The sequence below is a fragment of the Prionailurus viverrinus genome, unplaced genomic scaffold (assembly GCF_022837055.1).
Source record: "Prionailurus viverrinus isolate Anna unplaced genomic scaffold, UM_Priviv_1.0 scaffold_42, whole genome shotgun sequence".
In the NCBI taxonomy this organism is placed as follows: Eukaryota; Metazoa; Chordata; class Mammalia; order Carnivora; family Felidae; genus Prionailurus; species Prionailurus viverrinus.
Genome location: NW_025927609.1, coordinates 4,003,545 through 4,285,285, shown reverse-complemented (window position 1 = coordinate 4,285,285; position 281,741 = coordinate 4,003,545). Strand labels below are relative to the sequence as shown.

General features: G+C 55.8%; 4 protein-coding genes and 2 long non-coding RNA genes across 32 annotated transcripts; 2 read left to right on the top strand and 4 right to left on the bottom strand.

The window, feature by feature from the left end:
- Nucleotides 1-42,385: 42,385 nt before the first annotated feature.
- On the bottom strand, nt 42,386-75,164 carry RIPK4 (receptor interacting serine/threonine kinase 4). Of its 6 annotated transcripts, none has more exons than XM_047846962.1 (9): nt 74,708-75,164; nt 73,801-73,855; nt 60,276-60,567; nt 53,537-53,685; nt 51,821-51,870; nt 49,452-49,610; nt 48,571-48,674; nt 46,884-47,145; nt 42,386-44,916 (listed from the first exon to the last, which is right to left on the bottom strand). In XM_047846962.1, the coding sequence occupies exons 3-9, from the start codon at nt 60,531-60,533 to the stop codon at nt 43,757-43,759; spliced, it is 2,142 nt and encodes a 713-aa protein (XP_047702918.1). In that variant the 5' UTR covers nt 60,534-60,567; nt 73,801-73,855; nt 74,708-75,164; the 3' UTR covers nt 42,386-43,756. The 6 variants fall into 6 exon arrangements, with proteins under 6 accessions (XP_047702918.1, XP_047702917.1, XP_047702915.1 ...); XM_047846961.1 differs by lacking the exons at nt 73,801-73,855; nt 74,708-75,164 and adding exons at nt 67,166-67,313; nt 68,839-70,051; XM_047846959.1 differs by lacking the exons at nt 73,801-73,855; nt 74,708-75,164 and adding an exon at nt 70,999-71,237.
- LOC125159079 (uncharacterized) lies at nt 71,299-90,550 on the top strand. 2 transcript variants are annotated; one of them, XR_007149679.1, is made up of 4 exons: nt 71,299-71,611; nt 77,887-78,108; nt 87,373-87,877; nt 89,798-90,550. It is a non-coding gene; the product is annotated as an uncharacterized LOC125159079 (long non-coding RNA). The 2 variants fall into 2 exon arrangements; XR_007149678.1 differs by lacking the exons at nt 71,299-71,611; nt 77,887-78,108 and adding an exon at nt 82,356-85,686.
- Nucleotides 90,551-100,267: 9,717 nt separating this feature from the next.
- Nucleotides 100,268-167,074, bottom strand: PRDM15 (PR/SET domain 15). 12 transcript variants are annotated; one of them, XM_047847010.1, is made up of 25 exons: nt 165,927-166,511; nt 146,854-147,133; nt 146,466-146,511; nt 145,826-145,919; nt 143,723-143,876; nt 141,236-141,488; nt 134,872-134,973; nt 133,388-133,612; nt 131,813-131,942; nt 130,183-130,364; nt 129,928-130,022; nt 129,343-129,430; nt 126,170-126,337; nt 123,555-123,649; nt 122,649-122,780; nt 121,310-121,444; nt 120,557-120,720; nt 119,667-119,746; nt 119,192-119,311; nt 114,720-114,851; nt 113,196-113,279; nt 112,695-112,870; nt 106,353-106,433; nt 104,561-104,770; nt 100,268-102,858 (listed from the first exon to the last, which is right to left on the bottom strand). In XM_047847010.1, exons 2-25 carry the CDS (start codon nt 146,857-146,859, stop codon nt 102,379-102,381), a joined length of 3,432 nt encoding a protein of 1,143 aa, XP_047702966.1. In that variant the 5' UTR covers nt 146,860-147,133; nt 165,927-166,511; the 3' UTR covers nt 100,268-102,378. The 12 variants fall into 12 exon arrangements, with proteins under 12 accessions (XP_047702966.1, XP_047702967.1, XP_047702970.1 ...); XM_047847011.1 differs by lacking the exon at nt 165,927-166,511 and adding an exon at nt 164,483-164,663; XM_047847014.1 differs by lacking the exons at nt 146,854-147,133; nt 165,927-166,511 and adding an exon at nt 167,010-167,074.
- On the top strand, nt 166,049-179,190 carry LOC125159102 (uncharacterized). Of its 3 annotated transcripts, none has more exons than XR_007149697.1 (4): nt 166,049-166,119; nt 168,324-168,443; nt 171,771-171,905; nt 177,166-179,190. It is a non-coding gene; the product is annotated as an uncharacterized LOC125159102 (long non-coding RNA). The 3 variants fall into 3 exon arrangements; XR_007149696.1 differs by lacking the exon at nt 166,049-166,119 and adding an exon at nt 167,169-167,224; XR_007149695.1 differs by lacking the exon at nt 166,049-166,119 and adding an exon at nt 167,234-167,622.
- C2CD2 (C2 calcium dependent domain containing 2) lies at nt 172,813-224,334 on the bottom strand. Its single transcript, XM_047847019.1, has 14 exons — nt 223,757-224,334; nt 214,549-214,647; nt 203,357-203,476; nt 199,333-199,437; nt 197,151-197,273; nt 195,603-195,726; nt 193,826-193,931; nt 191,633-191,697; nt 189,753-189,877; nt 189,083-189,257; nt 188,030-188,143; nt 185,908-186,035; nt 184,003-184,330; nt 172,813-176,599 (listed from the first exon to the last, which is right to left on the bottom strand). The coding sequence occupies exons 1-14, from the start codon at nt 224,027-224,029 to the stop codon at nt 176,337-176,339; spliced, it is 2,148 nt and encodes a 715-aa protein (XP_047702975.1). The 5' UTR covers nt 224,030-224,334; the 3' UTR covers nt 172,813-176,336.
- A 28,145-nt stretch (nt 224,335-252,479) lies between these two features.
- ZBTB21 (zinc finger and BTB domain containing 21) lies at nt 252,480-275,569 on the bottom strand. 8 transcript variants are annotated; one of them, XM_047846986.1, is made up of 5 exons: nt 269,592-270,779; nt 267,461-267,527; nt 262,802-265,194; nt 262,272-262,461; nt 252,480-258,768 (listed from the first exon to the last, which is right to left on the bottom strand). In XM_047846986.1, exon 5 carries the CDS (start codon nt 258,753-258,755, stop codon nt 255,573-255,575), a length of 3,183 nt encoding a protein of 1,060 aa, XP_047702942.1. In that variant the 5' UTR covers nt 258,756-258,768; nt 262,272-262,461; nt 262,802-265,194; nt 267,461-267,527; nt 269,592-270,779; the 3' UTR covers nt 252,480-255,572. The 8 variants fall into 8 exon arrangements, with proteins under 8 accessions (XP_047702942.1, XP_047702949.1, XP_047702944.1 ...); XM_047846993.1 differs by having other exon boundaries at nt 252,480-256,567; nt 257,168-258,768; nt 262,272-265,194; nt 269,592-270,778; XM_047846988.1 differs by lacking the exon at nt 262,272-262,461 and having other exon boundaries at nt 265,072-265,194.
- Between the last annotated feature and the right edge of the window lie 6,172 nt (nt 275,570-281,741).

Sequence of the window (281,741 nt, the reverse complement as noted above, 5' to 3'; positions counted from 1 at the left end):
AGGCTCAGTGTGACCTATCATCACCAATCTCGAAGACTCCCGTGCAAATCCTGTGCGTGCTGTCGCGCCAGTCAGAAGTCAGCCTCGCGCCTTCCCCAGAGGCATGCGAGCCTCGGTGTATGCCCGCTGAGGCCGCGGGGGGGGGGGGAGGGCAGCAAGCCCATCCCAAGAGCCCACAGCCCCGGGGCACCCTGGTCGTGGCCTCGATTTGGGCCAGTCTTCCCACAGTTGTTTCCTCATCTTTAAAACTGAGCTGATATTAGCCACTTTGTGAACTGGTTGTGAAGACAGGAAAAATACTTCAAAGCCCTGAACGCCTGGCAGGGTCCAAAATAAATATACAGTGAATGTGTGTAATGAGGTGAAAACATGCCAAGCGACCAAGAGGCAGGTGTTCTGCTTGGAAAAGGAATCATCTTTGTTTGGAAATGCACCCTTAGGAAGGCACCTGAGGACTTGGGGGCCCGTAGACTGGAAGGTGGTTCTCCAGGCACTGGAGGAGGGGGTGAATTCCCAGAAGGGGAGGAATGTGAGCAGGGAGAGGGAGGAGCCGGGAGGGGCAGGGGCGAGGAGGGGCGGGTGATGCGAAATTCCCCGGGAGAGAGTAAGCCACTCACAAATGTGACATTCACCAGGTGGTGGGAGTCCTAGTTGTCCTTTTAAAGGAGATAAGGACAAACAAGGAAGCGCAAAAGCTTCCCTGATAAGTAACTCCCAATGACACTCTGAAAAATAAAAACATTGGTAGACGATCCAAGCGCCACAGGAAGCTCCGAGATGAAGGGAGAGAGCCCCGCTCTGCCCCACCTCTGCAAAGTTTCCCACACATGTTCCGTTCCTGAGACACTGAGGGGCGGGGCTTTGGGCTGATCCCGCCCCAATTCCCTCTGACAGCCACCTGGGTCCCCTGAGCCCCCCAGGATCTCAGCCGGCCCCCACCCCAGGACTATGAGTTGTCTGTGGCTGCTGTAACAAATGCCACAAACTCAGTGGCTTAAGAGAACAGACAGCCACGGTGTTTATTGCAGCATCGCTTACAACAGCCAAGATATGGAAGCAGCCTGGGGCCCGGGGGGCTCAGTCCGTTAAGCGTTGGACTCTGGCTCAGGTCATGATCTCGCGGTTCGTGGGTTCGAGCCCCGCGTCGGGCTCTGCGCTGACAGCTCAGAGCCTGGAGCCTGCCTCCGATTCTGTGTCCCCTCTCTCTCTGCCCCTCTCCCACTCGAACTCTGTCTCTCTCTCTCTGTCTCTTAAAAATAAAGAAACATTAAAAAAAAAAAAAAAGAACATCGATCTTGGAAGCAGAATGTCTGAGTTCAAGTTCTGGCTGGGCCATGGATCCTTGGGCAACTTACCCCTACATATCTCAGTGTCCTCATCAGTAAAATGGGGTGATCTAAGCCACTCGTCTAAGGGCTGTCCTGAGGGTCAGTGAGGCTTACCATGTGAACCAGGTGGGAGAGCTCCTTGGTTGGACTTTATGCCCTCGAGCCTCTTCTCTTATGCCTCCACTAGCCCCCTTCACACACTTAGGGGCAGAGCGTTCAGAACCCTTGGATTTCCAGAAGGTAAAGTGACACATGTACTAAACAATCCCCTCCCCCGGCAGGTCTGGAGCGGGTGCTCTGTCAATATTTCTGCAACAAAGACCCTTCACCCTGAGCAGGATCGATGACTGGTATAAATAATATTTTCATAGTCGTTTCAGGCCAGGAACTCCTACCAAATGAGTCACATTTGAGGCCAGATTTGGCCGCCAAATGAGGCACAGAAACAGCTCTCCTGTTTAGTTTGGATTTTGCATTTAAAGCAAAGGGGCTTTCGTTTTGCTTTGAAGACTGACGTGCATCCATGGTCCCAGGGATACGGCCCATGAGTGGGGGTGCGCCGGCAGCCGGGGGGGGGGGTGCTGGAAAGCCATATGGAAAAGGTAGGTGGCATTTGACTCCAGCGAGGTGAGAGGTGTGGGCAAGAGCGTCCAGGTGCTAACTGATTTTTGAAGGTCAAGCCAAGAGAAGATGGTCGCTGGCATCGTCTGGACTCCCCAAGAACGCCACTTGGGCAAAGCAAACATGGCGGCCATGTGTCAAGACTGACGCCTGCTGATGCCGCCTGGCCCTTCTGGAAAGCCCCCGCCCTTTCCCTGGGGCCCTTTTCCTCACACTGCCTCCTTCCAGGGCTGACTAAGCAGCCGTGTGGCCACGCCCAGAGCCCAGAAGAGCCCCGGGGGAGAAGATGGCCCGTGTCAGAAGTACCATCCTGGCAGGCCAACTGTCCCCCTTACGGCAGGCGTGACAGATGTCCGCGGCAAAGCTAAAGGTAGGGATCGCTACTCCTGGGATCCCCCACTTGACCACGAAATACGTAGCTGGCATCTAAATAACTCCTCCATCAGATGAAAGGAGGGTGAGTCTCCCCCCACTCACTTTCACTCCAGCTCCGCATTGGATGCCTGGGTTTTAACAACCTCTTTCAGCAGCTGGCGTCACAGTAGCTGGGCCGAGGAGGCGGTGGTTGATGCCCGGACATTTCTGCTTTCCCTCCTGTTCCTTTTTGCTATTTATAGCGCACTCTCTCTGCTATAATAATAGGAGGCAGCCTCCTGACAGGAGGCAACTATCACCACACCCCAGGTATTTCCAACGCAGGAGAGCCATCGGATTGTTCTGGAAGGAGGTCATCCCGCACCACTCACGCTCACCCGTTTCCTGCGCCCCTCTGTTCCTCTGCCCTGCCTCCCGCTGCACCTTCTAGAGGGTCGGGTCTCCATTCCGCTTCCCAGCCACAGACGTGCGACAACCCAAGTTGGAAGGGGACGTCCCCTTACTTCCACCTCTCCTACTTCTGCTGTAAGAGTGTGAACAGATGGGGGCAAACGCACCCTTGTTATCAGGAAAACACCCCCAATGACCAGTGAGCCACAGTAACATCTGTGTCCACCAAGAACTGCGTATCTCTTACCAGCCTTGAAGCGGCTACTCCCGTGGCCCGTGACAATGCTTGTCGGAGCGACAAGTCCAGCCTGCGACAACGTCAGGACGGCCCTGACACGGGTCTGCGTAGGACAGCAGGTACCTGGGAGAGGCCACCGACGGATGCCAGCAAACGTCCCCCAGATCCTGCACCTGGGCCAGGCTGGGGGCTCAGAAAACCGAAGACTTGAAGGACGCTGGATCAGACGTGCGGAGACCCCGCCCTCTGTGCGCTCTGACCCACTCCCGGCGCACGGCGTTTGCAGTTGGAAGATGCAGAGAGGTGTGTGCTTTCTGTCGCCCTGGGGTGACACGTTTGAGCTTGGTCTCAGCTCTCGGAAAAAGTTTGTTCCTGCCATCAGACTTGGGTGTGATCTTTCATCAGACGATGCGGGCATGAAACTCTTCTAACCTAAGTCTCCACTTCCCAAGAGCGGTTCCTGAGACCCACTCGGGCGAGCGGATGCCGTGGCCCATGGATGCATCTTTGTTTCTTTCAGTCACACCCCGAAGGCAGTCTTGTTACTTTTCTCCCTACTTTGTGGGTGCAGTGGAGAGACTTATGACACTGCCCCCCAAAGATGTCTGTGTCCTAATCTCCGGACCCGTGCGTATGTGTTTCCTTGCTTGGCAACAGGGATGCTACAGATGGGATTAAAGACCTCAGATGGTGAGATTTTCCTGGATTATCCAGGTGGACCCAATGTCATCTCCAGGGTCCTTGTGAGAGGGAGGCAGGAGGGCCAAGTGAGGGGGCGTCAAGGTAACCACAGAAACAGCGGTCAGAGAGGTGCGGGCCTGAGCTTCTAGAGGCTGGGAGAGGCGAGGCTGCTCCTGGAGCCTCCAGAAGGAACCAGCCCCGCCCACACCTTGGTGTGGCCCCGTCCAGACTCATTCTGGACTTCTGACCTCCAGAACTGTAAGCGACTACCTCTGCGCTGTTGTGAGCCCCCGGATGCGTGGTATTTGTTACAGTCGCCGCAGGAAGCAGACGCGGAGGTCATGCTCTTGACATTGAGTGTTAACAGGGCCCCGCTAGAGGGCAAGTTTCGTCGGTGGGCAAGTGTGGGCCGAGGGTGAGACCGTGGATCCTCTCCAGGAGGGGGTGGAACCATCCTTCCCCCTCGCTGACGACGAAGTTGTAGACGAGGTGGCCTAACCCTTCACACGGGGGACCTCACCTGTATTGTGGACTGAGTGCCATCATTCCTGCTCAGTGGCTTCCGGCAGGGTAGGAATTCAGACGAGGGTGTCTCCTTGTCTCTCCAGAGGGGAGTTTTGCTAAAAGCAAAGGAGGTGGGGCCGATGGAGGCCCCTCAACACCCGGCACGGGGCCCTCTGCTCCCCTCATTCTCTGAGACGCCTCCCCCACGTCTCTGGAGGTCATAGGCGCCCAGCCTGGGCTTCTACAAGAATTTCATCCCCATAGGCCATTTCACGTTCCGATTTCCCATCACTCCACACCCACCGACTGGCTCTGGGGCAGCAGGGCAGGGATTCTCCCTCCTTTGTGAAAGGCGGGGCTGAGATCCAGAAAGTTCTGCTTCCAGCCAGACTAGGGCCCTCCCCCTGAGGTCGAAACCTCAGCCGTCCCAGGGAAGCCTCAAAACCGACAGGACTATCCCTTGTGTGCAGGGACATTCCCCCTGAGGCCTCCCAGCTCACGCAGAGCCGAGGTGAGGCTCTGCTCAGGCGTCTTGAACTTTCCCAGGACCTTATTCCGCGTTCCTCCCTTATCCTGTCCCTCCGGCAAGAGCTGGAAGCCCCTCTCCTTCTGCTGACGGGGGCGGGCAAGCAGACCGAGCTGCACTCCCTGCACCTGCTTGGCCCTGGGATGCCCCTCTGGAAACATCTCTCTAGGCCCCGCCCCAGCCTGGAGCCTCGGGCTGGCCCAGGGATGGTGATGGACGAGGGGCTCCCCCAGACCCAGACTCACCCCAGACCTGTTTTAGCGACAAGAGAACTTTCCGGCAAAGGTTGCTGATGGGAACAGCTAGGATTTGAACCCAGCTCTGAATCCAGAACCTGTGTGTGTAAAAGCCGCCTTGCACCTTCCTGCCGAACTGCTAGCATCTTTCGGCTCCCAAAGGCAGCGTTTTCTTGCTCTTCCCGATCGGTCACCGTTTCTCTGCTGGGCAGCTGCTGGGGAAAAGAGCATTTACGAGAATATTTACATCGGCCAAACCTCCTCCAGTTTGTCCGATGGGTCCGTGGGGTGGAGAAGTGCCCTTGGAAAGGCTCCTTGCCCCAAAGCAGGAAGAGCCTGTCCGAGCCTGACATGCCTGAAGCGACCGTTGTCCCCGCTGTGGGAATCATGAAGGCCACCCAGACGAGAACACACAGAGGCTGTATATCCAGAGTTTGCTCCATGAGGGGAGTTAGCCACCATCACGTGAGTTCGGCAGAGACTCAAAGACAGACAGGAGACTGGAGACACGTTACGGTGGAAAACCCGGAAAGCTTCAGGGGTGCCCGGGGGGAGGCTGTCATCATGGCTGAGCCGGGACGGGCTCCCTAGACACGCACGGGTCATCCACGGGATCAGTTAGGGGAGCGTATCTGGCTTTCTCTGACTGGCCCTAAATTAGGAGTGAGGACCAAAGTTAGGGAAGCTGGCACTCACTGACCAAGTCCTGACCATTCCGGGCCGATCGCTGCAAAGGCTGTGGGTCATTCTCGCGCCATGTATGGTCTGGCCATTGCCTGTGCAGGGAAGGAAAAAGTTCTTCTCTACCCTGTTAGGTTATTGTAGCAGGGCCCGCATAGTAAACTGACAAAAGCCATCAACGGGAGGAAAATGTTTCCTCCATATGCAAGTGGGAGCCAGCACAAAAGCAGCTGACTCATAAAATGGTTACAGTTAAAGGTGCGTACATCTAACTTAGTAGGGATAAGGGAGGGGAAGAAACAGCTTCTATGGGCTTCTTTTTCTGTGGGAAAAACAAATAGGTTTCTTTAGGAAAGACAAATGAGTTTTTAGGACAACGGACAGGAGAGGATTTGTGATAATGTTTGTTTCAACAGGTATGAATGGTCTTTCTGTCCTCTTCAGGGCTGTAAATCCCCAGAGAGGGGATTATGGCGGCCTCATGTCTCAGAAGTGGCTGCTTTTAGTCCCCTAAGGCAAGCTCCAAGGAGGCTTTGTCTGCATCTGTTGAATCTCAGATGTCTTAGCTTAGAATAATCCTCATGCCAACTCTGGGGTCCCAAGAGGGTCCCCGCATCTGTTTATAAATGCAGTGTCACCGTCTCCAGGGCAAGGAAACTGAGGCCTCTGAGGCTTTCACAAGCTGCCCGTCAGTGGGTGGCAGGGCCATCCCCAGGGGGGTGGTGGCGGGGATTGGGTAAATAGGACTTCACAGAAGAAAGTCCTACCTACCCATCACCCGTCCACCCACAGGCGTTGCGCCTGATGCTTGGAATCTAAAGTTCAGTGTGGCACGGCCCCTAATTTTGAGGTGTCCACACTCGAGGGAGAGAAGGGATCGTGAAGAATTATTGATTTTCTATTAAAAACTTCAGTGATTTCTTTTGTGAAATATCTGCCCATCCATCCCCGTCCTAGAACAGAATGTTGCGGGCACATTCGTCTTGGGGTGATAAACACTTTCACGAAGCTGGTGAGATGAGAGAGCAAACTGTTTCGTTCCGTTTAGTACCTTCTATAGCTTCCAAATTGTCCACCTGCAGACTGTATTGGGGGTGGGAGGTTCTCAAAAGCGCTTCAGTGTTTCCTTATTGCCTAAAAGTCTGGTTGGTTCCCGAGCCCCTTCGGCACCTGGCCCAACCGACTGTCCCGTGCCCACCGCCCACCGCTGCCCTGGGTCACTGGCCTCCTGGAGCACCCCCCACACAACCCCAGGACGCCAGGCTTTCTCATACCTCTGGTTGTGGCTCACCTTGAATTCTGTCTGGAGCATTCTTACCTCCACCTCTGCTTGTAAAATCTCCCCTTACTCCCCAAGACCCAGTTTAAACATCTTCCTTGCTGAATTTCACAGCACCATCTGTCCGCTACAATTCTGCCGGCTCTTCCCGTGTCCTTCCAAACCGTGCTTTTCAATGGATGCATAGTATTCCCCCACGGACACACCATGATTCATTCCATCAGTCCTTGGTTTGGGAGCATTTGGGTTGTTTCCCACATTTGTGTTATGAGTAATGTAATAAGCCTTCTCGTTCACCGTCTTTGATCATATCTCTGCTTCCTTATGATATATTTCGAGAAGCAAAATCTGTAAGTCAAGGGAGAAGAACACTTTTTAAGGTTCTTCCTTCGTGTTTCAGAATTACTTTCCCAACAGACCGTACAATTTGTGCTCAGGCCCCAGTGTATAGGGTTTCCTGTCCCACCCTGAGTAGAACATCACTGCTTCAAAAACATATGTTGGTCCCATAGCTGAAGACATTACTTCTGTGTTTCAATTTGCTTTTCTTTGACTCTGTGAAATTACATTTTTTAAATTTGGTTTATTTTAATTAAAAAAATTTTTTTTTAATTTTAATGTTTATTTACTTCTGAGAGAGAGAGAGAGAGAGAGAATGAGCAGGGGAGGGGCAGAGAGAGAGGGAGACACAGAATCCAAAGCGGGCTCCAGGCTCCGAGCTGTCAGCACAGAGCCCGATGCAGGGCTCAAACTCACCAACTGTGAGATCATGACCTGAACCAAAGCTGGATGCTTAATCTACTGAGCCACCCAGGCGTCCCAAATTGGTTTATTTTAAAATGTTATTTATATGGCATAGTGGTTAAAGGCTTCAGAGTCCAAGATGGGCTCAGATCTTAGTTCTGCTGATTCGAAACAGGGGGGCTTAGGGAAAGTTCTGTAACCCCTCTGGCCTCCGGGTCCATTAACAAACCAGAGTGGGGCTGTGGAGCCCACCTCACGGGCCCTTTCGAGGACTGAATCAAGACAGATACGCAAAGCACTCAGCTCGGTGTCTGGGGGCCCGAGTCCTCCAGAAACGTTCCCCATGTTTTCTGCGTTACCAGAGTTCTCAGACCTTAATGTCTTATGTTCAAATTGCATGCTTTTTGATGGTTTTGTTTTTCTAATGGGATGTGTTTTTCGTATTAATTTATAAGAGTTCTGCTGTATGTTAAGGTGTTAACCCTTTGCTTGCTGTATTTATGCTGATATTTTTGCAACACTTTCCATTTATTTTGGCTTTGCATCATTGGTATTCCAAGAGATTTTTATTTTATGTAAACAAACACACTCTTATCTTTGTTGATGACTCCTTCCATTAATTTTACGCCAACGATTCCTTCCCAGAACTGAGATCAATTAAATATGTTCTGTCCATTTTGGGGGGAAATCACTGAGATCCTTCCACCTATCTGTTACGTCCACAGGCAGACTATTTTGTCTAAGTTATGGGAGAGGATCTAAACGGATCCTTTCACAACACCATTCAGAGAATAATTATGGATTGAAAAGCAGAAAGTGACATGACTTGATATGGTTTTGAGCAGCTTGCTGGCTCCAGTGTGGCAGGAAAAACAAGGGCAATCATGAAAATGGCCCGCAGGTTCTCAGGGCTTCCTGCGCACACACTAACTCCCTCAGGCCTCATGACCACCCAGGGAGGAAACTGAGGCACAAGCTGGAGTTTAAGTAACTTGCCCAAGGTCAGAGCCAGGGATGGAACCCAGAGGATGGTGGGATTGGACATAAGGAGATGAATTTATCCAAAGTGATGGCCTCGATGAGAAACAGTGGGGTCAATGCAGACAGCAGCATAAGAAGGAGAGATTAGGGCAGATTAGCGGATCTGGGACCTGACAGCCAGCCTCCTATCGGGGCACCATGAAGAGCAGGGAAGTTCAAGAGTCCCATCTGGGCATGCAAGTCCCACAAAGAACACTGCATGTGCCACAAAGTGTCCCCTTCCTCCGTCCCGTCTGTCCCGGCGTGTCTGGTCGCACGGGGCTGAGAGCTGAGGAATCCCCATCTCCCCAGATGGCTCAGACTCAGCAGGCACGGGTGGTGGAGGGCACCCTCTTCCTTCTCTTTCACCAAAATCCCCCACAGCCTGTCTTCCGGTCACCACTGCCTGTGCAAAGCCTGGCTCTGGCCTTGGGCTCCTGCAAAGGGAGTGTCCGCATAGCACATCCGGTCATACCTGAGCCTTCCGGTCACTTCCACATTAGCTCACCTTCCCCAAACTGCACCCGTCTTCTGAGGGGGGCCCGGGTGCCTCTCGCTGACCAGCTCCCTGAGCTGGGGTCAGCCGCTACCATGGCAACCGTTAATAGCTATGACACGCCCGCCATCAATGTCCCCTGAACCTCCCAGCAAATAAAGAGGCTCTGAGACTTGCGAAGGCTGAGGGCAGAGCTCAGGACGAGCCCCCGCTGTGAGGGGCTCACGATCCAAAAGCAAATTAGAAACCACCTATATTTCAACTTCCCCCAACAGCACGTGTAGCGACTTTGGCTTCAGACAGAGTGAACTTGGGGTCCCCTCTCTGCCTCCAACCGCCTGCATGAACAAGCTTCTTCTCTACATCGGACTGGGGAACTCGCAGCTGCGGGGACTTGGGGAAGGCCCACTGAGGCAGTGCATCCGCAGGACAGAGTGAACGCTGGGCTCTAGCCTTAGCCCTCGAGAAACACCAGCTTCTTCTTTTTGTTAATGTTTATTTTTTGTTTGAAAGAGAGAGAGAGTGTGAAAGGGGGAGGGGCTGAGGTGGGGGGAACAAAGGATCCGGAGCGGGCTCTGTGATGACAGCACAGAGCCCAACGCGGGGTTCGAACTCACAAACCTGTGGGATCGTGACCTGAGCCGGAGTCAGATGCTCAACCGACTGAGCCACCCAGGCGCCAGGAGAGACACTCATTTCTCAAAGCAGGTTCTCTCTCCTTCTTTCCAAGTTTGCCGCATCCTCCGTGGACAGCGTGGCCAGAAACGCATCCACGGGTGAGGCCGTGCGGCCTGGGGCGGACGAGGACCCCCGCCGGCCGGCCCCTCTCTCTGCTGGCGGCTCATTCTTGTGTGTTTAGAAGCCTCTTCCGCGCCCGAGACCCAAATCCCATCTTGCTTTGCTGCCATAGATGACCGAGGTGCAAGTCCGAGGCCGCGGACGTTCGCACCGTCTAAATGCGGCAGGGCTCTCGGCACTTGGAAGCCGTCCCTTTTCTGGTTCCTCTTCCCAGCAACCTCACCGTGGCCCTGAGCCAGTGGAGAAGGTGCCAGAAAGCTTCCCTGCCCCGGATCGTGGACCTCTCTGGCCCTCCTCCTTTGCTGCCCTGCAGCCCGGAGGCTATTCTGTTAGCCTGTCTTCGCGGATCGCTCGCTCGGAATCACCCTTGCCCTTTGGGCTTGCCGCTCATCTCGCATTTCCTGTTGAGGGAGACGCTTGTTCCGTGACCTCAGTTTCCTGATCCATCAAGAAAGCCGTGTATCTCTGCCCCTCCACCCACCTCCCTCCCTGCTCCGGCCGCCTCAGTGCTGGGAGCCGGGCCTGCCCCGGAGAGAACCACGATGAACTGGGGCCTTGCGACAAACAGCAGATCAGCACTTTCGCGAGGTTGACTCAGTGACATCTAAAGCCGTCTGTCCTGGGAACCGTCTCTAGGGACAGAGTCGGGGAGCCTCCCACAGGCCACAGCACCTCTTTTTCTGGGCTTTTAGCTGCAGATAACAGAGCAGAATCAGCCCCCCCGGCCCGCCCAGCCACCACCTCGGTCAGAAGAGAAGGCCATGTCAAGAAAGACGTCCTGTCTTCCCTATTTCTCCGGAATGCCCGTGATTCTCATGCCCCCTCCCCATGCACACCTTCGGCACATTCGTCCCCTGTGTCACAGAAGCCCTGACAGATGGCGGACCGTCTTGGGGTCAAGTTCTGGCAAGTCACGTGGTAGCAGTGAGCCTGAGTGGGAGCGTCTGTGCCTGCGTCTATTAGACGGGGTCCGTCATCACCCCGGGGCGTCCGTCGCGGGGGAGCTGTGCCCCGTCAACTCAGCAGACACGGGCCGCGGCCGAGGGGGCCCCCAGCTCCCAGAACCCCCTGCAGCAGCAGGAGCTGTCGCTTCCCCACCTCTGGCCGGCCCCTGGGTGATGCTCCAGAAGGCGTGGGGACTAGTCGGGCAGGTCCCCAGGAAGCTGACCGTGTTTGCCTTGGCTCACCGGGCTGGTCCACAGCCGGCTGCCACCACACCCCATGTGTCAGCCCCCGGGAGGCACGCCGGCCTTTTCTACCGTGCCTCCGACTGTTTCCTCCGCTGCGCTGTGCTGGGCAGAGGCGGGGCCCGGGGAAGGCACCCCCGATGTGCCCGGGGGTCATCGGCACTGACTCTGCACCGGGCGCTCACCCGCCCAGCACTGTCTCACTGCGTGCTGCGTATGAACTCATTTCGTCCTCTCAACCGCCCCCCCCCCCACCCCTGCGGAGTCAGAATTCGCTCAGCAAATATTTACTGAGGGCCTGCTCTCCGCCAAGTGCTGCTCTGTGCACTGGGGACGCACCAGGGAGCGGAGGTTACAAAAATCCCTGCCCCTGCGACCCTTACTTCCTAGCGAGGAAGATGGGCCGCACAGAAAACAGGACACATGCGTACAGAATGTGCTAGAAGGGGCTAAGTGAGGCTGTGTCGAGCAGAGACTCGGTGGAGGGGGACAAAGAGCCCGGGAGTCATCATCCCTGCTTTACAGATGAGGAGACTGAGGCACAGGTGGACGGAGTAACTTCCTCAAGGTCTTGAGGCTCGTTACCCAGCCAGAGGCTGACCTTGAGCCTTGACTTGAGAGACCACATTCTCTTAAAGGGGCATCTCAGGCTTGTTCCTTTAAAGGGCCAGGGGGTAAATGGCTTAGGCTGTGCAGGCCACGCATGGCCTCTGCTGCCTCTTCTGTATTTTCCTACAGTCCTCAAAACGGTGAAAACCATTCCTGACTCTCTTCGGCACAAAACCAGGTGCAGGGGTATGGCCTTTTGACCCCTGCCCTGAGCCACTGGGCTTTGGCACTCTTCCAGTTAAGCTAAGGGTTCTCAGAACCCCACACGACACCAGGGGGGTTGGAATTGCTCTCGCTTTGCAGATGAGGAGATCAAGGCTCACGAAGGTGAACTTGCTTGGCCGAGATCAAAGCCAGAACTCCGACTTCTGCAGGGTTGACAAGACGCAGACCCTTTTTCCATCCTGCCCTAAGCGTCTCCCTTTCCACGCTCAGTCTTAAATCCCTGCTTTAAAAGATAACGTTCACAACTCCTTTAAAAATTAAACCTAAGGGCGCCTGGGTGGTTCGGTCGGTTAAGCTAAGCTTCCGACTCTTCATTTCGGCTCAGGTCATGATCTCAGTCTTTGTGAGTTCGAGCCCCGCGTCGGGCTCTGCACTGACAGTGTGGAGCCTGCTTGGGGTTCTCTCTCCCCCTCTCTCTCTGCCCCTCCCCTGCTCGTGCTCTCTCTTTCTCTCTCAAAATAAACCTAAAAAAAATTGAACCCAGAATTGCCATATGATCAGCAATCCCATCTGGGCATAGACCCAAAAGAACTGAGAGCACCCCAGCGTCCGGGCGTGGGAGGAGGGGAGGTCAGGCCCCCAGTGTGCCCGCTGCCCAGCTTCTCAGAGGCCCCAGGGGCAGCGGGCCCTTCCCGGAAAGACCCAGCAGAGCCTGGCCCACAGCGTCAACCTGTTTGTCCTCGCTACGCCAGGGATCAGCGTTGTCACAGGCCCGGGGAGGAGCTGCCTGACCGCAGGATAGCCCCTGCGGGAGGTGAGTCATCGCAGGTGTGCCCGGCGACTCACGAACTGACCCCGAACGCACGTCGCAGAGCTCACGGGGGCACCTCGGGGAGCCGCCGCTCACTGGGAAGCTACATTTAATATAGAATAATTAAGCACTGTGTACCGTGCGTGAGCATTTCGCTTGTGACCCTTTAATCCCCACGGCCACCCAACGGGGAAAGCACTGTCACCCCCACCCTCCAGCTGAGGGTGCCAAGGTTTCAAAAGGACAAGTGACCTGCCCAACAGTGGTCAGGCAGCTGGGAAGTCCCCTTGTGGCCCCTTCTCGGTCTCTAGCACGTTGACCCCCACCCGTTGAGGACAGAGTGGATTTTGGAAGCAGACAAAACCGTTCGGAGCTAAGAGAGGCGGGTGGTACAGCCAGGTGATATGGTTGTACGTTAAAAAGCACATCTTACCAAAAAAAAAAAAAAAGGAAACTTTTTAGCAATGAGCACACTGGTTATCTGTGTGGTTCTTTCTTTTTTGTTTTTTTAATTTTTTTTTAACATTTATTTATTATTGAGAAACAGAGAGATGGAGAGTGAACAGGGGAGGGGCAGAGAGAGAGGGAGACTCCGAATCGGAAGCAGGCTCCCGGCTCCAAGCTGTCAGCACAGAGCCCGACGTGGGGCTCAAACCCACGAACCAAGAGATCATGACCCAAGCCGAAGTCAGATGCTCAACCAACTGAGCCACCCAGGCACCCCTAGCAGTTTTTTTTTTTTAACCTTTACCTCTGCGTTTTTTAACATGATTAGCTTATGATTTCTTGATTTTTCAGATTTAATTCAATTTTACCACCACCCACACACACTCTCAACCTCTTTTGCCCTACCCATGGTCTTCCTAATTTACTTACATCACAATCTTTGGCCAAATCAACAATTAGTGTTGACATTACTATGACTCCATAAATGTTGTTGCCATGCGGCCACTCAGGACACTAAGATGATCTTTTCTTTCTTGTGCAACTTTTTGGTTTTCCTGGACTTCATTATTGCTTCATTTATTCTCATGTACTTCATTTTTTACACACCACTTGCCGATTATTCCCCAAAATTATTTTATAAAGCAGAAGAGCTCCTCTCAAAGAAGTCACACACACCAGGTAATCATTCATTTTTGTTTTGTTTTGTTTTGTTTTGTTTTGTTTTGTTTTGTTGCTTTTGTTTTTCCCACGGAGATATCCCTTCTGGAGATCTCTGCCCTCCCAGATGGGAAGACTGGCTGATCTCTTGGCTTGTGCCCAGCTCTCCTCCTTTCTAAATCCCCAGCATTTTGAACTGTCAAAATGATGTGGGTTTTTTTTTTCTCATTTATTGTTTAGAAATGTAGGTAGCTCTTTCAATCAGGAAACTCATGCCCTACAGTTTTGGGAAATGTTCTTAAATCGCTCCTCTCTTTTGCTCTTTCTTGAGTCACCAGGTCTGGAGCCTGTCTGGTTGAAATTCCCTGTAGTGTAAATATCCTGTGTTCTCTTTAGTGGTATTGGGCTGGTTCTCTCTGGGGTAAGGGAGGAAGTCTTAGGGTCTAAATGTTTTTTTTTTTTAATGTTTTTGTTTATTTTTGACAGACAGCGAGAGAGCACGAGAGACAAAGCAGAGTCGGGGAGGGGCAGAGAGAGAGGGAGACACAGAATCCGGAGCAGGCTCCAGGCTCCGAGCTGTCAGCACGGAGCCCGACGCGGGGCTCGAACCCACAGACCTCGAGATCATGACCTGAGGTGAAGTCGGTTTTAACCGACTGAGCCACCCAGGCACCTCCGGGGTCTAAATGTTTCTTATAGCGTACTTTCAGGGCTTCAATTCTATAGTAGTCAGCCAACTCCTTATGTCCACTTTCAAAGACCCTGGCACCTCTAATTCCTTAGCCATTCTGGAGTTCTGCAATGCAAGGTGCTTTTGGTAAGAAGTTTTGCTTCAGTTTCCACTGCTGTGCTACACCAACGTGTCTGTACATCACCAAATACAAGTGCATGTGGCTGCATGTAATAGAACCCCACCCAATGGCTCAACCAAACAACATTCTAATTTTCTTACCAAAATAAGGCGTCCGTGGCTATTACAGCAGACCCACGATGTTAGCGCTGTCCCGAGTTCCTTCCGCCTTTCCGCTTTACCATGCTCCTCAGGTGACTCCCCTCCTCCGTGTGCTTTCACGGTCACACGATAGCCCCTTCACCCCAGCTTCACGTCCACCTTCCAAGTCAAGAGGAAGAGAGGAGAGAAAGAAGCAAAGAAAGAAAGAAACAGAGAGAGAGAGGAGAGAGAGGGAAAGGGAGAGAGAGAGAAAAGGAAGAAAGAAAGGGAGGAAAGGGAACGAGAGAAAGAAAGAAAGAGAAAAGAAATGAGAGAAGAGAAGAGAAGAGAAGAAAAAAGAAAAGAAAAGAAAGAAGGGGGAGGAGGAGGGGAAGGAAGGAAGGGAGGAAGGAAGGAGGGAGGGAGGAGGGAAGGAAGAAGGAAGAAGGAGGGGCCCCAGTGTCAGGAACAGGATTTTCCCATGGTCTCCAGCAGACTCCAGTTGCAGGGCTCACGGGGACATCCTTAGGTACAAGGAGTGTGGGGAAACAAGCTAATTGGGAACACTACCGCCCCCGCCCCCGGGATTCTGTCCGCAAGGACGAAGGGAAAAGGATTTGGGGAGGCCACTGGCCGGTAGTCCCGACTCTAGGAACTTTCACGGACGACCCTTGCCCGTTGCCCCGTCTCCCTTTTGCTCTGGTGAGTTGACTTTTCTGACTTCTCCAGCGCTGGTGTGTTAGAGGATTTCTTTCAAAGGATCAGGAATCAGGGGTGCCTGGGTGGCTCAGTTGGTTGAGCGTCCGACTTCAGCTCAGGTCACGATCTCACGGTTCGTGAGTTCGAGCCCCGCGTCAGGCTCTGGGCTGATGGCTCGGAGCCTGGAGCCTGCTTCCGATTCTGTGTCTGCCTCTCCCCCATTCATGCTCTGTCTCTCTCTGTCTCAAAAATAAATAAACATTTAAAAAAAAAAAGGATCAGGAATCAATGTATATGTTCAATCTATCATGTTTAACCTGAAGTCCCAGATCAAGGGCCATAGAGCTCATTTGTTTCCTTATAAGGGGGGGGACTTCACATTTTGAGTGGAGGGGAACAAGCAATCCCACTCAGTCGCCGTGGGGTTCGTTCTTCATCTCTGTTCAAGGAACAGAGCCTCCTGCCAGCGTCGAGAGTGAGGTCTTCTCCCAGCTGTGCCACCACTGAGCGACTTCCAGCACGTCACATGCCCTCGCCGGTCCCGACTCTCCTCTTCATCTTTAAATTTTTTTTTTAATGTTTATTTATTTTTGAGAGACAGAGACAGAATGCGAGTGGCTTAGGGGTGGAGAGAGACGGAGACACAGAATCAGAAGCAGAAGCAGGCTCCAAGCTGAGCTGTCAGCACAGAGCCCAACGTGGGGCTCGAACCCACAGACTATGATATGAGATCATGACCTGAGCCGAAGTCAGACGCTCAACCGACTGAGCCACCCAGGCGCCCCTCCTCTTCATCTTTAAAATGAAGGGACTGGTAGAGGATAGCATTTCCCGAGGGACAGGCCAGCAAAAAGAAACGAACAAAAACAAAAAACAAAACCCAAAACAAAAAAAAAAAAAAAAACGGTATTTCAGGAAAAGATGAACGGTCAGCAAAGAAGACGGTGAAAAGATGCCCGGTCGCTCATCGTTAGAGAAAACGCAGGTGAAAACGCTTCGGAAAACAGCTTGGCGGCTGACCCAAGAAATACACACTAATGTTTGCACCCAAACTTGTATACCGGTGTTTATGGCAGCTCGACTCCTAATCGCCCCAAACTGGACACAACCCACAACATCCATCAGCTGGTCGTGGAATAAACAGGTTAGGGTGATGCCAACGACCGACGCTATTCGGCGGGAGGAAGGAACAAGCCGCAGATACACACGCCAACACGGAGGGAGCTTAACGCATCGGCTGAAGGACGCCAGGCGCAAAAGGCTACATGCCCATGACCCTGTTGAGATGTCTTTCTGGAAAAGGCAGAACAGCAGAGACCGGGAAGCAGTCGGTGGTGGCCGGAGGCTGGGGCGGGAGGAGGAGACTGACAGCAACGGGGGCTGGCGTGCTTTGGGGGTCACAGCTATGTTCTGTGTCTCAAATTCGAGACATGCGTCAGTCGAAACTCATAGAACGGGACACGGAAGAGAAGCACTCTTCCTGTACGTGAATTTGTCTCGATAAACCAGACTTTTAAAAACAGCCAAAGTCAGATATCCCTGGGAAGTTCAGCTCCCGGGCCCCTGCTCATGGGGTCCCTGAGCGGGTGAGCACAGCCAAGGCCCTGAGAAGTCCTGCAGACCATTTAGCCAAGCGGATTCGTTCTCCAAACCGTTTTGCAAGTGACAGGCTTTGACAGACCTCAAGTGGGTGATGTGGAGCCCCTCAGTGAGATAGTCTGTGACCTTGGGGGAGTTTGGGCCCACCAGGAAGTGGTCATCCCCCTGGGCATTTAGGTTTCTTTGAAGAGGCCCCCTCCTCTCTGCTTTCAGGCACTGCCTCCAGTCCCCTCCAGCCCTGCAGGCGAGGAAGCAAGGCAGGCCACTGGTGGGTCCGCGCCCACTGGGAGAGGGCTGGTCCCACAGGGGAAGGATGCTGAGCCCCGGGCCTGGGGACAGGGCCGGCCCCTCCCCGCGGCTCTGCTGCCTGTCAGGAGGCTGTGACCACCATCACATCACCCACTCATGGGCTAAGCACCGGGTGTCCGCTTCTCGAGACCCCTTGACAGAGCTGTGGCCTCATCTCCGAGTGTAGGGACAGGTGGCAAATCCAGGACTCCAGTGTGCGTCCTTCGGCCCCCCACCCCCGGCCAGAGGCCCCCTCGGGGGGCCAGAACCATCTTTCCCCAGGTTGGGGCCATGTGCCCTGAAGGATCAGAGCGGGGCAGGGCCCAAACCACTGTGTTCACTTCCCATTTCAACAGCCTTCTGGGTGTTTCCCAAGCGCATTTAGGGAGATGACTCAGTCCACAGAAGGGAACACTCACAGGGAACTCAAGCTGCAAAGGAAGGTGCCAAATGCGGTGTGGGTGCTCTTTCCTCACTGGAGGGTTTCCAGCGGGAGGCCCTGCCCCCCCCAACCCCCACCCTCTGGGGAGCCTGCCACCCCCACCCCCCCCAACCCCCCCATCCCCCCGCCCGGGGCCTCCTGCCGGCCAGGCCAAAGGCTAAAAATAGTCCCACCCTGCAGCCAGAATCAATATTGCCCTGCATTCCACAGCAGGCTTCAGCGCGTTGACAAGGGAAGCCACTGTGTCGTCCGCTGTCCCCCACGCGGCCTCTCGTGGGCCGAGGGGAACCTTTCAAACCGAAGTGTGGGTGCTGGAACTCACGCCGTGGCTCCAAAAGCAAGGTCGGGCCAGACTCTGGTTGCATCCATGTCCTGGGAGCGGAGCTAACGCGATGCTGTGTTTTTCGAGCGCCTAGCATTTCCGTGTCGTCTCGGAGCAAAGCGGGTCGGCGACAATAGAGATAAAAACAAATTTGATCTACAAAGCGGTTCTTTACTTGGCAAGGCAAGTTCTTAGCAAGCAAAACACTTTTTTGGTTTTTAAGTTTATTTATTTATTTTGAGAAGGGGGAGGGGCAGAGAGAGAGGGAGAGACAGGATCCCAAGCAGGCCCCGAGCTGTCAGCGCAGAGCCCGATGCGGGCCTCGAACCCACGAGCCCCGTGAGATCATGACCTGAGCCGAAACCAAGAGTCGGACGCTTAACCGACTGAGCCACCCAGGCGCCCCTGTGAACGCCCTGTCTTTAAACAGAGTCACGTTCTGACATGGGAGAGTCAGGATCCCAACATATCCTTGGGGACACATAATCAAGCCACCGTATGGCCCGTTTGCTAATAGAGGAGAGGAGGGCAGGGAAGGAAGGGGGGAGGGAGGGGGAGCTGGAGGCAGGGAGGGAGCTCCCTGGTTCGTTTTTGTGCTTTCGTGCCAATAAAACACACCGGGCAGACGGAACACGGCCTGTGACCACGAACAGGGCACAAAGTCACGCCTGCCAGAGCTGAGGCCGTAAGAATGTTCAACCAAGGAGAGCTCACGCCTTCGTGTGATTTGTCTCGGGAGCGATTCGGGTCGAAACTCGATCCAGCCGTCTCTCCGTGTGGGTCATGTTCTAGGTGGGGCGGCAGGTCACTGACCGGGGAATGCGATCTCCGCTGATGGGCCTCCCCGGGCACGGCACACCCCTCGGTCGGCGACCTTCTCGGTGGGGGGGGGGTCTAGGTTAAAGGCGGGGAGTTCCTGACTCTAACCTCGGGGCGCGCGCTGTGGAAACAGCTGTTTCTGTCCACAAAGCCGCCTGCCAGGTCCCCGGCTTTCTGAGCTGTCGTCCTGTCTGAGGTCTCGAAGCCAGGACCCCAGAAATTGGTACCTGGAGAAACCGTGTGCGAACGAGGCCAGGTGGGCCGGCCGTCCCTCCCGCGCTCAGATGATTCAGACCTCGCGGCTCCGCGTTGAGCGCCTTCTGTTCCAGAACGGCCTTGAACCAGCCAAGGTCCCGGCCACTGGACGCTGAGCCACGTCAGACACGGTGACATCCGCCAGCTCGAAGCTGGGCTCCGCGGGGCCACTGCGGATCCAGCCACACGGAGACCGTTGCCGCCGGCCGATTTGTCTCTGGTCTTTCTTCTGTTTTCGGCTCCCTCCTCGCGGCCGTCGCGGGGCCCTGTCCTTGCAGGGGCCTCAAGGGCACCAGGGTCCCTCCTGTGAGGACCCTGCAGGCCGGCCGGAAGCAGCTGCACATGCCTGCTTGTCCCAAGCAGAGCCTGGGCCCATGTGCGGGCGTTGAGGGACCCCAGGGACGCCAAGCAAGGGGAGGGGCTGGGAAAAAGGAGGAGGACACAGGGGTGGGTACGGAGGGCGGGATCCCTGGGCGTCTGCGGGGAAGAGGGCCCCTCAGGGGGTCAGGGGAGGGTGGGCAGGGAGCCGCCTGGCCCGTCCCTCCCTGTCTCCCAGAGTCGAGAGGGCGGATTCCCGCATTTCCAGGTAGCACCTGAACGCCAGGTGGGCCCCGTGGTGGGGGCCCCGAGCCCCCCTGCACCCCGACTTTGTTCTGAGCCCATATCCCGGCAGCCTGCACAGTGTGGGTATTTGCGCATCATACCCAGTGTGGCTAAAACTACCAGCACCCCACCCCGCGGCTCTCACTGGGGCCGAGGACTGCCCCGGGTCCTCCCTCTCCACCACCTGCGTCCTCCCCCCCCCCCCCCCCGGTGCCTTGGCGTCCCTCCCCATCCTGCCCGTCACTACCCAGGACCACAGCTCGTCACCTCGGTCTGTCAGCTCCGGCCTCTTGCCCGCCCCCTCCCCACAGGCGCCCCTGCAGCCCCCGCTGCTCACCAGTGTCCCCGGGGGCTCGGCAAAGCTGAAGACACCCCTCCCTGAGGCCGCAGGGGACCCCGGGCCCGTGTCCCCGAGCCATCTGCCGGCCCCCAGCCTTCCAGGACAGGAGCCTCCTGCCCAGCTGTACCGAACGAGCGCCCACGCGGCCCGTGGTAACGTAAAATGCCCACTCGCTGCGTACCTGCCGTGTGCCAGAGACCCCTCACACCGTACTTCACTATCGTCCCAGAAGGCCTGCAAGGTAGGCATTTGTCGGCCCCGTTGTCAGAGGAAGGCACGGGGCTCAGAGGGGCCGGCGTCTCACCAAACCCCACGGAGCCCGTGCGAGGCAGGGCGGTTCCGCACACGGGGCTGTCCTCCTCACAGCCCGACTGAGCCCGGACGTGGAGCCACGTGACCTGCAGACAGCCCGCCGGGACCCACGGAGGGCACGCCCCACGTGGGTGCGTGCACGCGTGCTTAGCGGGCTGAGGAAGAACCACACATTCTTCACGGGGGCGCCTGGGTGGCTCGGTCGGTCGAGCGTCCGACTTGATATCTGCTCAGGTCAGGATCTCCAAGTCCGTGAGATCAAGCCCCACACTGGGCTCTGCCCTGAGTGTGGAGCCTGCTTGGGATCCTCTCTCTCTCTCTCTCTCTCTCCTCTCTCTCTCTCTGCCCCTCCCCCAGCTCGCTTTCAAAATAAATGAAGAAATGAGCTTAAAAAAACAAAAGAAGGAAGAACCACCTCGTGATTGTGCTTTGGTTGACATTCAAACCTACACGGGCACAAAAGTCTTACAAACGCACCGTCACCCCGACCCGGCCCTCGGGAGAGCTGGCTGGGCTGTATGAAGTCACGTGTGTATAGAAGCTTGTGTGGGTGTGCTCGCGACCCCAAGCTCAAGCCCTGGTCTTTAAATAAGAATGTTCACAAGTGTGACCCAAACGTGCCTTTGACAGCCTCCTGACATCGCCCGGGGCATCCAATGAGTCGAGAGGCCCATGTGTGGACCCCCCAGCCCCCACTCCTGGCCCCAGAGCCTGGTGAACTGGGAACGCTATCTTACTTAGGGTGGAACTCGACCTCAAAACCACGAAAATGCCTCCCAGGAGAGGGTCCTGAAGCTTCTCTGGGGCCCTCTGCCCGACAGTTTCGGTGGGAAGTCCCAGTTTCTAAGCACACAATTTAAGAATGGTCAAGTACCTTCTAGAACATCACACCCCGGAACGCTACACAACTGCTGAAGGTTACATGATCAGAGAACGCAGAAGGCGCGTCGTGTGGGGACCGGGCTGTCCGCTGAGCAGGTGCACGCTGCGTCTGCCCTCGGGGCCACATTCCCTTCGAATCCCAGGGGCCGAGCCGGGAACACACGACTCATCTCTCCAGCTCCTGGCCTCACTGGACCCAGACAAGGGGTGGGGGGGGCACCGGCGGGAGCTGGAGGGCAAGCCGGGCTCCAGCCGTCACGAACGGGGCTCCTGTTCTAGATTGGGGGGTGGGGTGGAGGGGAAGCGGACGGGAACCTTGGCCCTGGTCCCTGGCAGCATCCATCCCTCAGTCTCTCGAGCCAGAGGCAGGGGGACAGCGCTGGGGATGCTGATCTCTAGGCTTCGCTCCCCCCACCCAGGGTTGCCAGATTTCTGGGGCGGAAAGGATGCCCTGTGAACCTGGAACCTGAGTTCCAGATAACAAGCATCGAGGGGGATGTTCACATAGGAAGGTGAATTTTACTTACCTAGGACCACGTATAACTGGACGTCCTAAATGTTACCTGGTACCACACTGCTCCTTTGCCATCAGGCGGCCAGTTCCCCGCATGAAACACGTTTCAAATATTGAGAGACGCTTTGGATTTCCTAGTGGGAACCCTGGCCGGAAACACGTGAAATGTTCATAGCGCTTACCCCCCGTCAGCGCCCTTGCAAGTTCATTTTCGTGTTCTTATTTACCCTTTTCTGTAGTTTCTAACCTTTTCCCACCAACGTCTATCTCATAGGAAATATTTCGTGATGCCTCCCTCGTCTTTGGCACTGGAGTCTCAAAGGGCAGCTTCCGTGGGCTTGGGCGCAGGGTGGGGGGGGGGGGAGTGGACTTTGGCAGCTATGGGTCCCAGGGCCACGTGAATAATTAACCCTCATGTGGGGCCTCGGGGGCCTGATGAGGACCTGGCCCACAGAGATCAGAGATCGGGCTATGCTGGCAGCTGCTTCTGGGTCCTGCTCTGACCCCTGGGCTCCTGGGCTCGAGCAGCGCCTGGGGCTGGGACCAGTCTGGGGTGGGGAGGGAGACACCACGGCCCCAGGGAGGGAGGCAGCCCGGCCCCCCCGCCCTGGCTCTGTCCGCGCACACCTTTCCAAGGCCACCCCATAGGGTGCCGTGTCCCCTCCCGGCCCCAGCGGCTTCCCGCAGTCACAGGGCAGTCAGGGTCACCGTGGACAGATGCAAACCTTGCACCTGACCACTTCCACCGCCAGAAGCCCTCTGGCCACTCCGGCGTCCCCTCCGGGACCTTCCCCAGGGAGGGCGCCGGCCCCAGCTTCCCAAGGCCTGCACCCCTCCCGCCTGGGGCTGAGGAGCAGGTCTTCTGCGGGGAACCGGTGACAGATCGGTGACCCTTCTGACTTCCCAGCAGGTCACAAACTGAACTAGACTCTGGAGAAAAAAGCTGGACACAAATACACTAAACTGTTAACCGTCCTCATCTCTGGGTTCTGGGTGTGGAGGGGGCTTTTCGTGCCTGGTTTATACTTTTCTATATTTTCTCATTGTTTTTTCAGCCAACGTCAATTTTTTTCCCTGCCCCCTCCCCTTTCTGCCCACGGTGACCATCCCCGTCCGAGCAGACAGATCATTCTGTCTCCTATGCTGAGCCGGTTCCTGGGCTGGGGGCAGGTGCCAGGCTGCAGCTGGTGCCTGAGAGATGGGGGGAGTAGTGGGAGGGTTAGGGCTACCATGTGACGGGGGCGATGAGGGTAAGGGGGAAGAGGAGGGGGAGGAGGAGGAAGTAAGGAAGGGAGGGGGTGGGGAGACGACACGTGTGTGTGAGAGAGAGAGAATATGTGGGTGTGTGCACACGTGAGTGTGAGCCTGTATGTGCCCATGCATGTGAGTCCATGCCTGCTGTGGGGGAGGGAGACACAGGATGTTTGCAGCAGAGACTGGAAGCTTCAGGAAGCCCTCGACCCTGTTCCTGTGTCTTTAAAGTGCTTGAATGTTCAGCAGAGGCTACGTGACCAGCTGGCCAGCGGAAGGCGAAGTTGCAGAGGGCTTCTGGACAAGCCCCTTTGCCACCAGCTCCTCGTTCCTGCACTGGATGCTGTCCTGGGAGGATGCGATGCCTGGAGCCCCTGCAGCCATCTTGCCACTGTGAGGAAAGCCAAGAAAATCTCACCAACTCCGTGCCCTCCTTCCACACTGTCTGAGACGATTGAAACGATTGCTTTGGCCTCTGAGAGGAATTCTCCTATTTGCAGCCAACGGCGGCCTCGCCACGACCCTGACCGCGGCCAGCCTGCTGACAGGCAAAGCTAGGAGGCCTGCTCTCTGAACCTGGTCATTCTGGGCAGAATCTGGCTCTGAGCCCTGGCCTGACACCTTCACGCCACGGTGGGAGAAATGACAACTTTGCTCCTGGAGCCTTCCTCACCTCCCCCTTCCCTACCAGCCGCAACCTGCTGTTTGGGTGATGCTTCCTGGTTGCCAGGGGGACCGGGACACCTGCAGTGGAGGCTGACCTTCCGCTGGGGTGCAAGGTTCAGCCCTGAGCGGGGGAGGGGAAGCAGAAGCCCCGACTTCTCTTCAGGGACCCGATTGCTAATCATTCACACTCGGCACTCATTTGTCCCTCAAGGCCACCTTCTTGGTCCTCCCAAGTCCTTTTTCTCCGGCTCCTGAGTGCACCCCAGCAGGGGGGCCTGGGCCGGCTCAGCACCCCAGGACATGCGAGGTGGGGCTCCAGGGGAAGCCCGCGCCCCGTCTCGCCCCCACCCCGTGCGACAGGACCAAGGCAGCGGGGCCGGCGGCACAGGGGTTGTTTCGGGCGCCTTCCACCTGCCTGCCAACCTCCAGGCAACGCAGCGGGCGGGTGACGCCATCCCCTCCTACCACCGAGGTCCCTGCTGCCCCCGCCCGGCACCCCCCCCCGGCACCCCCCCCCCCCCCCGTTCCGGAAGAACAGGCAGCTCCTGCGGACAGCGGAGCCCAGACCTGGCCTCATCCGATGGCTTCTACTTTCATTCAACACATCCGTCGAGGTTCCTCCGAGCGGGTACCTTCTTTGCTCTCGGGTGGTGGGCAGAATGACACCCCCCCCCCCCGGGGGATGATGACCTCCCAACCCCTGGAGCCTCTGGGAGGACCTGCCCCACCGACCCCTTGATCTTAGCCCACGGGACCCAGCTGGGACTGACTTCCGGCACCCCAAATGATAGATGCAGGTGACGTCTGAGAGCACCTGTTCCCGCAGCCAGCTCTCTTGCCTCTGGCCCTCCCCCCGCCCCGCCGGCTCGCGCCTTTCCTCCTTGCAGCTTGGACTTCCCACGCCCTGCTCTCACGGTCCTGGCTCTGAGGGCAGACGCTCCAGTTTGGACCTGGAAGGGGGCCCCACAAGCCTCTGCTCCCACCGGCTGGACTGGCGGGGACTCAGAAGCCCAGAAAGGTAACTGGGTGTAGCCTAAAGGCCCCCTTCCCCCTACGTGCACACAAATAAGGACCCTGAGGTCGGCCTTCAAGGCCCAGGGCGGGAGACCAGGCTCCACCTACGTCTGGAAAGGAGGCCTGCGCCCCTCTGGGGAGCCCTTCCCCGTTGGCAGGGCCCCAAGAGCGAAGTCTCCAAGACCCCGAAAGCCACCTGGTCTCTGCAAGAGGCTGACGGGACGGGCGGCCCATCCCTCCACGCTCGCTGGACGAATGGCTGCTCCCTTCACTGGTTCTGGGACGGCAGGAGACCTCCCCCGCGGCTCCCACAAAACACGGCCCCGGAAGGAGCCGCTGCTCTCACAGCTGTGGGCTGCATCGAAAAGAACAAGCCAAACTTTTCACGCGTCCGATTCCCACGAGGCCACAGGGAGGCTTGCACGTGAATGAGAGCGCGGGGAGGGAGGGAAACTGAGTCACTGGTACGTGGAAACGTCCGCCAGGCCCACAAAACCACCGCGTTCACGTCGCAGCGATGGCGGTTTCGGCCGAGCGTAATCCTTCAGGACGAGGAAGGCTCTTCACGCGAATGGTCCTCGAAATTTAGGTTGCGTTGCCTTTGCGGATTTGGCTTGCTTTCCGAATGATACAAGAGCGGTCCCTGAAAGTAACAAATAAATCAGCATCGAGGGTTTGCAGGAGTAGCTTTCGCTTCGCTCTGCCTCGACGTGACCCGAGAGCAGGCATTCGCCACGGCAGCCGTAACAAGGCGGCACGGGCTGCAGGCTCGTGCAACAGACGTCTGTTCTCTCCCGGCCCCGCAGGCTCAGAGTCCAAGGCCAAGGTGTCCTAGGATTGCTTCTTCCACTGCGCGCAATCTTTGCAAAGTTCAGCCGCGTGGCGCGCGTCGATGCTCAACTCCTTTTCCTGGCCGAGTGACACTCCGTTGTGCGGACAGACCACACGGCGTCTATCCATTTCCCAGGTGCCGGACATTCAGGAGGTTTGCCCTTCTTGCCTGTGATGAATACGGCTGCTGTGGGCGTGCACGCAGGGGTTGTGTGGGCCTCGCGGGTCCTCTCTCTCGGGCGGGCACCCGGGGGTGGGTCTGTTGCGGTATTAACTCGTTCCCAGAACCGTCCTGTGGCTTTCCAGAGCAATGACGCCGTTTTCCGTCCCCTGAGCAGCGTCCGGGACCACGTGCCCCGTCCCGCCGGCCTTGCAGCCATTCTGATGGGTGAGGGGCGACGTCTCTTTGCGGTTCTGACCTGCATTTCCACCACGACTAAGACATTCAGCACCTTCTGTGCGGATTGGCCACCTTCATAGCTTCTCCGGAGAAAGCAGCAATGCGTTGGAAAATAATCAGGCAGCCCCGGAGGCAGCGGGGTGTGGGCGAAGCAGTCGGGGCTCCGGAGGCCGGATCCCTGGGTTTTAACGGGTCCTCTGAGCCGGCTGGAAAGTCTGGAGCCAGACACATCCCTCGCTGAGGTTCCTGGCAAGCAAACCAGAACCACACGAAACTCCCGGGATGCTGGCAGGTTAGAGGCAGCGCAGGTCTAGAATCGGGTGCTAAGTAGGTGCTTGCCGAGTAGGTATTATTCTCGGGAGGCCCGGCAGGCTGTGGGGAGAGGGAGTGACTCTTGATCTCAGGGTTGTGAGTTCGAGCCCCACGTCGGGCTTGGAGCTTACTGAAGAATGAATAAATACCAATCAAAATTAAATGAAATAAATAGGTGTCGTTCTTTATTATCAAGAGGCGAACGAGGCCTGGAACACGTTTGTGTCGGACTTTTCAGCAACTGCTCGGTTTGCTCCCAAAGGACGCCGAGATCGGAGACCTTCGGCACAGACCGGCACCCAGGACAGCACCCTCTGGTCATGCCGCCCGGTGCGGGGGCTCTGCCCGGCCCCGTGGGGTGCGGTTGGGTGTTAGCCCGGCTGGGCTGTTGTCTGCAGGCTCTGGAGGAAAATCTTCCGAGCTCACCCACACCCTGGGGGTGCAGGCCTGAGGTCCCCGTGTCCCTGCTGGCAGTGCTGAGGGCCGCTCTCAGCCCCCGGCGGCCACCCACAGCCCGTGACCCCTAGTGTCCCCATCCTCAGTGCCGGCAGTGGGGACTTGCCCCTCGTGTTGGTCCTTCTCACACTTCCTTTCCACCAATTTTTATACAAAAATTTTCTTTAATGTTTATTTTTGAGAGAGAGAGAGAGAGAGAGAGAGCCTGAGCGGGGGAGGGGCAGAGAGAGGGAGACACAGAACAAGAAGCAGGCTCCAGGCTCCGAGCTGTCGGCACAGAGCCCGACGTGGGGCTCAAACCCACGAACCGTGAGATCATGACCTGGGCCGAAATCAAGAGTCCGACACTTAGCCGACTGAGCCACCCAGGGACCAAAATTATTTTTTTTTAAGTTTTTATTTATTTATTTTGAGAGAGAGAGAGAGAGAGAGATTGAGCAGAGGAGGAGCAGAGAGAGAAAGGGAGAGAAAATCCCAGGCAGGCTCCATAATATCAGCTTGGAGCCCGACTCCAGGCTCGAACTCACGAACCGTGAGATCATGTACTCGAGCCGAAACCAAGATGGGGAGGCCCAGTCGACTGAGCCACCCAGGCCCTCCCCTTCCCCACTTCAAACCTCTGACTTCGCTTCTTCCGACCTCTAGACCGGGACCCCGAGGGCTCACGTGATCGCGTCAGGCGTGCCTGACTCAACGCCCCACGTTAGGGTCCACTGATCTGGGACCTTAATTACACGCGCAAAGCCCCCGCAGCGGCACTGAGGCTAGTTTGTTGTTGCAACAGCCGGAGAAGGTGTGTGTGCGCCTGCGGCCGGGAGCCGTGTGGCCACCTCCGAGTCCCCCCGGCACCAGGCACGTACAGGGGTGGAAAGTCCTGCCTGCACTCCACATCCAGTGTAGACGGGACACCACGCGGGATGTAAGGTCTATCCCAGATAAATCCGGTTTGTGCTTAGAGTTCTGGAGGGTCAGGGTTCCACACGTGCACACACACACACACACACACACACACACCATCCTTCCCTCCCACTTCTCAATGAATGTGAAAGTTCATTATCCAAACGCCTCCTCAAAGCAAAGTGCATCGAAGTCCCTTGCTCTAGCTCCTGCCCCAGCACCTGCCCTGGGTCACCACACGCTCCTTTCCGTCCCTGCCCCCCACCCCAAGCCCCCGCCGTGTAATAATCCGTCCGCCTGGCACATGCCAGAAAGAGCAAGACTTGCCTCCCACTGGGAGGGGCCCCCATCTGGGGGATTCTTTGGTGCTTTAGGGGACAGATGTCTGGGGAGACGCCCTCGCTGCTCCCTTCAATGCGGACCCGCGGGAAAGTGCCATCAGGTGACCAGGCACATCCTCCCAGAGGGTCCAAGGCGTGGGGTGGGGAGAAAGTGGCCCTGCCCCTCTGGGAGGAAGGGGGGCGGGGGTGTGGGCCGGATGCACCAGGCGGAGGGGACGGATGTATGACGTACGAGCCAGGCTGCCGGACACCCAGGGGCTGGGATGGAGGGTCTGGGACGGTGACCAGCGGTGGGGCCGGAGACGGGCTGGAGGGGGAGGACTTTGTGGGCCAAAGAGGCCCATGAAGGGCCTGAGGGGGCTTCAGGCCTCGGGGTGAGAGTCCGGTTCCCTCGGGGTCTGCTGGCTGCTGTGGGGACACAGGCCCAGAGGGGGCAAGACGGAGGAACACGGGAGCCCTCGCGCCTCTGGGAGGGACCGCCAGGCTGCGTCCTGAGTTAACCTCACGAGCTGATTCGTGCAAACAGGAAGGAGGAGGCCCCAGTTCCCACAGCGCAGGAAGGAGATGCCCTCGACCAGTGGCCGACGGGAGCTGAGTGCTCCCTGTGGGCCCGTGTTGTCCTTCACTGTCCACACCCAGAATCCGCGGAACCCCGCCGCCCCCGTCACGCGGTCCACCCCCTCCTGACCCCCTCCCGGCCTCTCTCAGCCCATCGGCCACGTGGCCGGGCGCAGCCCCGGTGTCCCTGGCCCAGCGCTCACCGCGGGGCGCCAGCCTCAGCGCCCTGGGGCTGTGTCTCCTCGGACCCCATCACCCTGACGGCGCCCCCAAAGGCCTCCCCTCTGGGGACCAAAGACAGAAACAAGCGACTAAGGGACCCAACATTTTGAAGAGAATCCTGATCTCGTTCTCTGTCCACTTTTGCAAATAGCAATGAATGTATTCTTTGTAACACAGGTAACGTGACCTCTTCGCCAACAGAGTCATGGTATGTGTGGATTGCGGCAAAGCCTGCCGAATAAACCCACTTGGGAGAAATCCAAATTCTGGAGCGTTGGGAAACAAAGTTTTCTACTTTCCAAATTACCAAGCTTTACTAGGAAGACATTCCATAAGTAAGGTTGCCGGACTAAATACAAGGCACCAAGTAAATGTGAATTTCAGATAAGAAACTATTTTTAGCATATGCATTCATACCTAATAAAGCATAAGTTATACATTATAAATATTCATAAGTTACTTGTAAATCTTTATAAGTCCCATGCAATGCTTAAAATCACGAATAATTTTTATAATACAAATTTCGAATAAAATGTTAGTAAAAATGAGAATTTTAAGGGTTTTTTAAAAATGTTTATTTACTTTGAAAGAGAGAGAGAGAGCAGGGGAGAGGGGCAGAGAGAGGGAAAGAGAGTCCCGAGCAGGCTCCACACTGTCAGTGCAGAGCCTGACGTGGGGCTCGATTCCCAAAACCGTGAGATCACGACCTGAGCTGAAATCAAGAGTCAGATGCTTACCCAACCGAGCTGCCCAGGCACCCCGAGAATTTTAAGTTTTAATACAAATTCAGAAGCTGTATTATTGATAACTTTTGGATACTGTCTTATGCAATATTTGGAACATACACTACAAAATGATTCATTGTTTCTCTGAAATTCAAATGTAACCGGGCAGCTTGCGGTTACAGCTGCAGCTTGCGGTTACAGCTTTCTTATCCTGTGTTTTTATTTGCTAAAGCCTGCAAAAGCAGCCTTAACAAGCCAGCGATGCTTAGGGATGGACCTGCCCTTTGTAAAGATGGGGGGACCCCACAATCCCGCCCACATTTTTCACATGCCGGGCACTGTGGGCTACACAGGCGTCAGCCCCGGGTCTCCCCAAAACCAACACCTCATGCCTTTGACCGCACTCTTCTCTGTGTGTGAGAAGCCCAGGTCCGGGCTCCCACCGCTGCGCCTGGTCCCTGAAGCACAGTCAGGGTCCTCGGTGGGGACAGACAGAATGGCCACCGCCTCCTCAGCCCCTGGGAACGGTGGCATTGGCTTCTGTTTTAATGAACAAGGTCAAGGCAAGTTGGCCCCTGGCTTCGATGCCCTGACTCTGGCAGGCCCCCAGAAGCTTCCTTCCAAGGGGAGGGGGGACCCCCTGGGCTGACAGTGCAGAGAGGCCCCGTGAGGACAGCGGGGAGGCCACTTGAAGGTCGGCGCCGGCCCGCCCCAGGAAGGCCTTGCTTGGGTAGGTCTAGGTGACAGTTTCCTGTGGCAGGTCCCAACAGGCCACACCAGCTTTGATAAACGAGGGAAAAATGCGCCCAGTTGAGTAGAAGCAGTTCTGGTGCCTCGCGAGCCCGGCAGCTGCGTGGTTATCTGTGCTAACCCCTCCCTCCAGATGCTTCTCTGCAGATAGGAAGTGTGGCCCGGCACCACGGGTACCCCTGGGGGAACCAGTCCCTTCTGTCCCCTGAGCTTACCTGGATGCCAAGCGAGGACAATGACATTCATCCAGTGGAAGGGGCGCCCAGTAGGAGCCTGGGTTGAGCAACTTAGCAATCCTGTGCTGCCCTGGGCACACAAGGCTGCTTAGAAGGGGAATATGACCGCTAATTTCATGTGTCAGGCTAGCTGGGCCAAAGTGCCCAGACATTTGGCCAAACGTTATTCTGGATGTTACTGTGATGGCGCTTTAGGATGAGATTAACATTCGAATTAATTCAAAGTCAAGCAGATTGCCCTCCATAATGGGGGTGGGCCATGTCCAATCAGTTGAAGGAATAAATAGAGCCAAAGGCTGACTTCCCCTGAAGCAGAGGGCATGTTGCCAGCAGCTGTCCTTCGGATCTGGACTACAACATCGGGTCCTCCTCGGGTCCGCAATCTTCCGGCCCCCGTGCAGCTTTGGGACCCGGCAGCCTCCGTAACTGTGTGAGCTGATTCCTTAAAACAAACCTCGTAATATTTATATACCCGCATCCTCTTGCTATGTTTCTCTGGAGAGCCCTGGCAAACACAGAGTCTTGGGCGGGCTGAGCTGCTCTTTGCCCCACAACCAGGAAGGAGGCCAAGCCCTTGACAGGTGTTGGTGACGAGCATCAGCCACACAGGTCCCCAGGCCAGTCAGAGCTCACAGAAGCCTTCTGGAAGGGTCAGATTTGAGCGAAATAACCTGAAAGACTCCCCCTGAATATGCCAGCCCCACCTCTCCGTCCTCAACATCGCCTCGGCCAGGGCGTGGTGGTCGTGACGGCCGCAGCTAATAGTCACCAGGAAGCACGCCCCCAAAAGCTCTGTGCCAATCTCCTCGGCCTTTTGGGGAGTGTTTTTGTTTTGCTGTTTTAGAAGCACTGCCCCAAAAGGTGTGGTTTGGGGGCCCGCTGCCTGAGCCGCCCCTTTCCCACGAAGACAAAGCTCCCATCGTGGAGTTGGCCTGGGGAGGAAGCCTCGCGGGGAGCGTGGAAACGGCAGGAGCGCAGGGTGGGGACGGGGGACCTGAACACCACCCCGGTGTGAGCCCCTCTCTCCAGTCCCGAGAAGCCGGGTCCCGAGAGCTCGTGGATCTGCTGGGAAGAAGCCAGAAAAGGCCAGGAGGCTCACTCCTCATTAGCACCTCATTCGCATGCTGGGGCCACAGGAAGGGATGCTGTTCTAAGCCACTGCCCAGCTGGCCCCCCAAAAGGGTCCAGAACTCACTCTGGGGGTGACCCCAGGCGGCCCCTTGTGTCCCCACAGCACCATTTCCCACCAGCATCAAGGTGACTCCCAGCGGCCGGGCCCTGAGACACCCCAGCGCGCTGGCCCCCCAGGACTGTCACCCAGCAGCCACCCGAAGGCTGGCTCCCTGGGCCGGGGACCTCTGAGCCTCCTCCCTTCCCTCTCCCCGAAGCCGGCTGTCTTCACCACCCGACATCCCTCAGAAGGTGACCAGAGGCGCAGGGAAGTCCGTGAACTCGGCGACACTGCCCTTTCTAACCGAGAGGACAGGAGGTGACCCCTGGTGCTTGGCAGGAACGCGGTCCTGCGCGAGGAGCATCTACCCAAGGACAGGGGAGGCGGATGAAAGAGTGAACGCTTTAGTCTGGCTTCTTTGCGCTGCGTAGCGGGCCTAGCTGGCTTCCGTGACGGTGACGCACCTAGAAAAGCAACGGGGCAAATCAGAAAACAAGAGAGAAGTCAGTGTGGACAACGGGAGCACCCGGGCTCAGTTCCTGGCGAGCCAACTCACCCACCGCCTCGTTGGCGGGATGGAAGCAAACGGTGACACACCGGCCATTTGCTGGCACTGCTTCTGTTGAGGTTTTCTTTGCTTGGAGAGCAGGGGGAGGGGGTGGAGGGAGAGGGAGGGAGAGAGAGAATCCCAGGCGGGCTCCACGCCGTCGGCACGGAGCCCGACGCAGGGCTCGATCCCACGAACGGCGAGACCATGAGCTGAGCCGAAACCAAGAGCTGGGCGCTTAACCGACTGAGCCACCCAGGCGCCCCCCGCTTTTAAAAAATTTATTGAGGTGATATGCACACAAGATCCAGGTAGCCATCCCCAATCACGGCTTCCGTCCAGCTCACACATTCCCACCCTCCAAAGCAAAACCCTCGACCCGTTCAGCTGCGCCTCCTCATCCACCTCCCCGGGCACCTGCCCAACGCCAACCTCGTCTCGTGGATTTGCCTGTTCTGGACGCTTCGCGCACATGGAATCATGTAACACGTGACCTTCCGTGTCTGTCACCCGTCCTCAGGACTCCGTCCCTTTCACGGCTGATAATACTCCAGCGTCCGGATGGAGCACATTTGTTCGTCCGTCCGCCCGCTGAGGCACATGGGGCTGTCTCCCCTCCGGGCCGTTGGGAACAGCACCCAGAGGATGTGCACCTGTATTTCTTTGAGTCTTTGTTTGCAATTCTTTTGAGTCACGTGCCTGCAATAGTGCTTCACGGTTCATGAAACTTTAGACCAGCTCAGTGTCCCGGCATCGCGACTGGACCAAGGGCACCAGGTCAGGAATGGCAGGGGCAGGCCACGGCCTTGACCGAACGCTGTGCTCTCTCCCTGCGGTGGCCACCGGAACAATAAAGGTCCCCGTGCCTTCTGCCGCCCCCCAAGCTAGGTTTGCCCACATGCCCAGGCAGCTGGAGGAGGCCGGGGTAGGGTCTGATCCAGGGTCCCAGGCAAAGGCCTTTGCTTCCTGGGGAGGTTAATCCGAAGTCTGGGTGGAGAAAAGGGAGCACGAGGAACGAGCTCATTTGGGAAGTCCCGCCCAGTTACTCAGCATCGAGTAAACATCGGTTATTCCCACTCGGGGCTAAAGGGACGGGGAGGAAATGTCCCTGGTCATGCTGCCTTCCCGAGAAGCCACCGTGAGCGCAGAGGTTTAGCTGCGTGGAGAAGAGAAAGTCAGTGTGGATTCATCACAAAGTCAGGCGACCAGTTCTAAATCAATGCGGTGGGCCTCGGGGTCCACTGAGGTGCACGTCAGCCGGCCATCACTGATCCGCATCCCCCCTCCTCCCGCCCGACAGCGGGGAAGCTCCCAGCACCTGCCCCGTCTCACGCACCGGGAGATGCACAAAACAGCTTGTGTTAATGGCGAAAGTCAAGGCAGTTGCCCTGAAAAGTGACAACAGATCCCCTTGACTCTGGTACTTTGGGGAACCGCCCCCCCCCCCAGAGAGAAGGCCACAGCTTCTGGGCCCATGGCCGGCCCACCCCGAGCCAGCTCTCCCACGCAGGTGGCCACGGTCCAATCTTTTCTTCCAGCGCTCGCCCATCACATGCTCACACCGCCATTGGTTCGCTTTTCCTGTTTGACGTTTTAGGTATTCATTCCCGAAGGCGGAAGACGGCGTTCGTAACAACCTCGCCCGCGCCCACAGCCACCCCGTGAGTCCTAGCGCCGAGAATGAAATCAAACTTCACTTCGTGTACATCGCTGGGATGGTCAGTTACGAGGCGGCGCGCCCCTGGCTTGTGTGGACTGGAACAGGAACTTTCTACCACACAGCTGGGAAGGTTGTACAAGATGGGAGGTTCCTTTTAAATGATTAGCTAAACTAAACATAGCAGGAAGGAAGGGACCAAAATCTCCAGAGGCTAATAGAGACATAAAGACCAGCGCCGTCCCATACGAGGGGGCTTGGGCCGAACGTCTCAGGGGCAGGAGGTAAGGCCTAGAGCTATGGCTGCACCTGACCCCCTTGAAGGGCCCTGAGGAAACACACCCACCTAAGGCATATCTGTCCCAGCCTGTGCCCCAGATTGAAGCAGTTCCCCTTGAGAATTTTGTCTTGTTGGGTCTGTCCCTTTCCCAGCCCTAAAATCCACATAAGAGTGATCACAGGACGACCTCGAGCCTTACAAACACGAACCTCTTACAAACACGAACCTCTTACAAACACGTCCTCGGCCCGGGCACAAACGATTCCCACGGGCACGGCCCTGCCGAACATGAGCTCACAATCCAAAATTATGACCCGCGAGGAGACGATCGACCGGCAGGCCTGATAAACAGAGAGACGAGATTCCTGAGACTCTCAGGCAATAAGATGATCAGATAACGGCTTTAAGTAAACGCATTTCAAATGACGACAGGTGGAAAGCTAAGACCTGAACACGGGACACGTGCCCAACAACGCAAGGCAGATCTGGAAGCAAGGAAGTCGAGCTCTTGGAAACGAAACACAGTGAGTGAAAGCAAAATGCCCATGGACGGCTCGCTACAGAACGGACTTATCTCGAAGTCAGCTCCACCCTGCAGCTAGAAGGTTCGGCTCCCGCGCGGTAGTGGGCGGTGCAGAGAACAGCGCAGGGGGAAGGGAGCCCGGCACGTGGGCGGGACGCTGAGGCTTAAAGGGGGAAGTTAGGGCACTTGCCTCAGAATGTTGCCGGCATTGTTTGGCTTCTGGCTTCTGCTTTGTTGTCTAGAAGCCTGATGCTGTGGGTTGAAGTCCCGCCCGGGGAGCTGCGGAAGGGCCTCTGAGCGCCCTCCTGCTGTTCCAGGGCGTGGCGCCAGTGCTGTGCGTGCTATCCGGCCGGGGATGCTCTGCGCACCTGCTGCCACCTCCACGTGACCGCCCTGTCCTGTAGCCTGGGGGTGTTTCCTTGTCTCCGTCCCCGGCCCTCCTGTCACGGGGCTGCTGGAATGATTCTGACTTGCCCTTCTCATCACATTCACAAATTTTCCAACTTCTGTCCTCTGAATGTGTGTGCACGCACGCACGCATTCCCGTCCTGCTTTCCATCTACTTAAAATGGCCTGTTCTTGGGGCGCCTGGGTGGCTCAGTCGGTTGAGCGGCCGACCTCGGCTCAGGTCATGATCTCGCGGTCCGTGAGTTCGGGCCCCGCATCAGGCTCTGTGCTGACAGCTCGGAGCCCGGAGCCTGCTTCGGATCCTATGTCTCCCCCTCTTTCTCTGCCCCTCCTCTACTCACACTTTGTCTCTCTCTCTCTCTCTCTCAAAAATAAATAAACATTAAAATTTTTTTAAATTTTTTTTTAACGTTTATTTACTTTTGAGATAGAGAGAGACAGAGCATGAACGGGGGAGGGTCAGAGAGAGGGAGACGCAGAATCCAAAGCAGGCTCCAGGCTCCGAGCTGTCAGCACAGAGTCCGACGCGGGGCTCGAACTCACGGACCGCGAGATCATGACCTGAGCCGAAGTCGGCAGCTTAACCGGCTGAGCCACCCAGGCGCCCCCCCCAAAATTTTTTTAATGTCCTGTTTTCTCTCTGAAATGCTTATAGATTTTACAAATTTCTCTTGTGATGCATGCTTTGTCTCCATTTTCTTCCCCCCGCTCAGCCCCCCCACCCCACCCCCGGCTTGGTTGGTGGCTTGGGGTGGTGTCTTTGTCTCCCCGCGAGGGGCATTCTTTGCGTCTAGTGGGTTCCCCGCTTATTTCCCAGACATGAGTTAGTAACCGATGTTTGGAGACCCTGTGTGCACGGGTGGGCCCATCCATCTGGAGGCGGCTCTGCGGGATGATGGGGGCGTGGCCTCTGCCCGCCTGGGCTGCAGGGCTCCTCCCCCCTGCAGGAGCTGGGTGCTGACAGAGGGGTGAAGGCTGGAGAGCCAGCTGGCCCGGTTCTCCCCTTCATGGAATCCGCCTGATTTCCTCCACCGAGCCCCTTCCCCAGCCCCCCTCCAGATGTGCCAGAGTCGTTGGGTCAGGCGCATCCAGATTCAAGCCGTCCTTGGCGTGGGGCAGGGAGAGAGCCGGCAGCGGCGCAGGGCAGGGTGGGGAGAGGCCTGGTCTAACTGCTCCCAGAAAGGCGGCCAGCAGTCCCCACCTCTGCCCCGGGCGTCTCCTCGGCCTTCAGAGGCTGCTGCCTTCACCCCGAAAGTATTCCTGCCAGGTCCAGCGGTCACACAGTCACTCGGTCGGGTGGCTGGACATTTTCCGCATGCTTGTTCTCAGGCTCTGGGCTTCTCATCGCGGACCAGAAGGAAGAGTCCGCAGACCGCACAGCCGGCTGACGGACCCATGCCGTCTCCCGCGTGCTGTCCCCCAGGCCCGGGGCCGTCCACAGGCGACGACATCCAGACACAGGCTGGGATCCGCTTCACCAGCTGCACCAGGCAGGCCCCTCCGCGTCTGCCGGACCTCTGGCTGGAGGGAAACACAGCGCATCCTCCCCATTTCCGTGAAAGGGTGTTTCCAAGCTCCCACCTTGGGACGCGTCCATCGGTGCCCTCCCTCCCCCAGATCTGCTCCCCTCTCCCCCCTTCCCATCCACCCCGGAAAGACCAGCTCCAGCTGGCCCCTGTCTCCCCTCTCTGAGCTCCCAGGGCCAGGATGTGGGAGCCTCCTGTCCTCCACCCCGCTGGCATCATCCCACGTCACTCGCCTCTCCTTCCCCCCAACTAAAGCGTCACCACCCCGAAGGCGCGGACGGGGTCTCACACGGCCCTGCGCCCTCCCCAGGGACAGCCGTCACGAGGCAAGTCCCTCCCCATCTGGCTTCATCCCTGGGAGGCACAGGAGAGGCACACGCAGCCCCGGAGGGGACAGCTGCCACCGCCGAGGTCTCCTTTCTGTCCACTGGCCACCTCACCCCGCCCCCCGACCCCCAGCCCCCCCTCCCGGTCCTCCCAGTGGGACGGCTGGGCCAGGCAGTGAGGAGGAAGGAAGACACCCGCAGGGAGACCGCGTTCTGTTTGGCTGTCACAGAGGGACGGAGGCTTGACGAACCCGCCCGGCTCCCTGGGGCAGCACCACTCCCGCTTTGGGAGGAACCACGCACGACTATATATTTCCTCTTGTAACTGCACATACCCCGGTGTGGAAACCGGTAAGCAAGAGCATCTCCTGTCCGGCAGCCGGCTTGCTTTTGTCTCTTCCTAGCGCGTCACAGAGCCCGAGGAGGGGCTCGAACTCGTGAACCACGAGATCATGACCTGAGCCGAAGTCAATCAACCGATCAACCGAATGAGCCCCCCAGGCGCCCCGAGGCAGACATTTTAAATGTAGAGTTTAGCACTTTCCATTAACCTGGGCGACAACTTAGTCTTTGTTAGTCTCTTCGTCACCAAGGCCCGCAGCGGCTGCCTCCCTAGGAGGCTCCAGAATGTTCTTCCTCTCCTGTGCTCCGCAGAGTGGCTACCTGAGCCAGGGGACTGTTCCCTCTTATCCGGTGGCTTCTTCCCTTCAATTAGGAGGGCGGCCTTGCGGGTCCCGCTGGGGTGAGGAACACTGTCCCCAACCCGTCCCCTCAGCAGGGAGCCCGGCCGGTGCTGGGATGCTGGCTCTTTGCCTCCCCTTCCGGGCAGTGGTCAGCGGCTAAAGACAACCCTCTTCATTCTAGACATCGTCCGGGGGCTCCACTGAGCACTGGCACCTGGGGCTTGTCCCCCACCTCTGATGCATCTAGCAGGTGGCCCCCAGATTGTCTCTGTGACCCACCTGCTGCGGCTTCAAAGCCATCGGGCAGCGACTGCATTGTTGGGCTTCCAGCAACACCTTTCCAGAACATTCAGTCCCCTTCTCCCAGGGTTCTGAGAGGGGCTCTCTGGATCGGGGAGCCTACTATCTATTTCCCTGAGAAAACGCAAAGCCACACACCCCACACGGCTCCAAATCACTCACGGCTGGCTCCGGGCGTTCTGTGGACGCTCCACAGAGGGCCCCCGTGTGGGGACACCGGTGGCTGTCAATACCCAGCCTCTAGCCCACCTGTTCCAGTAGGAGCATCTCGACCTTCCTTTGGGAAACTACCAACCCCACGTTCGGGGATGAGATCAACCAGGCTGGGCCAGAACATTCTCTTCCCCTGCCTGCCATGATTGGTGTTAAGGGTGGACACAGCCAGGGAGGGGGCCGCCATATTGCAAACGTTCTGAGATACCATGAACTGCAAGATGCCCCGTTATCTTAAGCGCCTCCAAAGGAGAAAATATGCTGCCAGTTTCAGCTGCACAATGCCATCAACTCTCACAGCTGTTAAAACGTAGGGGTGGGAGGGGAAGGGCGTCTAAGAACCTACGAATGATGCTTGGGGATTGGGAAAGTAAAACTATTGGGAGAAAAAGCTCTTCTACTGGGATCCTTGAGCCAAGATTGTTTAGGCTTGGAGATTTCGGGCCATTTTGGGCCCAGCAGTAAAGCCAACATCAAGGAGAGGTAACACTGCGAACACCTGGATCCAGCCATTCCTGACCCTGGATTTTCATGAGGTAGTAAGTACACTTTCTTTGCCGGTGTGGCCCACATGCGTGACTAGTACCGTTCCGTGGAACAGAATGCCCATCCGGTGCCTCTCTTCCCGTAAGGGACAACAGTGCCGCTGTCCACCTGATCTCAGATGTTAGAGCGCAGCCACAGGAGACGGGCCTGGAGGTCTCACACACAGTGTCCAGTGCAGGGCCCGTGTGGGGACGTTCTGAACTCCTGATTCCCATGATAATTGAGAATAAAGGGAGGGAGGGAGGAAGGAAGGAAGGAAGGAAGGAAGGAAGGGTGGAAGGGAGGGAGGGAGGGAGGGGAGGAAAACTTGTCCAGGGTTAAGAGTCTATGTTTCCAAGAACACGGCCGCCCAAGCGTAAGCTCAGGGGCAAGGATTCTCTCTCCTCCGAATCGACGTCTACAACGCCCGCTCCCTTTCTGCTGAGGTGTCAGCAAGAAGCCTTAATAACACCACCGCCCCGCCCACGCTTTTGTAATCGGCAGCCAGGCTCAGCGGCAGTGAAATGCCTCTGGCAAACAGAGTCCTGGAGAACTGGATTCAGGTTCAGTGACCTGGATAGAGAGGGTGACTTGGCTAATCAGCGCTGGGGGTGGGGCAGTCAAGTGCCAAACCAGTTGTTTGCTAAGGAAGCCGGGTGTGCAACCCCCCTGTGGCTTCAGGCGTGTGTCGAGAAAGGAGATGTGCTGGCAACGAAGTCACAGTGCACCTGAGCCCAGGGGCCCGCGCCTCTCGCTTGGCCGGGGGTGAGCAGGGACGGGCATAGGAAGAAACCCAGCACTCACACTCGGGTCCTCCGTGCCCGGCTCTGTGGAGTGTGAACAGTGGCAGATCTTAACGAGAGGCTGGGGCCGAGACCTTTGCTACCGCTACTAGCCAGGTGGTCCCCAACCTGAATATCCTGGTCAATCACCAGAGTGTGTTTGGTGCCGTGTTCCCCCGCCCAGCCCCCTGGTTTTGACATCATCCCAGGCTGCGGTGAGCGGGACAGTCTGTGAGCTTTAACGTCAGTGCACAACGGTGCTGCTCTGTGCCTGCTCCGGCCGGGGAGAACCGCTTCTCTTCTCGAACCTAGGGTCTCCCCCTCCCAGAGCTGCTGAAGAAAGGCTGGTATGCGTTTCTGATGCTGCTCAGGGCTGGGGCCCCGGGAGGGACTAGCCCCAGGGCAACAGCAGAGTACGTGAACTATAAGACCCACCCCTTTGTTTCCTCCCGGGAACGAAGGCTCAGCTTTTTCTTAAAGCAGAGGGTCTAAGAGAAAAGTTCATGGCGCCCTGAAACCAGAAGATGCTCCTAAATGAAACAGCGTGGAATAGGGATCAGAGGGGAAGGGGGGGAGGGGGGGGAATGCCCAAGTTCTCGGAGACGGGAAGGAGGAAAAATGTAACGTTAAGCCAAGTAGCAGAGTCTTAAGAAAAAAATGTTCCCTAAGTCTTGATTCCGGGCATAAAACTCTGTGAAAGGAATCCTCATTCTGTGGGGCTGGAGCGCGTGGCTGGTGCACTAGGGGGCACGAGGCTAAGAGAACCCTGGCCGGCTCAGCCCGTGTGAAGGGACAGAGGCTGAGGCGGCAGCCAGCGTGGCAGGAAGGTGTATCACATACGCGGGAGCTGAGCAAACGTGCACGTCTGTTCAGGACCACGAGGACTAACCTCCTCGCCATCAGAGGAATTAGACCCACATATGGATAAGCGGGAAGAAACCCTGGGGCGTTAGATTGTAGTTGAAGGCACTGATGTGAAATTATGCTTCTCAATAAGATACATGGATCTGAGGATGCCTGGGTGGCTCAGTCGGTTAGGTGTCCGACTTCGGCTCAAGTTACGATCTCCCGGTTTGTGGGTTCAAATCCCACATCAGGCTCGCTGCTGTCGGCACAGATCCCGCTTTAGATCCTGTGTCCCCCTCTCTCTACTCCTCCCCGCTCATTCTCTCTCTCTCCCCGCCCCCCACAAAATAAATAAACTTGAAGGAAAAAAAAGACACACAGATCTCACACACTGTTTCCCAGATCTGTCTGCTAAGCCTGGAGGGAATGGCAGTCCTGGAACAATGAACACATCCAACCCCTGGATCTTGGTATCTAAATCCCATTCTTCACTAGAAGGAACTGGCTTCTTTGGAGAAATGACTGCCTCTGGGGCCAGGGTGGAGGGAGGAAAGATGAGCCTGAACTCTCGTGTCAGAAAGCGAGAGGGGCTCAAACAACGACCGGGATGCATCAAAGGGACACAAGAGCTGGCACGGGGACACTCGAATTGGCCAAACTGGGGGTCATTTGAACATGCAAATAAATGACAATGATGAAGTAGAACCCCCTGATTAAATGGGAATCCATGACTGCATACCGAAGCAAAAAATTAAAAAGGGAGAAGCGAAAGATCTGCTTTGTACCCAGTATCCCATCTGTGGTATTTGCACCAAAAATACGTCACTAAAAAAATCCTGAGAATTAAGACTAACCTATATTGAGGACTTTCTACAAAATAACTGTACTTCCCCCCAAGAGGAAAAATTATAAAAGAGAGGACTGAGGAACAGAGGACTGAAGACTCAAGAGTCAGGATAGTAAAATTGGGGGGAAGGGGGTGGTTCCTGAGCCAGAAAGAGGGAAGGAAGATTCGCTTGTTGCTCCCAGTGGTAGTTTTTTCTGTAAAGAACATTTTTGAGACAGTCAATGAAATTTGGGGACTTGTGGATGAGATGGTAGTATTATATCAATATTAATTTCCTAGTTTTGATTGGTACAATGTGGTTATATAGACAGTCCTTATTTGGGGGGAATACATATTGAAGTATTTAGGGGTCATGGGACACACTGCAATGTATTCAGACAGATGGGTGGATGGAGAGGTATGTGGACAGATGGATGGATGGACGGATGGAGGGAGGGAGGGATAGAGGGATGGGCAGGTGGGTGGCCAGGCAGATGGACAGATGGACGGATGGATGGATGGATGGATGGATGGACGGAGGGAGGGAGGGAGGGATGGGCAGGTGGGTGGCCAGACGGATGGATGGATGGATGGATGGATGGATGGATGGATGGAAGGATGGACGGAGGGAGGGAGGGAGGGAGGGAGGGGCAGGTAGGTGGCCAGGCAGATGGACGGATAGATGGATGGATGGATGGATGGATGGATGGGCAGGTAGGTGGCCAGGCAGATGGACGGATGGATGGATGGATGGATGGATGGATGGACGGATGGACAGAGGGAGGGAGGGATAGGCAGGTGGGTGGCCAGGCAGATGGATGGATGGATAAAATGGGCAGGTGAATGCATGGGTATGTGGGCAGATGGATGAGAAAGAAAAGAGAATGATAAAGCTAATGAGGTAAATGTAAGTGAATGGGGACCCTAGGTAACAGGTACACCAGAGTGCTACGTATTATAACTTTCCTGTAACTTGAAACTATGTCCAAATGTAAGTTTAACATATAAAGATAAGAATTATAAACACTTAAAAACACATAAAAACATTGGCGTGAGGAACTTGTTCTACCAAGGTGAGATCATCTCTCTGCTGGTTCACCCGTGTACAAGGGCCGAGCTAAGGAGGCAGGAAGCCTGGGGCCACCCTCCACGTCCTTTCTCCCCTCATGCCACAGGTTAATTCAGAGCACCCAGACTACCCTTCTAGAAGGGCATGTCCAACCACATGACTGCCTGAACTGAATTCTCTGGTTTTCCCAAATCAGATTGTTTGCACTCATTTATAAGAAAAAGTCGTCTCGCCGACTCCAGGAGTAGAAGAGGACTTGGTTTTATTGACATTGAACAGAACTGTCTTCCACACATTCTATACAACGGTAGCATATTGGAGTGAACGCAGGAGGCATATTAAAACATAGCCAGTTCTAAGCGGTACGGATATTTCCTGTCATAGAAAAGAAGTATCCTGCCCACAGATTCACATTAACATACACGGTACATTAACATCAATCTCGGTATTGTGCACCAGGCCACAGCACATGTCTGCACACAGGCTCACGCCCTGCGGCAAACCTAGTCCACAGCGTTCAGGGGGCACCACAGGGGGCACCACAGGGGACACCACAGGGGACACGGGAGACACGGAAGGAACACGCATCTTTTACATCCAAGAGCATGCCGCTGTCTCCTGGAGCCGCCTCGGGGGTGGCATCCTAAGGCCAAGGCTCCCGCACGACGCAGGCGTTTGTCCGGCAGGTCAGAAAACTCCTAAGACCCCAGGACACTAGCACTCCGCACGGATAACCACCGCACCAAACATCAGAGCGGGAAAGAAACCCCCGGCTGAGGGGGGCTCGTCTAGCTAAATAACACTGACGTCCCGAACCGCAACGATGAAGCATGAACGTTGTCTTGACACAGTTCACGCCAGAGTTCCAAACGCCTCTCGGGCAACAAGGAACGACGGCACGTAGCACCGTCGGGGTGCGCGTGCGGCCCCCCGCGACCGCTGAGCGGAGGGCAAACTTGGATATGAAAGAGCCGGTCGGATTTGCTGTTCGTTCGCTTTTCAAAACCAACCTTATGACTTTGTGTTCACTCTTCACAAACCAGACAACCCGCCGACACGGACTTTTTTAACAGGTTTAAAGCAACAGGCGATTCCGCGTTCGTCTATTAAAGGCAGCCTATGAAACAAGAATTCCACTAAAACTTCCGGAAACAGGCTCTTCTGCCTGCCGCTGGCTACGCAGATAAAAAGACACGGTGCCTCCCGCTCCCGCCTCCCCAGAAGTTGCGCTCCGAGCGGTCCCAGGTGGCTCGGCTGAGGCCGGGGTGAACTGCGCCCCACCCACGGCTTTGCCACCGACGGACCCACAGTAGGAGCAAGACACGCAACGAAATGATTCCGACCCGTCTTCCCTCCCCACCACTGCAGAAGGCGGGGCTGCCGATCGGCGGACGGGTCGACAGCCAAGTGCATTCTCCCCAGCTGCCTCCGGAGGGAAACGCGGCCGAGCGGATGCTCCGGACGAATCAAGAGTCAGCGGTCACCGGCCTCTCGCCGGCCGCCCGGTCAACGCCCCGCCGGGCCACAGACGAGGCGCGCGGCGCCGGCCGGCCCGGCGTCATTCTGTCCCCGCTACGGAACGCGACGGGCCAGGGACCCCGCATGGGGTCCCCAGGCTAGGTCTTGCTCCGCCGGAGCAGCGCAGGGTCGGGGACGGGGCCGCCCTGGAACTTGAGGCTCTGCAGGTTGACGTGGGCCCCGTGTCGAAGCAGCGTCTCCACCGTCTTGGCGTGCCGGCCCCGGGCGGCCAGGTGCAGCGCGCTGAGCCCCTGCGCGTCGGACAGGTCGAGCGCGTCGGCACTGGCCAGCTCCTCCACCACCTCCGCGTGCCCGCCGGCGGCGGCCAGGTGCAGGGCCGTCTGGCCCCGGGGCCCCCGGGCCAGCACGTCGGCCTTCTCCTCCACCAGCAGCCTGACGGTCGCCAGGTGCCCGTTCCGCGACGCCAGGTGCAAGGCGGTGCAGCCCTCGGCGGTCACCGCCTCCTTGCTGGCGCCCCGATGCAGCAGCAGCCTGGCGGTGCTCGTGTGCCCCGTCTCCGCGGCCACGTGCAGGGGCGTCTGCGAGAGCAGGTTGCAGACGTTGACGTCCGAGCGCAGGTCGATGAGCACGCGGGCCACGCGGTAGTGCCCCCGCTGGGCGGCCAGGTGCAGCGGCGTCCTCCCGTCCAGCGTCTGCGCGTCCACGCTCACGCCCGGCTGCTTGGCCAGCAGCTTGACGACGGGCAGGTGGCCCTGCCAGGCGGCGTAGTGCAGCGGCCCCCAGGCGTCCTTGCCCCGCAGCCCCACGTCGCCGCCCCGGCGGAGCAGGATCCGCACGATGCTCTCCTGGCCGTGCTGGCAGGCCACGTGCATGGGGGTGCGGCCCTCGCAGTCCGCCTCGTTCGCGGAGGCGCTCTTCTCCAGCAGCAGCCGCGTGCTGAACTCGTCCCCGTTCTGGGCCGCAAAGTGCAGGGCCGTCCAGCGGTCCTCGTCCGCGGCGTTGACGCTGATCTTGCGGGCCAGCAGGAGCTCCACGACGCCCCGCACCCTCTTCTCCACGGCCACGTGGAGGGGGGTGGAGCCCTTCCGGTTGGTCAGGTTGGGGTTGGCGTTATTGAGCAGCAGCCACTTGACGCACTCCTCCTGCCCGGCTTCCACGGCCACGTGCAGCAGGCTGGAGCCGCCGTCCACGACCAGGTCGACGTCCTGGGGCTGGAGGATCTTCATCAGCCTGCTGGTGTCCCCGTTCACGATGGCATCCACGAGCTTCTTCTTCTGGACGTCTGCTGTGCCGAGATCTGGGGGAGAGAGATACGAGGTTCGGGCTGCGGGCCGCTCCCAAGGCCTGGCGGGCGCCCTAACGCGCAGCCCGCGCCTCCCCAGCGGCCTCCGGGTCGCCGTGTGCCCGAAACCACTCAGGAGTCACCCCCACCGTGTTATTAGATTTCCGGTGCAGGGGGAAGACCTCGGGCAGGCCAAGGGGCTCCCGCCAACTCGCAAAGTAAAAGTCATTCTAGCTGTCCCGTAGGGCCGTCATCGGATAAGGGCGCAGAACTCGGCCCGTCTGCGCTCAGAAAATGGCAGTGATGGCTAACGTTGCTTTGTTAAGAAAATAAAAATGGGGCGCCTGGGTGGCTCGGTCGTTTGAGCGTCCCCCTTTGGCTCAGGTCACGATCTCACAGTTCGTGAGTTCGAGCCCCAGGTCGGGCTCTGTGCTGACAGCCGGGAGCCTGGAGCCTGCTTCGGATTCTGTCTCCCCCCGCCCATCCCTCCCCTGTTCGTGCACTGTCTTTCTCTCTCTCAAAAGTAAAATAAACATTAAAAAAAAAGGAAACAGAATGAAAGGCACAGACCAAGGAGGCGTCCCAGTCCACTTGAGAGCTGACAGCTCCCACAGCAGGGACACCTTTCCAGGACCACCGGCCGCTCCCCGCCCCAGCCTCCACATGCAGCCTCGCCTCTATTTAACGTAAAACTCCCACCACGGTGTCTGGCCTCCGATTTGCGTGAAAGAAGGCCCGCCCCTCCCTCACATGAAACGTTCTCAAGGGGACTTGCACGGGAGGGTGGGGGTATAGGGTGGAATTCGAGAAGACACAAGCCACCCAGACGACATCTGTGTCTTTATGGGAACTGACCGCGTGTGAGCACGAAGATGCCATTTGAGAGTATCAGACCCAGAGAGAGTCGTATAGCATACTTCTCTCCCAGAGACGGGGTATTTCCTTCCTGTGCGACCCCATCACCCACCGCTTACCTCCAGTCAAGCCGCCCGGCTGGGTCTTGCCCACCCCTGTGTCTTCATAAGGTGTTTTCTCAACCCCAAATGCCCTCTTTTGCCCCAAATATTCCACTCTGAAAATCCCAGGAGGCTCAGTGCATCCAGGAAAAGCACTTCCTTCCAGAAGGAGTTCCCTGATCTGCCAGGAAAAACAAACTGCCCCTCCTGCTGGGGTCCGTGTTCTTTCCACGACCCTGGGGCACTTGGCCCCCCTATACCGTTGTCACCCTGAGCATGAAAACCCGTGTTTTCCTCACGGGGCTGCAGCACTCAGAGGGCAGGACAGGACCACATCTTAGCCTCCCCGGGGGCAGCAAAGGAGCTACAGTGTAGGGCCAGCCCCAGGACCCGGGGACCGGCATTTTTAGGGCAGGGGCACAGAAAAGGCCCCTTCCAAGAGGAAAACCCATCGAAATCAACATAAACAGATAAGGTCACCTAACTGAGAAGAACCCCACGCCAACAGGGAGAATACAGACGGGACCAAGGTGTCATAACGTCCAGGGACAACTCAGCCATCACAATGCATGGCTGAAACAAGCAGAGAGCTCACAGACAAGAAAGGAAAGGGGTATCAGAGAAAGGGGGTACAGGGCTGGCCTCTACACAAGAGAAATCTGCAGGGTGTGGGGTTAGAATCATCTGGACTCCCTCGATACAGGTCAGGGTTCTCAGTCCGCAAACCCGATGCCAGCCCCTACACCCGGTGTCAGCACAGGTGAGAGCTGGCGGCCTGGCCCGTCCCCCTTACGCTTAAGTGATGCCCCCGGAGCCGCTCGGCCGGCCGCTCGGCCAGCACCCACCTCCAGATATGCGCTCGGTGAGCCAGCTATGCCGCTGACTCCCCAGGCCGATTAGCTACGGGGGACAGAAAATAAAGAACTGGGTCTGGAAGCTGGATGCCTGCTTCTCTGAGCTGCTCGCGGGCTCCTACGGCCCCTTAGCCGGGCTCACGATTTCCCAGGATACGGCGTCCTCGCTTACCGCCCGTGGAAGGCTCCCGCTCGAAAGACAAGGACAGCGACCCTCTGGAGGAGAAGGCAGAGTCGACAGAAGACACCCCCGAGAGCCTCTTGCTGCTGCTGGCCGACTGCAGCCTGGACTCGGAGCAGCTGCGGCTGAGCTCCTCCGGGCCCGCGAGGGTCTGCGAGGTGCCCGAGTCCAGCTGGGACAGGAGCTCGGAGAGGCTGTAGTTGCTGTCGAAGGTCGGGGCGGAGGCCCGCTTGAGAGGCGAGCACACGGGCTTCTGCGAACCAGGCAGAGGGAGGTGGGTGAGACGCAGCCAGGACAGAGGCGGGGACGGCGGAGGGCGAGGGGACGCTCGGTCCCCAGACAGCCACACAGGGCGCTCAGGCCGTCCCGCCACACGCAGACGCAGGGGAGCCCAGGGACACCGCGCCGGGCCCGCCAGGCAGAGAGGCACAGCTCTGGGGAGAGGCGGGGAGAGACGGCTCCATGAAAACAGGAAGCCCGGCGGCGTGAGCCCAGGCCGTCCCCGCAGTGGCGCACGCGCAGGGCCACCTGGACGACGGGTGGACCGTGACCGCGCTGGGAGAATGTGACGCCTGAATGCCGGCCGCGCCCACTCTGGCAGGTCAGCACCAGCAAGCAGCGGAGGGAGGAGACGGGACGGGGCTGGGGGTCCCTGCGCCCCTCCCTCCGAGCTGCCTGGGGGGCCGCGTGGGGGGGGGGCGCAGGGACGGGCCCAGCCACAGCGTCACCGGCGCGCCCCAATCCAACACGTACCAACGGGGCCTTTGCAAGGGTCTCCCTGACGGGCTTCCAGAAAGGTAGGTCTCTGGAGCGCGATTAAACCCGAGGGTGACTCACGACTCTTCCGGACTCACGCCCGCTTGTCCCCGGTCCCCCCCTCTCCTTGGGAACTGCCATCCGCTCGGACTTGGTGGCTCCGTGCCCCGAGTCGCACCCGCGAACCGGGTGCCTTGCTCTCCCTTATCGGTGGGCAGGCCGCCTCCCCCAGACACCTTTGCTCCCCACCCTCGCGCACACGCCCCTTGATGCTCAGACCGTGGGCACACCTCAAGCGTGGACTCATCTCCCGGCCTCACGCGGATGCCTGGGGTAAGTGGCCTCCCGCCACACGGCACGTTAGGAAGTTCGTCAGGCCTCCCTTTGCGAGTCCGCTACGGACACTGAGTTACCCGTAGCCTCGGGGTCTCTCATCACACCTAGGTCATGTGACCTACGCGGGTGCCCCCGGCGGTAACCGTTTACGAGTGGCGGTGACAAAGTGGCCAGGTTTCCAAGTCAGGGGCGCGAGACAGCCAGACCACAGGAACCCAGAACCCCCCGCCCCGCAACAGGGCCCACACGGCCCTTCTGTTCCCCTGGTTCAAAGAGCATCCGACCAGCAGCTCCTCGAGGTCACATGCGGGCCCACACTGTTCACTCTTAACCGCAGACAGGAGGTGGGGACAGGATGCGGCTGGGCGGGAAAGGAACCTGGGGCCACCAGAGCCGGCCACGCGACCTGCCACCGGCTCCTGAACACGGGACCCTGTGGCTGCTCGCACAGGACAGGGCTCCGCCTGCCGGGTGAGCCAAGAGGCCCGTCCAGACAGCAGGGGAATGTGCAGAAAGGGAGGACTCGAGGGTGAAAACATGAGACCCCCCCTCCCACAAATGACACCTCCGGGAAGGTCCCCATTACCGGGCTCTTGGGCTCTAGGGGCTGCTTCGCGTCCAGATCTTGAGCTGTCTCCTTCACATCACCATCGGGTTTCTCACACAGGTCCTCGGTTTCAGACGTAATTTCTTTTGGGGAGAAAACAGAAAAGGGCACATCACTTGGACAATGACTTCCACATTCGTGGCTTACATGTGTGACTCGGGCGGGGACAGAAGAGGCCGCACCCCAGGGGACCGGTCGGTGCTGCAGCTGCCCAGGCCACCGGCTGGGCTGAGCTCCTAGGTTATCCCCATAGAACCTCTGTAGGGGCCACGCGGGGGGCCTACCGTTTGCGACCTGGCAGGGTCGTGCCAGGTGCCAAGGAGGAGTCACGGTGTCCTGGTTTCCCAAAGAAGCCCTCCCCACGGGGAGCCCCATCTGCAAGAGCCACCAGACCGTGTCCCCACCCTGGCCAGGGTGGCCGGCACCCAGCAGGGGACACTCTATCGCTTCCCCCCACGTGCTTTCAACGTTACAATCACTTCTCATTTTATTGAAGTCACTTTGCTAACCCAAGGACGCACCCGTTCAAGGCGGGGGCGGGGGAAAGACCCCAAAAGAAATGCAGAGAAAGCCACAGTGAGCGGTCTCCTCTGTCCCCTGCAGATGTACCCCTGGTCCGAACCCGTAGCACCGAGCACGGCTCCACCGGGCAGCAGCTGGGGCGGCCGGCCGGCAGTGACCGCCCCACCCCGACCCCGCGTGCTGGGAGACCAGAGGCGAGTGGCCAACCCGTCCAGGCAGGGCCCGCCCCGGTGCACCTGTCTGCACGGCCTCCCCCACCCGGGCCTGCTCGTCGACCCCAGCTCCTGTGCCACGGCAGAGCGGTCGCGCCGCGAGCCCCGGGGGCCCCCCGGACTCACCCTGGAAGGTGGGCCGTTCTCGCGGCTCCCCGTGCCAGCACCTCTGCATGAGGCGCACGAGGTTCCCACAGGCCCGCGGCCGGGCTCTGCACACGGGCGGCAGCTCGGGGCGGTGGCCCTTCACCACCTTCACCATGATGCGCAGGATGTTCTTCTCATCTGCAAAGGGAAGGCACCCGGTCAGGGCGGCTCCGCGGGGCTGGGGGCCGTGCTCCGCGCCTTCAGGAGGAAAGGAGCGTGGGGCCGGTGGCAGCCCTTCCTTCGCAAAGCCCACGGCTCCCTCTGGTCCTGATCCTTACGGAGCACGTCTGTTCTCCCGTTTCCAGGCCGCAGAGACTCTCTGCGAGGCACCCAACAGAGCCTGTGCGTTGTATCACAGGGCACATCTTTCTGGGCATCAAACTCCAAGGCGACCAGGGTTCAGAGGAGAAAGTATCTGACGAGACATGTTCCAAAGCGGCCCGTGCGCGCACCAAAGGGCGGCAACACTCATAAATCACGAAGTCACGTGGGCCAGCCTCCAAGCGAACCCATATCGCCTTGTGATGACGCAAGAGCCTTCCGAAATTCTGATTTCTACACCGCAACGCAGGCCCCGGGTGCCCCGTGCAGTCAGCCAGCCACAGCGATGGTGCCCCGGGACGCCTGCCCCCTCAGAGCACGCTCAGACCTGGGCTGTATAAACAGGGGGCCTTTCCTCCTGCAATTCATAATGTGGGGCTCCCCCTGCCCTCTGCTCCGACCTTTATAAGCACAACAAACTCGTTCCTATCACCCTCATCTTGGTCACAGACCAAGGGGCCCAAGGTGACCTTCAGCGGGCCAGACTTTTCTCTCTGCTCAGCCTGAAACCACAACGTCCATCAAGCTGGACTCCGAGTTCCTTGTTCCCAGCAGCCCAGCCCCAGCCCCGCCCCGCCCCAGACCCCACAGTTCCCAGCACGCCCGCGGCCGGGGAGCCCTGCAGGGGCACCACACGCATGTCAGCAGGCGTGGAAAATTGGCCCCAAGTCACCGGCGCCTGCCAGGCTTCTGGTGCGATGCCGTGTCCCGCCTTCCCGCTAAATCTTGTGCAAGAGCTATTGTGGGCATCCACGCGCTATTTCCAGCACACTGGCTTCCAGATCCCTGGAGGCCCTCCGAATGATGGGAAAGCAACGCCCGCAGCGTTGTCTGCTGCCAAACAGATGGGAGAAGATCGAGAAACACCTTTTGCTTCTCTGCCTTGAACTCCCCACGTCCCAGGCAGTAAAACACGCGGGCCCTGGCTCCCGACGTTTGTATCCCGTGCCCGCCTTGGGTGTCGTGTCTGTGGGACAGTCTGGGGTCAGAGCGGACACTGCCACACCAGCACGGATCCGGACCACGGCCTCCACGGAGGAGGAGGAGTCAGGGAGACAGATGGACAGACAACAGACACCAACCCGCCCCGGCTCCCAGACCCGGGGCCCCCACGTTGAGTCTGCTCTGCATTTTTGGATATTTTTGGTGAAACCACAAAACAGCGTGAATAACCCACGCGCCCGTGGAGGAAAATGACAGGCTGAAGAAGTGCTCGATTTTTCTAACAAGTCAAGGTATCGGCACCGGGAGGACAGACCCCAGAACAGCGGCTGCCTGAAGGGAAAGAAATGTCACAGCCCTCGAGTGGAAGGGAGGTGACCTGGTGCACACGTTTGTGCAAAATCCACTCAACTGTTCCGGAGACGGGTTGCACAGCAGTGTGAAGGTGCTTCCTGCCACTGAAGTGCACACTTAAAACTGGGTAAGATGGTAAGTTTTGTATGTATTTTACCATCTGTATATAAATCCAAAAACAGAATCAGCTGGAAATAAGTGCAGCTGGCAAATCCACAGAGAAAGCAAGCAGGTGGTTCTCGGGGGGCAGGGGGGATGGGCTGGATGGGCATGGGGTTTCCCTTTGCGGGGATGAGAACGTTCTGGTGCTATAGGCAGAACAGCAGCTAACGTACGATGCCACTGCATCATACACTTTAAACGGATGAAAGGATGGATTTTATGTCACGTGCATTACATCACACACACACACACACACACGAGCTGGCACCTAAATAAAGAAATCCCCTTCAGATTGCAACCTTTGCTGAAATGTGAATTATGCCGCAAGACTGCTTGTCTGCACGCAGAGAGGCCGCGGGGCTCCAGGAGGACACGCTGGGCAGCACAGAGCAGTGTCCCCGCTGCCACACAGGATGGCCCCACCAGCTCCGTGGCCCAGAGCAACCCCCGCACCACCCCCTGTGGGAACGCGGACCGCAGGCACAGCTCAAACAGGACCCCGGAGAGCGCCCTCCCGTGTCCCCGGACAGACAGAGGGATGCACTTTCCCCAAAGACAAGCCCACTCACCTGCGAACGGTTTCTTCTGTGTGAGCACACCCCAGATCACAATGGCAAAGCTGCAAGGAAAATCGGCCGGGTTAGTATCTGTGAGCAGGACCCTCAAACCAAGTCAAAAGCTCTCCCAACAGCAACTAGTTTGAGGAAGACCACTCCAGAGTCTTCAAAGAAAACAGAGAGAGAGAGAGAGAGACAGGGAGAGGGGGAGGGGGAAAGGAGAGGGGGAGGGGGAACGGAGAGGGGGAGGGGGAGGACACTAAGATATTTTCCATGGATGCTTTACACAGGCGCCCATACTGTGGAGCGCATCACGATGGCGGCTCGGATGTGACACCACAGACACAACCACACCAGCTGGGCTTCCAGCTCAGACAGCATGGCGGGACAGGGCGGGTGGGGACAGGGGGTGGCGGGGGGGGAGGGAGGGGAGGAAAAGGACCACCACTCCGGAACATCAGCTCGTGGGGAGAAGGGCCTGTGTCTGCCTAAGTCACCCCCATCTCGTGGCAGGTGCAGGGCACCAAGACGCCGACTCCGGCCCCGGGGGGGGGGGGGGGGGGCGGTGCGAGCGGTCTGCTCACTGAGACTTCGCAGAAGGCTGTGGGACAGTAGACGGAGAACATAGGGGGCGGTCCGGCTCACCGTCCTGGGCCCTTTTTTGGCTGTTGGAAAGTATATTTGCCCTCTCTATCTATCTATGTCGTATATATAGCTACTCTGAATATACCCCAAAAAGCACAACCTAACAAATTTTTTTTTTAATTTTTAAAAACTCTTAAACCTGCAGCTGCCACCCTGCACGGAGCTGAGAGCGGCTACTGACAGAGATGCGGGCATTCTCCTTTGAAAACGAACGCGAGTCTGCAAGTCCAAGGGCTGAAGCTCTCAACTCCAAAGTAAACACAGAACCTCATTCTCCCCAAACTCTACAAGCCGTGACTAGCCCCCGACGTGCCGTCCGCCAGCGGACGGACGGCTCAGAGCCCAGCTAGGCAGGCGCACAATGGTCACCGTGAAACCAGTCTGCCAGGACTCCGGATGCCGGTCACGTCAAAAAGGCACAGCTCAGGGCTCTGGGGCTTAGGGCCACAGTCACCACGCGTGAGACAAGAGCCACAGTGAGGGGCTTAGGCACACGCTCCCTCCTCTCTTCTCCTCCAACTGGTCTGAGTAAGACCTTCGCGATTTGGAAAAGGAAGGCGCCAACGACTGGGGGATTATTCTCAAGCACATAAACCCCACCGACGCTGGTTTGCGAACAGCCCCCGATGTGTCTGCATTCCTCTGTCACAGGTAAGTGACATGAGAAGCATAAGCCACTGGGCCAGAGGGAACTGGGTTCCAGGAGTGCAAATCCGCACACGTACAGACACACAGATCACTTCGAGCAGCAGGCTCCCCCAGCAGATGAGCTATAAAACCCCATGTTTCATAAAAACACCAGAGCATTTACAGTGTGGGGGCTGGCCACAGAACTGTCTCTAACTGGCACCAGCCGTGACGTTCTCCACCCTCGGCTCAGCACTCGCAGGGGACAAGGGTCTCTTGTACACCTGGGGTACGTGGACCGACAAACTACACACCCCAAGCCCTTTCACGTGGACTCGACCTCACGTCTGATGGCCTCTGGGAATCGAGGTGCAGAGCCCCCGCTTGGGCCCCCACGCACACCCGTCCCACGGCCGTTGCACACCTGCCCCCACCTGTTGTACACCTGTCACACACCTGTACACGTCGTGCTTGGTGTCGAAGAGCCGGCTCTTCTCCCGGATGCGCTCTGGAGGGAGGTAGGCGATGGTGCCGAACAGGCCGTCCATGCTGAGGTCATGGGAGTGGGACAGCCCGTTGCACTTGGCCAGCCCAAAATCGGAAATCTGTAACACAGCAGTCAGACGAGGCTCAGTGGGCTTTGCTGGGGCCTCGCCGAGGGAGGCAAGAGGCTCTATCCCCACCTCTGTGGGGACGTGTGGCACAGTTCCCCGATGTGGCCGTGCAGGCACGGTGGGGAATCCACACCCAAGAGCCACGTCCTGTGCTCCTCCGGGGAGGACAGGAAGGCACGGCCGGCTTGGGAGAAACAAGCCCCAGCTGTTAGGGGCTTGACGGACAGGGACCAGATTCCGCTCTAAGGAAGGGATTCACTGGGAGACTGAACTCAGGCACGTTTACCATCTTCGACAGCATCACGTCTGCCCCTGGGGACGGCCCAAGTCGGCCTAGAGGGGAAAGCGACTCTCAGAGTTGTCAGGTTTTCAGGTAACACACGAAAAGCAAGGCCTGGCCCTAAGGCCATCGGCTGTGCAAGGGCCCTGCTGGGGAGGCGGGCAGGATGCAGTCTGTTCCTTAAAGGGAAATGTGCCGTCAGAAGCCCTTTAAAATTTGTTTTTGTTGTTGTTAACGTTTATTTACTTTTGAGAGAGAGAGAGAGCATGAGCAGGGGAGGGGCAGAGAGAGAGGGAGACACAGAATCCGAAGCAGGCTCCAGGCTCTGAGCTGTCAGCACAGAGCTTGATGTGGGGCTCGAACCCATGAACCGTGAGATCATGACCTGAGCCGACGTCGGCCGCTTAACCGACTGAGCCATCCAGGCACCCCAAAAAGAATGTTTTAATGTTTATTTATTTTTGAGAGAGAGCTAGACAGTGTGCGAGTGGGTGAGGGGCAGAGAGAGAGGGAGACACAGACTCTGAGCTGTCAGCACAGAGCTTGATGCGGGGCTCGAACCCATGAACCGTGAGATCATGACCTGAGCCGACGTCGGCCGCTTAACCGACTGAGCCATCCAGGCACCCCAAAAAGAATGTTTTAATGTTTATTTATTTTTGAGAGAGAGCTAGACAGTGTGCGAGTGGGTGAGGGGCAGAGAGAGAGGGAGACACAGACTCTGAGCTGTCAGCACAGAGCCCGATGCGGGGCTCAAACCCACGAGCTGTGAGGTCATGACCTGAGCCGAATGCTTCCCCAGGCATCCCCACATGCCCTTTAAAGCAAACAAAACGCACACCACACAGCCTCGAGGGGGCATTCTGCCCTCTGCCTGGACCTGGAACAATTTGTGATCAATAGGTTCTCAGTGGCTCCTTCGCCAAATGCAAGGCCCCCAAATAAAAGGTGTGATACGGGGCGCCTGGGTGGCTCAGTTGGTGGAGCGTCCGACTTCAGCTCAGGTCAGGATCTCACAATTCATGGGTTCGAGCCCGCGTCGGGCTCTGCACTGACGGCTTGGAGCCTGGAGCCTGCTTCCGATTCTGGGTCTCCCTGTCTCTGTGCCCCTCCCCTGCTCACACTCTTTCTTAACTTCAAAAATAAATAAACATTGAACATTTTTTAGAAATATTTTTTAGGGGCGCCTGGGTGGCTAGTCACTTGAGCGTCCGACTTTGGCTCAGGTCGTGACCTTGTGGTCCATGAGTTTGAGCCCCACGTCGGGCTCTGTGCTGACAGCTCGGAGCCTGGAGCCTGCTTCCGATTCTGGGTCTCCCTCTCTCTCCGCCCCTCCCCCGCTCATGCTCTGTCTCTGTCAAAAATAAACAAACATTAAAAAAAGATTTTAAAAAAAGTAAAAGGTGTGATACACCTGCGGGGAGCCCACCCACCTGAGGGCACACCTGGACCACCGCTGTGCAGGCCCCACACCTCCACCCCCTTTTCTCCTTAGGGCAAAGGTGTCTGGAAAGCTCACGGGACCCCACAGTGAGGGCGACAACACCATTGCACACTCCCTGTGGGGCGCCAGCCTCCCCCAGCTCCTGTGTAAGTCAGAGCCCTTGGAAGCTGGCGGGAGCGAGGTGTGCGTGGGATCAGGTCACACTGACTGGCATAAAGGGACTCGGGATCCACGAGGAAAACTGCCTCTTTGTATCCCCCTTCGAGGCTTAGGAGTGAATCTGAAGCCTTCTAATGACCTTCAGAGCCCCTCTTCAAACGCACCCGTGGAGTGACAGGAAACGGGGCTCGGTCAGGCTTCACTGCTGGGCTCACCGTGCCCTCGGGGTGAGCCCACAGCCCGGTGTCATCACCGAACACAGGGAGAATTTACGAGTGGTGACCCGGTCCTTCAAGGGATCTCTGGCCCCGCCGGCAGGTAGCTGGTGGAGAAAACCCTGCAGGACTGGGCCCAGCCCTCTGTTCCCGTGATGAGGACGGCGTGGGGCCACGCGAGCAGGGCCAGCCGGGGCATTTCTGGGCGCCTGGCTGCTGGCTGTCATTGTCTCGCCTTCAAGAAACCCCCCCAGCCATCACCTCGCCCGGAGACCCACAAAGCAGCTCAGGGCCAACACAGGGCCACACGTGGCAATCTCGAACAAGTCGGTGAGAGCAAATGTTTCAGTTCAAACTCTCAGCTGCTTCGACCTTTTAATCTCAGAAACGGAGCCCGACTGGGGTGCAAGGGTCTCACCCCGTGCCCCCTACCCCGCTCACAGATTTGTTTGTTTCTGCTGTTTGCAGGGAGAGCCAGCCACTTCAAAATATCCGTGGTTCAAGAAAATAAGCATAAATTGGACATAAAAACAATGGCATCAAAATGCACATCAGAAATCATAAGTCTCTGATGGCCGCTGACCCTCCCCCCGTCCCGGGTTCTCCCCCCCAACCCTCTCCCACCCTCAGGGCCCTGGCAATCCCAGGGTACGCAGAGTATACAGCAAACGCCCTACAAGTTGCTCATACATCTTCACATTCGGCATCGGTCTCAGGGCCGCTCGGAGCTCAGTGCTCACAGGCACCCACAGGTGCCCCGGGGACATGGGCCCTTCTCCTTCCAGGCCCAGCTGGACGAGACCATAGAAGGGCATGATCAGGGCTGTGCTGGCTAGAGAGACAGGCCGTTCAGACCACAGGAGAACAGGACCCTCAGGGTCCTTCTGGATGTGGTCTGGGCAAACTGGACCAGAAGTAGCCTGAGATTTTAAACTGAGCTATTTCAGCAGGCACCCAGCTGGCTCAGTCAGTGGAACATGCAATTCTTGATCTCAGGGTTGTGAGTTCAAGCCCCACATTGGGTATGGAGACTATTAAAAATATATATATATGGGGCACCTGGGTGGCTCAGTCGGTTGAGCATCATGGTCATGACCTTACGGTCTGTGGGTTCAAGCCCCGCGTTGGGCTCTGTGCTGATGGCTCAGAGCCTGGAGCCTGCTTCAGATTCTATGTCTCCCTCTCTCTCTGCCCCTCCCCCGCTCATGCTCTGTCTCTCTCTGTCAAAAATAAATAAACATTTAAAAAAAGTTTTTTAAATACATCAACAATAAACTAAGCTATTTCATTTTCAACGTGAAATGGGTTCACTCCATTGGCATTTAGTTACTATTAACCTCAGCATTAATTTAACATTAAGTCTCTTTAACACACTTTGCAAAGTAGGCAGTTGCTGTGAAACCTTCAGCTCCAATCATCCTTTCCGTGTCTGGAGGGGCACAAGGGGAGTGGCCAAGCTCACAACTTATGATCTCATCTCAAGATTCCAGATTAAAGTTTTATGGCTTCAAATAATCGCAGACTGAAAAGTGTGCAGAAAGCCGGCGGCCAATCACTGCAGAGCTCCTGGCCGACTGGAAAGCTCCAACAGCACCCTCCACGCTGCATTTCTGGGAATGAAGAAATGTGCTACGTAAATATGTCATCTGTTTGTCTGGGGCTGAGTGTGGTCACAGAAACGCAGCTCCACCTGGGCCTTGCAGGGAGCTGCGGAAGGGGCCGGTCTGTGCAGAGGCCCAGAGCCCCGCCCGGAAGTGACAACATCAGCCTGCAGCGTCAGCGAGGCGGGTCCTAAGGTTTCCATCAGCTCCCTCCCGGGTCGCCCCAGGCTCCTTAGGGCCCACTCAGCTCTTCAAGGAATCTTCACCATTTACTACAACCTCCGCGAGCAGCAGGGCTCCCGAGTCAGGTGTTCACAAGGAGAGGGAGAGAAGAGCGTTCAAGTGGAGGGAGCTCAGAGCCAAAGCAGAAGTGACCGACCGACCAGGAAGGCAGGCCCCCAGCGTGTCACAGAGAGGACGGCACTCCTTTTCCCACTGAGCCAGTATCGAGCGTCTACTGTGGACCCGGCACCGGAGACGCTCCCTGGACGGAAGCCACCATCCACGGTGTGCAAAAAATGACTCTACGGCCGCGGAACACCAACCCCGACGGCCCCAACCCCCACCGAGCATGTCCACGGGCCAGGCACTGAGCCATCAGCACTCCGTCCCCCTTGACCGCTCACGGCGACACGGAGGTGTGACCCCCACCCACCAGGTGACAGAGCTGGGGGCGGGGGCCGTGCCCGCAAGGAGGGCACTTAGAAGTGCCACTTGCTCCCCTAAGGGACACTCACATGCCCCCAGCATCCCACATGACCTGCTGAAGAGCGGAGGGGAGAGCGGAAAGCAAGCAGTGGAGATAAAAGCCAGCCAGGCCAAGCACCAGCCCGACCCTGCAGGCGTCTCAGGGACACAGCCGCGCACACACCTGTCTGCGTGCCCCGCGCGCACCCAACAGCGGCCTCTCTAAGACAAGCACCTTCCCGGCAGCCTCCGTCACGACAGCATTTCAGAACCCCTACCCTGATCTAACTTGGCCTCCTGCTTCCCCTCCCCCTACAAAACCTAGAATTTTCCATGACTCTTCTGCCTGTGCCCCCCTCCCCGACTCCTGATAGCAGCAAAGGCTGATGCTCTCTGAAGACCCAGTCTCTCCCAGTAACACCCCCCCCCCCCCCCCCCCGCCAGCCGGAGTTCTGGAAGGAACTCCTCCTCCAGCCCACAAGCTGCCTGTGGGACACCTACTGCCAGGACACCTATTCCGCCCTCGTGTGATGCCCACGGGCCGCAGGCTGTGTACCTCTCATATGCAGCAGCAGGCTGGGAGGGACAGGAGGATTCCAGAGACCGCTGAACCTGACCGTGGCCTCAGCTGGATGACCAGAGCCCGGGAGACCCTGGTTATGGGCCTCAGCCTGGCAGGTGGCCAGGACACCGTCCAGAGTACCTCCTGCCAGCGAGGTCCCTGGCACACGACAGAGGTCTGTCGTTGCTTCCTCTTTCTCGTGTATATTCGAGCCCGAGATCAAAAGCTTCATTCTTGGGGCGCCTGGGTGGTTCGGCAGTCGGGTAAGCATCCGTCCCTCGGTCTCAGCTCAGGTCATGATCTCACGGTTCGTGGGTTTGAGCCCCACGTCAGGCTCTGTGCTGGCAGGTGCGGGGAGCCTGCTTGGGATTCTCTCTCCCTCCGTCTCTGCCCCTCCCCCACTTGCACTCTCTCTCAAAATAAACAAACTTTAAAAAGAAAAGAAAAGAAAAAAGTCTTCATCCTTCGCTTGGTGCCCACAGGAGCGCCCTCCTTGATAAACCCTGGAATGTCAGTGGGGGCAGAGGCTCCACACCGGAAGCCAGTGCGCCAGCCGGAAAGAAACTTGGCTCTGGCAAAGACAGAACCCCCGTGGCACCCATTCGAACCAGGAGAGCTCGTCCATCTGGCGGCGACAATCTCATTTTGGAGTGACTCCTAATCAAGGGACAGTCTGCAGTCACTGTCCAACACGGACATGAGTCTCCCCATCGGCCTCAGGCTGGCCAGGTGCGCCGCAAAGGTGGGGTGCCTGTGCCCCCTGGTCCCACCTCTCCTTCCAGGCAGAGCCCACGGGCATGGCTGGACTGAACTCAGGTCCCTCCTACCCCTCGGACCAGCAAGGGAGGGGCTCCTGCAAGCTCCCTGTGACCAGCCGGGAGAGCGTACAGGGGAGTCCCTTCCCGGTCCCCGCAGGGCCCAGGAAAGGGTTCAGGCCACCGCTCGCGGGTCCTTCTCACTCGCTCACAAGCCGGGCACAGGGAAGGGAGGCGGCAAGTGCATTCTGCGGGCCAGCACACGACCCCGGGCCTCCTGAGCCACGCAGGGAAGGCCCGTGGCCTGCGTCCCCCTGGTGGCAACGACAGAGCCCAGGACAGAGGAGGGGCAAAGAAATACAAACCGGACAGCGTTACTAACTGCAGGCCCAGGTGGCTGGTACCTGGTATTTAGTTCCACCGTTCCTCGTACTTCTCCGTGTTTTATAAACTTACCCAAAAAGAGAAATAATGATAGCAGACCCCAGGGGCCTCACACGACGAGAAGGGAACGAGCCCCTCCGGAGCCTCGTTCCAGGGAGCGCCCCACGCCGCCCCACCGCCATCCCTGAGACCACAGATGGGGGGTGCAGCGGTCTCCCCCCCGGTCGGATCCCTAACCGGCCTTCACGAGACGCCCAGTGAGACCAGAAGCCACAAACCCATAAGCTCTTTTCTTCCAGAGCGCTCAGAATTTAGGCCCATGCTCCAGGATCCGCGGGGGTGGGGGTAACCGTGTGCGTAAGGGTCCATTTTCCAGCTACACGCTTCGTGGAGACTGGGGGTGCTGAGTCCTTATGTCCTCCCCCGGCCCCACTCAGAGCCTTCCCCGCCCTCCGGCCGCCTGGGCCCCGCACGCGGAGCCGGGCGGGTCCTACCTTGACGTGGTAGTGGGCGTCCAGCAAGATGTTTGCGGGCTTGAGGTCCAGGTGGAGGAGAGGCGGGGACATGCAGTGGAGGAAGTTCATGCCCACGGCCGTCTCGTGGACGATACGGAAGCGCAGGTCCCACGGCAACGGCTCGGAGGCCAGCAGCTTCTCCAGCGAGCCGGTCTCCATGTACTCCATGACCAGGCCGGCGGGCTCGCGGCATATGCCGTACACGGGCAGGATGTAGCGGAACTTAGCCATCTCCATCTTCTTGGCTTCTTCCAGAAGCTCCACGCGCTCCCTGGAAAAGTTGGCAGACGTGAGACGTGGGAGGCGCTCGCCCAGGCCCCGACACATGGCGCCAGGTCCGCGGGCCGAGCGGGTGACCCGGGCGCACAGGGCTCCCCGCGATGCCGCAGAACCACACTCGGGACGTCCCGGGGCCATCGGCCCGACGGCCACTCAAACGCTTCTGTGCATCGCGGGTCACCTTACGCGAGGAGGACGGCCATCCCAATTAGCATCTGGGAACGCGCAGTCAGCACCACAGGGCCACCGAGCCAGGGGGGCCGATGCTGCCACCCCTCCTCCTGGGCTGAGGGGACACACGATGCCATGTGACTGAAGCCGCAACAAAGTATCTGTCCAAAGAACCCAACTCATCTAGTTCAACACGTAGCCCGCCCGTGGGCCCTCCTTCAGGCCCCACACTGGTGATTGTGGGGCATCAGCCGGTGAAGCCAGGTCTGCAGCTGCAGCCTGAGAGCCCCCTTTATTCCAACCACGTTTTCAGTCGTGGTAAAGACACATAAGTCATATTTTCACCATTCCCAAGGGTACAGTTCACAGGTGTCACGTGCACACACGCCCAACACCCAAGCCTCGTCCGTCGTCCCAGCAGACACCCTGTAGCTTTCCACAGGAACCCCTTCCTCCTGGCCCCGCCCACCCCTCGTCCACTTCCTGTCTCCGTGAACCACTCCACGCACCTGACCTAAGCGGAATCACACAGGATTTGTCCTTCTGCGCCTGGCTTCCTTCGCTCAGCACCTCAGCGTAATGTGATCGTGGTTCAGCTGTGTTGTGGCAGATGTCAAGACCTCACCTCTTTTCACGGCTGTGTGACGCTCCATTGCATGAACACGTTTTAGGTATCCAGTCGCCCGCTGATGGGCGCTTGGGCTGCCCTGAATAACGCTGTGTGTCTGTGTGCACAGGTGCACAAACACCCGCTCGCTTTCAGCATTCTGGGCTACACACACACCCAGGAACAGGGTGACTCGGGCCATGTGATAATCCGATGTCTAACCTTTTCAGAAACCACCAACCACCGCGCACAGCCTGCCCCCGGTTCTGTAAAGAACTTTCTGGAAGACGGTCTCACCCGTTCACGCCACGTGGGCTGTGGCCACTTTCCCGCTCAAGGCAGAGACCAGCAGTCTGCAGACCTCGACCCGTTTACTCCCTGGCCCTCCATGGAAAGTGCACCAACCCCGGGCCTAAGGTCACTTCCGGGTGCAGCCCACGGACTCAGATTAGAATCCCCGTATCCTGCTCTGTGTTAGCCTCATGGGGCAGAAGTCCCAGAGCGCATTCAGGAAAAGGGGCTGAATCGCATAAGGACAGGGCTCGGCCATGCGCCATCTAGGTCGGCGGCTGTTAGAACTCGCCACGGCAGAAAGCAACCCGAAAACTGGTTGAGCTGGGCTCCGTTCCCACGTGGACACCAGGTGCCCCGACGGGATCTCAGCCCCTCTGACTCCCCATCCGGCCCCCGCATTTGGGAGTCTCATGTGAGCATATGGCAAGAAGCTGTACAGTGGGTGTCTCAGGGGGAGAACCCCTGAGGGTAGACCAGTGATTCTCATGGAGGGACAGCTTTGCCCGCCGGGGACACCGAGCGCCGCCGGGGACACCCAGCGCCGCCTGGGACATTTTGGGTGTCACAACTCGGGGCTACGGCCGGCATCCAGTGGGTGGAGGCCAGGGATGCTGCTTAACAACCCACAATGCATAAGACAGCTCCCAAGACCAAGAATTACCCAGCTCCTATGCAAACAGTGCCAAGCCCAAGAACCCGGCATGTAGACAAAGCCAAGTGCATCTCGGCCAAATTTAAACTAAACCACTACACTCTGGAATTGCCCGCTATGTACTCTCAGCATTTATTTTAATTTTCATCTGTTTCTGTGGTCAACTAATATTCAACAAGGGAGCCACGAACACCTAATAAGGAAAGGCTGGTCTTCCCGACAAATGGCGCCTGGAAAACTGGAGAAACACACGCAGGATGATGAAATTGGGACCCTACTTCACAACACACACAAAAATTAACTCAAAATGGATCAAAGTCTTAAAAATAAGACCTGATACCATAAAACTAGAAGAAAGCATTGGAAAAAGCTCATTAATACCCATCTTGGCAATGACCTTTTGGACACGACACCTAAAGCACAAACAGCAGAAGCAAAAATCAGCAAATGGAACTCCATCAAACCCAAAAGCTTCTGCACAGCAAGGGAAACAGGGAACAAAATGAAAAGGCAGCCTACAAAATGGGAGAAAAATTTTGCAAACCACACACTGCATAAGACGTTAACATCCGAAATAGATAACAATTACGACTTAATTAAAGAAGAAAAAAATCGGATTTAAAAACGGGCAAAGAACTAAACAGACATTTGTCCAAAGAGGACGTCACAATGGCCAACAGGCACGTGAGAAGATCCTGAATATCACTAACCATCAGGGAAACGTGAACCAAAACCACAAAGACGCATCAGCTCGCATCTGTCAGAAGGTGGGGGGGGGGAGGCGGGGGAGGGAGGAGGCGGGGGAGGGGGGAGGGGGGAGGCGGGGCAGGGAAACCTGCACTCTTGGCAGGAACGTAAACTGATTCAACCGCTACAGACAACAGAACGAAAGATCCTCAAGAAAGTTAAAGCAAAACTACGATACAATGCAGTAATTCTGCTTCTGGGGATATACCCAAAGGCAGTGAGAACAAGACTTCTGCAAGATCTCTGCACACCCATGTTTATCGCGACAGCCAAGCTGTGGAAACAACCCCAATCAATGCCCATCAACGGATGAATGGATTAAAAGAAAAAAAAAAACAAGGTGTGGCACATATACATAACGGACTATTATTCAGCCATGAGAAAGGAGGATATCCATGGGGCACCTGGGTGGCTCAGTTGGTTGAGCGTCCAACTCTTGATTTCAGCGCAGGTCATGATCTCATGGTTCGGGAGATCGAGCCCTGCATCGGGCTCTGCACTGTCAGTGTGGCGTCTACTTGGGATTCTCTCTCCCTGCCCCTCTCCCATGCACTCTCGCCCTCTCTCAAAATAAATAAAACATTAAAAAAAAAAAAAAAGGATATCCTGCCATTTGCAACAACTAGATAGACCTTGAGCCCATCATGCTAAGCAAGATACGCCAGAGAACATACTGATACCACCTATATGTGGAATCTAGAAAAGAGAAGAAATGGTGGTTACCAGGGGCAAGACGGTGGGCAGATAAGACTGATGGCGTTTAAAGGTATAAACTTGTAACAAGGGCTAAATGGCCATAAACATACAGTTTATTCAACATACACAATAAGTATGTAATATGATAAATATGACTTCAGTGGCAACCATATTACAATACACACACACACACACACACACACACACGCCAAAGTAACACAGTATTCACCTTAAATTTACGCAATGTTATGCATCAAATTTATCCAGTAAAAAAATATTTAATCTGGGGCGCCTGGGTGGCGCAGTCGGTTAGGGGTCCGACTTCAGCGAGGTCACGATCTCGCGGTCCGTGAGTTCGAGCCCCGCGTCGGGCTCTGGGCTGATGGCTCAGAGCCTGGAGCCTGTTTCTGATTCTGTGTCTCCCTCTCTCTCTGCCCCTCCCCCGTTCATGCTCTGTCTCTCTCTGTCCCAAAAATAAATAAACGTTGAAAAAAAAATTAAAAAAAAAAATATTTAATCTGAAAAAACAAAAAAGTTCATCTGTTTTCCCTGCAGAACAGGTGCCAGGTGCCAGGCATGTGTTGGAGAACACGCTTTCTAATAAACTCCTGAAGGAAAAGTCTAGAATCACATGCCAGACATGCCCTACTGCAGCCGGGAACCGAGCAGACCCAGCATCTGCATACCACCAATGCAGGCTGGGGTGGCCTCAGGGACTCCCCCTGAAATGCCGGTTCCGGCACAAGCAGCCCTGCCCGTAACCCACCAGAAGGGCTCTTCTGGAGCCTGGATGCACCCGCTCCTGACCTCCCCGCCCACACCTGCTCCCATTTGCTAGTCTGATGCAGAGTTCCACCACTGTACCCACCAAACAAATTCATTTCTTACTCCTTTGACCTCCTCTCTGAGACTACATGCTGCCAGGCTTCCCATATGTGTGTGAAAACATTTGCCAGGGAGGAAAGCCCGCCGGCAAGGAGGAGCCAGGATTACAGGTCATCGGAGGCTGCAGCAACCCAAGCTCTGCCTGCGTTGAGCACCTGTGCCTAAGGTGGTCGCCCCAGCTCCAGGCAGAGAGAGAGAACGGGGCAGACACAGGGCACATTTTGGAGGAGAATCAATGAGACTTGACGACTGATGGGTATGGAGGAGAGAGAGGTAGCAAGGGCACCCCCCCACCCCGATCTCTACCAGGAGTCACCGGGCAGCTCCTCTTCTCTGCGAGGGGAAGCATCCCAGAGAAGGGAGAGAAGTCGGTGTTGGGCACACTCGTGGAGGCAAAGAATCCCACTGGCCTTCGGAACAAGTGGACCACATCAGGACACATCAGGATTGAAGTATTAGACCACTACGACACAGAACTGAGTTCAGCACAGCTTGCTTGCTTAGCTCTCTGGTTAAACGGCCAATTAATGGAAAGCACAGCACCCACAAGAGCGCAGTGCTGCGTGTGGGGGTCCCTGGGCCGGGCTGAGAGTGGCTCCGTTCCCTCTGGGTCCGGGCTCGGCTGGCTCTGGCCACACAGAGGCAGACCCCCCGCCCTGTGCCTGGTCTCCACGGGTGTCTAAACGCAGGAAAGGCTAGATGTCAGCAGCAAGCATCGTTAGAAAGCCCGTCATCTAAAGAGAGAGAAAACGGCATCCCTGGGCCCATCTCTTCCGTCCTCCTCCCGGAAGACCTGCTTATTACACTGAACCAGGACAACTACCACTCCTAACATGACTTAGTACCAGGGGCTACCTCTCCTTCCTATTTTGCTAAGAATCACGGTTATAGGGGACGCCTGGGTGGCTCAGTCGGTTGAGCGTCCGACTTCGGCTCAGGTCACGACCTCACAGTTTGGGGGTTCGAGCCCCGCGTCGGGCTCTGTGCTGACAGCTCGGAGCCTGGAGCCCGCTTCGGATTCTGTGCCTCCTTCTCTCTCTGCCCCTCCCCGGCTCACACCCTGTCTCTCTCTCTCTCTCTCTCTCAAAAATAAATAAAACATACAAAAAAAATTAAAATAAATGTGCTCATATTGGGGGGAAAAAAAGAGTCAGTGTTTTAACTTGTCTGTTCCTGTTGCTTTTTTCTTTTAAAGTGGCTGCCTGGCCACCCCTCCCTGACCCATGTGTGTCCTTGGGTGCCACTGTGCCCACATGGCACTGGCCTGCGTCCTGCCCTCCCCCCAACCCCTCCCCCCAACCCCGGGGATGAATAGAGACCCTCCCCCGCCCCTTGCAGTGTGAACCCGCGTGAGGCTGCCCTCCTGGCCTGCAGGTTTTGAGGAGCCGATCGATGGCTCAGGTATTTACAGGCTGGACAGTAACCAGGGTCATCTTCGGGCTGGAGACACCCTCCATCTGGGTGGAGATGAGCCTCCGCCCAAGCCTGACTGATAACAAACGTATTCTGGGAACAAAGTCAATTACATCAAGGCCGAACTTCTCATTAAATGCAGGCTCTGAGCTACCCTGCAAATAAAGCATTTTCTTCCATTTGCCCAAAGGGCATAATACATAAAGCAGGGTGACTTCTGATTGTCGGGCTCATTAGCGCCTTAAGAGCCTCGCTGGCAGATCAGTCACTCTCGCTCCCCGCTCCCCACCCCCCTCCGCCCAGGCGGCTGCCCCAGTTCAGCAAGTTCACTGCTCCCCCTGCCCCAGGCCCTTTCCACTGTACGAGGCACCAAGCACCTCAGTTTAAAAAATCAAAAAGGGCCCCGCGGTGCTGGTTTGCTCCCAAATGCTGATCACAGCTTGAATGTTCTAAGAACCCTCTTTGGAAGAATGTCAAGCAGGACAACTGACCACACATGTAAGGGCCTCTCACCAAGGAAAACCAGGCAGTGTCCAAGGACAAGTGTTTTTCTGACAACTCTATCAGAATGCCTTGGAGCAGAGAGGATCCCACCCGTCACCACGCCTCCCTGGGGCAAGGAAGGGGGGTGGTCCCAGGACAGCATCGGGGAGGTCTCAGGGGACAAGGAGACCCTTCACACAGGCCTGGGGAGCAGGGTTCCCCAGGGCCCCCCAAGCGCTAGCACTGATTTTGTTGAGAAGGCTCTGCACCATTTTGCACCCCGTTCCCTCCCTGGTAATCCAAATCCAAATGTCCCCAACCTCTTGGCTTTCCCTTAATTGCTCCAGGGACAACCCCCCCCCCCCCCCCCACCTACGCCCCAGCAAGAGCCACAGACTTAGGGAAGCTACACCCCCAGCCCAGGTGGATAACCCGGGTGGTATCTGCAATTCAATGAGCCTGAAATAAGCCTTAGTAGGGAGCCCGGGTCAGGACTGAAACATGCCCCTCAAACCCCCCCCCCCCACTGTTTTTCGTTTGTTTGTTTTGTTTTGTCAACAGCAATTATTTATTTTAAATATACTTTCCCTCCAAGCAGTGTTTCTGGCTCATGTTGGTGACAACACAGAAGAAACTACTGACCCAGTACGGTGAGCACTATCACCACTAGGGGACCTGAGGGTCCCCGGTGCGGTTGGCGCCAGAGCCATGGAACTTCAGGCTCCGTCTCCGTCCGGGTCCACACCATCAATCCCGTTTCTTCGCTGTTAGGAGCAGAGTTCGAGGCCACCTGGATCCACAGACATCAGTCTTAGCGCAACCTAAACACTGTGACGTGCTACCTGCAATCAGGCAAATTCGGCAGGACTGGTGTCACATTTCTCTCCTGTGATCGTTTCGAAACAGGCTCCTTTTCTTCACCATTTGGGGAAAGGTTATTAATTCCGTTTCCGGGCAGGAATGCACAAAGCACCCCCACCCCCAGGACCTCCTCCTAGTCCGAGACGGAAAAACCTCTGGACGATCACAGGACTAAGCTAGGGGTCAATTTGTCCAATACTTTCTCAATAGCACTTAGATTAACCCAGTTTTGGGTTTTTTTTTTTCTTCAGTTAGGACAGGTCTCAGCATATCTTCCCCACCCCAGGGAGGGCATCGGGGTAGGGGAAAATATCAGAAATATCATCAGACAGACCATTTCTAAAAGACAGTTTCTAAGAAGCGAGAGGCTCCCCCCTCCCCTCAGAAATTCCAAAGATGGGCCGATGGTGAGGGAGGGACGAGGCTTCCCTTTCCGGAAGCACTGGCGGTGGAAAAGGGGAAAGTAGAAAGTAGGGGACGAGAGGGTGGCGGTCTCTGGACGTCAGGGGAGTAACACACCGTGGGAGGAAAGAAGGGGGGACCAGCCCCGAAGAGCTCCTGAGAGGGAACCAGCTTTGGGGAAGGCAGCAGGAAACATGGTTTAATCCTCGGTTAGCGGATGCCTCCAGGCCAGGCCTACTCGAGCACCAAGCCGGGGATGCTCCCAGGGAGCCTCCGAGGGTTCCCACACTGCTATTTTTAAAACTGACAAGAAGCGGGCTTGTCAGATCGTCAGCTCTGCCGTTGCAGACTGGGGGTTTGCTCGGGCTCGTCCGGACTAGCCAGTGCGGATGGCGCCTTCGCTGCGGCCGGCGCCCAGGCCAGGCACTCTGTTATTCAGGGCTTCCTCTTAGCCCAAGGGAGGGGCGGGAGGCTGGAGGACCGGGGCCTCTGGGGTCACTTGTGCTCTCTACACGGTAACCTGCCCAGCCCTAGACCCCACCCTAGCGCTCACGATCCCCCTGATCAGGGTTAGCCAGGGAGGCCACGTGTCTCCCCCAAGCCACCAGCCATGCCCATAAGGAGTGGGAAACGCTGATCAGTAGGGTGTCACTTGTGAAATCCCAAGAAGGTCCCCTTGGAAGCTCCTATGGCAGGTGCTTCAGTGGCCCCTGACTCCCCCCCCACCCCTTCCTCAAGGTGGCCCCTGACCTTCCCTGCACAGAACTCTGTGCTTACAGGCTTGAGGCAGCCTGCTGCTCCCAGGAGCCTGGGGCACCTTCTGGGGGGGGGGGGGGGGGGGCGTGGATAAAGTCTGCGGCCAGGGCAGCAGTAGGGCTGGAGGCTTCACCCAGAACCCCAAGAAAACCCTGTTCCCCACTCCACTTCAGGGAACACATTGCGGGGTGGGGATGGGGGGCAGCACAACCACCATTTCAAAGTCGAGATGAGACTGTGCAAGGCACCCAGCCCCTCCTGCACGACACAACCCCACCCCCACCCCACCCCCGAACCTGGAGCTGAATTCAGTCAATCATTAACTTCTGGCTTCACACACAAAGAGCAGGGGGTTAACCATCTTCTCAAGCAGAGAAATCAGCCACTGCTGCAAATACAGAACCCCGGCCTGCCCTACCCGGCCGGCAAAGTGCGAGAGGCGACTCTCTTCCTGTTGGGCGATGCTGACCTCCACGGGGCCGCCCGCTAACATGCCACCACCTGCCTGGCTCGGGCAGGGCAGGAAAGGCTTCCAGTTAAAGGACAAAACACTTTTCAACCAGGCTATGCAATATCCTAAGTGATCCGCGTCAAGTAGAGAAACCCTACCTCCCTCCTCCTGGGCCACCCAAGAAAGAAGGGCCTGGTGGCTGGAAATAACAGATTCTGAGGGTGCCGGCTGGTGAGTCAGCCTGGGTGCATCCTTGGTTACTTTGTTTGCTCCTCCAAGAAACCCGTGTGAAAAACGTTGCTGGTGAATAAAACTCGCTTTGACCAGAAGACTCCGTCGGACCAAGGTCCCCAGAGCATAAACATGTCGCTATGGCGAGGGTCTTGCCTTTCATGATCTGACCACTGGCTGGTATTCAACGCGGGTCGGATTTCATCAAAATAACCACAGCGCCCCTCCCTCCCGGCCTGAGAAGTTCCCAGGATCCACGGCATAGAGGGGGAGGGACGGCTGGCACAGCCCCTCACCTCTGTGATGTTTCTATGACACTTGTCACCACTCTACTGCCAGTTTCCAAGTAACACTGCATTTGAGGCTCACGGCAAGAGGTCACCCAGAGCTCTCCTGCCTAATCTCCTAGGCCAGGATGAAAATACGAGGCCAGCGAATGCGCGGGGCCTAGTACCTCACGCTACAGCAGAAAACACTGCAATCCGTTTACCTTAGTCCTGGGGACTCAAACAGCCCGGGGGAGGGGACGTCACCACCATCCCACCAGCAAGAAGCTGGGGTTTGGAGGCCCCATCGCTCAATCAGCCGAGGATTCAAACCCAGGCGCTGGAGACTGCAAAGGCTATGAGAGGTTTCACAGGAGCTGTTTTCCTTTGTGTGTTCGGTAGGGACTCCCTAAGGGGGATCTCCAAACGGAATACAAACCCAACTTCCTCCTAGAAGGCACACTTTCACCACATAATTTAAGTCTGGTCCACTGAAGTTTACGTATCAACTAAGTTTACATATCAACTACTACAATGCAAACGTAAAAGGCGGCATTAAAACCAGAACTGCTTCTCAAGACCCTCTCCCCCCCACCCCCCCTCCAACTCCACCCCCTTCCCCCCAAATTAAGCACAGACTACAATCCACCGGCCCTGTTTCTCAGGGGTGGCTTCGCGTCCTTTCCAATCGTGGTTAACTGAGTCCCCGTGTTAGGCCGGGACAGGCAGGTTCTTGGACTGGGGCGCTGGGGTGCAGGAGGGCGCTATGGCTCGACCACAAAGCGGGTTAATGTAAAGCCCTCCCCCGCCCCCCCACCCCTCACCAGGGGCTCGGCCTGGAAATCAAGTCAGCCAAAGCTAGAGCGCGAGGTCAGGGAGCGCTGGGCGGAACCCCCCGCCCCCTACCCCCGGGGCCGCCTGCCGGACCCCAAGGCCAAGCCCGAGTTCCGTGGCTGCGGAAGCCCGGCCAAGCCAAGCCCAGTGCTTCCGACCGAAATAATTACCGTCTTATACCAATTTGTGCTCCAGCGTAAATTACTAAGTAAGTCGAAGGGAGTCTAACTAACTCACAAAGCCCAGATCCCCACACGGCAATTTTTCTAAGCCGGGCGCAGACCGCAGCGCCCAGGCGGGTCGCGGGCGGGCCGGACGCGCCTCCGAGGGGCGCGGGTCCAAAGCCCGGAAAACCCGAGGCTTCACGCGAAGCTCGCTAGCACCGGGGTGGCCCCCCCGGGCACCTCGCAACGTTTCGACCAAACGCGGCCCCTCGAAGCGGGAGCCGCAGCCGGGGACCCGGAGCAGCTAGCTCGCCGCCCCGGCCTCCGCGTCCCTCGGGCCGGGCAAGCGGCGCGGACACCAATTTCCCTCCGAGGGCTCCCGAGGCGACCCAGGTGGAGCCCCCCCCCCCGACCCCGGAATCCAAGCGCCCGGACCCCCGCCCGCCGCGGCGCGCAGCAGCCAGGCCCGGTCGCGTCGCCCGCCCCAGCGCCCCCGCCCGGGCCGCTGACCTGTCGTCGACGTGCAGGCTGGGCGAGCACTTGATGGCGAGCCACGTCTTCCAGTGGACATGGCGCACCTTGTACACCTGCCCGAAGCCGCCCGAGCCGACCTTCTCCCAGCCGGCGAACTCGCCCGCGTCGAAGGTGCGCAGCAGCCCCAGGGCCCACGGGCTCCCGCTCTCGCCCTCCATCGCGCGCGTCTCGCCGCCGCCCCGCGCCGCCGCGGCCGCCCAGGTGCCCAGGTGTGCGCCCCGCCCCGCTGACGTCACTTCCGCCGCTCGCCGGCCCCGCCCCTCCCCGGGCTCCAGGTCCCTGCAGCCCCACCGAGGGACGCGTGGGGTCACTGCGTCCTCCGCCCCGGGCGGCGGCGCGCGCAGGTGCCGGCCTGGGTGCGTGCGTGTGGGCAGATCCCAGTAGGGTCCCACGCAGGCGTGAGAGACAAGTCACGGCCGCGTTTCCCCCGGTGCTGTCGCTTGGCAGAAGTTGGCCAAAAAAGGGGGAAAAAAGTCCCGCAACGACCAGGATGTCGACTGTCGTGCGGCCCACCGATCTGATTCGGATTTCCCCGATTTTAGTTGGCCTCGTTGGCGCGCGTGAAGCTCTGAACCATGGTATCACCTGGGTAAGTTCGTGCATCTACTACTGCTGTCAAGATCTAGAACATTCCATCAGGAAAGGACCCCCCCCCCCGCCCCTCCTGAGCCCCTTCTGGTAACCGAAACCCCAAACCCTGGCCATCACTAATCTTTCCTCTGTTTCTAAAACTGCGTTATTTTCAAATACGTTGTGTTTGCACACAGGAATTGTAGAGGGTGGGATCTTTGGGAATTGGCTCCACCCCCCCCCTCCCCCCCCCCCCACTAAGCATAATTCCCTGGAAATTAGCGGCTCGCTTTTTGACACTGAAGTTTCCACTTTGGAAGTAACTCTTTTTTTAATCACCCCAACAGCAGATCTAAAGTGGAGTTTTAGGGGCACGTGGGTGGCTCAGCCGGTTGAGTGGCCCACTTCAGTTCAGGTTATGTTCTCGTGGTCCTGGAGTTCGAGCCCGGGGATGGGCTCTGAGCTCCGTTGACAGCTCAGAGCCTGAACCCTGCTTCAGATTTGGTGTCTCCCCTCTCTCTCTGCCCCTCCCCCCACTCACACTCTGTCTCTCTCTCTAACATAAATAAACGTTAAAAAAATTTTTTAAAGTGGGGTTTTAAAGACAACGGGGTTCCTCCACCCTTTCCTGGAGAACAGTGTCTTTTTTACACCTCGAACACACTGGAAAGGAAAGATGTTTTTCCACCTTTGGGAGGAAAAAAAAATCCCAGCTTTGAATGAGCTCGGATCTGGGAAAGACATCTGAGTCAGAGGTCGAGAAATGTGATTGCAAACGTCCACACCTAAAAACCACTCACTCCCGCACACGGTACCCTGAGCGAAGGTTTATTCTTGGCCCAGTGAGATGAATAATGGAGGCAGGATTGGGGGGGAGGTATTAAGCAGGGAGCCTTTTAATGACACTGTGTTTGTGTTACCCCCAAAGGAGGGGCCGGTCCTCGCTGGCGCCTGGAAGCGGCAGACTTACCCTCTGCAGGCTTTACCCTCCACTGGGCTTATGATCTTATTTCACAGCCAGCAATGGAGCCCTCCGGCTGCTTTGGAAACAGCCCACTGCCCCTCCCCCACGGGGTCTCTTTGAAGAACGCTCACACTTCCGGCCCACAGTGGGCCTCTTGGGAAAGAAGGCCAGGCAGCCGCGCGTCCTCTTCCACACCGTCTTGAACTCGTGAGACCTTAGCGGCAAATGGCTACTGATTGTAACTAACATGGACACTAACCTGTTTAGAAGCCTTGTGCCTTTAAGGATGTAAAGGTAACTTGAAAGTAAGCATAGTGGTTATTTTGGTGGAGAAAACCAACAAATCGGCTAGAAAATGAGTCACTTGTGTGTGCTGTTTCCGGGACTCGGCTGGAGGCATCTTTCTGCAGACTTTCTAACCTCCGGAATCTCACTGCCGGGGCTTCGCTCAGCAGCCTAAGTGACTAACAGCCCACGCCAGTCTCGTAATAAGATACACTGTTTTCATTTATTTAATCATCTGGCGCTTCACTCGACAAATATTTATGGAGTGTCTGCTGCAGGCTCAGCTCTGGGCTCCTGGGCCCACGACCAGAGCCCGCAGAGGCCTGGATAGCCAGTCCCCCACTGCAAACTGATGGGGACAAAGATCAAGGCCACGGTTGGGCAGCCTGCCCCTGGCGCCCCCTTGGGGTGTGCTGTGCTCTTCATGCAAGCCACTCAATGCACTCGGAAGGTCAATTTTTTAATCCGTAGAAGAACAGAGTCCGTTGCAGGAACTGTGAGGAGAGCCCAGGTTCTAGACGCTGTGGGATTACAGGAGAGTAACTGTTCATGTTAATGGTCACCAGTCCTACGTGGGTAAGGTTGACATTTCTAAGTATAAAAATAATTTACAGTGTTGGGGTGCCTGGGTGGCTCAGTCAGTTGAGCGTCCGACTTCGGCGCAGGTCATGATGTCGCCTCGCCGTCTGTGGGTTCAAGCCCCGCGTCAGGCTCTGTGCTGACAGCCTGGAACCTGGAGCCCGCTTCGGATTCTGTGTCTCCCTCTCTCACTGCCCCTCCCCCCCTCCTTCAAAAATAAATAAATACTAAAAACAATTTTTTTAAATAACTTACAGTGTCAATAATTTAGTGATTACTTTACCATTGTTTATTTTATAAGGTGAGGGGATAAGCCTTTGTGGTTACTCTGTGGCCATCCAAGAAACCCTGAAGAGAGTGAGATACAGAAGATATCTTACCATTTTTGACAGAGAAACCTTGGTGTCCCACTGAGGTATGATGACACCGGAGTGCCTAACGAGAATAAAATAGTTATGGTGTTATTTTGTTGCGCAAATATTTAACATAGATGCATAGCAAGTACAAGTGACAGGTGAAGAGGTTTAAAAGGGACACAAGAAATCAGTTTGTTGAAATGATTTCAATCGCTGATAGGGCACAAAACCTAAAGATTCATCCTTTTTGAACTAGAGATGTTTTATCACCGGTAAGCTTTCAAAAAAATCGCTACTAACATATTTTATGTGTGAGATTGAGCATATACACATTGGAACTTAAAGCTTTTAATGTCAGCTTTAAACTATAGTAAGTTATCGGAATATTAAAGAAGACGAAATGTATATTAAATTGAATTTCCCTTCTTAATGGGCTGTGGCAATTTTCTTAATAAACAGAGAAGCCTTACCCGTGATTATGTAAACACATTCTCCGAAGTGATTGAACGCTACACTGTCAACCATTTATACCAATGAAAACCTTTGATCGAAGCATAAAGTTTCACTCTCAGTACATTTTGGGTCAAAATGAAAGTGGACTGACTTAAAGAAAACTAGTAGTGCGAGTTTGCATCTCAGACTTGGGAAGCGGCCGTCGTGAGGATTCGTGCGACCGCCGCGCTCCAGGAACTCCGCGCACACAGCGCCCCCCTCCGCCCCCCCTCCCCGCGCAGGGCAGCGCCGGGCACCCCGAGGGGCGCGAGGCGGGAGCAGTCGGGAGAGGTGCGCCCCGAGGGCAAGACGCTCGGGGAAGTGGGGGAGGTGACAGCCGGCCTGTCCGGGAGCTCAGGGGCAGCGGGGCCGGGTGGGCAAGCCCGCGGGGACTCTGCCGCCCTTCCCCCGAGGAAGTGCCTCGTCCGCGTTCTCCTACCTCGGGTGCCGCGCCAGCGCAGCTCGCCCGACGGCACCCCCTAGTCCAGGGGCCCCGGGGTGGCCGGCTCGGCGGGGATGTCTCCTTCTCCGCGCGCAGCCCGCGCGTCCCGCCGCGGGGAGCCCACCGACCCTGCGGCCCGCGAGCAGGCAGGTGCAGGGCTCTCCTGCGGCAGGGTCCCGTGGGGACTTGGCCGGCCCTTGAACCCGGGGAGAGGGGTCCCTGCCTGAGGATGGCCGTGGGGCCCCAGGGACGCAGGGGGCACGGCGTGGACCAGGTGCCGGAGGAACAGTGCCGGGTGTCTGTCACCTGCGCTGTGGGTGCCTGCTCCGTGAGCTTGTCCCCCTCCGGGGGCCGGAGCAGCGCGCCGCCCGCACACAGCCCTCCCAGGCGGACGGAGCCGGCCAGGGGCCACCGAGCCCGGGCCCGGGATCGGGAAGAACTCGGCTTGAGCCGCCCCCGGGGTGGGGGGGGGGGGGGCGCTGGCTCCTCCCCTTCCCCCTCTTCTCGCCTCCCCGCCGGTCCCTCCCTCTTCGCCGGGCTCCTCCCCTCTCCCCGCCCCCGCCCCGGGGGCTCCTCCGGGTGCAGCCCCTTCCGGCCCCGCAGGCTCCGCCCCAGGTAGGTGACTCTGCTCTCCCCCCGAGGGCAGCTCCTGCAGCAACTTGCTGGGCTGTTTCTGAGAATTCCCTGCACGGTTTGAATGTTATTTGCTAAAGAACATAACTTGTTCACCAATGCCTTTCCGTCTCCCTTCGAGCCGAAGGGCGCCCGGAGCAAGAGTCCGCGGCCCGGATTGCCACGGCCCCCCTCCCAGGGTTTGGGAAGGGGGAGAGAAGGGGAGAGGGGCTGCCTTCCAACGTCTAGCTTTTATGGAGCACGTGTTTTCCTTTCTTTGACCTAAAGTGTAGGGACACACAAGGTGATGTCCGCTTCAGGTGTCCGACACAGTAATTCACCGTCCCTGTCCGTCGTGCCGGGCTCACCAGGGCAGCCCCCAGCCGTCGCCGGGCACGCGGTTATAGTGCCATGAGCTGTCTTCCCCAGGCTGTGCCTTTCGGGGCCCTGACTTACTCATTCCGTAACTGGAGGCCTGGGCTTCCCTCTCTGGTCACCATTTTGCCCATCCGCCCCTTCCTTCTGGCAACCCCCCAAGCTGTTCTTGGTATTTAGGGGTCTCTTTTTCTGCTTTTTGTTTGCTCGTTTGTTCATTCGTTTTGTGTTTTTTTGGTCCCACACGTAAGACCTGTGGTATTTGTCCTTCTCTGTCTGACTTAATACTCTCTAGGTCCATCCGTGTCATTGCCAATGGCAAGCTTCCGTTCTTTTTCATGGCTGAGTAATACTTCATTGACCACGTAGGTTGCTCCCACAGTCTGGCTATTGTAAATATTGTAAATAATGCTGCTATAAACACAAGGGTGCATGTACCCCTCTGAATTAGTATTTTCGTATTCTTTGGGTAAATACCCAGGAATGGAATTACTGGATCGTACGATAATTCTACTTTTAATTTTTTGAAGGACCTCCATACTGTTTTCCAGAGTGGCTGCACCAGTTTGCATTCCCAATAGGTCGTGAGTGTTCCTTTTTCTCCACATCCTCGCCAACACCTGTTGTTTCTTGTGTTGTTGGTTTTAGCCATTCTGACAGGTGTGAGGTGGTATCTATCACATTGTGGTTTTTGATTTGTATATCCCTGACGATGAGCGATGTTGAACATCTTTTCATGTGTCTGTTGGCCGTCTGGATGTCTTCTATGGAGAAATGTCTGTTCATGCCTTCTGCCCATTTTTTAATTGGATTATTTGGTTTTGGGGGTGTTGGGTTCTATCAGTTCGTTATATATTTTGGATAGTAACCCTTTATCAGGTATGTCATTTGCACGTATCTTCTCCCATTCTGTAGGTTGCCTTTTCGTTTTGTTGATTGTTTCCTTTGTGGTGCAGAAGCTTTTACTTTGACGTAGTCGCAAGAGTTTATTTTTGCTTTTGTTTCCCTTGCCTCTGGAGATGTATCTAGAGAAAATGGGACTATGACCAATGTCTGAGACATTACTGCCCGTGCTCTCCTCTAGGATCTTGAGGGTTTCGAGGTTTTGTGATTCTATACACACGTCAGTATCTTGTAAATGTTACTATTTAGCAAACGTTTTTTTCTACACAAACCTCCCTTTCCAGAGTTGTCCTCTTTGACTCCAGCGACCCCACGCCTGCCTTCCCCAAGTGTAAGATCCGTGCCCTGGGGACACATCACGAGCTTATGCACGAAGACAGCATTAAGCACATGCTTCTGGAATCACCCATAATATCTCTCTACATCCCCTGGGCACCCTCGCCCTCACCCCCTGGCCTGTAAGTGTTGGGGCTTCTCAAAGCCCATCCCAGGCCTCTCCTCCCTCGCTGGACACTCTCCTCTTTATCCCCAGGTGAGCGCCTCCAGGCCCACCGCCTCAGTGTTCATCTATTCGACAGACTCTGACATTTGTCTGTCCAGGCCAGACTTCTCCCTCTGTGCACGAGAGCCCCAAATTCAACATGGCACCCATATCTCTAAGGCACCTCCACACGTCTGGGACGAGCCTCCCAAATTGTCACCCCAAACTGGTTCTTTCCAGAGTGCCTCATCTCTGCGAAGATGCTGCCTTCTTTCCTGAAGGCCGGGAACCAAAAGGTGTCTGCAGACCCTCATGCACCCTCTGTCCAACGAGATCCAGCCCATCATCAACTGCCCCACCCCACACGTGGACAAGAGGCCTGGCCTCCACGGCAAAGGGCCGAGGTCTGGCCCTCCTTGGGCCTGCCCTTCTGTCCACCCTCCTAGGTCAAACTAGATACCTGTGACCCCAGCCCAAATGTCCCCAAGACCACCCCCAAACTCTGCACGACTCCATCCTCTGGAGGGTGACCTCACTGCTGGTGTGAGCGCCCTGGTGTCCAAGGCCAGAGGAAGCTGTTTGCAGGGGACAGCAGTGGGCGGGGCTACGGCCCGGGTTGGGATGTCCCCACTGTGGGCCCTGGAGGCCTCTCTCTGTTTGCTGCGAAGCTGGGGGTGGACAGAGAGAGGGTCTGCGATCTGCCGGTTCAAATGTGGCCTTCTGAGTTGTGAGGGTGGATTTGTCAAAGCAGGACAGGACACATGTTACCTAACACTCTGTCTGCTGGCTTTCTAACTTTCAACAGGTTAGACACACGGCACGCTGGCCTCGTTCGCGCCCTTCCCCGGCAGAAGCGCCATCGTGGTCTGATCACCAAAACGCCAGCTCTTCCTTCCTGAGCGTCTCCTGGTGGATCGCTGGCTCCCACGCCAGCCCCTGGCCCCGTCCTGGTCATTTCCTGCCGGGCTCATCGGCCGTCCTCTCCAGTCGTTCTTCAGCAGCGATGGTTTGAACGTGCAAATCCGAGGTCAGTGTTTGAGGATGGAAACGGGCCCAACGGGCCTCCCTCTCTAGCCTCGTCCCCCACCCCCCCTCCCTGTCTCTGCCGCCCCTGGTCGTCCAGCCGCCCCTCCACCCCCATTCCTCTGACTCAGACTCCACCCGGCCTTTGCACAAGCTGTCCTGTTGGGAAAGTTCCGCCGATGCCTGGTTTCCTCCCGCTCAGCCCCCCCCTCTGTCTTGCCCCGAGTCCCAGAGTCACTCAGAGTCCTCTGTTACAAGGTCCTGGGGTATGGAGCTGGGTACATGGCCGTGTTTACTAGGCACTGCTGATGAGGGCCTGGCTCCTCCATTCTGGACCGCAAGGGGGCGCCTCCGCTGCCCTCGCGTGACCAGCCTGCCCCCCCCCCCCCCATCCAGGCTCGTCACTGACCCCCGCCCTTCTCTGTCCCGGCCGCACGGGCCTTTTTGTTCCTCCACGAGGTGACACACGCCTTCCTCCCTCAGAGCCTCTGCAGGAGGCTGTTGTATGTCACTCCTCCCTGAGGCCTTCCCAGATGACCCATCTAAAACAGCACCGATCCAGCCCAACTCAATGCCACCCCCTGGGAGCCACTCCGGAGGCTGGGGAGTTATTATCTCTCTTGCTGACATGCATCGCAAAATGCATGCTGGGGGCGTCTGGGTGGCGCAGTGGGTTAAGCGTCCGACTTCAGCCAGGTCACGATCTCGCGGTCCGGGAGTTCGAGCCCCTCGTCGGGCTCTGGGCTGATGGCTCAGAGCCTGGAGCCTGTTTCCGATGCTGTGTCTCCCTCTCTCTCTGCCCCTCCCCCGTTCATGCTCTGTCTCTCTCTGTCCCAAAAATAAACGTTGAAAAAAAAAATTTAAAAAAAAAATGCATGCTGGCTCGGGTACTCAGGTGAGTCCTGCGGGGTCACCGTGAGAGCGCCCCCTGGTGCCCGGGCCGGGCAGGACGTGCTCCTGGGCCCCAGGCTCTCCCAAGCTTCCTCTGCACACGGCACCCTCATACCTCCGGATCCTTCCACACCGGCCCTGGGACGGAGACACGCCCGGCACTTCCGTTTATTAAGTAGTTAGGATCACACAATTTGAAAAGTATTTATGGGACGACAGTACAGCCGTCCCTTGAAAAGTTAAGCATAGGGGCGCCTGGGTGGCTCAGTCCGTGAAGCCTCCCACTCTTGATTTCAGCTCAGGTCAGGATCTCACGGTTTGTGAGATCGAGCCCCGTGTCGGGCTCTGCGCCTGTCAGTGCGGAGCCTGCTTGGGATGCTCTCTCTCTCCCTCTCTCTGCCCCTCCCCTGCTCATGCTCTCTCTCTCCCTCTCTCTCTCTCTCTCTCTCTCAAAATAAACAAGTACACATTTTTGTAAATTAAAAAGAACTGTTAAGCATAGAATTACCACGTGACCCAGCGAATTCACCTAAGTGTCTACCCAACAGAACTGAAAACAGGAATTCAAACAAAACTTTGTACACAAGTGTTCCTGGCAACATTATTCACAAGAGCAAGAGGTTGTAACACCCCAAGTGTCCATCGGTGGGCGAGTGAATAACAGAACGTGGTAAAGACGGGCAGTGGGAGGAAGGGGCCTTGGTCCTCACGCTCGCGGGCCTGGCCTGCAAGGCGTTTTATTTCCCAGGGCGAGCACGGGCCTGGAGCTGGTGGCTGCCGATAAGGCTGTCTGCTCTGGGCGCAAAGATCAGGACCAGATCTCCCGTCAATCATGGTGATCCTAGCGGCAAAGCGGGGACTGGCCCCATCTCATCTACGGCCAGAGAGAGGCCCAGGGGGGTCCAGAAACACAGCCGAACGGTCCTTTCAAGCAGACGATGCCTACTTCAGGTAGTTTCCCCAAAGCAGAGCTGGCGTCCGAAAGCAGGTCAGCAGATCCCAACAACGGAGTGGGACCGGGAGGCGACCCGTAGTCTCTGGTTTGTTTTTACTGGACACGCAGGGCAGCTCTGCCCGGCTGGCCGGGTAGCTGGCGAGCCTCCCTCACCTGTGTGCTCACAGCCTTGGTGGGGAGGTGCCCACGGATGATGAGGAACCGAGCGGAACTGGAGGGCAGGGCCTGCACCGGGGGGCGGGGGCTGCGGGAGGGATGGTCCAAGGCCGTGGACATCGCAGACTGGTAAGGCCTTGGTGAGCCAGGGCCTCCAGACTGCTTCCCGGGCCCAAGGGAGAACAAGCTTCCAAAACAGCCGTGTCCGGCGGATGGCCAGAAACCGAGACTCTCCCGAAACCCCCAGGGGGGCTAGGGAGGAACTTAGGAGCTGGGGGCCTAGGGGACCTGGTGAGACTCACTGTTTGGGGCTGAGCTGTGTCCCCGCAAAGATACACTGTTCTCCTAAAATCCGGTGCCTGTGGAGGTGACATTTTTTTTTTTTAACATTACTAATTTCTTGTTGTTTTAATATTTATTTATGTGTGTGTGTGAGAGAGAGAGAGACAGAGCGAGCATGTGACACGAGCACGGGGAGGGACAGAAAGAGAGGGAGAGAGAGAATCCCAAGCAGGCTCCGCACCATCAGCGTAGAACCTGACTCGGGCCTCGAACTTACAAACTGTGAGATCTCGACCTGAGCGGAAATCAACAGTTGGGGGCTTAACCGACTGAGCCACCCAGGTGCCACGAGGTGACGGTGCTTTTAAACGGTCTTTGCAGATGATCAAGTTAAAATGAGGTCATTAGGGGGAGCCCTGCTCCAGTGTGGCTGGTGGCCTTATAAAAAGGGGAAATTTAGAGGTGCCCGGATGGACGATGTCAGTTAAGTGTCCAACTCTCTATTTCAGCTCAGGTCAGGATCTCACGATCGGTGAGTTCAAGCCCCACACTGTCACTGCAGAGCCTGCGTGGGACTCTCTCCTTCTCTCTCTGCCCCTCCCCTGCTCATGGGCACGCACACACTCTCTCGCGCGCTCTCGCTCCCTCCCTCTCCCTCTCGCTCTCCCTGTCTCAAATTAAATCAGCTTTAAAGAAAAAAGGCGGGGTGCTGTAGGTAGATGTGCACAAGGAAGATGCCACAATGACAGAGGGAGAAGGTGGCCATGTGACTGGAGGACACATCTACAAGCCGACAGCTGCTGGCAGGTGCCAGGAGCTGGAAGGGGCAGGGAAGGACACTCCCCTGGAGCCTTCACAGGGAGCCTGGCCCTGGGGACACCAGGTTTCAGACGTCTGGCCTCCAGACCGTGAGAGAGCACATTTCTGTTGGTTTATGCCCCCCGATTGCAGTATGTCAACACAGAAGCCTCAGGAAACTGATATCACCAGCTGGATTGACATCCCTGTCACAGTTCTGTGGACCCTTGTTTTGGCCAAAACAAGAGATACTAAATCTCTGGGTTCACCGCTGGGCTTACCGGCCGGCTGACTGTAGCTGGTCAAAACGCTCATCTGGAGGGTCTGTAACAGTTAATTTTCCGGGTCAATCTGACCGGCCCACAGGGTGCCCAGGTATTTGGTCAAACATTCTGGGTGTGTCGAAGTAAGACTAACATTTGAATCAGTGGACCAAGCAAAACAGATGACTGCCGCCACTAATGTGGGTGAGCCTCGTGCAATCAGTGGAAGGCCTGAGAGGAAGTGAGAGAATTCCTCCTGCCCCGGGGGGGCCTTTGAACTGAAACAGCGGCTTATCCTGGGTCTCCAGCTTACGGAACCACCTGCAGATCTCGGGGCTCGTGAACCTTCAAAATCATGTGAGCCACTTCCTTCTAATAAATCTCTGTCTATATTAAACGGAACCTGCTGCGGCACCTGGGGGGCTCCGTCGGTTGAGCGGCCGACTTCGGCTCAGGTCATGATCTCGCGGTCCGTGAGTTCGAGCCCCGCGTCGGGCTCTGTGCTGACAGCTCAGAGCCTGGAGCCTGCTCAGGATTCTGTGTCTCTCCCTCTGTCTCTGCCCCTTCACTGCTCGCATTCTGTCCCCTTCTCTCAAAAATAAAATAAATATTTTAAAAACCATTAAAACAGAACCTATGGGTTCTGTTTCTCTGAAGAACCCCGACTCGTGCAGACCCTTAAGCTTTCCTACTTAACTTCAACCCTACTTTGTACAGCCAGGCCAGTCTTCTTTTTGGCAAAAATAGTAGACTCACATTTTTGCAGGCTGTTCTGTATTTTCTATTGTATTTTGTGTTTTTCAAAGACATTTCTTTCTTTTTTTTTTTTTTTTTTTTTTGTATGGGCTTATTTCTTTATTTTGAGAGTGAGAGAGAGAGACAGAGAATCCCAAACAGGCTTTGCACCTTCAGCACAGAGCCTGATGGGGGGCTCGAACCCCCCCAAAACAGTGAGATCATAACCTGAGCCGAAATCAAGAGTCGGACGCCTCACCGACCGAGCCGCCCAGGCGCCTCTGAAACAGCCATTGCTGAGCCCCTACAGCGCAGCCCTGATGCTACAGGTCAAGGTCAGTGAAACCGTGGGGGCATGAGACCGCGCGTGTCTGGACAGGCCCTCTGACACAAAGAGGCAGGGAAGTCAGGTGCGCGCTTTCTGAAGCTCAAGTAAACGGATCCTACAACAAGGCGTCTGAAGGTCGGCGGCCTCCGGGCCCTGCTCTGCCCGTGAGACGAGAGGTTGAGCTTTCCCACCGAAGGCCCAGGAGACCGCCCCACCCACACCGTGACTCAACGCCCACCCCGGGGCCCAGAGCCCCGCACCCGCCTCCTCCGCCAGCCGGGTCTCTCCTATCGCGGCTCCCGATCGGACCTCACCCGCCAAGACTCCTCTCCCCAAGACATCTATTTGGAAAGGAATGCTCCCCGGGTACTGTTTCTCACACACGCCCTGGGGTCCTGCCAAATTCTCAAGGGAGGGTTTCCTCCAGTTGGCCACCTGCCACCTGCGGGCCGAGCGTGGGAACTGCAGCCGCGGCCCTGGCGTCAGGATGGCCCCGCAGACGAGCCTCCCGACCAGACGGTGCTTCGCTCGCTCCGCAACTACGTGGGGTGCACCCGGGGCGGGGCGGGCCGGGCACGGCTGCCGGCACCGAGGCCCGTGGCCCGGCTCTGCCCTCCTGGGTCTCTCGGTGAAATCCAGGCACCCAGCCCGGCGGAAGCAGGCGGGGTGAGCTGCCGATGGCCTTCCCACCTCTGCCACCTCCCAGCGGCTCTTGCCTCGGTTTCTCCCCCTGTGGAACGAGGAAGGAGAAACTAAGGGTGCCCACCTCACAGAACTGTGGGTATTAAGAAACTAACGCGTCCCCAGAACAGCGTCCGCGTGTCCCGTGCCTGGCGCGAGCCTTGGCTCTGACCGTCTCCCCCCTTTGACGGGCTTTCAGTGGTGCCCTGAACCCACCTAATCTCCCATTAATCCCATGAAAGTGGACAAATACAATAATATCAAAGCATAGTCGACGAGAGAGCGAGTTGCAGCCGCTTCCACCACGAGACCCATTTCTGTTAAAATGCTATATAATTTGTGTAAGCAAAAGCTGAGACGCAGCCCGCATGGGGATGCCACCAAAGGGGCCACGGCTGAACGGCCCCTTCGCTCTTCCGCCCGGAGAAGTACTACGCGGTCACGACAAGGGAAGAAGGGCAGTGTCTGCACACGGCTCTGGAGTGATCGCAGAGATCTCTGTGAGCGGAGCAAGACGGAGGAAAGCGTGAGATGTGCATTACTGTTTATCCAGGACCGGCCGGAAATGGAAAACCAGCCAGCTACCCAGCAGCTGTCCATCTATGAGCTATTTGTCTATCAACTATCTATCATCTCTTAATCGGCTCCTATTTTAAGATTAAGCAGCGAGAGAATAATCCATAAGCATTTCCGAAGGATACCCATAGGGGATGGTGAGTGGCAGGGCGTGGGTCGGACACACAACCCCATTGCGTGCATTCTCATCTTAGAGACTGGACTTCGGAACCACACGCTCATGAAACCAAATTAACCTTTAAAAAGCAAAACGACATCAAATATGTCAAAAACGTGTCAAAGTATATCAAAAGTAGTGTAAGGTGAACCCCGGGTATATCCATGTGGTGACCTGACCCACTGCTCCCAGTGGATTGACAAGGTGGAGATTAGAAAGTTCTTCCAGGGGGAAAAAAAAAAAAAAACGTGACAAGGACAAAAGAACAACCTTGGACCTGTGGGCGTTATCACACCGGGACTGGTACGTGTGTTGAGGGAGGAAGCAAACGTGACGCCCAAATTCTATCATCACCTGTGTCACGGCGGATGGGGATCTTCGGTGTGAGATGTTTGGGGGACAGGAGCCCTGAATTTGCAAGGGAAATGTCAGCACAGAATAATAAGCAAAATTGATGAACACTGATTTCATCGGGGGGGTTGTTTCTCTGGACAGCACTGTTCTCTCCTCCTCAGCACCGCCTGGCAACGAATTTCAGATAAACGGGAAACTCCCGTGTCTACCAAAATGAGGTGCGCCGTGTTTATGGTAGTGAACCTTCCAAGAACAAAAGGGGAATGAGATTATCCAGAGGTCACTTCCCCCTTCTCCCCACCTGCTCAGGGACTCCTACCCGTCAGCAACGGTGAGACTTTCGTATTTTATTTTTCACTATTAATTTCAGAGGTCAGAGGAACGCATTCACTTTTCTGCAGTAATCTGTCACTTACAGGTCAGGAAACAACAGCGGGCCCAAGTTACACGCGCCGCGACGCAAAATGGGCTCCTCGGAAACCATGGTCGGCGTGCTCTCCGGAACCGATTCCCGTTCTGGCTCCTGACCCAAAGGTCTGACGGCGCGGGTGGTAAAGCCACACCCAGCCTGGCCGAGACAGGTCCCGAGACGTTCCCACCTGCCCTCTCACGTAAGCGTGCGGGGTTCTACAGCTGGAGGGGACTCGGATGAAAACGACTTTAATTATGTGATCTTCAAATTATTTCCAAACCCAGCCCGGCTTTAGGACGACTGGTTTCCTGCGTGCTTTAAAGCTTTAACAAATGGCGCGCTATTTAAATGCTCGTTTTCAATTTGTTGAGAGAAGAGGCAACGCTGATTTTTCGAGAATATGGCTCAAATGTAAAGCCTATCTAGTGGGAAGCAGGAACGGCTTTTGAATACACGAAAAAATGACTAACTTTTACAAAACTTTATCTGTAGACGGCTTCCCTCCCAAGGTCAGATGGACTTTTCTTTACCCCGTGCATATGCATGAGTGCATGTGTATACACGTGTATGCGTGCACGTGTGTGCACCTGTATGCATGTGGGTATGCAAGTGTGTGTATGTGTGCGCATATGAGAGTGTGTGCATGTTGTGTAGGAGTGTGTGCACGCGTGTGTGTGTGCATATGAGTGTGTGTGTGCATGTGTGTGTGCGCATGCACGCACCTGAGCCAGACTCTCCCCATCGGGTGCACAGACCCCCAGAGCAGAACACAGGCAGGAGAATCCCCACACCCACCGCCCACCACACCTAAGCCCCGAATGGTCTACACGGCATCTGGGGGCGGCCTGGGGAGTGATTGCGGAACTCATGGGTCCGCTGGCTGACCCATCCCCAAAGAAGCTTCAGGCCTGCCAGGGATTTGGGGAGCGCCTCCAGCGCGAGAGGAAGGAAATGATCGGGGAAGTGGAAAATGGAAGACGCAGACAATGCGGAGGTGAGGCTGGAGGGATGGGGGTTCCGAGTACAACAGACGTGTGACCTCGGGGGAGGGGCCGTCCCACCTGTGAGGTTAGAACAGAGCGGTGGGAAGACAGAGGACTCGAAAACCGGAAAGAACTTTTATTATTTTTAAGTTTATTTATTTATTTTGAGAGAGAGATTTGAGAGAGAGAATATGTGTGTGTGAGCCGGGGAGGGGCACAGAGAGAGAGAGAAAGAGAGAGAGAGCACACACGAGGCGTGCAGAAGCATGGGGGAGGGAGAGAGAGGGAATCCCAAGCAGGCTCCGCACTGCCAGCACAGGGCCCAACACGGGGCTCGAACTCGCAAACCGTGAGAACATGACCCGAGCTGAAACCAAGAGTCAGACACCCAGCCGAGTCCCCAGAAAGAACTTTCGGAAATTGATACGCGACAGTGAAAACTAAAAAACACGTTTAAAGCCAAGAGATTAGAATCCAGAGATGCAAGAGGCAAAGAGATAGGTCATGGAAGGAAATGCAGAGATCCACAGAAGTCCAGCATCAACTAAGAGGAGCTCCCGGGGTGGGAGGTGGGGAGAACAGATGGGGGGCAGGAGAGGAGCTCCAGGAAGGCGGGGAGAGCAGATGGGGGGCAGGAGTTATCAGGGCAGAGCACTAGGCGTTTCCCGGCTGACGGTGGCAGGAGGGACCGAGCCCTCTGGGACCCGCGGTGTGCAGACCGTGTCCACAAAGGGAGAGTCGGTAAGAGGAAGTGGAGAACACAAGGCAGCGCGGCGCCCCTCCCCCCCCACGCCCTCACCTCCCACCCGCCCTGGGGCACCCACCTTCAGGCCCCCCCATGATGTGCTCTCCTCCCCCCTGGGCAAACACGTAGCCGTGGCCCTCAACTGCAGGGGACATGGGTGTATGTGTCACCTAAAGACACAAACAGTCACGGGAGCACAGCCTTCCCGATCTCCCACTGAGGCTGGCACACACGTGGTCATACGCACACATGTTTATACACACACACCCACCATAAATGCATGCCCACATGTACATACATATACACGCGTGTGTACACGTGTAACATATACATATACACATGTGCGTGTATATATAAAACAATTGCCTTTAAAAAATTAAGGACTATTTTCAGAGCGGTTTTAGATTTGGGGTTTTGTGTTTTAGAAAAATCACACAGAAAGCACAGAATTCCCATGCACCCTCTCTCCCTGCGGCCACCCAGTTTCCTTTCTTATTGGCCTCTTGCGTTAGTGTGATCCTTGGCTATGACTTATCAAGCAATGTCAGCAAATGATTGTTAACTACTAATTTTAGTTAACCTCTGAATTAGCTAACTATTTTAACTATGCACGTGACTTTTTAAAAGGCTCTCATTTTCCATACTTTTAGGACAATGTTTTAAAAACTTCCACTTTCTGCGGAGAGATTTTTTTTTTTCCCTGCAACGAAGCAGAGTTTCCCTGCAACTTCCGTGCAAGTGTGGGAAAGGGCAGAGGCGTGCGTGGGAGAGGGAGCCCTGGTAAACACCGCCAGGGCGGACGCCTGGGGAGCGGGGCGGGGAGGTGGCCCGGGAGCTAGGACGCGGCCCCGAGGGAGAGGCCCAGGACACGAGCCCGGTCCTCAGGCCCTCCTCGGAGATTCTTGGGACTCTGTTGCATAAAACACCACCTATGTACCTTCCTGCAAGACAGGAAGAAGATTCTTACTACAGTTAAGCACGTGACACGTCCCGGGTGGACGTTTTTCATCCTCGCCGCTGGTGTCTCCTGCTTTCCGGTTACCCTGTCCTCTGACCTGCCCTTGATCACAGAAACCACGGCTGCAGGGCCATTCATCTCCGCGAGGAGGCACACAAACCACGTGGCACGGTGGGCCACGCGCTCGGATGACTGAGGAGAAAGAAATCCGTAGAACCACGAAAACAGCCCAGTTCGTATAATTCCAGAGTTCCAGTCCTGGATTTGCAAGCCACCCCCGTGAAATGTGTATTACTTGTTAAAGAGTGTACTTCAGCGGCGAAGGTTTGTAGAGCAAAGGCCACTGTCTTGAAGAAACGTAGATACATACCGCTTCCGGTTGACTGCAGCAACTTACAGACTACTTCTGGCATATTTGAAGGCAGTCGTCGTAAATATTTTCACCTATAGCCCAAAGGGGCTTGTCTTTCCAGGACTGTCTCTTCAGCAGCACGCAGGGGTGAGTGCAGTGGCCCCTCGGGCGTGGGTTCCTGCCGCGGGGGAGCAATGGAAGCAGAATTGGAGGGGCCCTCTGGGCGGGTCATGGCCAAAGGGAGAACGGACACCCACACAGCAGACGGCACAAAGACATTGCAAACGGCCACTGGGCAGACGTAGGAGTTGAAAGAGAGTAACTACTGTGTAAACCATACTTTTTTTTTTTTTTAAGTTTATTTATTTATTTTGGGAGAGACAGAGAGAGGGAGAGAAGAGAGGGGCATATAGAGGAGAGAGAATCCCACGCAGGCTCCGTGCCATCAGCGGGGAGCCCGACACGGGGCCGGAACCCACGAACCGTGGGGTCATGACCTGAGCCAAAATCAAGAGTTGGACACTCAACCGACTGAGCCACCCGGGCGCCCCAACCATACGTTTTTCAACGCCACACTATTCAACGTCAAATCACAGGTCACGTGCCGAGGATGAAAAGCACCACAAAGCCCCCCGTTACAGGGAAATTCAGGACCTCTCCAGAGTGGACCTACTCTCGTCGGATAGTGACGGGTCTTACTGTACGGAAGTCTAAAAATCTCCACAAAGTCATCCGTGCTTCTAGGAAAAGCACAAAGAACCCTGTGTTACTTGCGTTCGGTCCCGGATCCTCGGAATTCCTTCGCCGGCCAAGTCTTTGCTGCGAGACTCACGTAAAGATGCTCTAAAATTGATCCTGAACTCACCACTAAAGTATAATTTAATAAAAGATTTTAGAAGGATATAATTCATATTTTTCCCCCCAAATCTACCTGAGACAGAAGTGTCATTGAGGCCCATTTTCTAGCACAGATAGAAATAATTTAAGTAACGTTTCAGGGGCTCCTGGCTGGCTCAATTGGTGGGCAGTTCGACTCTTGATCTCGGGGGTCATGCGTTTTAGCCCCATGCTGTGCGTGGAGACTAGTTAAATAAGTAAATAAACTCTAAAAAAAAATAATAATAATAACTAAGCCAACAAATTTAGACTAGCATAAAAAAATAAATTACAATACAAAATTACAATTAAAAATTTGCTTGAATATAAAATTGCAATTAAGGGGCGCCTGGGTGGCTCAGTCACCCAGGTTGAGCGTCCGACTCTTGATTTCTGCTCAGGTCATGGTCCCAGGGTCTTGAGATCGAGCCCTGCGTCGGGCTCCATGCTGACCATACAGCCTGCTTAAGATTCTCTCTCTCCCTCTGCCCCTCTCCCCCACTCACGCACACTCTCTCTCTCTCTCTCTCTCAAACAATAACAGAAAAAACTGCAATAAGAAATCAGCAAATCTAAATATTGCAGAAGACATTTCTACCTATACTCTAATTTACTCATGCTTAACACTCATTTGCAAAAGACAAACTAAATGTGTATTTAAAAATCTATTCTAGGGGCGCCTGGGGGGCTCAGTCGGTTAAGCATCTGACTTCAGCTCAGGTCATGATCTCATGGTTCGTGAGTTCAAGCCCCACGTCGGGGTCTGTGCTGACAGCTCGGAGCCTGGAGCCTGTTTCGGATTCTGTCTCCCTCTCTCTCTCTCTGCCCCTCCCCCACTCACACTCCGTCTTTTTCTCAAAAATAAATAAACATTTAAAGCAAAAATTTTTTAAATCTATTCTAAAATGCTAACCGAGGGACACCTGGCTGGCTCAGTCCATACAGCATGGGACACTTGATCTCTGGGTGATGAGTTCAAGCCCCACATTGGGCCTAAAGATTACATAAATAAAATGAAATGAAATGAAATGAAATAAATGAAATGAAATAAAATAAAATAAAATAAAATAAAATAAAATAAAATTTGAAAAAAATGCTAACCAAATATCTTGGAACTTGAGTTGAATTTGTGAACGTGTGTGTGTGCTTTGAGAGAATGTATGAAAGAAAATATTTTATTTCCACTGACAGGTCCCATGAGAAAAGCTTCTGTGAACAGGACGTCGAATTTGGAAAGCATCATGAGACCAACAGCAGATTTTATCGTGGGTCACGTGAGCCCAGCCATCCACTGCCTGGTCTTAAAACGTGCTGACGTGCACGCTTCCCATTTGCAGGTGGAGTCATCAAGGACCTTCTGGCCCGTTCTAATTCATCAGAGATGCTCAGGACCTAAGCGAACGAGGCAGGGATCTCCAGCTCCCCCACGTCAGTGTAAAATTAGGGAGGTTCTAAGAGGAAGAAAGCTAAATTCTTCCTTAGCTTCTCTACCTGGACAGCCCAGGGTCACCCTGGTTCCTTACACGGTTTGAGGCTACCCCAAAGTTGTCAAGCCGAAAAAAAAAAGCCCGTGTCACCCCAAGTTGTCAGGTGTGAAGAAAAATACCTTTGAAGGCACTTTAGATTTTTGGTAAACGGCTCTCTTTAACCTTACATCCAGGAACAGTTTAGCGGTAACATGAAGATATCAAGGAACCTCTAAGCGAGGACGAAGCTATTCGTTGGATGGGTATCCAAAACGGGACGCATTTGACTGCTGGACAAAATAAAAACAAAGCAAAAAAGACTGGTTGCTTTAAATGAATGCAGACGATAACTATAATAAAATATGCCGTTCTCTTTGAAACATTCTAAGCCTTTCTAAGACCTCCATTTTCTGAGCTTCTGTTCTGTCAACCCCCATCTTACCAGTAAGTCATGCACTTTCTAGGCCTTTCTTAAGAAGACTTCAAATCGAAATATAATTAACGTGAAAAAGAACTCCTACTAAACCCTCATGCGGTGTTTCCCCAGTGGCAGCTGCGGGGGTAGGGGGGGTGGGGGCGGGGGGAGCCGGGCTGTGAGCGTGAATGTGGCCCGCGAGGGCGAGGGCAGCAGCCCCCCTCCCCAGCCCTTCCGACACTGGTGCCCGCCCTGTAGTCTGACACTTCCCTGTAGAACAATGACTCGTGATGCTGATGTCACGGTCTTGCCAGCTCAGCTCTGGAAGAAGTTACCCAAGGCCCCACTGCACGGCCACGATTAATTAGGAACGACTGCCAGTGTGCCCAGAACAGCTGTGAGTCCTGTATACACAGTCACCCCCTGCCTTCAGATTCAAAAGGAAGTACCAATTTAAAGCATAGCACTGTGGTTCAGAAACCTTCAAAACCGCATACTTTGAACGTCCTAATTAAATCCGGAGCACGGGGAAAAAAAAATATATATATATATATTTTGCAGGGGTATTTCATTGGTCAACTAGAAAAAAAAAAAGCAATTGACTTACGGTGTTCTGGAAACTATTGTTTCTCGAGATCAAAAACTTAACCATTTTGGAGAACATTCCTGGATAAGAAGGACAAGCCAGAACGTTTTCCTGAGGGTGTGTTCCCCACCCGGCGGGCATGTGTTGTGGATAATAAAAAGGGCTCCTTCAACTGGGTGATGATATCCTGGCTGTGATTAAGGTACCATTACTCTTTGTAAGGCGTTCTAAAAAGTGAAAGAAAGATTATGTGCTTAAGCAACATTTACAGCCTTTGTGTAGTGGAGCCTTCCGTGTACGTCATACGCCAAGGTCAAAGGGAAGACAAGTCTAAAGCGTCCGTGCAATAGAGCGCGACATAAGCTACAGAAGCCGGAGAGCGTCATTTCCCATCCGGTCCCGATGGGACAGTAAGGAACTTGAATATCTTTACAAGCTTGCTACCTGAAGTTTGTGAAACACACTCAGATTCGATGTAACCACGAGGCTTTGGACGCTGCATTGGCCAAACGTTTAAATATCCCTGGAAAACTGATCGCCAAAGAGACGCAAAGTTGTCTGGAGTAACGTGCCGGCATAGAAAATAAAACCGCAGAAATGCACAGTGAGGAACCGTTTCTTTGCAAGAGCGAGAGACGGCGTTCAGGCTGCATAAAAAAGAGCTTATTCTTCGTGTATGTTAAAAAATAGAACCTACGATGAGCAACGGGTAGCTTCCCCTCAGCTTTGCCATTACATCTGGTATTAAGGCGCGGGCAAGGACTGGTCTGAGCGATGGTCTTTGTACGGATGCTTCAGGGGACGTCCTGCACCAAACTCATGCCCCCGCAGTGGTTCACGCACGTCCAGTCTCCCTTTGTCAGATCGCAGGGAGCTGGTGCAGACTCATTTTGTCACTCCCGGGAAAGTGAGGATTTTAAAAACACTGCCTCGGGGATGACCCGTGCGTGAGCTTTATTGCCAAAGACAGGACAACAGTCAACAAATTCTAGAGACTCTCTGTGCACTTGTCACGTTTAACGTAAGTGAAACGATTCAGAGTCTCTAAGTCACCGGACTTTCCACAACACGCCCAGCCCTTAATTAGAGCAAGACCCTTAATTAGAATAAGCAGAATAACCATTTAGAGTCTACAGTCAACATTTGGAACCCCTGAAGGTTCGGAGGAGAGTCAGAGCAGAGAACGCATTTGGAGAAAATGCATCAGGACGAGGGCTGGTTAAGGAGTCAGTTGGTGGGTTTACAAAGTGGGAGGTTAGGAGCCACGGGCTATAATCAGCTCCCCTTGACCTTCAGCACGGACAGAACAAGAAGAAACACCTCGAAGTACCCGGCGTGAGGATGCTTTGGGACGGGAGCACTCACACGATGGTGCGACATTGTGAAATCTTCTTCCCCTTGCTTCATTAATAAAATAAATCACGTCCCGGGTAGTTTAGCCACATTTCTGTTCTCGGTTTCAAATAATGGTGCCAGATTGCAGCTAAGGGCTGTAAAACCTGAGCTGGTCCCAAGGTGAAGAAAAAGACGCCCAGCTCAGCCCTGAGTCACTGGAGCTGTCCACCCAATAGAAGTTCTCACAGCAATTTACTTTGTAAACTAGAGGTGGGGGCAAGCCCTAGAGAGTCAGAAGTCTGGCTGTGGCTGGTGAGGAATCAGTTGAAATATTTAGGCTTTGACTTCACTCGGAGGCAGGGGTGACATGGGAGGTTAATTATAGCCACAGTGAGCCAGCTCGCTTATGGGAGCCATGTATGACCAACAGAAGCCAGGAAAGTCATTTTTTTTGTTGTAGCCTTTTAAATTAAAAGAGGGGGGAAAAATCGGTCTCTAGTTAAAAAAAAAAAAAAAAAAAGTCTCTGTATTATTAGGTGTCCTATGCAGATGCTGGTTATTTCGGGAACGTTCTGATCAATCCCGGTGGGATACTCTTAATCAGGAGCCGAAGAATGTCAGCCTAGTGGGGCTCTCTACAAAAACATTGTTCTTTTAAGAGGAATTATCTGGCACAAGTAGGGGGCTAGCAGCTTCTCAAAATACAAGGTCTCCGAAAGTACTGACATCGTTCTAAATACGAGGGAAGAAACCCAGTGCCACAAATCGGACATTACAGACACATTAAGAAAACGTTCTAATGATGTTTTACTAGCAAGGAGGTATATTTTGGTTGAGAAACCCCACATCATCTCATGAGATGACCGCCATCTCAGAACGTCATGGGAGGGGGAGAGGGGAATTAACTGAGCTAATAATGTTAATAGGGTCCCTGCTCAGGGGCGCCTGGGTGGCTCAGTCGGTTAAGCGTCCCACTTCAACTCAGGTCACGATCTCGCGGTCCGTGAGTTCGAGCCCCGCGTCAGGCTCTGGGCGGATGGCTCAGAGCCTGGAGCCTGCTTCGGATTCTGTGTCTCCCTCTCTCTCTGCCCCTCCCCCGTTCATGCCCTGTCTCTCTCTGTCTCAAAAATAAATAAACGTTAAAAAAAATTTAAAAAAAGAAAAAAACAGAGTCCTTGCCCAAACAGGAGTCAGTACAATAGGCTGTTACTTTTCTTGTCCTAAACTGATATGCTGGATGTTTAAATACAATTCATTTCATATTTTTACTGATGCTTACAAGATGTACATAAACCCTAAAAATCTAGTGACACACATTTCACCTCTCCGTTTGTAAAGGAGTAGAGAAATCAGCGCTCAGCCTTCCAAAGAGACAATCTGCTGCAGAGAAAGTCACCAAGAGACTAAGAACATGAGGTATGGGTATTTTTTTTCACTGTGGTATTTATTGGAAATTTCTATTCTTTCATTTTCCCCATCAAGAGTCTCCAATAGCCCGTTCCAGGGAGGATACTAGAAAGCTATAGAGCAGTGATTGGGGTGTGGGAGGCAGTCCAGAGAATATAATGTTTTGAAACCAAATAGGGTACGGTAATGTTTCTCCAGTTGGTATATTTGAATACTGATATGTACCTCAGGGTTTTCAGAAATGTACTGCAACTTGAGATGCCTCGGTGGCTCGTTGGTTAAGTGTCCAATTTCAGCTCGGGTCGTGATCTCGCGGTTCATGAGTTCAAGTCCCGCATCAGGCTTTGTGCTGACAGCTCGAGGCCTGGAGCCTGATTTGGATTCTGTCTCCATCTCTCTGCCCCTCCCTGCTCATGCTCTGTCTCTCTCTTTCTCTGTCAAATATAAAATAAAGCCCAAAAAATTATTTAAAAAATGTACTGCGACTTTAGGCGTAAGACTTACTTGATTGTGTCACATAAATTTCTTTTCCGTTTGCATTTCCGTTAAGTGGCCATTTAACATAATGAAGATTTCTTGTCCCCTGGTGTCTTCCTGCTGCCTAAAGGGCTTCCTTTAGGATTGCTGTCGTGCCGTGGTGCCTAATTCTTTCAGCCTCTCTGTGTTTGAAAAAGTCTTTCTTCAGCCACCTTTTTTTAGGAAGATATTTTTGCTGGGTATAGAATTTATGTTGACTGTTTCCTTCAATACTTCAAGGATGCGTCTTCCCGGCTTCTGGCTGGCGCCATGTGGATGAGTTGTCTGTCAACATTGTCTTTGTTCCCCTGTATACCTTGTGTCTTTTTCCTCTGGATGCTCTTAGCTCCTTTTCCTTGCCACTGTTTTTAAGCAATCTGGTTATCATATGCCTTGATGTGGTTTTCTTCATAGTCTTGTGCTTGGGATTCATCGAACTTCTTGAATATGTAGGTTTATAGTTTTCCTCCAAGCTGGAAGAATTAGGATCATGATTTCTTCAGATATCTTTTCAGTCTCTCCTCTTCCCCCTCTGAGGACTCTTCAAGGACTCGAATACCACATACATAAGGCTGCTTGAAGTTGTCCCACAGTTCACTGATGCTTTGTTCAGTTTTTCCCCTCAGGTGCCTTTTCTGCCTATTTCATTTTAGATAGATTTTATTGTTGTAAATTCACTGCTGCTTTCTTCTGCCGAATCTGACCTTCTGTTAATACTATCCAATGTATTTTTCATGTCATCACTGAAGCTTCACCTGTAGGAGTTCAATTAGATCTGTTTTAAAAAACACACCTTCCATGGGGTGCCTGGGTGGCTCAGTCGGTTGAGCATCTGACTCTGGATTTCGGCTCAGGTCAGGATCCCAACATTGTGGGATCCAGCCCCATGTGCGATCCCAATCCAGCTTGGATTCTCTCTCTCCCTCAACCCCTCTCCCCCTGCTCCTGCTCTAAAATAAATTTTAAAGATGAAAAAAAAAAACCACCCCAAACCTCACATCTTCTGTGCCTCTAACACGATCAGTTCTCCCTCTGGCTTTTTGAACATATGGAAAACAGTTAAATTCACTCTTTTAATGCCCCTGTCTGGTAATTCTATCATTTCTGAGCTGGGTTTTATTAGTTAACTTTGCTTCTCATTGCGGGTCATGTTTTCCTGATTCTTCAAGGCCTGGTAACTTTTGATCAGCTGCCCTCATGAATGTTACACTGCGGGTGGCTGGATATTTTTGTGTTCCTATAAAATAGGCTTCAGCTTTGTTCTGGGAGTCAGTCAAGGATCTTGGAAACAGTTGATCCTTTCATGTTTTATTTATTTATTTTTTTTTAATTTTTAACGTTTATTTATTTTTGAGACAGAGAGAGACAGAGCATGAACGGGGGAGGGTCAGAGAGAGGGAGACACAGAATCTGAAACAGGCTCCAGGCTCTGAGCTGTCAGCACAGAGCCCGACGCGGGGCTCGAACTCACGGACCGCGAGATCATGACCTGAGCCGAAGTCGGCCGCTCAGCCGACGGAGCCCCCCAGGCGCCCCTCATGTTTTATTTTTAAGCTTTGTTAGATGGGACCAGGGCTGAGCTTAGGGCTGACTTCCCATGACATTGACACACAATGTTTCTGAGAACTCCACGCCACGTTCCCCAAATAATGAGGTTTCTCGTTCTATGAGGTGGTAGATGCTGTGCTGTCAGTGCTCAGCTAAAGATGCACAAGGGAGGCTCTGCTGGTCTCTGGAGGTTTCTCTCTGTACAGCTCCCGGACCCACAGGTCCACCTCATCAATTCAGAGACAGCTGTCCTCTGCCTGGGCTCCAGGCTGCACACGGGGCAACAGCAAGACTCGCCTTGCTGGTTTTTGGTCCCTCGGAACCAGTGTCCTTCACTCTGGTGCCAAGGCTTCAGTACCCTTGTGTCATGTGCTTCCTTGGCTTTCTTATTTCCATATTGGAGGGTAAACCCATCCCTAGCCCCCCTTGGCCAGAAGCAGGAGTGTCAGATCAGAGAACGGCAGGTGTGACACTCTCCAGGGTTCTTCTTTCCCTTTGCCATGACAACCACTGACACAGGGGATTGGGGGGGGGGGGGCGAGGTGTCCTCTGGTGCCAGAGGAAGGAGCCTGCAGGACCCACACAGCTTTAGCAGCAAGGAGATTCGCTGTTTTAGCCGCTAAGACTTTAGGTTTGTTACTACAGCAGAAAACAGCCCATTCTGACCAAATGGGGTTTCCTAAGTGTTACACGAGACAGAGTCTCATCATCTATGAGAACATCGTACTTGAAGAGAACATACAGAAGCGCTCGGTCCACAGCAAAGAGACCACACAAACCACACGTTAGACGACACTGGCCAGGGACAACTGTGACGCCACGGCTGTGATTAATCTTGATTGTGCACCAGGCTTCAGTGTGCTGGGTGCACTCAGGGGAAATGGACAGAATGATGAAGAAAACAGCACAGCCCCTCCTTCTGGAGCTCACCGAATAGCGACAAAGAAGCTCCCTAGTGAATATCCGATGTCATTACCGACTGATGAGTGCTGTGCCGAAAGCATGCAGCTTGCTACCAGCGTGGGGAATGCTAGCTTCTGGAGGATTCGGGAAGGCTTCTTTGAGGAAGTGACATATGAGCCACGATCTGAAGCACACGCAGGCATGAACCAGGTGCAGAGAACCCCCGGAGGGGGAGAGGCTGGACCGAGGCAGGACAGGCCCCTGCAGGCCTCGAGCCACAGAAAGGATCCGGTTGGGGGCGCCAGGGTGTCTCAGTCAGTTAGGCGTCTGACTCGGGCTCAGGTCATGATCTCACAGTTCGTAGGTTCGAGCTCCACAACGGGCTCTGTGCTGACAGCTCGGAGGCTGGAGCCTGCTTCAGATTGTCTCGCTCGCTCTCTGCCTCTCCCCTGCTCATGCTCTGTGTCTCTCTCTCTCAAAAATAAATAAACATTAAAAAAAATTAGGGGTGCCTGGGTGGCTCAGTTAAGTATCCGACTTTGGCTCAGGTCATGATCTTGCGGTTCGTGGGTTCAAGCCCCACGTCAGGCTCTGTGCTCCGTGCGGATAGCTCAGAGCCCAGGGCCTGCTTTGCATTCTGTCTCTGCCCCTCTCCCACTTGCGCTCTTTCTCAGAAATAAACATTAAAAATAATTTAAAAAAAAAAAAAAGGATCAGGTTGTGTCCAGACAGCACTTAGAACCGCTGGAGGACTCTGGACTTGGTGCACGGGTGGCACAATGGAAAAGCACCCTTACAAGGGCCACTGAGGTGGCGTGGAGAACGGACTCCCGGGAACGGGGGTGGGGTGGAGGGGCTGGGCGGCCCCCAGGGGGTTGTCAGCTGGAGAGCTGGAGTGGGGAACAGTCTCAGATATGGCGAATCCTGACAGGTCCCTAACCGCTCAGATGTAAACGTGGGACGCAGGGACACGTCCAGGTTGGCTCTGGCTGATTCGATGGACAGGGCTGTCAGCTGTGAGTGGGCACGGTGGGAGAGGGCCAGCTTTGGGGCTGGGGGGGGGGTCACAAACCCCACGGGTTGGACGAACTGGGACATCCAGGTGGATAAGCTGGGGCGCTTTGTTTCAGCAAAGGATGCAGCCAGCACCCCCCCCCGCCACCTCCCACCCCTGCCAGCATCGTGTGGGATAAGCAAAGAGTCAGCCTCGCTGATCTAGACAGTTCCCCCCCTTCCCCCACTATGCCGTGGCTCCATTTTGTGGCTCACACTCAGGAGAGGAGGGGAGCTGGGGGGGTTCCGGCCAAGCTCTGGACTGTCACGCAAGTGGGGAGGTACCAGCCCTCGGGAGGGGAGCACCCCATCATGCAACAGGCAGTATTCGGCAGGCTCCTCCTCGCTCTTCCCCGGCTAGCGTGCTGGGCTGGGCTCCCTGTAAAGACACACGCTGGGTCTAGGTCCCACCGATGGGACCCCTTCCCCCGTGGGGCTCCCTCCTCACGGAAGGAGAAACCCCGTCAATGGGGAAGGAGCAGGCTGCTTGGTTCGAAGGCAGCAGGATGTGGACCTCCGTGCTCTGGCGGGGGTTGTCTGCAAACGTCACCTGCCCGCACCTGGGGACCGTGGGGAGCAGGGCTGGTCCCGGCTCTTCGTCCGAGCCGCCTAGGGCCACTTCTGGATTATTCTGCCCACGGCACCACCGCACGTACAAGCATTCATCCCTGTCATTCCAGAACCAGGATCCCTTTGGTGTCGGTGCCCTCGAGTCCCCCCTCTCTGTGGGAATTTGTTTTCAGGGCGCGTGAAGGGACTATTCACAGACCGATGCTGTTGGTTTCCAGCACATCATGTGGCCGTCAGCAGAGCAAATCGCTTCTCAGTGTCCCTACGTCACAAAGCAGCACAGGAGCGGTGATGAGCCAGATGTGTCTGCACAGCAACGAACCCGCCTCCACTGAAGTGTGCTGAAAGGCTGCCTTTGCGTGGAAGAGAACCGTGTAGGTCCGGCCCCTACAGGAAGGTCAAATGAACCAACTCTATTCACTGGCAGAATTAGCTGCTACCGGAAACTACCTAAAATTGGACAAAAGTATCTAAGACAGGCTCTCGTAGTTCAATCCCTAAGGACTGGATGGGACTTAAGGTGTTTCATAACTTTAAAATGACGATCCTAACAGATGGGAACATATAATTTAATGTTTGACCAATGAAATAAGGGACCGTTCTGGGCCACCTGTCCAAAGAAATGCCTTAAGTTTTCCCCTCTCTGGCTACTTCTCTTTTTCACATCCATTTTCTCCCGATCTAAGCTTTGCCAAAGATACGATACACACCTTCTTCGCTGTTTTTCAGATCCCTGTGAAAGCTTCTGATACACCTCAGTGTCTCCGACAATGTGTCAAATGGCCTAGACATCAAGTGGGTTTCGGGCTGGACAGGAATCAAGACGCGGTCGACGGCAGGAACTACAACTATTCTCCAAAGACGCCGTGGGTGGGGGGCCGCCCGGAACTGGTGGTCGGAGAGGAGGGCCAGCGAATGAAAAACACAGGTCACCGCACCTTTTATTTGTTATTATACAAACCAATGGGACACGACAATTACTCGACTCCTCAAAACAGTCTTCGTGCCTTTCAAAATCCAACGGGAAGTCATGGAGGCCACCTGGCGCTGAGAAGCCTCGAGCTTCGCGCATTCGGATGATGCCGTGGCTGGAAAGGACGCGTAAGGTCTGTGACCCTCCCTCCCGCCCCCGGGATTCTCCGAGGTGGTTTCCTGTCGGACCGAGTGGGGTGGCACCTGGCGCAGAGGGCACGTCCACGGAAGTGCCGTTCCGGGGGCCCAGACTCTTCCTCGCCACAGAGCACGCAATTCACGGGGAGCAGCGGCGGCCTGGGATCCAGCTCTGCGAGAGTCACACCGTGAACGTGGCACAGGACCCCACACCCTTACAAATCCACGGGTCCAAGGTAAGTTCTCGCGACTGCTTAATCTAGGACACCCAGCACGGACTCACAGAGCTGGGCGGCCACAACGGCCTGATCTAATGTCCTCCCATGAACACAGCTGCGCACCTGGCGTCAGTTAAAACATGAAATACTTCCCGTCAGTAAACAGCGATGCACGCGCAGAACAATCTATGGTCGGGGACTCTTTTGGTTGAGTGGTTTTTGTCTTGTTTTGTTTCTCTGCTCTCCAGCTCTTGCAAACGCAAATTCACAGCAACTGTTTTAAGACAACACGAACCTATCTGGCCTCAGGTAGTGACCCTAGTAAGACTAAAAGTGAGTAAGACCAAGCGTGTCTACGGGAAACTCAGGAGTGGCGCTGATTTCTATCTGGAGTTCTAGCTGATTATCACACAGGGGATCGTCCCACATCTGTGTGTGTAAATGAACAACAAGCGGGCACCAGGGCCACGCGGCCCACACTGGGATCTGGAGGAGCATCCGATGCGTCCTTACTCGAGGCACAAAAACAACGTCTTTTAAAAAAATAAAACTGTGATTTAAAAGGCCTTTATTTCATAGGGAAGCGGAACAGGAGATAAAGGCTAAAAGAGGTTTCATCCTGTCTGTATTTTCACTTGGTCAAAAAAAAAAAAACCCGTCAGTGATTTTTTCTTTTTTTTTTTTTTTTTTTAAATACATTAGGAACCTCGGTACTCTTGATGACCCCATGGGACCCGGACCGCTTACATTTGGAGGATGAAGGACAGGATTTGAGAAAATATATCCCTCCTGGCCCAAGTTCGCTTGATGGAATTGTCGTGTATAAAGCAGTTAATTATATACATAAATAACATAAAAATAATTATCATAAATTAAAGAGTCAAATAAGCTCCCACTATTAATTCAACTGCAGGCAGGAGACGGGAGTGTGACCGAGCTGTGTCCACGGTGCGGACTCTGGGGACGCTCTTACGTGCCGCGTGGGTGACGGGAGGTCCTTAGTTCTGAAGACAGGTATTGCACGATACGAACTCGAGCCCCGTCCTCAAGATCTCACGACTCGGAATCAAGGGAAATGCCGAGGACGCTGCATTTCGCAGAAGGAGTGGCCCTTGGCCTCCCTGGCGGCCCTAGACGCCTCCCGCCTCACGGGTCCACTACTGACGTGTCACTCTTTCTTCAAGGTGGTCTCCCAAATAACACGGGATGCGTGACAAAGAGCGATCAAGGCCGCAGCAAGGCAGACGTACGTATCATTTCATTTTGGACAGCATTAAAAAGTCTCAGGAGGCTAAAACCTGCGCCCCTGGTTCCCCGGCTGACCAGCGGGCTCGCGTGAGCCTGGCCCACCACCTCTGACACACCGGGGACGCGGCGTGTGACAGCGTGTGCGCCGGGGACGCGGGGATGGCGCTTACTTGGCACGTGCGAGCACGAAGGCCATTAACGAACGCTCCTACTGACGAACGGACCGCCTCTGCTTTCACGACCGCCCGGCAGCAAATGGCCGTATCTGTGTGCTTCAGAAAAACCTACACTTTTCCATTGTAAAGAGCCAAACCTCCTGCAATATTTTTATCGGAAGTTGGTCCTGAAGCAGATCAACCTTTGGACTGAAGTTGCCACAGAAAGAAAACGTGACTTTCCTCCCTGCTCTTCGGTGGCTCTGGCTGAGCCTCAGCCGTAATAAATATATTTGGATGGCGGCGGATCCCGACACGGCTCTGCGGGAGCCACCAGAGGGGACGGCACGGGGCCGACTCGTCCCACACAGTGGGGTGTCCCCTGTGTTCGGGCACCGGCGCAGAACTGGACGTGGACCGACACTCCTACAGTGCAAACGACTTTAGCGTGTCAAAATCAAGAACGACGTGGCCACGACGGCGTCCCGGATACGTAATATGTGCTTGAGATAAAGTTAAAAAAAAAAAAACGAAAGCTGAGACTAAAAGTGAATCCACGCGTTATGTTACAAAGAGGCCTTTCGGGCCCGAGTCAGTGACCTCCGGGGACCCCTCACCCATCGCAAGGCCAGAGGGGGGTCGTCCGCAGCCACGGAACACCTCCTCACGGGTCTTCGGCCCAAAGTTGCGTGCATCGAGTTGGACTCAACTCAGATCTCCAAGAAGAAAACAAACGTTACTTTCACTTCTATCTGCTCGTTCGCCAGAAACAGCCGGAAGGGAGGCGAAAATGGCGTTTCCTTGCAGCCGGTGGCCCCGTGGGAACCCGTTCTCTGCGCTGACGCAGCGAGTGAGGCCCGAAAGGACACCAGCGGGCCACTCTGCTCCCCGTAACGTATCACTCACCTCTCGGCCCCTGCTCGCCTCGCTTGCCCGGACCCCGTGTCCACCAACCAAGTTCTGTTAGGGGAGGTGGGTGACACGCGGCCTTGCCGGGCACAGGCTGAGCCGCTCACACATGCTGCCACCTGCCAGGAGTCACCCCCCAGGCACGCTATCAGATGGCAGTGCTAGCCGGGGAGGGGGGAGAGGGGTCTGGAGACAATTCCGCAAAGCTGAGTCAACCTCACTTACACCTCAAGGACGAAGTTTTTCTCTCGGTTTGGTATCCAGCAGACAAATGTCAAAAATAAGCAAGAGCACCTGCGGGCAGGGCTCCTCGTGAGTTCTTGGCGCTTTGACTCAGTAGCTATACATGTGCTGCTGGGGCTCGGCCGGCACCTGGGGCTGGGGCGCGGGCGGCTGGGGCGCGGGCGGCTGGGGCGCGGGCAGGACGTCCGTCTGGGGCACCGCCCGCCACGTGAGCGGGTGCTGGTCGCTGAGCTGGTTCCCCAGGGGCGTGATGGAGTTGACCAGGGTGGTCAGGTTGATGAAGTGCGCCACGGACTGCGGGTTCGAAGCTTCCGGCTGCGGGTGGATCTGGATGTCGTTCTGGCGGTTGTGCAACATGGCAGAGCCGCTCACGGTGTCAAAGGTCACGGTCAGGATCGAGTTGTCCAGCTGTAGCTGGCGCTCCGGGGTGGTCAGGTGCCCCACAGCCACGGGCTGGAGGTTGGTAAACTGAGTCCCGGCTGCAGTGGTGATGGGGGTCACGGTGATGTTGGTCAAGCCGACGGAGCTCGATGGAGTGGTCACGTTTGGGTCCCCCAGCGTCACTACCACCTGCAAGAGTCACGCACGACACAAAGGCATCAGTAGCGTCTGCAAAACGGACAACCGCCAAACTTTATGTTGCGCTTTAGACGGGAGCCATCTCAGCACGTGGGGTGACCCCACATCCGGCCCAGACGAAGAGGAAACACCGGGCGGTGGAAGATTAAACCGAGTTAATCTTGTCCCAGAAAAAGAATTCTAGTGACAAAGGGCAGTAAGACACAGACACAGACACAAACGACGTCCCAGGCTGGAGAAGATCGGGGCGAAGAGGTAACGAAAAAGACAGACGTGCGCCCCGCCTCTCCCATTCTCTCCAGCCCCGCGCCTGGCTGCTGGTTAACGGAAATGCCAACCCCGAACCACCGTACAGATGTGCGGCCCAGGAGCGCACCAGTTCAAGAGAAAGGACAAGAATGAGCTGCCAAAGAAACTCAAGAAACGTGTGCGACTGCGATTAGTATCCAAGACTGAGGACCAGCACACGCTGATGACAGATTTGGGAGCCTCCGAACCAAAGTGCTGATGTTGAGCAAACTGGAGACGCCCACGGACAGCAGCACACAAGGCAGCCCCGAGCATCCCTCCCGGGGCTGGGGGTCCCTGCATCCCTTCCGGGGCTGGGGGGTCCCTGCATCCCTCCCAGGGCTGGGGGGTCCCTGCATCCCTCCCCCGGGGCTGGGGGTCCCTGCATCCCTCCCGGGGCTGGGGGGTCCCTGCATCCCTCCCCTGGCACTGGGGGTCCCTGCATCCCTCCCGGGGCTGGGGGGTCCCTGCATCCCTCCCCCGGAGCTGGGGGTCCCTGCATTCCTCCCCCGGGGCTGGGAGTCCCTGCATCCCTCCCCCTGGGCTGGGGGTCCCTGCATCCCTCCCCTGGCACTGGGGGTCCCTGCATCCCTCCCGGGGCTGGGGGGGTCCCTACATCCCTCCCGGGGCTGGGGGGGGGTCCCTGCATCCCTCCCCCGGGGCTGGGGGTCCCTGCATCCCTCCCCCGGGGCTGGGGGTCCCTGCATCCCTCCCCAGGGGCTGGGGGTCCCTGCATCCCTCCCCCTGGGCTGGGGGTCCCTGCATCCCTCCCCCGGGGCTGGGGGTCCCTGCATCCCTCCCCCTGGGCTGGGGGTCCCTGCATTCCTCCCCCGGGGCTGGGAGTCCCTGCATCCCTCCCCCTGGGCTGGGGGTCCCTGCATCCCTCCCCTGGCACTGGGGGTCCCTGCATCCCTCCGGGGCTGGGGGGTCCCTGCATCCCTCCCGGGGCTGGGGGGTCCCTGCATCCCTCCCGGGGCTGGGGGGTCCCTGCATCCCTCCTGGGGCTGGGGGGTCCCTGCATCCCTCCCCCGGGGCTGGGGGTCCCTGCATTCCTCCCCCGGGGCTGGGAGTCCCTGCATCCCTCCCCCTGGGCTGGGGGTCCCTGCATCCCTCCCAGGGCTGGGGGTCGGCCCACTTCCGCGACAAAGGAACACACGGAAGCCACTTCTAACCTCCCAGAAATAACCCGATCCCCAACCAGGCGGGGCCGGCTGTCCCTCGCGCGCTCTACGGTCACACCACTGTTCACGACAACAGGTGCGACGTCTAGCTCTAAGCTGGGACACGCGCAGCTGGCACGAGCTCCCGGGATTAACGCTACGTGGGCCGCGGGCCACCAAGGGGCCGCCCCCGAGTCAGGCGTGTGCGCAGGAACACGTGCGGCGCGCGGCGGAAAGGGGGCCACCTGCTGGATGCTCTGCACCGCAGAGTCGGTCTCGTCACCCACGCCGGACAGCACGGGCTCCTTCTCCGAGTACTCGCTGAAGGCGGCCTCCTCGGGCACCGGGGCGCCGGCCGCCTCCGCCTCTGGCTTCTGCTTCCTCTTGTGGGCCCTCCTGGCAGCTTTCGCGTGCTTGCCCTCGGCCAGCTCCTCCTGCTCCAGACTCAGCTCAGGCTGCGGGGACAGAAGGCTCATCAACGTCAGGGTCACTGGGGCGTGTCCCCAGAGTGGCCACGGGGGTCCCAGCACCGTCCCGGCCACCTCCCTAGGCCACCACGCTGCTGCAGGGAACAGTGACCGCGGTGTGTCTGCTCCTTTGCGCCTCCAGGGGTTGGGGCGTGTTCCTGCCGGGTTCACTTTCTTTTCAGTGAAGAAAATCACACAGAAGTCGTACTTCTAAGAGCCGCGTCTCGCGCTGGCACGCGGACCAGCGTTTCGGCCTGGTGAGCTCGGCCCGAGGCTGCAATGCCTCTCGTGTCCACGCTTCCACCCCCAGGCTGAAGCGAATGCACGAGACAAACGATCCTGGATCGTCAGGATGGCTCTGACACCAAGAACTTTACGGTCACCTCCTCTGGGGACAGCAACGGTGGCCAGCCATAATGGCGACCTCAGAGAGGTGCCCTGCGCACTTCTCTGGGCCCGTCCAGGGCGCACTGCCACACTGTGGCCGACCTCCTGAACCCGGCTGACGCCACGACTGAGCTCAGCATCGCAGAGGCCACTGGGCAGCGGTGGCCGGCAAGGCTCTCCAGACTAGTCCCCGACCACGCCTCCTGGGCCCCTGATGCCATCCCAGGTGACAGGATCCCACCCAGTGACAGACCCAGAGGAAGCCTGCCAGGGCCAGGCCATCGTGGGGCTGCCCTCACGGGGGCTGGACGCGGGTCGTGGGCCCCTGGTGCAGCCCAGGCCTTCCCCTGCTCACTCACGACGGCCCAGCACCTGAGCACTGTGCTCAAAGCACCGTTTCCAGTACAGGGATGTGAACGTGATTTTAAAGGAATCAAGAGCATGGCATATTCCCTTTACGAGAAAAAACCATTTTTATGAAGACATTGGCTAAAAGTTCATGTAATAAAGTTATTTTGGTTACCACAATCTAGTTACGCTAAGCTTTTACGGAAACCGTGATAGTTAATTTTATGCGTCACTGAGGCTGGGCTAGGGCACCTGGGTGTTTGGTTGCCCAGCAAAGATGCTGTGAAGGTGTTTTTTAGAGGAGCTTGACATTAAATCAGTGGACTCCCAGTAAAGCAGATGACCCCCTATGGTATGGGTGGGCCTCACCCAATCAGTCGAAGGCCTTAAGAGGAAAACCTGAGGTCCCTGGGGAAGAGGGACCTGTGCCTCGAGGCAGCCGTCAGACTCCAGCTGCAGCATGAACTCTTCCCTGGGTCTCAGCCCGCCCACCCGCCCTGCGGAGTTAGGACTTAACCAGCTTCCACGATCACATAAGCCAATTCCTTAAAATAAACCTAACTTTGTCTCTACACCCACACGCCCTACCGCTTCTCCAGGAGCTTGAAGATTACTGTCTATTCTCTAAAATGAGATACCTCAGTATTGAAAACGACTGAAGTTCTGGAAACGTTACAGAAACTAGGAGACGTTCCAAAAGGCCTTGGGAGAGAGAACCTACTAGAAAACGAGAGATGCCGGGGAAAGGAAGGGACTTGGGGGCCCTGCCCAAAGGCCCCTCGCGGCACCCGTCTGGGCCCCTCCGCCCCACCCTGCGGGCCTGCTCGGTGCGCACCTGGACAATGCCAATGGAGGAGGCATCGATGGTGGTGGTCTCCGGGAGGTGGTCCAGATCATCGATCCTCACGGCCAGGACCTGCGAGCGAGCACGGGTGGTGAGCCAGGGGACGCCGCGCCGGCAGCCGATTCGGTCATTCTGACCCAGCCCGGCTCGGCGCCGTCTGGCCCCGGCCCTTCCTTCCCTCACCCCCGTCTCCCCGCGTTTCAAGTTTCTGTGATGCTCTTACACGCGGGGTCGGGGGAGAGGGGTGCACCTGTCTCTTTTCTGCCTTTTTTTTTTTTTTTTTTTTTTGCCTCACACTGTATGCCTCCCGTAGATGGATTTTCTGTGACTCCTCTGTTGGTTCATACGATAAGCAGGGCAGGATCGGATACAAACAGCAAACCTGTCCCGTGAAGAATCACCAAAAATGAAACGGTTCTACTTCAAACGCTACTTTTCAACTGGACACAGGTACGGGAACTTGCTCTCGTCAATTCGGCGCTGAGGTGACCCCTCGCCCCCGCCTTCCCTCCATGAGTCACACTGCAGACCCACACGCTGTCACGCGCTCCCCTCGGGGCCACCAGCCCTCCCATGGCTCAGGGGTGTCCTGCCCCCGATTCTCACCCACAAGCCAGTTCACGTGCTGCTGTGCCGATTCAGGGAATTAAATCCTAAGTGGGACAGTGCAGAGAGAAGGGGCCCCCAGGAAGGCACGGTACAGGTGAGCCCTAAGAAAAGGGAACGCGCGTGGAAAGCCTACGTGAGATCGGGGTGGGGAGACCGTAAGTCTGTCTGCGAGGGTTCTTCACCCGGACAGCTTTGCAAGCGCCTTTACGCATTTGCCCAACTAAAGCAGGCGGAGAATCGTGGACTAGACGCGGTAGGTGCGGCTTCCGTCTCCGTCACCGGCCGCCTCCCTGCTGACACACACACTCTCGTACAGCCTGGTGTCAGCGGCAGCACAAACAGCCACAGCAGAGCTCGCCCAGGCGTCCCCGGGACCCCGCCACGTTCTCCGCCGTCTGGGGTCACCTCCTCCGCGTGCTGTGCTTCCTGCGGCGGCTCTGCCTCTCGTCCACCTCCTGCTCTTCCCTCGGTCTCCCACCCTAGACGGCCAAGTCCAGGAGGGGGAGACACATCCTGCCCGGCTGGCTTCCCGGGGCTCACCAGCAGCGGCTCACGCGTGTGTGAACGTCCCAGAACGAAACACGGGAATGGCCCACGGAGACCAGGCCGAAGCCTCGGGGAACAGAAGAGGTGGGAACGGAAGGGCCACCACGGCACTCTCGCTGCCCTTGGACGGTCGGTCTCCCCTCCCGGGATGCTCGTTTTGCCCAGGGTGGGTGTGTTCAGGCAGGCTACACAGAACACTGCCCCCCTCTGAGAAGCAGGCACAAGAAGGCGACCTTGCACAGCGATCAGTTAAGTAGGAAGCGATCTTTAGCCCCGGCAAAAGGACTCGCTGGACAAAAGCGCTCGCCGAGCACCCCCCTGTTAACCAAGGCCTCTCTCTGCACCCAGCGACCCATGTCACCCACCCGGTCCGTGAAAACCGACCTGCACGCTCTTCGTGAACGCCCGTAACTACAGACGCTCCCGCAACAGAGAACTCGCGCAGGCTCCAGACTCATCGCGTGCCGCTGGGGAGGGTGCAGCGCCCACCCCAGGCCCCGAGACCTGGACGTCACTGTGGCCGACAGGGGTCGGCCGAGGGGACGCTAACACTCGGGCTCCCGCAACCCTGCGGGAGCTGCTCTGCAAGGTGAAAACCCTGGCTGGCTGCTCGCGGAAGAGGGAATTAAGAGGAGCTCAGCTGGGGGAGTCCCAACTACACAGGCTCAGCTCAGAATGGCTCCGGGCACACAGCGGGGGGTCCTGAACTGGCCGCGGGGGGGGGGGGGGGGGGGGGCGAGGCAGGGCTCCAGAAGGAAAAGAAACACCTACTGTCCCCACGTTATGGCAGACGGTGCTTTTATGATGGCAAAAGTCATCCCTGTTCGTTAAAAGAAATTCTTACAGATGGAGAAAATATGAAAACAAGAAATTACCCACAACTTCAACACCAGGAGACCACGGTGCAACACTGTCTTCTCTTCTTTCTGTGCTGACCACTTATTTTATTTTTTTAAATTTATTTTGAGAGAAAGAGAGTGAGAAAGAGCACGGTTGGGGAGGGGCAGAGAGAGGGAGAGAGAATCCCAAGCAGGCTCGTGCCATCAGCGTGGAGCCCGACGAGGGGCTTGATCCCACGAACGGTGAGATCATGACCTGATTGAAACCAAGAGTCAGACGCTTAACCGACTGAGCCACCCAGGCGCCCTGATCAACCTATTTTGCACAGGTGAGCACCGTGTACCCACAAATAGCACGTAGGACATACGGGACGCATAGCACGTATACACGTACATCATGCACCCGCTGCAGCCTTCTTCTTTATGACCACCGTTTACAACTGCATCTAGAATTCTCTGTGAAACGTGTTCACAGAGCCAAGCATACTGCTACACTGTCACGAGTTTAACCACATTTCTCCTGCTGGAAACCGAGAGGTCCAAGCCATCATTTACAAAGCACTGGGACAATACCGTCCTGCCGTGTCCCAGGAGGACATCCACTGGCCAGAGTGCTGGACGCGTGCCAGCCAGCACGGTCATTTTTAGTCTAAAATTCTCCTGCTAAGCCAACACACGGTGGATAGCAGCTTCAGCTAACGTTTGCATTTCCGGGATTTGGCGGGGTGGAACATTCCTTTCTGGGTTTGAACCTTGTAGATTTCCTTTCCGCGCGTGGGCTCGTTCTTATGGCTTCTCGTTGAACGGCTATCAGCTTTAATATCGGCGACTTACACCTGCTAGTGACAGGAATATCTTGCACGTATTTCCAGTCTGCCCTCTGCTTACCCTTTTGGACCACGGAAGTTCTAAGTAGTACACTGTTCAGACAGTCAAATCTACAGATGTTTTTGCTTGCGACTTTTCCTGCTGATTTTACACTTAGAAAGTCTTCCCCCGAAGTGATCTGATGTCTGTTTACCTGCATTTCTTTTCCAGTTTTGTTTTTCAGTTAATTCTCAACAAGATGCTAGCAAATTGAATCCAACAGTACATTAAAAGACTTATTCACCATGACCAAGTGGGATTTACTCCTGGGCTGTAGGGGTGGTTCGATATTTGCAAATCAGCCAACATGACAGGCCACGGTTGATAAAACCATATGATCCGTAGGAACTGTATGATCCTCTCAATAGATGCAGAGAAAGCAGTTGACAAAATCCAGCATCCTTTCTTGATAAAAACCCTCAAGAAAGTAGTGACAGATGAAATATACCTCAACATCATAAAGGCCATATAGAAAAGACCCACAGCCAATACCCTTAATGGGGAAAAATTGAGAGTCTTTCCCCTACGATCAGGAACGAGACAAGGATGTCTGCTCTCACCATTAACTATTTAACGTGCTACTGGAAGTCCTAGCCTCAGCAATCAGACCACAAAAAGAAATAAAAGGCGTCCGAATCGGCAATGAAGAAATCAAACTTTCACTACTTACACACAACGTAATACTCTATGGAGAAAACCCAAAAGACTCTACCAAAAAATTGCTAGAACACATAAATTCAGCAAAGCAGCAGCATATAAAATCAATGCACAGAAATCCGTTGCATTTCAATATACCAATAACAAAGCAGCAGAAAAAGAAATCAAGGAATCGATCCCGCTTACGGTTGTACCCTAAACAATAAGATACCTAGGGATAAATCAAACCAAAGAGATAAAAGGTCTCTACTCTGAAAACTGTAGAAAGCCTATGAAATAAATTGAAGAAGACACAAAAAAATGGAAAAAGGTTCCACACTCCTGGACAGGAAGAACAAATATTGTTAAAATGTCAATACTATCCAAAGCAATCTCTACATTTAATGCAATCCCTATCAAAATACCACCAGAATTTTTTCACAGGGCTAGAACAAACAGTCCTAAAATTTGCATGGAACCACAAAAGACCCTGAATAGCCAAAGCAATCCTGAAAAGGAAAACCAAGGCTGGGGGCATCACCATTCTGGACTTCAGGCTGTAATCATCAAGACAGTATGGTACTGGCACAAAAACAGACATGTAGATCAATGCAACAGAATAGAGAACCCAGAAATGAACCCACAACTATATGGTCAAGTAACGTTGGACAAAGCAGAAAAGAATATCGAATGGAAAAAAGACAGGCTCTTCAGCAAAAGGTGTTGGGAGAACTGGACAGCGACATGCAGAACAATGAACCTGGACCACTTTCTTACACCAGACACAAAAATTAACTCAAAATGGATGAAAGACCTAAATGTGAGACAGGAAACCATCAAAATCCTAGAGGAGAAAACAGGTAGCAACCTCGTTGACCTCGGCCAGAGCAACTTCTTATTAGACATGTCCCTGGAGGCAAGGGAAACAAAAGCAAAAATGAACTACTGGGACCTCATCAAGACGAAAAGCTTTTGCACAAAGAAGGAAACCATCAACGCAACTAAAAGGCAACCGACAGAACGGGAGAGGATATTTGCTAACGATGTTACCCGTTAAAGGGTTAGTATCCAAAATCTATGAAGAACTTCTCAAACTCAACACCCAAAAAACAAAAGACCCAGTTAAGAAATGGACAGAAGACGCTTTCCCAAAGACGTCCAGACGGCCAACAGACACATGAAAAGATGCTCGACATCACCAATCATCAGGGAAATACAAATCAAAAACCCCCATGAGATACCACCTCACACCTACCAGAATGGCTAAAATTAACAACTCAGGAAACAACAGGTTTTGGGAGGATGCGGAGAAAGGGGAACCTTCGTGCACTGTTGGTGGGAATGCAAACTGGTGCAGTCACTGTGCAAAACACCATGGAGGTTCCTCAAAAAGTTAAAAATAGAACTTCTCTACGGCCCAGTAATTGCACTATAGGTATTTACGCAAAGGGTGCAAAAATACAGATTCGAGGGTGCACGTGCACCCCAATGTTTACAGCAGCACTGTCAACAGTAGCCAAACTATGGAAAGAAACGCAAGGTCCACCAACTGATGAATGGATAAAAAAGATGCGGTACGTATATACAACGTCGTATAACTCAGCCACCAAAAGGGACGAAAACTTGCCATTTGCCACGACGTGGATGGAGCCAGAATGTATTATGCTAAGCGAAGGAAGTCAGAGAAAGACACAGACTGTATGATTTCACTCCTATGTGGAATTTAACAAAACAGATGACCATACGGGAAGAGGAGGGGAAAACAGAGAGGGAAACACCTCTAAGAGAGTATGATAGAGAACAAGCTGAGGGTTGATGGAAGGAAGGGGGTGGGGGATGGGACTAAGGAGGGCACTGGTCGTGCTGAGCACCGGGTGTCGTCCGTAAGAGAGGAATCGTTAATTCTGCTCCTAAAAACGCCAACTAACTAGAGTTTAAATAAAAATCTGAAAAAAGAACTTAAATAGGTGAATTATGCAAATGCCCCGGATCTTCCTTGGGAACAAGTGCCCAGGCCATCCAGGCTGTGCTTGCCTCCCTACAACTGCTCCCTCCAGTCAGCACCCTGCTCAGCCCCCACGCCACGTGGAGACTCCCCGTTCTGCGCTCTGGATCAACCGCTCTGGAGGGAGGAACAGGGGAAGGGAATCAGCCTCGTGCTCCTGTCCTGCTGGAATTCCAACGAGAACATACTCTATAACCTTACGGGGGCGCCTGGGTGACCCAGGCGGTTGAACATCCGACTCTGGATTTCAGCTCAAGTCACGATCTCACGGTTGTCGTGGGATCGAGACCCATGCCGCGCGCTGTGCTGACGGCTCGGAGCCTGCTTGGGATTCTCTTTCCCTCTCTTTCTGCCCTTCCCCCGCTTGCTATCTCTCAAAATAAATAAACAAACACACTTTAAAAATCTAGAATGTTAGCAAAAAACAGGTTTGAGGCTATTCATTCATTCACTGCTTCCCAGGTGCAGGCACTGCAAGTCAGAGGGGAAGGTAAGACCCAGGCCCTGCCTTAAGAACTGTGGGCGTACGGAGGGAGACGGGTCTGTGAGTCAGCACCGGGGGGGTCTCCGAGCAGGGGCAGTGTGCACCAGACAGACCGGCAGAGTAGGGGGTGGGGGGGGTCTCTGAGCAGGGGCAACATGCACCAGACAGGGGGCGGGGAGAAGGAAGCGTGGGAGTGGGGGGGTCTCTGAGCAGGGGCAGCACGCACCCGACGGGGCGGGGGGCGGAGAGAAGGAAGCGCAGGGGTGGGGGGGCTCCGAGCAGGGGCAGCGCGCACCCGCCGGACAGGCGGGCGGGGAGAAGGAAGCGCGGACCCGCCCCCGGCTCACCTCCGGGTGCTTGCGCCGCATGTGTCTGCTCATGGACGCCCTGGTGGACACCTTGGTCCCGCACAGCTGGCAGCTCTGCGCCTCCACCTTGTCGTGGGTGAGCTGCACGTGCTTCTGCAGCATGTACTCGGTGACGTACTTCTTGTCGCACACGGAACACGTCCACTGCTTGCCCACTTCTCGCGCACGCGGGGAGGAGACAAGCCCAAGGTCGTGAGTGGCGTCGCGCCACGGCCCCCAGGGCGGGCGAGGGGGGTGCCTCGCGCCCTGCACGCGCTGCCGGGGTCACCTGCCGGGTGAGGCAGGGGACGGGCGGGCCAGCGGCCTCTCCGTGGCGGCGCACGGCGGCGCGACGCTGCTCCCACATCTGAGAGTCCGACAGTGGGTGCGTGGGAGTGCCGGAGGGCTGATTTTTAAGGGGCAGGGACCGCCTGCGGAGGCAGCACACCGAATCGTCTGCACACGCCGGCCCCGCCGCGTGCAGCCCGCCGCCCCGCTTACCCGTGTGGATGAGCTTGTGGGTCTCCATCGTGTTCCTCTCGCTGAAGGTCTTCCCACACAGCTCGCACATGAAATCTTTGATGCCTGCGGAAGAGGGCGCGCTAACGTCAGGGGCTCGGGAGTGGGGGGGTGGGCTCAACTCCACTCCTCGCCCGAGGGTCCCCGTGGGTGCCCAGGACGCGGGGGGGAAGGCAAACTGCAGGAGACCCCAGAGCAAACGCTGACCCCACGGAAAAGCCGGGGCAGCTCAGCGAGCGCCTCCCTCCGCGGGGGGTGGCGTCGCCGCCCGGCCGGGACCCGCGGGACCGCCGTCCACCCCCAACGGGCGGAGCCCACGCGGTCGGCCGTGCTGGGCATCAGCTCCCGGTGAGGGAGGCCGGACACCGCACCGCAGAAGCTTCCCAGGGCCCCACCCCCGCCGCCCCCAGCCCCGAGAGCTCAGTCTGCGGGGATCGGCCTGGCGAGCACGGGTAGAGCCCTCAGACCGCGGTACCCGACGCGGACAAGAAGGTGGACCCTCAGCACGTCTCCTAACCGGCGTTTTCCCCGGAAACGGAAACAAGGAAAGCGATTTTAGAGACCCAGTCACTCGGTCCTGGGAGTCTGTGCCGAGTCCCTGCGCATGCAGGGCCCCGAGCTCGCTGAGGGGCAGGCAGGCACAGAGGCAACTATGTCCTGGTGGCCAATGTGCCTGCGGAGCGAGACAGGACCCGAGGAGGCGTGTGGCCCAGTCCCCGGCAGTGACACAGCTCCCCAGAAAAGGCGCAGAGTCTCCAATGGGCTCCCCGGGGAAACGGGGGCCCCCGTGATCGCCCAGGGACGCAGGGCCAGTGGCCAGGTGGTGTCCTGGACCGCTGTGGGGGCAGTGAGGGAGGGGGGCGCGCGGGTGGGCGGGGCTGACAGTGCGGGCCTCAAAACCCAGGTGAGGGAGGACACGGGCACAGGGAGAGATCTCCCTGGAAGTTTCATGCACAGACACACCTGATCCCCTGGGGGACCTCTGAGCTCCCACGGGCCCTGGTTCTCACTCACACACGCGTTTATCCACACGGAACGTTTTGTAAGAGAGGAACTCATGCCTGTTGCCACAGAGGCTGTTTCTTACCCGGTCGTGTCACAGACCTCTACGTGAATTAACATCGCTTTTAACGGGCGCCCTGCCCTCTGTGGACGCACAGACGCGGAGGCGCTCCGGGGCCTCCCGCCCCAGACGAAACCGTGGCCGGCGGGCCCTTGTCCGATCGCGTCTCAGGCCCACGCTCGGGCAGGGAAACGGCCGGCGCGAGGCACGAACACTAAGGACCGGCAGGTGGCACCAAGACCCGGGGGCGAGCCGTGCAGGGACCCGGGCTCCCGTGTGTTGGGGACGGGGAGGGGACGGCCTCTGACGCCTGAGGCCGCCTGCCCACGGCTCCGAGGATGGCACTCGCAGAACCGAGAAGCCGGGCTCGCCGGGAGCCGCAGATCGGGGGAGACGACGCATCCCACCGGGCCCACCGGAGCGCAGGTGCTCCGCGGACTCACCCGTGTGCCGCTTGTAGTGCTTGAGCATGTTGACCTTCTGCGCGAACTTGCGGTGGCACTCCTTGCACTCGTACTCCTTGATGCCCTTGTGCAGCTTCATGTGGTGGCGCAGCGCGTGCTTGGTCTTCATGCCTGCCGGCGGGGGAGGGGGGAGGCGGGGGGGACGCCCGACGCTCAGCCAGCCCGCCTCTCCCGCCTCCAGAGCGGCCCTGCACCTGCCCTGTGTTCCCCAGGACCCCGCGCTGCCACAGCGCCCGCGCCAGGGACCCCCCACCACTGTGCCCGCGCCCGGGACCCTTCCCTGCCGTAGCGCCCCTGCCGGGGACCCTCCACCACTGTGCCCGCGCACCCCTGCCGTGCCCCGCACACGGGACTCCCCGTGACAGCATCTGCACCACACCCTGGACCTTCCACTGTGCCTGGGACCTGGGCCCTCCACTGCAGCAGCCGCACCCGGGACCCTTCACAGTGCCTGTACCCCACCCTGGACCAAGACACCCGTCCCAGTGCCCACACCACACCCCACAGCTAGACCCCTCCCCCCAATGCCCATGCCCAACCTGCAATAGTTTCCACTCCTCCCTGTGCCCAGAGCCCCTCACAGTGCTTGTGCCCTACCCAGTGCCAAGATCCCTCCCCCCGCCCCCCCCCCCCCCCAGCCCCACCACGGTGCCTACACCACAGCCTAGACCTTCCACACTGCCTGGGATCTGGGTCCTCGGGCAGGCACAGGTCTTGGTGAGCGTGCAACAAGAGAAGAGGTCGGGACTTGGGGGGTAAATCTCCCCAAGGACCCCCTCCACCAGCGCAGATGGGCAGTTATGCCCTCAGACGTCCAGACACGTCTGGACACCTCATGTGATCGGGGGCCTGCCCAGACCTGAGGGTCGGTGCTCAAAGCAACCACTGTGACACAACGGAGTCACCCGCTGAGAGCCGTGCAAGCCCGCCACAGAGTTCCTGTTGGTCCTGAGGACGCTAATGTTAACCGAGATGAGAATTCACTTTTCTGGACATTAGAACTGTGTGGTATACGCACGGACTTTCAGTCTACCTTTAATTAAGCGTAACGAAGTCAATCTTGGCTAAAGGAGGTGAGATAAAGTACAACGTAACTTGGGCGTCGAAAAGGGACGACCCGGGTAGAGGGTGTGAGTGAGTGGTGGGGTGGTCCTGGAACAGGGTGTGAACCAGCAGCAGGTGGGGGTCCTGGTACACGGTGTGAATCGGTGGGGGGGGGGGGGGTTCCGGCACATGGTGTGCATCAGAAGTGGGGGTCTTGGTTCAGTGGACAGTCTGAACGGAAAGGCCGGGGCCACAGAAGCTGTGGGCAAAAACCACTGCAGAGCAGGTGGGTGGGGGCTCACAAGCGCAAAGCCGATGCGTCCAGCCCTGCTGGCTGCAGACCTAACCGGTCAAGGGGCCCTGGACAGGCCACGGCTGTCACCGCCACACAGAACAGGACCTGGAGGGACTATGGGGCGGGGCAGAGTCCGACCACCGCTGGTACTGCCCTCGGTAACGGTAGTGAAACAACAGCCGCGTCTGGCCACGGTCCCCGCCGGGTTACCTGGGAAACCCCGTCCCGGTGAATGGGGAGGGGAGGCTCGGCCAGCTCTGGCTGCTACTGGACCCCAGGCCCGGCTGAACCCGGGCCTCCACAAACCCTACGCGTGCACGAACCCATGGGCCTGCACAAACACGGGCCTGCCTCCACGCCAGACCTGCACGAACCCGGGCGCAGCTGAGCTGTGAGAAGCCACGAGAACCGGCCTGTCTGAGCCAGCAGAGGGAGCAGGAGTCTCCCAAGTGCCGGTCCGCCAGAAAAGGCTTCTAAGGCTCCAGGAAGCGCAAACGTGTGAGCCTAGCACTGACCACGGAAGAGAGTTTTTCCCCTAATAAGCGGGTTTTAGTTTCTCAATCGAAACCATCACACGCGCTCATAGTGAAAAGCTCCAGGCGACAAGAAGTTAGCCCCGAGGACGCGGCCCAGCAGCCCTGCCAGGTCACCCCGGCCCCCGGGACACCGCTGAACCCATTCTGGCCACGCGGATCAGACCCTCTGCCGTGCGGTCACTTCTGTGGGCGCCATGTGAACCCGCCCCACGCAGCGCGGACAGCGCAAACCCACCATCATGTTGCTGTCAGCCGTGAACACGACTCACAGCCTGTTAACATGCCTGCCACGCCGGCACCTGCCACGGGACCAGCTCCACTGCAGGCGCCAGACTGAGCAGTGAGCCAAGCCACGCCCCGGCCACACAGGGAGAGGGCCACGTGGGAAGGGACGAAGAAAAGCAGGATAAAGCGGGGACAGGGGGAGAGGGAACAGAAGGGGCCCGGGTGCCGGCTCATCACGTGGGATGTCGGGGGGGGGGGGGGGGGGATCCTCTCAGAGGAGGCGGCTGAAAAAGTGATCTGGAGGAAGTGGAGGAGGGGCCAGGAGCTGCATGGGGGAACAGCATTCCCGGTGGAGGGAACAGTGAGTGCAAAAGCCCTGAGGCCAATGTAAACAGTCCCTCAGCGTCTCCAGCTGTTCTCGGTCACAACAGTGCTACAGCAGAAGCTCGTCTTTATGCTGCAAACAGATCTTTGTGCTTTCGTTAACAAGAAACTTTTCTAGCGGCAGCTAACAGTGTCCAACGGCCCACCCTGTGTAGCAATTTACACACCGCCCCCCCCCCCCCCGAAGTCTACTGCCTCCTTCCCTTCGCCAGTGCTGGCCGCTCCCCAGGCTGTGACGGGCACAGCGGCACCTTGGCTCTGACCCTTGAGGGGGCCACCACCGAGATGAACGGAAGAGAACCAGTCCCTCCTGGCTTGCCCCCCCCCCCCCCACCGCAGCTAAAATGAACAGATCCTAAGTCACAAAGTAACTGCGTGTCACAGGCACAGAAGGAGAGTCACGACAAAGCTCTCCCCCCTGCCCCCGCCGCCATTCCGACCTCCCACCGCGGCCTCGCGAAAGTACTCAGAATTCAAGAAGAAATCACAAAACTAAACGTTAAACACGCTTCTAATATGAGTATGTATGACACATGGCAAGATGTGGCTCTGACCTCACTGCCCTCCCTGGGCACCTGTCCCTCCCCCCCCAGGCCCTCCAGGGGACCCAGGCGTGGCTTCTCCCTGCCCCCTGGAGGGAAGCACTCTAGCAGCTACACCTCTGACCCTCCCTGTCTCTCTCCTGCTCCACACTGTCCCCTCCAGCCAGGGGACAGGTGGCAGTAAGTGGGGGAAGGGCTGGGAGAGCGACAGCATCACTAAGACGGGCACAGAAACTTCTAGAATGTTCCTACAAAACAGAGACAGAGGTTCTCTTGAAGAGCGTAATGGGTCTGAGGCAGAAGCAACACCTGTACCTCGTGTGCCAGTTGGTGTTACCGTCAGAAAAGGAAAATTAGGTGCCTGCCTTGCTTTCCCAATGACGGAGGCTGCGTGCTGCCCTTGCACAAGGTGACTTTGGAGGACAAACAAGCACTTGTCACCTCCAGGGAGACAGATGGGGGGGAGGGCGCAGGCAGGAGAAGGGGAAATGATCACGTCTTGCTTCCTCTGAAGTTCGTTCTTTCTAAGCTTTTACACGTAATTTTATTTCAAGTGTGCTTAACGGGTTATCCGGTGAGGGGAATCATGAGACATCTGTGTTTTCTTCGCACTTTTCTGTTTAACTTAAAAAACAAGTAAAGGAGGGGCACGCGGGTGGGTCAGTTACGTGACTGGCTTTTGAGTTGGGCTCAGATCATGATTTCACAGTTTGTGGGTTCCAGCCCCTACATCGGGCTCTGTGCTGACAGCCAGCGTCCTGCTGGGGCGCTCTCCCCTCCCTCTTTCTCTGCCCCTCCCCTGCTCATGCTTGCTTGCTCGCTTTCTCAAACCAAGTAAACAAAATAAATAATGAATAAATAAGAACCCAATAAAGGAAAAAAAAACTTTTATAGGATACAAAATGCTTAAAAGAGCTAAAGGCAAAGCCAAGAGCCTGATGTGCCTGGGTCTGAATGGGGCCGAGGTGACGCTGTCCTCTGCAGACAGCGCCGTTGCGCGGCCCCAGAGGCTCTTGTGTTTTGCAACAGAAACGGGTTAAAAATTTGCCATGTCCTGGGATGACCTCCCCCCACCCCCCCCCCCGGCATTTTACTTACAGAAGGGAGATCTTTTGCTAATAGGTTTATTATTCCAGTAATTTCACCCGAAAGCCGGGGACCCAGTCTCACTGGTCACAGCCAACCCGTCCCACGTGGAAGGTTCGGCTCAGCCGCAGGGAGGGGCCGCGCACTAGGCTGCACGCGAGGAGCAGGAGCGCACGGCGGGTCTTCCGGTTTCTCAGCCCCTGGCTGCGCGCTCACCCCTCTTTTCAGGTGGCTCACTTGAGCCTCGGGTCCATCGCAGACGCCCTGCGCTGCCTGTGTCCCGGCGCCCTCACCCCGCCCCGCCCGGCGACACCGCGCCCCCCGCCCCCGCCCGCGTACCTTTCCCGCACTCGGCGCACAGGTACTCGCGGATGTTGTCGTGCACGCGCATGTGCTCCTTCAGCATGTCCTTCCGCGCGAAGGACTTCCCACACTGCTCGCAGGCGTGGCTCTTCACCCCTGCATGACAAGTGCACCCGCGCTTCAGCGCCTGGGCCCGCCCAGCCGCGTCCGCTGCGAAGGCGGCAATGGAGAAGCGTGGCGCGACACAGCTCACGGCCTCCACGGAACCTCCGCTCCGGCTCCTCGGCCGCGAGAGGGACCCCAGGAGCCGCCGGGGCCACAGGGCAGGGGCCCGCGCTGGGGACGGAAGCGGTGGCGAGGACGCAGGGACAGGAGAGGCCAGAGAGAGAGCGCGCGGAGGCGGGGGGTGGTGGGGCGGCGAGACTGCCAGAGCAGGGAGCGTGGGGACAGGCCCTCCAAGCGGGGCGCCACGACACCCCGGGTCCGTCCCGGTCCCGTGGCCGCGTGCTACCTGTGTGGATGAGCTTGTGCCGCTCCAAGTTCCCGATGCTGTTGAAGATGCGCCCGCAGATCTCGCACGGGTGGATGTACCTGCGAGGAGACGTGAGCCTCAGGGCGGGGGCAACAGCGGAGCGCTTGCCCCGAGCCCCTTCCTCACGCAGGGGTCGCAGAAAAGAGGCTAGTGGAGGCCGCCGGACACGAACGCTGCAGCCTCCAATGCGGGCTGAACCGTGCGCCCCTCAAAGTCCACAGGCTGGAGTCCTGACTCCGGGCCTTCAAAAGGTGACAGCATTTGGAAACAGGGTCTTCACAGAGGAGTGAAACATCAGGTCACCAGGGTGGCCCCACTCCAGTATGACTGATGTCCTCGCCGGAAGGAGGAACTGGGACACAGACGCGCACGGGGGGAGGACCACGTGAGCACACGGCCAGGGCCGCGATAGGAGCCAAGCCCGGAAGCCCCGGCCTCCAGGGGAAGCAGCCCTGCCGACCCCTGAACTCAGACCTCGCGGCTCCAGGCCTGACATCGCACGTTCCCACCGTGCAGGCCGCCCAGCCGCCCCGTTACCGCAGCCCAAGCTGGCTACGGCGGCCTCCACACAGGGCGGCCGCTGGCTCGCCCCGGCACACGGCACTGACCACGGCTTCGGCATCCAGGGAACCTAATCACGGTGGGGAACCGGGGCTGCCGGTGGTTCCCTAGGCAGGCCGAGAACGACACTATCAGTCGGTGGCGCGGTCGACTTGCGCTGCGGGGCCAGGAGGGCGAGGGAGGCGGGACCCCCCACGTGCGGGATAAAGGAGGTGAGCGTGCTTCCCTCAAGACCCGCCCACCGGCAGGGAGCGCGCCCCCTCTGGCATCGTGCCAGGCCCCGGAAGCCCAGCCCCAGGAGGCCTCACTTCTGCACGTTGGGGTCCGGCAGGTTCTCCCGGTGGATGACCATGTGGGCGTGGTAGGTGGCCTTCAGGGCGAAGCGGCGGTTACAGATGCTGCAGCCGTAGCCCTTCTCCTTGTGCACCTCCATGATGTGCTTCAGGTACTCCTTCCCGCGGCCGAAGGTGAGCTGCCGACAGGTGCACCGTTCACGCCCGCGCACGGCCTCCCGCCCTCCAGCTGACGATGGCACCGCTGGGCGCCGAGGCCCCGGTGGCGGCCCGCCGCCCGGGCCGGACAGAGGGGACTCCCAAGGGCGGGGCCGGCGCCAGGAAACTGCAGAGCGGGGGGAGCGGGGGAGGCGGGCGCCAGCTGCTCCCCGCTGCAGACCGGCCAGCCCCTGCACCCTCTCCTGCTCCCCACCCACCCCACCTCCCGGACGGCCGCGTGGCCGGATGCCTGACGCAGGCACAGCCGCACGGGAACCCATACTAGGTAGGGAGCGACCTGCGTCTCCGCGGAGCAGCGAAGCCTAACGCGGGGACCACCGCGCACGCCGCGAGCGGATCACCACCCGCTGCACGGCCTCCGGAGATGGGTTCCCCACCCCAACCCGGGTCCCCGCGCGGCCGCACGCACACCAGCCACGAGACGGCTCTGAAACGGCGGTCCGTGTGAAGAGGGAGAGCCACACCCACCGTCCGCGAGCGGCCCCGCCATCTCTCTGCCGGAATTGCCTCCTTCCCGCCAGCCTGGGCACGAAGGCCCGTGGCGAGTACCTGGCACCGCTTGCAGCTGTACTTGTGAGGCTCGGAGTCCGCGCTGGCGTCCGAATTGTCATCGTTCTCCTCCGAGGAGATGCCGATCTTGCCGATAAACTCCTCCCTCTGGTGGTCGTCCATCAGCGCAATGTCCTGGAAAACGCAGTCGCGAGGTCCGGCTTCCCGCACGGGCACAGAAGCGCTGACGGGTCCCTCACCCCCCAAGAGTGCCGGGCCGGCCCACGTGGAGAAGGCAGTGTCCCACCCGGGGCTGCCTGCCGTGTCCCCTGTGGCTCCCTCGGGCCCGCGCACACCCCCGCTGAGTGCGCAGCGGGCTGGCCGCCAGGCGTGGGGTGCCTGCGTGGGGGTCGGCTCCCCGTCTTAGCTGCTCGCCCCCACGGCTGCGGCGGACCTGGGCTCCATGCTCCCGGGCGCGGCCCATTTCCTGCCAGAGGCCGCCAGGGGCGCACGGCACTGCTGGCGAGCTTTCGTTTTTCAGCAAAACTTAGGATTCTGGGAAGGGTGGGCAGGTTTCCTTTGGAAAGTTATGCTATCGCGTCTAGGAGGTTTTCACGGGGGCCTAGGCTCTATTTCTTACTCAAGTTCAATTCCCGCTTTTCCATTAACACACACACAGCAACACCTTCTGAAGGAGCTGTCGGAGGAGAAGCACCTGACCAGAGCCGCGCAGCCACAGGCGCGCACCCGGGCCGGGCCCCTCACCTGCACTGGGCCTAACTGAATCCTCGGGAAGCCATGTTTTCATGGCAGGAGAGAAGTGGACGCTGAGGAGGCGGCAAACTAGAATCCCAGGTCCCAGTGAAGCCTAAGTGCCCCTCACCCCTCCGACTAAAGCTCCCGGACGCTCTTGGGTCCGTCCTCCCACCCCGGCTCAGTCCACGTGGCCCAGCACCTGCCCTGGGGAGCCCCTCACACTCATGCTCGCCCCCCGCCTTTGACTCACACCTTCTCAGCGAAACCCCAACCCGTGCCCGAGGCCGGGACTGCCAGGAAACAGGTCCTGCACTGCAGGCAGGCGGACAGACGGCTCCGAGAGCCCGGCGGGGGCTCACCGTCCTCACCGGACCCGAGCACCACCTACCATTTCCTCATTTGCCGCCTGGGTCGGCACTTCTGCCCTTAAAGACGACCCCGTCCTCGCTGCCCACCCCCCCGACCCACTCCCTGGGAAACACCTAGAACGGAGGGACTGCTTGTGAGCCCCGCAGACGGGGCTCCGGATGGATGCAGCAGAGGGTCACAGACGCCCAGCTGAAGAGAGGCAGTGGGGCCAAGCTGACCACGAGGGCCCGCCACGCGTCCACGTGAGCCACCCGGGAGAGGGCGGTGCTGGCACCTTGAAGTGGACGTGGATGTGGTCCCTGAGCACGTCCACGCGGAAGAACTTGCGGCCGCAGATCTCGCAGGTGTACTTCTTGTCGCCGTGGGTCAGCAGGTGCTTGTTCATGTTGCTTCTGCAGGAGAACACCTGCGGGCGGAGGAGCGGGGCCTGACCAGCCGCACCAGGCATGAGGATGCGCTACGTGTCCCTGGTACCCTTCCCAGGTGCTAGAGTCACGAGCGGACAGGAGCGAACGGTCGTCCAAGTATGAGCCCACATTACCCCGGAGACCTAACCGTCCTCTGGTCTCCACTACCAGCGGGATTCTGCTCAACTTTACTCGCTCACTAAACTACATCACTAGGATGGGGCCTGGGAAGAAGCCAGTAAATACAGAAAGAGCCTCAATTTTCTGAAACTTGGCATCAGAGAAGAATTCCGTCCTCTGTGCGCCGGGTGTCAGCACAAGTCACGTCCACTGCCCACGTCCACGGCTGTTTCCAGCTGTGATGGGGGTGGAGACACAGGCACTGCCCTCTCCTCGGCCGCTGGGGCCGGGCTGGGACGCGGGGGCCCCGCTGGCCTGAGAGTCTCCGTCTGGACGGCCAGTCCTGGGGGCCACGTAAACCCAGAGCGCGGGTGTCCTGAGCCCTTCTGACCCCACCCACTCCAGGAGGAGAACACGAGAGGTGAGTGAACGGAAGCGATTCACAAGGAACAGGAGGCTACTATTTTCATGGTGACCCGGGGCCAGCCACCCCGTGACCACACCCGGGGTGCTGGGTGGGAAGCTGACTCAACAGGAGGGGAAGATAGGCTCCTGGGGAGGGGCAGGGGCAGCGGGTCAAGGCAGACAGGGGTGAAAACAAGAAGTCGTCGGAAGCAGCGAAGAAGCCAGTGTTAGAAATATCCGAGCCTCACCTTGCCACACACGGGGCATCCCGAGGGCTCCTTCTTGTAGCGGACCAGGCTCTCGCCGCCGGCGTCCAGGTCCTCCCTCTTCACCCGCCGCACTCCTGCAATGCCCGCCCACCCAAGCAGGAGAGTGAGTACACACGGCGCGTGCGTGCCGGGCACCTGCCGCTAGGCCAGCGTGGCCGCCTGGGCGGTGGGGGCAGGGTCTGCGGCACCAGCGAGCGCGTGAGTGGCGCCCAGCACAGGACGCGGCCGCGCTAACCACGGCTCCTCCCGGCTCCAGGGAAGGAACGGCTGCGTGTGCCCATGGGAACCAGGGACGCGGTTCGTGCCTCTGAAGCGTTGGGAAACACAAGGGCCGCGTGGGTTTGGAGTTCTACAGTGTGGAAGGGCGAGCCGGTGCTGACACCAAAGAAAGGGCTTTCCCTCCATTCAAAGGCTCAAGGCAGAGGTCGCATCCTTAGGCGTGACACTGTTTCTTAAAAAGACACCAATATTCATCCTTGCAAGTTAAATCAGTTGGTCAGGGAGAGAACGCCTAATGACGATAAGCCCCTTGGGGTTTTAAGACGTAACTGTTCATAACTGGGATCACCACAGCTTTTTAGAAGTTTGCACAAAACAGGTAATCCTTGAGTAAAAGACAGAAGTTCGCTCTCATCGTTTCTTTCTACACAGCTGACCCCTTCTGGAACCTTCCCGCATCCCATGGTGTGAGTGCAGAGGTGGACTTAAGAACACCCAGCAAGCTGGACATGAATACGTCATTCTCCAGAAGGCTCCCAGTGGCATAAAACGCATCAGATCTGAAGCGGTGGTTTGGACGATGAGCCAACGAAAAAGGAAAAACCGTGAATGCGTTAGTTCGTTCCTGCGGAAAACGATCTGACTGGTGCGTCAGTTGTAAAATGCGGTAGAATCAAGCCCGGGCACCTGTCTGTCAGGGAACGCTGAGGGCGGCGTTGACGGTGACGGGCTTTACCGGGAGGGTCTGCCTCAGCCACCCACCAGCCTACAGGGTCGGGCAGGAAGCCTATCCCTGCTGCACAGGTGAGGAAACTGAGGCCCAGGGGCTTGCCCAGGGCCATCCACTCACTAAGTGGGCCCCGGGTTTGGCTGGAGAGGCCCAAGGGCACCACCCACGGGTCCCAGAGGGAAAGAGATCTCCTGAAGCCACAGGAACGACAGCCAGGTCAAAAAGTGGAGTGCGAAAATTATACAGAATGTGCCTCGTCTTATTTCGTCTTATTTCGAAGAGGCATAATGACAGGAGTACGCACATCTTTGTGCGGAACAGTTCCAGTTCCATGAGACTCCGCCTTCTTTTTCGGCAAGCCTGTACCTCATCCGCAATTCTTTTCAGACTTTCTCATAAAGGTGCTCTGGTCAGTGTCACTCACTGAGGGCTGGTCAGCAAGAGACAAGGGGCTTCTAGAGGAAAAGCCAGGATTATCACAACTAGAAAGCCAATTTAAAGAGGGTCTGTCTGGGGCGCCTGGGTGGCTCAGTCGGTTGAGCGTCGGACTTCGGCTCAGGTCATGATCTTACAGTTTGTGAGTTCGAGTCCCGAGTCGGGCTCAGTGTTGACAGCTCAGAGCCTGGAGCCTGCCTCGGATTCTGTGTCTCCCTCTCTCTCTGACCCTCCCCTGTTCATGCTCTCTCTCTGTCTCAAAAACAAATAAACATTAAAAAAAAAAAAAAAAATTAAAGAGGGTCTGCCTGAGCCGGCTCTGACACCAAGTCTGGGCGTCACCCGCAGCCCGGGTGCGTCCCCGCGACTGCTGTCTGCGTCTTCCCACTCGGGGATCCTGTCTGCGCGGCTCCGAGCCTGCCCTGTGGGGCCACCCCACTCCTCACTTCCATCGTCTCTCATTCCCCGTCCCACCCTGGAACTGACCCCCCTGCCATCCGTCTTCCTCTTGTACCTGGCTTCCCGTGAACCCACCACATAGGAGCGGTCCCCCGGCTCCCCTGATACAAACGGCCTGGGCCATCTGGGGCCCGCAGGGAGGATGAGGAATGAGGGAGAAACTACTATGGCCCCAGCCAGCAGCATCTGCTCAGAACATTTTGCTCCGTGCACAAGACTGGATACACAATTTCATACACTGTTTTTCCCTTATTCTCTGTCATATTGAAAGCAGTAAATGCTTTATTAGGTGCAGAGTATTCAATCCTATAAAGAATCAGTTTTTTGGGGCGCCTGGGTGGCTCAGTCCGTTAAGATTCCGACTTTGGCTCAGGTCATGATCTCACGGTTTGTGAGTTCGAGCCCTGCGTCGGGCTCTGTGCTGACAGCTCGGAGCCTGGAGCCTGCTTCCGATTCTGGGTCTCTCTCTCTCTCTCTGTGCCCCTCCCCTGCTCATGCTCTGTCTCTCTCAAAAATAAGTAATTAAAAACAAAAAAACCCGGTTTTGTTTTTTTTTTTTAGACTCCTTCCCCACCGCAGAACATTTAGCATGTTTCCAAGAGTTCCCACGGACACACAGCACTGTTAAGGCCCCGAGGTACCTCTCCGTGCCTGGGGATGAGGACTCGACGGTGGGCGGGGCCAAACCGCACAGGGGAGGCACCCGCCCCACCCCATCCCAGGCGCTCACACCCAGGGCGGGCAGGCTCACCCTCCAGGTGCCTCCGCTGGTGGTCGAGCATGACGTCCTTGCGGTAGAACATTTTGTTGCAGACCTCACAAGCAAACTTCTTGTCCCCGTGCTTCTTCTTGTGCTTGGAGAGGTTGCTGTTGGTGGAGAAGAATCTGAAACACATCTCACATTGGAACGTCTTGTCATCTGTCCAGAGAGCAAGCAGACACACGGCAACTTTTAGGTAAATGACACCGACTGCAGGATCGGCATCCCGGCCGTGAGAATGGCAAGGAGGCCCCCGGTGACAGGCAGAGGCGCACGAGGGCCACACGGCCACGAAAAGCCATCGTCTGCGCTGCGGGAGCCCAGGGCCGAACCAGCTGCTCCTCGCCGGGGAAGACAGACACCAGCTCCTCTCTGTCACCGCCACCACACCCACAGGCCCCCTCTCCTCCCCAACCACCTGCCTCCGGTCAACTGGGTGTGATTCTGCAGTCGAGGGGGCTGAACCGCCACTGGCTTGGCCCTCACCCTCCACCCACCCCGACTGCAGCCCCAACCCCCAACCTGCATCCTTCCCGCCCCAAGGCTGAGCCCCCACCTGCTCCTCTGCAGCCCACCTGTCACCTGCCCTTCTCTGCCACCTTCCCACCCCCCCCACACACAAATGCCCGATTTCCACCACCGCTCGCAGGCCTGTCTTGTTCTAGATGCCTCTTTAGCAGGCACCCCCCCCACCCCACTCCCCACCCCACCCCCACACCACTTCTGGGCTGGGACTAAGCAGCACAGCTGAGCCTCCCTCCCAGGCAGGTGGCCCGAGTCCTGGGGTCTGAGAGCCGCAGAAGGCGCAGCACTGTCCCCGGGGGTCAGCTTTCTCTGTCACAAGTGCCACCCGGTGCCTGCACTCCTAACTGTTCTCGACGGCTCAGCTGACCGGGACCAGGCTGCCACAGTGCAGGTGGCTTTTCCTGCCGGGGCACACACAGGTCACCAGTGCAGGAGTCCAGACGGGCACCTGGTCCCAACGGCCACTTTCTGCCAGCAAGTCTGCGTTTATGTTTCAACAAAATGCAGCAACTAAGAGCAAATGCCTGCTTCTTGGGACCTGGTGCACCGGGACATGGGATGGTGGGTTTCTGGGACAGCTGTGCTGCACCGGGTGGGGCGCTTGGATGTGAACCCACACTGTTCTCTAAGTCTACACATCCATAAGCTTCTCCCCATTCGTAGAACTCCTTGGTTTAAAGGTCTATGGAAGACACATTTTCCTAACTTGAATGATGGAGAAGAGTAGACGGTATGCAAATGACCTATGACACAAATGAGCTAGTCTCCAAGTTGTTCTTTTTCTTTTTTAAAATTTTTTTAATGTTTATTTTTGAGAGAGACAGAGCGAGCGAGCAAGCAGGGGAGGGGCAGAGAGAGAGGGAGACACAGAATCCGAAGCAGGCTCCAGGCCCCCGACGCAGGGCTCGAACCCACGAAACCGCGAGATCATGACCTGAGCCGAAGAGGGACGCTTAACCGACTGAGCCACCCAGGTGCCCTGTTATTCTTTGGTTTCCATCAGAAACTTCTAACTTTGGAGATTAGAGAGAAGATGCACCTTAATTCACTGCTGCGGTTAGTTCTATATAACGAAAAGAAAGAAACGCCTGGTTTGACAGGCCCTTTATTGCACATGTACCGATAGCTGTTCTGACTCCTTTTATTACTTTGTTTCATTTGCCAGATAAAAAGAGGCCAACTTGTCCCCCTGTCTTGAGGCTACCCCACCAGACACCGGAGGGCCTGGGGACATCGCTCCGCACACCTGCAGAGCCGCAGGTGGCCACATGGGGCGCCATCCTGACTCTGGCCACGAACGCAGCTTAGGCTCCTGACAGGCGCTGCATCCGTCGAAAAAGCTGGGGGGGGGGGGTGCCCCAGATTTGAGGGCACTCCTGGGGTGCACAGCTCAGAACGCATGTGCGCCTGGAAGCTTCCGGGGCCACCACTTCATGCTGTGGACGGTGCGGAGCAGGTGGAGCTCAGGAAAAACGAGACTCGCGTGCCCTCGGAAAAACCCCGTCACAGGAGCAGGTGGCCACACGGGGTGCCGTGGACAAACAAGCCAGGGAGGGCTCCGGGCCCGGGCACAGGACGGGACCCAGCAGATGCCTGGGAGCAGGAGCTGCCCCGCAGGACAGGCGGTGGAGGTTTACCTAAAGCTGCTTAAAGGGTCTGAGACGGGACGTGAGAACCAGCCCACAAGTACAAGGGGTGCACGGAGGGGCCAACAGGAAAGGGGTTCAGAACCAAAGGCCAAGGTAGCAGGTGTCTGAGCCGCCTGCTGCTGGGCACCCCTTCTGGGCTGTCCTGGGATGCCCCCCGTCAGCCCCCTTCTCGGCCGTGCTGGGACTCGCCCGTCACCCCCCTTCTGGGCTGTGCTGGGATGCCCCCTGTCAGCCCCCTTCTCGGCTGTGCTGGGATACCCCGTCAGCCCCCTTCTCGGCTGTGCTGGGACTCGCCTGTCACCCCCCCTTCTCGGCTGTGCTGGGACGCCCCGCTGTCTGTCACCCCCGCTGTCACCCACCCAGTGCTCTGTCTACTCCCTTCTGGGGGAGCCTGAGCTCAGCCAGGGCCTGAGACGCGCGCCCAGGCCCGCAGAGGCCCCCCCGCCTCGAGGCCTGGGCAAGCGTGCGACACACACGAGTGAGTGAGTGAGTGAGTCCTGCGCTTTCAGGACCCGCGGACAGAACGGGCTCGGAGCAGAACCGGTCAATGCACGGCGGCACCATGGTCCCGGAAGCCGGCAGGCTCGGCGGGTAACGGAGGGTGGCCAGCGGAGGGAGGGCCTTCCAGCCAGTGAGGTGGAGCCCCGTCCTGACGCTGTCGCCCCCCCTCCCACGCCTCCAGAAATGTCTCACGCGGTCAGGGAGCACCCCGCGCCTCTCGGCCCACCGCCCACCGTTGTCGGGACAGCCTGGGGGTGGGGGTGGGGGAGGGGGCAGGCACAGCCTCGCCCGGAGGCCAAGAGGCCGTTTCCACCGCGGCTCCTTCAGAATCAGTAAGGACCGCTTCGAGGGGACGCAAACGGAGGGAGGGGCCGCGAACGGAGGGAGGGGCCGCGAACGGAGGGAGGGGCCGCAAGTGCACCGGCTGGTTCCGAAGCGCCCGGCTTCCGTCCAGCCGGTGAGAAGCGCCGCGAGGGGGCGCCCGCTCACCTGTCCTGCAGTTGTGGAACTCGAGGGCGCTCTCGATGCGGAACGTCTTCTCGCAGGTGCCGCAGCGGTACCTGTACTCACTGTCCACCTGGCGACAGGGGGGCGCTGTTGAGGGGCAGGGGCAGGGGCAGGGGGCAGCTCCACCTAAGGACGCGCCCCCGACCTGCCTCTCGCCACATCCCGGTGGGTAAGGTCTCCGTCCCCGCCCTGGTCTACTTTGCCGTCCTGTCTCTGTCGTAAGCCTGCTCTATGTCACCCTCCTGGTCCCCATTCCTGTCCTGCTCTATGTCACTGCCCCGGTTTACGTCACCGTCCTGCTCTACGTCCCTGCCCACTACTCTCCTACAAGATTTAGGAACACGAGCAAGCCCTTATTCTCACCGTCCAATTGCCCTGGAAGAATCCCCGTTCGGGTACCGCAGGGCGAACTCCAGCCCAGGGGCCCCTCCCCGCTCCTCCCGCCCCCCCCCACCCCGCTGCCCCTCCTCCCCCTCCCCGGGGACCCCGTCTCCCTTCCCAGCAGCCCGTCCTGCCGATCGCCGGCTGCACCTCCACAACCAGCACGAGAGCCCGGGTCCCACGCACCTCGTTCCTGCTGTGCTTGTAGGAAACGTGCTGCTTCAGACTCTCCTTGCGGCTGAACAACTTGGCACATTCCTCACATTTAAACAGCTTGTCACCTAGGAGCCAACCGACGAAACGCTACTTCACGACTCCGGGCATTACCGGGGCTGCGCCCGCCCGCCCCTCCCCCCTCCCCCAACCGGGTCCACAGCCACCTCTCCCCCGGCCGGGGCAGCCCGGTCCCCACCCCGCGGCGGGCGTCCCGCGGGGACTCACCGTGCGAGCGCACGTGCCTGCTCAGGTTGCTGCTGTTCTGGAAGATCTTGCTGCAGACGCTGCACTGGTACACCCGCCTATGCTCCCCCAGCTGCCTGACGAGCTTCCTGCGGATGCCGTGCCGGCTCGACAGAATGAGACTCCTCTTGAGGGTGATGGCGGCGCTCGGATGGTGCGGGAACCTGCCAGGTCAGACAGACACCTGGTGAGACAGGGGGCACACTGCGTCGTTGGGGAGGAAGCGCGAGGTCACCGCCATCTCGGGAAGGGCTCTTCCAAACCTTCCTAGCTCGCCGCGAGGAAGGAGGGTAGGCACTCGGGCACCACCCCGGCGTCAGGGGAATCTGCACGGGAGACACGGCTTGATCGTCCAGCATGGCCATGCTCCTGACTGCATTTTCACTCTGGCCACCAGGAAGCTCTCAGATGATGCCCCGGGAAGATCCCCGTTTCTCTCGCCTGGCCTGGCCTCTGCTCTGTTCTGTACTTTCTCTGACCCTGATTTTTAAAAATTTCTTCTACCGTTTAAACGTCTTTCTGACGGCAAGCCACAGAAGTCCTCTGGGCAGTCAGACAGGGTAGGTTAACGAACAGGTGGCCCCGTTTCCGACAGCACGCCGGCCCCGGTCTGCACGGGCTCCGGGATCAAACGGGGCCAGGCACATCGTGAGAACGTTAAGAGGCACTCCAAAAAAGCCCGAAAAGAAATCAGCATCAGCTTATTCCACGTCAGAGGAAAGGTTTATCCAGGAATGACAACTAGAATACAAAATATTTTCCTTGTTCATGAAAAGAAATGAAAGAAAAGAAAAGAGAAAAGAAAAGAGAAGAAAAGAAAAGAAAAGAGAAAAGAAAAGAAAAAAGAAAAGAAAAAAAAAGAAAAGAAAAGAAAAAAAAAAGAAAAGAAAAGAAAAGAAAAGAAAAGAAAAGAAAAGAAAAGAAAACGAAACAACAAGGTGTTACATGTACAGAAACTTCTGTGACAGCAGCACTGTTCCCAACAGCCGAACGGTGGGAGGAGCCCAGGTGCCCACTGATGGAGGAATCTGTCTACGGGATGGGACGCCAGCCTCGAGATGGAAGGACAATCTGACACCTGCTGGATGAGCCTCGAGCACGGCATGCGGAGCGCCACGGGCCCGTCACAAAAGGGCCGGCATCGCATGCCAGCGCCCAGGCCGGGACCTCACACAAGATACGTCCGTCTTCACGGAGACAGGGACGGGAGGGGGTGCCGGGGTGGGGGGAGAGGGACATGGGGAGTTAGCGTTCCATGAGGACAGAGTTTCAGTCCGGGAGGATGGAAAGTTCCAGAGACGGACGCGGCTGGAGGCTGCACAGAGCGCGGGTGCACTTAATGGCACCGAACTGTGCACCCAGGAGAGGTTCAGATGGTCAACTGTCCGTGACGTACAGCTCGCCACACACACACACACACACACACACACACACACACACACACAACCGCTTTTAACTGTCTTCACAGCGGACGTGGCATCATGCTCCCGAGTTCTGGAAGGATCCTGCCGCTCCCCAAGGACACCCGCTTCTTTCCCCCAGGAGGGGCGCCTCCCCGCCCGGGGGCACCTGCCGTCCACACGGCCGCCCCGGGAGCCTCAGCAGGACTCACTTTGGCACTGAAGCGGTGTCACCGGTGGTGGTGGCCAGCTTCCCCAGAACCAGCTCCATGATCCGCTCGTCCGGTGCCGCCGTCGCTGGCTCATCCGGAGGGACCTCGGTGACGATCTCCGCCACTTGCTCTGTGTGAAGGGGGCGCGACAGCCATGTCATCGCCGGGGCAGGGGACGGGACCCGGCCAAACCAGGAAAACGCACCCGAGCGGACCGCACCCAGGCCCACGTCGTAGACACTAGTTGCGAGACGCACGCGGGAGGAAGAAAGGAAAGAAGACTAGCAACGTGGCGGGATCCACGTAGCTACCGGTTTCGAAAGAGCAAAACATTACTCTCAGCTCGAAACTGAAGTTATAATTTGTGATCTTTTCTAAAAGCAGAGCAGTTTGGCCGTGATCTCAGTCCCCAAACAAAACATCGTGATACGTAACGGGATCTTTCAACTTACTTAGTCCTAACGGAGATTCGGAAACATTGACTTTTAAAACCAGACCGGCCACCCTGAGTATGTTCAAAAGCGGATCATCGTGTTCTAAGAGGGCCAAAGGCCAAATGATTACGGTAACAGGTGTCCTGGCCCGAACCTCCGGACAATGAACGACGGGAAGGTAACACAGTGGCTTCTGCCACTTCACCTGCTACACGTCTTCCTAATGCAACTAATAATGAGGGAAAGAACCACTTAGAGCTCTCAGCTCCCCTCTCGTCTTCTCCACCTGTTTAGGGAGAGACAGAGACACTGCGCAGGGGAAGTCGAAGCCGCCTGCCCATCTCTCAGTTCCGACCAGAACACGGACCGAGAGCTGGCTGCAGAAGACGGTGAGCCCGTGTTGGGTGAAGGCTGCTCTCTGAATTCTTTTTCATTCTGGCTCTCAGGAAAGAAAACCAGGGCTCTACCAGACAGCAAAGGAAAGCTCTCAGCGGTCAGCACGAAGGCAGCGAGGGGGACCCAGCCCCAGCGTCACAGCTCGTCCTTGCGTGTGAGACCCCCCAGGGGTCTGCTGGCACCAGGCCGTGCTGGCAGAGGTCATGAGAGGACCGAGGGGGCACGGGCCCTGCGCACCCCAGAGAGTGGGTCAGAGTCCCTCCAAACTCAACCGGGGATACCACCACAGAGAACGGGAGCAGGCCTCAGGCCCAGGCGACAGGGGAGTGGACGGCCGGGCTTTCACACAGTGAACCCACGCCAGAAACCCCAGTGGGTGGGTCTCACTCCACACGCCGCATGTAAGACGCTGGGCACAGAAAGAGGGATTCGCGTGAAATCCCAGGACGGACAAGGCTAAGTCACGCAGACAAGGAAGAAAGTCTGGGAGATGGTAAGGTTCTCTGTCCTGACGGGGCACTCGTGACACAGGCGGGCCCCTTGTCAACATTCACAACCTGCACACTTGGCAGTGGTAACCGTGTTTATACAGGAATTGTGCTCTGAAAGAGCTGATTTAGAGGGAAAGGGAAAGGCCAGGTTCCCCTCTGTGTGCCTTGTGTATCCTAAGTTTTCCCACCTGCTGGCTCCCCCTCCCAGGGCCACCCCCGCCTGCTGGCTCCCCCTCCCAGGGCCCAGCCCTCACCTGCTGGCTCTTTGCCTTCTATAATGTCTAGTGGCTGCTCAGGTTTTGATGCTTTGGGTTTTCTCCCTCTTCGAGGCTTTTTCTTCTGCTCTTTGGTGGCACTGACGCTCTTGGGCACTGCAGGAGGCTCCCCCCGGGGCACGTCTGCTTCCTTCTCGGGAGCGGCTTCGTGCTGGCCGGCCGGGGGAAGGCTTTTGGCTTGTTCCAGGTGACCCAGCAGATGCTCTGCGGGAGAGGGGAGCACATGCACGCGGACGCTGAGGCAGCCGGCGGTGTGCCCACTTCCTCCCCCCCGCCCCCTTCTGTCTGTCTGGTTTTAACTTCATTTGCTGACCGTGTGTCCTCTTAGAGGCAAATTAACTATTTCCACTGCTCTCGCAAAAAAAAGCATTTTCACTGCGCCAAACATGACTACTATTTAAAAAGCAAATTAGGGTAAAAAGAGGGCCAGGTCAGCACGCGCCCACGCACACGGTTCTGTGAAACACACAGGCATGCGAGCACACGCCCGTGCAAGCAAGTGCTGTGCAAGGGTGCACCGACATGGCAACGTGGCTGCCTCTGGACGGTGACATTCCAGGCAGGGCTGTTCCCTTTCCTCCTTACGCTCACTTACGTTCTTTAACTTATACGGTGAGTTCGTGATACAATTACTCAAAAACGCGGCCTCTGAAGGGAAGTACTTTGCGCGTGACAAACTAAATGGTCTTTGAAAACCCTTTTGCTCTCCTCTCAACTGAGGAAAGCCCCCCGAGACCTCCCAAGAAGAGAGAACGACGAAACCACAGGGAACAGGCAGGCAGGGGTGGCTACGGAGCTCAAGAGCAGACAGGGCCTAACCACGGAGGTAAGCACGGCTCAGGCCGGCCGGACGGCGGGGCAGCAGCAGGGAGGGGGAGGGGCGGCCCACCAGGCACAAGGGGGCGGACGGTCCAGGGGCCGAGGGTGCCTGGGCCCACGGCTGGGCCAGGGGCGATTCCCCCCGCTGTGATCTCAACGGGCTCAGCACAGGCCTTCGGCGCAAAGCGGTCGTCACTTCCCTGTGCCGTATTTAGGGCCACTTGTGCCGGGGGAGTGCCCCCGAGGAGCTGGGTCGTGGGAGGGAAAGAAAATTAAAAAGCAAACACAGCAAGTAACGTGACGCGTGCTACAGGAAGGGCCTGGCACCTGGGCCACACGGCGGAACTAGGCGGCCCTGAGCCCACCTGGCTGGGGACACTTGGAAAGCCCGGATGACACAGAGACCCCAAGTGACCCCAGGCGCGCAGCGGGGAGGTCGAGGCTACGTGTCACAGCAGGTGCGGAGGAGGCCCCGCGAGGAGGGCCTGGGGGGCTGACGCGTGTGGCTCTGGGCACGCGGCTGGGGTCCACGCGGCCGCTCACATCCGGGCGGCCGCGCGTCGCCACGTGTGCACAGGGACGGCGTGGACGTGCCAGCACAGTGGTCGCCTCGCCCCGCCCCGGGGCGCGTGCGCCGGGCTTACCGTTCAGGAGCTGCAGCTCCAGGAAGGTGGAAGAACACACCTTGCACGCCCACTGGCTGGGCTCCCGCTCCACCGTGGCGCCGCCTCCGGGGCTGCCTGCAGCTTCGAGAGAGCAGGGGCAAGGGTGACCCACGGCGGCTCGCGCCCCCAGGGCCCAGGGCCGCGGGGGACGGGCCTGTCCGCACACCCCCCTCCACCACGGCTCGGCGCGTTCGGCGTTCCAGCTGCCATTCCCGGAGCCCTGCGTGCGTGGACGCCTTCGGTCCCCACGGGGGTGCCCATTTCACGGGGGAGGAAACCGAGCACAGAGAGGGGGGGCCGGAGCGGCCCGACGAGGGATCCGTCACAGGTCACAGACGCGGGACCTCCTCCGAGAAGCCAGACCGGTGGGACCACACACATCCCTTACAAGACCGAGGGAAAAAAAAAACAAAAAAAACGCACCCTGCAGATTAAACGGAACTCCTCAACCTCTTCCTGGCTCCCACGAGAGACGGCAGAGCCCGAAACAGGCCGTCACTGTGGCCCCGGCCCGCACCTCCCGCTGGAGGTCGGCCAACACAACTTTCTGTGATGACACCAGGGCTCTGAAATCACGGCGTGTCTGGGGTGCCGGCCACGTGTGGCTACTGCCCCCATGGGTTCGAGTGTTTAGTTTTGTTTACTTTGCACTAGAATTTCAACGGCTACTACCCAGGGCAGGTGGCCACCGAGCAGCCCCCGTGGTCCCTCTTCCTCACACACCAAAGAAATCTGGGGATGGTTCACGGCACAGGGGAGGCCCTGCCTGTGAAGAGGGGAACTGGGGCCTCCTTTTAAAAACATTACTGACGCTCCCGTGGGACCTCAAAGAAGGGGATGCTCTAAGCGAGCCTCCGTTCGTGGTGCCATCGGGCAGCCGCCGGGGCTGGTCTGGGACCACGAGCCCTCGCCACCAGCGCCACTCGGCCACTGCACCGCACGACCTATCGCGTCACCCCAAGGGCCACGCGTGCAGCAAACTCCTGGGTTCTTGGGAAAAATCACCCAGAGCCGCCATTGCACGTGCATTCGGCCCCAGGACAACGCACGCCTCTCTCCGTAGCAAAAACGTGCAACAAGCCTCCAAAGAAGAACGAAAGCGAAAGACCGCAGCAGGCCACTGCTACAACCGCTGCTGTGTATTCTGCGCGTCCTCCTAAAGTAACAAGGAGGGGAAATGTTGCACTGAAACGGCCCGAGCTCCCCAGGGCGGATGCTGGGGCAGCAGGGTGGGGATGGGCCAGCCAGCCCCCTCTGTTCTCCCTCTTGCCTGTGAGTCCCCCGAGTGAAGACGGGCAGGACGAGACCGCGAATGAACGGGCGCCAGAGCTGAATTCCCGCTCCTCGCTCACCCTCCCAAACACACGTGGCTCTACGGAGGCGAAGGACACGCGGGTATGTGGTGGCTTCAGGAAGGGACGCCGAGGGGTCAGCTGGAAGGGCACCTGGAGTCGAGGCCTTTTCTTCTGGTCCCAGCGAGCCGCCATCCCCAGGGGGACGGTCCCCACCCCCGGGATGGGGATTCAAATGAACCTGACACGAGAACATGCCTGGCTGATAGTCAACAGGACTAACTAGGAGAACGAGTCACGGCCGCTGTCCCCTCGTCTGGGGAAGAACTCGGTTTCCAAAAACTCTCCCGAAAAGATCACAATTTTTAAGAACAAAAATCAGCCAACAATCAGAAGGCAGCTCTTGATTGCCCACCACTTAAATATCCAGCAAAAAAGAAGCATCGAGGCAACAGTGACACCTCACGGCCACGAATACCACGAATATGCCACAGACGAGCGATAGAGAAAACGCTTGAGAGGGGCTGGGCGGGGGGCGCCTGGGGCCTCGGTCCGTTAGTTGTCCCACTCTCGATCTCGGCTCAGGTCATGCTCTCTCGGTTCATGGGTTCAAGCCCTGCGTCCAGCTCTGTGCTGGGCATAGAGCTTGCGTGGGATTCTCTCTCTCTCTCTTTCTCTGTCTCTCTCTCTTTCTGTCTCTCTCTCGGTCCCTCTCCTGCACTCTCTCTCTCTCAAAATAAATTAACATTTTTTTAAAAAGACAAGGGGCGTCTGGGTGGCTCAGTCAGTTAGGCGTCTGACTTTGGCTCAGGTCATGATCTTGTGGTTCGTGAGTTCGAGCCCGTGTCAGCGCAGAGCCTGCTTCGGATCCTCTCTCTCCCTCTTTCTGCCCCTCTCCCGCTCTCTCTCTCTCAAAATAAACATTAAAAAGAGAAGACAGGGGGCTCCTGGGTGGCTCAGTTTGTTGAGCGTCCAGCTTCAGCTCAGGTCCTGATCTCACTCGCGGTTCATGAGTTCAATGCCCGCGTTGGGGACTACTGCCACAAGCCTGTGGGCACGGAGCCCGCTTTGGATCCTCCGTCCCCCCCTCTCTGCCCCTCCCCTACTTGCGTCCTCCCCAAAATGAACCAACATTTAAAAAAAGAAGAAGAAGGCCTGGTGAGTTACAAGCCCACAGGGAAACGAAAGCAAGCGACAGAACGCCACGCACAGTAGGACCTCGCCTGTGTGAGAACGCAGGGCCTTTCTGAGGAGCAGAAGACTCGGACAGAGGCAGGGGCAGGGGCAGGGTCATCCTGCTGGTGGCCAGGGCCCCAGCGCAGAGCCGCAGGGGTGATAAGGATGCTCTCTATCTCAACGGTGGCGCGGCTCACACAACTGCACGCCTCTGTCGAAACTCTGAGCTGCGCACCGAAAACTGCCGTTTGAATGTAGGGAAGCCATTCGTGAGCCGTGCTGATTTTTCTCACGTACCGTACGATGCCAGCAAAAATGCCAGGGTCATTAAAATGGTGACTTGAAAGTTCCCCAAATGTGATCGAGTGTGTTTATACTCGACCTTGTTCATTACAAGAGCAGTTTTGAAAAATCTGCTGACAACATCCGGTGACGAGAGCCGACCTGAGCCCCTCGCGCCCCACCCATTTACACCCACATGCTTCCCGGGCCTCCGTCAACGGTCCCCAGGCCCAGTTGGTGCACAGAAAAGAAATCAATCGTACTGCGAGCTCAAGAAAAAATGAGAAAAGGGGCCGCCTGAGTGGCTCAGTCAGTGAAGCGTCCGACTTCGGCTCATGTCATGATCTCACGGTTCGTGAGTTCGAGCCCCGTGTCGGGCTCTGTGCTGACAGCTAGGAGCCTGGAGCCTGCTTCGGATTCTGTGTCTCCCTCTCTCTCTGCCCCTCCCCTGCTCATGCTCTGTCTCTCTCTGTCTCAAAAATAAATAAACATTAAAAAAAAAGAAAAGAAAAGAAAAAATGAGAAAAGAAAATGTACTACCGGGAAGAAAAAATAGTAAAAGTTGGTTTGTTTGTTTTTTAAAAAGAGTGTGTCTGCTCCTCCCACTTTGCTGTGTTTGGACCACGGCTGTGCCGTCTACAAAATTGGCTGATTTCTACAACAGATACATTTTGAAGCAAATCTGAAAGAGATAGAATGGAACCGGTGAGTCTCAGCAGTTCTGATGCTCACGGAGAAAGATTCTGAATAACTTCTGGGCAGACAGCTCCTCGTGCCCTGGCCCCCAGCACGATTCTCCTAGAAGATACCATGGTCCCTCAGGCCCATTCACCTTGCGTGGCCCCACTGCCACCGGCCCCAAGGTACAGCGATGGCCACAAAAGGCCCCCTCCCTCCCCTGCAATGCAGTGGTCTCAAGGGTGTGCAGACCAGAAGCCTCTGTGGTGGGAGGAGAGGTTAAGCCCTCTCCCTACCTGTCGGACCTGGCCAATCAGAATCACGCAGAGGCCCAGCTTCCTGTACGTTCCAGGCCCCTCTCCACAGGTCTCGGCACCCACACTAGAGTCTAAGAATCGGGCAGTGGTGGGCTCCCAACAGATGGCTTCAACCAGGTGAGGCGTCCAGAGCTCGCACCCGAGACCGCCCGGGGCCCCAGGCACTCAAGGCGGGCAGCGCCGGAGCAGGGTTCTAGAGGCTCCGTTGCGCCAGGAGGGGTTCCTGGGGAAGAGGCTGGTGGGAGGCCTGAGTGGTGGCCCTGTCACCGACCGACCACAGGCACCACGCACAACAGCAGACGTTACGCGTCCTCTGGGGAGCTCCCAGCACTGCCTGAGCGAAGTCGTCGTCCAGCAGGCGTAAGAAATAACGACCCCAACTAACCAACCCCTTAACAGCGGTCAAGAACTTTCAGGACATTTCTAGGAAATACCTGCTTGTCATTCCTCCCAAAACGAAGACTGAAAAACCATCAAAGGTATTTCCGGAATTTCCGAGTGCCTGCCCGAATCAAATACTCCTTTAGGGGGACCGTGCCCGCCAGCTGATGCTGACATGATTACAGTCGTGTCCCGGGCTCTCAGAAGGAACGCACGGAGGACGACCACAGTCAACTCAGGGTTCCCCAGGGAGGGCGGCTGGGACAAAACAAGGAGGGAGCTGTCTGGTTGGGCTCATTTCATTCAACTGCACCTTCTCAATGTCAGCTCCAGACGAGAGACTTCTCCCGAGGGGAAAAGCAAACGGCACTGCAACTCCGGCAGGAGGGCAGCCACCTTGCTCTGACTTTGACCTGGAGACTCGTGAGGGGTGAGACATTAGGCAGGACAGGACTGACAAGGTCAGCCTCTGGTACAACAAACCCCGATGTGCGGGCTTGGCTGGCCCAGGGGCACAAGGCCGTAAGGAAACCTGAACACGAGAAAACCAGACCGGGAAGACCCCGGCCACCTTGCACAGCACCGATGGGCCCGGCCACGCCGTGCCCGGAAGCGAAGCCCAGCCCGGCCGGGCACCTCAGTCCTCCCTGGGGCCAGGCCAGGCACCCGGTTCCAGCAAATCCTAGCGGACGGCTTAGGAGCAGCTGGGTGAAAAGCTGTGGGTGTCTCCAAGTTCCTCCTGCCCCCTTCACTATCGACATAACACCCCGTAAGTATCTCTGTGAAGGCGACAAGCCTTTTACTGCCAACGGAGCCAGAGTGCAGGCCATCTGGCCGAGTGGCCCCCACAGACTTTCCCCGAGGACATCCTCAGTGGCTCCCACTCCACCACCCCCAGCCCGTGGTGGGTGGAAGGGTGGCCCTCCGAAATTCACATGCTCCTGCAGGCTTTGGATAGGGTCTCTGCAGGCGCAATTAAGGGCAGATGAGGTCACCCTGGAGCAGGGCAGACCCTAAGTCCAGTGACTGGTGTCCCTATAAGAGAGAACACAGAGACACGGGGGAGACAGGTCCATGTGAGGACACAGGCAGGGACCAGGGTGATGCATCGACGAGCCGAGGAACGCCAAGGGCCGCTAGCAGCACCAGAAGCCGGGAGAAGCCTCTAGAAGGATCCAGTCTTGCCAACACCTGCTCCTGGACTTCAGGCTCCAGGGCTGAGAGGCGACCCATTTCTGCTGCTTACGGTCTGCGGTGCCTGGTGTGGGCAGTTGCCCGGACTCGTCTCCTCACAGGCTGCTGGCACAGGGACGGCCAGAAGGGCTCCACCGGGGGGAGGGGGGGAACCTCAACCACACGGCACAGACCAGAACCTCACTTATGTGAAGACTCTTACTCTACAGAGCTGCTTCGTGTCACGACGGGCTCGTGATCAGGAAACCATTTTGTCAGAATCCTGTGCTGTGGGGGGTCAGAAGCAAAGAGGGTTGTTTCTCCCCCCCAGCAAGTAACCGTGGCAACAACAGGTGCGTCCGCCCTTGGCGGCTCAGGTGAGGCTATGATCCGCTGGGCTCACAGGCCAAACGTGCCGCACTGGCGGTGGCCTCGCGTGGTCTCAGGCTGCACCGCGAGGACTCACTACTGGGCAGGACGGACGGAAGTTCCACGGGCCGCCGGATTTGGGCAAATCACACACACGACCTTCGCTAGGTCCTTCCTGGAACACGCGGGCGCGCACTCGCACACGGACACACACACACGTGAGCACACACCCCAAGGAGGAGGCTGCCGCGAGGAGGCCGGCACCGGCCCCGGAGCCAGATCCGGGTCTGAATCCTGACTCCACCTCCCACAGTGCGGCTCAAGGCAGGTTCCCTAACCTCTCTGTGCTCCGTTCCGCTGCCCCAAACAGAGACAGTTGCCCCAGCTAGCAGGACGGCGGGGATGATCTCCGCCCCTCGTGCCCTAGCTCCCAGATCTCCCAGGGAGAACGTTCCACCCGCCGGAGTCTGGCTGAGGGGCGGGCCCAGACATCCGACAAGCAGAACAGGAGCCCCAACCACGTGGGGTCAAGAGTAGCCCCCTCTGTTCCCCACACCCTGCCCGCACGGCTCCCCCTCGACCACAAGGCGCCTGTGGGCAGCCAGGGGCCCGGGTCCCGACAGCAAGGCCTGGCGGGAGGCGGACGCGGGACGGGGGGAGTGGGGGGGCATGTACCGTGGGCGCCGGAGCAGGCCTGCTTCAGCATGGGCTTGTCCATCTTCTTGGCATAAAAGGCCGCGTACCACACGCGCAGCTCAGCGCCGGGGGGGATGTCCCTGGAGGTGGTGAAGTAGACGTCGTCGCCGTGCTGGTAGGCGGTCAGGTTCTGGTGCTCGGGCCCCGCCGCCGGCCGCACCAGCATCATCCAGTTACAGTCGTCCTCGCTGGACGTGTCGAAGCACACGGGGTGCCCGTCCTTCTGGAACACCTGAGGGTGGGCACGGCCGCCAAGGGGCCGGGAAAGGAACTGGTTATCCGCCCGTCTGCATGTCAGCGTGTGCGGGTGCGTGTGTGTGCGTGTGTGTGTGTGTGTGTGCATGTGCGTGTGGGGTGGCGGGAGTGTGCTGGGCAGCCAATCCCGACAGTGCTGCACCGGAGGCCAGATCGGGCTCCGCACAGAACCTGCTTCTGGGAGTCACCGGGGACCTGAGAACCATGCACGGCCAGATGGGAACTGGAACACGCCGGGCCTACTCAAGGTCCAGGAGCAGCGGCTGGACACCCAAGTTCTAATCGGTTTCCAAGGGGCCATAACGACATAGGAGTCGTATTCCCGGTCCAGGTGGCATCGGGATGATGGAGCTCTCGTCCTTGACCGAATATCATCAGGGCACCTGAGATCTACTCCTGGCCCAGACATCACTGGGACACCTGAGCACTCCACCTGCTCTGGGTGACACGTAGGCTCTACACCTGGTCCCGGGGTCATCCGGACACCGGAAATCTGCGTGTGGCCCAGTTGGAAAGGGGAACGCGTACGTCCTGGGTGGGCACCAGGACACCTGAGTTCCTCCCCGCCTCTGTTACAAGCGTGTCCGGTAACGTCAGTCAGTCCTATAAGCGGCACCCGCACCTGTAACAGCACAGATACTGGTGGATGGGAACAGGGGGAGAGACTCAAACATTCCGAGGCTCCAAGTAACCACACGAGGAGAAAAGGGTCTTGCTTGCGTCTTTTCTGATGCAACCACTGCCTCCTTGCTGTAGGAACCTCTCTCTCTCCCTCTCCTGGGCTTTTCCTGTGGGCGCTCCCCACTGATAACGGGGTGAAGGCCCCCTCCGAGGACGGAGCCCTCGGAAGCAGAGGGGGCCACCAGATGCCTGGAACCCCTGGCTGGTGTGGGGTACGCTCTCGGGGAGCCTCCACCCGCCCCACACCCCCGGCCGCACCCGTGCTCGATGCTGATGCGGCAGTGGAAACAACTGGATGTCAGACAGACCTCGACAACCGAGTCACTGAAAGAAGCCAAAGCAAGCACAGAGGACTTTTCCAAAGGGGCTTCAGCCCGACCACATGCCCACAGCGACCGTGTGCGTCCATGAGCCCTGGGTCCGGAGAAGGACACAGTCAGTGCTCTCCGGGGCCTGTCCTCACGGTTCTCACGTAACCACCTTGCTTTCTTTCCTTTTGTTTGCAAACAAATCAAACAGCTTTCCGTGCTCTCCATTCTGCTGCAATCTGCCCAGTGAGCTCAACTTTTCCAAGAACTGCCTAGAACCTGAGGCCATCTGTCTCCTGTGTGTCCTGAGACCCGCGTCCCTGTGACGGGCCTCCAGCAGGAGTCTGCCGCTGCGGGCAATCGCGAAAGACCGGCACCCTGGTCCTCACTGTTGGTGCCACAGACGCTTCTGGAGGCACATGCTAGGGGCGGGGACAGAACAAGGGTCCCGTGGCCTCGTGACCTTCCACCTGTCTTCCTTCAAGAGGTCGAAGTCCTCCCTGCGACTTGCAGCCAGTCTGTTTTTTCCCAATTTCACATAGAAGCTGCCTTTTCTCAGTCTGATGGGCTTTTTAGAGCTGCCAAACTTTGCTCCAGTGTCTTATCGCTGCCCGAACAGAACCCCCTCCCTTCGAAAGCGCTGTGCAAAGTGCCACTCGAGGTGTGCAGGTGTGGAAGTGCCTGGGCTGCCCAGGCCCTGCCAGGGACCTCCCGACGGCCGCGAGGCAGCCCAGGTCGTGAGGGAAGGAAGGGCAGTGCTCGGGCTCTACTCTCGCACACACTTCAAATGATGCTCTCTTCGACGTTTGGCAAGGTTGGAAATTACAAAAGGCTAGCTTAACTCTGATGCTTTTAGGACGTAAAAACAAACTAAAATAGGGGCGCCTGGGTGGCTCAGTTGGTTAAGCGTCCGACTTCAGCTCAGGTGACGATCTACCTCACGGTTCATGGGTTTGAGCCCCGCGTTGGGCTCTGTGCTGACGGTGGCGTGGAGCCTGCTGGGCCTTCTCCCTCCCTCTCTCCCCGCCCCTTCTCCCCTTCAAAAAGAAACCTTTGAAAACGAAACAAACTAACGTGAAAAGAGAAAACGGTGTCTTGGAAGTAAGCGGGACGATGCTCTTTAAAGCTGTCTGAAGACACTTCTCGATCCCTGAACTCGCGGATCCCCCGACGCGGCCGGCAGGTGCCGCCCGCTCCCAGCCCCCGCCGGCCCCGGCCTTACCTTCAGCGGAAAAGCAGATTCCTTCTCCCACTTGGCAACTCTCCTCGACTCGAATGGACCAAACTGCGTTCGCTTGACGAGCTGAGTTACGGCAAACACTCCCTCAGCCCCGTCCTCTAGTCGCCGGATCTCCAGGTTGGAGGGAAGGGATGATCTGGAAATGGAACAGGAGGCCCTCAGTCCCGGAGCGCTGCCGGCTGAGGACAGCCACTCGCACCGGGGACAGGCGGTCAAGAGGGCCCGAAGCTCGCTCTCGCTGGAATACCGTCCTCGAGGCTGATAGAGAGCCTACCATGGACAGAGGCGGGGAAGGCCGCCCGACTCTTCAAAAGCCTAAGCCATTGGAGAGCAACCCCGGAGCCCTGGCAAGACCCACCCAGAGCACACACGGGGCGGGGGCGGGGGGTGGCGCATTCACTAAGGGAGGTGTTTGAAATCCCCACCCGAGAGACAAGCCACTACGACTACGGCACCAGCTGGGCTGTGATGGGCCAACGGAGATGAAGGGCACCAGCTCTCGCTGCCCCCCACCCCCCAGCCCGGCGGCAGGGCGGGGGAGCTCCATGCTGAGACACCACGAGAAAAGGAAAAGTGCCACGGCATTCCAAGGACCAGAAAAGCGTTTCCATTAGGTTGAACGGGCCAGTGGCACTGAGGATGTTTTCGCCTAAACTGAGAGTGTCAAGAATGGGGTGCGGGAAGAGGAAGGCCTGTGGGCTGGGACCCCAGCACAAGCCAAGGCCTGGGTAAGCCCGACTCCCATCCGGGAGCGGGCCAGACACCAGGGCGCTTGGAGAGCAGCCCCCTCGCAGGACCACGCAGAAGGCCGGGCTGCAGGGCAGGAGGCCCCCACAGAGGGCACCCACTGTGGGACCGGTAGTTGCTGCCAGAGTTTCACGGGCAACAGGCAACCAGTGCAAGTTTTCGGGGAGAGCCGGCAGGGTCCCCACTTCAGGCAAAACTAGTCCTCTGTTTTGAGAAGCTAAGTCACAGTGAGAAAAAGTAAATAAAGATGCCAGGAAAACCAGTTGGGAAGCTTCTAGAAACAGCAGCGAGATAATAATGGCACCTCCGTGTGCCCGGCACCGTACCTACAATCCCGACCACACGTCTGCAGCGGGTACCGTTACTCTGTCCACTCTGCAGATGAGGCCACCGAGGTACGTTAAAGAGAAGGCCTCGTCCCAGTTCAACCAGCTGCAGACCCGGGCTGTGAACGGGCGGTCCCTCAGAGCCCTTGCTCCGGCCCCCCCGGGCGACACGGCCCCCACGCGGAAACGTGGAACAGCAGAGCCACTGGGCCTCCTCCCTCCACCTGCCAGCGTTCTTCCAGAAGCGCTGATGGCTTCGCCTTGTTACCTGCCCTCACCGCCCGGGCCCCACCGCAGCCCACCCTGCCCACGGCGGGCATCGGCAGATGGCAGACCGAGATTCGGGCCGCGGGGAAACCTGCAGCCTCGGCCCGCAGGCTCTTCCCCGGCCACCACGCTGTGTCTCGGCCAGCTTGGCCCCTGGGAGCACGGAACTAGAACAAGACATTCACTCGGAAGCCTTCAAAACACACCTGGGTGGGTGAACAGGTGGAGGGGCGCGGTGAGTGGTGCCGGGGCTGGGGGGGGGCGGGGAAGCTCCAGGCCCTCTCCGGGGGCCTCACCCTGCACATCTCTTCATCTGGCTGTTCACTCACCCCACTTATCACATCCTTTAATAACCCGGAAACGGTAAAGGTTTCCCAGAGTTCTGTGCGCCACGCTAACGATGTAGAAGCCTCCGAGGAGGAGGCCGCTGGAGCCTCCAGTCTGCAGCGTGGTTGTCACAAGGACAGAGGACAGCCCGGGGCTCGCGGCTGGCGTCTGGAGTGGGGGACGGGGCGGCCCTGTGGGGCTGAGCCCTGAGCCTGTGGGGCCCCCTGCTGTCTCTGCCCAGCCGGCGTCAGAGCTGAACCCCGCTGGTGCCCGAGAACTGCTTGGTCCTGTGTGGGGACCCCCACGCAGGACTTGGGTCCGGGAACCCTCCAAGAGCTCTCCTTTCTGCAGATGCAGAGACGGCGTTCAGACAACCCTGACAGGAAGCGCTGTAAAAACAGCCCGAGGTAGCACTCACCTTGCCCTGCTTAACACAAAGGAGTCTTTGACCATGACCACGGGGCCCAGCTCAGGACATTCGGAGTCGTGGTACTGGCTACAGTCCTCACACCCTGCAACAGACACTGAGTGTCAGGGGGACAGGGAGCCGACAGGGGACACCTGGGGGACATCGCAGGCCCCCTGCCCGAGGGGGGCGACTTACAGCGCTTCGCCCCCCCCCCCCCAATGTGAACACGGTGCAAACTCAGGATGTGGCCCCCAAGGAAAAGGCCTTGCTCTGTGGCACATTTCAAAGTGTACGGTCACCTCTCTGGTGACAAAGAACAAGATCTACCAAGGAGTGAGAATAAGTGCAAATTCACCAACGTAACCTGCTTACTAGAAACCTCACGTGTCACGAATCCCTGGCTTCCTTTTCTGAATCAAGTGCCGACCCCCGCAAAGTGCCCTTGGCCCAAAGTTCTGAGAAAGATGACCCTTTTAAAACCACACACCCCCGCGGGGGCGTTTCCCACACAATCAACTGTGTTCCGTAAAGCGAGCAAAGTCATGTCCACTCAAACAGTGGCAGCTTTTCTGTACTGTGGAAACGAAACGTGGACGTGGCTTTGTCCAGACGGCCCACTGCACCCACGGACAGGCCACGGACTACTTACAGATGAACATGATCTCCTCACTCCCGTCTTCGGCCATTTCTGACACCTGTCGGGGAAACAAAGGCCAGGTTGTTAGCGATGAGCTTTTTTGCCAAAGCAAGGTTTGAAGACCAACCCTGTCAGAGGTTCCTCGAACTTGTGCGCGGACCTTACGTTGGGCTTTCAAGGCACCAAGCAGCGAGATCCCCTCTACTGTAATGAGGCTGGGGGCTTTGAGAGGTTTCCTCCCCTAAAATAATGTTTTTTAATAAAAGTGATTGATTGTAATGGCCTCTAGATTAGGAAGTCTTTCTGAACTCGGACTTCCCATCTTTTTTATATCAGCCACTGGTTTCCATTTGTAAAGTACAAGGATCACCACTTTTAAGAGCTGGTTTCACATTGTCACCTCCATTTCTCTTTCCTCCTTCACTGGACTGTGAATTCCTCAAGGGCAGTCAAGTCTAGTACAACCTCTGTCTTCCTTCAGCCGCTAACGGGTGCCTGACAGCCAGGCACACCCAAGAGCAACACACAGCACAGAGGACGAGAACGTTCCAGACCTCCAGCAGACCAGTCACTTCTTCTGTCTTCTGTTGGGCGTGTGAGGTCAGGCAGCGGAGGCGAGGCCCCCCACTTATTTGAGGGATGATCTGGACACGTTAATTCTAGGGCCCAGATCCTCTGACCTATAAAATGGAAATAAAAATGTTCCCCACATTGAAAGACCTGCACTCTGGAAACCACAAACCGTGGATGAGAGAAATTGGAGAGGTCACAAATGGGAAGACCTTCCTCACGAGCCACAAGGACAAGCACTGTCGAAACGTCTACACAGCCCGAAGCAGTCGGGAACGTGTGAACTGCACGTTCAATGCAATCCTATCAAAATACCACCAGCATCTTTCACCGAGCTAGAGCAAACAATCGTAAACTGTGTAGGGAACCACAAACCCCCCCACCAAACGGCCAGAGCAACCTTGAAAAAGGAAAAGTAAGCTGCAGGTACCATAATCCCAGAGTTCAAGACATACTACGGAGCTGTGGTGATCAGAACCGCGTAGCGATGGCACAAAAGGCGACATGCACAGATCAACGGACCGGAAGAGAAGGCCCACAAATAAACCCGCAATTATAGGGTCAACTAATCTTCAACAAAGCAGGAGAGAATAGCCAATGGGAAAGAGACAGTCTCTTCGACAAAGGGTGCTGGGCAATCTGGACAGCAACATGCAAAAGAATGAAACTGGACGACCTTCCCACACCACACACAAAAATGAACTCAAAATGGATGAAAGGCCTAAACGTGAGACCTGAAGCCATAAACATCTAGAAAAGAGCACAGGCCGTAATGTCTCTGACACTGGCCACAGCAACACTTTTCTAGATGTGTCTCCTGAGGCAAGGGAAACAAAAGCAAAAAGAAACCCCTGGGACTACATCAAAATAAAAAGCTTCCACAACAGCAAAGGAAACAGGCAACAAGGCGACCTACAGAACGGGAGAAGATATCCAGTAACAGGTTAGTGTCCAAAATATATAAAGAACTGACATAACTCAACACTCAAAAAACCAAATAATCCAGTTAAAAAATGCACAGAATATATAAATAGATGTCTCCAAAGACGTCCAGATGGCCAACAGACCCATAAAAAGATGCTCGAAATCACTCGTCAGGGACATGCAAATCAAAACCACGGTGGGCTGTCGCCTCACACCTGTCAGAAGGGCTAAAGTAAAAAACGCAGGAAACAACAAGTGTTGGTGAGGATGTGGAGAAAAAGGAACCCTCGTGCACTGCTGGCGGGAATGCAAACTGGTCTCCAGAACAGTCTGGAAGTGCCTCAAAAAATTAAAAATAGAATTACCATATGATCCAGTAATTCCACTACTGGGTATTTATCCAAAGAATATGAAAATACTAACTTGAAGGAATACGCATCCCTATGTTAACTGCGGGATTATTTATAATAATCAAGGCACAGAAGAAACCCAAATGTCCATCGGCTGATGTGGTGTTCATATATACGTGCGTATATGTTTATATGCGTATACGTACATACGTATATAGATATATACATATGCAATGGAATATCAGCCATAAAAAGAATGAAATCTTGCTATTTGCAATGACATGGGTGGACCTAGAGAGTATATATAACGCTAAGTGAAACAAGTCAGAGAAAAACAAATGCCGTTTGATTTCACTCGTACATGGAATTTAAGAAACAAAACGAGCAAAGAAAAAAAGACAAACCAAAGCACAGATTCCTAATGACAGAGGACAAACTGATGGTCAGCGGGGGGGGGGGGGGGGGGGGGGCGGGGGGGGTGGTGACAAACGGGATGGGGATTGAGGGTATGTACGCTTAGATGCCTAGCACTGAGTAACAGGTAGAATTGTGGAATCACTATACAGCTGAAACTAATACAACACTGTATGTTAACTATACTGGAATGAAAATAAAATTTTTTTTTCAATGTTTCAATCAGAGTTCAAGGAAAACATCTCTGTTTTAAAAACTGTTTATGGGGGAGGGGAAGGGGGGAAAAAGGGAGGGAGGCAAACCGTAAGAGACTCTTAAAAACTGAGAATAAACTGAGGGTTGATGGGGGGTGGGAGGGAGGGGAGGGTGGGTGATGGGCAGGGAGGAGGGCACCTGTTGGGATGAGCACTGGGTGTTGTATGGAAACCAATTGGACAATAAATTTCATACTTATTTTTTTTAAATAAATTTCATAGTAAAAAAAATGTTTATTTATTTATTTAGAGGGGGGGTAGGCAGGGAAAGAGGGAGAGAGAGGATTCCAAGCAGGCTCTGCGCCATCAGCAGAGAGCTTGACGTGGGGCTTGGACCCACGAACCATGTGATCATGACCTGAGCCGACATCAGCAGTCGGATGCTCAAATGACTGAGCCAGCCACATGCCCCTGAAATAAACGTGTTCTAAAAGAAATGCACACCTCGTGCAGTTTTGGGGGAGCAAAAAGCACGATACCCCCAGCACGCACCACACACACAAATTCCTCTCCTCTCCCGCTTCCTCCAACCCCCATTAAGCCCACCCAGCACACCCTTCCTGCGCCCCCACCTCTTGTGCGGGCCCCTCTGTGCTGCTAGGTTCCCTCTTGGGAAAGCGTGCCTCCCGAATGCCCATTTCACGTGGCCTCGGCCCCATTTCTATCCCCAGCAGCTTGAAGAATGAAAATGCAACGTCCACATGGGAACTCACATTCACCAAACACACGTTTACTTGAGCGGAGACGAGAATTTCAAACTTCACTGTGGAAGAGTGAGTCAGCGACCCGGAAACAAGGCAGGGACATGGGATTTCCAACTTGCCTTTAAAGGGCCAGGGATCAATACCCAGGGCGTTTATTTTTTCCAAATCTGTATTTTCTCCTCCTGGGAGCACCCATTTAAGGGGAAAAAAAGTGTCTCCCATGGCCCTGGCAAGTGTAACTCAGGGCTTCCTGGCTGACGGGTACCGTGGGTGTGGTCGGGGGCCGATCTGGAACGGGGGCGGCAGCTGGTCACCGAGCAGAAAGGGAAGAGGGACGAAGAGGCAGAAGAAACGCGTGGAAATCTGCCTTAACGAGTTCCTGGAGCGCCCCTAGGAGCCTCACAGCCCGTCTGCCTGCAGGCTCTGTCACAACCCGAGAAGGTCCCGCAAAGGCAAGGGCAGGCTCTGAAGAAGCTGCTCGAAGCGGCAGGATCGAGGCAGGCAGAACACGGGGTCCCCACAGAACGGGTCAGAATCGGGGCGCCCAGACCAGGGTGCCTCCCTCGGGCTAGGTCCACCGAGCCCCGGGGGGCTGCCTGTCCCCTGGCGGCGCCCCTCTCTGTTCTGCTCCCCTCAAGGGAGGCGAAGCAGACCGTCCCCTGTCCAGAGTGTCCCCAAAGAAGCGGCCCCTCCAAGCACACCTGCTGGGAGAGAAACCCAGCCGACTCGGTTTTAGCAACGGCCGCAGGGAGAAATTGAGAGCGGGCAGGAACAATGGGAGGCTTTAGCCTTTTATTACACTGCGTCTTCGTACACCCAAATGTTCGAGGCCCTGGAAAGAACATCCTTGATGAGTAGCATCTGATCCCTGAAACACAGCCTCTAAAATGGTTCCTTAAAGCCAAGAAAATAGGTCACGGCCACCCTGGACAGCAAGTCAGGCCTGAAGCAAGGGGGCCCCTTGCAGCCTGCGCTCTCTTCCCAAAACCCCCTTAACGCTCGGAACGTTCCTTTGTACCTTGTCCCAGCCAAGCCCAATCTCCGGACGTCCACGGCATGTGAGAAACCCCAGACCGAGGATTTGTAGATAGCGTTTCAGGGAAAATGACCAAAGACGCTAAGTGTGAGAGCTGGCCACTGTAACCACCAATCCTGGGAAAACGGACCTCACGTCACTGATTCTCCAAGTGTGGTCCCCTGGACCGGCAAACCGCAGCACTGGCAGCAGCTGGGAATTTCTGAGAAACGCAAATCCTCGGGGCCCATCCCCAGACCTGCTGAAGCAGACCGTCGGGGACGGGTCCTCACACGCCGTGCACACGAACCTCCAGGTTATTCTGACGCACCTCAAGTCTGAGCGCCTCAAATCTCTCTACCACATACACGACCCCTACTGCATGAACCGACAGACCACGGCTGCGGTCACCGGGAGACCACAGTAATAGCAGCAGGAAACCAAATTTATCACGAATGTCAGTTGGGCTCAGACCAGGATTACCTGCATGTAAGGGGGGGGCCGGGGGGGGGGGGTAGGTGATCTTGGACCATTGTTCTCTGTGGTAACTGGAGTTCACAGGCAGGCCCCAGTGATGCCGGCTGTTAAAAGCAGCCTTGAATGCAGAGAAAAAGGATCTCTTTTGCATTGTTGGTGGGAACGCAAGCTGGTGCAGCCACTCTGGGAAACAGTACGGAGGTGCCTCAAAAAACTAAAAATAGAACCACCCTACGACCCAGCAATGGCACTACTAGGCATTTATCCCCGGGATACAGGTGTGCTGTTTCGAAGGGACACAGGCACCCCCACGTTTATAGCAGCACTATCGACAACAGCCAAAGTATGGAAAGAGCCCCAATGTCCACCGATGGATAAATGGATAAAGAAGATGTAGTATATATATATATATATATATATATACAATGGCGTATTACTCGACAATCAAAAAGAAGGAAATCTTGCCATTTGCAACTATGTGGATGGAGGGTATTATGGTAAATGAAATTAGTCAAAAAAAAGACAAGTATCATAGAACTTCACTCATATGAGGACTTTAAGAGACAAAACAGATGAGCATAAGGGAAGGGAAGCAAAAACAATATAAAAACAGGGAGGGGGACAAAACAGAAGAGACTCTTAAATATGGAGAACAAACAGAGGGTTACTGGAGGGGGTGTGAGAGGGGGGATGGGCTAGATGGGGGAGGGGCATTAAGGAATCTACTCCACGGGGCGCCTGGGTGGCTCAGTCGGTTAAGCGTCCGACTTGGGCTCAGGTCATGATCTCTCAGTCCGTGAGTTCGAGTCCCGTGTCGGGCTCTGTGCTGACAGCTCGGAGCCTGGAGCCTGTTTCGGATTCTGTGTCTCCCTCTCTCTCTGACCCTCCCCGGTCCATGCTCTGTCTCTGTCTCAAAAATAAGTAAATGTTAAATAAAATTAAAAAAAAAAAAAAAGGAATCTACTCCTGAAATCACTGTTGCACTATATGCTGGATAATGTGGATGTAAACTTAAAAAAATAAAAAATTTTAAAAAAATCTAACAAGAAAAAAGAAAGCAGCCTTGAGGAAGAAGACTCAAGCTAGGACCCGGCATACTCCCGTCTCAAGCTGAATCCTAAGCTGCAGTAAAGAGAATGCTGGTGCCGGGGAAGGGACAGACCCACAAGTCAACGGAAATCGAGAAACACACCCGCGCAAATGTGTCCAACTGGTTTTTAACGAACCCGTAAAAGCAATTCACGAAGGAAGGACAGCCTTCCCAGCAAGTGCGCGTGGCGGTGGGGGAGGCAATGAACTTCACTGTCACACCTTACACAAGGATTAAGTCATAATGGGTCCCAGACTGAACACGTAGTGTTGTAAATGTTTTAGAAAAACATGGGAGGAAATCGTTCAGATCTAGGGTAGGCAGTTTTTAGACTTGTCACCAAAAGAGTAGTCTATAAAAAGAGAACTAATTGGACTGTATCAAATTTGAAGTTTTGCTCTAGAAAAGACAGTGCGGAGAGGGTAACAAGACCAGCTAAAGACTGAGCGGCAGCGTCACAAACCCCACGTCCCTACCCGGGACGCGCAAAGTACTCTCAAAACCCAACGGTAAGATGCGAGCCATCCAATCAGTAAATGGGCAAAAGACAGGAAAAGACACTTGACCGAAGAACATGTATAAACCACAAACGAGCACAGGAAGAGATGCCCAACCCCGTGCCAGGGACACGCGGGTCAACACGTCACCAAGAGGGGCGGAAATGCTGCAGGATGAGGGAAGCCTGGGCGCCCTGTGCGGCTGGCGGGGGCGGGGAAAGCCTTCTGCCCGTGACCCAGCCCGTGGGCTCTTGTCCCAGAGAAATGAGTCCCCGCCCCCCCGCCCCGCCACAAACCCTGCACACGACCGTTCACAGCGCAGACTGGAAGTGAGCCCCCTGGCCCTCAGCAGGGGACCGATCTGTGGTCCACCCACACCCTACACCCGTCTGCACCGAAAAAGACTCAAGTACGGACACGCACAACAGGTGCTGGAGGGCTCTCCAGAATGGCGCTGGGGGGACACGCCAATCCCAAAAGGTCACGTGCTGCGTGACCTCGTTTATTTAACCTCCCTGAGATGACGAAATACACAGATGGGGACCAGAGTGGTGGCTGGTGGGTGGAGGGACGGGGGGGGGGGGGGGTTGGAAGGGGACGGCAGGGGGACCCTGTGGGGATGGAGGGCCAGTACCCACACAGTGACACTGGCACCACACTGGACGTGACCCTGCACTGAGTTCCACAAGGGGTCACCACTGGGGATGTGGGTAAAGGGCAGACTTTTTCACGACTGCATGGGAACCTACAATTATCACAAAAGTTCAATTAAAAAACGATAGGAAGGGAGGGGCGCCTGGGTGGCTCAGTGGGTTGAGCATCCAGCTCTTGATTTTGGCTCAGGTCACGATCCCAAGGTCGTGGGATCGAGCCCCGAGTCGGGCTCCGCGCTGAGCACGGAGCCTGCTTAAGAGTCTCTCTCTTCCCCTCTGCCCCTCCCCTCACTTGATTGGCTGCCTGAGACGCGGCCAAACACAGTCCTCTCTTGCCCTCCCTGAGCTGCTCTGCCCTGGGGATTCTCCCTCCAGAGCATCCACGTCTTGGCTCTCCAGGGGCCCAGCCCCCACCCCTTCTCACCTCCCCTCTGGCAAGACCCCTCCCCAGGCAGCCGCACCCACTTCCGGGGCCCACATGAATACCACGTGCGTGTGGGTAACTCCTGGGAGACCCGCGCGGATTTCCAGCTGCCCCCCCACATCTTCACATGGAGGCCACAAGCAGCCGAACGTGCCGGAAACGAGCCTGGCACCATCCCTGGCTTCCGTGCCCAACGTGGCCCTCCTGTACCTCCCGAATCTCAGAACATGGTTGTCGGACATCTGGTCTCACCATCCCCCACCCCCGCAGCCCCCCTGCCCCAGGGCCAATGGTTCAGGGACCCTACCTGCAGCCTCCACCCCCTCCCTTGGCCATGTCCTACCTTCTCCCTCGTGGAGGGCACAAGGGCCTCTGGAAGGCCCTTCCTGCTCCTTCCTGGCCAGCAAAACCATTGTCCACACTGCAGAGGGGGACTCTAGAACTTGAACCCGGTCATGTAACTTGCCAGCCTGAAAGCTGATGGCTTCCCACCGCCCCCGGGACAAAACCCAAGCCCAGCAGCCTCCTCTGCCCACCTCGGGCCACAGTGGCCTCCATTTAGTTCCCAGAAACACCAAGCTGCTTGCTGCCTCCAGGCCTCCCGCATGCCGTTCCCTGTGCCTGGGGACAGCTTAGCTTAACGGGCACGTCTTCGGGGAGGGTTTTCCTGGTCCACCTGTCCAGATTCAGGCCTTGTGACACTTTCTAAAAAGCACCCTGCAGTTTTCCTTCACCACGCTTTGACCACTGAGATCACCTGGCTTATTTATCTGCTGGCAAGAGCCACCAGCCTCCCTCAGCCGCACACAGGCCCGGCACGGGGTGGCATGACAACTGTTACCAGAATCGGCCACTTCTCCGGGCATCCCCGCGCCCCCCGCCCCCGGCTGTGGGCCCAGGTCCCCTCCTGGGGCGTGGCCTGCCTCTTCGTTCGCGTCCTCTGAGCCACCCGCCCGGCACAGGTCCTGCCCTTCCAAGATGGAGCCCAGGCTCCCCTTCCAGACACCTTCCTCCCCGTCAACCGCTCTCCCGAAATCCCAAAATGAACTTGGCCCTTCCTACGGAACCATCACGTGAAGCTGTCACAAATCAGGGACGATGTCTGGGTATCTTTTTTAAACTTGGTTTACCCGCTCCCTTTTCTTGTGTACCACGTACACCATTCGCCTCGAGACCAGTAGAGCCTCGAGAGCTTCTGGCCGGGTTCCCCGGTGCCTCTCGGTAGTTAAGAGTTGTTTGGAAAGGGTCAAATGCTTCGTTTGTAAGACTTGTGCCAGGAAGCTCGCAAGTCTGGGGAGAGCAGCAATGAGAGGTGGAAGAGATTCCCCACCTTCCAATCAAAAGTGACTCTAAGTGCTCACCTCACTTGCTCAGGATTGACAGAGCACCTGCTCCGACGCCCCCCTCGGCCAGGACTCCGGGCCCGCCCGCTCCGTCTTGCCCCCACGCAGCCCAGGCCGAGAGGTCCTCCTCTGGGGGAGGCCCCCAGGGCTGGCCTGTCTCTGCTCTCACAGGGCTCCCCCCCTCCCTCCCTCGGACTCTGAGCCGATTAAAGGGTTTCCAGCTTCTAAGGGGCGCCTGGGGGGCTCAGTCGGCTGAGCGTCCGACTTCGGCTCAGGTCACGATCTCACAGTTTGTGGGTTCGAGTCCCGCGTCGGGCTCTGTGCTGACAGCTGGGAGCCTGGAGCCTGCTTCTAATTCTGTGTCTCCCTCTCTCTCTGCTCCTCCCCTGATCTCTCTCTCCCTATCTCTCTCTCAAAAATAAATAAACATTTAAAAAAAATTTTTTAATGAAGAGTTTCCAGCTTCTTGAAAGACAGTTTAAACAGATAATCTGTAATGGTGTAGAAATCTGGCAAACTGATAATGCTGTCACGGGACACGGCAGCTTCTCAGGCAAGTGGCTAGTGCCTGTGAGGACATTTCATCAGCTCAAACAAGGCGATGTCCCTCTCTCGCCCAGGTACTCCAGGGCACCCACGATGTAAAGGCCTGCCCTATCTGGGGCTAATGGAACAGGTATAAGCCCTCTCCCCCCCCACAAAATATACAGGACAGGGGCACCCCGGAGCCTGCCAGAAGGAAGCCTGGAAGGGCCGGTGTGCAGGATCCAGATTTGGCCAAACATACACATCCTCACCCTTCACTTCCGGAGACACTGCTCGGCTCCCCGGGGAAACTCTACATGCTGGCTTCTCACTACCAACGGGGGAAGGTCTGAACGGCGTGCACCAGCTTGCCCCGTGGTTTCCAGGCGGGTCTGCCCCACCGTTCTGTACAGAACTTGTTTGGGTGACTTGTGCTCCTCTGCCCAGAGCCGCACACACACAATCGTGGGGGGCCCAGTTGGCCTGTGCTCCGAATCTGGCCTCGGGATCAGAACTGGCCCGTCTGTTCCTGACGCCAAGAGGGATTGCCTCACCTCCTTGAGCCGGACCAGGCTGGGCCCCTGGAATGCAGCCGGGAAGGAAGAGAAATCTGCAGGCGCCCAGGCTCCTAAAACTGTGAGATAAGATAAGAGAAACAAAAAAACCCAGCTCGCTCAGGACTGCACTTAGGCGAACTTAAGGACTAAGCACAGATCAGGCACAGGCAGCATCTATGGCCCTGGAGGGAACACGTGGTTGGGAGCCTCACCTGAGGGGAGGGCGCTCCACCCAGGACCCTCGGTGGGGACCCCAGCCCACTGCGGGCTTCCCCAGCCGGGAGGCTGGATGTCGTGAGCACCTGATCTGAGGTATGAGCTCTTCTCTGCTCTTCTCTGGACTTCTCCCCTCTTGTGTTCGCTACAGCTGTTTAATTCCGCACATCCCTTTCCCTTCTAATGACTAAAGTTTTCCTCCGTGGAACCAAGGGCCACGATCGTGAACTACTGTCATTCGGGACACCCACCAGGGCCCATCCCAAGGCCACAAATGTGTACGGGGCCCACGCACAGCGGCAGGACAGCACCTAGCCAGCCACGTTTCTCTGACGACGGTCGCGGCTCGGCCACCGCGCCCCAGCCGGGCTGCGGCCCCCGGTGGGAAGGGGACCGGTTCCACAGCTGCCAACGTGCATCACCCAGAACTCTGGGATGTGAAGAAGACGTCCCCCTGCCACCCTCAGCTCGGGTCCCGAGCTGGCACAGACCACACGATTCAGGTTTCCTCCGGGAAACAGGTCCGTGCGGAGGGTCCCGCAGGTGGGGAAGAAAAGGGAACAGAGCTTCTGCGTAACCTCAGGACACCTGAGCAGGCTCTCTTTAAAAAGACTCCTTACGATACGCGTTTCACTCTTCTGGGTCCCTCATACAGGGGGGCTCGCACAGTATTTGTCCTTTTGTGTCTGGCTCACGTCACTCGGCATGAGGTCAAGGCTCCCCCCCAACCCAGCAGGTGTCAGGTGTCCCCTTTGGGGCTGAACGCCCTTCCCTGCACGCACAGGCTGCATTTTGCTCGCCCATTCATCCGCCCGTGGACACGTGGTGTGGTCCCACCCCTCGGCCACCGCGGAGGACGCTGCCGTGAATGTGGGCACACCAGCATCTCTTCGAGGCTCTGCTTTCCATTCTTTTGGGCGCAGACCCGGAAGAGGAGCTGCTGGATGGCAGGGGAAGTCTGCTCGATGCCCCGAGGGGCTGCCAGCCGGCGGCTCCCAGAGCGGAACGGTGCCCGAGGCTGCCGACTGCTCTACACCCTCCCAGCACCCGCTCTGCTAGTCAGAGTCGCCATCCCCGCGGACACGAGGCGGAAAAAGATGATCTTTTACTGTGCCCTGCAGAAGCACTGATGTAGAAAAAGCAACCGGCGGTGAAGCGTTGCAAGATGAAAACATCACAATCTTCAAACGCACGCAGCTAAAAATAACTCAAAGGAAGAGAGGTGTTTTCAGGGAGGTTGTTGACGTAAGCGTGCAATGGAGATGCCCTCTGGTTTGCTGGCTTGGCTGGGCCCTCCCTGTGACTCCTGGGACCATTCAGGCGACAGGGAGACGGGTACGGGAGCCAGGGGACGGCGTCCTGGGAGCCCCTTATGGTCGGGGACAACTTGCCGGAGTGATTTCAGTGTCCAGGGCAGCGCCCCCCGGGGGTAAAGAGTGAGCCACACACAGTACCCTGGGAGCTGTTTGTGTTACGTTTTGAAATTCAATTCCAGAAACACAGGAAATTTCAAAAAGAACACAGAGGGACCCCGATTACCCTTGACTCCGCTTTCCCCAACGGCCGTATCTTACGTCACCGCGGATGACATCACAACTCTCACGTGACCACAGCACGTTATCAACCCCAGGAAGGGTTTTGCGTGCGCGAGAAGCTCGATGCGTCACACGGGCACATCCGTGCCGCCACCCTCACAATCAAGACGCGGGAGGCCCGTTCCGTTAGACAGAAGACTTCGCAGGCGCGTACCCCGCCCCCCACAGTCACACCCCCTCTGCCCCGGCATCCCTCACCCCTGCCAGGCGCGAATCCGTTCTCCACCTCTGTAATGTTGTCATTTGAAGGGCTTAGTACAGATGGGAGTCCTACGTGACGCGACCGTTGGTGACTGGCCTTTGTCTTCACTCAGCGAAGTGCCCTTGAGGTCCATTCGGGCTGTCACGCAGATCAAGGGCATCCCTTTTTCACTGCTGCGTAATTCTCCGTGGGTGTGCGACACAGCTGGCTCAATCGCCCACTCTCCGGGGTTCCCCCCACTCGGGGCTGTTACAAATCAGGCCGCTTTGAAGAATGGTGTGCAGGTTTTCTGTGGACACGAGCCGTGGCTTCTCCAGGATGAATGCCCCGGAGAGCAATGAGTCAGACTGGGTCGCCTACGGAGTGGATGCGTTGTCTGCTAAGAAGCTGCCACGGGGGCCCCGTTTCTCCGCACCCTCACCCGCGCGTGGGGCCGTCACCACGTTCATTTTAGCCGCTCTCAGCGCCGTTAAGCTGGCATCTCACCACGGTTTCAGCCTGCACGTCCCCGCTGGCTAATGAGAGCGACGCCTCCTCACAGACCAGGGTGCCGTCTGTAAAGCCTCAGGAAGGCGTCCCCTCACATCCTCCGCCCATTTTCTCGGACCCTCTGGCTTGGCTGGTTGGTTTGTTTCTATTGTTGTGTTCTGAAGCTTCCCGGACGTCCGGATCCCGTCAGACGCAGGGCTCGCGGCCCGTTCTCCCTCCCGACAGACTGCCTTTCACCCTCCCAACGGGGCGCCTGCAGAATGAAGGTTTTCAAGTGGGCCAAGAGCCACTTACTAACTCTGCCTTCTACGGATTATGCTTTGGGGTCATGTTGGACACCCATGCGCCAAGCCCCCGGCCCCCAGATGTCCTCCTAGGTTCTTAGGAAAGTCTTACAGCCTTACACGTTAAAGTGCATTATGCAACTTGAGTTAGTTTTTGCATCAGATGTGGGGTCAAGGTTCATTCTGCCTTCAGACGAGCATCTGAGTCAGCACCACGGAGCTGCTCCGCACCTGTGCCCCAAACCGGCGGCCCTACGTGCGTGGGTCTGCATCTAGGTTCTCTCTGCTGTCCCCACCGCCCTCTGCGTCCGTCCCTCGGCCACCACCGCACTCGGTGGACCGCGGTCGTTACCACAGTCTGGAGCAAGTCTTACAACAGGGGAGGGCGTTTCCTCTCACGCAACTGTTCTTGAAAATTATTTAAGCCGTTCTCATTTCCTTTACTTTCTCTATACATTCTACAACCACCTTGCCTTCATCTACATGAAATCTTGCTGGGATTCACACGTGTAATTGTGGTAACGCTGTAGTTCACAGAACCTACCCAAAACATTACCGTTTCAATACGTAATTAATATAAGAATAATGAATGAATTTTTTCACGCTAAGTCTTAGAAAGCCCGTGTGTGACTTACACGTATGTATCCGACCTGCACTTGGACCAGCCGTGTCAAGTGCTCAGCCCTGGTCGAGAGGCCCAGGGGATTTTAAGCAAGAAGGACATTTTCCCACTGGGCACAAGACCCGTGAAAATATTAAAAGCAAGAAGGGAAAAGTCACGAACAGGAAAAAGCAGACAAGTAATTGCTAGACAAACACACGCTGCGGAACGGTCCTGAAAGATGGTCCGGGGGGTGGGGGGGTGGGGGTGGGCAGGGGAGTAGTAGGTGGGTAGAGAGGAACTTCGTGGTTAATAAATCTGTGAGACATTGCAGAGTCCCATTCTGGAGTCCTGAAACACAACGGCACATTAAAGGCCCTGAGAAGTCCTGCAATAAGAATCTGCTGGAATGTGTTTACCCCGCAGCCTCTGAACTTATTTGGGCAAGAACACTTCTACACACACTGTTTCGCACGCTAGAGAACCTCACAGAGCACAGACCGGGTGCGTCAGTACGAGGGAAGGGCCTGGTCCTGCCGTGGGGCACAGGCACCAGGGACCAGGCTGTGAGTCTGGCTCTGCCCTGCACTGGATGTTAGACACCTCGTGTTAGTTATCTCCCCTCTTTGGGTCTCGGTTTCCTCATTTGCACAAGGAGTCCCCTTCCGGCCTGCACAGGTACAATCCGAAAATTCTAGCTCATCATTAGAATTCCATAAGACAGTGGCTTTCTGGCACTTTCCACAGCACAGTCCTCCCCCCCACCCCCCAGCCCCAGCCCCAACTATGCTTTTGCTCTGTATATATGTTCCAGAAGCAAGCCTTCAAGTGCCAGAGAGAAGCAGGAGGATGCAGCAATCACGCCTCACTGCTTAGCTCACGCTCAGGAACTTGGCACGGACAATTCTGGAAACTGGTTATAACCTCCGGTTCTCTCCCATCTTCTTCCCCACCATCCGTGACCCTTTGCTCCAGCCCAACTCGGTGATTTCCCCAGGCCCTAGGAGCTTTCATTTCTGCACCTTCCCTGAGTCTCCCTCCCCCGCACTCCCACCAGCCGCACTGCCTCACTTGCCCTCTGCCTCCTCTGGTGCCTCCCGCCTCCCCCCTGCCTGTGCTCCCTCTGCCCCAGCATCGCGTCTACAGCCCCAGGCTGTCGCCGTTAATGCCCACGCCCTCTTGCCCTGCCTCGTGAGCACACCATGGGGACCCAGGATGAGTGTGACAGACCACCACCCGGCCGGGCCCGGGGCTCATGGCCATCCGGGGAACATCTCATCGCTCACAGACTGACTTCCAGGAGCCACTCGATCTGCCCCACTGGCTCCCCCTCCGGCACCTGCAGGCTGACAGTGGTTCGCGAGAGCAGACGCGGGGAGTCCAGCGCCCCTGTCTGCACATCTTGGAAAGGGACGGACACAGAACACGGGCCTCTGCTGCGGCCACGGGTGACCAGGTCAGTGGGCTCCCAACTTCAGGAGGGGAGCAGCTCCCCGACAGGTACGTGCTTCCAGACATGGGCCACGGGCCGTGGGGGCAGGAGGGCACACGAGCGGTGTGGCACAGACCCACAGCGTGAGAACACACCCGGCCCGGCTCCAGCCACCTCCCAGGGCGGAGTGGAAGGATCTGTCCCGCCTGCCCCTCTCTCCTTCCCTCATCTACACACACACACACACACACACACACACACACACACACACACACACACTGTGTGTGGAAGCCAGAAGGCAGCCCCTGCCCGTCCCTGCGTCCCGTCGCTAGGTCACTCCTTCCTCGGGGGGCCACACTGTCCTGGGGTTTCCTTGGGGTGCACGGGAGGGACGTCTTTTGTGGAGATGTGCCCCCTTTGCAGATGTCTCGACTTGCGTCTCAGACAACAGACGACGGTTTGCCGGGACCCGGCCGTGTTCACTTCACGCAGGGAAGGTAGGACTCCACCGTCCCTCCGCGTCCAACGTCACGGCTGGGACGGCTGACACCTTCTTGGCCGGGCCACCTCTGCACGTGACTCGCTGCCCCCAGAAGCTTTCAGAATTTCTGTCTTACCCCCCTGACCTTCGCGGGGGCCCTGGCGCCCTCGCGCTCGGGCCCTCCGGCCTCCGGATTTCCTTCTGTCACTTCTTTGATAACTTCTTCTGTTTTCTCTTCCTGAGCCCCTGAGTTTCATTGAAGCCAACATCGACACTTCCGATGCTCACGTGTGGTTTTTAAGAGGATTTCTGAGCAAAGAGGGAAGACAGACGTCTGCACTCTGCCCCCCTAAAAATGGGAACTGAGGTAATATCGACTTTCTCGCGCAGATCAGAGCTCCGACGGACAGCCCTCACACGGAGACATGGGAGGGTGAGGCCTGCTTCTTAATCGTGGGCCTCGTGGGACACTCTCGAACTGGGCCCCTTGGGAGCGCTGGTGATGAAAAGAACCTCGTGCATTCTCAGGGGAAGGAAGGGAGCTCCGGGGAGAGCAAAGCGGCACAGAACCAAGTCCCGGGAAGCCCGGCGTGCCGGGGAAAGGGAGCCCCGGGGGACGTGTGGACACTGAGAACACAGAATCCACGGACAGGACTGCCGCGGCCTGGTCAGAACGAGGGTTGTGTCAACCTCTGCCCTGACATCGTGCCAACGTTTTGCACCTGGTTTTGGCCACGATCGAAGGCAAACTTGCTATAACTAACGAGCACATGTATTTTTAAGCCACCAAAAGCCAAAGGCCTTCGGTTACGCAACACCCGGACCACTCCTCCTCTAAGACAGACTCTGTCCTGCAGGCACGGTCTCCCCTCCCCACAGACGAGCGGGAAGGGACAGTCCTGCCACACGAATCATGATGTAAGGACGGCCGACTCACAGAGGGTTTGCCTCCAGCGACATCAAGGGCCTCAATGCCGGTGCCCTGAACCTGCACGACATCCGTGCTCGCGGCCGTAACTGGGGACACGGGTCATGCTGCGGGTCGAGAACAAGCCAGACGGAGCCAGGAAGACGTGGCACAAACGAGGCAGAGATCGGCATCATCCCAGAGAGACCCAAGTCTCAGCCTTACGCAAGCTCGTGGAAATCTGACCCTGCAGGCCCAGGAAGGCGCAGGGGAGGGTCCACAGCGGGGTTCCTTTGGGCTTTGTCAGGGTGAGGGGCCCCAGCAGGGCCCCCGCCGTGACCCCAGCCGCCCCCACTGTGCTTCTGCAGGGCTGCTCCTCGGCCAGCTGCCGGCCTCGGCGACCCCTTCTCGTTGCCCGTCCTGGAAACTCTTCCCTCCGTCTGTCAAACGCCCACCCGATCTTTCAGGCCTCCCCCTAACGGCCCCTCCTCCCCGACTCTGTCCGGCCCCACACAGGCACACCGCACCCACTTTTCCCTGGGAGGCCCCAGGCCACCCCCACCTTCCTCACTGCACACCTCTCTCTGCGGCAGTTTACAGCCCTGCAACGTTCCCGCCAGCCTCAATCTCAGCTCACCCTCAAACGCAAATGGTCCCCCGTGACCTCTAAGGCCCCGCTTCTCTTTTCTACTGCAAAGCTCCCGGGAAGGACTCCGTCGGCTTCCTCGACTACCGTTCCCTCTTGAACGGGAGGATTCGCTCCCAGGGCTCCACCAAAGCCCTCCCACCAGCCCTGTCCTCGCCTTCCAGCTTGCTGAGCCCAGCCCTCCGTCAAGAGGCACCAGGCGGCAGCCGTCACACCCTCCCTCTGGAACCTGCTTCGCGTCTCTCGGGGCGCCTTCCCAAGTCCCTTTCCCTTCCCGTCCCCCGTCCAAAGCCGCCTCCGTAGGGTGACCCGGGCTGCCCCCTGGTCCCCTCTCCCTCTGGACCCAGCCCCTGCCCCCACGTCGCCTCCCGGGCCCGTGTCCCCGGTCCGTTCCTCAGCCCCGACCCCACCGACCGCTTTGCTGGCAACCCGGCACTTAAGCTCACACTGCTCGTCCCTAGTTTTAACAGCTGCAAGGACAGGATTTCCAGCATTTTATAAATATTGGCTTCTTAAAATAAAACCGTTAGGTCCCTCCTCTAAGCACGTCTGCTGGAATCGAAGCGCGACAGCGTGATCTCCACGGCCATCCGTGTTCCACGCACGCGAACCAGCTCTCCCTGTCATAGTCCACGGCCCTTTTGCGTCTGTGACCACCGCTCTCCTCGCTGCGAGCGGGACGGAACAGCCACGGTTACGGACTCGCGCTCGGCAGGACTCCACGGGGCCCCCTGCAGGTGTGCACGTGAACTCAGGCCCGCAGGTCCAACCAGGCCTGCTCTTCTAGGCCCGCAGGCTGTGATGGCGTCTTCCGGGTCGGGCCGGGGCTGCGCGAATTGGAACCCCACCGACGCCGACAAAACGACAGCACGTGTTCTGACGAACAGTCCTCTGGCAAAGAAGCCACGTCTGATGAGGCGCACCGGCCTTTTCCCCAGTGGGTTGGCCCGCCACGGACAAGTGTGCAGACCCGCTCCCACTCCAGTTCTCTAAGTGTGAGTGCGGGAGCCCCGTTCCACAGGCGTGTGGCCGGGAAGGGAGAGCTCTGTTAGAGCAGCGCCTCCCACGGCCACCATCCTGCCACCGTGAGTGCCACAGGCTCCGTCCGCGTAAGGACGCCTTCCACGTGCTGCAAGCCTGAGGTCTGTGACCCGCAGCGAGGCCACTCCCCCGACAACCCCCCCCCCCCCCCATCTGTAGGGATCTCTCCCGGGCCGCGAGGGGTAGGACCGCTCTCCAGGATGCCGGTGCGTCAGGAAGGTGAGGACCCGGACCCTCCCCCGGCCCCCAGCCCGGGTCTCTCCCACCCCAGACGGAGAGGGGCAGTTGGAAGATGCCGCTGTCTCCTCCTCCTCCCGGGGCCCCCACACACCGGTCACCTGCACCTCGGTAATCGGCACCTCCTGTCACCTGCCACGCATTTCCCAACCAAACCTGCAGCGGGGCCTCCTGGCTCTAGAAATACACTTTGCCCTACTTCCTCATTTCCCTCCCGCCGCCACCCTGTTGTAATGGAATCCTGTCAGGCCCGGATTCCCCACGTGGCCGCCACAGACACAGATCTTGTCCCACCCCTGCCGAAGCCCTCTGTGGCATCCGTCTGGCACTCGGGATAAACGGAGCGGCGGACAGCCCGGGCTTCCCCACCCCCCCCCCGCCCCCGCCACACCACCTCTCCCCCCTGGGCACGCGCAGCTGGCTCCACACCCGGCCCTTTACGTGTGCCACTCATCTGCCCCCGACACGCTCACCCCCGACCTCCACGAGCACCTCACGGCGCTGGTCTCAGCCCCAACGCCCCCTGCTCAGGCTGCCCGAGCGTGCCCCCCCCCCCCAACCACAGCCTCCCCCTGCTTCCTCTCCCCTACACCCTCCAACCCCAACCGCTGCCCGCCTCACTGAGTGCTACTATTCGTTGTCAACACCTTCCTCCGCCCTCCACAGCGTGGGGCGCAAGGGGCAGGGCCTTCTGGCTTGTCCAACACAACAGGCCCTGGCTGAATAAATCTGTGTCGAACGAACAGCCGGGGAGCTGAGGACACATCATGAGCTGTCTCAGGGGAGCCGGGCACGGATCACCCACACCGCACAAACGTGAAAAGCACACCGCAAGTGCACCTGAGTCACTGCTTCACAGACTTAACCTCTGAGACCACGTGTATCAGAAACATTCCTCCAATCTCCCTTAAACGGCTGCAAAACCAGACGGGAGGCGCGTTCCTGTCCTGGCGCTCTCCCCAGAGAACGATAGCAAAAGAATGGTGATTAGAAGGGTATCTGAAGCAAACTGAGTTCTTTCTCAACTGTAATTACTCCCAGAAAAGGGATCAGCCTTGCAATTGGGGTTGACTGATTGATTGATTGGTCTTCTGGTTAAAAACATAACAATAACGGTCCTTTCTGCTTCCAAAAGAGAATATAACATTATATTCTTTGTTGGCAACTTTTTTGCCAATGTAGGAATCAAAGAAATCAACAGGGGAAAAAACCTCCGCACAAAGGAAGGACTTCGCCGTTTTTCCCTTTCAAAATCCAAACTTGGCAGCTCTATTTCTGAGCCGTTCACCGCAAGGCAGTGATGTCAAGGAAATCGGAAGCCGTGTGGAGCCGTGAAAATATGGAAAACGTGCAGGTCTGAACCAAAATATCTGGTGTGCTGTGTCGGGGAGGGGCGCCTCCCTCCTCACAACACTGCCTACCTCTCCACACTCCCTGGGAGAGTTCTTGCTGTTCCCTGTCAGGGTTCATCACAAAACCAGGGGCTCCCTTACTTTTCATCCTCAAAAATACCTTCGGGAGCCAAGCTGAGTTCTCCAAATTTACCTGGTGAGTCCGGATTTTGGGGAAGTGGCTTAAGCAAACGTGGCGTTGTGTTGGTGGCTTTAACCACGTAGACGGGTCCATGTGTCACTGATGTCACACTCCTACCATTTTAACGTACCCTTGGGGACGGTGGGGGCAATTTCTGAGCATTTGGGGGAGAAACCCCATCCCCTACGTGAAGAACTTAATAAAGGTAAGCCCGTTACCCCATCAGGCCGTTGGATTTTCCACAGCGAGTTTACTGCTGTCTTCTCTAACCTGACCCTCGCCGCGCACACCTGTCCCTCGCGCGAGAGGCCACATGGCCAGCGCCTCCACCTGTCCGCGCTGGGCCGAGCCGGGCCGGGCCTCACCTGTGCGGCCGGCGAGCCCCTCCCGGGCTCGGCCACCCACCCCGCGTCACCTGTCCACGGACTTCACTCCCTTCCCTCGGCCACCCAAGGGCTTACGGAAACGGGGAGAGGGGGGAGCGGGGTGCCCTCGGGGGGGCCTAGGGAACCCCGTCGCCCGGACTCCGGGGTCTGCGCTCCTAACCTCCGGGGCGGGGGTCCGGGACCCTCCCCGAGCGCCCCCCGGGGGGCCGGGCGCCAGGACGGGGGTCCGGGGTGGGGGGGTGGGGGCGGTGACATCACGCCGGGCCGTCGGCGGCGAGGGCGCCCGGGGGCGGGGACCGCGGGCCGGGGCCGGGGGCGGAGGAGCCCCCGCGCCGCACCCACGGGCGAGCGCGGCCCCGCGCCCCGCGCCCCGCGCCGGCCGGGCCGTGGGCGGCGGGCGGCGGGCTGCGGGCTGCGGGCCCGGAGCGCGCGGGCCGCGGGGCGGCGGGGCGGGCGGGCGGCGCGCAGGGCGATCCCGGAGCGGCTCCGGGAAATCCAGCCGGGTTTTGACTCCGATCGCCCACGGAGCCCGCAGCCGGCGAATGTAACAAAGAACAAGCGGCATGGCGGCTGGACCGGGGCGGGCGGCGGGCGGGCGGGGCCGGGGCGGCGGGCCGGGCGCGGGGCGCGGGGCGCGGGGCGCGGGCCGGGCCGGGCCGGGGCGGCGCGCGGGGGCGGCGGCGGGCGCGGGGCCCCGGGCTTTACCTGCCTGTGGAATGTGCAGAGCGGGCTCGGATCCGGACTCCGGGTTGCGATCCGCTCCGGAAACTGCGCAGCACCGGAAGCCGGGGGGCGGCGGCGGGGCATTGTGGGAGTTGTAGTTCGCGCGGGCGCCGGCGGCGCGGACGGGGGGCCGACGGAGAGCGGGCGGCGTGCGCGGGCAGCGGCGGGGCGCGGGCGGCGCGGACCCGGGGCAGCGAGCAGGTCGCGGGCGGTGTGGACGGGGAGTGGGAAAGCGGGCCGCGCGAACCGGGGGTTGTGGACCCGGGAGCGGACGGCGGGGGCTGGGCAGCAGGTCGTAAGCTGTGTGGACCGGGAGTGGGAGAGCGGATGATGTGGATTGGAGAGCAGCGAGGCGTGGATGGTGATGCGGGGGGCAAGGGCGGCGTGGACGGAGAGCGGCAGGGAGCAGGCAGTGTAGACCGGGCTTGGGAGAGTGGGTGGCGTGGCTCCGGACCGGGCTGGGAGAAGCGGGGCTGGCTCTGCTGCCCCTTCCCCGGAGGCGTGGCTGGTGTGACCCTGGCAGCGACGCATGACCATTGCAAATATCGATTCCACCCCTGTGCTGCACAAACCCACAGCCCACAGCTCCGGGGGCCCCTGTAAGTCTCTTCTGGTGGCTGCCGGAGCCATAATTTCTTTTGGGGGCGGGGAGACTTGGAAGAAAGGGTCGAATTTTTCGTTAAAACCTGTCTGAGATTTGCTGCCAGGTGGTAGTTCTGAAAAGAGCCAATAGTGTGCCCCAGTCCTCCTGGTCCACTCGGGGAACCCGCCCCGGAGCGCTTACAGTGCCCCCAACAAGCTGGGGAAGTACCAGAAGGGAGCGTCTGGACCCGGCAGGGTGGGCTCTTGAAATACACACCTTGACCCGTGTGATGCTGGAAGGTTTGGGAATACCACCACCCTGGCCAGGACAACTGAGGCCAGACTGTTCCCTGACTCTCCCCACCCTGGGGGCTCGGTGGCCTGCTGACTGCCCTCCATCAAAAGTGCATGCGGGCTGGCGGGCACCTGGGTAGATCGGTGGGTTAAGCCTCCGACTCTTGATTTTGGCTCAGGTCATGCCCCCCCCCCGGGGTGGTGAGATCCAGCCACACTTTGAGCTCTGTGCTGGGCTTGGAGTCTGCTTAAGATTCTCTCTCGCTCTCCTTGTGTCCCTCTCCCCCACTCGCCGGCTCGCTTGCTCTCTCTCTCAAAACAAAACCCCAAAACGTGTGGCCACAGAATGTTAGAAGGGACTAGAGGAGTCTTTTAGTCTCCGGAGCAGAGCAGTAAAACTGTCTTCTTCATTTCTGCCTGGCAGAAAGTTCCACTGATAAAGTGCAAGAAGGGATAAGCAGATGGAAAAAGGATTTGAAATTGACATCAGACAGGACTCATTTGCCTCCTACACGGGAAGCTCCTAGGAATCAACAGGAAAAAGGTAAAGAACCCAACAGAAAAACGGACAGTTCCCAGTAGAGGAAATACAACGGCTCAGGGCGCCTGGGCGGCTCAGTGGTTAAGCCTCCAATGTCAGCTCAGGTCGTGACCTCTCGGTCGTGGGTTCCAGCCCCGCGTCGGGCGCTGTGCTGAAAATTCGGAGCCTGGAGCCTGCTTCAGATTCTGTGTATGTGTGTGTGTGTCTCTCTCAAAAACAAACAAACATTAAAAAAGTTAAAAAAAAAAAAAAAGCAAGCAAGCAGGCATAGTGGCTCTTAAGCTTAAGCAAAGCTCTTCAACTGTACTGCTACAGGAGAAAAGGCAAAGTGGCAGCACAATCGTTTTCACCTGTTACATTAGCAGATTTGGCTTTTTGTAAAGCTTAGTAGCATTATTTTGAAGAGAGTGTATAAAATGAGCTGTCTCGTCCTTTCCTGGTGGGAGAATAATTTGGTATAACCCCCATGGGGGCCCTTGGTTAATATGGAAATTCTAAATGCATAGAGCCTACGGCACGGCAGTCCCACAAGCAGAAATGTGTTCTCAGCTAGACTCACTTGTATGAATGGGTATGTGTGCAAGCTTGGTGATAAGTGAGGGCCCATCGAAACGGCGTGGCAGGAAGGTAGAAGCCTGAGCGGCTGCCCAGGGAGCAAGCTGAGTGTGGCCCGGGTGCCCCGAGCTTCTGTCTCCGCCCTCCCTGACAATCTGCAGTGGCTTCCTGATGGCTTGTACTGTGGGGCTGAACCTCAGCCTGCCACACCTTTCTTGATCATCACCTCCACACCCTTCCCCTGCTCACACCCGCCCCAGCTGTGGAATCCCAACCTCCCTCCAGCCCTCTGTTCCTCAGTCACATCTTCAGGGTCTTTTGTACATATTCCCTCTACCCTGGAATGCTCTCTGGGGACTTTCCGCCACCGTCTGTCTCTTCAGCATTCGGGTTTCTGTTCAGTCCCCGAGAGCCGTAGACTGACCCCTGCAGCCTGCAGCTAACGCACACCCCTCCCCTCCCCCCGCCCCTCTAGTGAGCTCACAGTTCTCGAATGCCCAGGTGGCTGGCCGCCGAGGCCTCTGCACATCAAACACAGATAGGACAGCAGAGCAGAAACCTGTACAAGCAGAAGACCTGACCCCGTCTAAAGCCATTTCTCGTGTCAGTTTGTGCAGCACAGGGGTGGAATCGATATTTGCAATGGTCATCGCATCTTCAAAAGAATTCCCAACGGGTTCAGTATATTCCTTCTGTGAAAGTTGGAAGGATTAAGCTGCCTTTTAAGGCAGATTTATATCCAAGTTTTTTTTAGTGTTTATTTATTTGGGGGGGGAGGGGCAGAACGCAGAATCCGAAGCAGGCTCCAGGCTCTGAGCTGTCAGCACAAGAGCCCGACGTGGGGCTCGAACCCAAGAACCGCGAGATCCTGACCTGAGCTGAAGTCCGACGCTTAACCGACTGAGCAGCCCAGGTGCCCCTATATCCAGAATTTTAAAGTGTTTTTTTAAAAAAACTTAAAAAAAAAAAAACAAAAACATTGTTTCTGAAAGTGTCAAGTTTTATTATTTTTTAAAACGTCTATTTATTTTGAGAGAGAGAGAGTGAGTGAGCAGGGAAAGGGGGAGGGAGAAGATCCCAAGCAGGCTCCGTGCCACCAGCTCAGAGCCTAACGTGTGGCTCGAACTCCCAAAACCATGAGATCACAACCTGAGCCAAAATCAAGAGTCAAACGCTTAACCAACTGAGCCACCCAAGCATCCCTCTAATTTTACTCTTAAGAACAAAACAGTGCGGAAGGCTTGCCTTTAAAAAAAAAAAAAAAGAAAAGAAAAACCACATGTAGAGATGTTCCTTGGGCAGCTTGTGGCCTCTGACTCTGGATAGTGGTATTGCATCAGCGTCCTGTTTCCCAAGCACGACAGCTACTGGGTGTGTGATGTGGAGACGCCGTCCTTCTTGGAAAATGCACTCTGAAGAAGTCAGGGCGGAACACGATGTCTCCAGCACTCGATCAGTTGATCGCTAGATGATAGGTAGGTAGGTAAAGCAAGTATGCAAAGTCGGTGAATCTAGTTGCAGGCTATGTGGGTTATTCTGTAGGTGTGAAATTTTGCAAAATAAGTGGGGGGAATTAAAAATAAGTAAGCAATAGAGTTTCCGTTACCCTGAGTGGATTTTCCTAGGGCATAATCACCATGCCCTGTCGTCACTCCTCCCACCCTCCCCCCCCATCCCCCCCCTCCCCGCCTCCACCCCTGCCCCGGGACGATGGTCTCAGCCCAGACACTGGCTGCCTCCCACGTCGACTAACTAACATGGCTCATCAGCCCTGGTTTTTTTGTTAGTTGACTCCCTTCATACTAGACTTCATAAAAATAAATATCCTAAGTCACTTCTCTACACAACCTCTAGCTTTTCAGTCCGGCTAAGTGTTGCTCTCCAGATAAAGACAGCAATCTAATCAGCGAGTGACTTAATTCTCACTGTGTGCAAAACATTGGATGTCACTTGATAGTTTTCTTGCCCATCGCAGGGAGCTGAAAGTTTAGAAAAAGCCGACATCAGGCCGTAAGTCCTTGGTCTCTGCTTTTGACACAAGGTAGCAGGGACTCCCCAGCCAGACAGCCTGGGCTCACGTTCTGTTTTCTGCCACTTATCCACTGTGGAATCTTGGACAAGTTACTTAACCTGTCTGTGCCTCGGTTTCCTGATCTGTAAAGCTGAGGTAGGTCATAACTCACGGGGTTGTCTCAAAGAGTGTAAGAGTCACTAACCAGCTCTGGCACATAGTAAGTGCTCAGTCAATACACTTACCACCATTGTGATTCCGAGTCTCTGTCCCGCGTCCGCGTAAAATACCACGGAGCCCAAGGCACCCCAGCACCCAACTTGATAAACGCTGGTATCAGCGGTTGAATGCTTGGCACACGCAGGACACGACGGGACGGTTCGCAGCGTGGAGGGGTGGTGCGGAGCCGGGGTGGGCTGCGCTGTGCGCGTGGAAGTTGGTGCCTCTGGGGCGCCGTGGGAAGGGGGTCTGGTGTGGCAGCGTTCCCTTCAGCGCGGGCACCGTGCGAGGCCATCCATCCTGGTATCCGGGCCTCTGTGGTGCCTTTTCTTTTTTTATGAACCATTTGCTGATGCGTATGTCGGGCACTCAGTACCCGTAGGCGACCAAGGTCACAACGGCATGGTTTTGTCATAGCCGTGCCCTCCTTGGCGGGCTCTGTCCCCTGACCCTGCGCCCGGATGAGGGGGGCAGGATGGGCATAAGCAAACCTGCCAGATGTGCTTATATGGGGCTGGCTGCTGACCCTGGTCCTTGCTCCCTAGGTGCGCTGTCCTGAACCCTGGGGATACGCCCAGGAGCCAGCATAGGAGGCCGTGATCCGGGGTCAAGTGACAGGCACTTGGAAGAGGTGCCCCGTGCTCTGCGTCATCCTTGGCCGAAGCTGCTTCGCGGAGCAGGTGGGGCTTGTGTTCGGTTAGGTCATTAGAGCAGGGAGGGGTGCGTGCTGGGGACAAGGGGTGCACATTCACAGCCTGCAGGTGGTTGACGTGGATTAATGTGGGCAGAATACAGCGTGTGCCTCAAGGTGACCTGGTAAATCAGGGCAAGGCTGGCCTTCCAGCAAGCACATCTGGTCCAGCGTCAGCACAGAAAGGGCCGTGGTCTCAGACCGCCGGACGCCTCCATCCCCAACAAGACACGTGGCCACCACCTCGCCACGAGCAGAGCTGAGAATCCGAATCCGAGCCCCGGGACGGCTGGGGCTCTGCACAGGTAGACCGTCCCCCCCGACGGCAGAGGTATCAATCATCTGGGCCCCCCCTCCGTACCCAGGAGGGCCACCCTGAGAAAAGGTCGGGGTCTGTGCACCAGTTTCCCAAATGTCGCAGCACCCGGGCACAGCGGGGAAGCAGCCCAGATGCCTGCAGGGTTCGTGTGGGATCCGTCCATCTGTCTCTGCCCGGCTCCGGCCCCCGCCCCACCCGGTAACCACCACGGGCCCCAAGCCAGTGTGACACCATCCGTACTCTGAGCCCCACGCAGGAGCCTGCCCCACACTCTCCCGGATGGGCCTCCGCTGGGGCAGCGAGGACCACAGGAGCCGAGGGATGTACGCAAGACTGCGCCCAGAAGGCTGCGGGGCATCCTGCAGGGTCACCTCATGCCAGCTTCCGCCCCTGGAGGACCCAGGCCGAGCCGACCCTGACGGGTAGCACCCCCAACTGGCCAAGAGCAAAGCAAGGGGCGGCAGCAACGAGCGAAGGGCCCACGTCTTCTTTCACGCGGCCGACCGTGACGGGCGTGCGCACAGACGGCCGAGCACCCGACGGAACGTGACCCGGGCGCAGCAAACACTACTCGGTGTTAGTGTTCCATGTGCACGTTTATTTCTCTCAAAGACCGTTCGTGTTCCAGCCACACCTTCCGCGGTTTGGTGCAGGACAGTGACGTGTTTTTATTTTATTTTTTTAATTTTTTTTTTTTAACATTTATTTTTGAGACAGAGAGAGACAGAGCATGAACGGGGGAGGGTCAGAGAGAGGGAGACACAGAATCTGAAACAGGCTCCAGGCTCTGAGCCGTCAGCACAGAGCCCGACGCGGGGCTCGAACTCACGGACCGCGAGATCATGACCTGAGCCGAAGTCGGCCGCTTGACCAACTGAGCCACCCAGGCGCCCCAGTGACGTGTTTTTAAAGTGCTACTGCGGAATACGATCGCCGTCGGGCAGAACCATCACCACGCTCGATCATCAAGCGAGACCCGGCCACGTGCCTGGAAAACCATGCGTTTTCTTGTTTTAAAAGAAAAATCTAGCTTTGATGGGACACTGGGGTGAAACACCACAAGCCTAAATCACAAACGGTACGTTCCGGACCAGCTGGGAGCGGGGTGGACTGGGCAGGGGGGCGCATTCCGGACGCCTCCTCACGCATCCAACGGGAGTGCTGAAGAAAGGGACCCGGAGGGAACCTGAGTGCTCTGCAGGAAGTGGCAGTGTGAGTGTGCCCGTGCCACATGCTTTGGTGATCAGGCCTGAGCAGGTTTGGGACAGTGGAGACGGGGGCCTGGCATCCGGGTCTACACCAGCGCGAGACCCGTTTCCCACCCGGCAGAAACGTCCTGACTTGCAGCGACTGCCGGCTTGTGCCGCGAGGCTTCGAGACTGTGACATGCGAGACTATTATGTGGAACCCCCCCCCCCCCCCCCCCCGCTGGTGGCAGCGACAGAAGTTAATCTGTCCCTTTCTGCTCCAGAAGAGAATGTGCCAGGCCTCTCCGGCAAAACCCATCAGAAGTCTAGACGGACAGCGACTGGCCAGGTAGCCACCAGCAGGAATCAAGGGCTGGTCTCCAACTTAAACTGGAGGGTCGGTTTACGTAAAGTGCTCTGTCCAAACCTCCTTCTTCACAGCCGGTTTTCAGCCGGGACAATGAGATCGCTGCTTCTGTTCTCGCTGCGCTGATCACACGCGCGCGAGGCTTCCCTGCGTGCCTCTGCAAAGGTCACGGGCACAGCCCCGGACCGGGCAGTGCCAGAACCAACGTGAGCACCCCGTTCCTGGCGTACAGGTGCTCCACTCAGACCTTAGCGTCCAGAAGAAACCGCTTTGGACACGCCAGTCTGCAAAACAGCCCGGAGGCCAACAAAAAAGTCCTCCAGCCGCTAACGCACAAGGGAAGGGAGGAAGGCTTTACAAACTCGTATGTGTAGTCCTCGGTGTGTGACCTTAATCGGTGTTTAAGTTCACAGTGTTCGCATTCGCATGAATCCCTACGCGGGAAAGCGCAGGCCTGGATAAGCAGCCACGGAAGAAGCGTTCACAGTATCCACAGGACCCGTTTTCCCGCTGCCCGACCCTCACGCACGCTCCCGCCCCCTATTTTCTCTTAAACTCCCTGCTAAGTCCCTGTCCTCTGTGACTTCAGGAAGGGCCCTCGGCTGGAGAAGACGTGAGTGCGTCTTGAGGAGGGGCTTCTGGGCCTTGATCAAGTATACGGGGCTCTTGTGTGCCGGACAGACACACGGACACACGGATCTCCTGGACGCCACGCTCCCCCTTTTGTGTGACGGTCCCGCTTCACACGCGGGACAGATGCAGCCCGCCTGTCACTTGCCCGCGACCCGGGAGGGGCTTCAAGTCACCAGGAAGTGGAAAACGCAGAGCCCTTAAAAGTTAAAACGGTGAACAAAATCCTCGTGGGGTCAGTCAGGAATGGGACATTTTCTTGTTTTGAGCGAGAAAGCTCCCGCGTAAAGCTCGGAGACCATCGCGTGGCATGGAGTTGATCTGAACCGCAAAATCAGACAGAAAACCGAGGCCCAGAACATCGTCTTTAAAAACAGCATATGGTGAAGAAAGCCATTTTACGGTCACTTGATTAATTCCTGGGACACGGAAAAAAATTTTTAAATACGTATTTTTAAGTAGAATTCGTAACGTAGTCTTCTAATCTCTCTCCCTCGAGAAAAAGGGGGGGGGGGAAGTTCTATAATTTTGGTTTTCGAAGAGGTTCCTGCGTGTCAGTAGCTCTCTCACCCCTGAAACACCAGTGTCAGGAGAAACAATGTTTGTAGGAAGGAGTCCCCCCAACTTCCTATCTGTGACAGAAGTCAAGGCTTCATAAATGGCCTTTTAAATCTTATTGGAACAAAGTGAATCTTACTGAACCATCAAAGCCTTCCACACAGATGACCACGGCCCTAACAAGCTCGTCCCCGCGAAGCGTGCATTCAGGAGGCACCGGCCAGCGTGCAGGCCCGTGGAGAGACGCACGGGCGAGGCATGTGGTCTGAAGGGCACACGGGGATACGGACACCGGGGGCCACGCTGAGCTTTTCTTCCCACTGGAAATCAAAGCAGGCGTGTGTCCCCTCCAACACGCGTCAAGCACTGTTCACAGAATTCTGGAGAGCTCCCGGAAGCATGCGAGGCAAGTTTGGCCCATTTGTTACTATTCAACTTAACTTCCATCCCTAAGCCTCGCACCTGAGACCTAGAATGATTTTTCTCTTTTGTCCCAGAAGTACTTTGTTTCAGCTATTGGCAACATTTGGCAAACTAACATCGGACTAAAGAAAAAAAAAAAAACCCGGTGTGGGTGGTCACCGTGTTCCGTTAGCGGTCACTTACTGCCCCGACTTCATTCCAGAGGCCCCTCCCTGCACTCCCGTGTGGCAAGTACCCCAGCAGGGCAGGGGGAAAAAAAGCCAGGAGTTGACGGCCCCGTGGGAATCCTGAGCGCTTCTGAAACCACAGAGGAGACTGGAAAGACCACGTGGGAACTCACAGGCCTCCCATTTGCGAAGGAAACACAAGAGTGCACAGGAGAGATCTAGTGTTTGCATACTTTTCAAGTTATATGGCTAATATCAAAGGCAACTATGCTCCTACCTTTGTCACAGTGTCTCCATCACCACCACGATGTCTCTACTGACCCCCAATCCCGCCTCCGTCCCACCTCTCCGCACTCGGGGCCAGCCGCACTGTGTTACTCTGAGCGGCCAGTCAGGACAGGTGACCCATCCGTTCCAGTCACAGTGACAGCATGGAGGGGCACCTCCTCTTTGCGACGCGGTCCGGGCACGGACCCGAGATAACACGCGTCGGAGCACAGAGTGGGTGAGGTGGAGTCCCCCTCACCGGCCCCGTCACTGTCCATTATTGGAGGTTCTCCAGTCCGTTATGCAAGTCTCCTAACGTTTGACTTCAGCTCTTTGACCTGAGCGCAGCCCTTTGGCATCTGACTTGGTGAGTTTTCTCTGGGGAAAGCCTCCTGGCTGGAGACGCGGATCTTCGTCCCCCTTTACAGGATGGCAGTACGACCCGGCCGGACGGGGCGGCCGGCTGACAGCTTGCAGCTCTCTTGCTGCGTCCCAGGGGTGCTTAGGGGGGCACGCGTCTTCCCGCGTCCTGGTGGGGGAGGCCGCCGGCCGCGGGGTCCGCCGGGGCCCCGTTCATGGCGTTCTTGCTTCTGTGCCTGGAGAGGAGCTTCTTGTTGAGGATCCTGGTGAGCGTCACCCCCTTCCTCCGGGCCCCCTCCGGCTGCTGCAGGAACACGAGGTCGTTGTGCGACTGGCTCATGCCAGGGTCCTTTTGTTGATGTCGCCGGCGGAAGAACAGCTTTGCGCCCTTCCTTAAAATCCCTCCTGGAAGAGGAAAGCAGAGGGGGGCGGTCAGGTGGGCTGAGGAGGAAACGCCGGGGCCACTAATCCAAGTGGAAAAGACAAGCAAGGAGGTTCGAACTACTCTAATGAGCAGTTTCTTCCATGTGCTGTCACTATCCACACGGGAGGGAAACGGCCGGAATCTGGCCCGGACCACATGTCAGAGTTTTCAGGATGAAAAGACTTGGAGGGGCGCCCGGGCGGCTCAGTCGGTAAAGCGTCTGACTCTGGATTCCGGCTCAGGTCATGATCTCACAGATTGTGAGTTCGAGCCCCGCACTGGGCTCTGTGCTGACAGCACGGAGCCGGCTTGGGATCCTCTCTCCCTCTCCCTCTCTCTCTCTCTCTGTCTGCCCCTCCCCTGCAGCTTTGAGCTGTCCCTACCTCGGGTCCCCTGGCCACTCACTCTCCTGAAGAAGTGCTGTGTGCCCCCGAAAAGAGGGTCCCGCTATTAAAACACAAAAACGGTCTCTGAGAACAAGGGTATCCGCTGTCTTAGGAGAGTTAAGATCTCTTCTTTCGGGGAGTAAGATGTTGTTTCACTGCAGACCCCACCGTACGTGCCTCGGGCTGTCGTGAAATGTCTGTTTCGGGCTTGTTTCTGACTCACAAGACCTCAACTTTGTGCGGCTCGACCTGCCTGCGGGATGTCAGCTAGCGGAACACGGAATACAAAAACAGCAATGGCAATGACTCTTCAAAGACCCAGGGCGAGCTCGCGTAGCAACGGGGCCCGGAACCCACTACACGAACTCCCTCCAGCATGCTGCTGCCCGGGCCCCCCCAGCAGGGTCCGGGAGCCTTTCGGGCCAGCCTGTGGCGCTCCTCGCGTGTGCATGTAGGCGTGGAGGGCCTCTGGAGGAGGAGCCTTGTGGCTCTTTGGCAGTCGACTATTTTCCTGACCGAGCCCGCGGATGCTTCGGTAGCCGTGACATAGACCAAAGCCACTGGCGTCTGTCCAGAGGGGACGAAGGGCGCCTGCTGGCTCTCCCACGTGAAATGCGTGTGGACGGCGGTGGAGTCTGGCCCCGCTCTGTCTGTGGACAAAGCAGCACGCCCGTGACTTTAAGGGCTCTTAATTGGATCTGGGGCCAAGGGAGAACTTGCCCTTGGCTCTGTCCAGGCTCAGCCGCAGAACAAGGCTCGAGAGCCCCAAGGTATAGGCTGAATGTCATCTGATCGGAGCTGCCGGAAAGATCTTTTGGTTTTTTTCCATTTTCTCTTTGGATATAGCCAAACAGCCTATTGGGAAGAATCATGGGGACGTTTCTACAACTGTCTAACGCGGAGAGGCTGCGTGCGGGGGTTTCCCGGACCGCGGGAAGGGGAGTACAGACGTGTGAGCGGCTTCACTCCTGCCGCGAGCCTGAGGTGCCGCATCTGGGGACCACGAAGGTCCGTTCCCAGAGCTGTTCCAGTCCCCCTAAGAATGCAGCGTATCGTGAGAAGTCACCAGCTAGGGTGTGTTATGGCACCAACCGCGGCCACCAACCGGACTGGACTTTGGCCAGCGGGGGGCATTACACTGGTACCTGCTGATTAATTACCCCGGCATGGCGACAGGCTCCAGCCAGAGGGTCGCAGGGGCCGAGGAAGTGTTTCTGACACGGGGACCTGCTTTAGGTTGAGCGTGGGGCCCCTGAAGGGCATATTAATGTGGGCTCTCACCTGGAACGGAGGAGGGGAAGGCGGGATCCGTTCCGTTAACTTAGAGTGCTCTGACCCCACGCCCCCGGTTTCCCCAGGGGAATGGAAGCCCAAGGGGGGCAGGCTGGCCCCATCCCCGGGTCAGCTGGAGGCCAGCAGTAACAGGTGCTGTCCTGGAGGGCCCCGTCTCCTAAGCCCGTCCTAGGTGTCCCCGCACTGGAATTTGGTCTGGGGTCTGGAGCCAGGGTCTGAGGTGTGAGCAGGGGTGCCGTTATGGGTGGGGTCGCGTCCCTCCAAAATTCCTGCGTTGGGGTCCTAATCCCCAGCACCTCAGAATGTGGCCTTATCTTACAGACGGGGTCCTTACAGAGGTGATTAATCCACAGGGCGTCAAGGCAGGTACCACACCAGCGTGGCCGTGCCCCTACAGAAAGAAGAGATGCGGACGGGCACGCCCACGGGGAGCGTGCCAGGTGGAGGCAGGGATGGGGTGACGCTTCGATAAGCCAAGGAAGGCCAGAGACACTGACAAACACCAGGGGCCTGGCGAGATCATCCTGGCCCACAGGAGCCACCAGCCCTGCCCACGCCTCGACCTCGGGCTTCTGGCCTCCAGAGCTGGGGGGACTGTCCATTGCTGAGCACAAGGCTGTGTGGATCGCAAGAGGCCAGCCCGCCCTGCAGGGCACAGCGTCTGGTTCTCGAGAAGCATGGGTTTGCACCAGATTCCGAGGGAAACCTGAGCGCGGGGAGAGGCAAGAGGTAGGTGTTCAGATTCCCTCAAAAGGGAATCGGCACGTTGTCAAGCAATCCCTTTAACTCGTTTCAATGAAATCGCACTTGAAATAACTAAATTCGAATTCTTGCCATATCACGATGGCATATGAAGGACCCCCAACCTGTGAATAAAACTGGAAAAGCAGAAAGATCTGTGTGCCGTAGTCACTTTGAACGGTCCTGCCGGCCGTGGTCTGTCCCACAAGCGAAGCTCTGCTCCCGTGCGTCCCACAGATGGGGCCCGTCGCGGGGTGTTTTCTGTCCTTCCGGGCCCCAGGCAAGCTCTCAGAACAGGGCTGCTGTTTTGTTAAATAGGACTGTTCCAAATCAATACCAGAACCGATGATGTCCTGGGTCCCCTGGTAAAGTCACTTGGGGGTCTCACCAAACCTGTCTTCTCTAACTTGATAGGACTGGTCACGGCTTTATGGGGATAATACCTCCTGCTTGGATGGAAGGGCCATGTGAAAGGAGGGACTGAGGTTTGCAGATCTATATGCTGGAGCCCTGCTTCTGTCTCCCAGAGACCTCTGAGAGAGATCTCCTCCCCAGCGGTGACATGCTCTGCCCCACTAAGTGGGCCCCAGTGCAGAAAGCCTATGTTCTCACACCCGGCTCCTCTGTGCTCCTGAGGACGGTGTCTGAGCTGGCCGGGGGGGGGGGGGGGGGTCACACCGCCCAGCAGTGGCCAGCAGGTGTTTGGTAGAGGGCGCATCCGTGGTGGTCACCAGGGGGGGCCTCCAGAGAGTGAGATAAGTCTCAGCTCCCAGAGGCGTCACAGAGCACAGCCCTGCGCTCCAACGCGGGCGTGGACAGGCTTTCCGGAACCACATAGATCCCGAGAGGCGTGCTGGTAGCGTGTGTCGGGCAGGACGTTTTAGGGACACACGGCCGTCTCCAGATCCACGGTTTAACTCCTCAAACGTGAGGAGTAGCCAGAGCAAGCAGAGATCATCTCCTCTGCATTTCCAGATAAAAACGTCAAAGCCTGTTGAGCCTCGGGCACACGTCACAGTTACCCTCGGGGTAAATAATGACGGAGGAACAAAGCCACACGTGTGGCACTGACTCCTGCACTCCGCGGTGGCGCGAGGGGCACCGGACTCTCCCGTCAGCTGAGAAGTCACGCCGTCTGGAGCTCCCTCACCTCACCACGGCCGTGCGGCTGTGTCTTCTGTGTCAAGGTGGCCAGTGTGCCCAGGGATTCAGTCAGACCCTCATCTGTTAGGTGAATGCACTCGGCAGGTGTGGGGGTAACACCTGCATTCAGCTATCCTGGACTAAAGCACATTACCCCGGATGATGTGGACGGGCCTCCTCCAATCAACTGAATGCCTTAGGAGCCAACCCTGAAGGGCTCTAGGAGAAGAAGGGCTGGTCCCCTGCCCGCCGGCCCCGCCCACAGATTTCAGACTGTCAGAGCCCATAATCGCGTGAGCCAGTTCCTTGAAATGTAGAACTGATTGGTGCCATTCCTCTAGAGAACTCTGGCTAAGACAGTAACTAAAAGTTTGGTATGTGACGCTTGCCTCTGGGCCCCCAGAACCCGTCCCCTTCGCTGATGGGGAAGCTCACAGTGCCCAGGCCAGAGGAACTGGAGAAGTCTGGATTTCATAAGCCCCTTTTTTCCAGATTAGCTCAGCCACACCAGCAGTCAGGAGGCAAGACTCAGACCTCACCCACACTTTAAAGATCCCTTAAGGACAGAATCTGGAGAGAAGATGTGCAATGTGAAACGAATAGCCAAACGCTTAAAGGGGGGGCAGAGAGGAGAAAAATCTTTCCCTGGTTCTAACAAGGTTAAAAAAAAAAAAAAATCACAAAAACACTGAAAAGTAAATAGGAAGAAATTTGAAGATGATTATTCTCAATTATAGCTTTACTAGAGCAAATGTTTGCAAATCTATGCTTGTCTGTCTGCACAGACCCTAACAGACACAAATAGCTCCGTGAAGAACCCATCTCAAAATCTCATACGTAAGAAAGCAATCACCAAAAGCCACCTTACACATTGTAGTTTGCTGCCCAAAGAACAGCTTCTGAGTTCAAGCTAAACCCCACATAGTCTGTTTATAAGCGACTGCTTGTTAGAACCAGAGCTCCGCTAAGGGAAGGGGCGTATGCAAGTCACAGCGAGCGAGGCTGCGTGCCCCCCACCTAGGGGCACAGCGCCCGCGCCCCACCCGCGTAAAGTGCTGTACCAACCCAACCAGGCCACTTCTACGGAGGCAACTGCGAACACACACTGGAGAGGGACAGGAAAATAAAAAGGAAGGGAAGGGAAGGGGGAGGGGGTCGGCTTCCTGCTGTTACAAAATACGCTACTCTCGCGGCGAAACCGCACCTAATTTAAAAATACGTACATAAGACAAAAGTCACTTACTGTGTAGGCAATCAATTCTGGTTGGCACAGCGATCCTCTTAAGTTAGAGGCAATGACCGCGAGGGGACGAGAAGGAAGAGGTCAGAGGTCAAAAGAAAAGTGCGCGGGAGCAAGACAAGAATGACAGACAGTGAGTTCCAAAGCGCCGTGCCCCACGTGCGCGTGAAGTGACTGGGAAGGACGTCTGGCAAGAGTCTGGGGGCTCGGATTGCTTTTTTTTTTCTTTTTTTACTTTTTAATATTTATTCGTCAAAGTCTCCATCGATACTTTGGTTCCTACTCATGGGGGAATACACACGGCGTAACCTTTGCCGTCTTGAGCGTCTCTAAACACGCGGCCACGTTAAGTAAATTCACATCGTGCAGCACGGCCACATCGACCCCGTTAAGCTAGAAACAAGCCCACGCGTGGGGATAAACTGGCTCACAAGACAGACATTTCCAACCCGCGGGGTTCCAGAACTCTAAATATGCTGGCAGGTCTTGGAAATCTGTGCAAACCCACACAGGTAGTTCTTGGGCCAGACACTAACCTTCAGTTATTTAATGTAGAAACGAGAGGAAACCCCACAGAGCCACTCCCTGGATCCCCAGTGTTGAAAACTGGTGCAACACAAAAGCTATTTGGCATCCGTTAACACATAACTGTCCAACGTCTCACGGAGATGCTGTGTCCAAGTCGCTGGCACTTAGGTCCCCAAGAGTGCCCTTCTTGAGGGGTGCCATCAACCTGGCCAGTGGCGGGCAAGGAGAAGGGCGGCCATGGAAGGGATCCCATGGGAAAGAACCTTCTGGAGGGAAAAGCAGAGGAAGGAGGAAGCGACGGGTGAGGGTAGGGTGGTCTCTGAACGGACTCGGGGCCGGCGAGGCGCGGCTGCCGGGGTTGACGCGGGAGGGCAGGAGGGCAGGCTGGGAGGTTGGGGCTCCGTTGAGAACAGGCAGCAGACTGCTGGCCACCGGGAGAAGGAAGCGAGAGGAAGGGGCGCCCCACCCTGCACCCCCTTTGCTACCCCACCCAGCGCTCGCGGCCTTCCTCCGGTCCAGGGGGGCTCCCTCGGGCCGTGCTGGCCCCAAGGGCAGGCCAGAGGGGTGTGTATGCGCCTGGCAGACCGACAGCCCGGAACCTGGCCTGCGCCTTCTGAACAGGAGCGAGGGAGCTGCCAGAGGGCAACGCACAGGTCACCCAGGCTCAGCGCAGGGGGCACTTAGCGGCCCGGGGTCCGATCTTCATCCCCTGGCTTAGAAATTCTGTTCTCCTTCCCTCTTTCCTTCTCCTGGCTTCCAGCCGCTCCCCACGTGTGCCCACCCTGCTTCGGCAAGCAGGGGCCTCGTGGGGACGCACGAGAAGCAGACGGGAGGGAGTGGGTGGGGATGAACGCAGAGGCCTCCAGCCGGGTTCTCAGCCCCGACAGCACGGACACAGGGCCACGCACCGCCACGAGGCGGCCCATCCTGCACCCCACGGGGCTCCGAGCTGCACCCCGCCCGCTGCCTGCAGCACCCCACTCCCAGCTGTCTCGGGACGCTCGCCGGTGTCCCCTGAGTGGGGGGCACAACCGCCGGGTCTGAGAACCACCGGTCCCGGCAGCAAGAATGGGGTGGGGGGGCGGGGGCAGTGGGAGACAGCCACGGAGCAGCTCACGGGGGTCCCCGACCTCAGGAGTGACTGGGACGTCTGCGTTCTCAGCGGGGCAGGACTTGGCGCTGAGGTGCACCCACGACTCCCAGCTCGGATCGGGCACCTGCTCCCACCCTGTCTCTGCACCGGGGGCCCCTTGCCACTGCCCGGGGGGTGGGCCCACCCTCGTGCGCCGAGGAGAAGCTGAGCGCAGGAGGCGTGACGCCTCCCGTGGAGAACGGACCTCAAGCCCCCAGACTGCGTTCGCTCAGAAGGAACCTTTACGTCACCATCGTGCCGAAGCGCTAAGTACAACTGAGCACGCTGAAGAAATGTACAAGTTAAAGCCCCGATTTAGGGCTAATGGAAAACAACGGATTATTCTAATGATGTGATTCCTCGGCCCTACACACACGTTAAGTTGATGGTCGTCAACTTAAAACTGACCCCAGTTTCTGGGGTATTCCTCTCGCCCTGGGCCCTAGCAGGTCCGAGTGCTGGGGTCTGCCCTGGTTTTAGTGAAGGGAAGAGATTGAGACACAATGAACAGGTGCGCATCTGCACAGCCGAGGGAAGCCGGGTCTCTGGCGGCTACGTGTGGCGTCTCTTTGGCCCCACTGTGGGATATGACCCCCTCTAAATGCTCTAGATAGTTCTACTGGGCGGGGGTGGGGGGCAGAGAGAGAGAGGAAGGGGGCCTCTAGGCATGACCACAAGCTGTTCGCCCCACCCCCCCCAATGCGGAGAGACGGAAGGATTCTCAATGTGGCTCCTGCCCAGAGGCTTAATCGGGCCCCAACCTCCTACACAGGGGTGCTCGCTGGGGTGGGGTGCTGAGGAGGGGGTGGGTTTGCGCAGGGGAAGGGAAGCGGGTGATGGGAACCGAAAGTCAGCTCAGAAACTGGCAGGAGAGATCAGCCGTCGGGTGGGGCGGGTGGGGGGGGGGGTGGGCACAGGTACCTTTATGCTTCTTGGCAGCATCCGGCTCTGAGACACTCAGGGAGCTCTCCGACAGCTCGTCCCCATCGGGGTCCAGCGGGGCCTGGCTGTCCCACGCCGGGGCCTGTGACTCCTGGTCCAAGTCCCAGGAGCCTAGCTCGCGCTCCTGGGGCTCCGGGGCCGGCGGGGCCGGGGCCGGGGCCGGGGCCGGGGCCGGGGCCTCTTCCTCCTGCGGGGCAGAGACGGCGGCCGCCCCCGGAAGGGACGGGGGGTCCTCCTGGGGGGTGCCATCCACGGAGGCCGCGTAGTCCAGCATGAGGGCGGCGGCATTGTCCTGAGATAGCGAGGTCTGTCCCGGGACAAGAGAAAAAAGCCAGCATGAGGGACGACGGCAAGGACACACGGAAGGAGGGCCGGCACGGAAAAGCCCGGAAACCTCTGTCCAAACATGCTGGGGGTGATTCCAAAGAGTCAGAAGTCGCCCGCGGCTTGTCTTCCAAGGGGGCGGCAACTGGGTTTCCAAGGGACTGAAGTGCGGTGACTATGTGTCTCCGCTCACAGCAGAGGGTCGGGGCCCCTGGTGCCAGGGGCCCTTCACACGTGGAGGGGCATCGAGGAAGCAGACACCCTTCTCCAGCCTGCGGGAGGGAGAGCACTTCCTTCTAGGAGGCGGACAGCCCGCTGGAGGGGGGGCCACGGGACGTGGGCCACAGATTCTGTCTTCACACTTATCCTACAGGATTTTGTTTTCTGCCGGCAGAAATTGCTCAGCATACATGTCGTAGCCTGAGAATCCGGGGTGCTCCTCTCAGCCGCGGGGCTGGGTGGCTGCAGGGCGGGAAGGTGGTTGCGAGGGGCCTGGGGCGGGCCGCTGTCGGATGCCCACACCCTGCTGGCTTGTGGTGTGCCCACTGGCTCAAGATGGGACAACCTGAGCGTCCGTAAAAAATCGTAACTGCAGGGGGTTGGATATGTTAAACGTGCAGACCCTTGGGCTCCTAAAGAGCCACAGGAAGCATAGAAGACATGGTCAGGAGACCCTGTGGGTCCCTCACATCCGGCCCGGACTCAGGAGAACGCAGCCTTTGGGCCTTGGCCCTTCTGGGGACGCCGTCGCCCCCTGCTGGCTGAGGCCAGAAGTGCACTCAGGAAGCCCAGAGAGGCCCCCACCTGGGGCCTGGGGCCTCGGGGGCCGTGTCAAGGCTGCCCGGCAGGCGTGGCAGCTGGTACGTGAGCACCAGCCACCGAGGCCCCGAGTACAATGGCAACACTGGTGACGCACCTCTGGCACCTGCCACGACCCACTGCAGCACGACTTCTAGACCCGCCACGCTCACAGCCTCCGAGCACCCCCCTCCGCGTTCAGAACGTCGTCTTCCTCGTCCCCCATGACTTCCTGGTCTCCCAAACGCCCCTCCGTGGCACACGTTTTCCTGGCCCATCTGAGATGTCAAACACGAGTACGGGGCTGAAGCGTGGCTCCCTGCCCCGAGGGGCCGGCCCCTCTGGCACCCAGCAGGGCAGGAGAAGGGAGGGAGTGGAGACCGGGGTACATTTTAGACAATCTGCACGTCTCTCTGGCTGCAAAAGGCACAAACACTCGCTGCAAAAAAACTTCAATGGTCTGGAGGCGTGCGACGTGGGAAGTGGACGCTCCCCGTCATCGACCAGCGAGAGGGCGGAGGCTCGGTCCCAAAGGGGCCCCCCCGGCCAGAGACCTTCGAGCTGCCTCATCAACGGGACAAGCTGCATCCACACGACGCCGTGAACGACCCGCTCGCTGGGTCAGGAAGAGAACCTGCCATTTGCACGGAACTTTCCGGATGTCGTCAAGAGCTCAGGCTACCTTCCCCAAGGAGGAAGCCAGCCCGCCGACAGACGCAATCCGCCCCCCCCTGCCCCGCCCCCACCAGCGCATGGCCGCACCTTGGAGATCCCTGATATGATGATGGTGCTTTTCTTCCGCGGAGACTTGACCCTCAGCTTCGAAGACTCGCTGAGCTGGCGGATGGCGACTTCTGCCACGGGGTCCGAGCCATTCAGAACCAGGAGCTCTGCGGGAGGGAAGGCAGCACTGAGCATGTGCACACACGCCCCCTGGAGACTGCTAGGCCTGACGGAAATGGTCCCCAGGCAGAGGTCGGCAGATACCTTCTGGAAGGGGCCAGAGCCTAAATGGTCTAAGGTTTGTGGGCCGGCGGGTCACCGGGTCCCGGCCACTCACCGCTGCCTCTGTAGGGTGAGAGCAGCCAGAGCCCTGCCAGGCTGGGCTCTGAGGCTATTTATGAGCAGAACCAGGGCCAGATTTGGCTCACAGACCACCCTCGGTCCACAGCTGCTTCTGGAAGGTTCCACGTACTCACTGACGCACGCTTACTCAGATCCCTGCGTTTTCTTACACGCCAGTCATACCTCCGCAGGGTTGACGAGAAACAAGCAGGTAGGCTGAGAAACAAAAACACCTCTAACCTTGTGGAAGATTTGAACTCCGGAAGGCAATGAGGCTGCCCCTTTTCCCTCCCGAGGGACTCAGCACCTAGCATTCGCGTGAGCCAGTTGGCCAAGGCAGCTCCGTCCCGTGGTTCCTACCAACCCCACCGCCGGCCGCTGTCTGTGGGATGCTTAGCACCTGGCAGGTGCGGTACAAAGGGCTCCTTGCACATTGTTTCGTACAGCCATCCCGCAAACCCCAAGAGCCAGGTGCCTTTTTTATCCCCACTGGAGACACGGGGGACCGTCAGGGAGCCAGGGAGGCTGCAGAACCGAGAGGCTCAGCAGGTCTCAGGCGCAAAGCCGGAACGCGTAACCTGACTGAAGTAGCTCCCGTGACGCCAGAGTCAAACAACGAGGCCATTAAAGGGGCAGGAACGTGTTCACAGGAACACCTGCCGCCTCGGTTTCGGCTGTGGCCCGAGGACAATTCCAGAGGACGAAGCCAAGGGCCAATGAGGCCAAGAGTGGCCTGGCCACGGACCCACAGTGAGAAGGGAGAGGGTGACAAGAAGGGGTGGGGTGAGGATCCCCCCCCACCCCACCCCAGGAGAGAGCTTCACTGTCCCGCCCAACACCCCACGCCAAGCCCGGAGGTTCTGAGCTGTCTTCCGAAGTCCCATCAAAGTGCCAGGGGCGCCCGAGAAAGTCACTAGGACACCTGCGGCACAGGGAGCTGACCTCGGGGCCGGCCCCACGGCCCATGCACCAGATGGGGAGCCCACCATGGAAACGTCAGCCCGGGCTCCTTTAAAAAGGGATCCCCGTGCAGGTGAAGGTGTCCCCGCGGTCGCTGGAGCACACTGCCAGGGGCAGGGAAGGGGGCGTCAGGAGCGGCCAGCACGGCAGGGACACTGCGTGCGTCTAGGAAGCTGCATTGGGGGAACCCAGCGGTTTGCAGAGAACCACGGAAACAGGGACGGGGCTGAGGGAATACGAAGAGCTCCCTGCCCCTGTCCCCTCCTCCCTGTCCCCTCCTTGACCGCGGCAAGATCAGACACAGGACTCAGGGAATGGGGACAGGTGCCCGCCTGCCCCTTCTCTGATGGCAGGTCACACCCGAGCCAAGGGAGAAAGCCTCATCCCCAGAGTTAGATCGCGCTTTGATCTAGGGAGACGGTGAAACCCACCTCTCCAAAGACGCCGATTACCTGAAAGTGACCATAAAAATGGGAAATTTGCAGGCAGGGGTCTGGGGGAAACCACTCCTAACAAACAGCTTTTCGGGGACAGCGGGAGACAAAAACAAAGCCGCCTTTACCTGCGCCCTGCTTATTTTATGATGTTCACAGCACTGGCCCACGGGGCAACAGAAAAATAATGCTCGAAAGTTTTATAAACTGGGCTTTTACGTTTATTTTGTTAAAGCATCTGCTAAAACTAAATGCCACTCCTGGTCTCTGGCTGGCTTCCCTTTCCGCTTTCTCCTAGTTTTTCTCCTTTTACTGGAAAAAGCTCCTCCCAAACTCTGAAAAGGAAATGCTGACCTCGGGGCAGATGCGAAAGGCGTGAGGGAAGAGGCCAGGAGGAAGGAAAAGGCGGTGAGCACGCCCGTTACCTGTGTCCGAAGAGGAGAACGTCTTACTGACAGGGGCGCCGTGACAGGAGACGGCTTGGACAGAGATGTCCTTCTCAATGACCTTCACCTTGACAGGTGTCTTCAGGGGAGACTCTGCCAGAGGAACATCCTGGTCATAAGAGGGGCCCCAAAGCCGTCTGAACCTACAGTTTCCGGAAAGTGAAATCACATCTCTCGCGCCAACGCCGTCCGGGCAGTTGGAAACGGCCAGGGCAAACCTTCAGATCGTTGCACGATCTCATTCTTTTTTGGGGGGGTGGGGGGGGTGGGAGGGGTGGGGAGGGAGAACCCAGGTTTCAGTACAATTTCAGAAATTAAGCCAGAATTTCACATTCTGTTTTGTATTCACGAATGGGGCCAGGCAACCTATTCTGGGAAGATAACACATCTGTGCGAACAGACGTACAGCCCGAATAAAAGTTAGTGACCCATGTATACAGAAGTTGTCCCTACGGCGGAGGCTGAGGGGACCGGTGCAGGATCCAGCTGGATCTAAAATAATGGCACATCAAGCCTGCGAAAGAATGATTTTCGGGGCGCCTGGGTGGCTCAGTCGGTTAAGCATCCGACTCTCGGTTTCGGCTCAGGTTGTGATCTCACGGTTCGTGAGTTCAAGCCCCGTGTCGGGCTCTGTGCTGACAGCATGGAGCCTACTTTTTTTTTTAATTTATTCTATTTTTGAGACAAAGAGAGGGAGAGACAGAGTGCGAGCAGGGGAGGGGCAGAGAGAGGGGGAGACACGGAATCCGAAGCAGGCTCCAGGCTCCGAGCTGTCAGCACAGAGCCTGCTTGGGACTCTCTCCCCCTCTCTCTGCCTCTCGCCCGCTCACATGCATGCACGCTCTGTCTCTCTCAAAAAATAAATGGACGAACTTAAAGACAAAAAAGCTAAGCAGAAGCCCTGCCGGTTCCTGCTCCTTCTGTGCCACGAGAGCGTCTTAACCTCGCTCCCTGCGGCACCCTGCTGGCCGGGGGGCCACGGCGCCCGGGGGCAGCGTGACTCCAGGCCGGGGGCCGACTCTTCATTCTCACCCGAGCTCAGCGGGGACGCCCTCCCCGTGTCGACACGCGGCTTGGTTTTCACGGCAGTGACAGTAGTGACCACGGTCCCACAGGGCATCACCATGCGGTCTTTTTCCACCTTCGCAGCAGGAGCGGGCGGAGCGGTCTGCCAGGATTTCGCTTCGCCGGGCTCTACGTAAGAGAACTGCAGAGAAAGCTGGTTACGCGCTCCATACGGCACCCGGCCCGGCGCCTGGACGGGGGGGGCGGGGGGCTGCCTTCCTCTGCCATAACCTCTGCCTTCTTCGATGAACGTCACCTAATCTCGGAACCGTCTGACGACTGACCCGGGCTTCCCCACAATGGACAGAAGGCGGTGAGACCCGCGCTCAAACCCACCCACTCGCCATGCAACGACGCAACAGAGGCTGGAGGACCCAATGCGACCAAGTGGCCCCTTCCGGGGCCGGCCCACGTGACACGGCGTCGTGGACCGCTCCCCACGTGGCAGGCGACTCGACGCGACCGTGGGCGGGACGTGGCCCGTCCGAGTCTGGAAACGCACAGCGCGCAACGGGCTCTCGGGAGAGCGTCCTGCTTCGGGCAAGAGGGAGCCTGACGGGTGAAGACGTTCCTTATCTCAAGTGGGTCTCGAGCGGCTCCAGCCGGAGCGCGGCCACGGCGGGCAATGTCGTCGTACCTCTGCGGTGACCGAACCCAGCACCGAGCTGCCGAAGGAGGGGCCGCTGGTCAGCGTAAAGCTCTGTGGCCCCGCAGGCTGCTTCTTGAATAAATCTAAGGGAATGGTCGTCACCGCCGACAGAGCTGGGGAAACAGGACACAAGGAACACCATGGGCGTGCCTCCACGGGGTGCCACGGAAGCCACCACACCCAGGACGAGTCCCCGAGGCGCCACTCCAGACCACCGCAGGTGGAAAAGCCTGTGCGGGAGTCGAGAGTGACAGCCCTGAGGGCCAGGGGGCCCGACCTGCAAGGCTGGGATGCAGACCCACCGATGCAGATCCAGGAAGCCGAGAGCTGGGCAGCGGCCGTCAGGAGAACATCCTCATTCTCAGGAAGGACACGCCAAGGAGAGGGGGTGTGAAGGGCCCGCGCGTGCGTGTGTGTGCGCGTGCAGAAACAGCGTGTGCAAAACCGAGAGCGGCCACCCAGCACAAGCACAGGTAACAGAGGCAATGGGGCAACATGTCAAAAGCGTGTGGGTGTGAGTAAAGGTCATATGGCTGTTCTTCTTCGTTCTGTTTTGTGTTTTTCACACGAAATTTCGTAGACCCCGCGAGGCTGGACAGGACTGAACCGCCAGCGGAGCAAACGAGCCATGCGTCAGGGGTGGATTCGGAGGGGCTTCTCTGCAGGCGAACACCTGCCCAGTCTGGGGTCAAACACACGCCTGCCCTTGGCACGTCGGGAGCGCCTCACTGCCTCCCCCCAAGACAGCAGAATCCGGGAAACGGGCTCCGAATTCTTGCTCATACATAGAAGCTTAAGTTGCTTTTTCATGGGTCTTGGTAACTTTAGGAGACATCCAAACGGCCCGGGTTTGTGGCAGGAGAAGCCAGGAGAGGGTCCCCCTCTCCGAGTTTGGTAAGTCCAAGGGCATCTTTAGAAACCTGATAAATATTGATACTCCTGACTCAAGCACGTGTGCACTCACACCGGTCCGAGCTCACTGTCGTGATTTCTACCTTTAATTGTCGCTGTCTCATCTCTAAAGCATGTGCCCAGTACAAGCAGCTGTGGCTTATTTTACAAGGAAGAGCAGGTTGAAATCCACAGGGACAGAGGGTAGAATGGCGGGGGAGGGCGCCAGGGGCTGGGGGGAGGAGGGGACAGGGAGTTGTCTCGGGGGACAGAGTCTCGGCTTGGGAAGATGGAGAAGTTCTGGAGACGGACAGTGGTGAGGGTTGCACGCAGTGGGCATGTACTTAATAGCACTGAATGTTACCCTCAGAAATGGTTAAGATGGTCATTTGCATGTCACAAGCGTTTTACCACAAGTTGAAACAAGACAAAACGGATCAATTAAGGCTAAGAAGATTGAGAAGTGCATCTCTAAACCAAGAATTACTGAATAAAAAATTTTAGATATTTGTTTTAAAAAAAAGAGAGAGAGAAACAAAGAAAGGTAAAAACCAGCTGAGTATATTCTTTTCCAAAATGTATGACTTTGGGGGCCCCAGGTGGCTCCGTCGGTTAAGCGTCCGACTTCAGCTCAGGTCATGATCTCACGGTTCGTGGGTTCGAGCCCCGCGTCGGGCTCCGTGCTGACAGCTCGGAGCCTGGAGCCTGCTTCGGATTCTGTGTCTCCCTCTCTCTCTCTGCCCCTCCCCTGCTCATGCTCTGTCTCTCTCTCTCTCTCAAAAAAATAAACATTTAAAAAAAAATGTATGACCTTGTCAAAAACTGAGACGGACTTTCGAGCCAACATTGCCTTCGGAACTCCAGCATGCTCTGTGGGGTCTCCCGCCCGCGCCTCCCAGCTTCTCCGGGTCCCCGTCAAGGCAGCTGGACCAACCCCCCCGGAGAGCAGGGCCTCCATCTACCTGCTCGACACCCACCTCCTGATGATTGTTCTTCCTCTGAAATCTCCAAGTACAGCTCCTTCGACTTGGCATTCAACTCACTGCAGGAAAGACAAAGAATTTTTAAACAAGTTCCATTAACTTTTTGAAACGGTGTTCTTTTTCTGACTGTACAAAGAGATACAAATCACCATCAGTATAAAGATTATCTGCAACTTGGGGCGCCTGGGTGGCGCAGTCGGTTAAGCGTCCGACTTCAGCCAGGTCACGATCTCGTGGTCCGTGAGTTCGAGCCCCACGTCGGGCTCTGGGCTGATGGCTCGGAGCCTGGAGCCTGTTTCCGATTCTGTGTCTCCCTCCTTCTCTGCCCCTCCCCCGTTCATGCTCTGTCTCTCTCTGTCCCAAAAATAAATAAACGTTGAAAAAAAAAAATTAAAAAAAAAAAAAAAAGATTATCTGCAACCTGACTATCCCCAAACGGTTGCCCTTAATATTTGGTTGCTGGTCTCCCAGAATTCTCCGCGACTTCCTGGCTGATGACAGAAATGTTGTACACAGCCGCTCTCTGATACGGGGGCCACTGGCCACAGACGGCCACCGAGAGCTCAAGGTAAGGCCAGGGCAAGCGGAGGGCCTGAACTTAACTTTGTTTAAGTTTCACTAGTTGAAATTTCAAGAGCGACATATAGCGAGTCGTTGCTGTATCAAAAAGTGCAGCTATATGGGCACCCGGTGGCTGAGCTGGTTGAGCATCCAACTCTTGCTTTCGGCTCAAGTCATGATCTCACGGTTCGTGGGATCGAGCCCCGAGTCGGGCTCTGTGCTGACAGTGTGGAGCCCACGTGGGATCCTCTCCCTCCGCCCCTCGCCTGCTCGCACATGCGAGCTCTCCCTCCCTCCCCAAATACACATGTTTTTAAAAAGTGTAGCTATGGGGGCGCCTGGGTGGCTCAGTCGGTTACGTGTCCGACTTCAGCTCAGGTCATGATCTCGCGGTCCGTGAGTTCGAGCCCCACGTCGGGCTCTGTGCTGACAGCTTGGAGACTGGAGCCTGTTTCAGATTCTGTGTCTCCCTCTCTCTGACCCTCCCCTGTTCGTGCTGTGTCTCTGTCTCAAAAATAAATAAATGTTAAAAAATTTTTTTAAAAAGTGTACTATGTAATTATCTAAAAACAAAACATAGAACATGATAAACCTCTCTCTTTCTTTTTTTTTTCAATTAAGATACGGGACATCTTTCCACGTCAGACACTACGGAAGAACGTCATTTTTACTAGATCTCCAGTGCTTCACTATGTGGCCTTTTATTTTGTCCGTTCCTTAATAACCAACTCTTAATAATTGTTGGTTGCGGTCAACGTTCCGTAATTATAAAAATTTTTTTTCAACGTTTTTTATTTATTTTTTGGGACAGAGAGAGACAGAGCATGAACGGGGGAGGGGCAGAGAGAGAGGGAGACACAAAATCGGAAACAGGCTCCAGGCTCCGAGCCATCAGCCCAGAGCCTGACGCGGGGCTCGAACTCCCGGACTGCGAGATCGTGACCTGGCTGAAGTCGGATGCTTAACCGACTGTGCCACCCAGGCGCCCCAACGTTCCGTAATTATAAACAAGCGAAGAGAAACGTCCTTATCCATACATCTTTGTAAACACTGTGCGATTATTTCCTTAGGGAAACTGTAGATCCCAGCCAAAAGGTATGTGCATTTAAGAGATTTTCTCTCCCTCTCTCTCTCTTTTTTTTTTTTTTTTTAATTTATTTTTAACAGAGAGAGACAGAGCATGAGCAGGGGAGGGGCAGAGAGAGAGGGAGACACAGAATCCGAAGCAGGCTCCAGGCTCTGAGCCATCAGCACAGAGCCCGATGCGGGGCTCGAACTCACGGACTGTGAGATCATGACCTGAGCCGAAGTCGGACGCTTAACCGACTGAGCCACCCAGGCGCCCCAAAGCGTGTGTATTTCTAAAGAAAAGGGAGCCCGACCACAGTGCTCTCTGGTCACAGCAGGACGTGGGCAAGGAGGAAACCCACCCCCAGAGCCGCCTTCAGAAAGAAATCCACATTCAACCTAAAACTACCTCGGATGTTGGCTACACATTTAAACGAAATTTATTTTTTAGTTTTAGGTTTTGGCGTGAACGGTGCTGCAAACCGACTGCCAGGTTGGGCAGTCTTGGACAGGTGTGGCTGTACAAACCCCAGCCCAAGATAGCCAGGCTGTACGCACAAGGTGAATTCTTCTTCCCAGGTGAGGTCCGTAGCGTTTTTCGCGAGGGCGCTGAACTTCTGAACGGGATCATTCAGCCGAACTACACACTGTGGGTTCACGTAGCCTGTAATCGAACAAAGGGGCATTTTTATTTTTTAACCGCATTACACGTATACACATTTTGCATATAACAGGCGGAATTAAATGCCTGAGCTCTTGGCTCACCCACTTCTGGGGGGACAGTTCTTTGTTTCCTTTGCCATTAGCAAACTCTCGAAGCACCTCATTGGAGGTTTAAGATTTTCTATCCCCAACTTAGTATCTATTGACCTTGGACAGACCCCAAGTGCCCCTGCTCCCTGCCCTGGGCGGGAGGGGAGGGGGGACACTCCCCAGGGGCGACATCACTACAGAAGATGTGGTCCCCACTTTTGGACAAGACTGCTTGCAGAAGGCAAGTCCTCTGGAACGACCCCCAAGTGGGGGGGCACCCCACAGGGAAGCCACGTCCCTACTTACAAGGGGTGCCTTTTTACACCTGACTCGGCTCAGTCAGACTCCTGTCTGGGGATCACTGATCCCCGTAACGGGACATTTCACTGGTGAATAGTTGTCGTCCCACGGCATGAAGGTATGGACACACGGCGTAGTCAGCCATCACCGGAACGCACGGACGCTTTACCACATACCCCACGGTGCCAGGTGTTCTATCATATTATCTTATGAATCTTCACAATCACCGCGGAGGGGAGACACGGACCCAGATGTGCCCCTGCTGGCAGAGGCGAGGAACGGGGATCCCAGCCCTGGCCGACTGAGTCCAGAGAGAGATGCCCCTCGGCGGCTGAACACTGCAGCCCCAGACGGCAACATCCAAGTGCTTTTACCCGAACAATCACCTAGGACGAGCTTGGCACAGACTCTCATTTGTTAAATGCGGGCAGTCTGTGCTTTGGGGACCGGAAGGAAGTCCCTGCAGATAAACAACCCTTAGTGTGCTCGGACAATAAAGAGGAATTCATTCCTGGTCTCAGCAAAATCAGATCACACTGGAAAGATGTGTCCTGTCCCAGGCTGCTGTGCCTGTGGGGGCTCAGCAAACGTTCGGGAACAGCTAAAAAGAATAATCTGTTTGGGGCGTCTGGGCGGCTCAGTCAGTTAAGCATCTTGACTCCTGATCTCAGCTCAGGTCACGATCTCACGGTTTGTGAGCTCGAGCCCCACGTCGGGCTCTGTGCTGCCAGTGTGGAGCCTGCTTGGGATTCTCTCTCTCGTCCCCGCTCTCTGCCCCTTCCCTGCTTGTACTCTCTCGAAATAAGTAAACTTAAAAAAAAAAAAAAAAATGGTCTGCAATACTTTTCACTCCGGTAACAGCCCCTCCCAGCACCGAAGCGTCCCCGATGGGCCAAAGCCCTTCTGATGCTCCCTAAACTGCCCCCGTGGCACCTCGGCTTCTAGAAAAGGAGAAGGTGCCTATCGCCTATCAGTCAGGGATGCTCAACATGGGTTTACGCGTTCAATAGTTCCCAAAAAAAAAAGGCTGTGCCTTCCAGACTCAAGAGAAGGGCAAGGTTACACACGACCGCATTCCTTTCTGCCCTCAGCCTTCACGTATGAAAGCCAGGACTGTTTTTTAACTGCCCCTCTTTGCTGTTATGCTTCTCAGGGGCTCTTTCTGCTCAAAGGCGGGGGTCACGCCGCAGACCCAACTGGAGGGTGCCACGGCGAAACCACAAATCACCCTGCAGGCGGGACGGTCCCTTCTGGAACCAGCGGGGCTCCCTGTGCCACCTGCCTGAAGCACCAGGATCGTGCAGCAGCGAGGCCCGGATGTTGTTCACCGACAGCTTGAGTTCGTGGGCCCTTGGAGGTTTGGGAGGGCAGGAGTCCTGAGGGCTGGGTGCAGTGTGCTGCAGGTTCTGTGAACAGAAGCACACAGGACAGTGACCTGCGGGGAAGAAGGGGCGGCCGCCCAACACCTCGACACCTGTCACCGGGGGCGGGGGGCGTCTTCAGGACCGTCTGCACGGGGCGCCTGACCCTGGGGTCTGCTCTGCGACGATTTTTCCCTTCTCGTGGGAAGGGAGGGTCCCAATCAACCAAAACCTCTTCCCTTGCAAGGGAGCCTTTTATGCCCAAATAAAGCAGGTGCGGGGGTGCCTGGGTGGCTCGGCCGGTTAAGCATCTGACTCACGGTTCCTGAGATCGAGCCCCACGTCAGGCTCTGGGCTGATGGCACGGAGCCTGCTTGGGATTCCGTCTCTGCTCTCTGTCCCTCCCTCACTCCTGCTCTCTCCCTCTCTCAAAAGTAAATAAATAAACTTTTAAAAAAAGTTTGTGAACCAGGACCCTGCTGATTGTGACCTGTAAGAAGCAGTCACAAAAGTCCTTAGGATCCAAGTCCATGAGCACTGGGGCCAGAGCAATCACAGGGCTGGGATGGAGGTAAAATATTTCAATTATATACGCATGACGGTTAATTTTATGTGTCAACTTGACGGGGCCACGGGACACGCAAGTATTTGCTCATTGTCCTGGGTGTTGCTATGAGGGTATTTTTGCACGAGGTTAACATTTCAATCAAAAGACCAGGTAAAGAAGGTTGCTCTCCCTAATGTGGGTGGGCCTCGTCCAATCAGTTGAAGGCCTGAACACAACAAAGGCCGACCTTCCCTGGAAAAGAGGAGATTCCTCCAGCCTGACTGCTTTAAGCCAGGATATCAGTTTTTTTCCTGCCTTTAGACTTGAATGGAAACATTAGTTCTTCATGTCTGCTGGCCTTCAGAAGGGAAGTGCCCCCGGGGTTCTCCTGGGTCTCCGGCTCGCTGACCCACCCTGCAGATCCTGGGACTGTCGGCCTCTGTGATCACGTGAGCCCATTCCTTACAATAAGTTTTTGTGCATGTGAACAAATGTACATTTATATAAATACACAACTGGCTCATGCAGTTACGGAGGGTATCAGATAAAGCCTCCTGGCTTCGAGGGCATGTTCTCATTGCTGATTGGGTTTCCCAGGTCCCATAGTCCTGGAAGGATGGGATCCGAGACCACAGGCTCTGAGGGGACAGCCAACACAGAAAAAGCAGAGGGTCAAGGCCAATTAGGGCTGGACCGTGCGGAGAGGCCCAGACACCTGTTGCTTCCATCCCACGGGGCTTTGGAACCCTGTGCCCTGAACTCGAAGCTCGTCCCTGACACGGTCAAGATCACCAGCAAGCAGCCGTTCACTCTGGCTCTCCCACGGGGGGTGGAGGGACAAGGGGGGCGGGTGCAGATTCTCCAGGAGGGGGACCCTGGTCCCAAAGGGTCGGGAAGCTCCGCCCTCCGTGGACTGACTCACCTGAACTTCCCTCATATCCACAGGCTTGGTCCTCAGAACCACCGACGGCGAGGCAGAACCAACCAGGTGCTTCAAGATATCCTTGAGGGTTTCAGACACTGCTTTCGTCTCAGCCGCCCGCTCCTGCCGGAAGAAGACAAGCCACCCAATCGTTTCATAACCGTCGCCGTGCAGCCGGACGGGCAGGTGACTGCTCTCCTCACCGCATCCCCGAGGCAAAGCCCGCTGGGTGCGGCCTGGGCTCCCGGGAGGTCAGATTAGGACAGGTGACGTCTGGGAGACGGGGTCCTCCGATCTCACAGATCATCAGGCCCCTTATTTCTAAAAACGGCAAAAGTAAAGACACGCGGGATAAGAAACATGCTGCTATTTCTGCGTAAACCCTTTCCGACAGATGTGTTTTTTCTGTCTCGCGTGACATTTTTTTTTTTTTGAAGTTAAAAAGTATTCAAGTAAGCGAAAAGGCCCGAGGAGAAAGACAAGCTTGTAGAGGAACAAAACTGGATGATTTGTGTTACCAGGGGTCAGCTCCATAGAGCTGTAATAATACCCACCCAACAGAAACGTGTTCCTGCGTTCCAGAATGCACACAGCACCACTGTTCATAAAGCCCCAAACTGGAAACTCCCTAAGTATCCGTCAGCCGCTAAATACATACGTAAACTGTGGGGCAGTCACACGGAGGGAGTGCCACACCAGCCCTCTGGTGTCCCTTGTCACCTCTGGGGTAAATGCCCTCGCTGTGGGGCTCCAGCTACCCCCACCTGCTCAGGGGACAGGACGTTTGCAGGAAAGACCTCCCCCAGGACCACGGACCCATGGAAAACCTCTGACTTGCAGGGTTGGGGGCATCTCAGGGATCGGTCTGCAGACGGCCGGCCAGGTCCTGCTCTGGCCAACTTAGTCCCAACGTGCCCATTAGTGAACACCTACTCTCTGCTAGAGACTCTAATAAGTATCAAAACAGCAAATACCCACATCACTCTTTTTTTTGTTTTTTTTTTTTAATTTTTTTTTTTTCAACATTTATTTATTTTTGGGACAGAGAGAGACAGAGCATGAACGGGGGAGGGGCAGAGAGAGAGGGAGACACAGAATCGGAAGCAGGCTCCAGGCTCTGAGCCATCAGCCCAGAGCCCGACGCGGGGCTCGAACCCACGGACCGCGAGATCGTGACCTGGCTGAAGTCGGACGCTTAACCGACTGCGCCACCCAGGCGCCCCACCCCACGTCACTCTTAAGATAAGTCAGGCTCGATCCTAGGCGCTTCTAGGTACTAGCTCATTTAATCTTCGCGACCACCTTGACTATCATTGTTCCCACTCGAGCGACGAGGACACTAACGCACAGAGAAGTGAATTACCACGCGTAGGGTCACCCGGCGTGTGAGCGGCAGAGCCGAGAGCCCAACCCAGGCGTTAAGGCTCCGCGGTCTGTACTTAACATGTTGTCCCTTCCCTTCCACAGGTCCTCGGTAACACCGATTTTCTTCAAGTGAGGTGAAATCCGCAGGACGTAAAATTCACCATTTTAAAGCAGACATTCCGGTAGCTTTGGGACGCTCTGCTCTGAGCATTGGGACGCTCGGTGCTGTGCAACCACCCCCGCTCTGTCACCCGTACCCTGATCTCTCGCTCCCCGCGGCCACCTCCCCCCCAACCAACTGCCCCTGCCGGCCACTGCTCTGCCTTCCGCGTCTACGGTTTGCCCGCTGCGACAGCTCCTAGAAATGGGATCGTAAGCGCGTGTTTTCGTGTCGGCTTGCCTCGCTCTGCTTGACCTTTTCGAGGTTCCTCCAGGTGGCAGCAGGTGGCAGAACCTCATTCCTTGTTTGCGGCTGAAGAAACACTCCATCGTACGGATGGACGGACCTCGCTCTGCTCACGTACTTGAGTCTTTTTTTAACCCCGCCCCCAATTTCTCGTCGCTTCACAGAGGGGGAAATGGGGTGCTCAGATGCCAGGGTTCGTGCCCAGATGAGCAGCTGGGTCGGGCCGGCGCCAGATTCATCCAACGCCCTGCCGCGGCCGCCCCGTTCTCTGGGACGAGGGGAGAAGCCTGCCCAGGGAGGCGCTGGTCCGAGCCTCTGCTCCCCAGATCGGGCGCTCACGACCTGCGAGCACGTTCACACACACCGACGGGGGGGGGGGGGGGGGGGGATCGTAAAAACTCACGGACTGACCTCCACCGGTGCTTTGGGCTGGACGGTAACGGCCGTTTCTGGAGTGCTGACCAAGGACCACTTGATCTGGATGTCGTCTCTCTTGTCCTTCATGTGGAGCTCCAGCTACGAAGAAACACGGTTGTTGAGGAGCTGCCTTTCCCACCAAAACCCCAAGCGCAGCCGTGCGCGCGTAGGTCTGTGTGTGTGTGCACGCGTGTGCGCGAGTTCATTTACGTTCTTAGACACCCGCCTGGCCTCCCCTTGCCTTCTCAAAACGGTAAGGAAAACTCTAGCCCTCCCCGGACCTCCCTGCAGCCCGGCCCCATCCCCGCCAGCGCCTTCCTCGGCCTCAACCTGCCACTCAGGGCCCTCAGCGCTGGCGGCTGAGGGCCACATGTCCCTCAACTCTGTAGTCTATCACATGAATAATTCCCTGGGCCCTGCATTTCTCCTCGGCAGTGTCACCAAGGCGCGAAGGAGAGGGAGGAACGGAAGGAAGCCAGAGCTCAGCCCAACCCCACTCCCGTGCACTCCCCGCGGGCTGTGCACCTCCTCTCTTGCCTAGGCCAACACCCACCCTCTAACCAGACTCTGGGCCTTGGCAGCCATCCGTCGAACCCGCCCCATCTGTGGCGGGAGAATAATGCCCCCCTCCCCCCCATAGAGATGTCCTTGCAAAGATTCTCGTGACCTGTGACTACGTGGCCTGATATGGCAAAAGGGGGCTTCGCGGGAGAGACTAGGGTAAGGGCTACCCCAGCGAGCCCCGGGGAATCAGGTGAGCCCTTAGAGACGGGAGAGGAAGGCAGGAGAGCAGGCCAGAGAGGGGCCTTCACGACAGAGGGAGGATGCCAAGAGCTCGGGAATGAGGGGGCCCGTCCAAGCTGCCGACAGCCTCCAGCTGACCTCCGGCAAGGACACAGGCTCTCGGCCCTCCGGCCCTAAGGACCCGAATCACGCTGACAGCCCAGTGAACAAGGAAACGGGTCCCCCCAGAGCTTCCAGGCCGACGGGCCTCCGGAATGGGGATGTGGGACGTTGGTGGCATGTTAAGCTAAGCCTGCGGGGACTTGCTTCGGGGCCGCGAGGCCAATGCAGGCCCCCCGATGCACTTGTAACGGCCACAACAGAGCGCCCGGAGTGTCTCCCGCCTTGGTCGTTAATAACCCAGCCACCTCCAGCAGCCCCCTGTGCTCCGAGGGGGAATCCACAGAGTGCATTCAAAGTGCGTTAAGAGATCAAAGATACAACTGTGCTCCTTGTGTCTGAGCTGCACGAAATGGCACGTGAACCATCTCGGAAAATGCCATTTCCTCGCCGGAGGTGGATGGGTCTGGCAGGACTCCGTCTGTTCCAGAACAGGCGGTGAACGTCGGGTACGCGCGTCCCAGACGTTGGAGGTGTTGTCCAGTTACACTGTCCAAAATCTCGGGGGCGAGCGAGAGGGCATTAGCCTCTGACGAGTGCGTGTCGTGACGCTCACCCCCCCTCACCTCTCAGAAAGGAAGTGTTGGCGGCTGGGGCTGGGGGGGAGCGGGGGCTGGATCTCAGAAAAAGGCCATTTAGGTAGCCAGAAAATCTGGTTTGCCCTGGGTATGCAAAACCACGTCTGTGAAGGAAAAGCATGTGGAGCAGTGTCCTCCCTTGTGGCTCGGGGCGCTGGATGACTTGGGCTCATTCCCCACTTAGGCAGCCAAGCACAAGGACAGAGGAAAGGAAACCCAGGGTTGCACCAGCAGGGACCCCTAGAACAGACCCAGAAATTTACAGTGCTCACACGCTGGCCGAATGGGGCGCCCGTGGACCCCCGCTGTGCGGGAGAGACACACAGTTACTGACGCTTTGGGCACCCGGAGCTTGACCAATAAGCCTCTTATAATTACTATACGTGTCTCTACGTAACTTCTATATGCATCATCGTTAACGTTATGCAAAATATACACCAGCACACCTCACAGACGCTGCAGGTTCGGTCCAGACCACGACAGAGCAGGTGTCACGAGAAAGCAAGTCAAATGAATTTGCCTGGCTTCCCCACCCCCCTCCCCCCCCCCCCCCCGGTGCATAAAAGTTACGCCGACACAACACTCTCAGAGCATGTGATAGCGTCACGTCTAACAGGTGACAGCGTATGTGCGTTGACTTAATCAAAACATACTGTCTTGCTAAAAATTGGTAACCATCGTCTGAGCTCTCAGTGAGCTGTAATCACTGATCACAGATCTCCGTGAGAAACAGATTAAGGACAAAGTAGGACGTGTTACAGAATCACCCAACTGTGACGGAGAAACACGCAGAGGCCACCGCAAACCTTCGGTTGGTAAACGTAGTATCTACGAAGCGCAATAAAACGAGGGAGGCCTGTGCAAGTCTGTAATTATCATAATAATAAGCCTATAATCAGAAAAACTACAGGAACACTCCTCTTGTAACTTGTAAAACATACTAAGAGTTCTTTTAAAGATCTTTCTCTTTTTTTTTAAGTTTATTTATTTTTGAAAGACAGAGTGCGTGCATGGGAGGGGCAGAGAAACAGAAGGGGAGAGAAGATCCCAAGCAGGCTCCGTGCGGTCAGCGCAGAGCCCTACGCGGGGTCCTATCTCACAAAGCACAAGATCATGACCGGAGCCGAAATCAAGGGTGGGGACACTTAACCAACCGAGCCATTTTAAAGTTGATTTTTCCATGGGGCGCCTGGGTGGTTCAGGGGGTCAAGCATCCGACTTCGGCTCAGGTCACGATCTCGCGGTTTGTGGATTCGAGCCCCGCGTCCGGCTCTGTGCTGACGGCTCGGAGCCTGGAGCCTGCTTCGGATTCTGGGTCTCCCCCCTCTCTGCCCCTCCCCTGCTCACTCTCTCTCGCAAACATAAACATTAATAAACAAACAAATAAACAAAGCCGACTCTTTCCGAAAGAGTCCGGCACTGGGTCCTGAAGCAGCACAGCTGTCCTCCACCTCAGATGCCACTTGCCTTGTCCTACCTGCCAACGACATCCCGGATTTGTGGACATGCCTTGAGAAATATCACATCTCCCAATTTCGTTGAATGGGCAACCTCTGAATTCATTGTGTGTGTGTGTGTGTGTGTGTGTGTGTGTGTGTGTGTGTGTACATGTCTGTGTGTAGATGTGTGCGTGCACATGTACATGCGTATGTGTGTGCGTGTATCTTTGCATGCATGTATTGTGTGCGTGTGTGCATACGTGTGCACATGTCTGTGTGTACATGTGTGCGCACATACGTACATGTGAGCATGCCGTACATGTATGTGCACGTATGGATGTGTGTGCATATGCGTGCGCATGTCTGTGTGTAGATGTGTGTGCGCGTATGTGTGTGTGCATGTGCACATGTCCTTGTGCATGCATGTATGTGTGCACGCGTGTGCGTGCGTGTGTGTATGTGCACACGTGTGTGCACGTGTACGTCGTACATGTGTGTGCACATGTATACATGTGTGCTACGTGTGCACATATCTGTGTGTAGATGTGTGTGCGTGCATGTGCACGTGTCTTTGTGCATACATGTATGCATGTCATGTGTGTGCACGTGCGTGCACGTGTCTTTATGCATGTGTATGTGTGCACGTATGTGTGTGCATGTGTGTATGTGCATACGTGTGGGCATGACTGTGTGTGTACATGTGTGTGCACGTCGTACATGTGTGTGCACATATATACGTGTGTGCTACGTGTGCACATATGTGTGTAGATGTGTGTGCGCGCATGTGCACGTCTTTGTGCATACACGTATGCATGTCATATGTGTGTGCGTGTGTGTGCACGTGTCTTTATGCATACGTGTATGTGTGCATGTATGTGCGTGTATGTGCACACACGTGCACGTGTCATGTGTGTGTGCGCATATACACAACACACATGCTTTATTTCCTGCAGGTACAATATAGTACAGAAGGTCTGGAAACTATGAAATGAATGATTAATAAAATCAAGGAATCACAGCCCCATGGTCACGCCACGCTTACCCCATAGGTTTACGAGCACTGTCTCCCCACGACTCACTCGATCTACCCACGCTTACCTGTAAATGAACCGGGGACAGCCTGACACCGTACAGCTGGCGCCCCGTGTCTCCCGGGGATGCGGGCCCCGCACTGACCAGGAACTGCATGGCCTCGCCCACCACGTGACAGGACACCACCTGGCGGAGGGACAAGGTATGACAGGAGAATTCGTTCCGTGTACCTCTTTTAGTTCATCGACTACAATACTCAGGACGTTAAAAGTTAGCAAAGACGAAAATTTGGAATTCCAGACTTGGATAAATACCCAGATTCACATATTTTCTATTACTTAGTTTGAAAACTGGGAACAGTGTTGCAAGTCTTTTCTTCCTGATGCGTTTCTCCAGAGCTAACACTCTGTTTCGCCCAGCAGTTGTTATATTCTTCCCCACAAGAAGTTTTCCCTCGACACTGTTCCATTTCTCCCCACCAGCCGACTAAAATTCCCCAGACGTTTCCATGTGCCTATGGAGTAAAAGCCATTAGCTGTCTCCGCTCACTAAAAACGAGCCTCAAAACAACACAAGTGATAGATGTTGCAAGCACAACATTTAAAAATATACCCAGGACACAAGAAGTTGTTTCCATCTGAATAATTTTCAACCTATTATGGTTTTCAAAGACGCGGGGATAATTCAAAGGACATATAAAATATTAAACGCTTAGGAAATTATATGGCTCAACAAAAATAGAATCATAGAGCGAGTTCGCTGAAGGACCTACACGACAAAGACAAGTAATCACACCAGGAATAAGCCAGACCGTATCCCCGATAAAAATCACAAAGCATTTTAGAGAGAGCTGTTACCGAACAGAGAAATATCAAGTTTCTGCCACAGATTCCCGCCACGGGAGAGGATCTTCTAGAATGGAGGGTCACCCCCACCCTGGAAGACTGCCGAGCAAGCCCCTGGGGATGACTGGGACCCATCAGGAGGCCGGGCGTAAGGCAGGAGGTTACCCCCCACATTCCCAAGGGAACACCGCAGGCTGTCACTTGGGAAGGAGAAGAAAATTCCTTAATTCTCTGGTGGATTTATCAGAATCTAAAATAAAATACCAAGCGGAAAGATTATCAAAACAGTTACTCTGTCAGGCCGCTGTTTCACAAAGTTCAGGCTGGGACATCTGCCCCCTTCCTCTTTCCCAACCCCAGCTAGCTCCTCCCTCCCCAACCCAATGCCACCCCCCCCCCCCCCCCCCCTGCCAGGGCCTCTCCACCCCGGGCTCATCTGCCCTTCCCGCAAAGACCCGACCTGGACGCTAACCCCCCCCAACCCCCCAGCACAGGGTCCATTTCCAGCATCCACCGCGGAAGGCCTCGATGGCACAGAATGACAAAACCTCGCCTTTTCTCAATACTGCAGGCAACCCATGGCACCCACTCCGGTGGGTCGCTCTCGGAAGCCCGGTCTACACGGAGGAGTTTACATATCCCCAGCCTGTTTTTGCCTCTCCCGAGTTCACAAAAGGTTGGAACAAAAAAATGTTTGTGCAAGAAATGTCGTCTATTCATTTCAAAAATAAATGCTCTGTAAACAATCCTTTCTGGAGGAACGTAGCTTCGTGCCAGAGGAGTTACGTGCACAGATGACATGACACGGAGAACATTCACTGTCCTTTGTCACAACAGCCCGGGCCTCTACGCGGCTTCGAGCAAAACACCGCAGGGTGAGAGCTTGACTCCTGTTATGTGTTTGGAACCGTCTCCACTAAGCTCACAGGAATTTTACCAATAAAACCCCATGGCTTCGGGCGCCTGAGTGGCTCAGTTGGTGGAGGATGTGATTCTTGATCCCAGGGTTGTGAGTTCAAGCCCCACACTGGATATAGAGGTTGCCTAAAATAAAAAAAAATTTAGGGGCACCTGGGTCACTCAGTTGGTGGAGCGTCCGACTTCGGCTCAGGTCATGATCTCGCGGTCTGTGGGTTCGAGCCCCGCGTCGAGCTCTGTGCTGACAACTCAGAGCCCGGAGCCTGCTTCGGATTCTGTGTCTCCCCCTCTCTCTGCCCCTCCCCTGATCGCATTCTGTCTCTTTCTCTCTCAAAAATTAAAAAAAAAAAAAAAAAGAATAAATCAACAAGCAGATTTAGATTTAAAAAGACTTTAAAACTTCTCGAATACAAGGCTCCAACGGTCCCAATTACTATTCAAGTCACATCAAGAAAGTAAGTGCGATATTATAAACATGGGGTATCTGTAGGTCCCAAATGTCTTTGACCCAGACCAAGTGCAGTCTTGCCAGACCTATGGGTTCCGACCCCCTAAATAAAACCTGTCACACAGACAGGTGTCCCTGCCGCATTACAGGTGGAAAAGCTAACGAAAGCAACAGTCTGAACCTGCCTCAACACTTCAGCATGGCCCAACAGAACCCAACTGGAGCTGGGGCTGCTGGGAGCCCGGCTGGAGGGACAATGACCAGGGCCAAACCCTCATCCGGGCCAGCCTCCGCCCCTGCCACCCTGGGAATAATAATGCCCCATTTGTCAAATGGACAAGAACAAAATGGAAAGGCTTTCACAATAAGTAATCTTCTTTGAGTGCATTAAGGTGTTATCCACAATGGAGATTAAATTCTCTCAACCCCGACGAATGGTGGCGAGCCTTCACCACCGCACAGGGGACCCCTTCCGGAGCAGCAGAAGGCAGGGTCGCCTGACCCGAGGTTCCAGAGACCCTTCCACCCGGTCAGCTTCCCAAGGGGCCAGAATGTCCAGGGTTGACATCCACCTAAATAAGGACGAACAGGTAGAGACCCTGATCTTAACCCGGAGTCTCCCCACCCCCAAGCACACCCACGTTTACGAGGATCCCTTCGGAAGTTTTACAGTCCTCGGTGCTCAGGCGGCTCGCTGAGGTAGTCTGATATTGATGGTGGACTTACAAAGTTGAGTAGAAACTGGGGGTGCCTGGGTGGCTCAGTCAGCTAAGCGTCCGACTTTGGCTCAGGTCACGATCTCACAGTTCATGAGTTCGAGTCCTGCGTCGGGCTCTGTGCTGATGGCTCAGAGCCTGGAGCCTGCTTTGGATCCTGTGTCTCCCTCTCTCTCTGCCCCTCCCCTGCTCGTGCTCTGTCTCTCTCTCTCCCTGTCAAAAATAAACATTAAAAAAAATTTTTTTTAAATAAATAAACATTAAAAAAATATATTTTAAGTTAGGGGGAAACAGTATCTAGTATCTGCGATGGGACCAAGCACTTCTCCGAGAACAGACATGAGCCTCCAGCCCCAGACCAGGACTCCACGAAGCCCTGATCTGGGAGCACAGGGAGGGGCTCCCTTGGACGCAGCCAGCCGCCAGCCCACCTGCTTTACGCCTGAGACATTTTTTCAAAGGCAGCAGACAACTCCTCGATTACATAAACCGTTTCAAAATCGCACCAAAGGAAAGCTACAGCGTGTCCCCCAGATAAACCCCCCTCTTCTGCAGAAGAGAGCGTTTATGGGGGATGGACTTCACGTAGTGAGGGTCCCAAAGGTAAAGGCCTGGTCCACTCCCATAGATCGAGGGAGAAGCCTGGGAGGGATGCATCATGGGAACGTGAGGGCGAGCTCACATCACCGTAATCTGTTTGGACAGAACAGACTGGGGGGGGGGGGGGGGGGTTGGGAAGGGGAGGGCTTCATTCACTTTCCTGTGCTCTCTCTCTCCAGCTTCAAGACCACAAGCTCCAACAGTCGCACGCCTCTGCAAATAGGTTCTTATCTTGAAACCGTATTCCTTTGTTTAGACTCGGGGCCAAAGGATCCCAGGCCTAGGCACCCCTGAGTTTTGCTAACGCTTGCCAGAGAAAGGCCTGGAATAGCGTCACATCTCAGGGCACTCTTTCCATGTTCCTTTCCAATCAAGCTTCCTGTATAGCTGCCTCAGCTCCTTCTTCTCTTAGAACATTCCAGATAACTGGAAATAACGTAATTGCTTCTGTCCCCGCAAGAACCGGGAACACAGCCGTGAAAACGCAACGGAACGGCTGATGTCACTGGATCTTTCTCGCTGGGATCACGCTTTACAACAGCCCGAGGAAAGAGCTGCAAAATGAAATGCACGTAAAGCCCCTTCACCAATCACTCGGAGCTCCCAATGCTGCTCTGCAGACTCCCCTCTGTAAATATTCTTTACGACGGCACCAGGCTGACGCGAACAATTATTTCGACCCTGGGGTAGAGACTCAGTTTAAAAAGTAAAGTCCATGAGGGGGCGCCTGGATGGCTCAGCTGGCTCAACGTCTGACCCGTGCTTTTGGCTCAGGTCGTGATCTCAAGGTTCATGAGATGGAGCCCCGGGTCGGGCCCTGTGCTGACGACGCGGAGCCTGCTTGGGACTCTGTCCCCCCCCCCCTCTGCCCTTCCCCCCACCTCAAAATACAGAAATCCACTTTAAAAAACAAAACAAAACCAAGCAAAACCCATTAGAGGTCAATATCATCAGAGTATCTACGAAGTTAATCCTGTTCACCCGGGGAAAGACGAAAGACGCCGGAAACAAGATGGGAACCCAACCCGTGGAATGCTGGGCCCGTGTCCTACTTGATCGTACTGAGGGGCGTGCCCTGGGCCACACGGGCTCCGACACCCTACCCCAGGAGTACTCCCATGCCTCCTCTCGTTGGGACGCTTTCCGATGAACAACAAGGTTTTGCGGGAAGAATACACCCCCAGGAAGTACTGTTACTACGTAACGCGGTTACGGTGGGCATTCCTTGGCTTAAAACTCTGTCCGGGAATGTGTCATTCTCTTTCATCACCCCCGTGTATTACGTGATACGTACAGGACACTCCCTTTAGAACGAAGGCAGGAGGCGGGCACCTGCGGGGCTCAGGAGGCTAAGCGTCCGACTCTCGGTTTCGGCTCAGGTCATGATCTCACCGGTTCGTGAGATCGAGCCCCGCATCAGGCCCTACGCCGACAGTGTGGAGCCTGCTTGGGATTCTCTCTCCCTCTCTCTCTCTCTCCGCCTCTCCCCCACTCGTGCACGGGCTCTCTCTCTCTCTCAGAATACATAAATCTTCTAAACAAACAAACAAATAAAATGAAGGCCGGAGGGAATCGGGTCTTTTCTCAGCTGGCTGCCATGCTCCCTGTCTAGAGCAGCCCTGCTGTCACAGCTACCCCGAACGCTGCTTCCCAGAACTCCAACACACCAACAAAGCTGCAGCTGGTCTGCGGGTCCTTTACCCGGAACCCCTGGGCTGGCTCAGCCCGGAACTCGGTACGCGCGAACCCACGCAGGTGCAGCTCCCAGGAGGCACGGCTCCCCATTTCCAGGGTGGCGTCCACACTGGGTCTCAGAGGGTGGGGCCTCTGCTGAGGAATCTCCATGCCTGCCTTTGGAAAGACGTCGGTTCAAAACAATTTCACAACCTGCCAGCATTGTTGCGTGCATACGAGGCTAATGGGGAACCTGGAACTTCAAGTCACACGAAGCAAAATAATAATAATCATCATCATCATCATCCTCATCATCATCATCATCAACCAGGCTTCTTGCAGCCAGGGAGAGAACCACGGACAACCCGGACCGTGCCACCCTTGCAAACCGAGGGGCCCGCTGAGGTCTGGGAAGAGCACAGGGGACCCCGGATGCTCTCAGAGTAGGTCTCAGTACACACACCGGTGACAGCCTCAGGTAGAAAGCACGGGCACGCACAGTGCACGACACACACCCCGGGCCGGCTGTGGGGTTGCCCGACATGCAACGCGGAACAAGACTCTGGGGGAGAGTCCGCGCAGTTGTCTCAGTTCTGTTTGTTCTGTTTTCCAGAAGCAGAGGTGAGTTCTTGTCCTTCCCTCTCGCCCCCCCTTCGCCACCGTCTCTTTCGCGGCCGGGCGGGGGCGGGAGCAGGCGGGAAAGAACAGCAAGAACGTGCAGTCCCAGCAGGGACGATGGCGCGCCGTGCTCCAGCCTGCTTCTGGAGGCTGACTGGGCTTCAACTCCAGCCTCTACTGCTTCGTAGCTCAGAGTCAAGTTGGCCAAGTGATTGAGCCTCTCTGTGCCTCGGTTTCCTCCTCTGGACAACGGGCGTGATTCTTGTTCCGGCAGAGAAGTATGGTGAAAGCGAAGGGGCCAAGCCCGTGGCCCCGACAGCATCGGGGGCCAGGGCACAGGCCGGCCCTCGCTCGTCCCACAACCCTGCCGGGGAAGGACGCGTCCTTGGCCGACCCTACCTGCCTACGGCTCGGAGCGAGAAGGAAGCACCCAAACGAGCCCAGATCCAGCCGGTGTCTCCCGGGCTTCTGAGCTGGGCTTTCCTCCACGCTGGGTGGGTTATTACGTCGATTCTAAACTGTAACCTACAGATGATCGTTACACCACTAGAAGCCTCTATTTATTTATATACCATAAGAAGCCTCTATTTATTTACGGATGGCGCTGCAGACAGGGATAATTAAGGCTCTCCACAGGACACCTGGCCTCACACCAAGAAAGCCCACGTGGCTCACAGCCTCCGAAGACGGCTTCCAGCACCAAGCGTGACCCTTGTCCTCAGCCGCAAGCCTTCCGAGCGGTTGTGTCCAAAGAGATACGCCACGCTCCCGGCAGGAAACGCACGGCTCCGTCACTGGGTACCTGTCACGGCACGACTCTCAAAGCCTGACTCACACTGGAGGAGTGGCCACACGGCCCTCGCCGACCTCTTACCTCCATGGAACCCGGCGCGGCATTTCTAAATCCACAGACACGCCGTGAAAGGGCTATTGGGACGCCTCGCGGGGGAAGAACGCGCTCTCGGGCCACGTGCGCTGGAGGAACAAAGGCTCTCCTTTTCTGGGCCAAACGTTCTGCAGCAAAACTCTCCCAGGATGTGTGCAGAAAGAGAACGTAGGTAGAAACTCGTCGCTCTTGTGTAAGAGGGTTAATTACAGTCTGGGAGAAATAAATATATTCAGTGCGTGTTGGGACTGGAAGAGAAGGCAGAGAGAGTCCCGGGAGAAAAGTTCAAAGGTGACGCCTTTGGTGCAGAGGGCCCCACGGGGAACGCCTGGGTCCTGCCTCCCGCCGGGGCCACCCGAGACCGCACACAGGGAGCCACAGCGCCAGGGATGTGACAGAAAGATGTCCCGCCAGGCGAGCACAGGCTCCCTGCAAGGACAGAATTCCTGCAGGAAACTCCACCACTCAAAACCCCCGCAGGGCTTGGTGCTTGGGATAAACGTCTGGTCTTTGTCCCCGGCTCCCGGCTCCCAAAACCACTGCAGTCTCCCAAACGGTGGGATTTGGAGAGCTCTGGGTCCGCCCACACGGCAGGGTGCTAGGAGGGTGGTGTGCCCGGAGAGGGGCCCCTTGCCCCAGCCCTTGCCCTGTGCATCTGTCCCCTCTGGCTGTTCTTTCCCCGTGATGTGAATACTAGGAAGTAAGCTGGTTTCCCGAATGCAGGGAGTTGTGGCAGCAAATGATCAAACCCGAGGAGGAGTGGAAATCCCCGACTTTATGGCCCAGGCTGGAGACTGGCATCTAAAGGGGGGTAGTCGTGTGGGGCTGCGCCCTTCCCCTGGGGCCCTGTGTGGAATCCGGCTCAGAATGGAACCGAGCTACGAACACCCAGTTGGTTGTTGCGGGTTGGAAAAAGCCCACACCCCTGGCGTCCGGGCGCTGCAGGCATGCGGCGCACCTGCTGAGCCAAGGCCGGCCAGGGTGAGCATTCGGCACCCATCACGGGCTGTGCAAGATGACTCACACGTCCCTAAGCTGAGCGACACCTCACTCTCGGCGTGGGATGTGGCGGTGGGGCATTTGCTGATGAGCAAGACATCTGCCAAGGCGATTAGTTTGGCGCCCGGGGGTCTCCAGGGGTTGCAGGAAAAAGTCCAGCACCGGGCACCCTGAGAGCGGGTGCTCCTTGGTTCCTTGGTGGCCCACAGGGACTCAGGGCCAAACACGAGTCGGGAAGGTGCTCGCAAAGGGAGATCAGAGTCCCCATTCGCATCTAGACCACCAGAGATGTGACGACACGCTCGACCCGCTTGGTCCAGCCTGGACGTGTCCTTGTCATTAACTCAGGTGCCATCCCACATGTCCCTCATCAGGGCTGGGTCGGGGAAATGGGAAAGATACAGGCCGATCACACAGGGCGAGCTCAGGAAGGAGAGGGTGACACCCGCGAAACCACACGTCTGTATTTCTTTCTAACCTTTGTTGGTGGGTCCCAAGTGCCATCACAGCTTCTTGCTTCTCAAGAACCACGCGGGGCACGGAAGATACGTAGCGAAGCTGACAGAGTGAACATGTTGGGGGTTGGGGGGCGGGCAGATCCTAAGAGGAGGAGGACCCCATTGCTGTGAGCATCCTGCCCGATGCAGCGGTCCAAGAACACAAGGTTCGAGGTCCCAGAGGGCGAGGAGAGACAGGCTCTGGCGTGTTCCCACCTCCCCTGGCACACAGGTGTCAAGAGACCTCCCTCCAAGGTCACAGCACAACAGAGACTCTGATGAACCCGCCTCCGTGACTTCAAACGCACCGTGGTCAGCCAGAAGGCTCGTCCCCCCGTCCGTCCGTCCATGAATGGGGAAGGCGGCGCGCAGGACCCTCGAACTGGGGGGTTTCCTACACCCAACCTCCCAGGGGCCAGGCAGATGCCAACAGGGCGCCCCCCCCACTGGTCTGGGGGGGTCTGGGGGCCTGACACCCGACTGGCCGGCCAGCTGGCCCGAGGACAGCACCACCCGTAGCCTTGACAAGGCAATGACAGACTCCCATTTCCTCATCTGGCCACGAACACGTGGAAGTCAAAAGCTCTGAAGAAACTCGTAAGACGAAACAAGATCCTGTATGTGCTCTGCCACTTGTCTGCAGTGCGTAAGACCCTTCAGAGAGTTCACTGGGGGCGGGGGGCAGCGGCCCCTTCCCGGGGGGAGCAGAGGGAGAGGGCTACGTGCAGGGGACAAGAGGACAGGTGTCTATATTTTTTCAACCTTTTTTTTTTTAAAAAGAGAGAGATGGAGGGCAAGCAGGGGAGGGGCAGAGAGAGGGGGAGACACAGAATCCGGAACAGGCTCCAGGCCCCGAGCCGTCAGCACAGAGCTCCACGCGGGGCTCGAACTCACGGACCGTGAGATCGTGACCCGAGCTGAAGTCGGACGCTTAGCCGACGGAGCCACCCAGGCGCCCCATACACTGTTCCCAACGTTTTCATGAGCGTGCGCCATTTCTGTCGCTGTATTAAAATAAACATGGCTTCGCCATCCGCTTCCTAAGGTTGCTTTTCTAGCACTAAACGTGAAGACCTTCGAAAATGCTCGATCGCTAGGTCCACCTGTCGGTTCCCTCCTCTGCACCTCCGGCCAGCCCTGAACTCTTCCTCCCCGACTGGGACAGCGTCAGAAAGCACCAAGCAGAAGCTGCCACCACGAAGGGCTTCGGTCCCTATCGGCCAATGACAGGGAGGGGGCTCCCGGAGTGAACTGCCCTCAGCCCCCCAGTGTCATAAAAGCACCGGGCACCTGCTTGCCCAACCCCTTCAGCCCTCACGGGCCACGCTGGTCACAGCACCCCGGCATCGTTACCACCAGCCTCCTCCTGTAACCCCAATATCTTCCAGAGACTTCCCCACCGTCGTTACAGGGAGAACATCGCACGAGACTCCAGCACCGGCAAGGGGGAGGGGGGCGGAGAGCCCTCCTGGGCCGCCAGGACGCAGCAGGCGGGGAACGGCGCTCTGGTGGCCAATCCTGGAACCCTTGGTCAAGGTGCAGCGGGCACGCCTACAACCCTGCAGCTCACCTGCTCGTGAGCCGTCCCCCTGCTGGCGCCTGAGGACTCGGGACAGTAACCCTGCCAAGCGCCACGCGGGTTTGCTGTGCTTGTGGAAGACAGAACACAACTCGCTTATCCACCGACAGAAGAAGAACACAGAGGCTGTGGTCCAGCCAGAAGCCTGAGCTGTAAAGAGAAGCAACCAGGCACGCCTGGGGAGGCTCAGGCGGTTGAGCGTCCGACTTCGGCTCAGGTCACGGTCTCACAGTTTGTGGGTTCGAGCCCCGCGTCGGGCTCTGCGCTGACAGCCTGCTTGGGATTTTCTCTCTCTCCCCCTCCCCCGCTTGCTCTCTCTGTCTCTAAACCAACCAACCAACAAACCAACAGAAAAGGAACCCGAGCGGCAAACAATACTCTACAGCGGGGACGGGGAGCAGAATCCAAGGGGCAGGGCTCGGGGTCCGGCGATGCTCTCCTTCTCCAGCCACCTGGGCTCACGCAGCTGCCCCCCACTGTCTGCTAAATGGCGCGTGTGCAACTTGGCAGGAAAAGGTAGACAGACACGGGGGCGTAACCCTTCCATGTAAGAGAAGGCGTCTGAGGACTTTTTGCAGATACGTGCCATTAAAAAACAAAATTTCTGGGGCGCCTGGGTGGCTCAGTCGGTTAAGTGGCCGACCTCGGCTCAGGTCATGATCTCGCGGTCCGTGAGTTCGAGCCCCGCGTCGGGCTCTGTGCTGACAGCTCAGAGCCTGGAGCCTGTTTCAGATTCTGTGTCTCCCTCTCTCTCTGACCCTCCCCTGTTCATGCTCTGTCTCTCTCTGTCTCAAAAATAAATAAACGTTAAAAAAAAAATTTTTTTTAAATAAATAAAAATAAAAATAAAAAACAAAATTTCTGTTTTCACCATTCACAGCATTCGACCCGTCTAATAAGTAATTTTAACCTGTGAACGATCACGGGCTGGAAGAGGAACTCTCCGTAGCATCGAAATGGCTCAAATCTATGCCACCTGTATATACGCACACGCACAAATATATGCATTTTGTTGACATGTTAATTCACAGGCCGTTTAACTTGTCCGTCACCCCATAAAGACACACTGCGCCCGTGGGCAGGCAGGATCCGTTGCCCCCCACCCCGTGCCCGGCGACCCTGAGTCCACGTCCCGTCTCCCTGGATGGATCCATCCGGGACACGCGACATAAGCGCCGTCACACGAGAAGCGGCTTCTTCACTCGACACCGTGTGTTCGAGGCCCGGGCATGCGGCACGCGTCCGACTCTCCTTTTATAAGGCCAAAGCACATCCCGTCGTGCTGATCGACCATAGCTTACGAATCCGTTCATCACAGGATAGACCAGAATTTTTTTTTTTTTTTTAGGTTTTTAAGGTGCCCAGGTTTTCAATAATCCTAAGACCCAATAACCTCCCCCCGACCCCCGCCACCTAGGCTTTACATTTGCTCCCTCGGCAGGTAAGGGTCCACGGCAGGCGCCCACGCCCCAGCTCACCTTCTCCTGGGCTGACCTGGCCACGCTGGAGACCCGGTGCACCTCCAGTCCCAGGGGCTGCCACAGCGGGTCCTCCTCGAAGGACAGGAGCAGCGGGCCCTGGAACAGAGGGAGAAGCACGGTGAGGCCCTCCTTAAAACCGGCACACTGGCGAGAAAGCTCTGCAAATCTGGGAACGTCATCTGACTCCTGTCACTCAAATGTGTGCTTCTAAACAGCAGCAGGGGTCACGGAGAGCACACGCCCCCGAGGACCTGCTCACGACCGCGGTGTGCCCGGGCCGGGCTTTGGTTCCCAGAGCGGGATGGCAAACAACCCAGGGAGGTGGCCCTAACGACGGCAAAGGGAACCCTGAACACCCGTGTTTACACGGGCAGGAGAGAAGCCCGGCTCCCGGGGCAGCGTGCTTGGGGTGACCCCGCAGGTCCAGCACCGTATCTGGCCAAGCACGGCAAGTTCAAGGGCTCCGTCCTCTTCTCCTGGCAGAGGCCAGCCTTCTCTCTGGTCTTAGAGGACCGCCTCTCCCCGTCCACGTGGTTGCCCGCGTTGTGACTTCAGGTGCGGCCCCTTCCCCTCTCCCAGGGCCCGGCCGCCTCTCGCTGGAACTTGAGATCCCTTGGCTCAGAATGAACCAGCCTGGCTGCTGTGCCCAAGGAGCGGGTTCCTGAGCCCCTGCTGCCCAGAGCTTTGGAGCCGCCGGGCTCCTGCCCCCCAAGGTCTCCTGGTTCAACTCTGCCCTCAGCTCTGTGCACCTTACCGCACCCCGTGAGTAAACCCTTCTGCGGCTTATCAGCCTAGGTCCACTTTGGTTTTTGCAATTAAAAATCTCCAAATGAGGGGTGCCTGGGTAGCTCGGTGGGCTAAGCATCTGACTCCTGATTTCAGCTCCGGTCATGATCTCACAGTTCGGGAGTTCCAGCCCCACATCCGGCTCTGTGCTGATAACACGGAGCCTGCTTAGAATTCTTTCTCTCCCCGTCTCTCTACCCGCCCCCCCCTTCCCAGCCCAAGCTCACGCTCTCTCTCAAAATAAATAAACTTAAAAAAAAATTTTTTTTAATCTCCAAATGAGACATAGGCAATTAAATTAATATGTCCACAAGGCAGTAACACTGATGTTTCATAAAATAATAAATCAGGGCTGGGATAGTCAACCAAGTCTTGGCCTTTTCAATTTCTTATGTTTTTAAGTTTATTTATTTATTTTGAGTGGGGGGACAGACAGAGGGAATGAGAGAGAGAGAGAGAGAGAGAGAGAGAGAGACAGAGACAGAGAAACCCAAGCAGGTTCCATGCTGTCAGAGTGTGGGGCTCAAACCCACGCACCATGAGACCATGACCTGAGCCAAAATGCACCAAAGCTCTCCTGGCAAGCACAGTGCCATCGAGCAAGTGATGGAGTTCTCCTGGGGCTGTTTCTTAACAATTCCCGAGGACCAAGAGTGACCCTGAAAGACACAGAACGTTCTCGTTAACATGCTTCTAACCTCGGCCTGCTTTTAGTGACATCTACCTCACCCCTAAAAGTCATCAGGGGAGAATCCAGTCTACTTCTCAAGAGAGATGCAGTCACGGCCCGGGCCCCTCTGCAGACACTCCCCACGGCCGGAGGTTGTGTCCCGTGTGTGCCCTGCTGGCCGGCGGCAGGTGCCCGCCGCGAGCTCGCTGAGCGCACAGAACCGCTGGCTCAGGGAGCTGATTGATAGAGAGTCAACATCATCACCTGCTGCCCCCAGATCAGTGGATGCAGGTTGTCCTCTCCCACCTCCGGCACCTTTGGGACTGAAACCCTGAGAAGGTTCCGCTGGGAGATTCAATGTCAAGCGGCGGTCTCGCAAAGGAAGTACGGTATTTGTGTTCAAATAAGGACCCGGGGATTCCTTTTCCCTCCCACGCTGCCTGAGGCTCGGGTTCCGGAAGCCCAGCGAGCACGCGGAATCGCTCACACCCTGTCCGTTGCAGAGTCTACAGGGCAAGACTTCACACCCGCACGGAGAAGCAACACACAGGCATCGGCAGGAGCACGCTGAGGAAGGAACACCAGGAGGAGGACCACCCAGCGTGAACACACGTTACAGAACCTCCGCGATTCAAACTGTGTGGTGCAGGTGCATGAACACGCAGACGGTCCAGGGGACTAGAACAGCCCGTCCAGAATACACCCAAATGCACGGACACACTTCGTATACGTCGAACGTGACATTCCAAATCACTGGGTAAAAAATGAATTTTAAAAATCAGGAGCGGGGGGTGTCTGGGTGGTTTAGTTGGTTAAGCATCTGACTCTTGCTTTTGGCTCAGATCACGATCTCACAGCTCCGAGTCGGGCTCTGTGCTGATGGTGGGAAGCCTGCTTGGGATTTTCTCTCTCTCCCCCCCACCCCTCCCCTGCTCTCTCTCTCTCTCTCTCTCTTAAATAAATGAACTCTTGGGGCGTCTGGGTGGCTCAGTCGGTTGGGCAACTGATTTCGGCTGAGGTCACCATCTCACAGCTCGTGAGTTCGAGCCCCGCGCCGGGCTCTGTGCTGACAGCTCGGAGCCTGGAGCCTGCTTCGGACTCTGTGTCTCCCTCTCTCTCTGCCCCTCCCTTGCTCACTCTCTGTCTCTCTCTCTCAAACATAAATAAACATTAAAAAAAAATAATAATAAATGAACTCTAAAAAAAAGTCAGGATGTGGGAGAAATCCCAGACGGAACACAAACACCAACAAACAAACCTACCCCGTTACAAATGAACACCATAACCCCCAACCCCAAAGGGGTGGGAAGACACACCTATCACCTAAGAAACTTTGGATGACAACAGCCTGACTGCAGCAGGCATAACCTCGTCAGTAGGTGTGTTTCTCGTGGGCGCTAACCTTAGCAATGCTGAAACGACTTTGTGCGAGTCCTAGAACTGACCCAGTAAGTAAATATGTTACAGACAGGAAGGGCCAGATGCCTCAGTCTTGGAGACGGAAGGTACAATTAAGGCAAGAAGGAGGCTGAACTCTGCGCTGTCCGGCTGCAATCCGAGCCATCAGTGTGAAGTCATGCTCTCTCAGAGGCGGACAGAAAGGTCCAGAATGGCCGACATGTGCAAACACACACTTATTTCCGAGTTCTGTGCACTGAAAGGGTCTGGAAGGAATGAGACCCCAGCAGTAATGAGCACACACGATGCCCAGATCTTGGTTTCTAAACACCTCCCCAAGGAAAGGCATCAGCACTGCTGGCAGAAGTGGCTGAACCCAGGGCTGGAAGAGGGGAAAATAAAAAGCCGGAGAGGAGTCTAGAACAAACGTCTTGTGGAGTCACGAAGAAAGGAAGCGCCAAATCAGTACATGTTTGGTATCTGGATGGAAGAACACAAGAGGCTACCAAGAAATATCCACGAGCCCGCACAAGTGCCGATCATCGAGTGGATACGGACAAGGAGGAGACGGGTGGCTCTTTCTCGCAGTAGAATTGCAATGAACAAACGCAGGAGAGAAGGAAACGGAGAACCATCAGCCACAAACTGTACGGAAGCAAATGTTGCAGACCAGGTACACCCTGGGTGCCAAAATGAGTGAGCTGAAGTTTGACAAGTGTCAGATTTACACTGTCTCAAAGTAGCTCCCAAAGTCTCAAAGTATCTGTTCACCACAAAGGGGACGACAGGACAGGAGACAAGGTATAAAGCAGAAAACCCGACAGAAACCATCCTAACCACGGGACCGAGGCCAACGTCCCAGCAGCAAGTACTCTGACATCACAAAGCCCACGATACGGGACACTAATAGGGGCACATGACTCCTGTGGTTTCACAGCCCAATCCTGTAAAAACACCAAGCCGAGGGGCATGGGGCAACACGACAATCCATCCTCTTCAGAGTCCTCAAGGTCATGCAAGACGATGAAAGCCTGGGGAACGATTATAGACTCGGGGAGACTGGGCGCGACCGCGGTTCAGTGCCCGCCGTGGGACCTGCGTGGGACCCCGGAACGATGAAAGGGTACTGGCAGACTGGGTGAAATTCGAGGAAGGTCTTCAGCTAAAGGCTTTGTGCGGATGTCAATTCCTCCTATGTCGCACTGCTTGTATCAGGGCACTAGGAATTCTGGTAACATTGTGCCGATGTTAATTTCTTGGTTCCGATGCTATGTTCTGGTTATGTAAGGCTGGGCGAGGAAATGTATGGAACTCTGTTATTTTTGTAACTCTATCTAAAAGCAGTAAAAAGTTTTGTTTTCTTTTTAAAGGCTTTGCAAGGAAACTGCCCACCTTTACTGACCCTTCTTCCTACCTGCCCCACACGGGGCCCATCTCACCCGTGGTGGACTGTTTTCCAGGTTGAACCCCAAACTGTCCTCTTCTACCGAGGAAGCACAGAGAGGTCAGGCTTGCCCAAGGTCACACAGCCCCAGAGCTGCCTTCTGGCCTCAATAGGGCACACACTGCTGTTCCAAGCCATTCGAGAAGTCCCCTCCCTCCTCAGCAACCCACGGCCGGGCCGGTGGGAATGGAAGTTAGCTTTGGCCGCGTTCAAGTTGACGTACGCACGACACCCACTCTTCCTTCCCCCGAATTCCTGTCTCTTGAGGAGAACGGGTGAGCGCAAAGCCCAGCCGGAACTGGAGCCTCCTCCCGGGTTGCGGATTGACAATTTGCAAAGTCATCAGTGAGCCTCGTTTACTGTTGATTCTTTAGAAGTGAAAAACAAAGCACATGAAACAGCTTGTTTTGCCCAGGCTTGGCCGGCTCCCAGGGAGGGAAGGCCTGTGTCCAGACGGGGTGATGCACGTGCCCCCCCCCCCCCCTCCGCCGGTTCCTCCTCCTCCAGGGACAGGTTCCTACCAGGGCCTGACATTCACCCCCCGACTGCCACCTGCTCCAGGCCAGCCTTGTGCTGGGTGCAGAGGCGGCCGTGCCTGGAGGGTCAGGGGTCTGGCCGGGCTCACCATCCTGGGAGCGGACCGGGGCACAAGTGACCGCGAGGTGCAGGGGGCAGGGCAGGTGGCTGGGCTGGGGCTGGGGCAGCATCCTCATGGAACGGGAGGCCCGGGGGCCTCTGCGCTGCGACCTGGAAGGTTAATGAAGTGTTCTGGACAAAAGGAATGGCCCGTGGGAAGGCCCCACAAGGACAGAATCCTGAATGTTTGAGCAACAGAAAGACAATCGGTTCAGGGTGGGACAGATCCACGGCCCTGACCCAAAGCCACCTTCACGTTCTTACCGACTGACCTCCTATATTGTGGCCGCGCGCGCCGGTCACGAAGTTTGGATTTTTTGTGAGCGCCGCTGAAAGCTCGCGGCGAAAAACTGTGAAGTCTTGTCGCTTTGTTTACTTTTTCAAATGTCAAGGCTCATACACAAGTCAGAGCTATTAATAACACGGTTCAAGTTCACACGGCGTCTTTTTTTTTTTTTTTTTTTTTTTTACAAAGACCACAAATTGTCCCGCAGTGCTGGTCCTCTGCATTGAGAACATTCCTCCGAAAAAATCCCCAGGCAAATGACTCAAGAGACAAATAGCTTTGGTGACCCTCCTAACTCAGGGCCTCAGCCAAGCTGGGCAGCCCCCTTCCATCCAAGTCCAGAAGCACCGGCCACAGAACAAAGCCCTTGCTCTGGGCCCACCCCCGAGCCCCCACCCTCCCCCCGTGTGGCCCGGCAGCGTCTGCCCTGAGAGGGACACCCTGCCCCGGCTGCCGGTCCACCAGCACCCTGGCTTCCAGGGCCTCCTGGCTGGGTGCTGGGGACACACAGCACCAGCGGGGCCGCTGAGGCTCACCACAAACCGCTTTGTAAACATTCAGGTAAGTGCAGGGGGGCCGGAGGGGGAGCGCCAGCTGTTGCCTTGGGATGCTGGGCTATTAGTTCCCAGGCCGGCGACTGAGCCAGCTCTGGCGGCTTTCTGTTCTCCGCGACTCAACCGCCACCAGCTGGATGGGAATCCCGTGTTTGCAGCACCAGGGGGGACATGTGGCTGGGTGGGGGGGGGGACCCTGATTGCCTGGTGGCCGGCTGAGGGACAGGGGTGTCTCTGCAGGCCCCTCACTGGCGAGAAGCTACCTGGGGAGCTGGGGACAACCACAGTATATGCTGCCTGCCTGCGTTTGGCCAACCTACCGGGTCTGAACTGTGGGGCGGGGGAGGGGCAACCCGTCTGTGCTCCCCAAGCCCCCGGCACCACCCCACCAGCTGGCCCAGCGGCGAGGCTTTCCTCTTGTGGCTCCCCGAGTCACCATCCCGCCTAATTTACAAATGCCTCTGGAGCGAGAGCCGGAATCCCAGGGGCCCGTCTGACACGAGCGGCCTGCACTGCCACAGTCACTGGTCATCCGGGGTCAAAGGAGAGGCCGCAAGTCACTGATCCGTCCTCGGACGCCAGAGATGCCCATTGTTAGGACGCTAGGTCAAACAACCGCGCCCTCTCACCCTTTCCGGCTGTGCCTCAATCACGGGAACGTGTGGGTCTCAAAGGGAAACCTGCCGTGCACGGCGAGCGAGACTCCAGCCACGGGCACAGCACAGGGACACCCGCCCCGGGGGGCTAGGTGAGCCCGGCCTCTCCAGCACACGGAAGGGGCTCTGCTACAGAGTTTAGGGTTCCCTCCAGAGTTAAAATTCAAAGCTGGAGCAGAGAGCTTACGTGGGGAAGGGCCACTGTCTCCGGTGACAGACAATTCCACCTGCATGGAAGATGCCAGCCAGTGTGTCCTCAACCCCCCCAGTGACGGGCTGAGAAGGGGCGTCCCAGGCCAGGGCAGGGGCAGGAGGGCGCCGCTAAGCTGCTGCTCTGGGGCGGAGAGCAGGCTCCGGGTGTCAACCCTAATCGGGGATTAGCGGGAACAGAGCCGGAGGAGGACGACATGGGAAACTCCCGCGGGGCTGGCCGGCCACCAGGGTCCGGACAACCACTCACGCCACACCAGCACCTCTCTACCCAGGCCGCCAGTCAGCGCGGGGACAGCGGTGGGCCTGGACAGGGCAGGGTACGACAACTCACTTACCCAGATCCTGTCTGCAAAACGTGCCATCTGAGATCAAATCAAGCAACGCTTCCAGGCATCAGGGCGGGCGGAGAAACACCAGGCACCCACAGCCAATCTGCACCTGACACCATGATGGCGACAAACCCGCGTCCTCGCAAAGCCATCAGAGCAGATCTGCCCGTTTTCAGCTTGACCCCGGTGCATTACTGCCACTTCCGGGCAGGCGCCGGGGAAACACTGATGTCTAAGACCCTGCAGGTGTGGCCAGCAGCAGGTAGAGAACAGAGAACACACAGGCCAAACCTCTGTCCCCGAACACAGAGCGCGGCCCGCTCCCACACAAAAAATGCGGGTGACCTGGGCAACACCTTCAGCTATTTCTTCGGTGTTCTCGGCTTTACCTGGCCGACCAAAGACCAATTCCAGACCAGAGCGTTCCTCCTTTCTTCCTCAACGCTCCAGGCACGTGGGTAATCTGGAAGCATCCCATCTAAGGCAACCCTATTTTTTTTTAGGCCAATCAAGAAACGTCAGGACATGAAGAGACACGACTGAAGCAGGGCCATCCCACATCTGCAGGACGCAAGGGTCATGCCTGTGCACCGGAAGCTGTCGGGAGTCCCACGGTTAGACGTGAGGGCCGCCGCAGATCACGCAACCCAGGCTTGCTCGAATTTGACAGAGACCCGGGAAGGGGCCCCCACCTGTTCACACCACCAGCCCAAAGTATGCGCGGCCACGGAACCCAGGCCCACGACGCCAGGTCACCCGCGGGGGTCAAAGACAGCGGCCTCTTGGGGAAACGAATCCGTGTTTGCGCACACGCGTGAGGTCACATGGCTTTAAGTCCCCCACAAGAGGTGGGGTGGTTCCAGAGTCTCTGGCTGGCTCAATCAGGAAAGCTCGTGACTCTCGATCTCAGGGTTGTGAGTTCAAGCCTGGGTGTGGAGATAACTTGAGAGAGAGAGCGAGAGAGGGGGAGAGGTGAGGGGGTGCCCCTGAGTAGGAGATGTCCAGCTCTGGGCAGCTGGGGCACAGATTCTAGGCATCAAGACAGACGGCAGTCAGCTGACCTTGAGCTGTTTTGGTTTTTTTTTTTTTCATCTAAAAGGTACAGTTTATTTTTTCAATAGCTCAGAACACGGTCTTTTGAGTTGATGAATTTATATTCATTTACACTCAAAGACTCTTCGTTTTTTAAATCTCTGGCTGGGCACGTCAAGGCCAGGGGGAAAGACCAGCCAGAGGGGCCCCTAGGGACTATTCTGGAGGGTGAGGCATCCAGACATGAAGCGTTCACTCTCCTTAAAGCGAATGGCCACAGGCTTCTCCCCTGAGCTGCACAGGCAGGTGAAGGAGGGTGACAGCCAAGGGTGATGAGCAAAGACTGGGGGGTACCTCCCCAAACACACCAGGCCTCGATCCCTCTGTGGAACGCCTAGAAAGAGTGGACGCCAGGGGCTTGTCATCAAGATGTCTCAAGCGTAAAAGTAAGTCACCACATCATCGGCCACGGAAGAAACACACCGCAGGAGAACGCAGGAGCAGTTACGTGATAAGTCCCTGAGCTTTGAGGGCGGAGGCAGCTGGCTCCCAATCCCAGCTCGGCCACCCACAGGCCGTGTGACCTTGGGCGGGTCGCCGAGCCTGTCTAGGCCTCAGTTTCCCCACCTGTACAATGTTGACAACGCCTCTGTGCTAGGTGTCGTGAGGATCCAAAGAGCAGATCGAGGTACCGAAAGCCCCCCGAACAATGTCCCGCAAGTGGCTGGCATTCAGCAAACGGCCACCACCTCCATGGGTCAAGGAACGCAGGCCTTTGGGAAATACATTCTTGGGGGAAAAATGCATTTCTATACAAGGGATCGTATTGGGGTCACGGTTACTCATCCATCAGGTGCAAAAGCAGTAAGTGTCCCGCTGGTACCGGAATCCACCTGGGACTCCAGAAGGGGCAGGGGAGCCAGGAGGGCAGTGGGCGCCTCCCACAAGTCCCTCCCCGGGCGCCCGGGGTCTGGCACACGTGATGTGTGGGGGGCAAGATCCAGCCGCTTTGTCTTGATCCCCCATCACGGGTCCTTCGCTCTCCGGTCTGTCTCCTAACTTTCCAGAGCGCTCTGCCGCGGGGGAGGCTCACTTGCATCAGGCCGGGGCTGTGGCGAGGCTCCAGGGCAGAGCGCTGCAGCGACCGCCCGCACCCGGCCACCAGCCCCGCGGCCACGAGCCGCCCTCGCAGACAACTCACCCCTTTCCGTTCGGCCTCATCATTCAGGGCGGTCACCCAGGCGGCCTGCCACTGGTTCCTCCAGCTGTTCAGCGTCAGGATCCAGGCGAGCAGCGCGTCCGACTCGGGGCGCCGGCCCTCGCCAGGCTCGGCAGCCCGCCGCGGGGGCCGGGGTCGCGCCCTGGCCAGCGCCCACTGCGCCAGGTACAGGCCCACCGTGCCCAGGGCCACGACGAAGAGCGACACCAAGAGCAGCCACTGGACCTCACCGAGCCACCAGCCCAGGCGGGACATGGTGATGGCGCATACCCGGCGCGCCTGGCCCCAACTTCCCAGGGCAGCCCCCCGGCCGGGGTGCAGGGCCCGCGGGCGGCGAGCCTAGGACATGAGCGCGCGGCCGGCGGGGCTCGCGGGGGGCGTGGAGGGGGGCGCGGCGGGGCCGGGGGTGCGCGGCTGGCGGCGCGGGCCCGGAGGCCGGGCGGCCGCGCGGGGCGAGCAGGAGGCGATGTGCGGCCGCGGCCCGGGACTGCGCCCCGGCCCCGCACACCTGGGAAATGGGGACGCGGCGCCCGGCGTTCCCGACCGGCGCGTCTGGGCAGGTCCCGGGCCGCGGCCGGCGAGCTTCCTCCTCCGCGCGCCGCCCCGGGCGTCCCGCCCGCGGCCCAGCAGTGGCCGGAGGAGGCTCGGGCCGGGGCGGGGCCTGCGGGGCCGGGACCGCCCCTGCGCCCGGGCCGTCCCGACCGCGTCCCCCCCAACCCCCCGCGTCCCGCCCCACCCTCGGCCCCTTAAAGGCCCCGCGGCCCGGCGCCCCGGTCGGGCCCCGCCCAGCCACGTGCGCGCGCCGCTCGGCCCTCCGGCGACCGTCGCGGGCCGTGGCGGGGGCGGGGGGGCGGGGACCGGCCTCCCCTCGCGCGGACGTGGCCCCGGCGTGGCGCCGCGACAGCTCGGCGCGCGGGGCTTTCCAGCAGGGTGGACCCCAGGGCCGCCGCGGGGCCGGCCGGCTTGGCTTCCGTGCGCGTGTGTGTGCGCGCCTGTGCGCGTGGAAGGGTGGTTTCTAGGATCACCATCTGCCCAGCGGCAAGACACTGTCTGGCTTTAAAGGACTCGGAAAGTCCCCGGAAATCCACGACTAATCCCTGAAGTCTGGAGGGCCTGGAGCCTGGCCTCACGGGCTGCGTGCTCCTGCCCCAGAAGGTCTCAGAAAAAAATGCCCCAACTTCGTGTGGGTGTGTCGTTGCGCGTTGTGCGCGTGTGTGTCGTGTGTGTGTGTGTGTGTGTGTGTGTGTGTGTGTGCGCGCGCGCGCGCGTGCGGCATGCCCCCTGCGCCCCTCACCTGGGAGACTCGGCCCCCATTCGTAGGAAATGCCGCAAAACACTAGCCCCAGATTCTCCAAGGCCGAAGGAAAGGCCTAAATCACAAAGTAGTGAATCGCAGGTATTTTCTGCAGCTGTTGGAGGCGGATTTGACCTTGAACTGGGTTGGCCAGACCCAAGGGCTCAGCCGTCGCTCACCTAGCCAGGGTCAGCCTGGTTGCTAACATCACTGGGGATTCTGGCTCTGGGGTTGCAGGGGAGGGGTCCTCCCTGATTCCCCCTCAGCCCCTCCCTGCCCCTGCGCTGGGAAAGTAAAGCCTTAGAAGGTGGCTCAGAGGGGAGTCTGCTAAGGAGACAGGCTAGTTTGGCAGATCTGGGATTGGGGCCTAGATCTGGTCCACAGGAGAGTGGCATTTTTGATATTTACTATGCAAGAGCCCTGGGAACAGTGGAGCAAAGAGGACCACGGATGATGTGCTAGATCTGTGCGGGACACCAGGTGTTAAAGACAGGAGTGAGGTGCCTGGCTGGAGGCAGGGGGGGTCAGCACAAGGGCATATGAACGAGTGTGTGTGTGCGTGCGCACGCGTGTGTGCATGCAAAGGCCCTGAGGCAGAGAGGGCAAAGGGGTGTGAGAGTTGGAGGCAGTCGGGAGGTGGGCGGAAGCTGGAACTGGAGCCCCCCAGTTATGGGTAGTGGATTGTGCCATGGAAAAGAAGCGGCAAGCTGTCTTAATTAAGCACAGAGCGGGGGAAAAAAATGGAATTTTACAAGGGTCACCTGCCAGCAGAAGGTGGAGGTCCGGTCGGAAGGAAGCCGGAGGGGGCAGACAGGCCAGCTAGAAGGTGACCCCGAGCATCCAAGAGAAGGGTTTAAACGAGGCCTAGTGCGGGGCCGGGAGGGAACAGGCCCTTACAGGAGATTATTGCTTGCTTGGAGGCTCCAGGCCAGGAGGGACGAGGGTGAGTTTGAAGTTGTGGGCAGGGAGCAGCAGAGGGATGAAGGAGTTTACACCCCAGGGGCCTTTCTTTGAGAAAGAGGAAGGGATTGGGAGGCAGCTGGTCCAGGAGCCCTTGTGGGAAACAGAACAGGAAGCTGGCAGGGAGTGCCCAGGTGAGCTGGGGGCAGGGGGCGGGGAGCGAGCCCTTACTTGGCAGGTCTGATATTAGAAAGAGGAAGCAGAATGATCCTGGGAGCTTTCCGCAAGCTACCTGGCCGTTAAACATTCCCCTGGGGGGAATGGGGGGGGGAAGAACGCTCCTTCTTTAAGAAATCTCTCCTTATTTGGAGGAAACACCGAATTACGTTCTGACCTGTAGCCAGATCCGTGCAATTGAATAATTCGGGTACTGCTGCCCCCTTACCAGCATATCAGGGATAACTAGGTACCTGGGGCTCCGCGTCTCCCTGTTCTGGCTGGCCAAGGCCTTGTCCCCGGTTACCAGACGGCCAGTCCGGTGTGACTGGTGGAACCAGTCTCTTTCCTCCACCCGCCGTGTTCCCAGGCGTACTCGCCCACTGGCTCACTTAGAGGCTTGAAACAAACTGTAAACCAACAACCAGCCCTCAGTTTGGAATTTGTCACCGGGCTGTAAGTTTTTACAAAGGGAATGTAAACAGGGAGATGCTGACTGACTTGGGTGCAGAAGAGAATTGAGGGAAAATGAGGGGTGCGCGATGGGACGGGCGACCGGGAAAATGCAGGTGGCCAAACCATGCGACAGGAACAGAAACATCTCGGAAACCTGGGAGCATGCCAGGCTCCTTCCGCCTCTGCTCCCAGCCACTGTCCCCCTGCGCCCGGGCCCGTTCATCCCCTGCGTGGAGGACCCGGCCATCACCACCCCGGCTGGCGATACCCCCCGCTCTCGGCACAGTCCCGTCTCCGCCACCCCGAGTCCCTTTAGCCCAAGGAGCCGGGACGCTGCTCTCTGCCCAGAAAGGTCTCTCCTCGCCACCAAACCTTCCAAGATGTGGTGGGCTCCAGCAAGTTCCCGGAGCTGGTGTTAACCCCGCCTGAAAGAGAGCCAGGCTGCTTTGAATGGAGCCTCTGTGAGCGGCCGGGGTGGGGGCGGGGGGCCTCAGGGCGGGGCTGGGGCCCTTGGGTCCCGGCCACCCTTCCCGAGCCAGGCTCTCCTACTGCCGCCCCGGGGAGACCGTCTTCACGTGAACCTACAGGGCCCACCAGAGACAGCAGCCTACCTGGAACTCTCTAGAAGGCATCACTGTGACCCTCGGACCAGGTGGTCCCACAGTGGCAGGGAGGCAACAGTAAAAGCTGGGTTTTCCAAGTCTACTGCAGAATGTTCTACTACTGCTTGTGAGACAGACCACAGGCTGTGGCAGAAAAGGCTCCATTGGTCCTTTTTTTTTTTTTTTCACGTAAAGAACATTTCCAAAATGTAGACACACGTGGCCTGCTGGGTGATCCCCATCCAGACCCTCATTTGGGGGGACTCTGTGCATCCCAGGAGGGAAGTATCTTGATGTCTTTTCCCGCCAAACCAGGAGGTTCCGCGATGATGTTACATTTTAAAAAATTAGTAAGTGTCATATGTGTTTCCTATCTATAAACAAAGTTACACATGTTAACATTTCAAGTTGTTCGTTGCCATTGAGCCACCTGTCCTTATGGATTTTTGAAAGTGCTTAACCCAAAAAATCAGGATGTATAGACTTATTCCCAAGTATACTTAATCCCAAGTAATTAGGCTAAGTTTGCAGAAGGGGAAAGGAGGAGGTCCTGGGAGTTGTAGTTTGTCTGTAACTTGGTAGAGAAGTTCCTTCTTCAGTTTGCACGGTTGTGATCACCTCTTGAATCATCGCATGTGCTCGGACGGCTGCGGCTGGGGCTGTGGACGACCCTGAACCGAGTTTAAACTTGGACAGACGACCCCGGATTACAAACGTGCAGTTTCCTCCAGGGGCGCTGCACGGAAGACATTCCCAGAATTCCCTCTCGGCAAAATGCCTTCGAGATTTGGCTCCAGGGGCCTGGGCAGTGGGGTCTGAGGGGACATCTGACCGTCTCCTTGGCTACGTTCACAGGGCCCCGCTCATTTCCACAATCCGGAGGCTTGGGGTGTCTCAGGCTGGTTTCCAGTCTTGCCGTGGTGGCTACGGGGCACCTGTGAACCCTGTCAAAGGTAGCCCACCACCAGGAGCCTCAGTGGGTTAAGGGTCTCTTGATTTTGACTCAGGTCATGATCTCACCGTCCGAGCCCTGCGTCGGGCTCTGTGCTGACAGCATGGAGCCTGCTTGGGATCCTCTCTCTCTCTCTCTCTCTCTCTCAAAATAAATATATAGACATTGAAGGTGGCCCACGACCAGAGTCAGGCTCTGTGCCAGACAAGCCTTCCCTCTCTGTTTGACCTTGACTTCTCCTTCCTCCCCATTCATAGGACTGGCTGACGAGCTTCATCCTGGCGCGTGACCCCTTCTCTGGGGGGAGGGCAACAGTCCTGGCAGGTGCACTAACTCCCGCAGCACAGCACGGAAGGGCTGGGAGCCGCCCCCCCCCCCCCCCCCCCCCGGCGGGAGTGACTGCCACAGAATCGGCCCCGGCCTCGCTGCACGACCCCGTGGTGGGGGTCCCTTCGATGCCCTGCGTGTGGCCGGGCGGCTGGTGGACAGATGCTGTAGCTGGCGCTCGGCTGGACGGGCTCACTTCGTTTTCAGGGCAACGCGCAGGGGATAGCATCATCCCGTTTTCAGAGTGAGGAAGCTGAGTTCAGAGAGGCTGAGTCACTTACCCAAGGCCACACAGTGAGAAAGGAGCAGAGCCAGAGTCTGACCCTAGGGAGTATCCGCCCCAGAGCCTGTGCTCTTTCCCTCAGCATGCTACGAAAAGAGGAAAACGTTAGAGGCTGGAAAGGAAGGGGTCCCGTTTCTCGAGTGCTTGGGTGCAGATCCGTCCAAAGAAGATGAATTGCCTTTTGTGCTCTGAAGTCCAGGGGGCACGGACTCTTTCAAAACCAGAGGGGAAGGAAGTTCATCGAGGGTTCATTCGAGGGACTCACAGGGAGCTTCTGCTCTGGCCCGGGCCCTTCCTGGGGAAGACAGATTCCTGTCGCAGAGCCTGCTGGAGGGGCTGGGTAACCAGATCACCGTCCCGCAGATGCCCACCAAGGAGGGTCCGAGGGGCTATCCCCCCACCGGCAGGGCCTTCCGGGCCCCCCACCTCCCACCCTGAGGGTGAGCTGTCAACAGGATGTGCCCTCAAATCCCAGCCTGGCGATGGACCCGTCGAAGAGCCTGAGTCATGCCGCCCTGCAGGGAGGCGGGGTGGGGAGGGCTCGGGGCCAGAGGCAAGGCTTGGCCGCCTACTGTGGGCCAGCCGGCCTGCCAAGAGCCTGCCCTGGGCCACCCTGATGAATGCGGTCCCTGCAATTCTGCGCCCACGCCGGGTGGATGCAGGAATGTGACCCAGATGGCAGGCTGCATCCCTGCCAGGTGGCCCAGTTAAGCCTCCTGCACGATTGCCCAACGGCAAGGTGACAGGGCAGCTGTGCGTGCACGCGAGGCCGGGACCTAACTGAGGCACGAGAGGTTCAACCTTGCATTTTTAAAAACTCTCTGGTACGCTGAAAACGTCCTTGTGAGGAGGCAGTCACCTGAACTGTGTGTTCTTCCTCACTCACCTCGTTGGAGAGTCAGAAACATCTGCCGTATAGACGTCGGGTTCCTAGGGGCTCCTCAGGTGGCAGTGGGAGCCTGGCAAGAGGACAGGCTGAAGAGAGAGAGGAAGGCACTGAGGACAGAGACCCACCCCCCGCCTCTTGTTGGGACTTTGCTGTGGCCTGGTCTGCATCAGAGGCCCCAACAGAGGGTGGCGGCCATGGGGGCCTCCTGCTGGGGTCAGCCCCCTGGACCACACCAACGAATGTGTGCTGCTCCTAGCTTCTCAGAACCTGCCCCATCCACCCCTGCAATCCCCCTGGTGTTGACCTTCCCAGTGCTGACACCGGCTTGATCCAGGGGATGGCTCAGCTAGAGAAGGGCATGCTCAGAGCCGGTCAGCCGGGCCCCACAGGCCGGAGGAAGGGCTCAGCCACCCGATGTGGGACTCCGGAAGTCTCCTCCTGCAAATGTAATTAATGTCTTAATTAATTACATTTAATTAATTAAATGGTGGGGGCATAAGGATAGAGTCAACTAAATATCTGGAGAGGTGGGGTGGCTCAGTCGGTTAAGCATCCGACTTTGGCTCGGATCATGACCTCACGGTTCGTGGGTTCGAGCCCCGCGTCGGGCTCTGTGCTGACAGCTCGGAGCCTGGAGCCTGCTTCCGATTCTGTGCCTCTGTCTCTCTCTGCCCCTCCCCCACTCGTGCTCTGTCTCTCTCTCTGTCTCTCAAAAATAAATAAATGTTAAAAAAATTTTAAAAAAATATCTGGAGGGGTATTTCACCTCTTTGAGAGTTAAAGGACACCACCATCAAAGCACTTTTTTTTTGTTTTTTAAAAGTACTTTTAAATGTTTATTAGTTTTTGAGAGAGAGAGAGTGTGTGTGTATGCACAAGCAGGTAAGGGGCAGAGAGAGACAGAGGGGGAGACACAGAATCAGAAGCAGGCTCCAGGCTCCGAGCTGTCAGCACAGAGCCCGACGTGGGGCTCGAACCCATGACCAGTGAGATCATGACTTGAGCCAAAGTCGGACGCTTAACCGACTGAGCCACTCACGTGCCTCTAAAGGGCCTTTCAAACATCCCAGGAGCACCTGTTCACCTACAAAGTCATTCACGTGCTCATCACAAACGACGACTGGCCCAAATAACCCAATAGGACAAAGCGAGCAATTTTGCTGGTCTGGAAAATCCTTCAGCGTGGGCACAACCAATCCAGCGATTACAGGGGGCAAGCGTGAATGCCTTCCGTGTGCGTGCACTTTACAGTAATTCCTGTAATAAGCAACCCACCGGGGACAAGGTGGCCCGAGGGTGCCGGAGACAGACCTGGAATCCGCGCGTTCCCTGCCATGATCCTACGCCGTGCAGCACGTGGGCAGGGGCCTGCAGAGTCAGAGAGCAAGTCTTCACCTGGATTTGTCGCCATGTCTCATTTTTCAGTGATTCTGATGGAGTCATCATCACCCCCACCCAGTGCGAGGTGTAATTGTACCCGTGCACCCCTGGGGTCACCACACCCATTCTCTCGGCGCCTGGTTTCCCGGGGTGGGGGGTACCAGCTCCGTCTCGGGGACCCCATCCTTGTCGCTGAGCTGGGAGGGGGAGGAGCCAGCAGGGCAGGGGGATGCCACCTGCGGGCCCCAGAGTCCCTTCCGGCTCTGCCTCCCCGTCCGGTCCAATCTGACCTTCCCTAGGTTGAGGGGGCCACAGACATGAAGCCAGGAACTCCGTGGAGGGAAGCAGCCCAGCCTGAGTCCTCGGGGCTCTTCCCCAGGTGACAGAAAGAAGGTGGCTGCTGGGTCCCGGGGTGGGGGGCGGTGACAGCAAAAGGTCCCCCTTTAGCCCTCCCCTTTCTGTGTGTTCAAGCACCCAAGGATCCTTCCTGGACACGTTCCTGATTATCCACACGGGTATCGTCTGAACTGCATGCTTCTGTGTCCGCGAAGATGGGGGACGAACCCTGCCCCCATACCCGTCTGGCCCACATGCCGTGGGGGTCACGCCAGGAGCCTTGCTAACGCACACTCGATCTTCGAGCTTCGCCGGAGAACAGCAGCAGGTGCAAGGCCTCCCCGAGGGAACAGGAGTTAGCGCAGGATGGTTTCCAGGGGCTCACGTCCCATTGTTCCCAGGCAGGACAGAGCAGTGCAGGCTGGCTGGTCTTTGTCACCGAGGAGCGGGACGTTCGAAGCCAGGGGCCAGCAGATGAAACACCAAGCGGCTGGAAATGAGACCCCCACATTGAACAGACCCCTTCGAAAGGCACTAGAGAAGGGAATGTTCCAGGGGTAAAGGGGGGTGTCAAGGAAGCTGGTCCTCACTGACGCCGGCTGCACGACCTCAGAAAGTCCAGGCCAATATTTGTATGAAGGGGGTAGCAGGCTGGGAACACCCAGGGCTCCCGCAGAAGTCCCCCTGCAGGGCGACAGCATTCACTGTTACCCCGGAGGCCCCTTGGCCACACTGCTTCGTGGGACACAGATGCCAGGCTGCCCAATCTCCAGGGGAAGCCGGCAGATGAAGCCACCTAGGGTCTTGTCAAAAACCACAGCCTCCGAGTAGTGTCACTTTGGCCGGGTGACTTTACACACCTGACCTGACTGTGGGTCGAGCCTCCCGCAGAAATGTAGTCTCAGCCTGGGAGTCAGGAATTCTCCGGTGGGCACAGATGGGGTGACCGGTCTCCTGGACCTTCTCCATTGCCCCCACCCCAGGAAGAGGAGGGCATCTGCGGGATCAACCCCCACCCACCCAGGGAAGGTGACCCGGCCTGAAACAACCCTTCCTTTCTTTTGCTAATAACTTCCTTGTCCCACCCTCCTTCCCACAAAAACCTTCCATTTTGTTGGAACGCGAGCCCCCTGTACTCGCTGGATAGGGCGCTGCCCCATTCGTGAGTGGCTTAATAAAGCCCGTCAGATCTTCAAATTACTCGCTTGAATTTTTTTTTTATTAAAAAAAAATTTTTTTAACGTTTATTTATTTTTGGGACAGAGAGAGACAGAGCATGAACGGGGGAGGGGCAGAGAGAGAGGGAGACACAGAATCGGGAGCAGGCTCCAGGCTCTGAGCCATCAGCCCAGAGCCCGACGCGGGGCTCGAACTCACGGACCGCGAGATTGTGACCTGGCTGAAGTCGGATGCTTAACCGACTGAGCCACCCAGGCGCCCCTCGCTTGAATTTTTTTAACGGTCTTAGCCAATACAACTGAGTTCAGACAAATCAATAAGTAAAAATAAAGGGAATTAAAGGGAATTAAAAACGTGCAATTTTTGGATTTAGCCCGCAACGTGCCATGACACGGTCCAATTGGACAGGACTGCCCCTGGTAGGGGCCCGGAGTCCCGAAAGTTCCGGAACTCCCCGAGAGCCCCTGGTTATTACGGACACCGCTAGGGCTAACACATGTGTGGTGCATACTGTTCACAGTCCCTCCTGAGCTGGGAGCAGCCTTCGTAAAGAAGAAAAAAGGCCACCCTGCAGCTCAGCGTCCTTCTTGACGATTCTCTAAGGCCTCAGTCCCATCAGAGGGGCCTTTGGAAATCATCTAGCATTTAGTCCAAGCAGTTGTAGAGGGCCGGTTGGCATTACTTGCTGCAGTAATAAAACCGTGCATATCCATTAAAAAACATCATGGCTCCTCTGTGATGAGGTCTTTTTGGGGTGACAGTGGGGTTCGTGGGGTCCGGAGCCAACGGCCGAGAAAGAATTCTTGAAGTTGTCTTTGGCGCAAAAAGGTCGTCTTATTGAAGCCCTGGGACAGGACCCAAGGCAGGAAGAGCTGCCCCGGGAGCAGGAGCGGAGACTGGTTTTATACCATGGGGTTGGGGGAGGTAAAGGCCAGAGGAAGTTTCCAGTGAGATTTTCCTATGCTAAAGAAGACTTCCAGGATCCTGGAGGCCTAGCTATTGTCAAACTAGGGTTGTTTGCCCTCTAGCAAAGCATTAGCAGCGAGACACTAGAGAGTTCCTGGAGAGACCTTGTACTCTGGGCCTCAATGGGCTGGATTGTCAACTCTGGGTTGTCAATGGGCTGCAGGTTAGAAGGAAATTTAATTTGATCTGCCATTTCCTTCTGCCTTTGTTCCCCACGTCACCATGGAGGGGTGATGTTGGGGCTCCAGGAAACGGAGTCTATAGGTTTCTGGAGATTAGCTATTGATAAGATTGCCTTTTTCTGGTGATTTACTAAGATATTTGTAAATAGATGGAGACTCAGGCCGGGTAGGACTGTGATCTCTATCAGTTAACCATTTGTTTCTCCCCTTTCCTTTGTTCTCAGGCAGCCAGGAATGCCTGAGGAATGTCACACATGTCCCACGGTGGAGGGAGGGGGTTGGGGTGGGGGGTTCGGCCTGTCAGCGTGCCTTAAGCTCCCTCATCACTCTGCAGTGGAAAATAAGACACATCTGGGGACGCCTGGTGGCTCAGTTAGTGAAGTGTCCGACTTCGGCTCAGGTCATGGATCTCACGGTTTGTGGGTTCGAGCCCCCGCGTCGGGCTCTGTGCTGACAGCTGGGAGCCCGGAGCCTGCTTAGGGTTCTGTATCTTTCTCTCGCTCTCTCTGCCTCTACCTGTCTCTCGAAAATAAAGAAACATTAAAAAAAAAAAAAAAAAAAAGACATGTCCAGGCCAGGCCTCACCCAGGCCTCCAGCGGGCAGGCTCCAGATGCTGGGGCTGTGTGTGCCCGGCCGTTGGTTCAAATGCGCTTAGCCACCTGGCTTGGGGAGAAAATGGTCTTTTAAAAAACAACTATTTTGTCTTAAAATACATTTGATCTAGGAAGTTAACACAAAACTGAAGGAAAGGGAAAAAGACTGTCAGACATGAAGTTCAGTTGGTGCCAGAGATGCGTTTAGTGCGGGAGGGGCAGGCGGGGGGTGGGGCTGTCCTGCTCTGTGTGGGCCGTGACCCTGAGCCCTCTGCCTCCCCCCACCGCCCACCAGCTAGCAGCGCATGGTGGGGGGGGAAGGGCGCTCCCGGCCCCTGGGGCATCGCAGGCTGGGGACAAAGCAGACACAGAACTTGTCTCCTGTCTCTCTCCCCATCTCCATGAGGGTGTCCTCTGGGAGGTCTGGAAACCGGTGGAGGTGAGTGACCCAGATGCCCTCTCCTCACCAAAGCTCCTCCCCCTTCCCAGACAGTGTGGAGTCAGCGACATAGATAGATGCTTCCTGCCGGCGGCGGGTTTGTGACTTACGCACAAGTCTAGGGAGAGGTGGGGAGAGCCAGCCTGCCGACCCTGCAGGTGACAAATGAGAGTCCAAACAGGGGACGTCCAGAAGGCCATTAGAGGAATTGTCCCCGTGCCCAAGGCTGCTGCTCTTGCTGGACTGCCCACGGTACCCGATGGCTCTGTCACCACAAGACGGGGCAGGGGGAGCCAGGGAGGACAGGAGGTGCCAGATGAGCCGGGGAGGCGTCCTGTCCTACATCCTGGAGCTCTGGGCACAGCCACCAGGCTGCAAGATTCCGCCGACAGGAAACGTCCAGAACGGGCAAGTCCCTGGAGGCCAAAAGCGGATTCCTGGTTGCCGGCGGCTGAGGGGAGAAGGGGGTGAAGACGATGTCCTGGAACTAGATGGTGGTGATGGTCGCGCAACACTTTGAGGGTACTCAAGGGTTAAGGGGCGCCTGGGTGGCTCCGTCAGTCACGTGGTGACTCCTGATTTTGGCTCAGGCCGTGATCTCTCAGGTCATGAGTTCGAGCCCCGTGTTGGGCTCTGCGCTGACAGCGTGGAGCCTGCTTGGGATTCTCTCTCTCCTTCTCTGCCCCTCCCCCACTCACACTGTCTAAATAAATAAGGAAAAACATTAAAAATGGTTAAAATGGTCACATTTATGTTACGTGCATTTTACCACAGTTTTTAAAAGGGAATCGACTGATTGATTCAACAAACACTGGGAGGGCCGCCTGGGTGGCTCAGTCGGTTGAGCGTCCGACTTCGGCTCAGGTCACGATCTCGCGGTTTATGAGTTCAAGCCCCGCGTCCGGCTCTATGCTGACAGCTCGGAGCCTGGGGCCTGTTTCGGATTCTGTGTCTCCCTCTCTCTCTGCCCCTCCCCTGCTCATGCTCTGTCTGTCTCTCTCTCTCTGTCAAAAATAAATAAACACTAAAAAAAATAAATTTAACAAACACCGGGAAGAGGTCCCCTGAGTTCACATTAATGGTACAGCTTCCGCTCTTAATAAGGCCCAATATAAAGATGATTCACTTGAAGAACATTCCTGGTTTTGTGAAAACCACGGAAGACTTTGGTATTTGACAAGGAGCCTTCTGGTATGTGTGTAATACCCCCCCACATATGCATTCATACACACACACACACACATGCGTTCATACACACACATACATATACACACAGACACACACATATACACAGACACATACAGACACACATAACACAAATACACACGTACATACACGTACATACATATACACACATACACGCACATACACACGCATACACACACTCTCCGCTGGGTCAGCTCCCAGGTGAACCTATTACACGACCGGGTCAGGCATCCACGGGCTGCTTCCTGCTGCCTCTGGGCTCAGAATGAAATCAAGCTGCCCCATCTCACAGGTTTGTTCCCCACTGGTTTCGGATCGGTCCTTGGGTTTTCCATCATTCTGGTCGAGATTTCATTTACTTTGGTAACATCCTTATAAGAGGGGACTACATCAAAGGGTTTGCCTAGAGACCAAAGCGTTTGCATTATCGTGAAAAATAAAATCGGATCGGCGCAGATGTTTGCTGGTAAAGGGGGTGCCCGGGGCCCTTCTCACTTGGCACTCGGTGTCCTAGAGTCTCAGGGGTCACGCTGTGCTGACGACTCTTGTCGTCCGGGGAGAGGAAGGGGGTGCATCGGGCACTGGCCAGGGCTACGAGGGCCGAGCTATGACAGCCACCTCCAAAATAAGACGCCTGCAACTATTTTTAATTTTAAGGTTTCATTTCATAGGTTCATGTTTCCAGCTTTTTAGGAGGGAAAAAGCCAGTGTTGGCTCACTTTTCTCTTTTCCCAGCGGCATCTGGTCATTTTCCGGCCTACTGCATTCCTGTTCTCTCTGCTTCCATCCAAGCCGTCACCCCAGCGTGGTCCACCCCAGCACGGGCCGAAATGCGCCTCCTCACACACGGCCGCCGGCACACAAGTTCTAGAATTTCGGCCTGTTCTAACTTCCTACCCAACGCACGGAGTAGTTTCACAGAGTCCTTTCTCTGTCCTGCTCCCCACTAAGTGTTTCTTCCTTTTTAATTCTGGCCTCGCTCGTCATCTCTTCGATATCCTTCCGCCTTTAATTTTATGTGCAGATTTGATCAGTGTTAGTATGACTTCCAGGCCTTGGTTCAAGAAATGGGTGTCGAGCCCTGGGTGAGGCACGGGAGAGAGGGTGCAGGGGGGTCAGCCAGGAACGGCCCAGGGCCTCCTGGGTCTTGCTTCTCGAGGCTGGCTCAGCAAACGCCTGTGGGGCTTGGAGCTCTGTGCTCTGTGTATATAGTCCCTGCTCTGGGCCGCACCTCCCGTCCTTGTGACCGACATCTTCCCTCAGCCCTGCTCTGGCACCCAGCTGTGGCCAGGGAGAGGCCGGCCGCCCTGTGCCCCAGGGGCACCAAGGATCTCTGCCCTGGGTTCTCTGTCACCTCCACAGGGACTGGCACAACCTTCTGGAACACAGGCAAGTCTTGAGACGCCAGAACGTGAAGGTACGCTCTCGGTGAGAAGACGAAGGCAAATTCCTGCTCCCTGGTGTCCTCAGCCACGGGTCTAGAACCAGAGATGTTCACGGGCCGTTCACGGGTCTTAGGGAACTGGCTGGCTTTGAGTCTTTGCTGTTTGCTCAGTTTTTCGCAAACCACCTGCTTAATGATCCCGTGTAAAATGCAGTCAGGGATCAATGTCCGCATTCCCGGATTACTTTAGGATCTCGGAGGGAGGGGGACCCCCGAAAATAGCACCCTCCTCCTCACAGGGTTGCTGAATCCGCTGGGGGTGGAGTAATGAGCAAGCCAGGCTGTCACCACGGGCCCCTGGGAGCGGAGTGGAGGACTGGGCCGGAGGCCCGTCGGCCGGGATGGCGTGTTAATGCTGAGCCCCCCGATCGGGTAGATCCAGGCACCAGAACGCAGGCAGGGCTGAGCGGGGAGGGGGCTGTCTCCTGCAGGCGGGTTCTTCCTAATCGTGCTGTCTGTTGCTCCGATTTGCCCGCCAGAGAGCCACACGCCCTTCCCGGGAGGCCGGGGCTCACAGAAACAGGCCTGGGACGGACAGCCGCTTGCCCACTGCACGCCTGTGTCCGCTCACTCAGCCCGGGGACAGTGATCCTGTGGTCACAGCCACAAGGTCTTTGTGCCCGAAGCGCTGACCCGGATGAACCCGAAGGCGGTCCTGCCCTGCTGCTCCAACACTCCCCAACCAGTCCCACTGTTCCCACTTTGTTCCATGAGGGGAGGAGATGCAAAGCCAGATAGAGATGGGGCCCCCAGGGCGGAGGGGAGGGCTGCTCCCCTGAGCCGTTCCATCTGGGGCCCCAGGAGGCTCTTCCGTCCCCAGCTGCCTGGAGGGCCTGGGGCTCTGCTGAGCCTTCCTGGAGAGGAGAGTGGGTCTCAGGGGTCCTCACCCCGTCATCACCCTCTGCTTCTCCGGGGCAGGGGTGGCCATGCCCACAGAGCTCGCCGGCCCTGAGCCCCCGCCACCAGCTCTGACTGTGCTCCTGCCTTTGGCTGACCTCTCCTCCTCTCTTTGCAACATTATATATTTTTAAGTAGCTTCCGAAACCCCTTAAGCCAGCTCTCTCATTTGCAGAAAAGCAGCGAATTCTACAGAACTTCTCATCATCCGCAGAGGCGACTGGGGATTTAACCCGTGTTTTTTCGAGTCTGCCTGAGAATCAGGGGGTGCTGGCTAAACTCGCAGGTGCCCAGGCTCTCCTGGAGGCTGATCTGGCTGATGCTTGGGGCGCGGCCCCGGGTCGGACCCCAGCCTCGCCTGGCAGGGAGGCTGTTCTAACAAGAACAAGATCGCAGAATCCTGGGCCCCGCCCAGACCTCGGAAAGCGGGGCTGCAGTTTCACACGGTGCCCGCGTGATTTGCACTCACATTAAAGTGTGCGAGGCGCTGTTCTCAATCAGCTGTTCGCGACCTTGGTGGCACCGTAGAATTGACTGGAATCGGGGCTCACCCCCAGAAATTCTGCGGTGGGGCCTCTGGCTTGTAGGTGTTGTGTTTACTGTTTGAACATCCACTGAGGTATCATGTGAAGTGCATGAATCACGTGTTCAGATCAGTAGGTTTCCACCAGTGGGCCACACCCATGGAACCCAGATCAAGAATCTAAAGGTGACCCACAGACTCCCTGGGTCACTACCCCTCACCCCCTCCGAAGATAGCCAGATAATGATTTTGTCTCCTTCTTCTTTTTGAATGTTTATGTATTTATTCTGAGAGACAGAGAGGGAGAGACAGAATTCCAAGCAGGGTCCACGCTGTCAGCGCAGAGCCCGACGTGTGGGGCTCGATCCCATGAACCGTGAGATCATGACCTGAGCTGAAGTCAAGAGGCGGACGCTTAACTGACCGAGCCGCCCAGGTGCCCCTCAGAGAATGGCTTCTAACAGCGTAGCTTTGGCTGGCTTCTTTACGTAAGCGGGCCGTACGGGTTGTCGTGTCCTCGTGGCTGCCGACGCCCTCTGCGTGAGCACACCCCTGTCTCCGTCCTGCTGCTCACGGGGGTCCCGTTGCTTCCCCTTTGGGACTATGTGTTTCTCCACAGTCCCTGTGATTTTAACACAGAGCCGGGTCTCAGAGCCACTGGCCCCTCGTGGTCCCCACATGCCGCTGCCACACCTGTCAGAGAGCAGCGGGCCCCTTTGCGACGACAGAGCCTTCCCCGTTCCCATGGGCAGCACCTTCGGGGCCCACGGGGTCACTGCTGTCAGCTGTCCTTTCTTGTAATCTCCGCGTCCGGCTGCCTAAGGATGACACGTGGTCATTTCTAGAAGCCTCTGTGCTCTCCCAGGACATCAGGAGCTCTGATAAACTTTAACGTCCAACCTTATTTTCTTTCAGCAAAGCGCTCCGGTGAACAACGGCGTGGCCTTAACACCCACGAGTCTTCAAACACGGCAGGTGGAAAGGCTGCCATGTGACTTCTGCCCTGCCTTCCTGCTCCAGGCAGGTGGATGGCTCAGGATGGAGGTTGGGCCCCAGGGCTAAGGACAGGAGTCCGACAAGGGGTCACTTGCCCGGGCTCCAGATGCTCAGTGGTGAACACGAATACAATTTTAACGCGATTATTTTAAAAATCTAAATTAATGCAAAAAAATTCTTGATGAACAAAATATCAACATTTATTTATTTTTTAACGTTTAGTTTTAAGAGAGAGAGAGAGAGAGAGAGAGAGAGAGAGAGAGAGAGAAAGAAAGCAGGGGAGGGGCAGACAGAGAGGAAGACACAGAAGCCGAAACAGGCTCCAGGCTCTGAGCTGTCAGCACAGAGCTGGACGCGGGGCTTGAACTCACAGATCTCAAGATCATGACCTGAGCCGAAGCCGGATGCTCAACCGACTGAGCCACCCAGGAGCCCCTATAACATTATTTTAAATTTAAGTTTTTACTAACACTGTAAACAGACTTCGTTGTAATCATCATTAGTACGTTCAAGATCTACCTCTTTGCTTATCTTATTTTCAATTCAGATAACTGCTGTGTCTAGCAATTTCTTTTGACCAAGTGATGATCCCAAATGATTTAATAAATTAGTATAAAATAAATTATGAGATTAATATTAAATATTATTTCAGTATTAAATAACATTGAACGTCAAATATTTTAACAACATTGAAATTACCTAAATTGTCACTGGATCAAGGGAAAGCACGACACGTGGCAATTCTCTCATTAACATGAAATATCATTGTTATCAGGGGTGCCCGGGTGGCTCAGTTGGTTAAGTGTCAACCGACTCTCCATCTCGAGATTGTGAGTTCAAGCCCCGCGTTGGGCTCTGCCGTAGGCGCGAAGCCTACTTAAAGAAAATATTGCTATCAAATATTAAAAGTAAACAGTATGAAACATTTAGTGTTTTCATAACATTAAGTTCTTTGAGAATTGTCACTTCGCTGCCTGGGGTCTGGCGTCTTGAGGACCGTGGGCTCCTATATTTTGTCTGGTGTTTTAGGTGGGAAGGCAAACCGGGTCCCTCGTCGGCAGAAGTAGCATCTGGTGGGATCCGCTTCCCGGTTCACAGACCCGTCTTTGTGCCGCGTCCTCACGTGGCGGGAACGGCGAGGGCGCTCTCTGGGGTCTCTTGCTCGAGGTCCCCGATCCCCTTCACGAGGGCTCTGCCCTCGCGACCTACTACTCACCTTCCACAGTCTCCACCTCCAGACACATCACATTAGGGATTCGATCTCGACATAAGAATTGGGGGAGGACACAACACTCAGTCCGTTCATTGGGTTGTTTTATTTCAAATCATTTCTGTTTTTCTTCTAGAAGTTTCCAGTTGTTTCTTTTCTCAAGTCTGCCTGTTCACTGCTGATAACATTGAGTTATTTCTCATCGTACCCTTTCACTTTTTTTTCTTTCCGTGTTTCATAAATACGCGCCGTGCGCCTGGCAGCTGTTAACGCCTGCTGCTCTCGGTGCTCTGACTCTGGTTGTTTCTGCCACCCTCGCGCATCGGCTCTGTGTCCTTACGTGTCCACTGTGACCTCGGGGCTGGGGCTGTTAGACTCATGCACGCCTCCACTTGGGGTGATTTCATACAGAGTGTGCTTTTTAAATTTATTCAGTATTTATTTATTTATTTATTTATTTATTTTATTTTATTTTATTTTTTAAACATTTTCATTTATTTTTGAGAGAGACAGAGAGAAAGAGACAGAGAGAGACAGAGCATGAGCGGGGGAGGGGCAGAGAGAGAGGGAGACACAGAATCGGACGCAGGCTCCAGGCTCTGAGCCATCAGCCCAGAGCCTGACGCGGGGCTCGAACTCACAAACTGCGAGTTCATGACCTGAGCCGAAACCAAGAGTCGGACGCTCCACCGTCCGAGCCTGATTCAGTTGTGAGCCAGAGGTGGCAGGGACTTGAAATCATGTGTTGGGATCCCCCAGGCCACACCTCAGGCTTGGTGATTTGCTGGGACTCACAGGACTTGGGACATAGTCATCCTCGTGGGTATGATTCATTGCAGTGTAAGGACACAAAGCAAAATCGGTCGGGAGAAAAGGTGCATGAACTGGAACCTGGAGGAAGCCAGGATCAGGCTTCCAGGAGCCCGCCCAGCGGAGTCGCTCCGGGGTGTGCTAAGTTCCTTCAGCAACAATTGGTGACAACACACGTGCGTTACTGTTTGCCAGGGCAGCTCACTGGAGACTTGGTGCCCGTGTTTCTTTTGGGGGCTGGTCACGTAAGCACCTGCTGCCTAGCAGGCAGCGAAATTCCAGACTCCCACACAGAGACCAGGTGTTCAGCACAAACCCCATCATCTGTACAAACAGTTTAGGCGCGGGGAGCCACATTTGGGAAGAGTGAGGACTCGCCCCAAATCCACGTTCCCAGACACCGGCCAAGGGCCAACCTTGCAAACTTTGTTGATTTTTTTTTTTGAGTCTTTTAAATTTAATTACATTAATTTATTTATTTTGAGAGAGAGAGAGAGAGAGAGAGAGAGCAAGCAGGGGAGGGGCAGAGAGAGAGGGAGACAGAGAATCCCAGGCAGGCTCTGCACTATCAGCAGAGAGCCTGATGTGGGGCTCAAACCCACCAACGGTGAGATCATGGCCTGAGCCGAAATCAAGAACACGTTTCCGCACACTCCATCAGCCCCCTGCCCCACAGGGTCAGGCTCTCCCCCCTCCTCACTGTCCCAGAGCCTACTGTTCCTGGACAGTGATGCCAGGACGTCCACCCTCGGGCAACCTGACTCCTGTCCAGCTTTCGAGTTTTGTGGGCTTCTCAGGGGTGGGCTGGGAAGGGGACTTGGAAAACACCCTTAATTCTTGTGGGTCTGGCAATTCATTAGAAAGCGAACCTTCTTGAGAATCCAGTGCCTCCCAAGTGGGAAACTCCTTAGAGCACCTAATTCATCATGTATCAGAAATGAAAGTACCTTATTTTTAAAATAGTTTTTTAAAATATTCATTTGAGAGAGAGTGAGCGTATGAGTGGGAGAAAGACAGAGAGAGAGGGAGAAAGGGAGAGAGAATCCAAAGCAGGCTCTGTGCTGCCAGCACAGGAACCATGAGATCATGACATGAGCCAAAACCAAGAGTCAGATGCTCAACTGACTGAGCCACCCAGATGCCCCTTAATATATATATATATATATATATATATATATATATATATTTTTTTTTTTTTTTTTTTAAATCCCAATAAGAATTCCTAATTTTGGTTATCAGGTTAAAAATAAACATAATTGTTGGGAGGTTGCCATGCACTGAATAATGTTCCCACAGAAACTTTGGAAACCCAAGCTTCCATTGGTCTACCTGGGGACCTGCTTCTGGCTGCCTGGCACAGTGTGGCCTCCCTTGTTCCTTTAACGAGGGCCGACTTGTCCATTAGGCACAGTGTTTAGGGCTTATGGTACTTTCAGGGAACCACAAAAGTGTTTTTTAGGGACCACAAAAAGGAAAAAGTTTCCAAGCTGTATGAATTATAAGACTCTTCCTGAGCTCTGGTAACTTTCAACCATAACTCTTTGGACCAATCAAAATCAGTTTCCATGGAATGAGCTTCACCCCTGCATTGTGTAAAGCCTTTTCTTAGCAGCAGGCTACAGTCTTTTCCAACCACTCAGTCTGACAAATTGGGAAAAGTTCCCTGGATGTTTCCAGAATTATGTGGGCAGACAGGGGCTAGAAGTGGAGCGCAGCCCTTCTTAGAGAGCCAACAACACTTGGTATAAATTATTTTATTTTCAGTGAAAGGGCCAGTAGGGTGTTTTGTACTTTTTCCTTTTCCTTTACTGAGAAATCAGACAAAAATAACAACAAACATTACATACTATTCCATAATCTATCTTTGGTCTTTGAATTTGTGAACAGAAATTGGTTCTTAATAAACTCTATGATCTCAACTTGGAGATCCAACTTTAATGCCTGTGAAAATCTCCTTTTCATCACTGAGATCATTAGGACCAAACCTCTGCTTTCCTACACACAAACTTTCTATTTCTAGTGGTACAAATTAAGATTTCATCCTGACTTTCCAATGTCGTTATCTCATGGTACTGAGGTGAACATAGGCTTCTGGGGACCTGACTAAGGGTGAGTTGAGGAGGGGATAAATTTAGTTTTCATTTAGTGAGATCTGTATGTGATTTTTTTGGGGTCAAGTTTGAGAAAATCTCTATTGAGTTCCTTCATGCTTGGACTTTGGAAAAATTCCCAAAGGCAAGATTTTAGAGTACAGGCATGGACATCCAGGGCTAGATGCTTTAGGACACATTAACAAACCTATTGATTTTAAACTAATAAGCTTCAGTTCTACTTCTGACCAAAATGGAGGAACAGTGGCTGGATTTACCATCCTCCATGAAACAACTAAATTCCAGACACAATATGTGAAAGAACGGTTTCGAAAATGTAGCACATCAGACGACAAAGAACAGTGACCACTGAGAGATGAGAAAGAAATGAGGTAAACCAGCAGTCCCCACACTGAGCTGGAGCTGGGAGTCCAGGAAAGACAGTGGCCAGGGCTTCAAGAGTAGGGTACCAGGGAGGAGAGAGCTGCACGGAGAGAGGCCTCTTGACTCCTTAGTCAGGTACCAATCAATACATGTGTGTGAAGGAACTTCCTGAGGCTGGGGAGAGGATCCCCTGAAAGGATTGCAGGGAACCATCCCTAGAGCTCACACAGTGCTTAAAATAATTTATGGGACGTTGGGTAGAAGGAGTGCGCTTCCCTCGGTAGTGGAGCAAAGTTAGCCCTATATCAAATGCTGCTCCAATCCCACTTAACACAGTTTAAAAGCAAAATCTAAAAGGATAGAACTGTTTCTAAGTAAGCTAATTATATCCCCTAAACAAAGCTCTAGAACATTTATAGGAATACAAAAATACCCAGCACTCAACAAGTTAAAATTCACAATGTCTGCTATCCAACAAAAAATTACCAGATATGCCAAGAAGCAAGAAAATGTTACCCAGAATCAGGAGGAAAAGAAATAAATTGAAGCCAACCCAGAAATAGAACAGATGATAGAATTAGTATATAAGGACATTTTAAAAAGTTGTTATAACTGTATTCCATATGTTCAAGAAGTTAGAGGAAAGATGGAACCCAGTAAGTATAGACACAAAAGATATAAATAAGACCCAAATCAAACTTCTAGAGATGAAAACTACATCAGCTGGTCAACTGCAGATTAGACTTTGCAGGAAAAAAATTAGTGAATTAGAAGTATAGCAATAGAAAATACCCAAAATGAAACACAGCGGGGGGGGGGGGGGGGAGAAAAATTCAGTAGAGCAACAGTGATTTATGAGATGATTTCAAATGGCCTAATAAATGTGTGATTGGAGTCCTGAAAGGAGAGGAAAGAGAGGGTAGGAAAGAAAGAAATAAAATTGAAAAAATAATGGTTGAAAAAATTCCAAATCTGATAAAAGCTATGAATTCAAACATCTAAGAAATTAAATGAACCCAGGTGTATATGGGTACACACACACCCCATAAAAATTACACCATAGTACATCATAATCAGATTGTATAAAATTGGTAATAAGGAGAAAACATTTCTTTAAAGTTTATTTATTTTGAGAGAGAGCAACAGAGCATGTGAGTTGAGGGACACAGGCAGAGAGAGAATCCCAAGTGGGGCTCAAACGCACAAACCATGAGATCATGACCTGAGCTGAAATCGAGAGTCAGATGCTTAATCAACTGAACCATCCAGGAGCCCCAAGGAGAAAAATTCTACAACAGCCAGAGTAAAAATGATACCTTCTGTATAAGGGGAAAAAGACAAGGACTGAAGATTTATTGTTGGAAACAATTCAAGTTGAAACAGTGAAGCAACATCTTTAAAGTACTAAAAGGAAGAATTATCCATCTAGAATTCTATACCTAGCAAAACTATCTCTCAGGATTGGCAACATAAAGACTATAGCATACATAAGCAGAAAAAATTCAGCAGCAGTAGACCTACACTACAGGAAATACTGATGTTAATATCCTTCAGGCAGAGGACAATGATACCATATGGAAATTTGGATCTGCAGGTGAAATGAAGAACACCAGAAATGGAAATTTACATGGGTAAATATACTTTGTTTCTTATTAATTGAATTTCTTTAAAATTTAGTTGATTATTTAAAGTGAAAACAATAGGGGCGCCTGGGTGGCTCGGTCGGTTAAGCGTCCGACTTCAGCTCAGGTCATGATCTCACAGTCTGTGGGTTCGAGCCCTGCATGGGGCTCTGTGCTGACAGCTCAGAGCCTGGAGCCTGTTTCGGATTCTGTGTCTCCCTCTTTCTCTGACCCTCCCCTGTTCGTGCTCCCTCTCTCTCTGTCTCAAAAATAAATAAATGTTAAAAAAAATTAAAAAAAAATAAAGTGAAAACAATAAAAATGCATTGTGGGTCTTATGCCATACACAGAAGTGAACATCTGACAATCATAGCACAAACACCAGGAAGGGAGAAAAGGAAGCACATGCCATCTATTCTTATGTCATATGTAAGGTGGCAGGATATTCCTTGAGCATAGACCATGAAAAGGCAAAGATGAATACTATAAACTGTAACATAACCACTAAAATAATAAAACAAAGTTATAGCTAATAAGCCAACCAAAGAGAGAAATGGAATCACAAAAAAAAAAAAAAAAAACCCCAGTTAATTGAAAATAAGAAAGAGAAAGAGAAAACAGGGAACACATAATGGATAGACAGAAAATGGATAAGATGTTAAATGGAAATGGAAATGATCTAAATACTCTGATTAAAAGGCAGAGAATGTCAAGGGTGCCTGGGTGGCTCAGTCAGTTAAGTATCCAACTCTTGGTTTCAGCTCAGGTCATGATCTCATGGTTTGTGAGTTCAAGCCCCATATTGGGCTCTGCACTGACAGCTCAGAGCCTGCTTGGGATTCTCTCTCTCTCCCTCTCTCTTTGCTCCTTCCCCACTTGCGCTGTCTCTGTCTCTCTCAAAATAAATAAACTTAAAAAAAAAGAGAGAGAATGTCAGATTGGATTAAAAAATCAGTGCCCAAATTCATGCTGCCTGCAAGAAACATACTAACTATAAAAACACAAATAGGTGAGGGGCGCCTGGGTGGCGCAGTCGGTTAAGCGTCCGACTTCAGCCAGGTCACGATCTCGCGGTCTGTGAGTTCGAGCCCCGCGTCGGGCTCTGGGCTGATGGCTCGGAGCCTGGAACCTGTTTCCGATTCTGTGTCTCCCTCTCTCTCTGCCCCTCCCCCGTTCATGCTCTGTCTCTCTCTGTCCCAAAAATAAATAAACGTTGAAAAAAAAAATTTAAAAAAAAACAAAAAAAAAACCACAAATAGGTGAAATAATGGAAAAAATACACCACGCTGAAACTTGTCAAGAGAGAACTGGAGTAGTTATATTAATACAAACAAAGTAGGTTTCATGGTAGATAAAGAAGTTCATTTATAAATAATGGGTCAGCTAATCACTCCTGTACGGTATGCAGTTAATAGCAGGTATTCAACTACAGAAACACAAATGGGTAGAACTGAAGGGAGAAGAGAGACAAATAGACAATTACAGTCCTTCCTCTCTCCCTCCCTGTCTTCTTTCCTTTCTTTCTCCCTTTGTTAAAAAGCCATTAGGTAAATCCTGTGAGGTTGGTAGTCAGCCTGCATGTGGAAGGCAGGTCCCAGGGGCTGGAGGTTGGCTACACACAGGGAGACCGAGGCCATGGGAGCTTGGTTTTTCACCATCAGAGAAGGAAGGGATAAACGTACAGAGAGGGAGTCATGGAATGAACCATCTGGGTGTTGGATTAGAATTGAAGCTATTGGTGATTTGCACATATCCAGATAGGTCTAGAAGATTCAGAGATAAATCCAGATGTCAGTGTGTGTGTGTGTGTGTGTGTGTGTGTGTGTGTGTGTGTGTGTCCCTTTAAGCCTGCCTACTGAAGGACCCGGCACATCCACACCTTGCATCAATGAGCACACTTAATGCCCAGATCCTGGTCCCCAAACAAGAGTCTCTACTAAAAGGAACCAGAATCTTTAGAGAAATGCCTGATTTGGGGGCTCTGGCAGGGAAAGGACAGGGTGAGTCTGGAACACCTTGTTGAGAAGCAAGAAAGTACTCAAAGAACGAGGGGGACATGTCACAGGTCAGGGGAGCCAGTCTGAAGCTCCCACTGGCTTCGAACACTGAAACTTAGAGAATAATGGCAACTGACTATAACCCACTGAACAGACTAGGAATCCCTGAGTCCACAACACAAAAGCAATGAGCATATTAGTGGGCATAACAGCCATTTTTTCTTGCAGTAGAGAGCCCACAGATAAATGAAGAAGGCATGAAGGTATGAGAAAACCTCCATTTGGCAACAACTATAGATAAGTAATTCAGGGGGCGCCTGGATGGCTCAGTCGGTTGAGCGTCTGACCTCGGCTCAGGTCATGATCTCGTGGTCTGTGAGTTTGAGCCCCACATCGGGCTCTGTGCTGAAAGCTCAGAGCCCGGAGCCTGTTTCAGATTCTGTGTCTCCCCGTCTCTCTCTGCTCCTCCCCCACTCATGCTCTGTCTCTCTCTCTGTCAAAAATAAACAAACATAAAAAAAAAATTAAGAAAAGTAATTCGGGCAAAAAAAGCCAATGGATGCTAAAATTAGTGGGTAAAATTGAGACGAAAAATGGGATTCTACATAGCCTGAAAATATCTCTCCACAAAATAGTTATCAAAGGGGGAAAGCATAGAGGAGAAATGGTACAATGAACACCACCAGTGTCAGGGCAGACAGGCACTGCCCGCCACGCACGGGTCGAAAAGGAAAGAACACGGCCTCTGTGATGTTCTGGTACAAAAAAAAAAAAAATGTAACTGGGGTCTGATCAGGAGGGGATGCCAAACTCCAGTTAAGGGGCGCTCTCCAAGATGGCTGGTCCATAATCGTTAAAAATGGCCAAGGCCATGAAAGTCAAAGAAACACCGAGACGCGTTCCAGACTGAAGGAGATGAGAGGCCTGGGTTATGTGAGCTTGGGGAAGGGAAAGTCAAACCCAATGGAGGAGGAAAGCGAGCTTGGTACTGTTTTACGCGTACCTCCACACACACGTGTGCACGCACCAGGAACTCAGCGGAGGGGCGCCTGAGTGGTTCGGTCGGTTAAGTGTCTGACTTCGGCTCAGGTCGTGAGCTCACGGTTCGTGAGTTCAAGCCCTGCGTCAGGCTCTGCTCTGACAGTACGGAGTCTGGGATTCTCTTCTCTTCCCACCCCCCCCTCAAAATACATAAATAAATACACTTAAAAACAAATAAAAAAAGAACTCAGTGTAGTTACTACTATATGCTGGTAGTAGCTAGCAATTAGCTATCACTCTTCTTAGGTTGACGGAGTAGATTGGACAACCCACCACCACACCAGGGTGGCCTAATGGGCACTGGGGCAGGGCCAGGGACGCTCATACAGCCCGCCAGACACCCAAAACAATGAGAGCAGCACAAGGGTGCGCGGCATTTACAAAGGGCAAGGGACTCATCGATCTGAGGCCAGCCCTCTAGACACCTCCGCTCTTCCTCGGGTTTACTGAGAACTGCGTAAAAATTAAATGCGCTCTGGGTCTCTGAGCGGCTGACTCGGAATCTGGGGGACATGTGCACAGAGACTCAGCGGGCTGTTCTAACACTGCCTGAGAATAAACGGACTGGCTGTGTCTAGCCTCTGACAAGATTTCTTTGCTGGACTTATCAAACACTTAACGTGCCCTCCCCTTGGCCAGCCCTAGAAACGCAAAGACGAGAAACAGCCCTGCCCTGGAACGTACGGGGAAAACAGAAAAGTGGCGAGGTGATGAGAGTGTTTGGCTCTTCAGGGTTTGATGGGAACACTTAGGCGCCTTCTTTGGGCAGGGGTGAGGAGCAGGTGGAGAGGGGTCAGGAAGCGTGCCCTGGAAATGCCAACACCAGTAAGTGGGATCTAAGACGTTCCGCCGGGCAAGATGCAGGTGTGCTAATGTGGTGTCAGAGGACCGACCGAGGGACCTACCTCGGAGGACGGGGTCGAGGGTTGATCACAGGACCCCCAAACTCATGCTGCAGCAGGACTGCACCAGACTGTAATTATTTTAGTTTTTTTAATGTTTTATTATTTATTTTTAAGAGAGAGAGATAGCCAGACAGAGTGCGAGCAGGGGAGGGGCAGAGAGAGAGGGAGGCACAGAATCCCAAGCAGGCTCCAGGCTCCGAGCTGTACGCACAGAGCCCCGTGCGGGGCTTGAACTCATAAGCTGTGAGATCACGACCTGAGCAGAAGTCAGATGTTAACCGACTGAGCCACCCAAGAGCCCCCAGGCACTTTTTTAAGGTGCCCCTGTGACAGCACGGGGAGACTCCCTCTCCAGACATATGCCTTGGAGGAGCCTTTCTGGTCACTCACCCGTCAGAGCCCACAGAGCCCACGTTCTTACCAGAGCCAAGGCTGGGCCTCTCGTGGGGGGAAAGCATGACATGTTGGAGACGTGGTTTTGTCACCACAGGCATTTACCGTACTGAGTGTGTGCTAAGACCGAGGAGGACGCCACAGGGCTGCAACAGTCCTAGACCAGAAAGGCCGGTCGTCACTGTGAAGAAAAGGGCACAGTAAACACTTTAAACAAAAGAGTACCTGGTGGCCGACTGAGCAGCACAGCTAAAGCAGATCGGGACAAAGAGGTTATATACTGTTCCTCTGGGTGCAGTGTGACCCCGAAACTGTTGGCCAGGGGCCCCCAGGACGGGGCTAGGGGCTCCGGGGAGGAAGAGGGCTCGGGGCAAGCCGGGTGCGAGCCTGGCTACCACTGCGGACAGGCTCCTTCCCTTCCCGCAGTCAGCCCGGCGACCACGACTCATACCCCCTGATGGGGAAAGCTAGTGACATAAGAAGGCAATCCATCTTGGCATCACGGAAGGGCCTCGCTGAGGATGGCAGACGACGCCACAACCTGGAAGCCCTGAAAATTACTGCTGACATGTCAACCTGGAGTAAACGTGCTGTGCGCGCATTTTGCCCCGTCGGCATTTCAAAAACTAACGTGAACAGCAGACGAAAAGGTAGATAGGCAAAAGCTGCTGCTTATGTGGTTTAACGGTGCCGCATTTGGGGCGCCCCAGGAACTGCAGCTTCACTGCCAACCCCGTTCCACAAGCAGCCTGGACGCGCCGGGGAAACCAGAGCTCTCACAGCCCTTGGCGGCCCCTCCTGCTACTCACACAGAACGGCTTCGTCTTTACTCTCAGAAACGGATACGCTGCCGATCGAGGTCGTCAACGCCCAAAATATACCAGAGAGACCACGACTCCAAACAAAATACAGTACAAATTTATTGACTCCAATCATTCTTAGTCAAGATTTAAGCAAAGGAAACAGACGATGGAACTGGACACAGAAAAAGCAATGGATTAACATTAGATAGAAGTCCTGTTTTACCATGAATTTTGAGTTCCGAAAAGCTCATTCCTAAGTAAAATTGAACAATGATTTAGTCTGCTAAGGCATCTGACAACAAAATACACGCAATTTGTTTATAACCACATTTGCTTAATAATAAGCATTTATTCAATGGAAAACGTTGAAGTACTGGATTAATGTCAATAAGAAATTATCACCTTTTGAAAATTAACATTAACCGAGGAGAAACTCTGTGGACAATTTGAGAACGGCACTAATAAGTGATGAGGGAGTACTCAGTTATTTTCAAGATTTACAGTCAAATACTTTGGTTCCCAAATGATGGTCTCTGAAAGGAATTTAAGAAACCTGACATTCACCCATGTTTCCTCCTCCAGCAGGTAAGCACGGCTGCTCAGGGTCCCCCAGGCGCGCGGAAGAAGTGCTCGCTAGAGCACACGCAGAGAAGCACCTAGCAAGCCCGTGACAAATTACGGAGACATAAAACTTCTTAAAGTGCTAAAGCCACAAAAGAAAACCCTATGTTTTAAACTTAAAAAAAAAAAAATAATAAAGCCAGTGTTAAAGAACATACTAACTGTATTAGCATTATTTAAATAATAATAATGCTTTTCACAATTATTACAAAAAAACATCAACGAGAATTCAGAAATTGACAAAACGGACTTGTAGGGTTCCAATATGAATTAGTGCAATTTATAAAGAAACCTGTTCCACATGAACTCTATTTTTGTAGTAAGAAAGTTCAAATACCTTTACTTCCTAAGGTTCTGGATTCTGGTCATGTACGCGCACACACACGCACACACACACGCGCACAGAGGGAACGAAGGCCAACTTTAGACCAGTGAGTTCTTGTCTGTCCCTCACCCGCAAGGACCGCTGGCCCGTAGAGGAAGATACCCCCTGCCTCCAGGAAAGGGCATCTTCTTCTGGTCCCCCAGCTTCTACCCTCATCAACACCAATGGCTGCTGTGTGTAGATACAATCGCCACTGGTTAGTAAGAGCTGGAGTATATTATTTATTTGTTTTTAAACATTTACTCATTTTTGAGAGACAGAGTGTGAGCGGGGGAGGGGCAGAGAGAGAGGGAGACACAATCCGAAGCAGGCTCCGGGCTCTGAGCTGTCAGCACAGAGCCCCATGCGGGGCTCGAACTCACGTAAGTAACCGTGAGATCGTGACCTCAGCTGAAGTCAGACGCTCACCTGACTGAGCCACCCAGGCGCCCTTGGAGTCTATTTTTAAAAAGGCTGTGAACGATCCACTCCAAAACAGAAAACCAAGAACCACACACATGTCCCCACAAATGCAAAATGACCTCACGGTTGAACCCTTAGTTGTGTATTTTGATAAAAATAACGAACGCACACTAGCCATAACTGGTTTTAAAGGTGAATATTCTATTAGGTTGAAATATTAACTACAAAAAAACACACACCATTTGTAACCTCCACTGCTTGCTTTGATAAAGAGGTGTTTCAGGCGGCCCCTCCCGCCCTCTCCCACATGAAGAAAATGGTTCAACACAGCAAGTTCTCAGATTAACAAAGAATATATTAAAACATCTTACATTCTTTCCACAACTGCATAAAAAAAGGCATCCTGAATACTTACAAGGAATGATGAGCTTTCTACATTTTCAAAAATTAATTCTAATCAGAAAAAACATTTTCAACACTTTTATGAGCTGGAGATGTAACAAGGAAAGACCCTCTGGTCTCACACCAAGTATCTGCCTGCTGTCTGAGATCGACATTCTTAAATGAAGCGATTCACGTGTCTGTCATTACTCTGCTTCCTAACATTGAAAACAGTCAAGTGAGAGGAAGCGTAGTTTACTTTCTGACCACCAAAATAAACTCTTTCTGCCTGACGCTTTGAAGGTACAGTATAAAAAGTAATAGAAAAACCAGAACTGCATTAGAAATGTTTTTGGTTCAAAATTTTATTTGAAATCTTACGCTCCTTGCCTAGACAAAAATGGGAACTAACAAGACAAAACACTGGCAATTTTCAAAGTCTAACAGATACGCTGAGCGTGTATTTAGATCAAAAATATTTTTTACTGATTAACATTATCAAAAAATCTTCAAAAATGTAGCATAGAGGTTCAAGTCCTGGGATATTGAATTTACAACGCCAAGACGATGTGTGCCGTGGAACTGTCACACGTACTCTTAACAGCCAGAAGCAGGGACTACTCTGAGGGAAACTGTCCTCTGAAGAAGTGACAGCTACCAAGGTGCTCCGAATAAGAAACGGCACATTACAAGGGGGACTCATTCAGTGAACAACAACCTATCCTGATGTTTCGCGTAAAATCCTAGGCTTTAGTTTTGTCTTTCAAATGCATAGATTTCTTCCAGAAAATATAAAGATGGCGATCGTCGGTAGCTGTGACTTCATTTTATTTGCCTTTCTCCATCAAATTTAACTAAGAACAAAAATAGGAAGCGACCACTCAAAAGTACTTTGGGACTTAGGACAGTTTTCAAATGGAAAAGGAAACAGAAAGGCAAAATTTCATCCGCAATTTCTCTCATCTACAAAGTCCACTACTGTTGTATAAAAATGCTTGTGTATGGACAAAAAGTTAGGCGTGTCTTCCCTCCCGCTGGTCCGGAACGTGGGTGACGAGACCGAGGCCAGAAACCTTCTCTGTGGCAGCGGGATACGGGGAAACACTCAGCAGATTGTTTCTCAGCCACAGTCTCTTTTTTATTTGAAAGAACAGCTTGCAAAAAAAATGAATAAACTTGGGAGACTTCATCCATAGCACTACCTGACAAGGATCTCTTTCGTAGTTTCAATAGTATTTCCACTTGTACGTACCTAAGTACCTGCGAGTGAGACAGTTTTCCCTTTAGAAACACCCACTGAACTCGGGTGGCCCCTCCCAAAAGCCTTTTAATTGCAACTCATACAAAATAGGAAAAAGAAGAAAAAAAAAAAAAAAAAAAGGCAGCCCAAACCCTGTGGGCCTTATTAGGTAGCGGAAACTCATTTTGGACCCTTGATCGCGCTTTCACACAGATCCCTGAGACACTAAAAGCAGTGACTCAGAGCAGAATGATTGCACTGAGGACGTTTGACCACAATAAACTCCAACAAATTCTAACAGAAATCCTCAGGAGACAGAGGCAGGAAACCGAACGCTGTAAATACCGCCGTCGAGGGCGCATGGAGACCGCGGTGTGGGGTTTCCCCGGCTCCCCGGCTCCGGAAGTCGATGCCAACTCCGGGCTCAGGGCCGCTGCGCCGCACGGACCCCGGGGCCTGGGACCCACGAGCGTAAATGTGAGTCCCGACCCGATCTGTTACACCAACGAGGTTAAACTCAACATCAGTGAGCGCCTCGTGCCACCTTTGTTTCCTGTCCCAAACGCGCTCGGATTTTCCCTCTGTGGCAGCGGTAAGCCAGAGGACGCCAGATGCTTCGTGTGCCCCGCGTGGTCAGAACGGAAAGCCGGGATGTGCACACGCGGCCCGGAGCGCCAGCTCTGACCACAACGCCTAGCGTCACCTTAGTTTCTGTAAACTTAGAGGCCTTCTAGAAATCCTGTTTTCATTTCCCAAGTCGCCCGTCCTCAATTATATTAAGTGACCCAAGAGCAAGTTTTGTTACTTTATAAAAATCTAAGTATTACTATTGCTGATTTAAATTCCTCACAACTTTCATACAAAAGAATGTCTACGTGACCACAAAATACCAAATATTTATTGTTATCAAGTGTCAGGATAACTTATTACAGTTGAGGCTTATCATTGTTTTATTGCTAAAGTATCCTAAGATCTAAGTCAACACTGCAGACTACTCTCCCCTTCCTCCTGATACGCTGCGGACTCCAGGACGTGGCTGAGGCTTAAGCAGAACTCAGGTGTCCGCTACAATCGGAAGAAATACTTAAGTAGTATTTCACGGGCTGCAAATCAGTAAAAAACCAAAACAACCTCCAGTAAAAGAGTATACTGACACCGTGGAATGAGGAACCATGCAAACAACCGGGATCGATCAAAATTTCAACATCGATGAAGTCCAGTCGTCGTGTGACCGTAAGGTCCAGAGCACGACGTAGTTTAGTTTTTCTAAGCTGAGTAAGGACTTTGCTAATTAATATCGACTTCCCTCGAGCTTCTACTCAAGCGTAACAATTTCCAACCTTTATTATTCCTTCTCTTCAAAAAATATTTTGTTTCTCATGCGCGGCTCACAGTTTGGGTTGAAACCTGGGGACCGCCTCCCCTTCCGTAAGGGGCCGAAGGGGCCGGCCCTTCAGTTGTGGCTTTGTTCGTGACTCCAAAGACTGAAGGCAGTCTTGAATGTCCTGTGGCACAGTTTACACATGAACTGTCTTTTAAATGTGATTGCCGAGAGGGGCGGGGCGTGGTAGAACAGCGTGTCGGATTCCTGGGGCACAAAGAGTTTCTCGGCGGCCGGCGCGGGGTTCTCGGCCACGCCCGTCGGGCTGTCGGGCTCCAGGGGCTGGATCTTGGGCAGCGGCGGGGGCGGGGGCAGCGGGGGCGGGGACGGCGAGTTTGTGGGGACGGGGCAGGCTTCCGGGTCCTTGTGCGCCGGCTCGTCGGCGGCCTGGGACATGTGGGACTGGAAGTGGCTCCAGAGGCGGAAGTTGGTGCGGAAGGCTTTGTTGCAAACGTGGCAGATGAAGGGCTTCACGGAGCACAGCAGCTCCTGGTGCCGCTCCAGCTGCTTGTGCGCCGTGAACGTCTTGCCGCACTTCTCGCACGGCCACAGGCTGCTGTCCTTGCTGGGGCCCGCGTCCTTGGCGGCCGCGCGGGCCTCGGGCGCCTCCTCCTCGGCCTCCTCGGCGGGCTCCTCCTTGACGTGGATTTTCAGCTGCTTCGAAAGGCTGAGGTCCTCGGGGAGGCAGGAAGAATCCTCGGAGTCGAAGTTCACCTGCTCGGAACAGTCGCTGAACGCGGCGTCGTCCTTGGCGGCCAGCGCGTGGTTGGCTCTCGGGGGCTCGGCCTGGGCCTGGGGCCTGGAGGCGGCGGTCGCGTCGCCGTTGTGGTCCAGGCCGGGCAGGGAGAAGTGCTCGGCCGGCGCCATCGTGTTCTGGTTGTGGACCTCGACCTGGTGCCGCCAGATGCTGAAGGAGGACTTGAAGGTGCGCATGCACTCGAGGCACGTCAGCTTCTTGTACTCACACTTGCCCTCGTGCTCCCGCTTGAGCTCGGGCGAGAAAAACCTAAGGCTGCAGTAGGGGCAGACGGTTGCGTTTCGGCACAGCCGCTCGTGGCTTCCTTGCTCTAGAAGAGAAGAGAGCTTAGCATTACAGAGGCGGCACTGGTAAACCTCCTTGTTCTCTACCGGGCTCTCCAGAGAAACATGCTCCCTGGGCTTAGCAGCTCTAGTGACGCCAACGGGCTTCTCTCCCGGGTGCATCTTTACGTGCTGCTTGAACTGCGAGAGAAAGCGATAGGCCTTTCCGCAGTAGGTGCAAACGTACGCTCCTTTGGCTCGGGACCGCAAGTTCCTCTTGATGGCTTGGGCCTGGGAGCTAGTCTGCGCCTGAAAAGCGGGCTTGCTGCGCCTCAGCTTAAAGATCAGGGCCTTCTTAATCTCTCGCTCTCTCACTATGTCAATGAGCTTTCTCTGGAACTTCTCGTCCAGCACGGCGTGTGAGCTAGAGGCCGGCGACGGGTTCCTCACCACGCCGTGCTGGGTCTGGCAGTGCGTCCACACTTTGAAGTTCGTGTGAAAGCGCTTGTGGCAGATGTCGCAAGCATAGGGCTTCTCTGGGTTGTGGTACATGTTAATGTGCCGGTGAAGGCCTGCTGTGGATCTAAAGATCTTAAGGCAATGTTTGCATTTAAACTTTTTGTTTGGCCTCGTTCCCTCCAACTCACCAAATTCCTCTTTATTCAAGTCAGAGTCTGGAAAGTCGGCATCGGGGAGAGGAGGGCTCGAGCCCTCCTCCAAGTTCTGTTCGGACACCGGAGACCCGTGCTCGCCCTCCTTTACCTTCTTAAACGGCAGTCTTCGGTCCGCCTGGAACCTCCTTTTGGCCGGGAGTCTGCTCATGTCTCTTTGGTCGTCTTCGGTCTTCAGGGAGAGGTCTCTCGTGACGGACGACGCGGCCGCCGGGTCTCCCACGGTGACTCGGATGATGTCGGAGGGGTCCGACAGCGGGCTGCGGGGCTCCGTCTTGACGCGCACCTCGGCCACGGCAGGCTCGCCCTCCCTGTCCGTGGACTGAGAGGCGCTGAAGGACCTGAGGCGGTGCGGCTGGGGCGCCGGAGCCCGCTCGTCGAGGGCTGACGCGTCGTCGCACTCTTTCACAGACGGCTTTTGAGACAGAGCACAGAACACGTTGGCGGGCACCTCCCCGGACGCCGCCGAGGGCCCCTGGGAAGACTTCAGGTCTATGGCGGGCGAGTAGACGGGAACCTGGCTGTCCATGGACAGCGAGCGCCTGAGCAGACTCTTCACCAGCGGGCCGCTTCTGTCGATGCCTTGCTTTCCGGAACCAGGGCCGCCGGACGGGACCACCAACCCCAGCTTCGAATAGTACAGCAGGTTCCTGTCTTCGCCCGGGCCGCCTCCTTTGCCGGTTTCCTTCAACACGTAGGGGGTCTCCGACGCGCTTCGAAGAGACAGGACGGGCGGCCGTGGTCTCTTCAAGGCCAGCTCTATGGCTTTTCCTTTGGGCAGCTGGCCGCTCAGACACGGTTTCTCGTCCGTCCCCTCTCTGTCCTGCAGCGGCTTGCCAGGCGGCACCGCGTTGCTCTTCGCTAAGCTGCTTCTGTGAGGGTCGTCCACAGAGCCGGGACGCTCGAGGGACTTCGCGCAGCCCACAGGGCCATCTCTGGGCCAAGTCTTTTCGGCTACTGGCGACGCGTGAGGCGCTTCCGCTGGCTTTGGGACGTGGGGCTTCCCGGTGCCGGTCTTGACCGCGAGGCCGGGGGAGGGCCGCGAGGCATGGCTCAGGTCGGGCTGATTCTGACCGACAGTTTTGCCTTGTGCTTCGTTTCGGCTTTGACACACGATGACACTTCTCTTCTGAGAACTGCTTTCGTCCTCTTCTATGAATATCTTCTTCCTGTTGGGGCACGTTGGAAAGGGTGCCTGAGGTGTTTTCGAGACGATGTTCGTCAGAAAGGAAATCCCGAGGCTGTAGCCCAGCTCTTGGACGGCGGCGAGACTGCTTTTCTCGACAAATAAGGACGAAGAATAAATGTAGTTCAAAACATTATCAAAAGCATCGGGTTCACAAAAATCAAGTTGAAATACGGTTTGGGCCTCGTTCTCCTTATTCGTGAACAGACTCTGAAAATATTCGCTGCTGGCAGCCAAGACATTTTTATGAGCTCGAAACTTCTGGTCCCCGACGATCAGCAGCACGTCACACAGCTGCCCTTTGAGGCGCTCCTCGTTGAGGGCACTGAGGAGGGAGATGGCGTGGGCCGGGTTGATGTAATGCAGCAACCCCTCCATCGCGTGGGCTTATCTGAAAGACAAAGCGCAGAGTCATCATGAAAAACGTGCCGAAAAGCTCGCCCTGAGACGGAAAGCTCCTCGAGGGCAGGGAACGCTAGCTGTCTTTTCCTAGGGGCCGACACTGAGCAGACCGCAGGCAGACCAAAGCTCTCCCTTAAATGCCACGGGAAACAGAAGCGAACCGGCCTCGTGGCTCCCGGAGACCAGCGATCGCTGAAGCGGAGCAGTTTTAGGACCGAAGACCGTACCACCGTCGGAAGGCTGCTGGAACTCGGCCAGCTACGCAGAAAGGCACCACTTGAAATTAAAAGTTTGTTACCTAGGGTTCTTCATCCGATGCTTCGTTCTATCCCTTTTACCTCAGAGAGTAAGTATGAAGTTATCAGGACTCCCGAGCCCGTAATTCGGGAAACAAAGTCAGTCTTGCTTTTGGGCATACTTACACACGACGCAAACTGTTACAGCTGGGTCGCAAAGGGGTGGCCTTACCAGACCTTTAAAAATGGGCAAGAATTGGGGCGCCTGGGGGGCTCAGTCGGTTGAGCGTCTGACTTCGGCTCAGGTCATGATCTCGCGGTTTGTGGGTTTGAGTCCCGCGTCGGGCTCTGTGCTGACGGCTCCCTCTCTCTGCACCTCTCCCCCCCCCTCTCTGTGTCTCCCTCTCAAAAATAAACAAACACTAAAAAATTTTTTTTAAAAATGGGCAAGAATCTGGGGCGTCTGGGGGGCTCAGCCGGTTAAGCATCCGACTCTTGATTTCAGCTCAGGTCACGATCCCAGGGTCATGGGATCGGGCCCCACGTCTGGCTCCTTGCTGAGTGTGGAGCCTGCGTAAGATTCCCCCTCTTTCTCCACCCGCCCCTCCCTCATGCGTATGCACGCTCACGCACTCTAAAAAAATTTTAAAAGGCAAGAATCTGTAAAGAGGTAAAAAAGTCACTTACTGATCACTACCGTATCAGTGCTTAACAATGGTTAGAAATGTTAAACAACAGAAGAGCTTGGGTTCTGTCTTGTGTTAAACACCCTACCGTCTCCGGAATACAATTTTCTTATCAAATCACATTTTCGACAGCAGCACAGAGGAAATTCTGGCCTGATCTAAACTTCATTATTACTAATTATAAGTTAAAAGGTCTGGATTCAGATCTCTCTGCAACTCTCTAACAACCTAAAGGTGAGACGAGAAAAGGCCTAGCGGCTGGGCGCATGTTCGGGCAGAGACACGGGGTGAGAGGCCACCTCCTTCCTGGCGGTCGGCTAGCCCCTCTGAGCACCAGGTCCTTCACGTGGAACATGGGGGACTGTGCCCTTCTCTAGGGCTGTTGCGAAAGTTACATGAGCTAGCATCTCATACACGGTAACCATTTAATTCAGTGTCAAAGAAAAGGGCCCATATTTGCACCACCCATGCTCTCGATGAAGGGAAAACCATTTCATACGCAGACAACGCAATCAAAGCTGACCCTTCACTTGGGCTTCTGTCACCGTAACACCTCTGTGGTTTGACTGCAGTGTCTTCTGTAAAACAGTTATGATTTACAGATGCTGGCGAGGATGTGGAGAAACGGGAACCCTCCTGCACAGCTGGTGGGAATGCAAACTGGTGCAGCCGCTCTGGAAACAGTGTGGAGGTTCCCCAAAAAATTAAAAATAGAACTACCCTATGACCCAGGAGTTGCACTGCTAGGAATTGACCCAAGGGATACAGGAGTGCTGATGCACAGGGGCACATGTACCCCAATGTTTACCGCAGCACTTTCAACAATAGCCAAATTATGCAAAGAGCCCAAACGTCCATCGTCTGCCGAATGGATAAAGAAGATGTGGTTTATACATACAATGGAATACTACTTGGCAATGAGGAAGAATGAAATCCTGCCGTTTGCAACAATGTGGAAGGAATTATGCTGAGTGAAATAAGTCAGTCGGAGAAAGATATCCTATGTTTTCACTCACATGTGGATCTTGAGAAACTTAACAGAAGAGCATGGGGGAAGGGAAGGGGGAAAAAAATAGTTACAAACAGAGAGGGAGGGAGGGAAACTATGAGACTCTTAAATACAGAGAACAAACTGAGGGTTGATGGGGGCTGGGAGAGGGGAAAATGGGCGATGGACATTGAGGAGGGCACTTGCGGGGATGAGCACTGGGTGTTGTATGTAAGCCAATCTGACAATAAATTATATTCATAAAGATAAATAAATAAACTAGTATGATTTGGGGCACCTGGGTGGCTCAGTAGGCTAAGCGTCCAACTTTGGCTCAGGTCACGATCTCACGGTTCGTGAGTTTGAACTCTACGTCAGGCTCGGTGCTGACAGCTCGGAGCCTGGAGCCTGCTTCGGAGTCTGTGTCTCCCTCTCTCTCTGGCCCTCCCTCGCTCGTGCTCTGTCTCCCTCTCTCTCAAAAATAAATGAACATTAAAATTTAAAAAAATAGTTAATGCATTTATTTTTGAATGGATGCAGAGTAACTCGGATTGTTTGTGACCGTTTCATCATTCTGCAGGGGGCAGGTTGTAAATGTACCCAACCTGGCACGCAGCACACTGGCAAGTTCTCCTCTGGTTTCAAAGGATCAGCCTCCGCTGGTCAACCGGCATGGGGGCTCCTCAGAAGAGCCACAAAGAGTTTGCTGGGCCCCCAACCTGGACTCCGTGCACACGGCATACAACTGCTTTACCACTGTTCTGACTCCCTCACGGTGCTGGCTCAATATAAGGGACTCAGAGACGTGCCTGCTTCCAGAGATGGTGCCTGGTAAGCAGCTTGTCCCCAAACACATGCTTTGGTCAGAGGGTACGGAGTTTCCTTCCAACGTTCTGTATCAACGGCAAATTTTAATTCCTCTATCTGTGACTGCTTGATAGAGACATCTCCCTTCCTCTTTTCTGTTAGCCATTTTAATTTCTTCCCTAATCCTACTGTCGTGTCTTAACATCACGCATTTATTTACACAGACCCTCGTCATCTTTCACAAAGGTCAGCAGAAAAAGAAAGAAACTTGTAATGCCACCCTTACCAACTCAGCCATGCAACGAACACGGTCTTTAGCGCTAATAGTTTTTGAGAAACCTAGCTCAGAAAAGCAACAGACGCAGCATTAAAAGCACGGACAAGTATGTTTCAAAAGCGTTTCTTAAAATCAATTTAGTGGCTTGAAACCAGCAATTAGAAACAGATAAAACGACGGGGACAGAGTAGAAAATGTCCGCGTGGCTCAAACACAGTAAGGCTGCGATCTCCTGACACCTGTGTCTCAGCCTCACGTGCTCACATCCAGAGACGTAAGCACGTGCGATGTGCTCCTTCCCGCGAGTCCAGGCCGAGACAGGGCCCCGGGCTGGTCAGTCTCGGGGGCTCAGTTTCCCCCACTGCAAAATAAGGATAACAGCGGCTGCCACCCCATGCAGTCGTGCGGATTAAAGGAGAAAACGGTGCTGCCGTTTACGGAGCACCTACAGCACACTGCAAACTGTGCCAGAGCTCCACAAATCAGTCGTTCACTCACTCGACAAAATGTCACTTGAGAAGGTCTGAAGAAGGCAAGGAGCCATGGCAGTCACCGAGGGAAGGGCAGCGCGAGCGGCACGGGGCGCCAGAGGCAGCAGGGCTGGAGCAGGGAGCCGCCGACTGCAGGGCTGAGCGAACCGCAGGCACACTGAGCTTTCTGCCAGAAGTGAAAGAGTCGCTCCAAGATTCTGGGCAGAAAAATGACGATGACTTGAGTTATGTTTCAAAAGGATCCCTCCGGCTACATTGTCGAGAAGAGAGCGCGGAAGACAGGAAAGGTAGAAGCTGGGAGGCCAGCTGGGAGCCCGCAGCAAGGAAGCAGGGGACAGGTGACGGCAGCCTGGACCAGCTGGCAGCCTGCAGCGGTGACCCAGGGGAGACAGGACGGTGGGGGAGCAGGGTGGTTGCAGGGGAGCCAAGGCAGTTAGTTACTAGGACGTCTAATGGATTGACTGTAGAGGGTAAGAAGGCGAGGAATTAAAGAAAGCTCCACGAATCCTACCAGAACAGCTGGAAGGGTGTCCTTACCGGAGATGAAGTTTGATAGAAAAATTGGCTCATGTTTTTTCAGGAATTCAGTCTGATTTTCCAAACGTGAGCACACACCTGTTGCCAAGTGTGCCTTCTACGGGCTCCCCTTCTCGCTCCTCGTTCCCTACGACCTCCTGTGCTTCCTGGGATCACTTCCCAAGCAAACATCCTCTCTGCATTCCCGTCTCAGGGTCTGCTCGTGGGGGAATCCAAACTTAGACACCCGGGGATGAAACCACAGGCACAGGCCGAAGGGCTGGGTGAGGACGAAACCGCGGGAGACTTCCACGTTCCTGGCCGTGCGGCAACTGCGACCCCACACCGTCCGGCCCCCACCACTGCATGCCACAGACGACGCTGTTCAAAAAAGTGTCCTCCTTTTGCTTCTCTCAAATGATCGTGATCGCTGTTTTTGTTCCAAGTCCCTATTTCTAATCCCTCGAACCACGGGCTCCTATACTCTTTGAGCGAAAGCGTTCGGGAATTAGGAAAAGAATAAGTCACTCAGAGTGAGGCCTTAAGAGAAAGAGTCGTTGTCCCCGTAAACTGCTTAAACCATTCATTTGGCTACAGCCGCATCTAGAGCCCCCCACGAGACCACCGGCTCGGAAAGTGGCCGGGCACGCGCAGTCCTGGCACACAGTGCGGGACGCAGCCGCGGCATCTCCCGTCCCACTGCCCTGAGCGCTAATGGACACCCGCGAGTGGCTCGGATTCGTGTGCCTGCTCTGCCACACGTGGCGTCCACATGTTTACGCCTTAACTGCGTACCTACAGCAACCCTGGGAGGTGGGTACTCGGTTATTTTAGAGACGAGGAAACAGGCCCAGAGGGGCAGTAACTTGGTCCAGGTCACGCGCACAATAAACAGCCGAGCAGGACTCACACCAGGTGACCTGGCTCCAGGGGCCACGCTCTTTAACCCCTACGGCGCTCCTGTCGCTAGTTTCCTCCCTTAATTCCCACGCTAACATCTGAGCTGGGCACTGTGCAAACCCCTGTCCTATACAAACGAGGACACGGAGGCACTGAGAAGTCACGCACTGTACCTAAGGTGACTCAGTGAGAAGCAGGGCCAGCTGGGAGTCGGGTCCCAGAGCCTGGACTCCGTCATCACATTACCCGCTTCTCCTAGCCCGGTGCGTGTCCAGGATGTACTGGGCCCGGCCAGACGCGGAGGACGGAGGCCTGAGAAGCGTGGTCCCGTCTGAAAGACTTGTGTGGGACCAGGACGGGTCAGTCCGTCACCACGCAGGACGGGGGCGGCGGTCCGGACGCGGTGCAGGTGCAGCCGACAGGGAGGGCAGGGAAGGCATTCTACAGAACGAGCAGGAGTCAGAAACCTGGGAGGAGTCAGGCAGGATGTGTGAAGGGCATTTCAAGGACAGCAGACAGAGCGCGTGGCTGGAGCACAGGCTGCCCGCAGGGAAGGCGGGTGATGGGGCTGCAGAGGGGAAGGAGGCACGAGGGCCCCGAGGGCTAAACGAAGACCAGTCAAGATCCTAAGAGGAGCCGGATCCCTTCTGTCCTGTCCAGCGGCCCGGGACAAAGCCTTGAGATGTGTGCAGCGCGGGCCCCTCACCTGCCGGCTGAAGACCTTGCTTTTACCTTTGTAATTACTGAAACTCAAGATCGATGGGTCCTTTCCCGGTCTAGCTGCAAACAATTAACAATCTTTGTGTTTTAAGGACAGTAGGTATATTCATTTACACCCTGTTTAACAACGTGACTGAAAATATAAAATGCTCCATTAGGAATGCAGGCAAAAGGGGTGTGGAAATCACAGCTGCTGAATTTCCTGAGATAACCCAGCCAGACCCTTTGTGGCTGGTGGGTGTGCGGACTGAATGTCCAAACCCCTTTGCTTTTTCGGCTCTTCAGCCCTCGTAAGGCCAGCTTTGCTGCTGAACGGACTGCCTCCTCCACAAATCTGCGGGTTCATCAGACTCCAACCTCTCACGTACGTTTTAATTATGAATGACCAGGACCTCGGACTCACTGAAGACAGCGCATCACAAATCTGAAAGCTCTTACATGTAAATGCACACTGCCACCGCGTCCACCCCCACGCCCTTCCCATGGCTTATCTCCACCTGACTCATCGGTGAAGAGTTCCTGCTATCACGTTAGTCATAGTGAAAACCTGGCGCTCTTGAAAGGAAAGTGGGTGAAATGTGGACGAAAAGAGCCGTTTGTGATGGACGGAAAGAGCTGAGTGGAAATCCCCCAAGGAAAACCAGATTCTGAAATCGGGCTGGCTCGCTTACCACTTGGATCCTCGCACACAAAAATCTTCCCAAACTCTGCCTGAACTGTTCCTATTTCATGCGGTTTCCTGCAATTTCAAAATGAGAATCTTCATGCTTAACAATTCATGGAAGTCCCAGCTCCTGGAAAAGACGTTCAAATCAGTTGGTCTCCAGTCCTGGCTCTGCCACTGATCAGGCATATAACCTGGTGAAGGTCACTTGACCTTCCTGAGTAGTAGCTTCCTTAACCTGTGAAGTGGGGCTAACCCTGCTTACCACGTGGGAGTTTTATGATCAACAGAAGACACACTATGTTCGCAAGCTCCCACTGTATGTAGTGCTTCCTACACGGCAAGCAGGCATTTTACTTCCTTCCTCTCTTCCCTTCCTGAATGTATGTGGTCCCGAGGGTTAAAAGAGTCGCTGGCCTGTTGTCCAATAGCTCACGTTCCCACGGGAGCACAGAGACATACAAAATTAAACAGGGTGAGGGATGCAAACAGTGCTACAAGAACACCGATTTCAGGAAGCACTTAATTTGGCCAGAAGGTGGGAAGGTGGGTGGGCGCACAGTGGGGACATCAGAGAAGACCTGGGACTCACCGCTCGACTATCGGAACGGCAAAGGTTCCGTTCTTCCCGTTTTTACTACAGATACTTTTCAGAAACACACATCTGATTGCGTCAGGGCTTTAAACCCCTTATGGGGCGGGGAATCCAAGTTCCAACTCCCCAGCATGGCTACAAAGCACTCTGTAACTGAACTGCAGAAAATTATTTCATACCAATACCTCAGATTCCCTAGGTACTAAATGCCACGAGAAGCGGGGATTCGTATCTTAAGAGAAATTGATTCAATGCAAATAATTTCCTCTTTATACCAATGTTAGCGGAAGGAATTAAGATTGTTAAGGGGATGGAGGGAAGGTAGATGATTTTGGAAGACAGCATTCTTGTGACGTGGACAGAAGACAGCAAAGCACAACAAAGCACTGGCATAATGGGCACCAGGAGGTGAATGAGGGGCCCAGGAAGGGAGAGGGGAAGGGACCAAGATAGCCCACTGATGTTCACGTTTTGGAGACTAAAACTCAGGCTGGTGTCAGAGCTAAGATACATTACAAATCAAATTCCCTGCTGGACTTAAGAGCCTCGGTACCAGTTCTATAGGAAAAGGTCTGTTTACATCCACGCCTGAACCGAACTCTGGGTGCACAGTCCCTCGGAGCGTTGGGGACCGCTTCCACAGTCCCAACCATTACAGCAGAGAAGAGAAGAAATGCACGTAACACAAAGCAGTCAGAAGAGCAAAGCGTCTACGCTTGACTCTGGAACATGAGCACACATGTACCACGCAGCCCCAAACCTTCGCCGCTGGATTTAGGCCTGACTCCCCACGAGATTTTATTACTCGAAGGAGACCAGAAGTGCTCTCAGTTGGCTGTTATCACTCCCTCAGTGACAAGACAGGTGTCAGAAATCCTCCAAAGCGCCTCAGATTGCAGAGCCAGCCTTACTTAATCCGACCCTTCCCGGGCAGGAGTGCCGCTCCCTTGGGGCCCCCGTCACCCTGTTTTCAGTCTCCCGGGGAGGGGCTGGCTCTGGCTGAGGATGTGCTCCCTTCCACAGCACAGCTCCGGCCCGTGCGGGGCACCTCGGTCGGCTCGGCGAGCAGCCTGCCTGCTTCTGCTTGGGCCTCCTGCTGGAAGAGGCCCGGCCCTGGGTTTGGCTTTGAAGACCCGGCCCCCCCTTCGCCCCAGTGAGTGTGCTGTGCTGCCCTGTCCCAGCTCACGGGTAGGCACGCAACCAAAGCCAAGCAGATCAGAAACTTTCTGTCTGGAATACGGGCCTGCGAAAACCAATAAAGGCAGCAAATGAGTGGAGAGGATTTAGCGCAGCAGTGACCTAAAAATGCAGTGTGCCAGTGCCCACTGTGCCCATTCCAGCCAGTTACCTTCGTTTCTGTACTTCCTGGCCCAATTCTTTAGCTTTTTCTTAAACCTCTGGAGCAATGCTGCATCTTTACAATAAATTCCTTGTTCTACTCAAGCTAGCCTGTCAGTTTCTGTTCTTATTCTTAAAGGACCCGAACTGATACATTTCCAAGTGTTACTCACTCTTCCTGCCGCACTCTCCAAGTCCATCCTTTACAACCCTGCTGCTGCACGGAGCTTCCTAAAACGAAGCTTCAAGCATCCATCAGGCATACACGTAGCTAATGCTACTACTGATTTATTTACTGAGCTCTTAGTATGTGCAAGGCGTGTTTAGACATGCCCGAAATATGGGCGCACGAAACAGATGAGGCCTCCGAATTCTAGTGGGGTAAATCAGATAATGAGCAAGGAAACAAATGAAAAAGGTAACTTCAGATTACGCTATAATGTTAGTAAACAGGGGGCCATACCTGGGTGGAGAAACGGGGTTTGGAGAGGGAGTCTAAGAAGTGTCTCGTGTGACATTTTAGCTGAGACCTACAAGTTGGGTGAAAATACGTAACGACAAAAACAATGGTTATCTGTGAAAACACAGAAATTTAAAAACACAGACTCTATAGCTCTGTAAATCTGGTTTCAAACCACTTTTTACATTTTCTTTCCCTTCATTATTCCCGTGTGACAACTTCCTGCTTCAGATGCTGTGTCTCTGAGACAGAACCTGAGTGTCCTGCTTCCTCCACTACCAGATCTGAAATGTCCAAGGCACCCCGTGGAACCTTCCCCCGCATGCGACTCAGCTGAACATTAATCATCTTTCAAAGCTCAGCTCAAGTCCAATCACTCCATTAAGCCTTTGTCATGGGCTGGACTGTGTCCCCCTCTCTGTGCCCCATCACACACTCAAGTCCTAACCCTCAGAACCTCCAAATGCAAGCAGATCTGGAGATACAGTCTTTTTTTTTTTTATTATTATTCTGAGAGAGACAGCACAAGCAGGGGAGGTGGGGGAGGGAGGGAGGGGGGAGAGGGAGGGAGAAGAGGGGAGGGGAATCCCAAGCAGATTCTGAGCTGCCAGCACAGAGACCCATGCGGGGCTTGAACTCAGGAAATTGTGAGATCATGACCTGAGCAGAAATCAAGACTCAGATGCTTAGACGACCAAGCCACCCAGGTGCCCCTGGAGACAGAGTCTTTAAAGGGCTCATCAAGTTTTAGTAAGGACGTTAAGGTGGACCCTAATCCAATCTGACTGGTATCCCTCCAAGGGGAGAGGAGGACAGGAGCACGGGAAGGCAGAGAGAACATGGCCCTCTACACACCAAGGAGAAAGGCCTAAGGAGAAACCAACCCTGCCCAAACTTTGACCTTGGACTTCTAGGCTCCAGAACTGTGAGGAAATAAATTGCTACTAAGCCCCCAGTCTGTGGTACTTTGTTTGGCAGCCTTAGCTAAGGAATATACGTTCCTTGACCACTTCGGTTTATGAGCAGATACCTTTCAACTCCTGTATTACAGCCGCACCATTTACGTAACGTTTACTTGGTTTGTCTCCCCAACAGAACGGTAAGCTTACGGAAGGACTAAAACCCTATTTAATAGATCCTGATACCCTTCACAATGGCCAACATAACTCCTTGCACAATAATATTTGTTGATTTTTCTGTACTCTGACAATCCAACTACAGGCAGGAGTGGAAACTGTGCCTTGTATTTGTTTTCCTAAAGTAAAGCCGGTCCCATCACAGCCTTTTAGAATGCTATATAGATTTTCCCGTTGCTTCCTAGATAAAATCCAAACTCCAGACTGGCATACAAGCTTGTTCATGTTCTGGCCATACTTTTTCTTTCCACCCCCCTCTGGACACTCCTTACCACCCATCCTACAAACCTGTGCACCCAATTTTCACCACCTGACACACCTTTCCAAGTTCCCTTGGCCAGCCTTCCCAGAAAGATCTAGCTCAAATGCCACGGTCTCTACAAAGCTCCGGTTGCTGTGCCCGTAGCCCGTGGCCCAGTCCTACCTGAACTGCCACAATACTCCATCCACATCTTCTGTGGTTCACACAACTATCTGGAATGATCTGTGTATCCCTAACGCTCAGCACAGGCCTGGCAAGCGTCTCCCGGGTAAAGAGAGACATCCATCCGTAGGCTCCAGGTTCAAGTCCCACACCCGCTCACCTCCACTGCTCCGGCATCTGCTAGAGCTTAGCACGTTGGCAGCCCTGCTTCTCGCATGAGCTCTCGGGGCTTGAAGGCCCCCTGGACGAGGACGGCCAAACCCGCATCTCTGCTCAGACTTGCCCTTGGGCCCACGGGGCTCACTGAACACTTACTTCCATCACAGCACAACCCACGTGCCCAGGGCAGTCCTCACGCCCCCCCCCCCCCCCCCGCCTCGCCCCTACCCCACATCTGCTTGTCCTCACACGTTCCTTATTTGGTTAGGTATGCTGACAACCACCAGGTCTCCCAAACCGGAAACCTCTCTCCTCTGCAGCCCATCACGGGGACCTGGCAAACCTCGCCGGTAAACAGCTCTAGAATCAGCTTTGGGGACCACGAGAATCGTCCCTTCAGTCATCCCCCGCTCACCCAGAGACTCCCTGGTTACACATCCCCTGCCATAAACACTGTTAAGGTTCCTGAAGGACTGGGGCTCCATCCTTTCCACTGTTCACCCGCACACAACGAAGTGCGCGCCACCTTCAAGAGCGTTGAATGAAATGAATGAAACATGACGTTACTTTCACGCAGACCAGTGCCCCCATGTCCACTTTCTTTCTGTTCTTTCACATTTAGGAATACTTAAACAGTAATGACAATTAGACGTTAGAGGTGGAAGAGGTTATTTACTCCAAGCATCAGAGGGGAGAAGAGCTGCCAATGGAAAATCCAAAACGGATCAACCCGCTTTGTCTTTTTAAACGAGGTGCACAGACCACAATGCAGGCCCCTTACTGATGACTCGGGGTCATCATCGTGGCAATCGCTGGACTATGTTGGAATTCAGTGAGGCCCTCAGACGCCAGAGGGGAGCTCCTGCACTACAAGACCCCAGGAGGCTGTACTACGCGGGGGGTCTGATTAACCTCTGCCCTCATCGACCCCCGTCTGGCAATCCCGAGGGAGAACCAGTCTCTGAAAACACCCCACCTCCAAACGTGCCGCTCAAGTGGCATTCTCCAGAACCACGCAGCCCTGTGAAGGGCTCGTGCCGAGGGGCTCCCCCACGCTCCAGGCGTCTACAGGGCGCTACTGAACTTGGTCGACCTAAGCGGTCCGGGCGAGAACACACGAAAAGATCACGGGGATTCCCGCCAGCGGAGGTCTCTGGGCCGGGCTCTCCAGAACCGCTGGTCCCAGCCCACCCCCCTCCTCCCCACCGCCTCCGGCCGCAGATTTCGGCCGGGGCCTGTCTCGAGTGGGAAACCACCCGCAACGGAGCAGAAACAGGTCCCCCAGGGGCTCTGGAGGGAAACGAGGGCGCTCCGGGGTCCACGCGTCCGGCAGAAGGCCGGCCAAGGAGGCGGGCTGGGGCGGGGCCAGCAAAGTCCACCCGGGCTACTGGCTGGTTTCGCCTGCGGTCGCCGGGAGGGACCCAGGGGCCACGGGGCGCTGGCCACGGCAGGTGCGGGGTCCCACTGCCCCCAGCTCCCGCGCACACTCGCGCCCCCCGCCCGTCCCCACGCCTGCATGGGACTGCGAGCACGTGCCCTCAGCCCGGAAGGCGTCCCAACCGCTCCGCGCAGGTGCGCGCGCCAGGGCCGGGCACGTCCGGCCCAGGGGGCACCTGGCCGGGCGAGGGAAGACCAGCCGGGGACGGAGCGTGCGCAGTGGCGAGGGCGAGGCCAAGTGCGGGCAAGGAGCATGCGCAGTGTGAAGGCACAATCGGCTACGTGGGAGCCTGGGGCATGCTCGGTGAGAGCCCGGACCCGGCGCACGCGCAGAAGCGCTCGGAACCCGCAACCCGCTGGTGGAGAGAAAAAAGAGGAGAGAAATCACCTCAGAGTTACGTCAGGAAAGGCCGCGTTTTGCGAGGAGGCTGTGGCCTCCCGCGGGGCCCCGCAGTTCTTCTAGGGCGAGGGGCGTGACAGTTACTCACCGGTCTCCAGCCCCGAGGCAGACGCCGGGCCCCTTTCCGCTCACACTCGGCTCGCGCGCGCCGCAGCCGCCGCTGCCGCTGTGATTCCATCCATCTTGAATTTGACGTCATCCCACACCAGGGATGAGGTCATCGCAGGCAGCGCTCGTCACGTGCGCGGCGCTGTGATTGGGCGGCTGGCCCCGGGGGGCGGGGCGAGGGAGGTGCGCCGCGCCGGGGGCGGGCGAGGGCGGGCCTGACGGGAGCGCCGCGGGCGTCCGCGTCCTTCCGCGCCCCGCGCGCGCCTTCCGCCTGGCGTTCCGCGTCCGCCCGCGCCCTTCGAGCGCCTGCTCCGCGCCGGCCCCGCGGCTTCCTCGGCTCGGGGCGCCGTTCCGCTGCGGGCCGCTCTGAGGCTGCGGAGGGAGCGGGAGGCGACTCGCCGCGGTCGTTCGCCTCTTTCGGCCCGCGCGGCGCCGCGGCTCCGCCGCACGACCCTCGGGGGCCGGTCCTCAGGCCGGGGACGCTCGGCGCGCGGCGTCTCCGTCGGGGCTTCCGCAGCGCCCGCGCTCGGCGGCCTGCGCGGAGGTGCGCGGGGTGCGGGGTTTGCAGAGCTGACCTTGATCGCCCACCTGTGCCCCAGCCGCCGCCCGGGCTGCGCTGCAGGGACCGCCCGGGAGTGAGCGGGGGACGGGGCTCCCGGTCGGTCCTGCGCTAGCGGAGTATGCTGCCCTGGTCGCCAGCTTCACGTGGCTTCTGCTTGTCGTTGCGTGGCCACAGACCGCCTGCAGCCCCAGTCGGTATTAAGTGATCGCTCTGCGCCTAACTCCGTTCCTCCCACGTCAGTGCCCATGTCAATTCGTTTTCTTGCACGAATGTTGTAATTGGGAAGCTCACTTCACTCGCAGTCTGGACCAGAAATTTGTTACGACAATTGCCCAACTCTAAACACTAGCTCTAAAGAAATGTTCTGTTAGACAAACTCAAGATCAGTCTGGTGTATTCCCCAAAGCCAGAGGGGAGGAGATTGCAAGGTGGGGGAAGGTTGCCTTCTAAAGCGGTAATGTTAGGACAGACTTAAATTCTGGAATTTAAGTCGTGGTTAATACCAGGGCACCTGGGTGGCTTATTAAGCCTCCGACTTTCGGCTCAGGTCATGATCTCATGGTTCATGAGTTTGAGCCCTGTGGTAGGTTCTGTGCTGATAGCTCAGAGTCTAGATCCTGCTTGGGATTCTGTGTGTCTCTCTCTCCCTGCCCCTCCCCTGCTAGCACCCTATCTCTCTCTCTCTCTCTCTCACTCTCTCACTCAAACATAAACATTAAAATAATATTTTTATGTTTAGTTTTTTTTATTTTTTTAAATGTTTGTTTTAGAGACAGACAGCACAAGTGGGGGAGGGGCAGAGAGAGCTGGAGACAAAATCTGCAGCAGGCTCCAGGCTCCGAGCTGTCAGCACAGAGCCTGATGCCGGCCTGGAACCCAGAACCATGAGATCATGACCTGAGCTGAAGTCGGACACTCAACCGGCTGAGCCATCCAGGCGCCCCTAAAATGATATTTTTAAATAAAAAAAAAAAAATCATGGTTAATACTTTTAAAATGTCTGTTAATCTTTTAATGTAATTTTTCATTTTTTTATTAAAAAATTTCTAATATTTATTTTTGAGAGAGAGACAAGAGTGTGAGCAGCGGAGGGGCAGAGAGGGAGACACAGAATCCAAAGCAGGCTCCAGGCTCCGTGCTGTCAGCCCAGAGCCAGACTCGGGGCTTGAACCCACAAACAGATCATGACCTGAGCTGAAGTCAGATGCTTAATGACAGAGCCACTCAGGCACCCCTGTAATTTTTTATTTTCAATCTTTAGTTTTTTTAAGATTTTATTTTTAAGTAATCTCTACACCCAACTAGAATTTACAACCCGGAGAGCAAGAGTTACACGCTCAACTGACTAAGCCAGCCGGGCACCCCTAATTTCATTTTTTAAGCTTGAGTTGATGCACACGACCCTGGCTGAAATCATTTATGAAATGTTTGAGGAGCATGTGTAACAAATAATCTTGCTTTAGCGTGATAAAAATTAAAAATTTGTTCCATTGTAACAGCTTTATTGCCAGTTATCTTAGTTTTCACTAGTTTTAAGAGGATGCCCTGGGGGCGCCTGGGTGGCGTAGTCGGTTAAGCGTCCGACTTCAGCCAGGTCACGATCTCGCGGTCCGTGAGTTCGAGCCCCGCGTCGGGCTCTGGGCTGATGGCTCAGAGCCTGGAGCCTGTTTCCGATTCTGTGTCTCCCTCTCTCTCTGCCCCTCCCCCGTTCATGCTCTGTCTCTCTCTGTCCCCAAAATAAATAAACGTTGAAAAAAAAAAAAGAGAGGATGCCCTGTCTCAAAGAATGTTGCACCTGAAAATTTTCTCCTACAGCTATTTCAAACCTTTAAGAAGTGTCTGTATTTTGAACTGAATGGGTAGCAAAGAGTGGTTTTGGACTTAAAAGAAGGCAGAATACAACAGTGATTGTAGGGCTTTCAAAGGGTCTTGAGTTTTAGGGTCCCCTGGGATTAGTGTGAGCGAGCACACGTAGCTACCCCCGTTTGGCGGTGAGAAAACCAACACCGTGCTAGGTAGCAAGAGCCAGAGCTAGAAGCCAAGTTCTTTGGTTACTGTTCTATTCCAAATACCGAAAGCAATCTCCCTCAGATTACCTTCCACTCTAGCTGCCTCGGGAGGACACATTTTGGTGCCTGCACCCTAAGCCGTGTGGTCAGGCTCTTGCCCTCACTGCTTCACTGACCCCGGGCTTGACAGACACGTCCAGCAGAAACCTCAGTCTGTCAGTTGACCTCCTAGGTTTGTGGCCCTGAACCTGACCCAGTGGTTAACGCTCACCCTCTGTCGACTCGTCATGTCTGTCCCTGGGACAATTAACCCAGGTGCCTGAGCCGGGAAGTGGGGCACCGTGTCTTCTCTTTCCTCAGGTCCAGGATGCAGCCTATCACCAGATCTGATCCGTCCACCTCCTGAACATTTCTCTGATCACATAATGGCCTCCCACCCCCAATCACTTCTAGATGGCTCTCCCAGCTTCCAGATTTCTCCCTTTTAATCCACCCTCGATTTGCAATCCAAGCGATGTTTTTAAACAACAAAAGGTATTGCGCCACTCCCTTAAATTTTTGATGGCCCTCAACTACTCGGAGGCTAACTTTCAAACTCCAGACCCACCAGAGCGACGACCTGGCCCTCCTATAATCCCATCTCCCCCTCCCCACCCCCCACCCCCACCTCTAAACAAATCAGTCCCTGTCTCTCGCCTCTGGGCATCTTGTGTGTGTGTGTCTTCTCCCCCTTCCACACCACCCCCAGGCACCTCTAACCTTGAGCTTTTCATCCCGTTGGCTCAGATTACTTCCCACTCCCCCGCCCGGGATTCCACCACCTCCGCCCTCACCTCCTCAGCCTCCCTCTGGGTCTGGGGCTCCCTCCGGTGCTCCCACAGCACCTCTGGTAGTTGTTACATACCACCTGTGTATATTCTAGTGGCTCTGCCTGCTGGGACCCTCTTAGCCCCCAGTGGGCCTCTTCACCTCTGCCTGTCCAGAGCCTAGCACTGGCCTATAGTTGGAGCCCAACGTGTGTGTGTGTGTGTGTGTGTGTGTGTGTATACACACACACAACTAAAATATAGATATATATGTATAACTAAAACATACATATCAACTAAAATATATATCAACTAAAATATATATCAACTAAAATATGTATCAACTAAAATATTTATAACTAAAATATATATAACTAAAAATATGTAACTAAAATATATAACTAATATATACAACTAAAATACATGTATGACTATATAACTAAAATATATATAACTAAAATATATGTCTAAAATATAAACTAAAATATATATCAACTAAAATATATATCAACTAAAATACATATCAACTAAAATATAACTAAAATATATATAACTAAAAATATGTAACTAAAATATATGTATAACTAATATATACAACTAAAATACATGTATGACTATGTAACTAAAATATATATAACTAAAATATAGGTCTAAACTAAAATATAAACTAAAATATATATCAACTAAAATATATATCAACTAAAATATATACAACTATATATAACTAAAAATATATATATAACTAAAATATATGTATAACTAATATAACTAAAATACGTGTATGACTAATATATATAACTAAAATATATATAACTAAAATATGCATATAACTAAAAATATATAACAAAGATATATATAACTAAAATATATGTATAACTAATATATATATAACTAAAATATATCTGTAACTAAAATATATAGGTAACTAATATATATGTATATGACCAGGCTCCTATCAGACACCACCGTCCGGAGAGGCCACAGCTACCAGCCATGACAGAGTCCTGCCAGTCTGTCTCACAGGCGCCCCTTTGGTCTGTCCTCACCTGCCCTCTTGCCGATCTCTGCTCCTGGCCGATCGTTGTAGGCGCTGCACCAACGTCCTCAGGTTTGCGCCCTCCCTCCCCAGGCCAGTCCAGGTGAGTCACATTTATGTCTCTAAACGCAGATCGGATGGGTGCAGCCTCGGTGTGGGCATGGCCTACCACGTGGCACACGGGTGGCTTCTGTATGTTCCTCCACTTGGCCGACTGCTCAGCCACACACAGCTGGCTCACGTACTGGCAGGGATTCCCTCTTCTTTCTCCAGCTGCTGGCAGATCCCTGTCTGTCCTCCAAGAGCCACCCTCCTGCCTCTGTGCTTCAGCCACGCCGCTGGAACATCTATCTATTCTGTTTGTGGCCTGCTGGCAGGCCATGGGCTCCTCTGATGCCAAAACCGTGTCTGTTAACCCACGTATTCTCAAAGTTTGGGGCCTGTGTCCTGGGCCGTCTGCTTCCCACGGCCAGGTTTCCCTTAGAAACTGTGTTACGATGGGGGCGCCTGGGTGGCTCAGTCGGTGAAGCATCCGACTTCGGCTCAGGTCACGATGTCACGGTTTGTGGGTTCCAGCTCCGCATCGGGCTCTGTGCTGACCGCTCGGAGCCTGGAGCCTGCTTCGGATTCTGTGTCTCCTTCTCTCTCTGCCCCTCCCCCGCTCACGCTCTGTCTCTCTCTCTCTCAAAAATAAGTAAACATTAAAAAAATGTTTTTTAAAAGTATTAAGCCTCTACACATTTGGAAGTGGGAAGTTTCAATCGGCCCCAATTCTCTTAACCATCTGTTGCATTTTGAGCATGCATCTAGAGGTCCAAATCTGCCCAAACTGTAGTTTAAAAAATTAGGTTGGAGGGGCGCCTGGCTGGCTCGGTTGGAAGAGCATAGGAGTCTTGGTCTCAGGGTCATGGGTTCAAGCCCCACGTTGGGTGTGGAGATTACTTAAGTAAATAAATAAATACACTTAAAAGAAAAATTAGGTTGGGGTAGAGGGTGACGTATTCATTTCCTATTGTTGCTGTAACAAATTACCACAATCTTGGTGGCTTAAAGCAGCAGACATTTATTGTTTCACGGTGCTGGAGGCCAGAAGTCCGAAATCTGTATGGCTGGGCTGAAATCATATGCTCTCTCTGGAGGGTCTAGGGGAGAACCCTTGCCTCGCCTCTTCCAGCTTCTGGTGACGACTGGTGCTCCTCGACTGGGGCCACGTCCCTTCACCCTCTATGGTCACGTTGCCTTCCGTGTGTGTCACCCGTCTTGATTCCCTCTTACAGGGACACTTACAATGGCATCTAGGGCCCATTGGGGTAATCATGAATTCTCTCCGTGTCTCGGGGTCTTTAACTTAATCACGTCTGCAGAGACCCCTTTTCCAGAGAAGCTCGAATTGCAGGCTTCAGGGATGAGGACCTGAACTGGTATCTCTGGAGGCTGCCGTTCAAACTGCTACAGGGGAGGGGTCCCGGATACCTGCTGGCAACAGGAGAAGTTCTTTGAAAAGCCCATGACCGAGAAAGAAGAACCAAAGGGAACGTGGCTGGGAAGTGGTAAAGTAATCAGGATGCTGCACACACCATGCTTTATGATGGCCCCTGCCCAGCGGACGCTATGTCCAAGCCTCAAGTAGGCCCAGAACTGGAGCGGGCCATAGCCGTCTTGTCGACGGGGTGGAAATTGGGCCAGGTTAAGTATCACTCCCATCGGGTGCTCACAGTGGAGGAGCCTAGTCTTTAAACATTATCACGAAGGGGGCAGGGACGCTGAGCCGAAATTCCTCCCCGACCCGAAGCATCAGTCTGCCGTGTGCTCGTCTTTTCTCAGAAGGGTCCGCTTGCCTCCTCGCCTCTCTCCTCACCACACCGGTCCTTGAAGACCTGAGACACCTCAAGGTCCTCCAGGTGGGCAGACAACTGTTCCGGCTAGGAAGTGGATTGCATCCACACAGTTTCAAGCAGCCCTTTGCCTTAGGCGGGATTGGGGAAGGACGCGTGAGTGCGCGTGCGCGTAACAGCAGTAGTAATTCTGGATATTGGATTATGCACTGCATACAATAAGGAAACGGATTTGCGTGGGGTTTCTTTCTTTTTCTTTTTTTAAGTTTCTTTATTTGTTTTGAGAGAGAGAGAGAGCGCGCGCACGAGCGAGAGAGGGGCAGAGTGAAAGGGAGAGGGAGTGTCCCAAGCAGGCTCTGCACCATCAGCACAGAGCCCGAAGTGGGGCTCAAACTCACAAACCATGAGATCGTGACCCGAGCCGAAATCAGGAGTCGGACGCTTGACTGAACCACCCAGGCGCCCCCAGAAGGGATTCCTTTTGTGCCTTTCTGTAAGTGGCCGTCATGAAAGCTGGTGAGGAATACAGGTCCCTTAAAATCTGCACCATGGGATTCTTTGGGTGAATCAAAATGGATCTACATCCCCAAAGCGTCACACTGGGGTGAAGAATGACAGCTTTTGTTGAACAAGTGTCTGCCCTCCGCTGTGATCTGACCTGCACAGCCAACCCTGCTCTCCAGGGATGATAAAGCCGTCCACACCAGGAAAGCGAGGCTCACAGGGCCAGGAGGTGCAGGAGGGGGTTTGGAATCACGTCCGACAGCTCTGAAAATATTCCAGATGTTTAGGGTAGAACTCCTTAGCTGTTCGGCCCTTTATCTTCTTTTTCTCCTAATGGGAAGGGGTGAATCAGGAGCACAGAGCTTCTGTTAGACGATTTGGGAGGGGAGAAAGGGGTGTGCAGATGGGGAATAATCTGGCGGGCAGCAGGAGGCGGAGGGATTCATACCCCATGGCCTGTGTTCGGTGAGCTACTTACTCGATAAACAGTGAGGTATGTGGGGTGTGGATCAGATCGGAATCTTGGACGGCCTCCTTTTCTCCCACCCTGCCTCCAGCATTCTGATGTCTGTGCCTGCCATGGCCCAGGCATTAGGACTGCAAAGATGAACACTCGATGGTCCCTGCCCTCAAGGAACTGTCATCCTCTCTGGGGAAAGAGACGGGAACCAAGTGGTGAATGCTACGAGACTGGAGACTCGTGTGTGCTCAGGACGGTGAGGGAAGGCGGTTCCGCCTCTCCTGGGGACCCAGATGTCGGATGGGCCTGATGGTGGAGGCAGCCCACCTCCATAGGCCCACGGCTCTTAGGAGGCCTCCTCAGAACCACGAAGATGAACCTGGAATCAAGCAGTAACCGCCTTGCCCTACAAGAGCCACACAGCAAGAGGACCCAGCTTTACCCCTGACATTGACTGTGCTGATTCCGGGACAGGCAAGAGGGAGCTGACCGTCATTCTGGATTTGTAGGTGGAGACGCCGCCTTGGGAGAGCAAACAATGAGCTCACCGAAGGGTGTTATAGGCTGGGCCGCCCTTCCCACACAGCAGCTTATTCTGTGTGTCTGTAAGCACACTGGCATCGTTTCCCACCACGACATTTCAAGACAGCCGGGCACATTTGTCCAACGTGACATCAAGCTTCACGAGGTTCTGTGCATGTCGTGAATAGGCGGCTAAAACGTGGACTCCATCTATTTGACCCTGAAGCTATTCTTAAAAGAGTAGGGATGAGGGGCGCCTGGATGGCTCAGTTAGTTGAGTGTCTGACTTCAGCTCAGGTCATGACCTCATGGTTCGTAGGTTCGAGCCCCGCGTCGGGCTCTGTGCTGACCGCTCGGAGCCTGGAGCCTGCTCCGGATTCTGTGTCTCCCTCCCTCTCTGCCCCTCCCCTGCTGGTGCTCTCTCTCTCTCTCTAAAAACATATACAAATGTTAAAAAAAAAAAAAAAAGAGTAGAGATATGATTGACCTTTTTTTTGTCTTTTGTTTTTTAAATCTTGGAGACTTTAGAGATTCATCCCTTCTCTTTGGGTAAGAGTCAGCCTTGTTGACCCTGGTTCAGAACATGAGTCACTCTACTGGAAAAGAAATATGAACGTGCATTTAAACTTGATTGGAAAAGTACTTACTGTACTAAATCATCTCCGAGATTCATTCGGATGCTTGGCGTGTTCTGTGCTAGAAACTTGACACCTGTCAACATCTTAATAAATATTTTCCCCCAAATTTATGTTAAAATATCGAGATTAGAACTAGACTTGGTAAAACGTTACAGAACTAGAGGTTTACTTACGAAGCACTCTGGTAAAAACTGGGTCAAGCGTTTTAATCTGTCAGCTCCATTAGAAAGCAGTCCCCCCTCCCCTCTTAAATGTGACTCAGTTGATTTGGGACACCGCCTGGTTCCCTGATATCTGTGAAATTACTACTTCTAAACATAGATGTCCTGTTCTTTGTAAGCGTTCTTTCTTTCTAAGGTAGGCAAATTATTGTCAGCGTTCTAACACTTTGAAAATGGATGGGTGGTGATGATCAGTGACCAAGAACCAACATGATGTCATCTGAAGTGTGGCCAAGACTGCATATTTAACCCATTTGACATACCATTGGCTATAATAAGCCTATGCTTTTCGAACATTGCTTGAGACTATTCCCAAGAGTTTTGACTTATGAAAATCAACTAAATTTAGGAAATAAGATGTTTGGAGTATGTGATAGGGAGGCAAAGGTGAAAAATTGTTTGGCTGTCCCTCGGAAATCTGATTTCCTTTTCAGATGTAGTTCTCTCCCCTTGTGGCCAGCAGGCTGGAGTGGTTGGTTTCATCACGATGGCAAGGCTATCAGGGTGATATTATAGTGCCACTGTATTGTCAGCAAGGTAACAGTTATTCTGAAACTCACTGGTGTGCTCTTTCTCCTGGGATTGAAGTTAGCTCATCAGAATTCTGTATTAAAGGGAAGCAGGTGGGGCTTCTGGGTGGCTCAGTCAGTTGAATGTCTGACTTTTGATTTCAGCTCAGGTCATGATCTCTCGGTTCGGGGGATCGAGCCCCACGTCAGGCTCTGCGCTACCGACGTAGAGCCTGCTTGGGATTCTCTCTCCCCCTCTTTCTCTCTCTCTGCCCTTCTCACACTCATGCACACCCTCTAAGTAAGTAAGTAAATAAATAAATACACATTAAAAAAAAAAAAAAAAAGGTGTGCCTGTCCCAAGGCTGGCTCCAGTCAGTCATAAAGAAAAGTCAATCGTAATTATAAAGCAGCTTCAAGATTCCAAACTCAGTGGCATTTCACCATGTGGTTAAACTTGGCTTCTTACACGACCGACAGAGCAGAACAGAAGACAAGCCACACAACAAACAAGATAACAGAGGGTGAGAGGGTGTAGGAAGTTAACGAACCCAACGCGAAATCAGCTTGTGGGCGAGCAGTTGAGATAAGGCCTCCGTCGGGTCTGGGTCGGCGCTCGGAGCTCACTGTCCAAGCAGCGGAGGGTCTCTGTTCCTGTTGGGGATGAACTGGGCAGAGTCTTTGGCCGCAGCTGCCTTTCTGAGGTGGTCAGACACAGAGGGGTCACGTCCGAGGAGTCTGACAGTTTGCTGCAAAAACCCTCCCTTTTTAAAGGGGTGTCATCAGCCTTGGGCCCCTGCAGGCCTCCCCTGCTCCTGCCGGTTATCAGTTCCGGGGTGTCTCCAGCCGGTGCCGGTCTTGCTACCGTATCCCGAACTGCTTGCGTCGTTGCTTGACCCAGGCCCCTGCTTGACGTGACTGACTCCATCTTGCTCTCTACAGGTACCCTCACTGCTTCCCCTGTCTTTTACTGGTCAGTAGGTGAGTGGCCTACCTTAAGCTCAGGCACCAGACAAAAAAACCTAAGTGGCCCCCAAGACAACAACGTTTTAGGAAAAACCTATTGCTTCAGTATAAACTAGCCTTCAGGATAGCATTGCTCAGCTAATGTTTTAAACAGGCCCAAAGATGTACAACAACGTAAGGAGACAGTAAAACTTGTGCCCGTGACCCGTCATCAAATGGAAGAACAGAAAGCCACAGAGCAAAGCTGAGCTTTTTGCTGGAGAATGTTAATTGAAACCAAAACGCCTTCAAGTCTGAGGGTTGATATTAATCATACAGTAGAGGAAGAAGCTTCCCTCAATGACTGAGAAACCATGGTTTAATTCTGAAGTTAGGAAAGATACACAGAGAAAGTTCCACGAGGGACAGGGAGAGTGAGGGCAAACTTGAGCCGTGGTGGTTCTGCTGGCCACGACTGGCGTAGCTGAGCCACAGCCACAAATACACACATGGTGCTTATTTTCGATTTGATTTTTGATTCATTCTTGTAAAGGTGGGCGCCAGGAGGCAGAC

Excerpts from the sequence above, each read along its gene's own strand:
- RIPK4 (XM_047846959.1), bottom strand. The coding sequence starts at position 71,180 with ATGGAGGGCGAGAGCGGGAGCCCGTGGGCCCTGGGGCTGCTGCGCACC. Across the intron at positions 51,871-53,536 it reads ACCAAGCACGACGTGTACAG|CTTTGCCATTGTGATCTGGG; the intron begins GTGTGTGACAGG and ends TTTTCCTTGCAG. Across the intron at positions 48,675-49,451 it reads AGAACGGCCCACCTTCCAGG|AAATTACGTCTGAAACCGAG; the intron begins GTGAGTCCGGGG and ends TCTCCCCAAAAG.
- PRDM15 (XM_047847007.1), bottom strand. The coding sequence starts at position 166,007 with ATGGACCCGTCTACGTGGTTAAAGCCACCAACACAACGCCACGTTTGC. Across the intron at positions 114,852-119,191 it reads GTGCGCCGAGTGCGGGAAAG|GCATGAAGACCAAGCACGCG; the intron begins GTACGCGGGCGG and ends CCCCGCCGGCAG. Across the intron at positions 113,280-114,719 it reads GCACTACAAGCGGCACACGG|GCATCAAAGATTTCATGTGC; the intron begins GTGAGTCCGCGG and ends CCTCTTCCGCAG.
- C2CD2 (XM_047847019.1), bottom strand. The coding sequence starts at position 224,029 with ATGTCCCGCCTGGGCTGGTGGCTCGGTGAGGTCCAGTGGCTGCTCTTG. Across the intron at positions 197,274-199,332 it reads AGCCCAAAGCACCGGTGGAG|GAGCGGGCGGCTGAGACGAA; the intron begins GTCAGTCCGTGA and ends TTCTTCCGGCAG. Across the intron at positions 189,258-189,752 it reads TGGGTTCGGTCACCGCAGAG|TTCTCTTACGTAGAGCCCGG; the intron begins GTACGACGACAT and ends CTTTCTCTGCAG.
- ZBTB21 (XM_047846991.1), bottom strand. The coding sequence starts at position 258,755 with ATGGAGGGGTTGCTGCATTACATCAACCCGGCCCACGCCATCTCCCTC.